Source organism: Anas platyrhynchos, chromosome 15 (genome assembly GCF_047663525.1).
Source record: "Anas platyrhynchos isolate ZD024472 breed Pekin duck chromosome 15, IASCAAS_PekinDuck_T2T, whole genome shotgun sequence".
Lineage (NCBI taxonomy): Eukaryota > Metazoa > Chordata > Aves > Anseriformes > Anatidae > Anas > Anas platyrhynchos.
This window is the reverse complement of record NC_092601.1, coordinates 7,480,774-7,757,775: the sequence shown is the minus strand read 5'-3', so window position 1 is coordinate 7,757,775 and position 277,002 is coordinate 7,480,774. Positions and strand designations below refer to the sequence as shown.

The 277,002-nt window shown below is 56.0% G+C and overlaps 3 protein-coding genes and 1 long non-coding RNA gene across 34 annotated transcripts in view; 1 reads left to right on the top strand and 3 right to left on the bottom strand.

The window, feature by feature from the left end:
* LOC113845281 (noggin-2-like) overlaps positions 1 to 2,809 on the bottom strand; it is a 2,819-nt gene extending 10 nt beyond the window's left edge. Inside the window, exon 1 of the mRNA XM_027469414.3 lies at positions 1 to 2,809. This exon is cut by the window's left edge and continues 10 nt beyond it. Within this exon, the coding sequence (XP_027325215.1) occupies positions 918 to 1,568 (651 nt within the window). The 5' untranslated portion in view covers positions 1,569 to 2,809 and the 3' untranslated portion in view covers positions 1 to 917.
* Positions 2,810 to 34,053: 31,244 nt separating this feature from the next.
* LOC101801820 (ankyrin repeat and fibronectin type-III domain-containing protein 1) lies at positions 34,054 to 224,836 on the bottom strand. Of its 26 annotated transcripts, none has more exons than XM_072024041.1 (24): positions 223,567 to 224,836; positions 208,569 to 208,657; positions 161,640 to 161,833; positions 156,485 to 156,714; positions 86,345 to 86,385; positions 62,107 to 62,235; positions 44,819 to 45,020; positions 44,346 to 44,553; positions 43,679 to 43,873; positions 43,336 to 43,449; positions 42,863 to 42,960; positions 42,363 to 42,453; positions 40,941 to 41,048; positions 40,675 to 40,774; positions 40,269 to 40,401; positions 39,780 to 39,899; positions 39,290 to 39,505; positions 38,978 to 39,144; positions 38,537 to 38,687; positions 38,282 to 38,450; positions 37,879 to 38,045; positions 37,369 to 37,564; positions 36,650 to 37,281; positions 34,054 to 35,277 (listed from the first exon to the last, which is right to left on the bottom strand). In XM_072024041.1, exons 1-24 carry the CDS (start codon positions 223,753 to 223,755, stop codon positions 34,990 to 34,992), a joined length of 4,227 nt encoding a protein of 1,408 aa, XP_071880142.1. In that variant the 5' UTR covers positions 223,756 to 224,836; the 3' UTR covers positions 34,054 to 34,989. The 26 variants fall into 26 exon arrangements, with proteins under 26 accessions (XP_071880142.1, XP_071880141.1, XP_071880149.1 ...); XM_072024040.1 differs by having other exon boundaries at positions 37,354 to 37,564; positions 223,567 to 224,833; XM_072024048.1 differs by lacking the exon at positions 223,567 to 224,836 and adding an exon at positions 213,441 to 213,607 and having other exon boundaries at positions 37,354 to 37,564.
* Positions 224,837 to 225,004: 168 nt separating this feature from the next.
* On the top strand, positions 225,005 to 241,799 carry TEDC2 (tubulin epsilon and delta complex 2). 6 transcript variants are annotated; one of them, XM_072024069.1, is made up of 11 exons: positions 225,005 to 225,305; positions 225,381 to 225,476; positions 226,046 to 226,736; positions 227,730 to 227,783; positions 229,568 to 229,652; positions 230,026 to 230,134; positions 230,367 to 230,468; positions 230,908 to 231,119; positions 233,261 to 233,410; positions 239,800 to 239,823; positions 239,909 to 241,032. In XM_072024069.1, the coding sequence occupies exons 1-9, from the start codon at positions 225,020 to 225,022 to the stop codon at positions 233,405 to 233,407; spliced, it is 1,782 nt and encodes a 593-aa protein (XP_071880170.1). In that variant the 5' UTR covers positions 225,005 to 225,019; the 3' UTR covers positions 233,408 to 233,410; positions 239,800 to 239,823; positions 239,909 to 241,032. The 6 variants fall into 6 exon arrangements, with proteins under 6 accessions (XP_071880170.1, XP_071880169.1, XP_071880168.1 ...); XM_072024068.1 differs by lacking the exons at positions 239,800 to 239,823; positions 239,909 to 241,032 and adding an exon at positions 241,656 to 241,799; XM_072024067.1 differs by having other exon boundaries at positions 239,800 to 241,032.
* A 4,869-nt stretch (positions 241,800 to 246,668) lies between these two features.
* Positions 246,669 to 250,799, bottom strand: LOC113845286 (uncharacterized). Its single transcript, XR_003500756.3, has 2 exons — positions 250,113 to 250,799; positions 246,669 to 249,051 (listed from the first exon to the last, which is right to left on the bottom strand). It is a non-coding gene; the product is annotated as an uncharacterized lncRNA (long non-coding RNA).
* Positions 250,800 to 277,002: the final 26,203 nt, after the last annotated feature.

Below are 277,002 nucleotides of genomic sequence, written 5' to 3'. Positions count from 1 at the left end.
TTTTTTTTTTCCTATACACAAACATTAAAAATAAATAAACTGTACACAGAAAATTTCCTTTAGCATCTCTACATGACTATATGTATTCCCACACAACAAAACGATTCCACTCTTTCATAGATTTGTACTTTTCTTTAAAATTTCCTCCTTAATTAATTGTTATACACTTAAAAAAAAAAAAAACCTAGAGAGCTTGGCAAATTAGTTGAAACACCAGTGACAAGGTCTGAAGAAGACGGAAAAAAAAATACAGCACAGAGGAACAACTGTCTTCAGGGATGCTGCCGTTCTTTCTTTCATTCTTTTTTTTTTTTTCTTTCCCCCTTCTTTTCCTTTTGTTAAAATCATCTTTACAGGAAATTTCTGCCCTTCCCTTCAGCAGGGAAGCGCTCAGGTTCTGTGGGGACAGGTTTAAAATGTGGTCCTATGTTTTTAAAATAATAATAATAACAATAATAATTATAATAATAATAAAAAACAGCTGCAATTTTCCCCCTTTCCTTTAAAATCTCTCTATTTACACGACTGGTATTTTTTTTTTATTATTTTTTATTTTTTTTTTCCCTTTTGTTAGAAGGCTATATACGTATAAAAATAGACATCTGATTGTAGTGCTTTACTGTGCCTTTGGCCTGCCCTGCAGTTCCTGGGTTCGCTTTTCCCCCTTTCAAATAAAATAACATTAAAATAAGTCAAAAAAAAAAAAACGCTTCCTCCCCCCCCCCTCCTCTTCCTCTTCCCCCTTTCCCCTCCCCGGGCGCCCAGGAGGGGAGGAGAGGGAGGAGGGGGGGGGGGGCAAAAAAAAAAAAAAAAAAAAATAACCACGAAACATCCAAACGAAAAAAGAAACCAGTGCAAGGGGCCGAGGGAGGCGGGGGGGCCGTGCCGTGCCGAGCCGAGCCGTGCCGGGCCGGCGGCTAGCAGGAGCACTTGCACTCGGAGATGAGCGGGTACTGCACGGGGATCCAGGTGCAGTACTTCTGGCTGGACCAACCCTGGCAGTGCCAGCGCAGGAAGGTCTTGGTGACCGATTTGACGGGCTTGCAGAACATGCCCTCGGGCAGCGAGCAGGATTTCTCGGCGAAGCAGTTGCCCTCCTTGATGTAGCGCGGCCAGAAGCGCACCCCCAGGTCCTTCCAGGTGTAGAGCACGGGGCAGTAGGTGTACGCCCAGAGCCACTGCAGCACCTTTCGCCTCGCCTTCTTGCCCACCCGCAGGCGCGGCCCGTGGGGCGGTGCGCCCAGCTCCAGCCGCCGCAGCTCCGCGGGCAGCGCCCCCCGCGCCCGCCCCGCAGCCGCCGCCGCCGCTTCGGCGCCCGAGGCGTTGGCGGGGCCCGGCACGGCCACGGCCATGAAGCCGGGGTCGAAATGGCTTCCCAGCTTCTTGCGCAGAGTCCTCTCGTCCAGGTCCTGCTCCTTGGGGTCGTACTCGGGGTCCGGGTGCTCCACGATGTCTTTGACGGGCAGGTTGTCGCTGGGCGAGGGTCGCAGCCTCAGGAAGGGCTGCCCGCCGCCCGGCCGCAGCAAACCCAGGCAGGAGCAGAGCAGGAGCGCCCCGATCGCCGTCATGCTCCGGGCGGGCCCGGCCCGGCCCGGCGGCCCGGCCCCGCCGCCCCGGCTCGGCGCTGGCTTCCCCCCGCGGGGCTCGGCGCTGCGGGCTCGGCTCCTAGCGCTGCCCGGCGGCGCCTGCCGGCTCCCGGGGACTCATAAATAGGCAGAGACAAAGTCCGGCGAGGCCCGTTACTTTAAATAGCTCGGCCGGGGTTGTGTGACAGACGCATCTGAGGCTCGCTGCGCGGCCGCTGGCTCCCCGGGGCTCCCCGCCGGGCCGGCTCCAGCCGCGGCCGAGAGCGCCGGGGGGTCCGTGCCTCCCCCGCGGGCGGCGGCGGGGCAGGGCACGGCGGCAGCCGAGCCTTCCTCCTCCTCCTCCTGTCCTCCTCCTCCTCCTCCTCCTCCTCCTCCTCCTCCTCCTCCTTCGCCGCCGCTCTCGCTCGCTCGCGCTCTCCCCCCCAAAATTCACAGCGGACTCGTCTCCATCGCCATGGTGACAGCTGGGCTGAGCCCCACGACAGCTTGTCTAGACGGTGTGACAGGGTTTGGCGTGAGACCGGAGCCCGAGAATAAAACCCTCCTTTATAGCCGGGCGAGCCGGCCGAGGGGGCGGGGAGGAGGGTCACGGCGGCGCGGCCCGCTCGGGCGGCCCCTGCGCCGCGCCGCCTGCGCGGGCACCGCCGGGGCGCGGGGCTCAGGCGGCGGCGGGCGGCGGCGGCGGCGGCAGCGCCCCCGGCCCGGCCGGGCTCCTCCTCATAGCGGGCGGCTGGGGCGGCCCGCGGCCCCCCGGGGCATCCTCGGCGGGGGGCTCCCCGGCAGCGGCGCGGCGAGGCTTGGCGAGGCGGCGCGCCCCGGCTCCCGGCGCGGTCCCCGGCGGCTCCTCGGCGACAACGGGCGGCGCTCAGCACCCCCGGCGGCCCATGCTGCCGCCCCGCTCCGGGGGCCCGCTCGGCCCCGCGCTGCTCAGCGCATCCAGCCGCGGGGCAGCTCCGGCGCCCGGCCCGGCTGCGGCGCGGCGCGGTTCCGCGGAGCCCGGAGGGGCCCTGTCCGCTCCGGTTGGGTTCGGCTCGGTTCAGTTCAGCTCGGCTCGGCCCCGCTCCGCTCGGTGCCGCTCGGTGCCGCTCGGTGCCGTGCTGCCCCGCTCCGCGCCGCTGCCCGCCCGCCGCGCACTGCCGTGCGCCGCCCGCCGCCCAAGTTAAATACGCGCCCGGCTCGCGGCCGCTCCGCCCCCGCTGTCACTTTCGCCGCGGCACCGGCACCCGCCGCCCCCCGCCCGCCCCGCCCCGCCCCGGCCCCGCCGCCCCGGTCCCGCACGAGGCCCCGCGCCCCCCGCCCGATGGAGCCGGGACCGGGTCGCTGCCACCCCCCTCTCCCCTCTCCGGCACCGGGGTGGCCGCCGGTGGCCGGGCTCTGCCAGCCGCAGCCCCGCCGCGGGAGCCGGAGGAGCCGCCGAAGCCGCCCCGCAGCGGCCGAAGAGTCCCCGCAGCCCCCCCGGGGCAGGCTCTGGGGCCGGGCATCGCCTCTTTGCTGCGGGGTGCAGCCGGCCGCGCTGCGGCGCCGGTATCTCGGCACCCTCTGCCGGGCAGCTCGCAGCCGGCCCCGGAGCATCCCTGCCTGCCGGCCCCTCTGCCCTGCGTCCCGCAGCGCCACGCGACGTGGGAGCGAGCCGGGTGACATCGGAGGCTCTCGCTTCGCTCTGCAGCGTGGGGCTGGGGGAACGGAGCTAAAGCTCGCGGAGAGATCCGGACCCGAAGCCTTTGAGGCGTGGAGGGTGGGAGCCTGGTGTGCATCAACAGAGCAAAAACCCAAAGCCTCCTTACCTCCTTTACCTCCACATTGCTCGGCGCTGAGCTCACTCTTGAACCATGTCCAGAAATTGGACACACAGCTGGTTCCTCTAGGCCGACAGTGTGTAAGAACATTCCTGCCCATGCCAGTCACTCCCTCCCAAAGGCATGAGATAACCAGCTACCCACTGGGGCCAGGGCAGGGCGTGGAGGGTAGCAGCAGATCGCCGCGCCAATTTCTCACCACGCTGTGCTCATCACCCACCCAAAAAACCAAAAGGCTGCAGCCACAGCCATCCAGGAGCACCCCGCTGGTGCAAGCTGGTTGCACGCAGCAAACTAATCAAGGGCGCAGTTCTCTTAGGGTCACATCTCTTTGTCATCCTAGAAATGCCAAATGTTGGGATCAGGCAAGAAAAAAAAGCAAGACCCCCAAAATGGACAGGTCAAAGATCCAGCCCTGAGTCTGCGTAAAGTCAGAGCAGCCCCTGGCCATCACGAGACGAAGCTGCCATGTGCTGGCTCAGGAGCTTGGTCCTAGGGTGTCTGGGTTGTTTGCAGTATGTGGGATTAAAGCACACGGTTTAAATGTACTCAGCCTTTCTTCCTTTGCTGTCATGAGCCTGGCTTGGTTTGCTGAACTCATAGTCTTTCTTCGCTCATTTGGATCACACACGCAGAGACTCTGCAATTACAGTAACAAAAAAACCCTTTTCACCCCTTCTTTTATCATTAGCACCCAAAACAATTTGCAAAAGGGATCGGTATCATTAGCCCTTGATAGAGAATATTATCAGTACAACGTTCTCATTACTCATTCCCCGAATCCAATCCTCCTGCAGCGGTTGAAGCGAAGTCAGCCTGGATGTGCAGGCAGATGTGTGCTCTGCGTTCACTCGCTGCCGGGTGGGAAAACGCGGGGCTCTTCGCAGTGTCAGAATTAAAGCAAACACAGTAACGAGAAGCAGCTCAGGGAAGAGACACCCAAGAGTCAGGAATGGGGCAATTACTCAGCGAGATGTAGTGCTGTTGGCACTGCTGTGTTAGTAAATCCCGGTGAGGGGATTAACATCTGCCTGTAATTGTAATAATAAAATCCGACATGTATACAGCATTTTTCATCCTGAAGGATCCCAAAGCACTCAAGTAACTTAATTCCTTCAGCTGTCTCCTGGACTTTATAAACATGCTTCTTAATCATCCCACACCAGGCGAAGATGGCTTTACTCTGGGCACAATCACGTCACTTCGACAAGTCCCCCTGGGGAGAGGAGAGGCTCTCGGGGGTGGGCTGGGAAAAGTTTCCCCTTTCGGAGAGGCAAGATCCAGGGAAAGTGTTGCCTGGCACGTCCCAGGGCAGGGGAGAGACCCCAGGAAGAGCCTGCCTTCCCAAGCAGCCAGTTCCCGCACCAGCTAGCACTGCAGAAGGGGTAGAAGAACATCTTAACTTTTCAAGGTGGGAAAAATGATGACAAGCCCCTAGACAGGACACTGGAGGCTTCATTCTGTCCACCATAACATCCAAAGGCTGCTTTTCCAGCCCCTTCCCGTTCTCCTCCTTTTGGGACTGGAGATGCTGGGGCACAATCCTATTTATGGCCGTGTGTGCAGGCTGGCGGGCTGAGTGGTGCTATCCATTCATATATGTTCCTTCTCGCTGCTCTCTGTGGGCACACAGCCCAGCTCACAATCTAGCCCTTAATTAAAGGATTTAAAGTTGGAAAGGCTACATATCACATACAGAAAAGCCTTATCAAAATAATTCCTTATAAAAAGAAAGACGTGATGTTAAGGGCACCTTCTGGAGGATAAAATGGTCTCAAACTACTTATTTTTGCCTCTTTCCCTTACTTGGCATCTTTTTGTCATCTAAAGCAGACCTGAACATTTTTGTAAAAAAAAAAAAAAAAAGGCATTTTTATTTTACATTTGAAACTTAAGCAATGCCTACTCTGTTTTCACTGGAAGGCTCCACAAGCAAGTAAATTCCTAGTAGAAGTAAAAACACCAGTGGTACTGTCTTGGCAATACATTTATTCAGCTGACAATGTGCTTTATCTTCTAGTTTGTTTCAGGTAGCACTAATATAACTCAAATGCCAGAGATAAAGAGACAGAATAAAATTGTCTTTGTTACCAAGTGGTTCCTACCCCTTCAGTTCTAGTCACAAAAGCTTCAAATGCAGACCTTAAACTGCTGGAAAGCCTTCTGCCCTGTGCAGGACTGCAGGAAGCCCATGCCTGGAAATCTAAAAATGGAAGAGAAGAGAAGAGAAGAGAAGAGAAGAGAAGAGAAGAGAAGAGAAGAGAAGAGAAGAGAAGAGAAGAGAAGAGAAGAGAAGAGAAGAGAAGAGAAGAGAAGAGAAGAGAAGAGAAGAGAAGAGAAGAGAAGAGAAGAGAAGAGAAGAGAAGAGAAGAGAAGAGAAGAGAAGAGAAGAGAAGAGAAGAGAAGAGAAGAGAAGAGAAGAGAAGAGAAGAGAAGAGAAGAGAAGAGAAGAGAAGAGAAGAGAAGAGAAGAGAAGAGAAGAGAAGAGAAGAGAAGAGAGGAGAAACTCACAGCCAAATGTCTTCTATCTTTCTGGGGGCTTTCTATTGCTTTCTGACTGTTTGTTTAAGTTTTCCAGGCTCTCTTTATGCTTGAGAAATAAAGCTGATGGGCTGGCATAGCAACCATTGGGAAAGTCTTGGGTCTGACAGGACAAAAGCCCTAATTTTCACTAAAGGAAAGAAAAAAAAAGAACTAAATGACGGTGCACCAGGTTTTCATTAGAGATATGTTTATTTTCCAGTAGAAATACATTACCCTGCTCTCATCAGTGTGTCTAAAGGAGCGGTTCCCAAAGTATGCCCTGGCAAGTGGTTGGCAAGGGGCCATGGAGCAGACTCCGGCAGCAGTTCGTGGGCTCGCAGCTCCCTGTGGGCTGCCACGAGCAGGAGGAATCCAGCAGCTGCCCCAAAGCCTGGGTGCTCCCTGTGCTGGTGCCAAGGGAGGTGGCGAAGCCCCCAGACCTGGCCAGGGCCGGCTGTGCCTTAGCACGATCTGCTGTGCATCAGAGGTCAGGGGTCAGAATCAGGTGTCTCCAGCTGGCCAGGTTCCCTCGGGGCAAAAATGTCACTGTAAGGGTCAAAAGGACAGGACACAGACGGGGACACCCATGGACACACACATGGGTTCCTAAGTTTAATTTCTGTGAGCAGTTCAGCAGTGCGGATATGAATGAAGTCCTTCACCAGCTCCCAGGTTTGTCTCCTTGTCCCACCTCCCTTCTGCTTTAGGGACCTAAATCCGTGCAGATCTGGTACCTTAAATCCGTGCAGGTCTGGTACCTGCCCTGCTGCACCCACAGCTTCTTCTACACAGCAACCAGCACCGCAGCCCCTGCCTCCCCCTGGCTGCCCCACGCAGGGGGGGCACAGGGGAGAACCTGGGGCAGGTTCGGTGCAGGAAACTGAGCTGGTGGCACCAGGCATCCTGCAAGGGACACGGGGAGACCTCAGCGATGCTCCTGGGGGCTCAGCTGCTGCAGCACCTACCCCACAGCGAGCGCAGACGTGCCAAAGCACTAAAGGAAAAGAAAAAAAAACACCCTTGAAGCTCCAGGGAGGGGATTACTTGTGTCTCAGAAATACACTTTCTCTATACCAAGTAGGGTGTTTTTGCTATTCTGAGCTTTCTGCCTTCCTTCTTTGTCCTTATCACGAGGCATTTTTCTGCTTTTCAAGCTCGTGGTGCCTTTATTCCACTTGGCACTGCGGTACCGTGCCCCGTTCCTCACTGGCTCACCCACTTGTGATCCAAGCTGTTCTCCTGACCCCATTTCTGCCTATTTCTGTGCAGCCGTACCATACGGCCCCAACGTTTGCCTTGAGTTCGTCCTTATCACATGCACTGCCAGTTTGGGGACAGCAGCACCTCAGTATCCTGCACCCGATGTCACTCGCTGCAGTCCCCTTGGACCTGATGCCCCCGAGAACGCATCCTCGTTAGGTCTGCAGGTTAATGGGCTGCCCAGGTCCTGGCACACCTCCTGTAGCACCAGATGTGCTGAATGCTGCAGAAAAACTTCCCATGTCACCATTTCATGTGAAGAAGTCCAAGGGGGCTTGCCTCCCTCCTCCCATACAGTCTGGTGGTGAATTATATCCATCAATCAGGAAAACTGGGACAGGTAATGCCCAGGGTGATGGATGAGGGCAGAAGGATTTATCTTGTTGGCCTCAGCCCACAAGCAGTGACCCTAACACTTATCACCCGACCCTCCTGAATGGGTTGGTGGCTTCCGTGCAGCTCCTGGGCGGGTTGTGGCACTGCAGCAGGGGAAGGAGGCAGCCTCATGCAGCTCTCAGCGGCTGGTTTGCCACTAGCCCTGGAAGAATTCACACGCAGCAGCCGTAGTGGCCTGACACTCATGGGCAGGAGTCCCAGCCTCAGGTGAGCGAATTCCAGAGGGAAGGTCCCTGCTGAGACAATTTTTGGCCTCCCCAGCTCCTCCAGCCTCCAGGCACTGGGCTGTCCGGAGCCAGTCCCCAGAGCTTGCCAGTGCGAGCCCTCCTCTCCTGGGGGAGCTGGGGGAACATCCTCAGCGCAGGGCCCAGAAACGGCCCCTGGACAGCCGCCAATGTTAAAAAACAACAACATGGAGCTCTGAGATTTCTACCCACTTGGCATACATCTGTCACCACATGTGTTGACACAGAGCAATGCTGCCACGTCATGATGTACGTGGCAGTCGCTGTCAACACTAGTCCAAGGCAGAGAGAACTGCTCAGGGCAGCTATTTTTTGAAAATGTCCCGAATAAAAGGGCCAGAGCTCGCCTGGGGGACACGGCCTGCCACTAAGGGTGGCCACTTCTGGCTTGGGGACTCCTGAGCCAGTCTCCAGGGAGAGCACTGCCAGCATAAACCAAAACCAAATGACCCGCCCCAGGCCAGCCTGGTGACACAAGACCTTGCCGAATGTGCCACCCCTTCCTTTCCTCGCTTGTCCTGCTCGGAGGAGCCCTGCTGTTAGCACCACGACACCATGGGGACAAGGAGTGACAGGAACTCTCACCGTGCAGACACACAGGACATGCCCCAGCCCAGCACAACGCACCTGGGACAGTCATTGCTCAATGCAGCCACAAGGAATCTCCTTCAGCTGCAGCAGAAAACCCAGCTGCAGCATCTCTCCAGACCACTCCCCACGTGTCTCTTCTTGCAAGCAGCCATCCTCCAGCAAATGCTGCCAGAGAATGAGGTACTTTCCTTCTGCTGCTTCTGCCCTGGGACCCCTCTGTGCCGAGGTTGCGAGGCACTGGTGCGATCTGTCATGGTGTGTCCGAAGCCCGGCTCTTCTCCCCAGCTCATCCCAAATGAGGTGTGCAAAGCTTACCTAAAAAGGGCGAGTTAAATTCTAAGCTGTGGCACAGCATTTCGCCCAGGCTTGTGCGTGCTTTGTTCCTCTGCCTGCTGCAGGATGGAAGCAGCACCACGAGGCTCCTGCCTCCTTCATAGCCCCATTACCGGGCAGACGGGAAACTCACCACTGCAGATGCTTCCCCTGGTATTTCTCACTCCAGCCTGCAAATTCAGTTTACTGCAGCTGAGGAAGATGAGGGCTGGAGCCCCAGTTAGCGAACAGCCTCCAGCTGCACCCCGCTGGCAAGCCCAGCTTGGCTCCATGCAGTTGCAGCTTCCCGGTGCTCAGCGGGCTCTTGTCAGACCCAGAGCCATCAGCACCGCACTCGCGTGGCTTTCTCCTGCAGCCATTTCTTGCCAAGGTGTTTGTTTTCCCTTGATTTGTTTCCAGCTCTGCTTGTCCCTAGGACAGCGTGATAACCAGGAGATAACCAGGGGACAGAGCAGCAGGGGCAGCTGTGGCTTGGAGGAGTGGGTGCTAAATTCTCCCCAAGTTCCTCTTTGAAAAAGCCCAGACGTGAATAATAAATAGCTCAACATCACAACATCATCTCAGGCCACATGTGAGCAGCCCCGAGGGCCAGGATTTGCCCCTCCGTGCCCCCTGGCTGTGCCCCCGTGCTGCAGCCTGAGCCGGGCTCCCCGGAGACCCCCAGCACCACTGCTGGGGCCAGCCCCGCGCAGGACATTTGCATTTTGCCCAGATTCGGTTAATCAGAAACCTTCGGTCTAGTCGGCTGCTTATTTTTTTTTAAAGCAATGAAAGATTTCCCAAATCCAGTCGGATCTAGGATTACAGGCAGGCAGAGACACCATCAGTCTCTGTCAGTCATTCCCTCCTGCCGGAGCGCGGGCGCTGAAGGCGCTGCAGTGCCTTAGCAGCGCAGCGGAGCCCGGCTGCTGCTGGCCACACGAGTGGGGGCCAGGGGGGGCTCAGCCCCCTTGTTCCCCCCTGGTAACACCCGAGGAAGGTGCCGTGCAAGCAGGATGAGCATCCAGAGCCTGGTGGCTCTTTTCTCATCCCGGAGGGGACCACGAAGGGAGAGGGAGGGACGCGGTGGGCACGGCTGGCGGTTTGAGATGGCCTTTGTCCAGGGAGACTTTTCAGGGGGCAAAAGCAGCAGCAGGAAGGCACAACATCCAGCATGAGCACAGGCAGAGCATGGCTGCTCACTGCCCTGCCCTTCTGTACCAGGGCTGTGCTCCAGCTCCAGCACGGGGCGTCCAGATCCGCTCTGCTGGCCGGTGAGAGCACCCCGACCTCAATCCTACCGAAACTGTGCCCTTGAGCATCAGCGCTGCTCCCAGCCAGCACCAGCCCTACACCAGGGCTGGGGGCTGAGGGGGCGCTGGGGGGGCTGCAGGGGGCTCTGGCTGCTGCCACCGGCGTCCCCAGCTGTGGCTGTGCTGGCTGGGGCTCCAGGTTCAGCAGCCGAGACACAAAATTGCGGGTGGAAAAGCTCTGTGTTTTCTCATCAGAATGAACACTTCCTCTCTTCCCCTAAAAGTTTTTTTTTTTTTTTTTTTTTTTTTTTTCACATGGAAATGGTCCATTTAAGTTCTGTTTTCAATTTGCTAATTTAAATATACACACAAAATTTAGCTAGATCTGGTCTCAAAATATTGTTTCAAAACAAAAATATGAATTATTTCATTTTTTTTTTAATGTCTAAATGAAACTTTTCCAGACTTCTCATTTTCTCCAGAGGAAACCATTAATTAATTTGATCTAAATTCAGGAAAAGCCTGATTGCTCTGAATCTGCATTTAACAGAAAAAGCAACAAACTAGTCATCTAAACTATTTCTTTCAGCACGATCCAGACTTTCCTGCTCCAGCCCCCAGCTGCCTTCAGGGACGGTCTGAGTGGGAGAAGGGAGGCAAGGAGGGGGCACACAGGGGCAGCCCGGAGAGGGAGCCCTTGGGGCACAAGAGTGCCCTGTCCACCCCTCCACACCCCTGTGGATTCACTAATGTGAGACCCAGACCGGACACTGCTACAGTTTTTGCCCAATAGGTGAGTCATTTATTGGATTTTCCTGACCTGGGCACATCTTGCTTAAAAGCAGGGAAAGCTTTTGAGTTATCCAACTCAACTTAGAGACAACATACTGAATGAGATAATCCACGAAAATCAAGTCTCCTACTCTGTCGCCCATCACCTTGTGTCTCATGTTTTGTAAATGTCCAGCTTGACTGGAAGAGATTTGGACACTCCAAGGTCTATATTGGTTATTCAGCAGTATTTCTCATATGCGCTATGCCCCCTTCATCCACCAGAGATTAAAATCAGATTTATCCACCAGAGATTAAAATCAGGTTTATCCAGTGGCAGTGTCAAGGGGAGCAGCTGCATCAACCTCGCTCAGTCCCAGGGCCCCCTCGTTGCCCTGCCTGCTCTGGTGGTCCCCGGGGAGCAGCACCCTCTCAGCAAAGGCTCCTGTGCCCATCCTGGTGCTTTTTGGCGAGACCAGCCCTGCCAGAGCCTCCTCCAGCTCAAAGGGCACTGCTGAGAGGAGCCCAGCGCTTTGCTGACTAATTTCCACTGGAATCGGGAAGCTGAGGTTACGGGGAGAAATTATGAATGAAGGAGCTGGCCCTGGGATCCACGCAGACCAAAGGCATCGCTCCCCTACACAACGTGTAATTAAATTGTGGAACTCGTTGCCACAGGATGCCGTGTCGGCCAAAAATATACACGGCTTTGAAAAGAGATTAGACAAATTTGCAGCGGGCAGGCAGAGCGGTGGCTGTTCCACGGGACAGCACACAGACCGCTCTGGCTCAGGAAGCCACCAAGGCACCAATTGCTCGAAAATGGAGGGTTTTTCGCAAAGGCAGATCGCTCGCCTGTATCTGCCTGCAATTTGTCACTGTCACCGGCTAGGACGGAGCTACCTCAGCTGACCCAGGCGCTGCTGCAGCCCATCCTGCTGCTGCATGCAGCTGTGCTCGCAGGTGCCCTGTGATCACCTCTGTCCCAAAGGGTTCTGTCCCTGCACACCCTGGGGCTTTCTCCAGGCTCTTACAATCCTCTTCTTCCCTGTGCTTTACCCTGCTTCCTGCACGCTGGGGATTTTTCATGTCTGCTAGACCATGGTGGGCTCAATTGTCCCTCTCTGCCTCAGATTCCTCTGGTGGCCACCAGCCTTTTGTAGGCTCAGGCAGCAGGACCGTGGCTGCTGGCTTCAGGCAGCACCTCTGCAAGCCCTCCTGAGCTGGGAAGGGTCCACAGCTGGAAACAGCTTCCCGGGATGTTCAGCCCTCGCTCGGTCATAGCACATCCTGTCCTCCACTGATGAGCTCAGCCTGAGCTTAAAACTCATCTGAGCTTCTGCTCCTCAGCCCCACAGGTTGAGCAGGGGATCCATGCTTTGGGGGACTAAGCTGAGCACAGCTGGGCACCCTCATGTGGAAACCTTCCAGGGAGACAAAGCAAGAGCTTGGCTGCTGCAAGTCCTCGCCCCACCAACACAAGTGGTGTCAGGAAGCCGTGTGGCCATTCCTGGGAAGTATTTCCCTGTTCTTTGCTTTGGGGCAGGGCTCAGATGTGTTATTTTAAGGCAGGAGATGTAGGCCTCCAGCACCCAAGGGGCAGAGGAGAAGCACCAAAGCCACCAAAGAAAGCAGGTGCTGAGATGGGAACAGGGCCATGCATACGGTACATCCAGGCTGTGGGAGCAGACAGAGATCATTATTTTATTTTATTTTATTTTATTTTATTTTATTTTATTTTATTTTATTTTATTTTATTTTATTTTATTTTATTTTATTTTATTTTATTTTATTTTATTTTATTTTATTTTATTTTATTTTAATTTTATTTTATTTTATTATTTTTCTTCCGTTGGAAGCAATGACATTTACTTTGCTTAAAAAAAAAGTCTGTCCTCTCAACCTTGCTGTAAGCCTGTGCTCTCTGGGACATGGTTTATCCCCCTTCTGCCCCATTCCCATCCCAGTCGAACCATACTCTCCTTCTCATCCCATCCCACCCCATCCCATCCCACCCCATCCCATCCCATCCCATCCCATCCCATCCCATCCCATCCCATCCCATCCCATCCCATCCCACCCCATCCCATCCCATCCCATCCCATCCCATCCCATCCCATCCCATCCCATCCCATCCCATCCCATCCCATCCCACCCCATCCCACCCCTATTGCCCCTTATCCCCATCCCATCCCCATCCCATCCCCATCCCCTCGGCCGTGCCCTCTCCCCAGTCCTCCCAGCTCCTTCCAGCTTTCGCCCAGCCTCCTGCCCTGCCAAGGGCCCTGCCCCCTTCCCAGGCCCGGAGGTACAAATGATTAGATTTTCAGCCCAATTAAGGCAGGCTGTCTCCTGGCCGGGAGAGAAAAGGTTGGCTCTGGAAGGTGGGAAACAAGCTTTGACAGGTCCTGGCGTCCCCAGTGCCCTCCAACGGCACTGCCCGCTGGGCCCCTTTGTGCTGCGCCAGGAGCGGGGCCAGGCCGCAGCTGGGGGTGCCCGAGGCTCTACCCGTGCCCCTCCCGGCCTCAGTGCAGCCAGAAGAATGGCTAATTAAGAGCTCTCAGCACCGGCACAGCTAATTCCCCATTCAGCCATGCCACGGGCAGCGGGAGGGCGGTAGGCCGGGAACGTGGCATTGCCTCGGGGTTAACCCTCTCCTCGCGGCCCCAGGGGCTGAGCCAGGCCCTGCAACGAGGAGCCCCCTCTTCAGGGTGCCGTGTCCTTATCTCGATGTCCTTATCTCGTTCCTGAGGGCTGGTGCCTGTCCCCTGGTACCAGACAGGGGGTCTGAGAGCAGGCAGGGAGGGCGTCCTCTGCGCCCTCACTCCTCCACCGATGGGAGCCAGAGGCTACCTGCAGAGGGATGAGCCCACTTGAGGACAACGAGGCTCCAGCACGAGGAGCTGCCCTGTTGGGAGTGATGAAGGGTGCCAAGGAGTGAGGGAAAAGCTGTTGGCTGCCAGAGAGCCGGGAGCACCGGGGCCTTGCTGTGGTTACGAGGAGACGAGAGCCTGCGGCCCTGCTCCTGGGAGCAACCCCAATGGATCCTGGTGTCTGCGGGGTCAGGAGGGTGGAGGACAGCCTGGAGCCTTGTCCTCAGCTTGTCCCTGCACCAACAGGGTGTGGGGGAAGCAGGAGCTGGGGCTGAGCAGCAGCTGGGACACCGGGGGTGCAGGGGAAGGAGGGCTGCAGGTGGAGCAGCAGGTAAAGCCCACCAGTTTCCAGTAGCTTCCTTGTCCCTGGGGTTCTCTACTTAAAACAAAACAAAACAAAAAATCTCAGCGTATTTTGTCCTGCTCCTGCCTTTAAATGACACGTTAATTGCCATTTTACTTGTCTTTCCTGAAAAAAGCCCTCATCTAGCGTGCATTGAGTAATTGGGTCCCGTTGCACTGTCACAGTTGCTTGCACTGCGAGTCTGCTGCGGGTTGCCTGCAGCCTAAGGAGACAAGCCAGACAGAGGGTGAGGGGACAGACCCATCTCTCTCTCTCTTTTTTTTTTTTTCCATTAAAATAGAATTATTTGCTTTAAAAGGAACTGGGGGAAAAGCATCAAGAGAAACCTGGAGAATTTCCACGATGTTTTACGACGTTGTGTCTTTCAAAGTGATTGCAAGGAGCTGGGTAATGTGCTTTTACTTTAAAAGCGCTTTTAGCGAGCACAACCGGAGGGCTGGGTGAGATGACCAGGTGGTGTCACATCCTCAAACCTTCAGGTTGTGGCCCCCGAGGCAGGACAAGGAATGAGCAAAGCACCCAGAAACGTCAGGCAGCATCTCCAGCCCGTCCATCCCCAGGAGGAACCCAGCCACGACCGGGGGCTGCTGCAGGGATGCTCGGGGCCCTTGGGCAGGATCAACCTGCCTCCTGCCTCCCGCCCTGCTCCGTGGTGTGGCCGTTTCCTTGGTCCAGGCCCCAATTAAAAGAGCCAAAAGGAAAGGGCCGGAGAGAAAGAGTGAAAGAAACAACATTTCCTGCCTGAGGAGATTAACTCTCCAAATTACATGTGAACAGAGGGGGAGGCGAGAGGGGAAAAGGAAACCCAGCTTCCACCCCAATAAAAGCCAGTCCATTTAATAAAGGAGGAGCGAGGAGGGGGAAGGTGGCTGAAAGAAAATGAGGCTGGGGGGTGTGGAATTAGCCTTGTCAAACAAGGGGCTTTGCTGTCCCAGAACTGCTTCTTTATTGTTCCAATTTTTCATGCTTACTTAGCTCTCAATGCTGCACAAGACAACAGCTCATTATCGGGGGTGGGGGGGGCGGGGGGGAACGGGACGGACACGGCTGTGGCAGTGCTGAGAAGGGGAAGGGAAATAAAATTTTAGTAAAAGGAGCTCTTTCCCCAGGGCTGCGGCCTCTCCCCCCTGCCTGGAGCTGCAGACGCGGTGGCTGGGAGGAGCAGGGCATCGGCCAGCAGCAAAAGGGCTTTCTGCAGCCTTCGGCACCAGCACTGGGACAAAAGCAGCTGAGGCTGAGATGCCACCTGATGGCCCGGGAGGGGACAAGGAGTGCCATGGGGTGACACCGAGCATCTGTGCTCCTGGCCCTGTCCTAGCAGCCCTGTGGATCAGGCGGCCAAGGCACATCTGTGGCATCCTCGTCGAGTGAATAACTTGAGCTCTGACTTTGGAAAGCTGCTTCCAGCCTCCTCCCGGGGCTCCTTGTTTGTTTTCTCCCCAGGATTTTCCTGATCAGATTGGCCTGGATTACAAAGCCAAACTCACACCAGAAAGGCTATCAGGATGTTTGTGGGGAGGAAGGCTGTGCTCAGGAATAGTGATGCTGCCTTATAAAGCCCTGTTTGCACAGGCTCATAACTTTCCCCAAAATGCTCTCTTTTAGGATCAGAGAACGAGGATGTCTCTGAGCTCCCATACCACCGAGCTGAGGCTGTGCACCGTCACCTTGCAAGAGCAGCAGCCGTGGCCAAGCTGGGCAGTTTTCTGTGGTTCTTGGTAGACATCAAGGTAACAAGAACCTTGATCTTCCAAATACCTCCAGTAAATGTGGAGATTTCAGCCACTGGCCCAGGCAAAGGGAAGAGACTTCTAGGATGATAGGGAGCAGTGACAGCTCCAGCCAGGATGCTGAGACCAGCAGTGGATGGAAGGGTCACGTTAGGTGTTTATATGTGTTCAGCAACCTACCAGCTAGCCATAGCTTCACCAGTCACAGGGTGACCAAACGTCTCCACACTGAAGCTGTTGGGAGCATGGAGCCCCATTATCCCCAGTACACCCAGTGGGAGCCATCTGCTGCTGGAGGCACTGGGCTAGGAGACGACCCGCAGCCACATTCACACCCTGCGTGCTGTGGGGTCACCATTTCTCAGAGGAGATGGTCAACTCTTCCAAAACAAAAGCTTCTGCAAAATGTCATGGATGTTCTCCAAGAGCAGAGACGAAATGTTCCCCTGTTCACCCCGACCTGCTCGAGTTCTCCAGTCACTGCATGAAGTTCCCACTTGGGAAGCTGTATGACCAGCGAGGTCTGTCCTGGAAATAAGAGTGAGCTTCCCTTAGGAAGCTGGAAAACTTCAGTATCTTTCCTCTTTTCCAGGTGCAATCCACACAGATTCAGCCTGCCACAAGGGCAAGGATAGCCCTGGAAGCGGTACACAGATTTTGGTGCCCAGGAATTAAATCTGGCACCTTTGTAGCCCATGAAGCTCCTGCTCAGCCTAACTCCAGATGCATACAGGCCGTGGTGGGGGTTGCACGGAGCCGACCTGATGACATTCCCAGTCCCTGCCCTGCGTTGGTGCTCAGCAGCACGGTGTGACAGGTGCTCAGCGTGAGCAAGGTGCGGGCTTGGATGAGGATGGGTGTTTGGTCTGAGGATGGAGGCACGCTTGGCATGGACAGACGGACAGACACACTACATCCAAAGCCTAAACAAGGGCTGAGACCTCTCATCACTGCTCCAAAGCTTGCAGGATGACTGCAGCGGCCTCTCCATGGGAATCTGCTCCTCTGTGCGTCCCCGTCCCCGCTCAGGTGGGCTGAGCTGGTCTCCGGAGAGGGGCTGCCACCCTCGCCTGGGGTGGGGGCCCCAGAGCACAGCCCTGGCTCGTGCCCATCTGCCCAGGGGCTGGCACCTCCTGTTGCTCCCACTCTCTCTCCTCTGCAATCTCCTCCCTTAGCTTTGCCTTCAAACAGTAAGGAACAAATTCCAGGGATTTTGCCTGGGGGCCCACGGAGCGGGGATGCGAGCTGGTCTCCATCTGACTGCGACCGAGTCTCTCCCCCTCACTGGAAATTGAAAGCAGAAGCCGTGGAGCGGTGACAAAAATCTGCATTACGTTATGGCAACTGGATTTTTTTTTTTTTTTGAAGATTTTATAATACATCGTTTTGAAACTCTGCCAGTGATCATCATCAAAGTCAGAAGAGCGCCTTGGAGAGAACAATGGTGGTGGAGGGTGGGGGTGAGCAGGGTGGCTGGGTATTGATGTGTAATCCTTTTTAAAGCCGGTTCTAGAGACAGCATGGGATTTTTTTTTTTTTTCCTGAAGCGCAGATACAATTTAGCATGGTAGCAGCAGCCAGCAATACCCGAGCATGAGATAGAGGCGCTGGCTTGCGTCGGGGCCGTGCTGCAGCTAACCTACCCCTCCCTGCCACATGCCCCCGCAGCAGTGTCCCAGGAGGGCAAGGCACAGGGCTGGGGGAGGAATGGGAAGTGCAGAAGTGTCCAAAACAGAAGCTCAGGAGAGACCAGATGGAGAGGAGCGGGGGGAAGAGCGGTGCGAGCTGTTCCAGGCAGGGCCAGGGCTTGGGATCCTGCTGGGAATCAAAACCCAGAGACATCAACACCTCAAAGGGCAGAGCCTCAGCCTCTGCCAGCGCGGTCTCACGGGCTCCACCAGTGCCACAGCCTCCTCAGCACCTCGGTCTTCAAAGCCCTCCGAAGCCGGGTAAGGCTCCCGTGGCTGGCAGCACCTCGCCCTGTGCCCAGCAGCTGCTTCCCTGCCCCGATTTCCCTCGCCGAGATGTTTCTGGCTGCAGCCAAGCAAAACACGGGGCCTTTCCCAGTCCCTGTCCCACCGCACAGAAATGGGGAGGTGGCAGACCAGCACATGTCCCAGTGGCAAAAACACTGCGAATGTCACAGCCCTTGGAGTGCTGGGGGGTTCCCCTGAGCCTGACTTCTCTTGGCTTGACAGAGAGAAATAAAAAAAAGAAACACAAATGACAACCCCTTCCCCTCTCACCCCCCCAAATCAGTCATTAGCTGTAATTTTGTCAAAGCAACATGTCAGAAGCACAAACCCGTAGGGATAAAGCTCTTTGTTTTGGTACCTTCCCAGCACCGAATGCCCGTGGCAATGGTCCAGATGTGCTGGCACATCACCTCGGACCTGGTTGTACCCTGCCTTGGCCAGCCAGGTGTGAAAAGTGATGGACACGGAGCACTTTGTGCCACAATGCTTCCTTCATCATAAAAAATAAATAAATAAATAAAAATCATAAAAAGCCCCTGTTTTGCCATGCCATAAGGGACAGCAGTACACGTGGGCTGCCTGCTGGTCCGTCCTGGAGCGTGCAGCCTGCAGGCTGAGGCCACCAGTGCAAAGTCCTGGTATCACACAAAGTCCTGGTATCACTTCCCATCCAGCAGTGGGGACAGGCTGGACGTGAGCGCTCACACTGGGTGTGCTCGAGCTGGCTCACGCTCTGCCTGGCTCACCTTGCTCTTCACTCTGCCTCTCCGGTGCCACATCCAGGCGCTGCCCCCCCCCGTGCCTTGCCAGGTGTCTGTGGCATCACACAGCAGCAATTGCTGGGTTCCTTCATGCCTCAGTGAATTGCACATCAGGAACTGCAAATCTCCTGGGTAAACTGCAGCCCACCTTGTTAGAAGTGACTGATGGCATCGGCTCAGAGCTTCCCAGCTTAGGAGATTCCTTGCTAGCTAACGATGTGCTGATAATTAAGTCCAGTCCTCTCCGAGAAGAGCTTCCCCTACCAGCTAATCCCAACAGCAAATAATGGGGATTGACTTTGTCTCGGTCTGTAAATGCAGGCTCGGCCCTGATGGCTCTATCCCCTAAGCTCTCTGCCCTCCAGCACAGAAGGGTGCTGCAGGGGCTGCCCAGCTGGGACAAGGTGCAAAATGCCTCGACGAGGTGCGAGCTCAGCCAGGGCTCTGGCCACCCCTTGCGAGCCGTGGTGGTGGTCCCGGAGGTGCAATGAGGGGGACCAGGGAGCCCCCAACCCGTGCTCTGCTCCAGGGCAGCCTGGGCTTGCTGAGGAAGCTGCATCCAGGGCAGAGCTTGGCCGTGAGAGCACCTCAGCTCCTGCTGCCCTGCCCTTCTCCTCCGGCACTCTGCCGCTTCTGCCATCCTGTGCCTGGTAGAGCATGGTGCTGAGATACCCTGGGCTGGAAGGGCAGAGAGAAGTCTCCTTGGCTCAGGCCTGGTGCTCTCTGGAGATGGTCTGGAGACAGCAAGCCCATTGGGATGCTGAGAGCATCGTGTGTTCATGGCAAGAACCAAGGGGATCTTCAGTTTGCAGTGCGCCAAAGCCCAGACCCCATCCTCCTGTGCAGAGGGGAAAGGGGAAGGGCACCACCAGCAGCAGCAGGTCTTTAAGGATGGTCCGAGATAGCCATGGCAGGACCAAGAATCCCTTTGCCTTGGCAATTCCAACCCCCTGTCCTTTTCTCGCTGCCTTTCCACCTGCCCCTTGCATGCACCCATTTTATGGGATGCAGTGCTCGGTGCTCGCCCAGCCCCAGCACCGCTGCCTGCCCAGAGACCCCCCAGCCTGGACCCCAGCCCACCTGGCGTCCTGCTTGCTCTGTGCCCCCTGCAGATGGCATCCTTGCAGGGGAACCCATTGCAAAGGGGCAGCTCTGGTGCCCCCCACCATGAGGGACATGACAGGGCTTTTTCTGTCCCATACCTGCAGGTAAAAGGCGAGGGGAACTTCTCCATGGGCAGGTTAGGGGGGTTTCCCTCATGGCACATGAAAAAGGGGCCAGGATGGTGGGAACCAACCCCTCGCTGCCCTCCCAATTCGGGCATCTCAAAGGGATGACCTCGGGGTGCTGTGGAGGTGCAGGGCTGCTTTCTGCAGGGTGCTTGCTCTGCTCCCTCTCCCCGGTGCTGCGGGGGCACGGAGCGCACACACACACCTCGGGACGGAGCAGGGTCTCGGTAATGAAAAGCAGCAGATGGGTGTAGCTGGCAAGTGCTGGCTTTCGGCATGGGGGTGCCGGGGAGGGGAGGGGGGGCGTTTAATGATGTCTTTAAACATTGTGAGCGTGTCTGTCTCTCACTCGTGTCCCTTCTGCTGTGCTGTGGGGAAGCCTCTCCCCAGGCCGGTGCCTTGGGAAGCGCCCTCCCAGCAGCGGGGCAGGTCAGGGAGATGAAAGCATGCCTGCGAGCCCCGGCTCCCACCTCCTAGGAGACGGACATCGCCTCCCAGCGCAGAGGACAATGGCGGGGTCCGGTCCCTCCGCGTTGTCTCTAGGTGATGTCACATCTATCAGAGCGGCCGCACTGAGCAGAGGGCAGCAAACGCACACGCACACAAAGGGCCCTGCTTTGAAGTCCCGCGCGGGAGCGTGCCTGCGGCCCGCGGGCTGCCCCGAACAGACGGGAGGGCTGCGGCCCCTGCATGCAGAGGGACGGGGATGGCACTTCCCGACGCCCTCGGCAGCCCAGATCTCCCTGGGTTTGGGCCACGGGCAGGGCAACTTCCTGAGGGCTGCAGCTTTTTGGTGGATGCTCGGGGACCTGGCGCTGCGCGAGGCTCCGTGGGGTCACTCCAGGTCCGCAGCTGGTGGTGCTTCGCAAGGTGCTCAGCCACCCACAGCCAGCAGTCCCAGCAGAGAAAGGAATTAAACACTTTTGGGTTCTCTGCATCTCTGGGCATGCTTTTCTCGGGGGCTGAGAACCCTGGGAGACAGCCAAGCGAAAACTGAATCTCCTGTGGCACTGCGTGGCTCCGGGAGCTGGGTGTTGGGTGGAAAGGTGCCAGCGTGGGGCCACGGGCACTGGCAGTAGAGCTGCCCTGGCCCTGTATGCAGGCAGCTTTCAGCTCCTTGCAAAGCTGAAATGAAATAGGCCCATTTATTTGTAAATATATCTATACCTACATGCACATACTGCAGGGCAACTTTATGATCTATATACACACGGTGTCTGTGTACGCACAGGATATGCACCGGACGCATCACCGGGACCACTGGGCCCCTTCCAGCTGGAACAAAATCCATACAAATCCCGGGGAAGAGCCCGTGCCAGACATGTGGGTGACTTGAACAAGTGAGATGAGCTGCACTGCGTGGGGAAGCTGGTTGGAGGAGCAGGGAGTAGCCCCCTGGCTGCGCCAGATCGGTGCCCGGAGCAGGAGAAGCAAGGGATGGAGAGGAGCAGCTCCCATCCTTCACTCCAGCATGCGCTGCAGCACCACAGGACGCGTCCCCAGCCGGGCAGGAGCGGTTCCCGCTGACCTCACAGCTCATGCCAGAGCTGCCTCTGGTCCTTGGAGAATAACTGCCACATTGGTGTAATTTTCACTCATTTTACACACCCACTAAACGCCGAATCAGTGCCAGTCGCCCTGGTTTCCCACCTCCGCCCCGAGCATAACTGCTGGCCCCGGTCACATCACAGCTGAGGGAAGCAAAAGAAACTGTTGGCTACAGTTTTTAAAAGTGACTAATTGTTTTCAGCATCTTTCTTTTAATTTAAGAATTAGGGATAAAACCAAAAGAGCCCAAGAATAATTCAATTTTTTGAAGGAGTGGAGCACTTGTCATCTGGAAAAATCAGACAGCAGGCAGCTAAAAATAGAGCTCTCCAGAACTTCTGAGAGCTGTGCCCACTCGCCCTGTTTGCCTTCCGCTCCAGCCACACATGAAACCATCCCGACTTTTTCCTCCACTCCTCTGTTTGGGCACCGGTTTAATCAAACAGCCCCGGGAACAGCCTGCATCTGCAGCTGCCGGGGGGGCTGGCAGACAAACACCGCCGCCGAGCCGGCCCTCTGTAAACCGTGGCTGCAAAGTTTGTTTACAGTGTTAAATGGCCATGAAAGTGGTGGCGATATTTAAAAATAAAGATGTGTTTTCATCTTCTGACCGTTTGTGCACGCGCTGGGGATAGCGGCCGGGCCATGCCAGCAGGCACGGCACGCTGGGGGCAGGCGCACTGCCGGAGCCCCCCGTGTGGGCAGAGGTGCCCACCTGGCATTGTCATATTTGAAAATGGTAGCACATATATAACGAAGTCCCCTCTGGTAAAAGAGCTTCTTGGAAGCTTGATGCCAAAATCTCGGTGCCAACCCAGCGGCTGGCCCTGCCTTGTGCCCGTGTTTCGGGTCCACTGCGCTGTGCCAAAATGCAAGGGACACCGAGCAGTGGCAGTCCTGGGAGAACAGGAGGAGAGAGAACATAAAAAATCATCCAAGCTTTCCAACAGGATCCTTAGGTCAGCCTCAGATGGAGGTGGTGAGAGCCCAGCCCCGTTACACCCTCCTCCCTCTGCAGCCTCGGTGCCCCCGGCACATCTCCTCTCCTTCGGCAACGCCGCGCGTTATTGCCCCCGTCCGTGAGCAAACACACCCGGCGACCAACCCATGGAAAACGGTTGGGCTTTCATTTTCCACCGAGAGGGTACATTTCTTTGGCATCCTGGATGTCAGGCATTCCTGAGGCATCCCGGTGGAAACACACTCGGCTGGCAAACCGGGGATGTTTCGGGGCCGCAGTAAACACCAGTGCTACTCCCTTTCGGGGACTTCTCCTCCCCTCGCCGTAACCCAGACTGCACCACAAAGGAGCAGATGCTAGAGCTGCTGCGATTTATTTTAATTCCAACCCCCCATCTTTTTCTTTCCCCCTTTTTTTTTTTTTTTTTTTTTTTTTGATTTTGCGTGTGTCTGGGTAAATTTAGTTCCCATAAAAGTGAAGGACTGTCAACACCAGCTTTGGAGCCAACCATACTGCCGGCAGCTGTTGTGCGGGCTGTGCACACAAAGCCCCCGAGTGCACCTCGGTCTGTGTCCCCCCTCCTCGCCCCCAGCAGGTCCCACTCCTGACCCCCTCATCCCTGCCCCTTGGCCCTGCACCCCAGCTTGGCCCAAATCCCACAGCCCCCCCCTTGCTCCTCCTGGCCCCCTGGCCCCCACAGCCCGAATTAACCCTCCCTGACACCCTGTCTGTCCCCACACACTGGGGTTTGGCACCGGGCACCTTGGGGTGTGCTCGGCGTGGCACCAGCTGCTCATCGTTTGGGTGCTGAGGGACCCCACTGCGCTCCAAGGGGGACCCAAGGGCTGCGAGCCTCCTGCCAGATACATTCAGCTCCAGGATCCCTTGTGGATCCCCGCTGCCTCTCTGCACCACAAGACGTGGAGCAGTGCCTGGGGAGCAGTGGGTTTCACGGCTGGGCCCTAAATGCAGGTGTGGGGATGCCTAATTTTGGTTTGGGTTTGATGCAGCTTGGCTGGAGCCTCCCCTCCCCATCCTGCCCATGGCAGATAGCAAGCGAGCTTTCTGCTCCGGGTCCCCCTTCACACTCTGCTGTGCATTTGGGAAATGCTTGCGCATTTTTCCGTAGTTCATCTCTCGCTCTGAGTCCCTTCTGCATCCCCCTGCCGGAATGGCCAAATGTCAGCCTCCCGCAGAGCTCCTGAGCAGTCCCATCTCCTTACCCTCCTCCAGGCCAGGTCCTGAAGGAGAGCCTGGGTTGCTGGCCCCTCCTGTGCCTCTCATGACGCATGGCAATGTGGCTTTTGGAGGCGAGGAGATGGCAGCACCTTGGGGGTGGCTCTTCTCCAGGCAGGGGGGAGCAGGGGAGCTGTCGGTCCCATTTGTGCTCCTGCTCTGCGCAGCCAGAACCGTATCCAGCAGCATCTCCCGCTACCCACGCTGCCCTCCAGAGAGGAGCCACGGCTTCACCCACGTCCTGCTCCCCTCCATGCCCCTCAAGCACGGTGGAGCCGGGCAGCTCCACGGTGGTGGAGCCAGGAGGGGCAGCCCAGGTGCCCACTGAGGCGGGATGCTCGCCGGGGACCGGCACAGAGTCACCTCGCGTGGAGGTGGCGGCTGGGAAGCGGTTAACGCTTTGGTTCTGGATTGATTTCTCCTGGAAGGAAGGAAGTGTCCTCACACAGAAAAAATGCAGAAATAACAGGGTTGGGGATTTTTTTTTTTTTAAATAGCTATTCTCTTTTTCCAGCCATCTGTGCCATTTGCAGCTGATGGGAGGGGGGACGGTGCTGGATGGGGGGAATCATTTGGGTTTGAGACCAATATTGCATTTACAGTGTACAAAACAAGAGAGGACATCTGTCCCCAGTGGAGTATTACGCACAGATCTAGGATTTTAGCATTGCGCTCACGTCCAGTGCTATCATTACAGATGCACGGAGCAGAGATGGTCATGCACAACTCCGTGCTTCTTCCCCTTGCTTCTTCTTGACTGCAATTGCCCTGTCACCCTGCGCCCATGGGCTGCTCCAGATCCTTGAGCATTTTCCAACAGCCAACATCCACTCATCTGCCTCTTCCCCTTCTTCCCGTGTTCCTTTTCCCGTGCATTAATGCTTCTGGGGAGCAGGCAGACGACGGCTGCTGCCTGCCCAAAGGCTGGTGCTTCACACCTCTGTGAAGCTGGTCGTGGAGAAGCCCTCCCCTGCAGCAGGAGGTCTCCAAGCCTCTTGCAGGAGCAGCCCTGAGCGTGCTGCTGTCCTTCAGCAGCCTTGGAGACAGCACGGCAGGCAGCATCGCCCTACACCCGGCCATACAGCGCGGTGCCTACCCTAGAGGGCACCCTCTGAGATGGATGGCACGAGGCAGCCTCTTCCCCTTCTCCAACACTTAAATCATCCCTGCCCCTGGCCTGCAGCCCAGGCAGCATCAAGGCTGCCCGAAACCCCTCTTTAGCAAGCCTGCTCACTGGCTGTGCTCCCTGTTAGCAGCAGCCAGGTATTTCTGTCCCCAAAATCCGCCAGGCGCATCTGCAGGCGCGGGGCTGAGTGCTCCGCGAGCGCATCGGCAGAGACCTTGCTGGCTGGCGAGGAGCAGCCCTGAGTCTCCCTGGGGGGCCCTGCTCCACTTCTCCTGCCACAGCCTGGTCCGAATGGGAGCGTGGCAGTGCTGGTATGAGGCTCCAGTGGGGACATCCCCGGTGCTGGCATGGGACGGGTCCCCCTGAGCACCAAAGGGTGCGCGGAGCCGACTGGGCGGGCTCCGACTGTGGGCAGCGCAGCCCTGCCAGATGCTTTTCAACAAAACCTTCAGCCCGCTGCTGCCTTTCCTTCTGGCACGTCCCTCTCCTCCTCTCCTGGTTGTTTCCGACAGTGTGATCGCCCGTGCAGGATTTTCAGTCGCCTGAGAAGGGCTGAAGCTGTTGGTGAATGTCGCACGGATGGAGACGCTGCTCCATGAGCTTGGGCAAAACGCAAAATGCACTGGGGCAGGGTGAGGGCTTATGTGAGGAAGGGATGCGGGCAACGAGGCTCTGCAGAAGGGGCTCCAGGTCTCCTGCTCCTGCCCTCAACCTTGGAAGGCAGGGAGGAGAGGTGTTGGATAAACCGTGCTGTTAGATGGACCACGGGGAATAGGAAGCAGAAGGGGGAACTGCGGGACCAGCGCAGCCCATGTGAAGTGCATCACCTATACACAAAAAAGATTCACACGTGCCAGCTGTCTGCACTGCTCCAGAGAGGGTGAAGGGGAGCAGAGGTGGTTAGGAGCAGAGGCAGTGCTGGCACAGGGCACACAGCACCAGGAAAACCCGCTGCTCCCACAGGGATGGGAAATCTCACCCAGCGGTTGTTGGAGCCCTCCAGGCAGCTGAGCTCTCCTCACTTGCCCTGGGTCTCCGAGGGGGAAAAGCACCAGACTGGTGGCTAAGTCCTGTGATTTACAGCACATCTGATCGTCCTAGTCCATTAGCAAAACATGCAGTTGGCCACGCAAGGCACATCTGCCTATTTTAAAGACTATAGTAATGGTGAAAGCTCCGACACATGGATTTCGGTAAGAAAACTTGCACTGTAAATTGCATTCCAAAATGATGTCTTCCATCAAATTCAATGGGACAGTTATTGTATGGTAATTAAACACTACTGAACTATTCAACCATTGGATGGTGAATAGAGACCTGGTTGCAGAAAGCCACCCAAGCCTGCAGAACACCCACTGACTCCCACGGTGCCTGCTTTGGTCCTGAGCTTTTATTTACCTGGGTGACCTTACTTTGCCGTGTGTGGGGCCCTCTGAGGGGTGCACGTCTCCACGTGTGCTGCAAATACCCAAAGACAGGACGAGGGGTGGCTGCGGTGGGGAGGGAGCGTGGTGCAGAGGGCGTTTGTGCCTGGCCCTGAGCCCAGCGCTTCGCACCCAAGCGCAGGCTGGCAGGGGCAGCGAGCCCGAGGTTCCTCGAAGGTTTCTTTATGAGCAGCCAGACCGAATGATAATGAAGTGGAGACACAGACAGGGCTGTTTCCAAATCTTCACTGGTGCATGACATTATAACCCAACCCGTTCCACCCAGCGCCTTGTCCAGGAGCTTTTGCACGCTCCAGCCCAGGACTGCCAAGCTCTCTGCACAAAGGCAGTGTGCTGATAAAGCCTGCGGACACTTTCAAGTCTGCTAAAAAGATGTTTTGAGGTGACAGATCTTAAGCAGCACACAGAGCCGAGCGCTGCTCTGCTCTCCACACCCTTCCCCGCTGCCAGGGGAAAGCAGCCACTATCAGTGATAGCTGGATCCAATTTATTAGGCGCTTCGAGGAGACATTCATCAGGCAAGGAGATAAATAATCTTCAGATGGAACAATTAAATTTAATTGCCTGAAGATTATTTGTCTCCTTCCCTGATGATTGTCTCTGCTGAGCGCCTTATAAATTGGATCCAGCTATCAGCAATATTAACTGTGCTTCCCCTCAGCATTGGCCCAGCTGCCCAGACCAAAACACTGGGCTCAGAGGAAACTTTCACTGCTACATCGAACCCTTCATGCCTTTCGTTTTGTGGCGAGGCAGGCGCTGCGGTCCAGGTTGCTGGCTGTGCCGGGCTGGGGGTGCTCCTCGGCCACATCCTGAGCTCAGCGGCGCTGCACGGGGGCTGCAGGTGCTGGCCCTGGGCTGGAGCTGGCCCTGCAGCTTGGAGAGGGGCTGGAAACCTCCTGAGCCTTCCTGGTGCTCTCTCTGTGGGGCTCCATGACAGCGGTTCCCTGCTGGGTAAGGGTGTTAGGAGGGACATGGTGATCCCACAAGGATCCTACAAGACTTTGGTGAGCTGGGGCTTGCCGTGCCCGAAGGAGCGCAGAACCCAGGTGGGGTTCACGGCGCGTTACCGAGCAGCACTGGTGCATGCAGGAACCTCCTCGAGCTGGCTGTGAGAGAAATGGTGATGGAGCCGTGTCTCCAAGGGTAGAGACCTCCAGGGTGTGTGGCCACGCTGGTGCCTGCCCCGGTCAGCCTGCCAGCGAGTGTGGGAGCGCGGCACATCCCCAGCGAGGCGCAGTGAGGGTAGCCACCACAATCGTGCTACTCCAGGCCGGGACCAAAGCTGGAATCTCTTCAACAACCCAAGAGCCATCAACTCCCTCCTCTGAATGTGTCTGAAGTCTGGAAAATATCTTAAATATGGGAGAGGAAAGGGAGGGGTTTGATCCTCAGCTGGTGTAAATCAACGGAGCTTCATTGACGTTGTTGGACGATACTGAGACTCATGTCCTCTGACCCCAAAAATTTCTAGAGAGGGAGGTAATGACTTCAGAGCATTCCAGTGTTGCAAGAGATTGTCCTACAGCCCGGCAGAGGGGAGGCCACAGCTCCAGGGGCTGGGAAGCGTGGGGCTAAGCGTCTCCACGAGGGAAGGGGAGAAAATCCCCAAGGCCCCCGGTGCTTGGTGCTCAGTGGAAGGCAGGCTGGAGAGCGGAGCGGCCGGGCTGTGGGACCACAGGGAGCTCTTCCTCCTGCACCTTTCTGTGTGTGTAAAGGCTCTGGGTGCGTGTTACCATGATGCCCTGCCTCAGCCCACCTCTGGACACGGGAAAGTCCCCACATGTCAGCCCAGCAGAACCCAAACCCATCGGTGCCTCCCCGCACACGGCGCCATGGGCGCTACCAGCGGCTCTCCCCACATCTCCCCTGCCTGCCTTGGGACGACCCGAGCTGTTGGTGACTGCCAAGAGCCACGGGCAACGTGACCCCCAGCTGCAACGTGCCCGCTCCTGCGAGAGACGCGCCGTGTCCGGGCGTCCCTGCGCGAGGCAGTGCTCAGAGGTGCGGGCTGGGCGCCAGCGCCGCGCTCCTTCCTGCGCAGCGCAGAAGAGCCCCTGGAATCAACATGTTTACTGACAGGCTCCTGCTCTGCTGGCCTGGTTTTCTAAGGAAATGAAGCTTGTGCAATCACATTGTCTGGGGGTGTCTGTTCCTAATAACTTCTGAGTCCACCAGCCAATTCCGAGCCGATCTGAAAGAGGGGGAGAGGTCTCAAAACGCTGCGTCCTCCCGAGCCCGCTGGCGAACGGGGCTCAGGTACCTTAGGCAAGGCGAGGAACAGGAGCATCTTCTACTCGAGATCACAAAGGCAGGAAGCAAGGTCACGTTTGGCTGCCACGAGGCAACCCAAGGACCAGTTGGGATGAGGACCTCCGCCAGCAGCGACCAGAGCTGGATGCGCCGTGGGCTGGGAGAAACATGCGTGTCCGGAAGGACGAGCGCTCCAGCTAAGCAGGGCCTGGCGCTGCCTGCAGTTAGCGCACGTCTGGGCAGGGAAGGACAGTGTCTGCAGCGAGCCATGGCTGCCAGAACGCGTGGAGCTGAGCGCTGAAACGCCTCCAGCTCCCCGAAGCGCCGGGGCTGCGGGATCCTCGGCCGGAGCACCCCAGCGGCGGAGGAAGCGCCCTGCCAGGAGCGGAGCAGGGTGGCGGGCACCTCGCCAGGTGGAGCACGACCCGCCACAGCCTCGTCCTGCCTCGGTCAGGGTGGGAGCTGGGGACAGCAGCGCCTTCTTTCTCCTTGCATCGACGCTGGTTTAATTTGCTGAAGGCGTTCGATGGTGCACATGGTGTCTTGAGCTCAGCACTGCCAGTAATATGAGCTGAACAGAGCTGGAGAGGGCTTTTTTTTTTTTCTTCTATTTTTTTTTTAAGCGCCTATACAAACATGATTTGTTTTGTAATAACTCTTCTTCTGTTTTGTTTTGAAGGGGATGATGGCTCTGGGATCTGAGGGGCTGGGAGACAGCTCTGAGCAGCTCAAATTCCTCCCCACGTGCTATCAATTAACGTCTTCATTAAACACCCAGATCAAAGCCGCTTCCAGCCAGAGCATGACGGCGCAACAGAGCCCGGCTCTGTGAAGTCACCCACAATTGGTGACAAATTAAAAAAGGGCTTGGCTTGTCCTCTACCAGCTACACATGGAATGGGAGATAGCTGAGAACGGAGGGAGTGAGTGTCTTCCCTTGGCTCCCCATCGCCGCTTGGACCAGAAAACAAGACCTAACCACGGTGCATGACACCAGAGCTGCTGCATGTGTGCTTGCTGAGAGCCACCCTGGCCCAGCAGCCTGCTCAGGCCGCCTCTCTGGTGCTGCTGGTGCCCAGGGCACCTCTCCAGTTGAGCTGTCGAGACTTGACCTGGAGTTAACCTAGCAAAGCACGAGGGCTGGGAAAGTCATCTGGAAGAAAACAAGACCACAAAATTGTCCAGATGGATGTTTCCTAGAGGCTCTCCAACATGTTCTCTGCCTCTATTTTATTCCTTTACTTCTCTGTGGGCTTCCAGGGACCCTGACCCGCTGGCATCCCAGCTGCCATCCACACATCCCAACCAGTGAGGGTCCTGCTGCTTCATCCTGCTGGTGCTCCCCCCAGAGATGCTTGCCATGGCCGTGCTTGCCACCAGCTGCTGGTCCCCAGCCCTCGGCTCCTTCCTGGCTGTGCGTGGTGGGCTCTGGGGACCCGGAGGTGCTGGGTGGTATTGCCCACGTCTGTGTGGCACCCACCGATGCTGCCTGTGGGGCACAACAGCACAGTTCTCCACCTCATTCCTGTGCCCAAATGCATGTGGTGTTCGTGGCTGCCCTGCCTGGTGCCACCCGAGGAAATTTGTCTTCAAAGATGCCAGGACCAGCAATTAATTGGGCATTTCCTGGATCCCTCAAGGTAAATTTTGGAGGCTTCAGCACCTGGCCTCAGCTCACTGGTGTCATTACAGGGCAAATTGTGTGGGCAGCGTGGAGCCGCAGCGCACACAAAAGCATTGCCCTCATCTGAGCCGTGCTGCTGTAGGAGAGCCTCCAGCCGTGACCCGCCGAGCTCTGCATCGATGAGCGGCGCAGCAGGAGGCAGGGCTGCGTTTGGCCCTAACACAGAGAGATGAATGGAGCGTGCTGCTCGTGAGGGAGCAGGAACAGCAGTGCCGGGACCAGGAATAAGAGATAACATCTCCCCACACACTCCCCCACCACGACGCACGGTTGCAAACCGCAGCAGCCGCCGCTCGTCCTTCCCAGGACACCTCGTCCCTCTCGCCTCCTCCTCTGGGCTGCCTGGCTGGGAGCACACAGGACAGATTTCCAGGAGCTCAGCTGAAGCTCCTAGCACATCTAACTTGCAGTTTCAAGGCGCTGTTGGAAGCCAGATGCCATAACCCAGACCACCAGGAATCAGCCGATGCCATGGTGATGGGTGACTGCAGTGGTGGCTCTTTGTGCACTGCACTCTGCTGCGGTGCTTTGGGGCTCAGGGGCAGCAGGGATGTGGCCGGCTGTGGGAGCAGCACACACATCTACCACTGCCAGGGCAAAACGAGCCTCGGCAGCGGAGCCACCACGCTGCCGTGATGCTGAAGCCAGCCCCAGCCCTGCTGCAGCGGGACGGGCACGGCACCGCTCACCGTAGGATGCTCCACTCCAGCGGTGCTGCGATGAGCCTAGGAAAGTGGTCCAGCAGCTCAACCACAGCCAGTGAAGAGCAAAACCGTCCTCTTGTTGCTATCTTAATTCACAGACCAAATCAAACTTCTTCGGGACAAGTACGTCTGCATCTCTTTGAAGCCTGAGTCAGCAAAATGCACGCTCAGCCCTAAGCCTGTGGTTTTTGGTCTATCGGATTAAGCTGGGGCTCGAGGGAAAAACCATAGAAAAAACGTTGTTACGACACATCATCTGTTGGGTTGTTCTTTTTTCTTCCCACTAAAAACACCATTTTAGCCACAATATAAACGTTCATAAAGGATTGTTGGTTTCAACAAATGGTATCTTCCAAAATCCTTGAGTTAGAACAAACTTGTAAATACTCACACTGCCCTGCCCATCTGTTTTTTTTTGTTTGTTTGTTTTTCTTTTCCTTTTGAAGGTGAATGTTACTTTCTCTAAGAAGTCTTTTTCTTTCTTTCTTTCTTTCTTTCTTTCTTTCTTTCTTTCTTTCTTTTCTTTCTTTCTTTCTTTCTTTCTTTCTTTCGAGTGGGAGATCAAATCAAATAAAGCACTCTTCTCCTCATGAGTTTTTTACCTTTGTGCTTTTGGTTCCTGTTTTCGTGAGGTTTTATTTTCCAAGTCGCTTAGGGAACAGACCACTTCCCTGCATCCCGGGAGTCTTCACGGGGTGGAAAGATCTGTTTGCTGCCCAGTCTTTAGGTGGGTTTGAAGAACCAGAAATCCTAGACACACTGAAGTCAGCCGGGGCTTTCCGATGGTGCTAACGCCACCAGGACTCCCATCTCCTCCCTTCCAAGTGTCCTGGCGGTTGGGAAATTACAATCTTGGTCTGAAACCCACATTGTCCAGCCCGGTTCCACATGGGAAGTGGCTCTGCCCACAGCGTACAGAGTACACCAGTGTGTGGCTTCCCACAGAAACCTGGGCTGTCTGGGGAACGGCGAGCCCGGGGCCAGCAGGGCTTTGCTCGGCGTGGCTGCGTCCTCAGCGGGCATCTGTGCTGGGGACGGAAAGTGTGGGCACGCGGCAGCCCCCTGACTCAGCCGGCACAAATCCGATCACACCACAGTTCAGCTACAAGGCGATGCTATTTATAAGCTACCTGGGTAAACAGTCCGTGCGACTGCACAGTAATTGCACAGAGTTCCTCCAGATGATAGAGCGGTAATTAACTCGGTAATTGCGTGTGCCAGAATAACCCTGGAACTTCCCCTCTCCTTTGGATGCCTGGCACGGCTCTCGCGCGCTCTTCTCGCCTCCTGTTTGAGGGAGCTGGAAGAAAGGCTTCCACTGACTTCAGCACATCTTGGAGCGGGCTCAGAGCATCTCCCATCTGTGGAGACTGCAGCTGCTTGAACAGAAAGGGTAACTCCTCAGCTTCCCCCAGTAACCAGCACTAAGGCAAGAAATTCTACAGCAGGGACGCAAGAGAGAAGTGTCCCAGGGAAAATAAACAAAAAGCAAACAAACAAAACAAAGCAAAACAAAAAAAAAAAACCACGTCTCAGGCTCAGCCAAACCTCGGGAAACACAAAGCTGGATTTGTTTGAGCAACTCCCTTTGGATGGGAGAAAAGAAATGCAGATGCTTCAGAACTGATGCCAGCAAGCTCCTGATTTGGGGGAGGAAACACAGAGTGTCACAATTTAGGTTTACTTCTGTGAATCCATACAGTGTGAGCAAAATACCACGGCGTGGTGGCTCCTCTGGTGATATAAATTCACGCAGTCCCGTTAACCTTCCTGGATCTCCGCCAGTTTTCTCCTGCTCAGCTCCTGGAGCTGGGCCTGCCTCCAGGTGGAGCGAGCAGAAGACCTGGTGGCTGGACGGGACGAGCCGATGCGTGCCTCTCGCTGTCACACAACGATCCGCTTTCAGACACTGCTCCTGATGGAAATTATGTCGACAGAGACAACAAAACGCCCTCACCAAGCACACAGTGTTCTGCAGCGGCATCTTTTGGTGCTCCCCGTGCCTGGAAGAGGAGCGCCTGTCCCCACCGAGGGGAGCGGCCGCAGCCCCCAGGGCAGGGAGAAAACGCGGCTCCTGCTGCTGCTCTTGGACCCTGCCACGTCCATGCTGATGCTGGGGTCGGGGGAAAGCCCCAGACCAGTTGGTTTGCTGTTGGTTTAACAGCAGGGGACGAGCGGTGCTGCCAAAGCTCACATCTGCCCTCCCATGGATGAGATATTCAGGGATGCTCCAGCCACCAGGACTCGGGGTTGGCTGCGCGAGGTACGCACACGGGTGTGTGGATGGCCCCAGTGCGGGGTTTGTGCGTGGTGGAGGCTCTCGCCTGGGCTCAGGTAGGTTTGGGGCACGCAGGTGGATGCCTGAGCCACTGGGCAGGGTGGTGTTGTATTGCTCTGGGATGTTGGCAGTGCCCACAGCAGGCAGAGCTGGGGACACGGCACTGCAGGGATGGGGGCGTCTGCGCCCGGAGACACCGGTCTGCACCAGCACGGTCCCCCTGAGCTCCTCCTGGACTCCAGCTTCCTTTTCTCATTAAAATACTGGGGAAAAAGGGACTGCTACAAGCACAATGATGCCTCTCCCAGCTCTGCTGTTTCCCAGTACCAGGAGAAAGCAGGGCTGAGGCCAGGTGCTCTGGGGACCTGACTCCACGGCACGCGTGACAGCATGGACGTGAGGGAAAACCCCTTTGCCAAATTGCTGTCACCAGTGCCACTAACCCTAAGTGAAAAAACACCTGCCCCACCTGTCCCAGAGCCTCAGTGCCCCTTCTTGCCATGAGCTGCTGAGCCCCAGGGCTGTGTTTCAACAGTAAGAGCCCATCCTGCACGTGCAGCAACCTTCCAAAGGGGAACCACCGACCTCTGCGCACACGGCTCCCGGCTCCACGTGGCTCCCAGCAGCCACACGGGCTCCCCATGGCCGCACACAGAGCCCGCCTGGCGTCTGCTCCCACTCCTTGGCCGTGGGGAAGGGCAGGACAGAAGGCTTCAGGACCTGGAAAGAAAACATCGGGATGTGCCCACGGAGCTCCAAGGGGAACCTCACCTGCGAGGGGTGCCGGCCCCGTGCAGTGTGCGCTGCCTCTCCTCTGAAAGTGCTCGTGGCAGCTGCAAGGCAGCTCTCTCCATGCTCTTCTCCAGGTGCTCGTCTCTCGGAGGAGGCTGCAGGACAGGAGCAGGGTGTGTAACTGCACATCTGTGGGTGCTCGGGCTCTGCAGCCACCAGGTTTCCAGCACCTGGAGGTGACAGATCGCTGCCTTCAACTTGCCTGTTCCGCTCACACACAAACCTCTGGTGGGTCGAGATCATCCCATTAACCACTCCTGGGAAAGGCAGGCCCAGCCTCTGAAACTAGGGATAATTTGGGGGACGTGGGTTAAGGACAGAGGCCCTGCTCCTCAGGCCGCGAGAAGGAAGAGAGCAATACACGGTCAGCAGCAGTCATCTTTACTATGGACCACAGGATCAGAAAAATAACCTTGTGAACAAGAGACCTAGTTGCTAACAAAGTGTCATGCTGTAGGACGTACAAGAGAGGCCACTCACAATCACCAGAACAAAACAGCAACCGAGGAGGAAAGGGAATCCCGAGGCGGTGCTGGGTGTGCTGCAGCAGATGCCCTATAGCAAACCTCTAGTGGTGGTGTCAGCACAGCTGCGTGCACGTGCATGTGAGTGGGGGGCTGTTGGCGTGGCTTCCTTTTGCCTCTAAAACAAGAAAAAGGGTCTTCACCTCCTATACAACTCCAGTGTCTCTAGCACAATTATTTTTTTCCAGAAAACAAAACAAAACAAAACAAAACACATTCTGTTCTGAGAACTATGTGCAAGAACTGTTTCTCCAGGTACAGTGAAACGAGGACGGATGGGGGACACCCTTCTCAGTGCTGTCCTTGTGCATCGTGCCCTCTCCTCATCCACACCGCGACTCTCGCCAGCAATCCTCCATGGCTCTTCCTTCACTAAATCCCAGACAAGGATATTCAGAAAAAGAAAGAAAAAAAAAAAAAAAAAAGAGTATTGCTGCTCCTTCGTGTAATATTTTTTCCTCTCTCTCTCCCCCCCCCCTTTCCCCTTAAAAATGTTTGCTTTCACAAATTCCATTCCTGCAAGGATTCCTCCCAAGCTCTGAGGTCTCCGCGCTCCACCCTCATCTTCTGCAGGCAGAAAAACCGAGTCTCGACGGCTCTTTGGTTAAAAAAAAAAAAAACAAAATGAAAAAAAAAAAACAAAACCCAACACAAACAAGTAACACACAGCCCGGTATGATCCCATTCCACCCCGCGGACGCCTGATGAGAGGGTGTCTGTGGAAGAAGGAAGCATCAGAGACGCGCTGTCTGCTGCGGGGCCGAGGCTCCTCTCATACGGTGGTGGCGGGCCCGAACTGCAGCACCAGGGGCGACGTCTCCTTGATGCGGACGAAGAAGCGCCCGTCGGGCCGGGCGGCGTGCAGGGCCAGGGGCAGGGAGTCATCGGGCAGCCACCGCTCGCTCTCCTCGGAGGCGAACACCAGTCCGAAGTGCTCCAGCTGCTCCTCGCCGTAGCAGAAGGCGGCCGAGGCGCCCAGCACGCCGCGGGAGACGTCGTTCATCTCCAGCACCACCAGCTTCACCACCTCCCCGGCCGACGTCTGGCTGGTGATGTGCAGCTGCGGAGAGACAAAGGTGGGAGAGGCGGGCGGTCAGGGGGGGGACGAGGAGGGCCAGGGGCAGCGGCTGCCCCTCCGCAAGCTGTCGGGGGGCAGGAACGGCCCCAGCGAGGTGCCCGGGGACACGTGGCCCTGCTCCTGCCAGCTCAGAGGTGTCAGAGCCCCTCCTGCGAGCAGCACCCAGCCCCCAGAACCACAGCACCGCAGCCGCCCTGGTGCTGAGCTCCTCGGGAAGCGGGGCTCAGGTTAATCCCCTTGGAGAGCACCCGGGGGGCTCTGCCCACCAGCTCTCCTCGCCCTCCCTCACCGCTTCGCTGGGGATTGCCCTCTGAATCCCGAGGCAGGACGAGAGCACTGCCGGGCCGTCAGGAGCCCGATCCTTCCCTTCAAAGGCCCTCGGCCGGGCAAGGCGATGGTTTCCTTTGGCACATCCGTGAGGGCCTGCGGAGCGCCGCGGGCAGTGCCCCGGCAGGGTGGTCCAAGCCCTCGGCCCACGTGAAGCCTGCCAGCTCCGAACAATCATCATGGGGCTCAGCTGATTTACGCCAGCCGAGGAGCCTTCCCTTTGAACTCGGTTCTTCGAGGAGAACATCGTAAAACGCTTTCAAGCAGGCATGTCCCGAGCTTTGCAACTTCAAAAGCCACGTGGGCAGCCCGCCAGGAACCCAGGGCTGCACTTCAGTTGCATAGAAATCTATGGTAATTTCTCAAATGTAAAATAAATACTGCGAGTCAGATTTCCCTCTGCTTCTAACATCCCTGCTGGGTGAAGAGAAACTGGCTATCAAAACTGCCTGGCAATAAACCTCCAGCCCTGCAGCCTGCTCCTTCCTGCACCCTTTTGCAGATGAGCTGCACCCGGGCTGCTCCGCGAGCCGTACTCGGCACGGTGGTACCGGGAATTTCACCGGGGAAGCTTCAAGAGGGGAAGGACTTGGGGGCTGGAAGCAGAGGAGGTGGCAGAGCACAGAGGGGACCTGCCAGGGAGGGAGCAGAGAGGACCCACGGGGGGTTTGCGGGCCCCAGTGCCCCCGGCGAAGAGGCAGCTGAGGCTGGTGACCCCGGGTGGCACTAACCCACTGCCAGTCGGGCCGAGTGCCAAACCCCAACCCTGCCTTCTGTCCTCAAAACACCCTGCTGGCTAAGCTGGTGGCCCCATCCCAGCCCCTGAGCAGCAGAGGTGGGCACGTGGGGTCCCCCGTGGTGTGCCGAGGGCACAGGGACACGGGGCAGCAGTGCCGGGGGTGTCCTGGGGACCTGCCCCTCAGCATGGCACAGGATGGAGACGGCAGAGCCAGGAGAGGGCCACGCAAGCCTGCAGTGCCTCCCCCGTCCTGGCAGCCGCACCGCTGCCTTTAGTAGGCTCCGGTACCTTGACACTGGTCTCTTTGGAGAGTCCGGTTTCGTACTGAGGGCAGACCCGCAAGGTGACAGAGCCCGGCTTCTTCCCGCGGTCGGCCAAGCACCCGGGTTGCTCCAGTGGCTCCTGGCAGCTCGGAGTCCACTCAGCCGAGCGCGTCCGGCCGCGCTCGGGGCTGGGTGCGGAGCCAGTCCCCAGCCTGAGCTGGCCGCCGTGGCCCCCGGGGGTCCTGCTCTCCGTCGGGGAGCTGTCGACGGAGCCGGGGCAGGACTTTCTGGCCACCGGGCAGAGGGGCTTGGGGAAGTCCAGGCTGCTGGTGCGCACGCAGTACGCCTGCCGCTTCTCCGTGATGCGCAGCAGCTCGATCTGCCGGCTGGGCAGGACGAAGTCGCTGTCGTAGAGCTCGGGGGGCGGCCGGGGCTCCGGCGGGGGCAGCGGCACCGGCTGGAGCTCGTGGCTCTGCAGGACGTCCGGGGCGCTGTCCCGCAGGCTGCGGGGCGCCCTCCTGCCGCAGCACTCGGGCCCCGAGGAGGAGGACACCAGGTCGAGCTCCTTTGGGCTCTGCGCCCTGCTGGAGTCGTAGTCGCTGTCGGTGGCCAGGAACACCTCGGAGGAGCCCTCCTCGTCCGACAGCCCGTGCAGGTCTGCAAGGGAAGCAAAGAGCTCGTCGGCTTGGCGTGAGGGGGAGCGGGAGCTGTGCAAAGCCGGGCCCTTACCGGAGTTGAGCTTACGGCTGGTCTCTGGGGAGGGCGCCGGGGAGGGAAGGAAGTCGAGGTGGGACGAGGAGGATTGGGTCTTCTCCTTCATGGCACTGCTGGAGGTGCTGAGGAACCCACTGAGGGACACCCCACAGGACGGCTGCTTGTACCGGGCATGCTGCAGGGCGTCCATAATCCAGCGCATCTCGCGCCATATCTCCTCCATTTGCTGCCAGAAGAGGAAATAAAGGATCCCTTTCAGAAAGCGAACAACCACCATAAAAAAATCCCCCAGCGAAACCCGGCCTCTCCCCACACACCTTTCCCAAGAGGCAAAAGCTCGGGGGAACCCCCCCAGAGCGCAGAACCCCCCGGCAGTGCTTTGCAAACCTTTAACAAAAGGATCACAGCGAGATGCTGCCAGACAAAGCCCTGGCACTGCGGGGCCACAGTGGGGAGAAGGGGACAGCCCTACTGGGGCATTTCGGTCCCGTGGGCACACCGTGGCCAGCCTGGCTGGCTCCCAGCGCCAGCGCTGCGCACCTGGATGTAATCCTGCACCTGCTGGTGCCTCTGCTTGGCCGTGGAGAGCTCGGCGTCAGAGAAGGCTTCCCTGAGGCTCTGCTGCGAGAGGAGCGACTCCAGCTCCAGGAGGGCAGACACCTGGCAGTACTGCGTGATGAACTCCCGGTCGTATGTGAAGAAGTGCACTGAGGGATGGAAAGGAGGAGAAGAATGAAAAATATCAGCTCCCTAGGGGTTCCTCCGTGCCCACCCAACCCGGGGAGCCCACCTGGAGCACTGGGGAGCCCTCAGCACTCCCTCTCCCCGCTCTCTTAGGGAGGTGACAGAGCACAGCCACCCCAGCAGCGCCTTCCAGCCCTTCCCAAAATCAAGGAGACCAGCACGAGGAGGCCCTGGCAGTGCAAACCACCCCTTTTCTCACCCAGCTCGAAGATCTGCAGCGGCAGCGTGAGGAAGCCAGACTGAGGGGTGTAGGGGTTGTTCTGGCCCGGCGCCGTGCAGACGTCATCTGAGGGAGGCAGCAGCAGCAGGAAGGAGACCTGGCCCCCAAAATCCAGCACCTCTTGGCTGTACAGGCGGAAATCTTTGGCCTGCAAAGAGCCCGTCCAAAAGACATGACAGGTAACGGCTGCAAACGTCATCGCCCTCGTCCCTGCACCTCGGCTCCCACCCACACCTCTTGCAACGGGATGTTGACCAGGGTCATCAGCTCCTTGATGGCCGCCTGGAGCTCCTGGAACAAGTGGTTTTGGGATGTCTCAGCCTCTGGCTCCGCAGGAACGGGCTCCTCCATGCTGGCCATCTTCTGCAGCCATTCCCACTCCTCCCTGGAGAACGGCAGACAGAACGTGATGGAGGGAGCAGCTCGGGGCTGACCTAAACACACCATCCCGATGAGAGCTGTGTTTGCTTAGCTCTTCCACCAAGGGGACGTGGGAGCTGGGGTGGCAGCAGGGGGACCTCGGCTTTCTCCAGCCCTAGGCAGGGCTTGGCAGGGACAGGGCTGGGCGGTGAAGCTGCACTGCTTCCTTGAGTCCACGCACAAGAGGCAGTGGCCACGGGTGCTCTTGTGCTGGACAAGGCAGAGAAAAAGACCAGATGCCCCCCGGAGCCCCACCTGGAGATGTTGGGGTTGGAACGGATCTTCACGTGGCACAAGATGTTGGGGAGCTGCTCGGGCACCAGCACCCGGATCTGGTCCACGGCGCTGCAGAGCTTCAGGTAGCCCAGGTAGAGGCCCGGGGAAAGGGCATGGCTGCTCCGCTGGTGGTAAGCCAGCTTGTCCTGAGGACACGGGCACCGCTGGAGTGAGCCAGCCCTCACAGCAAGGAGCTCTCCAGCCCTTGTGCCGGGTGCTGGAGGCATGAGGGACAGCCCCAGCGTGCCGGCTGGAAGCAGCCCCCGTGTCCCCAGCCCCCTCGCTCAGCACCTGCACGGAGATGAGCAGCGTGTCCAGGGCCGTGGGCTCCTCCGGGGACGACACGGACTTGCGGCTGGTCTGCAGCTTGCAGATGGGAACCCAGCGGACGCTCTCGAAGGTCTGGTTGGTCTTCACCTCCTTCAGGGTGACGATGAGGATGTTGCCCTGCTTGTCTTTGATGGGCTCGAAGAAGACCTGCCCCAGGTCCTGGATGCCCAGAAGCCCCTGCACACGGGGATGGGGGACAGGAGAAAGGTCAGGGGACACCACGCTGCCTGCTGGAAACCTGGCAGAGCACCCACGGACAGTCCCCAGCCCCTCCACGTGCTGCTGAACCTGGCACCTGGGGACCCACGGGTGATGGCAAAGCTGTGGCCCAGCTGCAGCCCGGTGGCACCGAGCAGGCAGAGCTGTTTTTTTTCCAGCACTCCCAGAGGAGCACCCCCAAAAATCACTCTGGGAGGCATCAGGAGGACAGGGAACCCCCCCCTCCCCTCACCTGCATCTGCGAGATGGCCAGCAGCATCTTGAAGCGCGTCTGCAGGATGCAGGAGCAGGACGACTGGGAGACGGTGACGCACTGCCGCAGCCACAGGATCTCGTCCCACATGCACGACACCTGCAGCACAGCCAGGAGCTGTCACCGCCGGCCGAGCCCCCCCAGCTGCCTGCTCACACGGGGGGGCCCTGGGGACAGCCGGTCGGTCCCTCTCCATCCGAGCTGGGCGAGGAAGGTGCGCGCAGACACCGCTTCCAGCAGCACGGGGGACGTTTTTTACGCACTCCCCTGCCCGAGATGCCTCCCTTTCTAGGAGGGGCACCTTCCTGAGTTGGAGCAGAGCAGTTTTCAGCCCCCACACACAGGTAAGGGTTGCAGTGGAGGTGCCCCCCACACGGTGACACCCCTGGAGGACACCGCGCTCACGGCGGTGGCTGCCCAAATCTCGCAGCGTCAGGACGCGCAGCACAGGGCGCGGGGGCTGCCTACCTTGGTGAACCAAAGGAAATCCTGCATGAGCAGGCACGAGTAGGTGTCGTCGATCTCCACCACCGGGATCTGGTCCTCGTGGGTCACCAGGATGTTGTCGTCCTTGTAGAAGATGGCTGTCAGGTAGAGGCCCCTGTGCGGAAGGGAAGACAGGCTGCGGGGTCACCCCTGGCCACCAGCTTCATTTCCCAAAGAGTTTGTCTCCAAAAGGCAGGGGAAGTGCCCCGTACGGGGCTGGTCCGAACATAAACGTTTGATTTCTGAGCAATGGGACTGATCCCCACTGACAGCACGGGCTCATCCCAAGGAGGGACCCACCCCAAGCACCTGCAGCCCTGGCTGGCCAGCCCTACATCCCTGTGGGGCCAAAGTCTCTGCGATGCCACCCCCCTCACGAGGCTCTCACCGCTTCAGTGTCTTGAGGAACTTGCTGCCAGCGTGGAAGAGGTGCTTGAGGCTCTTGGAGACCGAGTGCTTCCTGCTCTGGGGCTGGTTCTTGCAGGGCTCTGCGAAGTGGAGAGCAGAGGGTGCTGCGGCGTGACCCCAAAAGCAGCACCCACAGCCTGGGGGGAGGCGTTGTGGGCACCCCAGCTCCTTGTGCCTCAGCAGGTGACCCCCGGAGCCCTGGGGAGCAGAAGAGCCCCCCGGGACCACCGGGTGCTGCAGACTCACCGTGGCACACGCAGTGCTGGTGGACGGTCTTCACCTGGCCCAGCAGGTGGTCCAGAGCTTCAGCCTGGCCCCTGCGCCGCGGGGCCCGGCCGTCGTACTCCCTCCAGTCTGCGGGGACAGAGCCAGCGTCACCCCCTGACACCCCTCTCCATGGAGCTGCTCCCCACCCCACGGCACCTCCTGGCACCCCAGCACCATCGCCACGTGCTGGGAGCAGCTCCGGAGCCACCAAGTTATTTCAGCCCTAGGAACTGGGAAGGAATCTGGGAAGCTACAACACGGCCCCGCTGTCCTCCGTTAACCCACAGGGCTGGGTGTGGGGGGCACTTTTGGGGCCGTGCCCAGGAGCTGGCAGGGAGAACGGGGCCAGGAGCTCCCCGAGGCCACCGGCCACCCCGCAGTGAGGGTACAACGGAGGTCAGGAGCAAGGTCCCGCCTGCTCCCACTGCCCTTAACCTGGCTTAAAAAATAAAATTCTTTCCAGTGTCTTCCCTGGAGCTGCAGCCTCGTCCAGGTGAATGCAGGAGCGGAGCTCACCCAGGCAGACACCCAGGCAGGCTCTCCTGCCAGCCTCACCCTCTATACGGCGGTGGCAGGAGCGGCACGGGGCCGCCGGTGCTTTTACATTAGCTTTAGGTTAATTGCTTTGAACACCCCCTGTCCTGCCTGCTGCTCTTTTCCATGGAAAGTTCAGCTCTGTTAACTTTGGCTGGGGCTCGCCACTATTTTTAGGAGCTTTAAAAACACCCGGGGAGGTGCCTGGCTGTTCTGCTGGGCCAGGAAGGGATCTCTACCGAAGGGAGAAATATTCACGGGGACAGAAATAAGAAAAATCCGTCCTGCTTGATCCCCGTGGATCTCGTGCACACAAAACAGGACCTGTGTGGGACAGCAGAGGGGTTTTAAGGGTGCAAACGTGAACAAATGCCTGGTGCCAGGGCAGAGCAAAGCCAGCCTCACGCAACGCCGGTTTCTTTACCTGGGCAGGACAGGCCCCTCCAAAAAGCTGCCCCACGCTAAATTACAAAGCTCTGCTAAAAAACGCAGGGATGGTTTTCCTCCCCCCAGAGGTGGTTTCTTAGCTCAGAAGTAAAACATCCTCTGTCCGAGCTACCCTAGGATCAGCTGGTCCAGGTGGCCTAAAACCTCTCCAGCCTTCACCAGGCAGCCAGGCTAATTTCGGGCTGGAAAATAAATATCTGGCAGAGCTCCCAGGGACCAGAGACAGCATCCCCCAAAGGGCTCTGTGTATGAGCCCTGCACCCCTTCCACCGGGCACAGCCACCTTGTGGGGCCCAAGACCCACCTGCAAACCCTAAATACTGCACCCAGCTCTGCTCCTGCCCCTGCCCCATCCCAAAAGCTCCCGAGCCCACCCCACCCCAGTCCCACAGCCGGGTGCCACCTCTCAGCTGTACTTACTGGAAGGGATGGCGAAGGGGGGCACTGAGGCTTGGGGGGGACCCCAGCCCTTCATGTTGTAGGCAGACACCTGGACGTAGTAAGCTGTGCCCTGCGAGGGGGAGAAGGCACACTCAGGATGCGGGTCCCTCTCCCGGCTCAGCGTGCAGGGCGAGGAGGTGGGAAGGAATCCCAGCACGCCATGAGGAGCACAAAACGGGACCCCATAGCCCGGGCTATGAGCTCTGACCCCCCTCAGCCACCCTCCAGCAGCACCACTGCCTTGCCCAAGTGCCCCACAGCACACAGAAGGGTCCTCCGAGCTCCTCAAGCCTGCAAGTCCCCCCCTCCCTGCCCAAAAGCGTGGGCGCAGCAACCCTTTGCCTGCACCCCCAGCCCCTCCTGGTCCCCCTACCCAAGCCCCCTTCCTGCTGCTGTCCCCTTGCCCACTGCCATCCCACCCATCCGCCCCATGTGCAGGCTCTGGAGCTGCCCCTGCAGCCCGGACCCCCCCAGCTCACCGACACCAGCCCCCGGATGGTGTAGTGCAGGCTCTTCAGCTTGTCCACCACGGCCTCCCCCAGCAGTGGTGAGAAGGTGGGGGAGCAGCTCCACTCCACTGCAATGAGAGAGGCCCTGATGTGACACATCTCCGGGGTCGGATCAAGCCACGAGGCGAAGAGGGACAGGGAGGAGGAGCAGAACAAGCTGGGGGACCCAGCCAGGCTACGCAAGCAATGGGCCAGGACTTCGAGGTGCCTGATGGGGGGGGAATTCTCCCAGAAATATAAATTTCTGGTTTAAATGGGTGAAGGCACCATCTGGCTGGTGGCCCTGCCATGCCGTAGGGTGACAGCGCCGTGCCACAGCTCAAGAGCTCGGCACCCTTGCAGCCCCCAGGGTGCTGGCAGGGTGTGCACAGGGCAAGTGCCCCACTGCATCCTGCTGGCACGCCCCGGGTGCTCAGCAATTGCACAGGGACCCCGGTCCTTACCCTTGTATTTGGTGACAACGGCTGAGTTGACACTCAGGGGCTCCCAGAAGGTCACCTGCACCGAGGAGCTGCTGGCCACCGAGAGGTGCACGTTGCTGGGGGGGTCCGGCACTCCTAGGGACAGAGAGCACAGGGCACTGCTACAGCACTGACGGTCACTCCAAACCCCGCAGCATCTCTCCTGTGCCTCCCCTGCACCCAGGGGTGCACCCTCAGGGTGCCTGCCCCCTCACCCACCCGTACCACAGGCTGCAGGGTGCAGGGTCCCCGGCAGGCGCCCCGCGGTTCCTCCCCATCCCACACCCAGCCCCGCTCCAACCCCAGCCCTGCTTGGGGCACTCACGGGCGTGCTCAAAGCCTGCCTTCATGCGCTTGTACAGCCGGTATCGCCACTCCCAGGCCTTGAGCTGCTTCTCCTTCTCGGAGCAGTCGGCGTTGGGTGCCTCGTTCACCACCTGCGCCGTCAGCTCGTTGACGCGCTGCTCCGCTTCCCGCAGCAGCGTGGAGAGGTGCAGCGAGCGGCTCTCCAGGCTGACAACTGCTGGGCAGGAACAGCCAGGGGCAGGGGGGAGCGAGACGGAGGGATGAGAAGGTGATGAGGAGGTGGTTAGAAGGTGGTTGGGGGAACCGTTTTTGGAGCCAGGCTCTGCTGGCACCAAATCCCAGCCCGGAGTCCCCGTCCTTGCTGCAGTGCCCTGCTCGCAGGGACAGTGCAGCTCCCCAGTGTGTGGCTGGGCAAGCAGGGAGCAGGGTCCGAGCACCTCTTCCCACCCCAGCATCACAACCTCCCTAGTTTCCTGCTCTGAAATGTGGAGCCAGCACCATTCCCAGCTGCCCCATGGCACACGCAGTACACAATAGGGTCTGCTCCCCGAACTGGAGATGTGGGTGCTGCACAACCCGCTCCAGCCCACCACACACACAGATTCCCAGGAGGCAGAGGAAACCCGAAAGCTGACGAAAGCATCACCAACACCTTGCTGCTTCTGCCTGCCCTCCAGCCAACTCACAGTGCGGGCTCTCCTTCGCTCCTGCCTGCAGCAGGGCCCTGGCGATGGGAGCGTTGTTGGTCATGATGGCGATGTCCAGGGGCAGCAGCCCCTCGCTGTTGGGGGTGTTGAGGTCCAGCTCCTCGGGGCTGTACTGCTTCAGCAGCTCCTGCACCCGGTCCAGGTCCTGCAGCTCCACGGCCTCGAAGAGAGCAGCATTGCTCTGGAACTGGATGGAGAGAGAAGCGCTGGTGAGCTGGGCATGGAGTGCTCCTTCACCCCGCCCAGCACCCCAACAACCCAAACCGGGCTTGTGGCTGCCCCCAGAACCACGGAGACCCAGAACCAGGGGCTGAGGAACATCAGCTCTTGCAGCCACAGATGGGTGATGCTGAGCAAACACCCTGCCCCCAGGCAGCTTTACCTAACGCCCACCCCACCCGTCCCCCTCATCCCCGGCCCCGGTGTGGCTGGGGGGACTGGCGGGCACCGACCAGGTAGGACTTGCGGAGCTTCTCCTTCTCGCCCCGTCCCGCCAGGCTGCCCTCATCAAAGGACGTGTAGTTGACTCGGAACTTCCCCGAGAGGTTTCGGTAGAGCCTTTTGGCCGCGTTCGGCGAGGAAGGGCCCGGCGGCTTCCTGGCCTGCGCCAGCTGCAGGTCCCGCATCTGCTGCGTCATTTTGGGAGAGGACGACCTAGGGCAGGGGAGAGGCAGTGAGTGATGGGCCGGTAAAATGTGCTGGGAAGGCAGAGGCAGGCACACAGCAGCTTCAGGAATGGGACGTGAGCCAGGAGAGCTGGAGTCACCAACCCTGCAGCGCTGGGACGGCACCGACGCAGGGGGCTGCACGGTGGACACTGGTGCCAACAAGGAATCTGTTGCCATCAGCCAGGCCAGCACCTCCTGGTCACAGTTGCTGGGCTTTTATGGGTCCCAATGGGCTCCCCCAAACCCTGCAGGTGAGGTTTTTCCCTCCAGACCCTTGAGCTGGGATGGCCACGGTTGGTGCCACACTCCGATGCTCTGCATCTTCAGTGCTCATCAGCATCCCTCAGTGCTCATCTGTACTCGATTTTCTCAGGGGCCTTTGTTCCAGCAAAGGAAACCCTCTGAAAGCAAAATGAGCATGGACAAAAGCCTGTTCCTCATGGCACCAAGGAAAAAGCCAGGCCCCTACAGGGACCCTCGGCCATGTGAGTCCCAGCCTCCCATGCAATGGGGACCCAAGCTGTTGGGTCATTCCTCAGCCTCTGAACCTCGTCCCACACTAATAAAGCTAAATTATCTTTTCTCCACTGTCATTTTGGCTTCCTTCTTTAAATGGACATAACAAACATGCACATGTCCCCAGGAAACCTGGTGCCCTCTCCCTGCAGCCAGGACCCCACATCCCCAGCAGCACCGGGCGCAGGTCCCCAGCTCGGTGCGAGCGCGGCGGTGTGGGGCTTTTGCCCATGACCCATCAGCTGCAGGACCGAGGGGTTTCACTGGCACCAAACATCTGATCCCCCTGTTGCTGTCCCTTGTGCGCCCTGTCCCCATTCCCTCCATCCAGGGAGGCAACGATGCTCCATGCCAGGAAAGGAGGAGCCCAGCGGCACCTCTCCACATTAGCTGCATTAAACCCTGTCGTAACAGATCCCCGCTGCTGCAGCCATGCCTGCAGGATCAGATTTTAAAAAGAACGGCTCTTGGGAGCAGAAACACCTTTTTCTGCCAATTAGACTGCATGGCAAACGACCCAGCACAGGCAGGCTGCACAACTCGGAGGAAACTATCACAGAGATGGCAGAAACAGAGGAGCCACGGAGAAATTTCTCACTGCTTTCCCTCCTCCCATTGCCTTTTAATGAGAAGGAAAGAGACGGAAATTATTCGGAGCTCTGGAGTGAACGTCTATCTGTATTAAACCCGCTGCCCCAAAGATAAAAGCGCTCCCGGCCCTGTGGTCGTGACTCATCGGGGCTCAGTGAAATGGCCTTGATTTATCTGGAGCTAAACTTTGCGGTGGAGCAACTGATAGCCGAAAACAACACCCGCAGCCGCCGTGCCCTGGGGGTACGAGCAGCCGACACCAGCTCCGGGGGCACGCGGCGGGAGGAGGTCAGGGCCACGGCAATTAGCTCCTCTGCCTTGCCAGTGTCGGTGCAGCTTTAGCTCAATCTCTCCCAGCCGCAATCAGTTCTGGCTGCTAATTACCGACCTACCCGCTGCAGCAGCGCCTCGCCGGCCCCAGCTTTTCAGCTTCCCGGCCGCAGGACGTGGTGTGGACAGCAGCTCTGAGCTGCTGCAAACCCCACCAGCGCAGCCAGCCCAGAGCTGGGTCTCCAGCCCTCGCCCCGTTACGCCTGGAGAAGGCTGGGGTGCTGCTAAAAGATACCTCGGGGCTGCCCAGGCCCCTCTCGTGGAGCTGCTGTGATGCTGTTTAAAGCGCGTGAGGATGGATGTGCACAAGACAACTTCATTTGATCCCTCTCTTCTTCTGTAATGAACACAGCCAGATTCACTGGGTGGTTTACAACACTGTGGTTTCTGCATATTCTGGGGTTTTAATGTTTCCAGCGCTGCAGATCTTGGCCCAGTAAACAGTGTTAATAATTGTTGTAATTATATCATTTTAAGTGCATTTTGTTTAAGGGCGGAGGCTCCCCGAGGCTCCAGCACAGAACCAGTCCGTGTCGGACAGGGCTGCCCCGACCCGCTGCAAGGAGCCTGCCCACCCCGGGGGGGGGGGACACAGCACCCCAGGGGGCTGTACCCACCCCAGCACCACGCTCCTGTCCATGGGGACAGGCTGCTGTCACCTCTGGGAGCTGCTCTCCAACACCAGCGGCTCAACACGGCACAGGGAGAAGCTGCGGGGGCTTCGTGCGCAAGGCTGTTTTTTTTTCCCCTTTTGGAGCCCAAAAGACAGAGGCTGAGAGGTGTTAATTCTTCATAGGAATGAGCTGGCTTGGGGTGGGGAAGGGCTTAATGGCTTTGAGGTAAAAGAGGGTAGTTTTAGATTAGATAATTAGGAATTCTTTACAGTGAAGGTGGTGAGGAGCTGGCACAGGCTGCCCAGAGGAGCTGTGGGTGCCCCATCCCTGGCAGTGCCCAAGGCCAGGCTGGATGGGGTTTGGGCAGCCTGGGCTGGTGGGAGGGGTCCCTGCCCATGGCAGGGGGTTGGACCCAGGTGGGCTTTAAGGTCCCTTCCCACCCAAACCATTCTGTGATTCTATGACGAGAGCAAGGACTGGGTCCTTGTGGGGCTTTTGGTGGCATGGGGAACACCCCGATGAGGACGGCTTCGTGGTGTCTCAGCACCGGCTGCCTTCCCGACCCACAGCCCGGTTCAACTCGGGGTTATCCACTGAAGGAGCAGGCAAAAGCCAGCAGGATCCTGACAGCCAGCTACCAGGGCAAGCCCAACCCCATCTGGGCAACCTCACAGGGCAAACCCAACCCAGCCTGGGCAACCTCACCCCGAGCTGGGAGCTCGCACCAAGGGATCAGCCAGAAAGCTGCCCGAGGACACCGGCGTGCAGACTGCTTCCGAAGTCAGCACGGGGGAATTTTCTCTTTCGAGCACCCTCGGGCTGAGCACACGACGAGCCCACGCTCAGCCTGGGGGCTTGGTGCATGCGCCCTGCGGGTGAGCGCACGGCGTGGTCGCTGCCACTCGCTGCAGAACCCGCTGCAGCCCGCGGCCAGCACACGAGAGCCTTTTGGCTCCTGTGGCCACCAAGCAGAAACGCAGCTTCCAGCAGACAGGAGCTGCCGACGCATTTTCCACTCTTTTCGCCTGAGCATAAGCAATTTTTCAGGGCTGGGGAAATAGAGGATGGATCCAAAGCGGAGCACGAGTAGGGAAACACTTCCAAACAGTGGGATTTCATAACCCACCCAGAGGCACGCTCAAACCTAGGACGAAATTCTGCGCTTGGCATCCTGGCACAGCAGCACAGCTCATGGGAACAGCCTGCACATCAGCCACCCGCGTGAGGAGGATTTCCCAAACAGGGACCGCAGAAACTCCTCCGAGCTCCAGCCTTAATGGCAAAGGTGCTCCCCTGGATGTGCCAGGCAGTTTGCAAGCACTGCTGCTCACCCCGCTGCCCAAACATGAGGGTGCACAGAAGGTGCTTGCAGTGCAGGACGCAGCCCCAAGGCATTTAAATATCGTGCAGACCGTGGGTGGTGACCAGGTCGTGCCAAAACGGAGCAAAACCACTGCACAGCGGAGCACCCCCAGAGGCTGGGCAGGCTCCTGCAGCCTCTGCACCCCAGTACCTGTGGCTGGCCGCAGCCGGAGCTGGCACATGCCCCAGGCAGCATTTCTGCACCGCAGAAGCATCTGCGTGTCTGGAAAATGCACTTGCTTATTGAAACCTGGGTCCAAGGAAAGGCAACAAAACAGATCCAGGGCTTTGTTTGTTTCCTACAGATTCTCTCTCTTTTTTTTTTTTTTTTTTTTTTTTCCCACTTGGCAAACCCGCTGGGTTTTGTTTTGAATGGAGCCGAAATGAGCATGCCTCTTTTGTTTAGCAATAACAACTAACTTATATAGACCCCACTGCTGCCAGCACATTTTTGCGTGAGCTCCGGAAGCCCAGTGCTGTTAGCCCAGGGTCAGTCCAAGCAGTCGCTGCGCCGCACCCAGGCTCGGGCAGGGTGTCCCGAGCACCAGAGCCTTGCACCTCTGCAGGGGACTCACCGAGGGCGCAGGACAGCACCAGCCATGCCTCGCCGGGCAGGCTGCCCCCCAGCCCAGCAGATTTCTGTGTCTCTTGGGGAACGCTTGCACGGGGAGCTGAGCAGCTGCAGCACCTGGTGAGGACACCCTCGGACCTCCTGCAGCACACGCTCTGATTCCGGGAGAGATGGAGGCTTTAAGAAGCTGAGAAAGGTTTGGAGCTAACCGAGTAGATCACTTGCGGAGACCCCCCCCATACAACACACCATTTCTGCCATCCGAGCAGCACGTTTGCAGGAGGAAGGGAGCAGAGACATGCAAGCAAATTTTGCTGCAACACAATAAAGCTGCTTCTTTTTCTTTTTTTTTTTCCTGTTTTTAATTTATTTATTTTAATTAAGCATTCAGATCAGGGGTATTTAAATGAGCCCAGAAAGAGCCTGTGGCTCAACTCCCATTTAAGTAGGACCGAAATCAGCCTTTCGGTGCCTTGGCCATCCCCGAGAGCCTTCCATCAGGGTCAGGACTGCTGCCACGTGAGCACTGCAGGCTGTGCCCGTACCCCTGTCACCTCCTGCACTGCTCCTTCCCCACCTGCACGCACACAACACGCAGCAGCCCCATGGCACCAGGATGCTCAGGATCCCCTCACACCCACAAAAATCTGCATTTCTGCTTCAGTGCAGCTGCATTTCCACGGGGATTGAGCCAAGTGGGTGCGTGCGCTGCAGACTGAGGGTGCTGCTCCCTGCAGGGGCTCAGGAGCTGCTGCCTGGGGCTTGGTGTCCCCCTGCCACCCACGCTGCCTGTCCCCCCGTGCAGACAGCCCCAGCGCCGTCCCCGTGGCACAGCACGGGCAGGCAGGTCTGCCCGCCACGGGGCTCGGTCCCTCCTGCCTCCCAGCGAGCGCAAATGCTCCTCGCTGCGCTCCGGCAACGCCGGCCTCTAATTGCTGCTTGACATTAAGCATCTGAGCAAGGAAGTCTTGGGTAAATGTTCTTGCTATGGGAACACGCAGTGCTGAGTCTCTTTAATTACATTGTTTTTGTTTGGCTTTTTTTATTAGTTGTGCTGTGGCTTCCCCTCCCTGACAGGCCGGAGGAGCGCACGCTAAATATGGCTGGGTTTAGAGTCCGCAGTGAAACCCGAAGCTCGGCACCAGCCTGGCTGGACGCAGGCAGGGTGACGGGGGGATGCATTCCAGCCGCCGCGCACGGCTCCGGCCCCGGCCAGCGCTGGGGCAGCTCCGGGCTCCTCCAACGCCCTGCAAAAACGCGTCCCCCACCTCCCCGCTCTCCCTCGCCCGCTGGATCCTGCCGAGAACACATCGCAGCCACGGCCCGCAAGCCCCCAGCCGTTGCCAGCAGCCCCCGGCCCCGCTGCGCCCATCACGTCCCTGCGGCAGTGCGGAGCTGGTGCCGCACACCTGCTGGCCCCACGGGTTGCCCCAAGGGCGAGGGAGCCCTCTGCCCACCGGCCACGCTGCTTTTCATCTTCCTCTGCCCCCCTTGTTATTTTAAAGGCATTCCAGAGGATGCTGTCAGGCTTGGATGTGGTTTGGTTGGGTTGTTTGTTTTCGTACTGGAGGTTTTATGATCGCGTTGGGAACGAGCCCTAATTGAGCTGCAATTCGAATTGCAGTCCGTGGGTATTTGTTTCATTTTTGGAAGGGCTTAAACTGCAGCACAGCTTAGGCTGGAGAACGCATTTGGTTTTAACTGGAACCTGATGGGGACAGGGCTGAGCAGGACGGGCCTCCCCGAGCCACGACCGACGCACGCCGGGGAACCCCGGCGGCACCAACAGCCCTGCAGCCACGGGGCCAGGAGGCTCGCAGCCACCCTACAAACCTCGGGGCCCTCGTGCCTGCCCAGCTCCCCTGGGTTTGGGGCACCTCTCTGGACCGGGAGCTGCCTCTAGACCTAAGCTGCTTGCAGAGACCGGGCAGCAGAGGCAGGCAGGACCTAAAGGTCAGCGCCCAAAGTGCCCTTCAGGGGATCTACGTCGGTGTCAACTTCTGCTGACCGTGCCCCACGCCGACTGCCAGAGCTAACGGCTCGGCCCCAGCACCCAAAATGTGCGTGACGCTGCTGGCACACACGAGAAACGGGACCTTTGCAGGTAGGGACAAGAGGACAGGCAGCTCCCCAAGGTGCAGGGGGCCCAGCCGAGCACCTGCCCTGCTCCGCAGCAGCGCTCCCTCGCCCCTCGCAGGGCGTCCAGATGCTGGAGCAGGACGGCAGCGCTCTGGAGGAGGCCCCGACCCACTGGCACCATCCCGGCTAAATCCGACTTCCGCATGTCAGGAGCGGATGAAGAGTGGGGACTTACTGCCTGTTTCAGGAAGAAACCCTATCCCTGCACGGCCTGCCAGGAACAGGCACCGCTCTGTGCCACGGATGCATGTGTGCAAACTCTTCTCGGGGGTATCAAATGCAGAAGCTGAGTCATACGACGCCTGGTCTCAAAGAGCACTGAAGGCAAAAAGAGGGGGGAAAAAAAAAAACCTCTCTCTGTGGTGTCACCGGGCCCCAGCTAAGCCCCAACGGGAGCAGCACAGGGGAAGGGCTGGGATGCGGAGATGGGGACGCTCAGCCCCGCAGCCAGGACCCAGCCGCCCTGCTGGGAGGAACAAGGAGGGAGGAAAGGAGGTAAGGCCATGCTCAGCCTCGCCTGGTCCTGTCCCCACACTCAGGTCCCAGCTCCAATTCGTGGATGGAGGAGCCCCTGGAGGACCCCAGCCCGTGTGGGGTCAGCACCTTCCTCTGGGCACCGTACCGGTGAGAGATGGGGCTGTGGGACCGGGGTGGTGCACTGCGGGCCACCAGCACGTCCCCGTGCCTCAGGGACACTGCAGCCACGGGCTGTGGTGTGTGCAGGAGGGATGCTCTGCCAGGGTGCCACCCGCACGCCTCCTCCTGACCCCGCAGCACCCTGCTCTGCTGGCACCAGGCTCCCCGGCCGCCCGCTGCCATGTCCCGGGGTGCAGCCGCAGGGGCTGAGGCCGACGGACTCATGACAGCAGTGAGAGGGATCAATTTGAACCCAGACCTGTGCAGATGAAAAGTAAATCCTTTAACCTCCTGCGCCACCTTGTGCCACCAGGAAGAATACGCTGGTGAGGTCTGGCTCTCGTCAGAAACCACCTCTTCTCCCTGACCATGAAATTCCAGAAAATTGGCTTGAGGAGGACTTCTGGAGGTCATCTGAGCTCGCTGCCCCACACCTGTGGCTGCTCTCCGTTCCCAGCCGACACATCCACCCTTGAACCCCAAAGCCCCCAAAGACGAGCTCCTGCCCCCCTGCAGACCCCTGCTGGGATGTCCCTGCTGGTGGAAGCCCACCTCCAGCCCATCGTCCCACCCAAGCCATCCAGCTAGACGGGGACCAAGCTGCTCGAGCGCGCCAAGGCTGCACGATGAAAACCAGCACCACCGGCTGAAGACTTCCAGAGCTGCACCCAAAGGGGTTATAAAAGGCAGGCCACAGACATTGATCTCGGCGGGGAGGAGGAGACGACGGCCAAGACACAATGGAAGAACAGACAAACGCACACACCCGGCTCCAGAGCTGCTGCCCAGCTGGTAAATGTTACTGGAGTCAGAAAACCCCTTTCCCGCTGGAAGGCACCCAGCAGGACCCAGCCAGCAGCACTGGGCACGCTGGACGCTGCCCACACGAGGTCCCTGGCACCGCAACCGCGAGCGGCCATCCCCTTGGGGATGTCCCTGGCCCCACAGCTCCCTGCCCCTCACGCTCTGGGATCTCTAACCCTTGCCAGAAATCACCCCACGATGGCACGAGCGGTGCTCGCCGGAGCTTCCCACCCCCTGCCCCGTGCTGTGCTCCCTCCGGCTTCGGGGAGCTCTGAGATGCTCGAGCTCAGGACAGCAGAGCCCACGGGGGAAGTTTTGAAGCCCCCAGCAGGGCAGGTAGCTCTGCTTTCCACCCCGATGTAAAAGAACAAAGCCAAACGAACAAATTGCCAGGTCACACGTCCGACCATCAGGACTCTCTCTCGTGTCCCCGCGTTGCAGTGGATGTGACCGGGACTGCAAAGCACACCCGTGGGAGACACACGGGGGCTCTGCCAGCAGACCAGGCTTCAGCTTCCAGCCGTGGAAACGGAGATAAAGACAAGGTCAGCTTCTGTGGGATGCTTTGGGACTGTCTGATGAGGATCACCAAACCCTGCTGGGGTTCCTCACGGTCACCGCTCCTCACCCAGACCCACGAGGGCAAGGGGCTGCTGTTGGGGACGCGGGGACGTGAGCCCAGCCCCGTGCCCACCGCCTGCGGGGTGCTCGCCTCTCCCGAGCTCTTCCGAGCATGCACGGCCATGCTTTCCAGAGGCTAACAATTTGACCAAATCTGGGTTGATTTCCACCAGGAATGTACCAACCCTGCCAAATTTCAAGTCTCTTTTCCAAAGCATGGAGGCACCAGAAGTCCTTAAACAAAGAGACGGAAAAAAAAATAATATTGGCAAAGCTACCGTTTTTCCCCAACCTTCTGCTGAAACTTGAAAAAAAGAAAAAAAAAAAAAAAGGAGAGAGAAAGTTCAGCCTGAGGCAGAGTGAGCATGGAAAAATTCAGCCCTAACAGTTAAGGTCTGGCAAAGGTATAAGCAAACAAACTTCCGCTGGAAAGTGTCGAACAGCCTCAACAACAAGCGCCTGCTGACTCTATCCACAGCAATCGTGTCGAGCAAGAGGTGCCCTCCTCGTCCCTTCGCCTGTGCAGCAGAGCACGTGAGGATGTCTTGAGCACCGCCACCTCCACGCCCAGCCTGGCCAACCCCCGGTGCTGTTGGTGATAATATAAAGACCTGACAGCACCGTCCTTACCCTCCCAGGGGTGTCCCAAGGTGCCCGAATGGCTCCACGGGCTCCTGGATGGACGTGGCACAGGGCAGCCACTGGGCAGGGATGGGAAGAAAAGGGTTTTCCTTCCCTGCTCTGCTCTCGGGGCTGATCTCTGAGATCTCCCAAAGCACCCGGGAGATCCCTGCTTGCAGTTACACCAAGTGGGAGTTCTGAGCCAGAGCTGAGCGACTCGGGCTCCTCCGTCACCGAGAGGCTGCAAACACCCGGCAGAGCTGGTGGCCCCGTGCCTGGCAGGTGCCACTATCCCCATTCTCCCTCTCGCCACCTCTAGACCCTGCTCCAGGGACACTGCTTATCCCTCCCTGCCTCTCCTGAGGGCTGCGGGATGTGCCCAGCGCCCAGCCCGAGGCCGGGAAGCTGTGGTTGCAGCTCAGGGATGGCTCTGGCTGGCCGCTGGCGTTTCTCCTCCCGGTGAGGAGCGGCTGCTTGGGCAGCAGAGCCCCCTCCCTGGCACAGCAGGAGGACGAGGTGAGCGCACCCGTGGCAGGCAGCCTCGGGTCCGGCATCCTGCTCCAGCCCTGCCTCGTCAGCGAGGAAATCAGCCAAAGAGCAGCCCCAGAAGAACCTCCACATGGGTTCACGCCAAGTTCACGAGGGGAGCTCTGCTCCACAAACGCGGCTGCTTTTCGGCTCGCCGCGAGCCTTCCGCAGCCGGCAGGGCCAGGATGGGTGCCCTTGGCAGCACCAGCCTCCTCCTGCACCAAGAGGTGAGAGTTTTGTGGGGTCACACACCACCGTGCTCACGGGAAGGCGCTCGCAGCCGAGGTTCCCTCGGGCAGCCCCTTGGAGAGCCAGCGAGACAGCGGCACAAACAGGGAGAGCAGCATTAGGTAAATGTCACACCGCCTTATCTGCGTCCAGCAGCAGCCTCCTCGCTTCCCGGGATTTGCCTGGTGGCTTCGTGGGATTTTGATGCATGGAGAAAGCCGACGTGTGCCCTGGTTTGGGCACGGGATGGGGATGGTGCTGGGCACCCCGGTGACCTGCTGCCCAACCACCGTGCCTCTCCCTATGGCACAGACTGGAGGCAGAGCGGTCCCTCTGGCACCACAAATGCCTCCCTGGGATGCCGCTGCCCCCAAGGCTTTTCCCCTGCACCAGGTGGCACGGAGTGACACCCGGACACGGCACTGCTCCATGGCTTGCGCCTTCTGACACAGGCCAGGCTGGCAGAAAGGCTCGAGCCTCCACCACACCATAGTCTGGATGACCATACGGCAGGAGGAAGCAACCTCTGGCTCCAGAGCCTGATGCACAGCGGTATTTGAAGCCAAAACAGGCAACGTTTTAATATCATACCTGCCTGCACCTCCCCAGCCCCAGGAGTCACCTACCCACCTCCGCTCCTGCCACTGCCTCTGACTAGAGGAACTGCCTCCTCCTCCCCGGAGGAGATGCTGATGGACAAGAACTCTGCTCAGGGGAAAAAAATAGAAAACAAAAAAAAAAATCTTGCTTTTTTCAGCATCTGCTGCCCGGCCACAGCAGGCTTCTGCCATGCAAGACCCAGCATGGAAAGCTGAACATCAAGGCTCTTTGCAGAAGTGGTCACACAAGGTAAAGGCTCCGGGGTGTGATCCCAAACTTTTAAAGCCTCTGGGCAAGCTCCATCTGGAGCTGCCAGCTCCAAGAGCTCTGGGCCAGCCCAAAACTTGTCCTTGGGCTGGGGCAATGGGATTGCCAGCAGAAGACCCCACGTACAGAGCATCCTGATAGCATGAACCTTGCCTTCCCTAGCTCTGAAACTGGACATTTTTACCAGATCTGCACTGTTCCTTGCTGCCCACGTGGAAAAACCTCCTTCGCCTTGTCAAACAGCTCTTGGTGGCAGAAAAACTTCATCCCTGGCTGACCCTCCCCGCTGAAAGCATGAATAAAAGCAACAGAGGCAAAGTGGGATGGGGAGGGGAAGCCGCAGGGCTGCCCTAGGGTAGGTGGAGGAAATTTCTGTGGTAGGGAGAACAGAGAGCCCTGAAAGGAAACTTGAAAGCGAGGAGAGAAGGGGATGTAACCGCCTCCCCCTGACCTCCAGCAGGCACGGAGCTCGGCAGCTGTGCAGGTCCCTTGGTCTCACAAAGCTCCTCGGAAAAGCAGGTCGGCAGAAGGAAGGTGGGTGAGAGGGATGGGCATGAGGCAACGGGCACGAGGGAGCGTGCAGACGGCAGAAAGGCTCAAGGAGAGGTGGGGACAGAGCCCAGCACACCAAAGGGGCTGGTCCTCGGTGTCCCGGCGTTCTGGGCTGCCTCCTGCCTCCAGTTTTTGGCCGCCCCACTGAATGCTGCCCATCCCGGCCAGCAGGTCCGGCGCTGAGCTGGCACTGGGACAGGCTCTCCAGGAAGACAAACAAGAGGTTCCCGAAGCTCTGGCAGGCAGAAGTGCCTCAGCCAGAAGGAAACTAGCTAACAGCAGAGAAAATCTATGCAACAGGGATTGGAAAGGAGAAGGGAGGATGAGGAGCACTCAATCCCTTGAAACAGCCGGCGGAAAGGACCGGGGAAGCAATGTGAGGATGCGTGCGGCTGGGTGGTACAAATCGGGGCAGCGGGCACCTGGGCATGGCTCCATCTGTGGAAAAGGACCTGGGGAGACCCTGCGAGATGAAGAGCATCTTCCCTGCTCCTTGGCAGAGACCAAAGGCATCCGTCCTGCTTTGCAGATCCAGGCCGGGGGAAATGGCAAATAAATGATGAGATTTAAAACAAATCAACTAGCCCAAGGCAAACGGGCTGCTTGGCAGAAATCAAAATGCACTGGGGATAATGGATATGCTGCGCCGAGAAACAATCTTATCACAGCTTGGAGGTGTCAGCTACCAGCAGAGGGAAGTGCCCAGAACAATGCAGGGGCACAATATTTCAAATTTGTCTTTCAAATAAATGACATTTCCTCCCCGTGCGCTCAGCGAGGCAGGGATCTGGCTGAGGGCTCTGGTCCCAGGCGGGGAGAACCTGGACACCAATCTCTGAAAATTTTTCTCTGTCACCTTCCCAGAGGGTTCAGTTTTTCCCACTGAAGCCTCGTGAGAGAAGCAAATGGGAGCTCATTTCCCCTGAGTGCAGGCAAGGATAAAAAGGGATTTTATGCTAATACATTATTCCTTCCAAATGTTTTCCTAAAGGTAACCCCAGCCTTCAGGGAGCTATTCTGAAGGCTCGTTTATCCCATCAGCGAGTCCCTCAGACACCAGCGAGCCCCGTCCCCAACCCCTGGGAGGCTCCCCCATGCCCCCGGGCACGCAGACCGCAGCCACCCCCAGGGTGCCAGGACAAACCCAGGCTCTCAAACCACATCCCCCTGCGCCCCGTGCCCCCTGCCCAGCACCCCCGTTGCCCACAGAGGTGTCCTGGGCACTGAGCCTCCCTGCCAGCAGTCCCCACAGCCGGGGAACCTCGCTGGCTGCACGCAGCTCCTCTCGACCACACTCAGCGCACATCCACGGGCATCTCGGTGCAGGAGCACGCGTGGCTGCGCACAGCCGAGGGGCACCGAAGCCCCCGGGCAGGGCCCTGCCAACCATCCTGGCTCCGAGAGCTGCCGCGTGCTTGAGCAGACCACGAGCGCGGTGCCCGAGCCCGTTTCCACACGGCTAATTCAATAAGTCCCAGCTAGCATTACTTCATACGGCAGAGAGGCTCCACAGCTATTAGGGGAATTGGGAACGGGGGGGTGGGGGGGTGTGTGTGAGGTGGGGGGGAGGAGCTGAAATGGAGAAGGGAGAGAGACAGGGAGGGTGGAGAGGGGGAAGCTAAGACAAGCAGCAGAACAAAACATCCCATAAATCATGAGGAGCTGCTGAAATACCAGAACAAATGACCCCATAGCTTGGCCATTGTTCCTGAGCGATGGCTTAAAGCGCTCCCAGTCAGACAAAGCGCCTCTCCTTTCATTTCAGCGCCGCGCCAGCCTGTCCAGGACCTGTGCTCAGCACAACCGAGCGGGGAGCCAGGACGGACGGACAGACAGGACCAGTGGGATGGGGAGGGTGAACCCCCCGGAGGGCTGCATGCCCGTGCCACCAGCGGGTACCCACACCTCTCCGCTTGCCAAGAGCATCTCTTGGCTCCCAGGTGCCCACACAGCGCCCGGGCTCCAGTGTGTTTTGCTGAACACATCAGGGGCTGTTGCTCTCTCTTGTTGCTCCTTGCTCAGGCTGGGACCCACTTGGTTGGGAAGAGAAGCGCATCCACATCTTCTCGTGGATGTGGAAGCCAGGAGTAGGACCCCATGGGTCAGGCTGTGTTACCCAGAGCAGCACGGAGCCCTTCGTGGTGCTGTTCCTCCCTGGCTCCCCAAAACCTGCTGACAATTCCCGTGGTGCTTGGCAAAGAGACAACCAGCCAGCAAAGAGCTGCATCAGGAAAGTCCCGAGTGCCAGGTTGGAAACAGCAGCTCGGGGCCCTGCAACCCACGGGACGGTGGCACTGCGGTGTCAGGAGGTGAGCACCGCGTGGGCACGGGGCACCCACGCTGCCTGCCCACGGCAGGAGGCACCCCCCTGGCACGGCTGCGTTACAAAGGGGGCAGGACAAAATTCCGAATAATTCCATGGAAGCATTTCCATGAAACTCCTTTTGCTTTAGAAGCAAACCCATGACTCGGAGCAGCGTAAGAGCAGGACGAGCCCGGCGGTGACACGCCAGGTCCCCGCTCTGCCCCGCGCCGCCGCCAGGCTTCTGCGCCTCCCTCCCCTTGGCAGAGGGGAAGCCAGGGACTCGCTCAGCACCTCGCCAGGGGCTGAGCAGCAAAAACAAGGGGCTGGCTGCCTCCCGCGTGTCTGACCACCAGACGACGGGCTCCTGCCAGCAGCTCCGGCAGCCTGCGGTGGGCAGCCAAGGAGCAGAACCGAGATAACGGCCGGGGAAAGGAGGAATGCGCTGCATTTTTTCCTGAACCGCCGGGGGAATAGAGAGCTCCGAGCACAGCTCACAGGGAGGCTGCCCGGCACGAAGCACGTGGAACTGGGGGGGGGCAGATAGAAATAGCGAGGAGAGAGGGGAGAGGGAGACAACAAAACAACAAGAAACAGGTGAGACAAGAGGCGAGTATGGGAAAATAAACAGGGCAGCAGGAAGGCAAGCAGAGGCGTGGATGGAAGAGGGAATACCAGAATGAGAGGTAGGAAAGGAAAAGAAAGACACAAAGGGATGCCAGGAGGACAAACTGCTGCTGGGTGCCAGAGCTGGAAGGGCACGGGGGGGCAGAGGATCCCAGGCTCCACATGTGCAGGAGTGGATGCAAACAGCAGGTTGCAGCCTGCCTGTGTGCTTAAGGAAAAAAGAGAAATGTGGATCATTTCCTAGGTGGCACACACGGAGAGGAGGCTCTCCCTTCACCTTGGTTCACCCTAAGGGGGAAAAAAGGATTGCTCGCGTTTCTCAGAGGGCTCTGCAGAGACACCGAGAAGTCTCCGCAGGAGCTGCCAGGTTTCTGATTCTTAACTCCAACAGCAGAAGGTGTTGAGCTGCAAATACAGAGCACTTTTGTCTCTCTTGCCTTCGTGTTATTTAGGGTTTGGAGCTAGATCAGTATCAGAGACAAACAGAGAGCAGAACAGCAACAAATCAGCCCAAGAATCCTTCCCTTCCTCCACTGCCAGTTTTGGCCTCATTTGGAGCTCGCACCGCCTCGGACATCCACGAGCCGTGGTGTGTGCTGTCCAGCACAGGGGATGGGAGAGGAGTCAGCAAAAGCTGTCCTGATAAACACAGACACGAGCAGCCTCCAGGCCTGTCCCCTGAGTGCTCAGGCTTCGTGCCGCACGGTTCCTGCTGATGCACCAGCGTGGGGCTGCTGCAGCGTGAGCGAGCAGCGCCCTGCGGGGCCACGGCACGCTCACCGGCCCTAACAGTGGGGACTTTGTGGCCCTGGCTTGAAAAAAAATACCCTAAAAAGCCTAATAATGAAGTATTTGCTTCAGTAAACAACATATGAATGAAATAAGTGTTTCCTCAATACGTCCCTTTTTCCCTGCCTTCTCTCCCTCCCCCCCCCCCCCCCCCCAGCAATTTTTTTTAATAAGTGGAACTAACGAGACTGCTCTCGGTTGCTGCTGAGCTCAGGACAAGACTGTGCCCCTCTTGCCTGGTATAGCCCTGGGACATGTGCCGGGCTGATAAAGCGTGCGTTGTGCCTGGCAGGAGCGTGAGCCGTGAGCACGGCTCGCCTGGTGGACGGGGGAGATGCTCAGGGGGGTGCTGGGACCCTGAGACCCTAAAACCTGCGCCTGGGAGCATCCACACACCTACGGGTGAGCACGATAGCTGTTTGCTATCGTGGCAGCAAACAGCTGCATTTCCCAGCCCAAATTGCTGCCAGCACCCAGGGGGGAGCCAGGAGGGACAGGGAGAAGGGAAAGGAGAGGCTCAGGGATCTGCTGTCCCCATCCCGATGGCACTGCTCCAGGCAGGGGACACGGTGCCAGGCAGGCACGGTGGCACTGCACAGCTCCTCCTCTTTGTCCTTGGCTCCATCCAGTCCCCCTGAGCACCTACTGGGAATGCTGGCAAACTGACTCAGCATGCCCTGAGTGAGGATGCTTTCTGCTGTGGCAGAGGAATGAGGAGTTGGACTGGCAGTGTTTTGGCAGGGGTATCGGGTAGAAAACCCTAATTCCTCCCCCAGACTGACGGCCAGCTTTTCAAAGCAATGGGTGCCGGTGATTTAGCTCTCCTATTCTCTGAGTCTGCCTAGTAGAAAGGCAACAGGTGGTGGCGGGTCCCTGAGGCCTTCCTTGTCTTCAGGCCTTGGGCTTAGACGGGCGTGAGTCTCAAAAGCTGCTGATTTGGGAAACCAGAGTAAATTCCTGCACTGCTCCCGGCTCTTCTGCTGAGCCACGGCAACGGGAAAGCCTCGGCAGCTGAGCTGAGCACACCAAGGTGGACGGGCTCCTCTCCCCACGGCCATAAGTCCAAAATCCCCTAAGGACCAGCAGCCGACAAGTCAAAGGCGATTTATCCTCGCCTTACAAGGTCCCCATAAACCAGCATCGCTCACCGCTGCTGCGCTGCCCCTGCCCTACACAGTGCTGTGCAGACCCACACGGCACAGGCAGCATCCCCGAGGAAAACGCTGCAGAGCAAGCAGAAACACACCTCGAGGCGGGGGGGAAAAGTGGGACCCGGGGGGGTTAAAAGAGGCACTACCAGGGAGAAGAGAGACTTACTGACTGCTCTGTGCTGAATAAAGAGAAACGCTGCCGGGTTTTAATGAGCTCTTTGCTTGTTTTCCTGATTGATAGATTTTAAATTAACATATTTGTCTATCTGGAAGACTCAGAGGGACTGAAGAGCAGCTTTTCTGATGACATCGTTTCAGCAAAGGGGAGTTGCGCAGCTGGAGAAGAAAGCAATCTGTCACCAAATAGCTTAAATTCTTTGTCTGGCCTCATTAATACCTATTTAGCTTTGATGCCTAACAAACCTCACAGATAGAGGAAGCCTTTGAGAAGGCCTCCACAGCCTCACACGTAAGTGTTAGAACATGGAATAAATGCCAGAAAGTTCTCCAAAAAAAGCAGGGAAAACGAAAACCAAACTCGACATTCTTGCAATTTCTAAGCATTTCTTTTTCTCTTTCTTCTTCTTCTTCTTTTTTTTTTTTTTTTTTTAAAGCCTTACCCTCCTTCATCCATCTAAGGAAGCGGAGAGCAATGCAATTTCCAGTTCTTTTAAATATCCTTAGCAGGTCACCTCCAGCACTGGAAGGATTGTGGACTGTGATCTGGTTCCAAGGCTGTTGCATCAGAGCTTAGAAACCCGGGATAAATCCCTCCCTGCTCCAGCCAGGGCTGCAGCCCGAGCCCCGAGCTGAGCGGGGGCCCCACGGGGTGACACAGAGCGGGGAGGATGGGGCCGGGGGCAGCGCTGCCCCATGGCTGGGCTTTGGGACGATGATGGCCCCAAAAGGACCCGGCACCCAGGGGCTGGGTGTCACCCCCAGGCTCTCCCCCAGGCTGCAGGGACCGGGCACAGCGGGCTCACGGCCGCTTCCCTGCAAGCCCCAAGGGATGCTCTGCTGGGGGGGGGTCCTTTTACCCCATAGCAGAGGAGCCCGTTTGGGGCTGCCTGCTGCTCCCAGCACCGGGGTGAGGGGGATTTAAGGCTCGGTGCCCCGGGGGAGCTTTTGTAGCAGCTTGGATGGGTTTTGTTGGGAACAGGGGAGAGGAGGGGGACTGGAGAGGCGGGGGCTGCTTGCCCCCAGCCCTGTCCTGCAGCTCTTACCATTCAATGCTCAGAGACCTGGGCCGGAAGGCAGACAGCTCGGCCGAGGCATACTCAGCTTTCCTTCTCTTCTCCTGCTTCTGCTTAACTGACAAGCGGTGGGCAAACCTAGAGAGGCTGCTTTCCGACCTGGGGAAGGGGAGAGGAAAGGCGTTAATGTCACTGCAGCACCCCGGGGCACGGGGGCCACCCGATGCTGGGGGCTGCGAGGGGCACAGGGGGGCTCTGGGAGGGCCAGCAGCACCGGGACGGGGCAGCACGAGCCTGGGGGAGCCAGCAGAAGCTGCAGGAACACGGGCTGCTCCTGCTTCTTGCAGCACGAGGACGGCAGAGCATCGGGCAAGGGAAGCGAAGCGGGGAGGACGGGCAGGCTGCTGCCAGCCCCAGCCCTGCCACACGTGCCCGCAGCCCTGGGGGGCTCCGGCACCATCCCTGCTGGCAGCACAGCCCCTGCCGAGCCTCCTGGCATGGCCAGGGCGAGGAAAAAACCTCTCCTCCTCCTCCTCTGCAGCAGGGAGAGAACATCGGGACATCGCCCACTGCTGCCCGGCACCGCCGACCACCGTGTGCCATCAGAGCCGGTGCTTCTGCTCCCCGGAGTCCCGACCGGCTTCAGCCGTACAAAATACCTCTTAAAACGCCATAAAATGAAAAGAAGGTATTTCTCAGAAATGAGAGCTCCCCGCCTTTCCTCACAGTAATTAAATAAGCCATGAGCAGCTAACAGTTTTTGTGTTTTTTTTTTTTTCTCCTCCCGATACATTTTAAACACGGACATCTTCAATTCATTAACTCTGGTTATTGATTTATTTTTCGGCTTATGAATTGCTGTTGCGCAGGACGGGGTGGAGACAGCTTTCTGGAGAAGGCACTTGTCTCCACAATCACCACCGGGAAGGAGCTGCTCAGGCCTTCCAGGGCCATTCCTCACATTCTTGAGAAGAAACGCTACTTTGAGGGAAAGGTTTGCCTTTAAAGAAACTCCACGAGAAACCCAAACCCCGGCTTTCCCCCTCGGAGCACTGGAGGAAAGGGCGTTGGGCGAGGAGCAGCTCAGGCACCCCGGGGAAGCCCCCGGAGCAGAGCCTGCCACACGTACCCCATCCCTGCTGCCTCGTCTCTCCCTTCAGCCCGTGCCAAAGCGCAGCTGAGATGAGCAACGTGCTGGGTTGGAGAGGCTCAGGGCACCCTCTGCTCCTCTCCAGATGGTCTGTGGGCTTTGGGACCTGCCTGGGGCACACGTTCCTGTTGGCTCTGCTCGCCCCATCCCCGCCTCTCCATGCCCAGCCATCCCAGCCCTCGCTCCTGATCTAGGTACCCACAACTCAGCCAGGATATGGGGTCAGGAGCGGCTCGGCAAATCCCAAACCGATGGATGTCAGCAGCCACCAGCCACATGGAGCAAGCTCCTCATTCTCCCTCCAGCCCGGTGGTGTGGGTGAGGAGGGCGTGCGTGGGCATGGGGGGACCCAGGGAGGTGCTCAGAGGGCTCCAAGCAGCTGGACCCCAAAGCTACGGCAGAGCCTTCGTTTCCTTTCCCAGTGAGAAAGCCCCGAGCACGTTACGGTATCATCTGGCTATTTATACGGTGCTGCTTTACATAAACTGTGCTGCAGGAGAGGGAATGAATCATACCTGCTCTACCCGGGCTGCACGAGCACCAGCACAGCCGCAGCCGGCCCCGCTGCAGCCAGCCCCGTCCTCGGGGCCACGCGCGGCTCTGCGCCGAGCTCCTCTTTGGGGACACCCCCGGGGATGTTCCCAGGTCCGTGCATCGTGCCTGGGCTCCGTGGCTGATGCCTGCAGCAGGGTGAGCCCCTAGCACCACGGGGATGCTGCGGTCACTACGCTTTCATCCCCCGGGTGCTCTCCAAACTCTCTAGATGCCTCTTTCCCTTGCTCGGTGTTAGAGCCCTTAGGGTAAGGACAGGGAAACTGAGGCACGGAGCAGCCGTTTGAGCAAGGAAGGTTTGCCTGTGGCTGCCAGCATCCGTCCCCTTGCACGCTTCACCGGCCAGCAGGATTTTTGTGCCTCCTCCCACGGCACCCGCACGCCCTGCCCGGCACAGCAGCACCCGCCGGGCTCCCAGGGGTCCCAGACGCCGCCCGGGAGCCGAGGGGATGAGCAGCAAAAGCCCTCGATTGAAACATCAACCGCAGCGATGGGGAGAACCGTCTCCTGACAACCAGAGAAGGTTGTTCAGCTACTGTGCTGTATCATAAATCACACCTCTCTGACTTGCCATCTGTCAGCCAGATTACACATGTTCAGAGTCCCATGTCAGCGTTTAAGGCAGAACACAGCATCTTTTTTCCCAGAAATAATTACCGGCCCTGGAGACTCCTGCAGCAATGCCCGGGGAGTGCCACGACTCGTCCCTTCCCTCGCGGCAGCAGCTCGGCGGAGCAGAACCGGCAGCGACGGCGCTGGGGACACGGGGACACTGCTGCCTGCAGGGCGGGGGAATGGGGAGACCACACGCAACTTCTGCCCCATAAAACCACAGCGTTGTGCCCACGAGGGGCTGGCAGGACCTGCACAGCCCCCCGGCACCAGCCCCGGCCATGGCCAGGCCCAGATGCTGGGGCTGAAGGCAGAGGGACCCCGCAGCACCTGGCTGGGCTCCCCAGGAGCTCCAGCAGCACGAGCCTGGGGGGCTCAGCACGGTGCTCCGACCCCACAAAGGGAGAGGCTCTGGCTCAGCGCTTGTGCCGTTGATGCCCAGCCTTCCACAAAGGCTTTTTTGGGGGTCTGACCCCCGCACAGCTGCCTGGCAAAGCCCCAGCTCGCTGCAGCAGTGCGAGCAGAGCAGGCGGAGCGGGCTGGCAGCCTCGCCGAGGTGTCACAAGACGCAGCGTCCCCGCGCAGAAACCTGCGCAGCTGCCCTTTCGGATGAGGACAAGAGGCTGAAGTGCTGCCCTCCGCCCCCTCGCTGGCCGGGCAGGCAGATGAGCAGTGACATTTCACAAAGCTGAATTAGGAGAGAAAAACCCAGGGCTTGCTTCGTCCTCCTGGCTTCCCCAGCTGTGCCTAGGTGTGGATCTGACCAGGGGTGTGCAGTGCCTCGGCGCTGCCTCCCCCCGCGCCACACCACAGCGGGGAAGTGATGACAAGCAGGAAATAAATCCCAGAGCCGGGCAGCCCCGTGCCCTTCGGCTCCAGCATCCCACCTGCCCCACGCCTGCCCTGCAGCTGTCCCTGTCCCCGACAGCACCCAGCCATGGAGGTGAGGTGACAGCAGCACTCCAGTCCCACCAGCACGGCCAGCCCAGCCCGAGCCCCCTGCCAGCACCACGGCACCAGGGCTCGAGGCAGCCGCGCACCAGCCAGGGAGACATCTTAGCCCAGACAAGAATCACTCCCACTTGTTGCACTCGCTAGCCTGCGACTCGGGAGCTAGCATGTGCTCGTACGCCGCTGCAAATTAATCCAGCTCCTGCAAGGCAGCTGACATCCTCCTGAGCGGGCACGGGCGAGCCAAAGTCCCAGGACGAGGCACGCGGTGGCTGTCAGCAGCCCGGGCACTTCGCAGCACACAAACAAGCAGCGTTTTCAGCTGTTCCTCCCCTTGGGAACAGCGACTGCAAAACCAGCTTTTGAGCAGGGTTTGTGCCTGCAGGCACCCCCTGGCCCAAGCGCCGCGGGTGTCAAGGCTGGGAAGGGGCATCCCCAGGGTGGGAGCCGGTGCAGCTCCTGTGCTCCTGGCAGCTGGGCACTTTGGCTCCTGGAAGTGTTTTATTTGCACAGGTGCAGCCAGAATAAAAGAAGGGAAAAACAACTAAAGCCGGAAAGGTGCCTCCTGAGCAGGCAAAAGCTTTCGGGGAGAGAGCGGCTTCGGAGAGGGGACGTGCACACAGACACACGGCCGCACACATGCAGCCACCCCCCAACACGAACACCGCACGGCAGTCCCTGCACCCTGCCCACCACCACGCACCTGCCTGCACACCTTGGGCACGGCTCTGGCCACGAGCATGTCCCCAAAGCAGCAGCTGGGGACAGAATCCCAGTGAGCTGGGCATTGCTGCGGTGTGCCGTGCCGTGCCGAGCCGTGCCAGGACGGATGCCCGGGAGCCGCGCAGCGATGCTCACTCACCTGCACAGCCTCTGCTGCCTTCCCTCCGGGCTCCGCAGGTCACCCCCCTCTGGAGCAGCAGCTCAGCCAAGAGCAGCTCTTCGGCAGTGTCCCCGTCCCCTCGACGCACAGAGCCGCACGCACGCTCCCATCCCGGCCGGGAGCACAGCCCCGCCGCGCCGCCCTGCTCCCACCCGCGCTGCCCGAGCTCCTCAGCCACCACCTCTGCCTCCCTCACCCATCACCTCAGGTTTCTCGCTTGGTCTGTGCTTGGCTCTTTTCTTTTTTTTTTTTTTTTTTCTTTTCTTTTTTTTTTTTTTTCCTCCCAATCTTGTTTCTATAGAAACGAGATTAGCAGAGGGGGAAATAAAACAGCCCCATGTGACTCAGATTCCGACACTGAAGAATCTCCCGGTCGTGCTCGCCGGTGCTTTACATAACAAGGAGCCTGCGCGGGCTCCAGAGGGGACCTGGTGCGGCACCGGGGGACCACCAGGCAGATGGCAGCAATGCCACCACCTCAGCCCCGGGGTCACCGGGACCCCACTGGTGGCTCTGGGCTCCCTTCATCACACCCAGCACAGCAACGTGCCACCAAACCTGCTCATGTCCCCCGAGGACACGGAGCCTCCACCACGGCCCCGCTTTGTGGTCCTTTTCTCTCAGGTGTGGAAGGGGCGAACACAGAGCCAGCAAATGCTGCCCTGGCTCTCACCAAAACTTCTGGGGTACCCAAGTGAGGCTTGAGGCAGGGCACCCCAAGAGCCCTGATACTGATGCCCTGCCCTGCCCCTGCCCCTGTGGCTCGGGATGTTGGTTTTGGTCAAGGAACTCCAGTCGTGGTGGCCTGGCCAGTGAAAGCACGGGGTGGAAGCACCGGGGACGCCGTGCCTCTCGGTGTGCTCCTTCACCTCGGGGACAGATCACCGTGTAGGGCGAGGAGCTCAGCAGCAGCTTCTCCTGGTGCCCAGGTTCCCCTTGGTACTTCAGTGCCCCACTTCTCGCCCTGACTCAGCCGTGATTCCCGGCTTAGAGCTGATGACACCAGAGCCCCAAGGCCTGCCCGCGGGCTATCGCAGCAGGAACCTCTCCCCCTGGAGAGCGGCACATCGCTCCCACAGGCATTTGTTTGCCAGCGATGAGCTCAGGACAGATGAGGCAGCGTGACGGAGCAGCTGCTGGCAGCCACGGCTTGAGCAAGTGCCGGGTTCAGGCGTGCCCACCCGGCCAAACCTCTCCATGCCATGGGCTTGTCAGAGCCACAGGGGGCTCTGAGCTGAGCAGGGGATGCTGAGGGGGGTGTGGGGGGGTCCTAGGCCTGGAGGGGGTCACGGCGGGGATGCCACAGTGGGGAGAGAGGTGCAGAGGCAGCAGCTGGTAAAGGAAGAAGCTACAAGAGCAAAGCGAGATCTGAGCCAGCCCAAGGATGCAGTGCTCAGGACAAGTGGCTGTGCTGGGGGCCCCCAAAGCACTCCTTGACCTGGTGAAGACCCGGGGCAGAGCACGCCTGGGGCTGGCTTCTGACATTGAGCACACGTTGGGAGCATCAACAGCACTAAAACATCGTGAGTCCACGCGCACGATGGATGGAGGCAGGCAGACTGAGGCCAGGCTGCTTCCCCAGGAAGGGCAAAGCCACACAAGATCCCCTGCACAAGATCCCCTGCCTGAGGTATGCTACCGGGGCCCCAAAAACTTCCGCCAGCAGACCGGCTTTGATACACACGGCTAATTATAGCTGGCATTATCAGGATGCATCACAATTAGCAAGTCAGTGGATATTTCTGATCCGTCACGCCAGGCGGGTAGGTAGCCCCGAGGATGAAAGGAGAAGGGAAGCAGGGGGAAGAAGGACGGAGATGCCTTACGTGTGTGTTTAAATCAGCAGCGCAGCTGTTTCTGAGCCCTGTGGAAAACCAGGTTGTCGACGGAGGGTATTTATAAAGCAGGCCAGGAAAGCAACTCGACACATCCTTCCAGCACAGCCCCCTGAGCATCCCTGGCAGCCCCGCTGCCCACTCGCTGCCACCCGGCTCTCGGCACCTCCTGGGTGCAACCCGAGGTCCCCCCGGCCCCACGGTGAGGCCTCGGGATGGTTTCTCGGGCTGGCTCTGCTGTGCCATTTAGAGGTTGGATTAAAGCAGCAGCCAGGAAGAAATCCAGCCTCCCACCCCACTCGCCTCTCCTTGGCCTCTGCAACATCCAGCACCAGGCCATTTGCTTCGGGACTGCGGAGCAAAAGAAAGAAATAATAATTCCTGGAACTGGATGACGTTTTTAAAACTTTTTTCTTGTTTTCTTTGAAAAACGGAGTTTTGTTAAACTTACAGCTTTTGCTGCATAGAATTTGATGCAAATCCAAGCAGAAGGAACCGCCTGATGAGTCCTAAATTAAAATGTTCCTTTGTTTTGGCTTTCAAACATCGCATTTTAATACCAATCCACACTCGGAACGGAAGGTAAATTTGCATGTCATTCCCCTAAAAATTCCTTGCCAAAGCGATGATTTCGTTCATTTGCATTTCCCTGACAATGACAGCTCTCCCCTCTGACCAGCAGCTGTCCGCTCGCGGGGACGGCGATGCTGGGCACGCACACCCGCAGCACCCGGCTGCACCGTGCCCGGGGCAGAGCCACCCGCGTGCCACCGGGCCAGCACCGTGCTCTGGGGTGACTTTATCAACGCTTCCCCTGCTCCTCTTCCTGCTCGTGGGGAAAGTTTGGGCACACACTCATTCGTGGCACATATCCAGACTGCCATGGCTCGTACAGAGAGCCTCAAAACCCAACCTGTTTTTGTGTAGGGGCTTTCTTCAGCCAGTCTCGGTACTCAATGTGAAATAAAATGGGCAGAAACTGTTTTTCTCATGGAAAATCCTTGCCATTTTGCTTATTTCAAAGGACTCTGCCATGGAAGTGCTGGGGCATGCTCCTCCCCGAGCAGCAGGACAGAGCTTGGGCTTCGGTCACCGCAGAGGGATGGACACAGGAACGTGCAGGATTCCCTTCTTGCCAGGGGCCAGGAGGGTGCCACACACAGCTCTGGCAGCTAGTTTTCATGTTAAGGCTTTTATCTTAATTAATAAGATACCAATGGCCTGGGAAAATCAAGAAGAGAAGAAAAAACCTCAACGACTCCCTTCCCTCGCACGCAATCTGCACAGGCACATGATGAGGGGTTCCTGGGGGAGCTCAGCCCTCCCGAGGTGTCTCCTCCCCACAAAACCTTGGTGGCATCTTGGGGCACCCTCAAGATAAAACATTTCCCAAGCATTTCCCGAGCACATCTCCCTGCTCGGGGAGTGTAGAAGAGGAGAAGCCCTGGCAGGGCACGAGCGGTGCTGCTGGCACTTCGGGCTGGCACCCAGGGTGCTGCCCTGCCACAGCCCAGCTCCTCCAGCTCCTGTGCTGCTCTGCCGAGCCACGCACGGCTCCAGCATCCCCACCCTGCCCGGCAGACCTCAGCCTGCTCCCCTCTGCGGGGGACAGACCGCCCCGGGGGGACCTGCTATTGTTTAGTCTGAAGGCGGCACTCACGCTGGAGCCAAGCCTTGTTTTAAATGGCCCTGCATCCAATGCTCCGCGCAGGAATGGAAAAGCTTGTTATTCTGGGCTTCCCGTCCACCAGGGTTTTCCAAGTGCAGGAGAGGAGTGATGTGGTTAACGCGAGCTGGCCGCAGGGCCTCCACGGTTTTCCTTTTTGGATGGGCATCAACCTCGGGTGGACCACACCGCCTGAAGCCCTCGGCCACCGTCCGGCGGGTGGGAAGGTGCCAGGAGCTGCACGGGCACGTGGGCACGCTCGTGCAGGGTGCCGTGGGGAGGGCCAAGCAGCTTGGTGGAGCTGGGGGGCTGCTCTCTGCACCTCGTCTCCTGCAGAAGGTGAGCGGTCACCAGCGCCACCAGTTGGGCTCCCAGTCCCAGGATGGGCAGTGGGAGGGTGCTGAGCCAGGGGCTGACATGTGGGACTTGTGCACAGCCTGGTTTGTGGGCAGATCTGCGCCAGGGCTGTGGACGATGTGGTGAGCCCCGGTGAGCCCCGGACCCACCAGGTCACAGTTACAAGCACATCTCCACACTAAAGCAAAATTTCCCTCTCCGATTTGCATCGAAGCACGCTGTTCTCTGCTCACACTGCTCCCTGCATCCCCAGGTCTTCCCAGTCCAGCGAGACCCCCTCAGCACCCAGACCGAGGCACTCGCCCGGTGCTCTGCCCAGCACTGAGCTCGTGGCCAGGAGGAGAGCTTCATGGCCCCAAAACCACCAGGGATGGGGCAATGGGAAACGTGTAGCTCATCCAAGCTTCTTCCCGGTGCAAAGGTCCTCTCCAAAAAGCATGGCGAGGATTTACAAAGGTCCCTCTCGGAGAATGGACCAAGAAGGGGAGAGGAGAAAAAAGCACAAGAGAAGAGCCCTTGGCGTGCCGCCGGTGGCAGCCTCCAGCCCCTGTCTCCTCCCCACGGCAGGGAAGCGCCACAGAGGTTTGAGGGACTTGAAGGGCTTTGCAATGCAATAAAAACATTCCTGCCGGCAAAGCATGAAACCCCAAAAGTTTATGGGAAACCACTGTCTTCGGATGTCTGCATATCTTCAGGCATCCTGGGAGCTGTAGTTCAAAGAAACCGAGAAAAAAGCAAGCAGCCGATAATGATGGTTTCTGGACGGAGGCTGTGTGACTATTGGCTCCCACATGAAAGCCCGCATTTCTGGGATGCTGAGCACGTTTCTGCAGCCAAGCGAGAGGAGAGCTCGTTGGCGGCTGGGGCACGAGGGACCCAGGAGGGAGGGAGGGCAAGAGGCACCCGCAGCCAGGGGGCCGAGGAGGAGCAAGCGCCACGCTTCGGAGCAGGCACGGGGGGAGCCAAAAGCCGGCTATCCAAGGGAGGGACGTGCCGCAGGGCTGGGAGACCTGCTGGGGTCTGTGGGAAACGTGCTCCCCGAGCGGGACGGGGCCCTCCTCCAGGCCAGGCTGCAGCACCACAGCTTCCTCTGAGCTCTGGCACCCCACGGCCTCACCTGTGAGCTCATGCCGAGGTGCCTCGGTTTCTCCTTTAGCTCCCAGGTCTTGGTGTGTGACCACCGGCACTGCGTGACCCCGCTGCGTCTTCACGACCACGTGCGCCTGGGCGCAAGGCAGAAAATTGCCATCTCCAGAGCAGAGCCTCGGCGAGGGAGCAGGAGAGAGCGAGGCTGCTGTCACAGCCCGTTTCCGAAGGGAAAAGCAGCCATATGGACTCGGAGCCTCCTTCAATAGCTCCGGGGAAGGCGCGCGCGCTGCCAAGGTTTGATACAGGTTGGCTCAGCGCTCCCCAGCCACGGAACGCACCTTCTGCAGCCCGAAACGCAGCCATCTCGCCGAGCCTCTCTTTGAATTAACGCTGCTCTAAAGAGCAGGTTAAAAACGCTGACGTCCGTCCATTACACCAGGAGTCGTTCCCAAAGCTACCGTCTCTTTTTCAAAATGAGCCAAAGCAGCAAAGGGTTATTAACCGAGGGGAAAACGAGGACAGGGAGGGAACGTGCTGTTCTTTGATGGGAACTGCGCTAATGAGCATTACGAAAATAAAGATCAGAAAACCTCAATGACAACTTCAACCCTCGAAACGCTGCGGTGAGACCTGCAGCAAAACAAGGGGGAGAACAGAAGGAAAAACCAGCCGTGGCCCAAGCGCCGTACAGCAGAGGGGACCTCCCGCGAAACCCCTGGGTCCCAGCAGCAGGTTGTCGGAGCGAGCTGTCCGAGATCTTTTACGGGACCGGGTCCAGCAAAGCACCTACTCGTGTGCTTATCTCGCAGGGTCAGGGTGGCCCGGGGAGCGCAATGCTTCATGAAAAGGCACTTTTCTGGACTGGGGCCATGGCGATGGAGCTGACAGCACCAAACCCTAACCTGAGCAGGACCTCCCAGTGCTGCCTCTCCCCTAGACAAACAGCGAGCCCATACTGAATGTCAACCTAGATTTCAGGTGTTTAAAAATAAGCAAACTCACCCCTCTCTACGAAATAACAAAAATCCTGGAAAAAACAGAGCACAAGCTGTGCCTTCACACCTCCCCCACCGAGCGCAAACCCAGGGCAAGCGAAAGGAGGCTAAGTCCAACGAGAGGCAGGTTTTCTAACCCAAATGTTAGCACAGCCCTGACGCTCGTGGTGACAGGTACCGGCGCTGCGGGGAGCCCCCGGGCTCCCAGCGCTGAGCGGGCTCCGCGGGAGACAGGGGCTGGACCCCGGCGGGACGGATGCGCTAAATTAGGAATGAAAACATTCCCCCCTTGGCAGAAGGGGAGGCTCAAAGTGAGCCCTTGTCCAGCGCAGCCAGCGGGTGAAGCAAGACGACGACGACAGCTCTGCCAGAGTCCAAAACATACTCGAGACTTGTTTTGAATTACTCTACGCGCAGCTTTAAAACGCTTAAAAATTTCCATCTGACCTGGCTGCAGAGCTGGGGGGGGGGGGAGGAGAAGCTGTGTTTAGTGTCATACTCGGTTTTGTTTCCACGCGGCCGATGCGCTGACCCCGACGTGAATTTTTTTCACCAGGCAGTGAAAAGAGAGACCTATCGGGGAGGGCAGCGCTGAGAGGAGCAATGGGATGTCTGTGCTGTGGGTGCGGGCAGCACCGGGGGCTTGGCAGCCCCCGAGGAGCAGGGTGGCTCCGGGGGCTCGCACTGTGCCAAACCGAGGGGGTGACGAGCCCGGCGGGCAGGGCAGCGGCAGCAGCCGGTGCCCAACGCTCCTGCCGGCGGCTCGGCACCGCAAACAACCCTGCAGGAGGGAAAGGGAGAGGAAGAATCCCTTGAGGGATCCGCAAGGCACCAACGGAGCTAAAAATAAGCCCTGACAACAAGTCGGTGTAGAAACAGAAAACCAGGAGCCCTAATAATAGAGGGCTGTCAGCCGGAGGAGGGACACGCGCGGCACCCCGTGCACCGGGGCTGTCAGGCCGTGGTGCAGAGCTGCGGGGTGTCGGGGCTGTGGGACAGCAGGGCAGTGCTGGGGGGGACAGCAGGGACCTCGGGTCTCACCTGCGGCACGGACAGACCCCGCTGCCCCGTCTGGAAGAAGCAGCAAACATGTCTCCGAGGTCCTGGTGGCTACCTGCACGCAGCGCCCCGCTCTCGGGCAGGGAGGTGTGTCTGCGGGGTTCCTCGCTGCTTTTCAGCTCTGTGTTTTGCAGTTCCCTCTCAGGGCAGGCCGGCCGGCTCCTAGGAACCAGGATGCTCATGCCAAACTCCTCGATCCCTCCTCCGCTCCTTTCCAAGCTCCGAAGTCAAAGCCAAATCTGTCCTTCCCAGTGCCGGTCACCATCTTCCCCACATCCCTCGGATGAGATCAGGCCGGTGTCGGGACTCATCCCCGCAGCTGTCCGTGTTCCCTTCAGCTATCCTCCCCTTTCCAGGCCCCTCCAAGGATGCGTGCCCTGATCCAGGCTTTCCATCCCCCTGAACATGTGCCATCGCAGACAGAAACATCGGAGCTCAGGCCACGGTGAGCTCACAGCTATACGGCAACAGAAACATTCTTGGAAAGTGCATAAAGGGCTGCGGGTGGCAACTTGCTCACAACATTAAACCCAAATGGGAATTTCAGGGCTTCACAGGACCAGAAAACCCTGCCCGGGATGCGAGCGCAGTCAATGAGGAGTGCGCAAGGACCTGGGCTTCACCCACCAGGCGCACACAGAAATCCAAGCACCCGCCCTGGTGCCTGCTGCCCTACACAGCCCCGGGGAGGTGGGGGGACCCTGTTCTTCCCCATCCTGCTGTGCTGTGGGGGAACATCCTCAGCCACGGTGGCCCCCTGCATGCCTGGGGTTGGTGACGAAGCGCAGGGCTGGAGGGACGCAGGGCAAGGACAGGCCACCGGGGAGAGGGGCACCGGAGCCGGCGGGGAGGTAACTCGATGACTTTGGCCACCAAGTGCCCCCCCCGCACACCGCCCCCGGCGTCAGGCTCGGGTGACTAATGCTCCAGGAAGGGGACGCTGGTCTCCTGCAATGCTACCCGCTGCTAATCCCGCGGGTTTATCTGTCACTTCCGCGCGCCGGGAGCCAGCAGCACCCAGCCCTGCTGCTCCTGCTCCCTGCTGCTCCTGCTCCCTGCTCCTCCCGGCTCTTGTGGCCTGGCTGGGGACCCCGTGTCCCCCATCCTCCGTATGCCTGGCACCTCTCCTGCGTCCCTGGAGCAGCCACGGGGACGTGCTCGCCGCCACGGGCACCAGCCCCGGGCAGCACCGGGAACCTGCAGCCGGTGCCGGCCGATGCTGTGCAAGTGCTGGGGCGTGTGGCTCGGCGCTAACCCAGCTCTCCTGCTCAGGAATGTCCAAATAAATACCAAAATGCATAAAAAGGACATAAATAAGGTTGCCTGAGATGGCTGTTTGTCTCCCGCCTGGCCAGGACCCCCTCGGCCTTGTTACTGTTTGGCTTGGCAGATGACAGCCGGGTAATTTGTTTCCATTGCAATGAAGTTCTAATTAACTGGAATAAACTTTTTACACTAAGTGTGTTTGTTTAACAAACTGGCTCTTTCAGAGCCTCACCGAGCCCTGATTGATGCATGTGAGGGGAGTGGAAACACGCTGGGTGCTCGGGCATTAAAGATGCAGTGTCTGAGCAGGCCGGGCTGAAAGGGCTCTCTCTGTGTTTGGGAAATCAAAAATGACACCCCCGATGTCTGGGCTGGGGTGCGGGTTTCAGCGTGGCCTTTGTGTATTTAGGGCTTCGCGTTCACTTGCAGAGCCCAACAGGTCTCTGAGCAGCGAGGCACGCGGGGACGCAGCAGTCCCTGGTGCTCCGATGGCTCCGGCCACACCACCGCCAGCAAACCCCCCCCTGTGCCGTGCCTTTGGGGGTGCTGAGGGTGAAACCCCCCTGGGGAGAACCCAAAGATCCTCGCTGGTGAAGCCAGCAATTGACAGCAGTGAATATAAGGCAGTCGGGAAGCAGGAGGAGGGGATCTGGGCTCCCGGTGGCGCTGGGTGAGGACAGGCTGGCAGGGAGCAGGGACCTCCTCATCCCCCCAGAGACCTGGTGGGCTTGGGACTGGCAAATCTGCAGGACAAGGCTCCAGCACAGCCGGGCTCCTGCGGGTGGCGGGGTGCCGTGCACAGGCAGGGGGACTCACTGGAAACATCTGGGAAAAGGCAAAACACCCAGAACGGCAGCACATGAGCTGCACCCTCAGGACGGCAGCTTCTGAGAGCTGAAAACAGAGCAAGGACCCTCGGGACGAGCACTGACCAACCCACCCACTGCTGGCCTGGCACCCTGGGACAGAACGTGCCATTAGAAGAGGGACAAGAGAGGAACACGGCGGGGAAGCAACAACAACCCTGCTGCCAGGGCGCAGAGCCCCATCCCAGCCACCGCACCGCTGCAGTACGGGCTGCGCCTGGATGCGCCCCGAGCTGTGCTTCAGCTGTCTAACGAGACAGCAGCATGAATAATAAGCGCTTCTGGAAAACAAAGCATCTCTGACACCAGGGGAGAAGGAGCACAGCTGAGCTGTCCCTCGCTGGATGCGTTTTCTTGCCTATCTCCCACCACAAAGACAAGCCTGTAACAGCCCCTGCTCGAGACCTGTCCCCTCCGGAGGTTTTCTTGAGGCATTCAAGCTTTTGGAAGGCTCGACTTTTCTATTTTTAAATGTAAAATTGCACATTGCGCTGGTTGCGGGTGGGGTAGGGTTCCTTTTGCTGCCTCCTTTACCTCGTTCTTCTCAATGCACTGCAGGCGTTTCCATTTGCCCAGGGCACGGAGCCGTTTCCTCATGGCTTTGGTGGTGGGCGCAGATGTAACCGTGTGGGTTGGGAGCAGCCAGGCAGGGACAACGGGACCTGAACACAGCCCCACTGGACACAAAGGGATCCCCAACAGCCAACCTGCCCGTGCTGGCCACAGCTCAATTCAGTCAGGTCTTTAATTAGGTTCCAATAGAACTATCCAGTGTTTCTTCAGCAATTGCTGTAGGCTCCCCCTACCTTCAGCTGCATTTTATGGACGTGTCAAAAGCCACAAAGTGGCAGGACAGGCGGCAGAGATTTGTCCAAGCCAGCCCTCCAGGCTCCCTCTGCAATCAGGGGCAAGGCTGGGCACTTCCCACGTGGGATTGGTTTCCCCAGGAGCTGGATGGTGATGCTGGAGCCTTTTACACGGTGCCCCAAGCCAGAAGAGACACCCAAGCACCCGTTCCCTCTTGCCTTCCCACTCTGCCCCCCGTGGGAGTCAGCGTGCGGGTCTGCCTCCTGGCTTCGTTAATGACAGGAACCTGTGGGAAAACTCCAAGCCTCAGATCTCACCTTTGCGCACGCTGCTGTTAGGAAGCAGCAAAGACAACCAATTTTCCTCCTTTAATGTCCTTAGAAGTACTGTTCCCTGAGCAAATTAGTGCCATCTACATGTCTCCCCACAGTCTGCTCAGCGCAGCCCAGGTAAATCAGCATACTGCCTGATTATCCCCCGGCTTCCCCGAGCAGACCACACCACCAGAAGCACCACGCTTGGCAGAAACCTGAAACCTGGCTGCTTTCAAGGCTAACGCTGTCATTTCCACCGCCGTGGGCGACTCTTGCCTTTGGTTCTCTTGGAGCTCCGGGGCTGCAGCACTCCGCACCCCGTCGCTGCTGGAGCAAGGAAGGAGGTCACCGAGCTGGAGGCAACACGAAGGTTTGGAGAGCCTTGGATGGGCTTGGAAGGTGGTGTCCCAGGAGATTCTGCCTGCCAGGCTCAGGAGCACGAAAATGCTCTCCTGCAGAACAATGTCTCTGGCAGGCGAGCCCAAGAACACCTCCCGTGCTGTCACACTCCAAGGAGCTGCTCAGACACAAGCCAGGCTGGTTGTGCAAAGGCTTAGGTGAGGACAAGCTTCTGAAGGGCGTGCTGCCTGATCCCATTTCTCATCACTCTGTGGCCCAGCTGTCTATCTGGCACCGCAGGTGAAAGCATGGGGAGAAAATACCAGGAGTGTGCGTTTGAATAAAAAGCCAGAACAATCTGGTTGTTCCTTTTCTTCCTCCCTTCCCTACCAGAAAAGCATCAGAAATGGTGCTGGTGCAGGGAAGGCAGCAAGTTGCCGTGCCACCAGCACATGCTCTTGCCATGACGTGGGGCAGTGAGGGTGAGTAAGGAGCACGAGGAACTGGAAATTTTCACTCACGGACAGAAATTTCACACTCTTGACACCGCTGAAACCTGCTGCATGAGGTCAGGAGACAGAAGCCTCTGCATAGGAGGGGTGAGCAGGGTGGTGGAGGACACTGCATATTTATGATGTGTGCTGGTTTTTCTCTACAATCACAGATCTATTACTGGTACGTGGAGAAATAAAGATGTCCCTTTGCACCAAGGATCGAGAAAAGACACCGCGCTGCATACCTGAGCCGACACAGGGCGGCATGAGTTCAGCCTTAAATGCGTTTTCTCAGCGGAGAGCAAGAAGCGGTGGGTTTGCAAGTCACATGCGAGGAGACTCGGAGAGCCAGCAGCAAAACACCATGTGCATTTCTAAACACTCGAGAGGATAACTTCTCAATCTGAAAGGCAGGGCAGTCGACAGAAGGTCAAGCAGTCGCTGGCTGCCCGGAGACACAGCCGAGGCTGGCAGCTCTCCGCGTGGACCAACGAGAGGATGGTGGCAGCAGAGCTGTGCACGCTCCCTGCTGCAAACCAGCTGTTTTCACAAGGCAGGAGGTGGGAGAAACCGGCGGTAAAGAAAAGCTTTGAAAAAATAGAATGAAAAAAATAAGAATTCCCTAAGTGGGGCTTATTGAACGTCTGTAAAGCCCCGTTTTGCAGTTAGGAAAATGAGCAAGTGGCTTAAAAACCCTGTTTGCGAAATGAAGGCTCAGAGTGGGAATGACACAACAAAGAGTGGACAATCTCAACGAAAGATTGCAACGTGTAGAAAGCTGATAAGGAAAACTAAAGATAGAAGGAAATAGAAGAAAATGCGTGGCTGGGACAGGCTCCGCACATCTGCTATTTGGAGCCCAACAAATTTTCTCAACTGGCCCATTTTTAGGCAAGTCGGTAGCCTCTGATAATGATACAGAAAAAGCAAACACGGCCAATAAATACTTATTCTGTATTTGGGGAAAAAAGCGAGAATAAGGCACTTCGGAGGAGAGCAGAAGCTTTCCTAACCCATCGGTAACCTCAGAGACATCTCCGAAGCCCAGCACCACCAGCAGTCAGCACAGGGATGCTCCAGCAGCCCAGGAGAGCTTTTTGGGCACTCGGCTGGCTCTGAGCAGGGCTCAGGCTGCCGCAGCCAGATGGCAAATGGCTCCGCTGCAGCAATACGCGGAGCCAGCAGTAGGGGTGACCTAGTTAACTACTACATGGTCAGATGCAAGACCCAGAAGCCAGGGCTCATCTGGAATTAAATTAAGAAATAATTAAAGGACGCAGGTTATAATTAAAGTCAGTCAGCAGGTCTTTGTGGGAAAGAGATCTTGTCAAATGAACCTGATTTCAGTCTTTAGTGAATACAGGCTGAGTTGAAACAGGCGCTGTGTACATTACGTCTGTGCAGTCAGAGCTCTAAGTGCTTCGCGACACTCAGACTTTCAAAGATAGTACTATACAGTATCCATAAAGCACATTAAACAGATTAAGAGCCGGCTGACAGGTCTCAAACAGAAGTCATCAACGGGGAATCGTTAGCGAGGTGTTTTCAGCGAGGCTCCACGGGGAGCGCGCCAGTCGATAATTTCACCAATGATCAAGAAGAAAATACAAAATCCTGGCTCGGGAAATTAGCAGGTGACAGCAAGATTGATGGAACGGTAAATATTGATGAGGAGAGAGCAAAACGAGGGTTGCTTGGTAATGTCGAGCCCATTCAAACCCCGTGTACGAGGGAGCTGCCCAGCGCCACCGCACACCTCCGAGGACGAATTCCCGGCCGTGTTTGTGAGCAGGGGCTGTGTCCCAGATGGGGGGGAGACTCCAGGAAGGCTCAAGGGTCACCACGGGTGAACAGCTCAGCACAAGGCCCTAATGTGATGCTGTGATGAAAAGAGCTGATGCGGTTCTTGGGGGAGAGGAGAGTTATATATATGGATAACGCTGCTGGGACCGAGAGCGAAACACTCGTGCAATTAAGGTGCCCGTGTTTAAAATGGGACACTGAAAACCAGACAGGCTGAAGGGATGAGTCACAAAATTGATCCGAAGGCTGGAAAAATGTCCTACTTCGAAAGACTTGAGCGACATTCAGTTTATCGACAGAAATTCTGCCCCCCTCCCCCCCAAGCAGAGTGCATTTCAGAGGAGAAACCAGCAGGTGCCAACCACCCCGAGCCGGCAGACACGGAGCCAACAAGCTCCAGCGAGTTTCGGGTCAGGACCGGGTACCTCTCTGAGAAGCCTGGAGGGTTGGAGGCCTCAGGGAGGCCAACCACAGTCGTTTCAGCTCACAGAGGAGCATGTGGGCAGCACCTGCAGCCCAAACCCTGTGAATCTGATCATCCCTTCCCCACCAAACCCACGCCGGTGAAGCGCAGTGGGACCCTGGAGCTCTGAGCCAGGTGACCCCAGAGGGAGCAGCTCTGGGGGGTCCCCATGAGGACACGGGAAGGCAGCGAGCAGCAGGCAGGGTGCTGGCTCCTGGAGGACGAGGTTGGGAGCCAGAAGCCCCAGGGCTGTGAGGAGTCCCCCGTGCAGGGCTCTCACAGCACCCGGAGGATCAGCAGCGCACCGAGCGGCGCGGGGAAGACCGCGGCCACTTCTCCCCCCCAGCTGCGCAGGCTGCTGCGGGTGGGTGGGAGCCCTCCCATGCCAAGAGCATCTCTGCGTTGACTCACTGCCGCAAACACTTTGCTCTCCTGCTCGGAGAACACAGGCTTGGTTATTTTGTTCAAGAATGCCCGTCTTCCTACGCCTGATTCCCTTTCCGTGATTAATGCCGAGCGTAGCGAATGCGGAAGGGCTGCAGCTGGTGCATAGGTGGCTCCTGTGCTGCTCTCGTGCTCCCCACCCAGAAAGAGGCAGCACAGCCCCAGCTTCGATCATTTCAGTGCCCCCACCACCAGACCAGGGACCCCCAGCACCCGGCCATCCCACGGCTCCTCAGCCCCTCTGCGTCCCCCTCCCCAGCATCTCTCCAAGCTGGACGCGCTGCCCTTCTCCTCCTGGCTGACCCAGAAAGTCCTTTTGTTTGCCCTCAGGGAATGTCTCCTCCACGTTTCCCCCAGGGGAAGAGGGGGGCACAGTGTGAGGACCGGCCCCAAGCCCCCAGAAATCAACTTGGCAGCACCAGGAAAGCGCTCAGCTCACGGGACTGCACAGGATGGGACAGAGGAAGCACAACGGCAAGACACCAGTGCAGGAGATGGGCATCGGGGCCAAGCAGGTTTTTAATTGGACTGGAGGTGAAATTACAAAAAAAAAAAGAAAAAAAAAGATTAAAAAAAATACAGCTTTGGTTTAAAGAAAGGGGCTGGGGGGATAGGAGAAAAAAGCCCTTCAAGTTTCTATGACAACCAGCACAGCAAGAGCCTGCATTGCAATCTCACTTAACACATTAAAAGCTGCACAGAAACAACTAAACCCTAAACTTAGTTCTGCTGGAGCCGGGCACCGTGGGCTCCTCCAGCCCCAGCCGTTCCTCCTTCCTTCCAGCGGGGCTGAGGCCGAGCAGCTCCTCGTCCCCGCTCCCTCGGGCTGGGATTTGGTTGGGCTCCACGTGGGCACGGGGAGAGAAGGAGGTCCCTGCCCTCGGGTCTGGGTGCGGAGCACCCCACCGTGATCCTCCCGCCCCGTCAGCTGGAGGGGGCTGGGGCAAGCAGTGCCATACACCAAGCAACCAAAAAGAAAATGGTTAAGAATTGCATTTCTTCTTAGTTTACCAAAAATGTGTTCTTTGGTAGGACCTACCCAGCGTGTAACCTGGTGCTAGTGGAGAGGTGCTCAGCACCTGTGCACCACCGGTCCCCATGGGCAGGAGGCAGCAGGAGGTCTCCAGAAGACCCTGTGGGATCAGAGTGCTACTGGCCAGGACCGGGCCACCTTATTTTCTGGGCTGGGGAGGCTGGGGAGGCTTCCCAAGGTCCAGAAGGAAAGCAGCAGAGCTGGCTGGAGGCTGCAGCACCAACTTCTCCTGCACTCTGCGGACATCCAAAGCTGGCAGCCACCTCCTGCCACTCGCACCCATCCTGCCAACCCTCCTCTCCTCGTCAGCTCCACTCCAGACCCACTCTCCATCCCCCTGGCCAGCACGGTAACCTTCTGTACCTGTTGTGCTGCCCGCTAGGAGCTCGCTCCCCAGCTCTGCAGAGGGCTGGTTGGAAGCTGGGGCTCCCGGGGGGCTCTGCTGCCCCTCGGTGCCAACCCACGCCCCAGCCTTGGGCTGCCCATCCCCGGGGAGCCCAGCGCCTCTCTTCCAGCCCCACCTTCACCATCCTGCTGGCAGCACTGCTTCAGCCTTTCCTATGGCCGGGAGACCCTTCTCTAACCCTGCAAAGGCAGTTTGGGGCCAATTTCTTGCTGTGTTGAGCAGCCCGTGGCTTCAGAACAAAGCTGTGGGGCTGGGCACTGCTCCCCCTTCTCCTCAGTGCTCCCCTTGCACCATCTGCACCGCCTCTCACGCCCCGATTTCCCTGTGCTTCCTTCTCCCAGTGCTTGGCACTTTGCAGGTGAGTCTGAGTTACTCGATGAGGATCCCAGCCACTGCAAAAGAAGTCAGCCCTTGCATGCATGTCCATGCCCTTGTCATTACCACTGTAATAATAATGCCTGAGTTAAGGAGGCAATCAAATGAACACCCCACTTAGGGACACATCTAGATGATTACGACGGCCTTTGATGCTTCCAAGATGTAAATACCGATTGCTAGATGCTTAAAGATGCCAGGGTTTTACAAGATAATGATTCAACGATGAAACACTCACTTTCATGTAAGTGCTGGCACGGAAGAGCCTTGGTGTAAAAGATGAAATGTTCTGCCTTAAGAGCAGGGCGATAATGAATTAGCTGCAGAGACGTCTTGGCAGAATGAATACTGCAAGGCAAAACAAACACAAGATGCTGCTTTACGTAAGGCGGTTTCAGAGGTTGGTTGTGTTTACACCTCTGAGGCTGAAGCATGGGAGGTGGGCGGCCGTCTTTCATCCGAAATGGAGACAGAGCCAGAAGGTGCGCCTAGAAAAGGGCCGTGGGATGCTGCCGGCGCGAGATGTGGGCTTTGAGACATCGGGGCTCTCCAGCACGACCACGTCCTCCCAGGGGACTGAACGAGCAGATCAGCCGAGAGCCTTTTGTGTCGCTGCAGCAGCCTTGACACCTCCAAGTGCTCCGCAGCGAGCCCGCCCTGACAGCCGAGCACCGCTCCCAGCCGAGGAGACAGCCTGGGCAGGCAGCTCCGGCAGCGAGTCGGTGACACTTTAATTAAAACCAGGTATTTGCTAGGGGATTTTATGACTGCTGTTACAACGAAAATTTCCTTCTCCGTTTGAAGGAAGTGAGAAGCTGTCAGTCCGCGCCTGACGTTGAAGAGCCAATATATGCCACCGGGAATTAGCTGTCCTCAGCCCCTGCCAGGGCTGCTGAGTGAGGCCAGCCCTTCCCGCAGCCATCGGGCAGACGTGCCTGTCCCAGCAGAGCCCTGTCCTCTGTCCTGCCTCTCAGCACGGCAGCCCTGTGCCTGTCCTTCCTAAGGTGCTTTCTAGTTCATTCAGTTCTCAGGTGACACCAGTCTTTAAGATTAAGCCTTCTTGATCCAAGCAGCATTCTTGCATGTAATGTGGAAGGGGGAACGTTGCCCCCCGGACACACAAAAAGCCAGGATTTGCAGCTCCTGACATGGGCCAGGAGCTGGAATGACCCTAACCACCCTTGTGAAACCCTCAGAAGTCCAAAAGTCTCCCCAGAGTGGGCAGCAACATCACTGCAGCTCTATATGGGATCTCTACCTCCCCACTGCACTGTGCTGGGTGCTTGCCCCATCGCTTTGGGGACATCCCAGCAGGAAATCTGTGCCCGGGACAAGCAGTGGCAAGACCCATTGCTCAGAAGACTTCTGGGACCCTTTTCTTTTTCCTTCCCTTTTCTTTTTCCTTCCCTTTTCTTTTTCTCTAACCTAGACCTGCTGTGAAATCCCAAAGGCACCAAGCAGCGAGCAGGGGGATGCTCAGCAGTGAGCCGCTGTCTCTGAGCACAGAAAAGGAAAAGCAGAGGAAAAACTGCCAGGTTTGCTCCAGTAGCGGTGCCCCTCCAGCCACCTGCTTCCAAGCTTCTCTCCGATCACCAGCCTGGCCATGCAGACGTGTTGATAAAACCCCCAGCTCAGCTCAGCTTTGGGAGCCAGCCGCAGGCTGCAGCCCATGCTCCCATCCCTCATCCCAAAGGGCTCGGGGAGCACGGCTGCTGGGGTGCTGCAGGGGTGCTGTGTGTTTATGTTTCAATACAATTACTAAGTAGATTTCTGCATATATATATATATATATATATATATATATATATAAAATGGTAGATGAGATATGTGTGTACATAAACCATGTATGCCAATATGCACAAATATTTAAGTGATAAGCATTCGCCCTTCTAATGTAAAACCCCTGTAGTGTCAGGTTAATTATTCTTTAGTTTCAAGGCAAATAATTGTCAATAAAAACATACGGGCACAAAAGGTGTGTGAATCAAAGAATCACAGAATGACTCAGGTTGGAGGGGACTTTAAAGATCACCCAGCTCCAACCCCCTGCCAGGGGATGCCACCCGCTAGATCAGGTTGCCCAAAGCCCCATCCAGCCTGGCCTCGAACACCTCCAGGGACGGGGCACCCACAGCTGCTCTGGGCAGCCTGTTCAGTGCCTCGCTGCCCTCCGAGTGAAGAATTCCTCTTCCTTACACCCAATCTCAACCTTCCCTCTTTTAGTCTCACGTAACTTTACAAAACACGAGTGATATCCCAGCAAGTTAGGTAATGTAACATCCCTCAGCAGCTCGGCCAGACCCGCCTGCATCTGGGCTGCCTGCAAAGTGCCACCAGCTGCTGGGGACCCGGCAGAGCAGCCACCAAGGAAGATAAATAGGGTGGGAATGAAGCCAAACCAGATTGCTGTGATGAGACAAGCCACACGGCCAAATGCACCATGGCACAGGGAGCCAGAGAGCACCGACGAGCTCCTGGATCTGCGGCAGCTTCTGTCTGCGCCTGCACCCACCACCCTGACCTGGCCCCGTTGCACACGCAGGGAGGTGTAAGGCTTCGTTCTCCGTTGTAAGGTAGAGAAATGCCCCCTATTTCTCTGAAGAGATGAACTACAAAAGCAGCACTATGGTTTTTGCTATCATCTACCACCACAACCCCGCTGTGGGAAAACTGACGAGTTTTCCTGCTCTTTTTAATGTTTTCTCCAAATCTCCGACAAAATCTCACAAAAGCTCCAGCTGGAAGAGGGACGCTAGAGATGCTCCAGTCTTTTCTAAGCATGCTCGTCAAAAACATGCACTCTACATGAGCACACAACAGATAAGAAATCTCAGACGACTCTTAGTAGGGGTCATGGGCACACATTTATAAATCCCCTGCCAAACGTGTGTTGATTTTGTCATCGCATCTACGATGACTCCACAGCCTCCTGGGATACCCCTCTGATCTCCCACAAAGCTCCGTGGGATTAAACAGCCTGGGAAATGGTCCTGGCTGTGTTTTCAGAAGTCTTTTGCTGCCAGTGGTCTTGGGAAGCTGGTGGTCAGCGCTGCCTTGGGGCAAGCGGACAGAGCAGCTCTGAAATGAGACTTTTTAGCAGGGACCCAGGAGACTGGTGTTGAGCTTGCAAAAACTTCCAGTGCTTAAAGAGAGAGGAGCCGACAGATAACCAGGAACACAAAGGAACTGGCACTCCCCATGCCAGGCAGCAAGCCAGCAGCTCCTGAAAGGGTTTGGGGACACACTCTGGCATCCCAGGACACTCCAGATACATCTGCTCTAAGTGTAAACGGGATCAGGAGGGGAGGGAGGATGCAGCCACAGTGCTTGCTGTGGGCTCAGCAGTGCTGGGAGCAGCTCTGTAGGAACGTTTGGGAAGCAACAAGGAAAAAAAAAAAACAAGAGCAGAAGCCCAGTGAATTTTGGAGGAGAGATGTCCTCAAACCAACTCCCTTTTAACTCTCCAAACCACACCCTCCACTGATGATCCTGCATGTCAGAGCACTATCCCACAACTTCAGAAACAGCTGTGGCAATTTTTTTCAGAACAAAACAGGCGATACCATAAGGATGCTTTACTTCTCCCAGACAGAACAGGAGCAGTACAGGGTCCGACACGCGAACGTGCTCAGCAGCACAATGCGCAGCTGTTTCGTGGTCAGGGCCAGAATTGAAATTCTCACCACGGGTTTTCGTAGAGTTCGCCTCCATCCAACCCACCGTGCTATCGGACACATCCTTCCAGCAAAGAGACAACCTTCTTGCCTCGAAGGTGCCATGCTGCTGCAAGGCTCTGGAAGTGCTGGGTGCAACAACATAACCGGCCCGAGAGAGCGAGCTCTGTTTGCATTTCAATACGGGTCGCAGAGGTCGACAGCACTGTAAGTGCTCCGCTTGCTCTCGCTCGCTTATGGACTGTCGCAGCTAGCTCAGAGCCATGGCCAAGGGCACACACCAAGTCACCAACTGCTCGAGCTGGTGGGGTGATTTGCAGATCCTTTGTTTGTGTTCATGAATACGGCGGCCCCAGAGAGCCTCCTCCTTCTCTCTCACCCCTGCGGCTCGCCGCGATTTGCACTTAAGCTGACGGAGGAAGACAGGCGTCAATGTCAACGCAGGGGCTGTGGAGATGCGCGAGACCAGCCCGTTGCGACACGGAGCGAAACCCTTCAGCTCCCCACAGCAGCGCAGCTGTGCAAAGCAGGAGCAGAGGGAGCCAGAGGTGGGAGAGGTCACCTCCGCATCCCCGCTGCCCGGCCGCCGGGTCCCGGCTCTGCTCCCCAGGCTCAGCCAAGCTGTCGTGACTCCTCCTGACCTGATTTAATGATCTGCGTACGCCCCGAAGCCAAAGCGATTGACAGCCCTTCCACTGCTATCCTCGCTCCTGTAATTGCAGCAGCTATTCTCGTACGCCGAAATGTCTAATCTTAGTAAGCCACAGAGCTGCTTGATAATATGGACCAACCGGGAATTTCCACGCCATTACTCACCGCGGCTACTGGCACTTACTTGGGCTGGTAAAAGTCCTTCTTGTCTGCTGACCCCAGGCTCTGCAAGACACAAGACAAAACAGAAATGTTTCTTTAACCCTTTGCCAAGCAGGTTTCACTGATGAAGACGCGTGGCGAGCAGGCAAAGCTGTGCCTATGGGTGCATGGGGGCAGGCTCGGGGCACCTGCAGCCACTGAGCATATCGTGGGCAGAGCCCACAGGTAGCCGGGGCTGTGACAGGACAGAGTCGAAGCAGAGGCACAAGGATGTGTTAGGTTTGAACCCAGTGGGTCCAGGCACAGCCAGGTCTGCCACCGCTTGCAGAAGGGTGGCTGGAAACAGGATGGGGTGCAGGGCCGGCGGAGACCCCAAGCCCCACAGCCACTCCCTGGGGATAGGGCGACAAAATTCTTCCACCAAGCAAAACCACACCAGACCCCAAGCACATGAAAGCCTACCAGGGACAGCTCGGGGACAGTCCTCACCTCACGCCCCGCCAGGACGAGGGGCGGCAGCCCGCAGCGCGGGGTGGCCCCACCACCACCGTCCCCGTTGTCCCCGTGTCCCCACAGACGTGTGCCGGCTCGCGGGCAGCGCCGGGGCTGGGGCTGGGCCGGCCGCCTGCTGGAGTTTTGCTCCACGGTTGCCAGGCAATGGCGAAGGCAAACTCTGCTTCTGCTTCGGCAGGGAGCAGCAGGCCCGAATGCTAATCAGGGGCGCAGGAACAGTCCCGGCCCCCGCACTGCCCCTGCCAGCACCCCCCGGCCTTGCTTCCACCCAGGGGCAGAGGAGCTGGGGAGGAAGGCCCCGGCTTGAAGCAGGCAGGGCTGAGCCGGGCCTAAAGCGCCCCACGGCCCCCAGGGGCTGCCAGGCCAGCGGGCAGTGCCCCGGCCGTGTCCCCCCGGGGTCGGGGGCACCGGGAGCATGGGGCTGGGTGTATGCGGCCCTCATGCTCATCCCATGATGGGACAAGCCTTCCTCCAGCCTCCCCACAGGGAAAGGCTCCTCGCCAGCCCGTTTGTTTCACCACCCTCGTGGTGAATTCTTCCTTGGGAAATGTCCTTGCACTGCCTCGGCCCAGCACTTGCCTCATTCTCACTCCACCATCAAAGCAGGCAAATTCCCCAACACAGAGCTGCAAGCAAGCCCCCACCTCAGGAACACCTCCACTCTTTCGGGCACAGCGCTCCCACGAGACATTTCATTACTTCTTTAAACTCGACATCTAAACCACAGAGGGACGGTTCCCAAACTACGGCTACAACGCAGTTCCCGAGCCACAACAAATTCAGCTTCATAGGATTCCTGTGCCAGCAGGGATCACAGAGAGCTGGCGGTATTTAAGGAGAAGCTGCAAGCAGCTTCCTCAGCACCCTCCAAGCGACACACGGGGAATGTGCGTCCTGCAGAGAGCTGGTGAGGAGTGAGCAAAGCCATCGGCCACAGCTGGTGGCAAGAGCCCCCGTGGGCACGGCCACTCAGCCCCATTTGCAAGCCCCTGGGCAGGATGAGCTGCACGGGCATGCTCCCAGATGGTGGTGGGAGCTTGTCGAGCAGCTGGTTTTTAAAAGTCACGGGAAACTGGGAGGGTATGGGAGAGCTGGAATGAAACGGGGAGGCACTAGCTTTGGAGAGAGGAAAAACAAAACAATAAGACGGGGCGCGATTGTAGCGGGGACTAGCCAAAACATCTGATTTTGAGCCTTATTAAGAACATAGCTATCGAGGAGGGAAAGCCGAATTCCAGCAACATGTCCAAGGAATCAGGCCTGGAGCAAGGCCCAGAGCTGTGGATCAGCTCCTGGCTCTACCACCACCCCGCTGGCTGACCTCAGGCTCTTTCTTCCCTCTCCGTGCCCGAGCCTCCCCAGTTCCTTTGCCTCATCCCTCTCTTCCCGGAAGAAAGAGGGACCATGAGCGGCAACCAGGCAAAATTCCCACTGCATTTCAGGACTTTCTGCTGAGCACACGCAAGGGGTGAGGATGTGCTTTGACCACCTCTACGAGAGGTGCAATCGATGGGTGAACAGCAGCTGGAGGTGGCCGCAGCATCGCCCTGGGGGGCAGCGACAGCCCCGGCACCACCCCACAGAGTATGGCAATTTTGGCTGACAGCGGCAGGAGGGGACGATGGCCAAGAATTGGTTGAGGGAAAGACCCCTGGGTGGAAAGACCACCGTAAGGAAACAGTGGAATGAAACAGAGGAAGGCAACACAAAGCTGGAATCTTAGGAAAACCGTCCTGGCGCTCAGCTTGAGCAGAGTTTGAGCCAGCTCCAGAGCAGCATTTCTATGGGATTTTAGAAAGCTGACCTGATAAGGCATGGAGACCTGTGCCAAGGGGACAGTTCCTGGCCTTACAGGGACGTCAGGAGAGCTCTTCTTTTGCTGTCTGTGCCTGGGGACTGGAAGAGGCAGAGAGCTCCCAAAAATGAGCAAAAGGTGGCTTAACATTTTTCTTTGCCTTCTGGAAGGAAGGATAGTTCCTCCTGAACCGATACAGGCTATGGAGGCTTTCATCTGTGCAGTCATACAATAAAAACCCAAATGCCTGCCTTCGTGCTTGCATTATTACTGGTGGTCTGCTGGCTGCCAGGAGAGTCATCTGCTGGTGGTTCAGGCACATCCGTGCATAGCTGGGGTCTCCAGAGGCTGCGGCATGACAGCTCCACAACCAAAATAAATCCGGGAGCCACAGAGGCTCTGGGAGGCTTGCTGATGCTGCAGGGAGACCCTCGCCTTCCCGGGGGGACAAGGGGAGTGGCAGCATCCCTGAGTTCAAAGAGCCCCCTGCGTGCTCCGAGCCTCCCCACGCAGCGTGAGTCACCCTCCAGCGGGGCCGCGGCGCTGCCTCTCGTTTGCTCACTTCATTGATGACTCAGGGTTTAGGAAGCACGTTTTAAATCCCTTAATGAAATAATGGAGAGTCTTTTTTTTTCTTTTTTTCTTTCTTTTTTTTTCTTTTTTTTTTTCCCTTTTATTTTTTTTTCAGCATGTATTTTTAAAACAAATACTAGAACGAGGCTTGTGCCCATCCCCATCATACCCTCCCGAGACACACGGATACTGGGACCGAGCCTGGGGACACCCAGGGGACATAAGCAGCCCCCAGCACCTCCCGACAGGGCCGTGCAGGGAAGGAGGGAGCCCATGACTGGTCTGGACAAGCCCTGCAGAGCCCAGTGGTGCCCTGGGGCATTGCTGAACATCGGGGCTGAGCCTTGGGGGCGCTCGCCCTTCTGAATGCGGATGGGTGCTGATGGTGACCTCCTGCCCCTGCAAATTGCCCCAGCAAAACACGGGAGCAGCAGAATGGGATGCTGGCACCACATCCACAGCTCCTGGGCCAGAATGCAGCCTGCCAAGACCGGGGATTGTCTGCCAACTTGATTAAGAAAGTGTTGTCCCAAGCATGGCCAAGGTCATTACCATTAACCCCAGAATCCTCCCCATGTAAGAGTAACTGACCCAGGCTGGTGCTGCGCTTGTTTTGAACAAAAGACCTCTCTGCGTGGTGCTCTGAGCCCTTCTGCTCTTGCCTCCAAGAGTGCAACATCACAAGAAGCACCTTAGAAATGGTAAGAGGGCAAAAGGAAGGTAACAGGATGAACTGAGAGATCGGAGTGGTTTTATTACCATAAAGGAACCACCATAAGGCCACATGCCCGGATTGTTAAAAAAAAAAAAAAAAAAAAACAAACAAAACACCCCTTGCAGGTTGCTTTTAACCTGCCTGTAAAAGCTCAGCCCCCTGGGCTAGTGGGGCAGCACCAGCAGCACCTGGACCCTCTCGGAGGCTGGCCCTGTAGCACCAGGACGCAGAGGGCAGCACCTGCCTGCTCCCACGTCCCCAGTGGTGTTTCCATCGCTGCTCTTCCCAAAGCTCCTCACCCGCAGGACAGAGCAACCCCACGGGAAGAGCACAGCACCCTGGCTGGCTTCAGCACTGCCCCAAAATCCCCTTTTAAACACCACATTTTGTACAAAACGTCAAAGGCATCCATGGGCTTGGCTTTTCGTTCAAACCATGACCCACCGCTTTCACGAATCCTTTGCAAACCTGCGAGAGCCATGGCCAAAGTTGAGCACCTGAAATTATTTCCTTAACGTCACATTTCAGGCACTAAGTAAACTACTTTGCAAGCTACCGCCAGCCTTGCTGGTCCCCAGCAAGAATTAGCACAACGCGCCACAGATATAAAAGATGAGACCATTTTAAAGGACGGCACCGAGTTGGGAAATTCAGCCAAGCTGGGGAGATAACAGGCACGGCGCTGCAAACGAGGTTGCCCACGGAGGGGCTGAGGCAGAGGTTTTGCATTATCTGTTTATTCACACCAGCAGCCATCAATCCTCTTGCACTTTTTACTCTCCTAATATGTTGCCGAGCGTAATCTCAGCTCATCTTTTTCCGGGCAGCGTCCCTCGGAGAGCGAAGTTATTAGCGAGGCTGAAGAAGCCTCATGCAATTGTTTAGAAACGACACCAAAATAATCCCCAAAGACAGGCAGCTGCTTGCAGGTGGCAGCTTTCTGAGTCGTTCCAATAAACTCTAGCTCAGTAACTCCCAGAATAATCAATGCCCATACAGAAAGCAGGCAAAAACCGAGGGATGAGGTCTTTTTTCCTGCTGGAAGAGCGGGGAAATAAACCTGTGGGCTGAAGTCCATGCTGCAAAGCTGCCCTGCGCAAACCTCCTCGCCTGCTGGGACGGCTGCACCCGTGCCCGAGGTCCTGGGAGGGGACAGGCTGGCTCCTGTGGGATTTGGGCACGGGGGCAGCCGCTTGGCCCCGAGGCAGGGCAGGGTGTGCTGGGGGCTGTGGCTGCGCTGCCCGTCCCCCCCCAGTGAGATCCTGGTGGTTTGTGCTGTCAGGCACAGCCCTTAGTCAAGCTCGGCGTATCTGCAGCATGCTGCATTTATGACTAATCGGGAGGCGATGCCTGACTGTCGGAAGGGCAGGAAAATTCAGAGCACTGGGATGCGAGAGGATTGCTCGGAGGTTTTGTCCGCCCGTCCTTGCTAACAGCACCCCTCTGCACGAGGGCTGACCCCTCCGGTGCAGCCTGTTGCTCAGCATGACCCACCTGCGGCACAAAATCCGGTACTTTAGCCCCAAAATCTTGTGGCAGGGGAGCTCACAGGCCAGGCCATGTGTGGTGGGACAGAGAGAGCAGCGGGAAGAAGGAGGACATGTGCCTCTTGGAGGCTCTGGTCTCTTGGAGGAGCCCATTTGGCAGAGGCAGCCCCCGAGCACTGGTGGGCACAGGGATGTGCATGACAGCAGCCCCAGCTCCAGCCCTGGCTTTCCATCGTGATCCTGCCTCCTGCTGGGACCGACGCAGCCAGGGGATGCTGATGTTCCCCAAACCTCCCTGCTCAGCATCCAGCACGTCCCAGCTCTGCTCTCGAGCACGAGTCTGACCCAGCCTCTACCCTCACCGACAGAGCTACCTACGTGGCCACGCAAGCGAGGTGCCTTGAAGTATTCCAGGTGCTCCAGAGCAGGGCAGAGCAGCACAACCCATGCCTGGGAAGCTGGAGGAGCTCCTAGTGTCCTCCCAGGAGCTGCAGGGGCACCATGCAGAGGAACAAATATCTGCAGGTTGGACCGAAGAGGAAGGGCTCCAAGTGCCAGCACCACAAGCCGTACCGGCACAGCCCTGCAGCCTCACACACTCCTCCCTTGCCTTCGTTACAGCAGGCAATTAAGTGCAGGCGCCTGGGCTCGGTGTGGCACAAAACCTTCCTCTCCTCCACCTGGGTAACACCGAGCAGAGCTTCAAAGCATTTCTTTACAGAACTCAGCCATGAAAGGTTTCGCTGCGCTCGTACTGCGCTGCTAGATGCCTGTGGGTTTAACTGATGCGTGCACCCATATGCGTGGATGCATGGCCTCGTTATCGACAGGTTTCTCTTTTCCAAGGGATTCCTCGAGCTCTGCTGACACAGCCCGGGAGGCATCCACTTGCTGCTGCTTCACAGGAGAGTTTCTCCGCATCGCAAAACTTGTAAAGCCGCTGCCAAAACCACTGCAGCTCGTAAACTCCGCGAGCTCAACAGCGTGCAGGGTGACACTCGCACAGGCACGGGCACCCTCTCTCCGTGTTTGCATTCATCAGGCCCTTAATTAGGTGGGGAAGGAGCTGCAGGAGGAGCAGCAGCCAGGAGCTCTAACAAGCAGCTGAGAGCTGTTACAAACAGCACGCTGCGCATGTGCTGCTCTCTACCTTTTTTTATTTTTTCTCTCTCTTTCTTTCTTGATTACAGCCTGCAAACTATTACTGCAACTTTAAGCACGTCGGGAAAGAGCTGTGCTCGGGCTTAAGTGTTTGCAGAATCAGGGCCTAGACGTGCGGATGAATGTGTTGCTATTTATACCCGAAAGCCCTCGGCACGGTGCATGGGGGTGCAGCGAGGCTGAGCCAGCGCTGCCACCAGGACCTGGGTTTCTCTTTTGCTTCCTTTCGGGGGGGGGCAGCTGCCTGATCTTGCATGAATGCACCGCCTGTTATTTTTATCTCCGGGCTCATGAGCTTGCGCGTGTTTGTGCCGGTTTGTAGGTGAAGTTACATATTTCATCACCAAAAGGAAAAAAAAAAAAAAAGGAAATACAAAAGGCTGGAAGCCGCGTAGCCACCTCCCAGCTCCGCGGCCCTGCAGTTAATTACACCCTGTTCTCCGGCAGATCCTTTAAATGCTGCGTCGCAATCCCTGTAGCCGTGCTGTGTGTCATTCATCCTGACAGCAGGTCTGCCCGCCAACCCAGCTAATTATAGTGCGGGAGGCAAATGACTGGGCTCCCGCCCCGCTGCCTGCTCCTCTCCATCAGCCGCACGCTCCCGGGACGCCGGCGACCCCGGGCTGCAGCTGGGGCTGGCGATGGATGTGCCACAGGGTGCCCGTGCGGGGCAGCAGGGGGGCACCACGAGGGTGATGCTCCCCAGGGAGAAGCCCAGCAGGGCCCTGACACCCCAGGAGCTCCTTTCCTGGGGCAGCAGCCTTGTGGCCCCGTACCCAGCCCTGTTCCTGCAGGAGCAGGATGCCTCCCAGGCAGCCCACCTCTCCTCGGACGACCTCTGCACCTCCCTTGTTTTCCCCCTGGCCACGACTGTTGGGTCAACTGCACTGAAGAGGGCTCATGTTGTACCAACAGCATCGCCACCCATGGGTGCTGCTGTCTTGGGGCTAGGAGGATGAGCGTTCAGCTTGGTAAGGGAGAAGTGGCTTTTAGGATCCCTTGGAGCGGATCTGTGGGCTGAGCTGAAACCAGGCTCAGCCCCATGTGCCCACTGGTGCCACCAAGGAAGGCGCAAACCCAGGAGCAGCTCCAGCTTTCATCAGCCACCAGGAGAACCTTGGGATCCAAAAAGCAAAGAAATACCCCATCTTCCACCAGCCCTTGGCGGGGACAAGCCCCCGAGCACCAGCAGAGCCCAGCACGAGGGTCCCCTGTCCCCGCACAGGGAGCAAAGGCTTTGCCCCGGAGACCAGGACTGAGGCCACCCAGCACGGTGAGCTCGGACGTGAAGTCACAGCTTTAGGAACACACCTGGAGGAGGGAGAGGATCCAACCAAGCTGCACCCCTGGCGAGCTCTTAATAACCCTGCACATGCAGGACCTGCAGCAACGTCAACCAGGCTGCCAGTTGGGGACCGAGCAAAACCCAGCCCTCGCGTGGGACAGCGTCCAACCAGCGCTTGAAACACCATCGGAGAACAGGTCTCTCATTATTTTGGCCCAGAAAGCGGCTCCCAGGGGTTATACAATGTCTGAGTCAAAATATGTAAATACAAACCCTCACTTCTGGGAACCTGGCTGCCGACAGCTGGCCCCGTGCCCATCCTTCGTGGCATGATGCAAACAAGACCGCAGCGCGCTCCTGAGTTGCTGAGACCCTGTGGAAAGGCCAGAGCTGCCTGCAAAATGACAGGCACACCGGGAAACAGTGGCCTCCTCCTCCTCCTCGGTGGCCCAGAGCGAGCCCGCAGGCCGTGCTGAGCACCCTTTTCTCACAGACCCTGACTTCACAGAGATAACTCCAAAAAACATCTGCATCTCCAGTCTCAAACCCAAAGTGATTCTTTCAAAACCAGGGCTTGAGGCGTATCAGCCAAACCATTCTGGAGTTGTAAAGCTCTCCAAAATTAATCCGTTACAGGCTTGTGGGAGCAGATGCCAATGCCCACGCTCCTTCAGCCCCTCCATGTGCATCGCCCTGCCCCTACAGACTCTGGCTTCCCGGGCATGCCAAGCCCCAATTCCAGCCTCCTCCTCCTCGCCTGCAGCCCTGCTGAAGGTGCAGGTGGCCCCAGGGATGCAGTCACGGCACCAAGCCTGTCGGAGTTTAAGAAGTGTTGGGACTGTGCTCTCAGTCACTTGGTCTAAAATTTTGGGTAGACCTGTGCGGTGCCGGGAGTTGGACTCGATGATCCTTGTGGGTCCCTTCCAACTCGGGATATTCTGTGTTTCTGTGATTCTATGGGCTCCTTCCAACTTGGAATATTCTGTGATTCTCTGATTCTCTGATTCTATGGGTGCCCGGGGGAGCCAGGGTGAGCCCACACGGGACAGTGACCCCGGTGACCGGTGGCTCAGCTGTGTTGGTTTTAGGCTGGATTTGCCTCCTACAGCACCATCACAGAAAGCTGGGAGATGTGCACCCTCAGAAGGCAATGCCGGCTGCCACCGAGGGCAGAGCTGGGCAGAAAGCCCGGGCTGCTCATCGGATGCATTTCTAGGCGATGCAGATACCCCACAAATCGCTCAAACACAGAAAAATGTACGGCAACATCACTGATGCACGTTACAGGTGAGACCCTAAGCATGAAAAGTCAGGGAAACCCCCCAGGCTCCACACATAGCTCTAGGAATGCCCCTCGCCACCCCGAGGCTCTGGGAAGGACGTGTTGGGGCTCACCGGGACACCCCAGGTCCCCTCAGACGGGGTCAGAGCCACGGGACCCCTGGCACTAAGCACTTACACGGGCTCCGGCCGTCCAACCACCACCAAGTATTTAGGCATCAAACTCCATAAAGGAAGCACAAGACGCACTACAGAATAATTCGAGCGCATTATAAAAAGCCCAGAGGGGAAAATAGATTTTTGGAATGTGTTCTCAATCTCATTAATTGGGAAGACAGCCTTGGAGGGGAAAAGAAAAAAAAAAAAAAAAAGGATTATATTCCTCCCCAAACCATTATCCACTCTGAAGAGTGTATCATATGAAAACAGTTATATAAAAGAATAAATTATATTTGGAATGGCAAGAACCCCAGAATAAAGCTAGAAACTCTGATGTTCCCATATAAAGATAGGAGACAGTTATCTGTTCCAAATTTTCAAGTTTTCTGCTGTGCCAATTCAAATTCACTACATACCAGCATAGCCATATAAAGGGGACTCCACCCATGTAATCTTGGAACGAGCAATAATCCCCCAAACTATCAATTTAATGTATGGGGATACAAAATGAGACAAGAATGTACTAACAGAGAGAGCAATCCATTAACTCCATGGCAAAAGGCACCAGAACGTGCGCGCAGGAATATCTATTTAAAGTGACATTTGCATTTAAAGACCGGATCTGAAATTAGGGCTTCTGCACGCAGACATCATCGATTCTGCAAATTAAAAGGCCATTTCTACATCCAATGTGAATTTTATTTTTGTTTTATTTTCTCCTATTTGTTCAGCGTCACGTTTCTTGGCCAGCACCGGAAAAAAACAGCTCTTGGTCGTTTTATTTTTATTTTTTTTTGTATTAGCTGTGTTTTTGATCAGCTTTTCCAGGGCGCTCCTGCACCAGCGTGCAGCTGAGGGACGGGGATGGTTCAGAGCAGCTTTCCCAGGGCACAAGGCTGGAGCCTGAGCTCTGCCGGCCATGCTGTGAGCGTTGGGATCCTCGTGGCTCCGGGTGCCTGCATCAGCCCTGACCCCACCGTGCTGCCTACAGCACTGCTGTATGGGCACCAGCACTCATATGCACCAGCAGCCCTGCTCCTCACCCTGCGCACACTGTGCGTTATGTCTGAAGTGGGCAAAATCTTAAATTTTTGCAGATTTCTGCAGGTGCAGCGTGCTCGTACCAAGCCTGGATCCTGTGTGCCCGTCTCCCCGCACCAGCTCAACACCACGCAGAGCTCGGCACACACCATGCCCAGACCTTTTCCCGGTGGGAAGGGATGGACGGGGGGAGCGCAACAGAGGCAGGAGAGCGCAAAAACAGCCCCGGCAAGGAGCCCCCTTCTCGCTGGTCCAAAGCAGAAGCCCGAGGAGGAAATTGCTTCTTTTCTCCACCTCTGCCAGTCTAATAAAAGACAACTGCTCCTCCAGAAACCACCCCGGCTTGTTCGCGAGGCCGCAGCGAGGAGCGGCAGCCGCGCAAACAGCCCTGCAGCGAGCGTGCTGGACGGCACCCAGTAGCCAGCACGGAGACCAGTCCAAGCCATGGAGATGGAGGCTCAGATAAACCAGGTCAGCTAAGTGTTTCCATTCAAGCCAGACAGTGACTAATAGACTACATGAATTTGTTACTCAACCGAAGTTAAACTTTTCAGGCCCAGAAGAGCCAAATAGTTGTTCCAAGTGAAAAAATCCTGCAGGATGCATTCCTTCACCATGTCCCATGAATACCCAGGGAATCATGGTTTCAGGATGGGGCTGATAGCTCTTTCATATATCACAAAGAATAACAAACTAACCTCTCCTTTATTCTTTTTGCTCCTCAAATGCTATTTACTCGTGGCAAGAGCACGCATGTCATGTTCACGCAGCGCCCTGGGAGGTGGAGGGCTGTGCAAGCTCTGCGTGCTGTTACTGCAGCAGATCAAACAAGCAGAGAAAATAAAAATTTGTTTTTCTGGCATTATGGCTGTCAGCACAGACAATAAAAGAGTATGGACGACACAGCATCCACCTTCCACCCCTTTCTGGATTCAGCGTCATGGCATGAATGAGCTTTACGCAGAGAAATGGGACTGAAAACCACTGAAAACCGTTTTTGAAAACCAAAAACGGATGAGCCCTTCAGCACTTGGAAGCTCCTCTGAATTTCTTTGAAATGTGACAGACGGAGCACGTACCCGCAGCGTCCACCCCACGCAGCAGGCACGGGGCAGCACCCTGCACCCTGCCCAGCCTCCTGGGGTACGGCTCTGGCGCACCCATGCCACGGGGCAGCAGCCCTGTGCCTCGTGCCAGAGCCCATGCACCACGACACGCAGGCTGTGGGCCAGCAGTGTTACAGAAGCCATCAAGGCCACAGCCGTTTTGTTCACTCTTCGCTTCAGACGATGGCACTCTCCAGGAGCAGCAGCCAAGAGGCAGGCAGGCCTCACGGTGTGACGCCGCGTTATGCACCACCACATCCCAGGCCAGCGGTGGCTGTGCGCAGAGACCACACGCAGGCAGAGCCTTCACCCTTTCCACTTGGAAAAGCACCGTGCTGCAGAACAAACCCATTGCCACCACGATTGTTATCTAGAGTCAGCTGAGAAACAAGCTGCAGGAAGCCAAGACAACAAAACAGACGCTCGTGACATGATACAACCCAGGTGCAATCCTTGCACAGAAGGGATGACAGAATATCAAGATCTCCTTTATAAAAGTTTAATGCTTTCTCTCGGCAGGACAAACGTGCAGCTCTGCAGAGCCTGCAGCTCCAGCATCCCTGCTTTGCAGGTCTTCAAAACCAGAAACACCCAGGTGCAATGCCACAGGGCGCAGAGCAGAGCTGGAAAGCAAACCCGCCCCGTAGCACGCCACCCGCTCTCCGCCCTGCCCGGACCCCTCCAAGCCCCCGGAGCCCCCTCTCCTCCTCGCTCAGACCCCGCAGGCTGCTCCCAGTGCACCACCGGGGAAATTCAAGGAATCTCCTCGTGGCGACGGGGAAGCGAGTGCCCCAAGCCCCAGAGCTGGGTCACGAGGACCCCGGTGGCCGTCCCTCAGGTGACTGTGCCGAAGCAGTCCCCGCGCACCCGGGGATGCAGAGGCAGGCGAATCGCCAGCTGCGCTGCAGTTTCTGGCAAAACTCCTGCCAGCCCAACCGCAGCAGAGCTGGCGCTGGCACGCAACGCACCGGGCGCGCCGAACAGACTCACGTTCACGCAGGGCCGTGCCTGGCAAGGGATGCATATCGGGAGCACTTTGCCGAAGCACAGCGGCCTCTCGGGCGGCAGGTGACACATGCTGCGTGCGGAAGGCGCACGCCTCGAGCTGCCGGGGTTTTTAGTGCCAGGCAGGATCCGCCCCTCCGCCCGCCGCCCACGGCCCTGCCCGGTGCACCTAAGCCTTGGCCCCCGCCCTGGCTTGCCCAGCAGCTCCCACCCGCATCCTCAGGCTCGCCCCGTCCCACGAGCTCCTGTCCCCGATAAGGCTGCGCTGGGGAGCCTCCAAAATCGGGGCAGCATCCTGGGCTGGACGGACAGACTGCCCAGCCACCGCTGCCCAGGTCCCTCCTGCGCGCATCCTCAGCACAGAGCGCTCCGGGCACCACTGCCTCCTCCAGCAGCCCCCCAGGCCCAACCCTCCCCTCCTTTGTCCTCTGCCTTTCCGAGCCCATTCACCCTCCTGGCCTCCACCACAGCCACATCCACAACCCAAAAAAGTGACAGCCTTTGATTCGTGTTAGCCTTTTCCCTGCTAATCTCTTGGGGTACCCCCTAGCTCCAGCACCGCACAGTATTAAATCGCTCACCATCTCCACAAGGCTCAGGGCTGCACAGGGGCTCCTGCTTCCTTCACCTCCTCCACCTCGTCCTCGTCTTCCTCCCCTCCCTGCCGGCAGAGCAGCCGCCTGTCCCCAGCTTCCCATCCGGCCGCCCACAGCCTCTCCCCAGATTACAGGCCTCCCCGGCTGCCCCGGGTTAGGTGGCAATCACAGACCTGGAGGCAATTTCCATGGAAATGTCTTGGCTCAGACGCGGCTTTATCTTCCCCTGCTTTCTGCTGCCTGGAAAGGAGCACCCCACAGCACCCATCCCACAGCACCCATCCCACAGCCCCGGCAGCACGGCGCCGCGAGAGCGATCCCCATGAGTGGGGTGCTCCAGGCAGAGACCCCCGGGCACCAGCTCAGCGCCCGGCCCAGCGCCCTGCGGTGTCAGGGGTGCTGACAGCGCGGCTCTCCCTAAATGCTCGCCCACCTCCGAGCTCCTGGGGCCAAACCTCGTGAAAGCCCTGCAAGCCCCTGCCGAGAGCCAGCCGGGCGTCTCGCTGTGGGTGCTGACTGTGCAGGGTATAGTGAGTTCACAGCTCCCCTCTCCAAACTGTGCCATATTCCGAAAGCAATTAATTTCCTTTTTTGATGGTTTCTTCCCTCTGTCCCACAGGAGCTGATGCATTTACCACCTTGCCCCTCGCTGGCCGTGCTGCTTCCACCCCTGCCCAGCAGCACCAGCCCCGTGACATTAATGCTTGCTGTGAATGTGTAGCTGTCCTCCTCTTTGGGGACACAGTTCGTGTCCTAAGCAGGGTCTGGTGCTCCCCTGCTCCCATAGTCCCGCTAAGCACCACCACAGCAGTGACCCCAGCCCCGTGTGCCCACCACAATGCCATATGGGCAGCAGAGACGAAGCAGCCTTCCTCCCCTGCTGCTGTTCTGGCAGTTTCTTCCACCGGCACGATGCACCTCGGGAGGATGCAGGGGCTCCTGGTCCAGCCCAAGCGCGTGGGAAGAGGAAAGCAGCCGAATGGCACTGCCCCTCCTGGCAGGGGTCACCACGCACCGATGGCGAGAGTCACCGCGAGGTAAATCATGCGTGCATCTCCGTGCAGGGCGGTGAGGTGGAAGAACTGCCTGAACTGGGATAAAGGAACACGAGGGGGATTTATCGATGCATGGGCAAAGATCCAGGCGAGCGTCTCCCTCCCCGGGAGCCACCCTGACCCCGTGAAGCCTTCGTCCCTGCAGGCTCCAGCACAGGAGCAGCTTTGTCTCTGTGGGGCATGGCAGTGGGGTCCTGCACAGCAAGGAGGGGAGTGGGAGCATCGGCTCCTGCACAAAAACCCCACTGGCAGCTAAAAACCCAAGAGGAATTTGTGTTAAAGCCGCCAATCTTCATCAGGGCTCCCCCACCGGGCAATGAATGTTCATGTATAAGAGACACTGCCTAAAAAAAACAAGTGGTGCCCAAACAACAACATAAAAAATGGATACTCCAGGGATTAAATGACCTGGCGAGCCACGGGCACAGCCAAGGGTGGAAAACAAGCAGCCTGGGTCTGGCAACAGCATCCCGACGGCGTGGAAGCCTGGCACCTTGCTGCCCAGGCCGGGATGTGCAGGCAGCAGCAAGGGGAGCCGGCCGACAGCAGGCCCCGGGGGAGCCTGCCTGCAATCAGACAGCATTTTGGCTGTTGGCAAGGGAAGAAATTAAAGAAATTCATCATCTTTGGTTCGTGCTCAGCAAACACTCACTGGAGAGCCATGATTAAACCTTGCATATGCTCTTCCCCAAGCCCGAGCAGGAAGCGACGGGGCTGGTTATCGCGGCGGTCACGGGGAGACCCTGGGCTGGCGAAGGGCCTGGGGCCCCGTGGGGACAGGGATGGGGCTGCTGGCACAGAGGTGGCAGAAGACACCGGCCCCTGCCTGATGGCCGAGCCCTGGCAGCCAGGAGCACGGCCCCGGTGTGGGATGTGGGTCCTGGGGCTCTGGGGCTGGGTGCCCGACCCCGTCTGAACCGGGAGCCCTCTCTTCGGAGAGCAGGGGAAAGCAGGAAACTCGAGAGAAGAAGAAATAGGGGAAAGGGAAGAAAAGGCTGCTGTGTTAAGAGATGCAGGAAGAAAGCAAAAAAAAAAAAAAAGTTGAAAAGAAATCCCTGGGGAATTGTGGAGGAGAAGAAAGAGCGTAGACAAGCCAGGCGAGCCAGCGAGAGAGACAGAGAACAGGAAGCGCCTAACTAGGATGGAGACAGAGATACTACAAACCCGCGTGACGTCAGGCCGGAGTGGCAGCGGTTTCCAAAACAACTCCAAACTCCAGCACGCAGGGAGGGAGAGAGACACGCGGGAGCAGGGGAAACAGGACGGGGCTGTGCCCTCCGAGGGAGCTGGAACAGAAGCTCGGTGAGGCTGCAGCGCTCAGCCTGCTCCCGTCTCCCCTCGGTTTGCAGCGGCGGGACGGGCTCTGGGGAGCCGGCAGACACGGAGACAGAGGTTATTGCAGAGCTAGGCGGCATCGGGAAGGAAATTCCTGAGGGTGTTTTCCTAATTGGCACACACAATGCAGCCACAGTCCCCCAAAGCCCCCCGTTCGCACAAAGGTAAAGGCTGGATGCTCCCAAAAAGCTGAGCCAAGGAGTGAGCAACAACAGAGACAGGGACCCAGAGGAAATAAATCTGAAAGAAATGGGAACCACACACGGAGAATTGTCCTGATGGCAACGGCGTTCCTCTGCCCCAGCCTGTTCAGATTAGAGGGCTTGTAGCTGGGGTTTTCGGGGGCTGAGGATGAACACGGAGGCTGCCAAGGCGGGGAGGACTCTGTCTGCTTGCAGAGGGCAGAGAACAAAATGAGAGAAGAGGGGGCGAACCCCCACTGCTTGGGTCATGGTGCAAGAAGCTGCCTGGTGCCCTGGGGCCCCCAGCCCACCCCAGCAGCCCAGGCGCCCACCCGCTGGTGGAGGAGGGCAAGTCCACAGAGAAGACGACTCTGAGAGGGGAGATTTCTTGGCTGGGTGGATGAGACGGCGACCAGGCAGCTCTGCATCCATGCACAGGAACTGATTTGACCTCGTTTTGCACAAGGATGGGCAGGCAAAGCCCTCCGCGTCCTGCTGGGATCTGCACGGGACGCCCACAGCGAGGACACCCCACGGGCACGGCTTCCAGCACGTCCTTCTGGAAGAGATTTCTCTCCCACAGCAGGGCCAGGAAGATGGGAGAGGCCCATCCTGGTGCCGTCGTGGGCACAAGAGCACGGCCTGAGGGCTGGGTGGCAGTGCCAGGGTGGGAAAGGGCTCCCAGCCCTGTGCCACGCACTGGGGGAGATGCCACCGGGGCTGCTGCTACGCGGGGTCTGCCCAGTGGTGCCACGATGTCCCCTGGGCCACCACCAGAGCAGTGCAGAGCCCACGGCAGCTGCTGCCCACTGGGATGAGCACAGCCCCACCAGGAGCCACCGTCCTCCCCCCAGCACCATCCTCAGCTCCTCGCTTCAAAGACCCCACGGCTGCTTCCCTGCCCGGGGGTGCGGGGAGCCTGACTCATGCGCTAGGAGAAATTAATAAGCGAGCCCAGAAGAAGGGCTCATCCCATCCAGCAGCCAGCATGAATCACTGCTTTTACTGACTGCCTAACATATTGTTCCAGCACTGAGTCAGTACTGCTGTGCAGGTTAACAAGGGGAGAAATTAAAAGTTATGGCCTATGAAACGCGGTAGCACGGAGAAATTATAAAGCGGAGCTACTGTAAGAAAGCTAATAGGACTACCCGCAGAGTCCCAGAAAAGAAAGGCTCTGAGCTCCAGCTTTTCACCAGCTTTCCCCTGCACGGCTGTGCCCCCCGCCAGATAGCCCAGAAATCAAACCCTCGCTCCGCCGCCGGCACGGGCCAGGTACTCGGCAGCGACAGCACTCAGAGCTGCCACCTCTGCACTTACTGCTTGAAACGTGGCTGGGAGAAAAGCTGTAACCCACTGAGCAGCTTTGGTCTCGGGGCAGGGGACCATCCCCTTCCTAAGGACCAGAACCACGGCTCCGTACTGAGAAAAGCCACAGCTTCTCTTCCCAAGAGCATCAGCCCCCACTTCCCACCCCAAAACAGCTCCTGCAGTGTAGCAGTGTGCCACCGATGCAAATAACAACTACAAATGGAGCCTCGCAAAACAAATTGTGTGTAATCCCAACATAAAACAAAAGGCTCGGCACTCAGACTGCTGCAGTGACCTCCTCTTTCATGTTGAATAACCGTGATGGAGCGTCTCGAGTCCTTTTAAGCCCCTGATTTACCGACAATCTCCGTGCTTTGCAGTCGGGTAAGAACTCAGCTGGCACAGAGCACAGGGCTATCGCTTGTGCTTGGAGAAATGGGGCAGAAGAACCTGACTTCATGGAGCAGAGAGAGAGAGATGACAAAGTCAGATTGGGAAACGGGGTCAGCTGCCGGGCTGCCCTGAAACACGAACATGAACATACCCTAGAAACAAACGCTGAGCCTCAAGTGGTTCCTTCTGATCATATCATCCCCAAACGAGTCTCATCCTTCTCTGACACCAGTTGATGAATTGCCTTTGAAGATACCGTGCGGCAGCAAGTTCTGCAGGTTCATTCTTCGTGTACAAGAAAGCACTTCCCTGTGGCAGCGCTTCATTTGCCTCCTCGCAGTGCTGGGGAATGCATTTATCCCCAGGAGAAAGACCAAGAAGCACGGAGAGGACACTGACTCACGCTGCTGCCCCACAAGCACCAACCTCACCATGCGACACACCGTGCCGGGACCCTGGTGTAGCTCTACCAGCCTCCACCTGCCAGGACGGCCACCACTGCCACCAGCACCTCTCTCTCCTTCATCACCTCTCCTCTGTCACCTCTCCTTTGTCACCTCTCCTTTGTCCCCGTGTCACAGCACGCCTGGCACCTGGGCAGTCCCGAGATGAGCGCAGTGTGAAGCGTGCTTCTCCATCCCACCCAGGGTCATCCGATCTTCAGCGTCCCCAGACAAAAAGCTAATCTCGACGAGCCATCAACTCAAAACAAAATAAAATACGCCCAACAAACCAGCAAGCACCAGATTACCCCCGTTTTCTCCTACAAGGATCTAATTCAGCTCTAACAGGATAGTTGTTATTATTATATATTAACTGAATGGCAATTGATTATTAAGAGTGCATTCATTGAAACTGGGCAGATGTGTAACGAGACACCTACCTATTACATAGCTGTGAAACCACACTGAATGTGCTCCTAATGACCAACCGGTATTTATTTAGCATTCAATATCCATCGCTAGGAGAGGTCTCTCTAGATTTAATAAGCCTCTGTTATTTTATGTTTAATTAAATACCGTCCACTATTAAAAACATATTTAACTGAGGTCGAAACCAGTAAAAACTGTATCTTATAACACAGCTGCTAAACCTCAAATATCTTCCTAATGATTAATTGGGATTTCGCACATGATCGCTGCCCTGCTGAGAGCGCGCGGAAAACGGAAGCTCCACGATGCGAGGACAAGGGCGCTTCTGCAAACAATCCCGCTGGGTGAATAGCTGGGCTAATAAGGGCAGGGGGAGCCCCAGCCCTACCTAACCCGAGTTTTGAAAATTCGCTGTAGGGCACGGCCGCTCCCCCAGTGCCTGCTGGATGGTGCCACCCTCATTGCACGGGATTGCAACGGGAGCAGTGGGCCAGAGGACTCCTGCTGGGACACCTCCAGTTGGGATTGCCAACGGCGTCCCCTCTGCTCAGGCTGCTCCTGTGGCTCATCACCCACATCGGCTCCTCCGGCAAAAAACAATGGTGTCGGGAAGAAGCTGGAGATGGATTTGCCACGAGGGTCCAAAACCTTGATGTTACAAACCAAGAGACATTTCCAGGCCAAGCGAAAACACCATACATCAACGGGCTTCCAAAATTAAGCAGCCCACGAGTACAAGTCCTGCGAGAGCAGCAGACGAAGGATGGATGCTTCTGGCCCTCCACAAAGGGCAAACTGGAAGTCGCCCCGTCCTGCACACCCACAGCACCAGCATTTTGCTTCAGCTTCATCATCGTGCGCAGGGACAGCTGATGGGGAAGAAGGGCCTCTTGGCCAGGGGGAAAAAAGCTTGGACAGGGAGCAGGGAGAAGTCCAAAGCATGTCAGCACTTGGGAAAATGCCATTCCACCTCCGTGACCTCCTGCGAGAGGATTTGATTTTTATTGTTTTTGTTTTGAAAGCCCTTGAAAGCAAAATCTGATACTAGCAAAGCATTAAATATAGCAGCACATACCCACGCAGATTGCATAAGAAAACAACTCAAAAATAGAAACAGTGAGAACAAATATGAATGCAGAAAAAATATCAAGAGAGGAAATCCAGAGGGTCCTCTCCTTCCATTGTTCCCCTCCTAACCTCAGGCATGCTGGTGAAATTGGGGTTAGACAGTGGGCTGCACGCTCAGATCCTGAGAAATGAGTCAAGAGTCTGGAACTCGAGCTCAGCACCAGGCAAACCCAGTGGCAACCGTGTTATGAGCTCATCTGCTTCGCTTGGAGGAACCTCGGTGTGTCAGACCTTGGGTCTGCGGTGCTGGGACGAGATGCCTTGAGCAAGCGCCACGACAGAGCCACTCTCCCCAGCTGGGTGGCTGGATGGGGTTGAGATAACCAAAGCTCTACCCCAAAGTCATGTCCGAGGAGTGAATCATCATCCTGCCAGGAGTGACATACCGAGGGGGTAAGAAAACATTCCTGGTGTCTGACAGGGCATCGTGCTATGCACTGCGGAAGGGGCAGGACGACACATCCACATTGTGCGGGCATCTCCAGAGGAAAACCTCCGGGTAATTCGGTGTTTCGGAAACTAAAAGAGATCCTGGGAGTCCCAGCACCTTGACCAGAGGGGAACACCACAAAGAAGACGTCTCTGTTACCTCTCTGCCTCAGCAGCCTCCACAGATGCTCCAAGGAGAGGATGTGAATGAGAAATAATCTCCTGGGAGGCTGCTGGAGGAAAAACCACGTCACCAAAGAGCCACTCTCACCTCCCAGATCTGAGCACCCGGAGGGAAGTCCAGCTGGTCTTTGCTTCCTTCTGCAGGTACTGATGTATATGTACGTGCACATTTACAAACTGCCTGTTCACAACATCCCTCCCATGAACTGGCCGTGCCACAATCTATAGGAGATACCATCTGTGCTACTTCAAAGCCAGGCAGCGCATTAAGTAAATAACAGGGGTGTCTGTCTGAGGAATATGGTGATCACGGATGTCTCGATCTCCACATCAGCCTTGGAGACCTTGCTGCGATATTGACGACTGCCCCGAAATGCGATGGAAGGAAACCAAAACCTGATCTGTCCTGTCTCATTCCGGAAAGGTCAGTGGATGTGAAGAATCGGGAGGTGCTCCCCTGAGGTGCCTCCTCAGCCCCGTAGAGGGAAGAGACCCTAATTCATACACATCTTGGCTGGACTGCGCCGGTCTTTTTTCTTCTCCCTCATGTTCAGTCAGGAAGCTGTGCTCATCTCAAAGCAAGTTACTCTCAGTTTTGATTGACTCTTCATGAGGATACAAGAGCCCCGCTGAAGGCAACAACCCCACACTGAATTTTGGTATCTGTGAATGACACCTTTGGGGCACGGGGAGCCTTAGGAGCTGCTCCAGCACAAGCACAAGGGTTTGTTTGCTTCTGCTCACCTCTTCGTATCCCCACAACCCCACGAATCCCATGAAAGATGACTTTGGAGCCCCTTTTCCACAGCTGCATGGACATCTCCAGCTGAGGCTCCGGACCACGTCCCACGGAGTTCAAGTTGTCAGGAAAACGCTGCACAGCTGGAAATGTGCAAAGGGCCCCGGTGGGCACCATCGATATGTGGGATGAGGAAATGGAGAGGGGCTGAAGCAGCTCCCGAGGAGAATCCTTTGCAAGTCTGCTCCCATGAGAGCAGAACAGCTCCTCGGCCCAAAGCTGAGGTGAGGCCAGCCAAGCCCTCGGGGTCGGGAAGACAACTAAAACGCACAGAGGGCTCACGACAGAGCCAAATTCCACTTCCACATCTGCTGCAGTTTTCTCATGTCACTTGAGTCAAATCGCCAGGCACAGGTTTGACATCTTCCTCCTTTAGCTGTCTGCAGCAGAGGCGTCTGCTCCGGTCACTGGACATCCCTGAAGACACAGTTCCTCTGCTGCTTTACACACCCGTGTTTGGAAGAGCCTGTGACACTCTGGAGATGCCCACTTCTCTCCGTCATCTATGAAGGGAGTCCAGACACGCAGCCCAGACACCTCCGTCGGCACTGCTGTGTCTCTGTTTGTGCAGACGAATCCCACCCCTCGTGTTTCCATGCCTCAGTTTCCTCTGCTATTAAAAAAAAAAAAAAAAAGGAGACAGACCAAGAACCCCATCCCAACCCAACCACAGCAACATAGCAAGGCTTAATTCATTACAGCCCGTAAACCGCTTTGAGATCCTCGACTGCTATATAAATCCCAAGCTGGTATTTGTTTAACCCTGCCGAGCAGACGGGGGCAGGCACCCAGAGCCACAGCACTGCTGGCTTCTCGTAGCCAGCCCCAGCCCCACGAGGGGGTAGCAGATGGATCGGCTGCTGCGAAACAACAACTTCCTTCTTTCTTTTTTGCTCAACTTAACCGGGGTTTAGGCTGGGATTTCGGTTACGTTTTGTGGCCAGCCTTTCTGGAGACAACCACCCGCCTGATGCCGGGGGAGAGCGAGATGCCTCCAACCACGGGCAGTCGTGTTTATTTTGATTCCGATCTTCCAACCATTCAAAATCCTGGGAAAATTCAGACATGTTGTCGGGGTGAAGTTTTCCTTTTGGAAATCGGGTTGGGTCGGGGGGTGACGGGCTGCCCGGCCAGGCTGGGCTCCCTCCTGCCCTCCGCTCCCCGCAGCAGGAGCCTGCAAGGGCGGCAGCGCCGTGCGTGGCCTCGGAGACATTCGGGGGCTCGCAGGCCAAGCAGAGCACACAGGCACACACTGAGCCTGCCCTCCGCCAAAACCTGACACCACTCTGGAATGTAGAAAATTGCAAGCGATACTTTAATTCCACAGTCACTCAACAGTAGCTCCGGCCATGGGAAATACTGGGGAAGGCGCATGCTTGGGAGCGCTCGAACGGAGCACGGCCAGCCCCAGCCTAATCCGCCGGGCTGGAAACCATGCTATCTTTATCAAACCTCCCAGCACAGCCGAGTCATCCCCACCTGCCTGCCCTTGAATCAGCACGGAAGGCTGCGAGGTACCGGCCCGAGCGGAGCCGCCAGGCAGCGCACGCCACCTCTCTGCCAGTGCCTGCATAAAGCGGGCACCCCGCAGCCCTGCCCGCCGAGTGGCAGCCTTCAAATATTTCTGCCCCAGTGCCCCGCGTTTCCACCGAGCCACGGCACCTCCCGATCCCATCACATCGGCAGGGCAGCACCCTGCACCCCACATCCTCCACCCCCCAGGAACTTGTGTTTTTACCCCGCTTTGCACCCCAAGCCTGCCCCGTGGGGGGCACGCCTGGTCCTCCTGGACATCTAGGGGGCCCTGCAGTGAGAGAGAGTCAGAACAGACCCAAAATTAAACACAGGAGGATGTGGAAAACTCAGAAAAGCCTGTGTCCTGCCCATCGGGAGCTCAGGAACTGCCACGGATGGATTTATTACCAGGACAATTATCAAATAGAGGAGGATCTGAACTGGAGGGTCCCCGGGACAGTTTAGAATTAGATTTAATATCTCGTAGTGTTCAGCCAAAAGCGTTACGAGAGGAGAGGCTCAGCACATCGGGATGAAGGCTGCTCTCACGTTTCAGGAACTTCCTGCTCTGGTTTCAGGTCTTCCTTCCTTCCTTCTGAGCTGTCCCCTCTCAAGTCAGTGGTTTTGGAGACCAAGGAATTAGATGATTCACCTCCTCATCACTCAGGAGGTGTCTTCACACCCCTGCCGTTATTCTCCAAAAGACAGGGGCTGGAGCCCAGCGGCATCCAAGGGTCTGTGGGACGGGCACGCCGAGGGTGGGTGTCACATCCCTCGGCTCAGGAGACCTTCCTCAGACCCTGCCTGCCCCCCTGCAACGGGGCCAAGCCACGCGTCCTCCTCCCCAACCCCGCTCAGCACCTGGGCACTCGCGGGGGCTCTCGGGGGCCAGGAGGCCCCCAGCCCACACCTTCCACGTAGCTGGGACGAGGGCAGCCCTGTTCCCCTCCACTACATCCTATTCCAACACTTCCAGCCCATGCCCACAGGGTGCCCCCGATGTCACCCCCAGGTGTCACCCCAAGCAGAGACAAGGGCTCGGGACCGCTCTCCACGTTGCAGCCTGCCTGGATGGACACGTGCCAGGCCTAAATATCTCCTGTGGAGGACCAAGAGAAGGATTTGATGCTCCTCCTGCACTGGCTGGCTCAGCCACTGCGGCCTCATAACCCTGCCTATCCCAGGAATATGCCCCGGGTGACCTGCGTTGGATGAGATTATCATGATGGGAAAAATCTAGAGTATCCAACATCGGGTCCTCTACCCTTGGGAGGCTTCACCTGTAAGCAGATCTCTCCGCCAAAACCAAACCCATGCCCCTCAGGGGATGCAGCACAGGCAGAGAGAGAGCAGTGGTGCCCCAGAGCCACCTGTGCCGGTTCTGGCTCCCACGAGCCCTCTGCCCCTCGTACCCGGGGCACAAATTCCCCTTCCAGCAGAGCTCCTGCGGCCGGCTCTGCGGTCTGCGTGGTGCTCTGCAGTGGAGAGGAGAGGAGAAAGGAGAGGCGAGGAGCAGAGCGTCACGCCGTGCGATGCAAGAGGGTAACCCGAGCTGTGGTCTACCCTACATTCCTTGTGGCTCCAGCTCCCCAGCCAAAACAAAACCAACATTTTCCCTTTTTTTTTTTTTTTCCCCTTTCCTTGAGGCCAAATAGGAGGGCGGTGGGGGGGGGAGCACCCCCCCAGCACTCAGCCCGAGTCCTGCTGGCTGGGAACCAGCTCAGCTCTGCTGGCTCCCGACACCGTTCCCAGCTGCGTGCGCCGCAGCCCCCGGCGCCCCCCGGGCCAGGACGCCGACCGCGGAGGCAGGCGGCGGCTGCTGCGAGCCACGCAGCCCCACGGCGAGAGGAGCAGGAGGAACACGCTGATTCACCGCTCCGCCAGGAGCTGGGGCCTCTGTGTGCATGTGTATGGGGCCCTGGAAATTCCCAGAGAACAGCCAGCGAGAGGAGAGGCACCACCACGCCGTGGCACCGTCAGGCACGGTCTCGTCACCCTGCGGACACGGCGGTGGCTGCGCAGCTTTCCAAGGGACGAACTGGAAACCGTCCCCAGCACGATGTTTGCAAACACAGCAGGAGGAGGAGGAGGTGCTGGAGGAGGAGGAGGAGAGCTCGCTCTCCAAAACCCCACACCACGGGGACGTGCTGAGCCAGAGCCCCGAGCAGCGGCTGCGCTGGGTGCCCACCACGCTGGGTCTACGCCGCTCTGGGTGGCACCAGCTCGGTTTTACACACTGAAAATGTGTGCTCATGTGCATGCATTCGGCATCTCGCACCTTGGGGCTGTGCAGCCTCAAAGGATCGGTGGGGACAAAACAGCCCCGAGAGCTGCAGACACGAGGTTTATCTTGCCAACAGAAAGACAAGGCTGAGTGTAGCTAATGAGGGGACAGGGTGGCTGTCCTGGCGAGCAGGTAATGTTGAGAAGGACGGAGAGGCAGCACGTGTGAAGTGGGAAGGGGTCCGAGCTGAGCACAGACACTTCCCGGGCTGGGTGTAGGAGACCCCCAGCACAGGAGCCCTCAACGCTGCTCCTCGGTCGCTAGGGCAGGAAAAAAATCAGACATTTTCCAAATTTCAGCAGCACGTAATGCCTTGCCGTTTAACACGAATACGCTGAAAAACCCCACGTAATTCAGTCACTTATCGGCAAAACTGGCCTCGCTCTTCCCCTGCATCACCCCCACCCTGCAGGGGACGGCACACAGCGCCTCGCAGGGACCAGCCTGCCAGCAGCACATGGGGACGGACGAGGTGCTCGCTGTCCTCCCTCCTTCAGCCAGGGCACCGGGGGCTCTCTTTGGACAAGGGACCAGGTTTTGAGCATCGGGGTGAGCCACCAAGGGAGGATTTGTGGGGTTGGCACACGCAGACTGGCTCTTGTTGCCTCCGCTCCCCTGTGCTGCAGCTCTGCCCCCGTCTTTGGGCACACGTTTGCCTCTCACCGTCCCCAGCCCCGGCCACAGCTCGGGGCAGAGGGGTCTGAAGGGTCCCTGAAGGGCCCACGGCAGCGAGCTGCAGACTAGCGAAAGAGTTAACACTTCCCCCAGCCCGTACGCTGTTATTCAATACATTATTGACGTTGAAAAGTCGTCACGTTACAATCCAGCAGTCCACGAGTATTAAGAGGAAAATAGAGGCACGCAGAGCGAGACACACACGGCGGAGCAGTGGGCCCCTCCGAGCTACAGTTACGGCACTGCACACAAACTGATTTCCCAGATTCGGTTTCCTCCCCCACCCCTCCCATTTGGTGCAGGACCCGCTCACTCCTGACTGGCGGCTAATGCCGCTGAGAATCCCTAAATCCACCTCGCAGAAAGGATTACCACAGGGGGAGGGAGGGCTGCAGAGGGTTTTTTCTCAGGCTTCGGCAGCTCCGACGCTCCCCTGTTGAAACGATGACCTGGGAGGCAGCGAGCGGGGACGGAGACCCCTCTGTGCCCACCGGTGGGGTCCCTGCGCCCCGACCTCCCCAAAACCCAGCCCGCGGTGCCCGGCTCACAGCCGCCCCTCGCAGCCCTGAGCTCTCCTTGCCCCAAGTGCCAGGCTCTTGCCAGCCTGGCTGGGCAGCCGTCTGCATGACCCCATTGTCGTGTTTGAGTCCCTTGCCACAAAACCCCAACACCAAAGTTTCTCATGGAAACGGATTTATCCCTCGTCTCTTCCTCCCCTGGCACACAAACGCACGGGCTCCAGGCCCTGGTGATTCCCTGGTGATTCCCCAAACTCCCCCGGGAAATTTGGACCAAAACTAAAATGAGATGAAATAAAATAAAATTTTAGGTGACGGCCCCGTGGGACACCAGGTGGGGACAGCAGCACCTGCCCGGCACGGGGTCTGCTGTGGGGAGGCGTGAGGGATAGGGATGGGCAGCTCGGGGAGGGCACTCGCCAGGCACGCTGGCTCCCTGCTCGTATTTTATATCATCTCCCGATGGGTGAAATGTGTCCTTAATTTGTCCTAAAAGAAAAAGCGAGTGAGCCGCATTCTCACACCCATAAAGAAGACAACACGCAAAGCCCTTGAAAAGCAGGCGCCACACATACTACGCGCTGCCTTTTTCTAATTAAAGCCGCCTCTCCCGGTCCGCCGGGGCTGCTGCCGTGGTGGGGCTGCACACGAGCTCCCGGGGACGCTGCCCCCCGTGCCCCCAGCCCCTCCGTGCGGGCTGTGCCGTGCCCGTGTCTGCAGGCAGGGCTGGGGCGAAGGAGCCCGGCCAAGCCCTTCCCCGCCGATCAGCCCCCAGAGAGCCGTTCTGGCTCATCTCGCGCTGCAGAAAGAGGGGTTCATCTGGTTTTAATCTCGCCCCTCGCGGTAGCTGTCACCATGGGTTTGCTGTCGGAGTAAAAGATGCCTTGATGCAGCCCCTTGCCAAAGCGGCAGACATTCAAACTTCAGGCTGCAGCCAAACCCCAGTGTCCTGGGCTACCCCGGCCCCGGGCCGCACACCTTGGCCAGCCAGCGGTGCCGGGAGCCCATAAAGCCATCGGGGGCTCGCTGGCAAGGCAGAAAAGCAGCCACCGAGTGGCATCCCACTGCGTGCAGAGGGGCTCCGGGCAGCACCAGCACACGTCGGGGTCCGGCCACCCCGGCTCGGGGGCTGTCACCCAGGCAGAGGCAGCGCGAGCCCTCCTGGTGCCGGTCGCCTGCCCGTGATGCGCCGGAGCCACGGCTCCGTGCTGCAGCCTCCATCCTCTTCCCCTCCCCCAAAAAACACAGGGAACCACAAGAACCACAAAAATGCCTCTCCTCCGCATTGCAGAGCCTCTCTCTCTCTGAAGGGCACGCCGAGCTGCCGGAGGACCCGTCGCTCCGCTGCCTGCCTGCTCTCACCGCCTGGACTGCAGCCAGCTTTTAAAAGCAGCTGTCACATAAAAGCAAACATTTGAAACCATTACATTTACAGCAGTTTATCTTTAATGCCGCCTAAGGTTTTGACGTTGCTCCGTTATGATCGAGTTAAATGGGTTCCCTCTGCAGCCCCCTCCCCTCCCGCGTGTTCGCGCCTGCCAGGAGCCTCCTCCTCCTCTTCTTCCTCCTCCTCCTCCTCCTCTTCCTCCTCCTCCTGGTCTGACGCAGCCTGATGTCACCCTGCATCGCATGGTGAAAGTGATGAGGTCAGAGGCTCACGTAGCAGCAAGCCCACCCACTGCCCACACAGGGCACCTTTGTGGTGACCCCTCCGTGGCACCGGGTCCCTCCCCAGGTTCCAGGCTCTCGCCCAGCCCCGTTCCAGCCCCGAAACGCTCAGCCAAGCCGTGCCCGCAGCCTGGGCTCCTCCATCCCTCGGTTAAACATCCCTCAGCTCCCTGCCTAGGATGCAGGCACTGTCCCACACCCAGGGATGCAACCTGTGAGATCCCCCGGTACCAGGAGGCAGCGCTGCCTGGGTGCCCAGCAGCATCGCCAGCCCCTCACGGGGTACAGCGGGGCCGGCTCCCCAAACCCCTGCCTGGGGGGCACATCTGGACCCGCACCAAGCGGCTGCATTGGGGAGTCCCTGTCCTCGGGGCTCAGGCCACTAAAAACTGCCCGTGCCCATGTCCCGCTGGTGTAACCCAGGCTGAGCGCTGTGTCTCCAGCAGGCTACACCACCTCCGAGTGCCCCGAGCAAGGCACCGCGGCAGAAAGAGTCCCAGGAACCTGCTGTGGGGTGGGAGGACAGGCACACCAAAGCAGTTCCCTTATCTTTCCTCTGGCTCATTACACACTTCATGCTCTCCAAATTAATAATGCACAATTACCCAAAGAGCAGGGCAGCGCCGGGCAGCCCAGCCAGCAGCCACCGCTGGGTCCCAGCCCCGCCAACACCGGGTTGGTCCTGACCGCTCCCGCTCCAGCCCCTGCACCCCTCCCAAAACATGACTCTCTCACTTGTTGCTTTTAATTATTTTCTAGCATATTTTCTAGCCCTCTGAATGTAACTGAAAACACGGCATGAGAGGAAAACGAGAGCCCCAAACCGTATTTATTTTCTGGTGTCTGATGCTTCCAGGTCAACACCACCCTATTAAGGATGATCCCACACCCAAGCCTAATTGTGACCACTCATGTCAGCATCCCCACCTCCTCCTGCCCAATAAGGAGACGATTTGAGCTGCCACAACCCTGCACAAGTCACGCGTTGGATCCCAAGCTGGGTTTTCTCTCCGTTTTCCTCCCTCCATAGGCTTGGAAGGGCGTTGGAAGGGTGTCCCAGGCTGGGGTCCCTCTTCCAGCAGGGGTTTTGGCTGGCACCTCCTGCCTAACCAGCCCTCCTTCGCTCCCCTCCTTCCTCCACACACACACACACACACGTATATATAAAAAAGCAACTTCACTCGTGACGTACTACTATGGCACAAGAAAAAATAGTGGCAGGAAATTAAAAAGGTTCATGTAACAAGGTTAACACAGCTGTAATGCAGAGCTAGGGCGCACAGCAAGGTGTCGGTCAGCCCCTGACCCCGTGGTGCAGGACAGCTTGCCAAGGCCTTTATCAAACCAGGGCGGCTGAGGCACCCGCAGCGCACGGGGAAAGCGCCGTGCACACGCGTGCCACGCTTACACATCTATTCTTGTAGTTTTCCTCGTGGGATTTTTCTGAAGTGCCTTTGCCACCTTTTATTTCTGCTTGCAGCACCGCAGCGTTTGCTTGCTGAAGCCCGGAAGATGAAAGAACAATAAAGGCAGTCAGACTGGGAGTCCTCTGCCCCACACAACAGATACAGTTTCAGCAATTTTTTTTTTCCAAGGCTCCTGTTATAAATGTCTCTTGTTCGTGTCTAACAAACCAGCAGCACAGAGACCTCAAAAAAAAAAAAAAAAAAAGAGCAAATCCTGCATTATTCTTCTTAGAAAAGGATTGTTCCTAAAGCATCCAAAGCACATCAGACCAGCAACTCTTCCCCCTCGCCCTGGAATCCAGTTCCCATCCCTCTGAGATGCTCTTGTCAGGAATGTGCAAGCTCTTCAAGCCCGTGGGGCTGGATGTGAGCAGCCTTTAGCACCTCCGTGAGCACTTGCCCAGTATCTGTCCGCTAACCCAAGCACCTTCAACACCCTTGAGAACGGAAAATTCCCATAAAGCACACGCTGGTCAAACCTTCCCGTGCTTTTCTTCCCAAGCATCCCCCTGCGTGAGACCGCGCAGCCTCAGGGGACCGGCAGCACAGCAGATGGGTGCCCACATCTTCCCCATCAACCTGCAGCACCATTTTCCTGCTTTTTCCTGCAGAAATTTGGGCTGGTCCTTCCCTTCAAGGTCTCTCACCCTCATAGCTCTGGTGGGGGAAGATGTGATCCCACCCCCCTCGCCTCTCCACCTCCCTCCCTCCCCAGGGACCCTGGACCTGCATGAGGAACCAGAAATAAATTAACACCCTGAAGCCCCAGGGCAGATTTCAGTGCACCAAGGGCTCCCATGCAGATGCTCCCACTTGAAACTGGGACGGCCTCAGGAAGCAACTAAACAGACTCCATCTTTTGGGGGTGCACCTGAGCTTTCCTGAGCGCTCCCGGGGGTGCAGGCTGGGTCCCTCACCCCCAGGTGAGCTCCTGGTGGCACACGGGCAGCCACCAGCTCCTGATGGGAGCTTGTTTCTGCAAGTTACGGCCCTGCTGGTTCCTCTGCCTTGCCAGCAAAAGAGCTGGGAGCTGAGCAAGCCTGGCTCTGAAGACCACCCTGCACCCCGGTGCCTGGCAGACCCTCCTGAGACCGAGGAGACGTGACCCTCTGCTTCCTCAGACACCACAACAGGGCTGGTCCCGTCCTCAACCTGCTGGAGACTAAATTATAAACCGAGATCACAGCGATGTCTCCTTCCTCGGCTATCCATCCTCCCCGAGGTCATCCCGTGAGCTGAGAAAACACAAAAGGAAGGTGGGGAATCAGCCTGCTGCAGCCTGCTCCCTGCCCTCGCGCTGGGCACGACGCGGTCCTGCACCGGGAGCATTGAAGTGGCACCACCAGAGGCACCGACCCACAAAAATCCCTCAGGACAACACACAGCTGGGCACGAGAGCTCGCCTCTCCACGAGAGCATCACCACACAGCAAGGACTTCCCCAAGCTTCTGCTGGCATCATAACTAAAAGTCCCACCAGAAATGAGGAGGGGGAACGAGAACCTGCAACGGGCTCAACTCCACGGGAGCGGAGGAGGCAGGGTGAAGGAAACACTTGGGAAAGCAGGAGCCAGACAGCCAAGGGATTTCACTCCACTTTGCCAGGGTCAGGAGCGAGCGCCCTGAGCGCGTAATGGGGTTGTGAGCAGTGAAACCCGATCGGCTGTTAACCCTGGAATGCGTGGAAATGACAACTGCACATAACTCTGGGGAATCCGCAACGGTGCCCCCGGACCCGGAACGGCAGGAATAACCCGCGTGTTTCACGCATGAGCTCATCCCGGGGCTAATACCCTCGCATGAGCCCAGCCTGCAGGAATTTGCCGAGCCTTCGACGGCCGGGGGAGCGCGGGGGGACACCCTTCTGCCCCCAGCCCCTTCCCCTCTTTGCACAGCCCCACGTTTCCCACCGGCCGCGCGCTGCACGTGGGGGTCCCCAAGGCGCAGCGAGGCAACCTCCAGCATGATTTGCCTATTCCGTTCCTCCCCCTCCTAACAAAACCAGCCCCGATCCCACTGATGCTGGTGGTGAAAACCCCACGGGGCAGCAGGCAGATGGAGCCCGTGCCTGGGGATCGGCCGTGCTTGTAGGGCAGGCTCCCTCAAACGCATGAAGTGTTCATCACATCTCAAGCATTGGCACATCCCGTTGACACTGACTCTTTTAGGATGGAATAAAATGGGAGAGTTAAACGGGACCTGCCTGCCCCTTCCATGCCTCATTGTGCCTCCCCCTGCCAGCAGCTGTCCCGCATCTGCCTTCTGCTGCGAACCCAAGTGCAGCAAAGCCACCAAAACTGAAGGGAGGGCTTCACATGGCCAAAATTCAAGCCAGGGAGCTCCACCAGGGGGACCTGGGTCAGATCCCAGCCGTGCCACCGCAGCCCCCGGGCACTTGGCTGGGTCCTGGTGGGCTCCCTCCCTCCTGAGCACCGAGCTGGTGGGGAACGGGACCCCATGTCCTTGCAGACGGGCAAAGTGCTTATGACAAAGGTCAGATCTCTGAGTTCTGGATGCAGTCCTGAGCTTTTTGAGCTGCCTCCAGGGAACAGGCATCTCCTACCTTTGAACTGGATGATCCGATCTGTCCGCAGGCGCTCCACCACTGAATCCCTTCCCCAGCAGGGGAGCCCCTGATGTCCCTCTCCCTGGCAAAGCCAGTGCAGGAACAAAGCAAGCTGGCCAGAAAAGAGCTGAGCTGTGACAAAGATACAGTCTGTCCCTGTCAGGCCAGGTCCCCAACGTGTCCCAGTCTGGCTGGACAAGCCCAGGAAGAAGACTGGAGAGGCAATTTCACATCAGTCCCAGGGAGCAGCGCCCCGCTCCAGTAGCCTGGGGATCCCCCGCTGAGCTGACAGCAGCAGGAAGGACCAGGCAACGACTGCAGAACCAAGAAACTGAAAAGATGGGTCAAGAGAATGGGAAGCTGAGAGACAAATTAAGAGATTTACCAAAATCCCAAGGGGGCGAAGAGAACCCACAGAGGAGACAGCACGTCCTGGGGGAGAGCAGATGCCGAGCAGGGGTAGCTGCCAGTTTTGGCCCCTTGCCGGCCCTATGTCCCACCCCAGAGCTGGGTTTGTTTGATCCCCATTGTAAGGAACCCCACACCTCTGCCCGAAAAACACTACCGGGACCACATCACCACCAGTAAGCTGAGATTTTCCCCGAAGCCAGCCAAGATCCCTGAGCAAACTGCTGGCCTGCAAAGCAGGACAGGGCCGAGCTTCAGAGCCCAGGTACGCACGCCAAGAGACACTGCAGGGCTGGCTTCACGGGGCTCTCCCCAGCCAGATGAGGTGACAGAGGGACAGGGAGGAGTTGAGGAGGAGGAGGAGGAGGGAGGCTGAGGGTGCGTGGGGCACACGCAGCTCCGGCACGATGCCTGAAGGGCTCAGTGCACGGCCACAGCCGGATCCCAGCTCCCACTCGATCCCGCTGGCTGCAGGCTCCCACCTAGGGTCAGAGGAGATTTAGGTCGTGCTGGGCTTTAAAATGCCAGAGCAACTACACCTGCCTCACCTGCATTAGCGCGTCTGCTTGGCCCGGCTAGCAGGCGGCGCAGCCAGGCAGAGAATTGGAGGACAGAGCAGCTCTGCAGCGGGCGTGCAGCTCTGCCCAGAGCCCTGCAGCACAGGGACGGGCTGGGATAGATGGCACGGACCCTGCTCGATGGCCTTTGGCTGCCAACGCAGGATGCTGACCCGCAAGGATCCACGTGTCCAGGGCGAGTTCCTCGCAGCGTGCTGACGGGAAGCACACCGGCACCGCCGAGATCTCCCCAGCACGGGCTGACACACAGGTGACAACGCAGGGTGACGCACAGGGTGGCACCCGAGACCTCCCAGACGTGACAAAACGTGGCTGAAGTGTTCCAAAGCTCAGGCAGGGATTATAAAACAACCGCACACAGCGCGCAACGGGGAGGGTTTGGGCTGCGGGCACGGTAGGTTTTGCATTTTGTTTTATATGAACCCGGGGGCCGGTGCCACAGTCTCTCTTCATGGAGTACCTGCTGTAAAGAAACAAACCTCGTGCTGGGCAGCAAAGCAGCAGAGATGGAAACTCGCAGCCAGCGCCCGGTGCTGCACACGGGGAGGGAGCTGGGCTCACGCCGGGCGCCAGCACCACGCCGAGAGGCAGCGACTCCTACGCACGAGCACTTCTGTTCCCTCCTGCCTTATTAAACCCATTTCTTCGGAGAGCTTCTTTGTACCCTGTTCAATGCCTCGTGGGAAAGTCCTGCAAGGAACTTCACAGGTATCAAACTAATGGGCTGCTCGAGAAATTATTTGGAAACCTGCAGAGTTTATTCTCTTGACAGTCTGTTCTCTGTTTCTTCTGCACCAGCCTGAAATATTCTTCAGCAGGTGCAAATATCTTCACTGAATTCCAAACAAAGATCTATTCCTAATACAGTTTAAGTTTTTTTGTGCTTTTTTTTGGTGTTGAACCGCCTGGGGGAGATTACTGCACACGGGACTCAGCCTGTATAAATCCGTGGAGATCTGGGGAGCGCAGCACTTTGTCCCGGGTCAGACCAAGACATGATTTCCATCAAACGCAGTGGGGTTTCTGGAGCAGCCACAGGCCCTGGGAAGTCAGGCAGCTGCTGCCCGGGAAGCAGCATTGCTGCCGATGCTACCCCAGCCCAGCAAACCTGCCCGTGGGCCACGGCACCTTCCTAGGGGCAGAGCCACGGCCTCGAGCTCTCCGCTTTGGGGCAGGGGAAGCCCTAAAAGATGCCATCCAGCAAGGGAAACATCCGCATGTTCCGTCATATCACAGGGAGTGAGCTTTGCCCCTCGCTGGGAGAAGTGTCCCCTCCGTGCCACTGGTCCCCAGTGCTGCCAGAAGCTGGGCTGGGGGGGTGGCAGCGGGGGGGCTGCCTCGGGTTACGCCGCAGGGGGGGAGCGGGGCGGCCCTCGGCCCCGGCGGAGTCTCCCATTTCTAAACACCTCGCTTTCGCCTGCCAGGGTTGCATCAGCTCCCGCGTTTGTATTTATAACTGGGTTTAAAACCTGATATTCCATTTCCAGTAGCTCCGCGGGGGTGAGCTGAATGTCCAGGGCCCCCAGCCAAGCAGCTGCTGCCAGCGTGATCCCTCTTCCCTTCGCATCCTGCTCAGAAAAGCTCCCCACCGGCAACCTGGTGCCACGGCTTACTGGCATCGCCTCTTTAATTAGCTGACCGAGGCACGAGGCAGCCCTCATTAAAGAGATAGCTGATGAGGCCCCAGGTGAGGGGGGGAATCCTGCTGCAACCCCCCTGGGGAGAAGCCCCCAGTGCCCCACAGCCTCCCCAAACCTCAGCTCCCTGGCAGGGACCGCGGGGGGACCCGGCCCTGCCACCGCCCCAGCGCCACTGCAGGACCTCAGCTCCCTGCGGGAGGAAAAGTCCAGCTGCTTTAGGTTATAAATAAAAAGTGACCCGATGAAAAGAGCGAATCTTCTGGGCACCAGGATCAATCACCCACCTATTAAATGTACAAAGCGACCTCTCGAAATAACAGCGATTCATAAACCCTGACACCGGGAGCTGATTTGAAGCTTGGCTGGGACCCACGCCGCTGTGCTTGAGCATAAAGCAACTATCCGAGCCTCGTTACAACATCTTCATCTCCCAAATCCCTGTCTCCAGGGCTGACTCCCTGTCTGCCACCACGTTTTTGGGACGGGAGTGGACAGAACAGCCAGGGAAGAGGCTGGCCATGGCCTCACCTTGAGCTACCTGTCTCTCCGGGTGCCAGTCCCCCTCCCTGAAACGAGACCCAGAAATGAGACCCCAGAAATGAGACCTTGCTTTAACTGCATTTGTTTCTGCAGTTGCTTTGCCTCCACTTTCGTTCGTGGAGAACCATGCACCCAAATCCAGCAGAAAGAGCAGAAAAAGGAGAACTTGGAACTGGGACTTGGATAAATGCTCCCCCAGCCTCAGCCACACCGCTCGCCCAGGCTGAGCAGCTCCATGCACAGGCTTGCTTACGTGGGAAAGGAAAATAGCATTTGCAAGCCTGAGAGGGGCAGTAAAAGGACAAATTGCCTATTATTTGTAAAGTGCTTTGGAACCTCAGATGAAAACTAAGAGGCAAATGCAGAATAAGGCTGAAATTCTCCAGGCTCCTGCCCTGTTCCACTTCATGCTGAGCACCGAGAGAGGTCAGCTTGCTGCACTCACTTCTCCCGTGTGCTTCTCAGCAAGAAAGAAACGGCAACTAGTGGCCAATATAAATAACCATCTTTTCTACCAGCAAGCAAGGTTCACCCTGCGATCACTTCTCCCTCTGGTGAGCTCTGACGTGCAGGGGCCTCGGGCACGGTGCTGGCTGGGACACCCTGATCCCCCCGGCTGCAGCGTCCCACACGGTGCAAGGAAATCATCACTTGGGTTCGTACAGAGCCGGTGCTAATCACGGAGCTGACTCACCTCCCTGCCCTGCCAGAGCCAGTTTCAAAGTATTTATTTAGCAGGAGGGAGGCCTGCCTCCATCACCTGCCCTCAGCCACCCCGGCCTCCTTCCTTCTGGGGCTCCCAACAATTTGTGCTCAGGTCCCTGCAGACAGGGCTCTCAGCCCTTTTTGGGGAACGCAGATGCCACTGTCTGGTACCTCCGGGTGGGAATCTGGGCAGGTGCTTGAGGAAGATGAAAAAGAAATGCAAAGCCCAATGGGACTTTTGTACGAGGTCATTCCAAAAACGTGCGGGTGAGTTTCTGATGGGAGGCTGTTTCGCACAGAAAGCTTCTGCTGTCACCAGCGGATTGGCAAAAAGTGCAGGGGTGCCTCCCACTGCTCCGAGCTGAGCACCCGCTCGACAGCAGCAGGGAGACCACGCAGGGCTTCCTCTGGTCCATCCCTGTGCGATTCCCAAAGCAGCCCCCATGAGGAGGTGGAGGGGAGGGAAGTGGGTGTAAGGAGGTACAAATGTGGCCATCACCAGCCAGCAAGCCCACTCAGGGCAAAGCAGAGCATCCTCAAGAGCCGTGAGGATAAGCCTACACCCAGCGCACCGCACGAATAATTTCTGCTTGAATCTGGAATTATTTTTACCTTCTCTATTTGCTGACGCCGCTCCCCTCCTGTTACAAGCCCTGAGCTAAGCCGTGCCCTGCGGAGCTGGGGGCAGATCCCACCCCCGTAGCTGCTGAACCCCTTCGGAGCGGTTCCCTCCCTTCTCCTGCTCCTGCCTGCGCCGTGGGGACTTCTGGCAAGGAGGGCACGGGCTTCAGCTGCCTCGGCTCCTGCTGCCTGCTTGGTGCTCCTTGAATGAAAGGCACTGCAGTGCTACCGAGCACGCCTGTGTTTGAAATCCGAGGGATTTAAAGAATATTCGTCTTTATCAATTTCTAAGTTAACCTAAAGTCCTGTACTTTGCTAGCTGCCCTGAATAGAACCAGAGGCTAAGGCAGGGAGGTGCCTGCTTAGATCATTACCTGGGAGAGCGAGGTAGTTACACATTATACCGAGAACAAATTTTTTAATTATCTTGCAGCTACCCAGCAAAAATAATAAGCGAGCAATTAGCTTCATTCTCATTCACCTCCTGTATCAGAGGCACCATCAAATGCAGGAAAGGCAGGTTGCTTACCCACGCGCAGCAAGCAGAGCACAGCAAAGCACACATTGCTTTCACATGCGAGACTCTGATTGTCTGGATAAATTTGGTTCTCCATCTTCACAGCACGACATTTTTGGGTACCATCTCGCATTGTGGTTAGCGCTGAGCAATCCAGCAGCTGAGATCCGGATGGGAACACCAGGCTGAATTAAACTCATAAATCACCCTAACCCCAACTCTTCGAGTGCCGCGGGAAGTGGCAGCAGGACGTGCATCGTCTCCGCTCAGACATTTGCATGTCCTGCGACGCCTCTGAACGCCAGCGGGCTGGTTTTGGCTCACCTAGGGGATGCTGCCCACGCAGCACGTGGATGCACCCCGGGAAAGGTGCGCTCCTGGCTCCCGGCTGGCCCCTGATGACCCAGATCCAAGAGTCTGGAGGACGAGAGACTTCTCCACGTTTGCATTGACCAGCGAAGGAAAGTGGAAACAGAAGCTGGATTTCTGTCACTGCTGTCATGCACAAGCACAGCAACAAAGCTTATGACACTTTTTGCTTTGATTACAGGTTTCCCCTGTAATTAAGAACAAGAACTACTCCAAGAAAAAATTGCCTTGCAAATCTGCTGTGTGCCTAACGAGGGCACAGGCACCGAGCCGCTGCCGTGGAGCAGGGAGGGGAGAGCCTGCAGCACAGCCTGCGCCTACAGCAGGGTACAGCACGGGGAGGATGTCCAGCTGACACGCTGTGAACTAAAATGTTGGCCTTGCTAGGCTGAATGCCATGGAAAGATACAGCAAGCACCTCTCCTGGCTTGCCTGGGCTGTCCTAACTCAGCCGTACAGCCACCCGTCCTACAGCAGCGTGGCGCTGCTAGATTTCTCCTCCTGCCCCGAGCTCACCCTGCACATGGGTGAGGCAGGAAAAACAGATCCTGTGTTGGGAGATTGGCACTGGAAACAACAGAACGAAAGCCCACCGAGCTTTAGAGAGAGGCATCTTTTGTTGGTGAATGCCGTCTGGCGATGCCCAGCTAGCGCCTGGCTGCCGGCAAGGACAAAGCGAGCGTTTGTGCTGTGCTGAGAAATGATAATATGAGCCTCCTGCAACAAAGCAGCGAAAGGCCACGGCGCCCAGCAGGAAAATGTCAGGATAACCACGGGGCCAAGCAGTCGCCGAAGGCATGAACACGGACCTGAAACCCACAGGCAGGAGGGCAGAGGACAGGCGGTGACAGCAGAAACTCAGGCAGCCGGGGGGGCAAGGAGCCCTCGCAGTGCAGGGCCAGCCCCAGAGGTCATCCCCCAGCTCTGGAGGATGGCAGAAAGCTCGAGCCAGCACCTCTCCAACCCCTCAGTTCCCCAGGTCTTTGCTGAAATCCCAAGAAATGCAAAGCCCTGTGCAGCTACAAGACAACCCAGCCACCAAACCTGCTTGCAGATGTGCTGCTGTTCTCAAACATCACCTTCAGGATCTCTTGGCTTAACCTAGGGCAACCACTAAATGCTTTTTTAAGATATGAAACGTGTTTTTTTTTCTCCTTTCCATACACATGATTCCATTTCCTTGTCCTCTTGCAGCAGAAATTAAGAAGTGCCCTGTAGTTTAGGGACCAGGAAGTTTCCCAAGAACCAATGGACACGACATCGTAACAGGAACGTGATGCAGCTACCACCGAACAGGAGGGAAAGCCTGATCCTTTGGCTCATTTTGCTAAAAGTCCCGAAGAATCCAATCGTAGGAAGAAAAACTCTCCGAGTCGCATTCTTTAAACTCCGAACCCAAAAGAGATTCCTCTGGCTCTTTCTCAGTTACCGAGAAGCCTGCCAAAAAAAGATAAAAATTCATGATTCTGGTGTAAAAAGCAAGCACGGGTACGTGCACCACTACACGGACCTACCCGCTGCACACCCAGGGCCGCTGCTGAAGCACCGCGCTGCGTGTGGGGGGCGGCAGCACAAAGGCATCTCTGGAGGTTTGGGGTTTACGTTGTCATGTCAGAGGCAGAAATTCATTTATTTCCTCCTCCAGAGGCAGAATTACAGCGACTTATTTCTGCCCCGCTCCTTGAACAGCGCTCGTACCATCTGAAAGCCTTGCTGAGGATGCCCGTGAGAGCTCTTTTCCCGAGGGAACCGAATCTTCCCGCCTGTCATTACCACATCCATATTAATGAGAGGGGGAAAAAAAAAAAAAAAAAAAGCCCTCGACTAATTTTATAGGCACATCAGAAATAAATTCCTCTCCCAAGGAGCGTATGGGAACGGAGCTCCACAAGGGTTATTTTTAAAACCAGTCAAGATAGCAGGCTGCCTCCGGGGCTGTGCGCAGCGTTTGCTGCTTCGGGAAGCCCTGGCCACGAAGGATGGATCAGCTCCCTCTGTCCTGGGTTTGGCCAGCTGGAGGAAACCCGTGTGCTTCAGTTCTTCATCACAGCACACAGCAAACTTCCTCCCCAGGCACCCCCAGACCTCTGCACCACGTTAACATCGGCATGCAGCCCACGGGCAGGCAGGGCTGGAGCCCCTGGTGAGGGTGGTCAGGGATGTACGGACCTGGCTCCACACAAGTGGAGCATTTAATGAACAGAAGGACCTGCACAGACCCCAAGGCTCACCCCATTTCCAAACCATTAAGCTTCCCTGATTAGCAAGCTGTGAACTGTGCTGACCTAATGATATTCGCCCCCAAGTGCTCAGGATCAGCCCCACAGCCCACGATGGGCACGGGTGTGTGCTGCAGGTCATTTACAGTCTAAGGCAGGCAAGTTCAGGCTGAGGAGCAAAGAGATTAGGTTTGCAGTGCCGAGCAGCAATTACAGCTCTTATCTGAAGTTCCCTGATGCCAAAAGAAATCTTTACCTTGGCTCCCACAGGCTAACATGAAAAGGGCTCTGCTCACCTTGGCGGCACAGACAGACAATCCCCCGGCTGGCAGGGCAAGTGCCAGCCCCCGTGCTTCCAGGCTGAGCTGGCTAGAGGAGGAGACACCCAAAAAAAACATCACTGACACTGTCCAGCTTCTGGGTGAATCCAGCTCCCAGCTCCAGACGATGTGCTGGGGCAGGTCTCGCTGGCCCCCAAGGGAAACAAGGCAACCCCATGCACCGCTGGGGTGCTCGGGGGGCTGCAGCCACCTCCTCCTGCATGCAGAAGCCTCCGGCCACAGAGCCTCTGCCCTTGCAGGAGCAAGGTGCCCTCACGTCATGCATTTAAGCAGCAAGATGAGGATTTTGACTCAGAAGGCTCCAGCAGCTCCCAGCACTGCTGTGTGCCCACCTGGGACAGGAGCTGCAGGGTAAAAGCACTGTGGGGAAGGGAAACCACCCTCGGACATCTCACAAGATGGTGATATTGGTCTGGTCCAAACATTGGGCTGGGCTTAAAACAGTGACAACCACTCCTGCTTTCTCCTCCGGGCAGCATCCTCCCAGAAAACAGACTTTGCGCTCTGCTCCCAGGACCCCCGCGGTTCTGGACCTCAGCCACTGTCCCCACGCGGGCGCTGCGAGGTCCCCAGCCGTGCTCGCAATGCTCCCCACAGGACATCACCTCCCTCTGCAGGGAAGGTGCCCTCTGGAGAGCATTCCCAGCCCATGGACCATCGGCGAGGGCTGCACGCCGCGCTCCGACCTCCAAGCCAAGCCCCGCGAGGTGCCTGCAACGACAGCGGGCTCCCGGCCGAGGGCAGCCCGCGGCGGGGAAAAACGACCCCGTGGCTCACACGCTTTTATTTTCTCAGCAAACTCCGCTGTTGAAAGGTGGTCTCCCAGGCTGGCGTGTTTAAAATAACAGCCAGGAGGAGGCCGTGGAGGGAGCGGGAGGGAGAGGGGACGGCGCTCCCCGGCGTAAATGGGAGCTTGTGTTCGGCGCAGCGCGGCGGGGAGCACCGGCAGGGCTGAGCCGGGCATCGCTGAACCTCCCCCGTGCCAAACCCTTCTGGGTGGGCTGCCGGCTTCACTGAGCCCCTGTGTTGAAGGGAAAGCTCGAGCTCACGCTGGGCGAGGGCACGAGGAGCTCCACGACCTGCCCAGACGCCGGCACGCACCCGAGGGGTGACCCCGGGGTCCGCAGCCCCGGCATCACCCCGCGCTCAGGGGGCACGCGCCTGGGGGGGTGGGCTGGGGGGCAGGCCAGCCTCGAATAAATGCCTCGTTTTCTCGTGGTGGCTCGTGTACAGTAATGTCTAAATATATACTTAATGGAAAGTGTGGAGTGATTTATTTTTGTTATTGTTGGTCTAAAATTATGCTGGCTGAAGCAGCGCCGCGGAGCTGCACGGCCTCGCCGCTCGCACATCCAAACATTATCAGCGAGATGTCATAAAGCAAATATTAGCAGGACCTGCGGCGGGGGGTGAGGCAGGGCCACCGCTGCCAGGCACGGCCACCTCAAAGCAGGAGCCGGCGCGGAGGTGACCTCACCCTGCTGCACGGCAGGGACCTGGCCTCTGACCATCGGGGAAGAGGAGGAGGAGGAGGAGGAGGAGAAGCTCAGCATCACCGTGCCCAAGGGCCGTGTCAGGCTCCTGGCCACCAGGCATGAGCAGGAGAAGAATCCCTCTTTCAGAAAGGGTCGAAGTCGCCTGCTTCTCCCCGCAGCCCGTCTCTGGTAGCAAGATGCAATCCCCCCGAGGCACCCCATACGGGAGTTATTAGCCTTTCATCATCAAGTGTGCAGATGAATGTTATAAAATCACAAAGCCACCATGTACTCTAGACACCCAACCCACCCTAACTCAGCAGCGCGTTTCTCTGGGATGTCTTCCCAAAATTTATTTTGTGCAGGAGGGAGGGGGAGGAGAGCGAAACGCGCGGGGGGAACCTCCCTCCTCCCCCTTTCTCACGAGGATGGGTCCCGGCTGACATCGTGCCGCCCTCCCCACCGCCACCTCGGGGAGACCGCACGGCACCAGCACCCGATGCCAGGGCTGGGACAGTCCCTGAAGGGCAAAACGGCAGCGACCCAGTTGCCCCCTGTACCCCTCTCTCCATGTACCCACTCCCCTGGGTGCTCAGCACCTGGAGGGATTAGGAAAAGGGCCGGAGCCCCCTGCCAGGCACCAGCCAGCCCTCCTCCATCCCCTGGGCAGGGGGCTCAGGTTAGAGGGAAGGATGAAAGCCGGAGTCGAGCTCAACCTCAAAGTTTTGGTGCACCTCACCCAAACAAAACACAAAAGCCACAGCCAACGCCGCATTTTGCTGGCCACGGGTTTTGCTCCAACCAACAAAAACCTCACGTAGCACCAGCACCATGCCGTGCGCTGTGCCCCGGATGGAGGTCAGGGCTCCTGCACCCAAATGCTCGACCCCAAGCCAGGGATCCCAAGCAGGGAGCAGCCCACGGCTGCAGGCTCCCCGCTCCCGATGCCTGCAGGGCAGCACTGCCACGGCAAACCGCGGTTTCGAGCAAACCTTGCAGCTCTCAGCCCCTCCAACAGCAAAGCACCGCGCTGCCTGGGCTTCCTCACAACACCTGCCTGGTGCTCGTGGATTTCTGACCACCCCTTGTCTCAGCAGCCCTTATGGCTCCTTTGAAAACCCTGCCACAAACACCATGTCTCAGCTTGTCCAGGGCTCCAGGTTTCCTCCTGCTTTTCTACCTCTTCCCAGCAGTGGGGTGGGAAGCTCTCAGCTTTGGTCTGTGCCCCCCGTGAGCCCCCGAGCATCACGGCACGCACCACGAGGCCGCCTGCCCCTGCCCCTCTCCCAGCCCAGCCCCACGGCACTGCAGGTGGGCCTGCAGCTCCAATAAAGCTTCTAGGGTTCGTCCCCACCTAGAAGTGCCCTCAGAAGCCTTCAAGGGGATTTTGCAAGCAAGAAGTATCAGGTCAGCGACCCGATGAGCCGCTTGCAGACCGGGAGCTCCTCTCTCCTTCGGCAGAAGCCCCAAAGCCCCAGCTCCCGACGAGGCCGCGGGGGAAAGCAAGACGCAAAGTGCTTACTCAGGGATGCTAATTGTTCTCATTTCCCTTCTCCTCAGGACAGAGGGGTGCAGAGTTCAGCACTTCCCACTCCAGCGGCCTCACCTTGCCCCCCAGCCATCCCTCCTCCCCAAAGCCCACAGCCTCCTATTAAACTTCACAGGACACCCCCGGCTTTCCCTCTCTCAGCATCCCCTTCAAACGCACGCACATTCGCCCTCTGCGAGAGACAGGAGAGAGGAACGAGCTTCATCTCCAGAGGAGAAAATTAAGACAGCAAAATCTCTCCCTACAGATCATCTTTAAAGTTTTTTGTTTTTTTAAATTGTCCCTCTTTATTAGTCCCAGACAGAAATCTGAAACCCCCTTTAAAAAAAAAAAAAAAAAAAAAAACAGATATATAATGATTTTCAAAGCTGTGTCACATAATTAATGTCACATTTATCTCTTCAGCTGAAGAGATAAAAAGAAACCATCTATCCATGTCCTCGTTATTTTTTATTCTCCTTTTAAAGCCAGTGTTTAAATCCCTGGGATCGGGGTGCTGCGAAGGAGGGGGAAACTCTGACTTTCCCTTTACCCCACACAACGGCGGCGACAGCAAATTCCTTCCTCTCCCCCGTTCCCTTTCTCCATCGCTGGCTGCCAGCGGGTGGCAGGGTCTGGGGGCTCCTTCGGGCACCTCTCCCTCACCCACCAGCCCCGTCCCTGCCCCACCGCCTTGAGCAGCTGGGAGCGCCGTTCCCCTCCAGCACCCGCTGGGACACACGGATGAGCCCGACAGGAATACTCATTTTTTAAAGTACATCGCAGCCGTGGGCATTCTCCACCATGAGCACCATTTGGGTTCCTCTTGTGTTGGGTTCTGCTTCGTTTGGGGGCACAGTGCCCGCATTAAAATGCTGTCTAACACCTCGCCGCTGCCCTGGGCCGCCAGGAGCACCTCGCAGCGAGACCACCGCCGCCCTTCCCAGCCTGGCTCCTCTCGCTCAGGGCCAGCTCCTCCTGTATCAGAGCAGAACCTGGTGTTCACGGCCTGCTAACGATGTCCCGAGATGCGAGAAGGTCCCTTTAAGATCGCTGCCGAACACGCATCGTCTGGATCTGATCAGCGCACGACAGCTCCAGAAACCGCAGCGAGAGCTCTCCGGGGCTTCCCACGTGCTCTGTGTCCCAGGCGCTCACACTCAGCGTTTCGCCCCGAGCCCCGCACTGCCACGTGCCATCCGCCTCTGGTGCCACCAGGGACCTCTGGCGTTAGATATTCCCACAAATATGGGCCTCGGGTAACAGCCAGCAGCAGGCACTCAGCGAGCGCTGTGTTGAGGACGGGCTGCGCGGTCTCGGGATGTGCAGGAGCCCCAGGACCTCTCCTGGCACCTCCCCAGCCACCGCAGGAGCAGCCCTGCTGCTGCCGGGTCCCCCTGGCCACCAGTCCCCCCGTGTCCTCCCCCAGCTTCCCGGCTGCAGCAGCACAGGGCGAGTTCCTTCCCTGCAACCAGAGCGCTCCATGCGCGCAGCGATGCGTGCTCAGCTGTAGACCACACGCCGTGTATGGGGTTAATGCATGGGGACATGTTCTGCTCGCTGACCTTCTTCAAAAGGTACCTGGAATAGGCACAAAAAGCTGAGTGGAATTTGGAAAACGCCAGGAATGGAGAGCATCAGGTCCCCAGACCCATGCACCCAGCTGGGGAGCGCATAAACCAGCTTGGCTCCTCTGCATCGCTGGCACCAGCAGGCAGGATCAAGGATCGGGTCCTTCCTGCCCCAAATGGCACTGGCACAGGAAAAAACCATCTCATCTCCTCTCCCTGCTGTTTGAAGAGCGGGCAAGTGTGCTGCGTGTGCTCAGTCACACAAAAAAGAGCAAGATAAAGCCTCCCCACTTGCTGTCCCAGAGCTGCAAGGAAGCGTTTTGCGGTCAGCAGAGCCAGGCTCGGGTGCCAGCTGTTCAATGCCAGGTTTGGGACTGCTGCTTCCATCCCCGCTCACCAACCAGCAGCGTCAGAGCCCCTCTAACCTCAGGTCTTTGGTTTTATCTCATGCCTTTGGTCTAACCAGGGCAGAGGGTTTAGCCAGCTGCCACGCAGCCACCCAGGCCCAGCGGGGTGGCAATGCCTGTGGTCACCAACCCCTAGCCCAAACCTGTGCCTGCTTGGAGAAGCAAAGTCAAACCAGCTAGCCATAAACCACAGATCGTTTAAATTTCTTCTGTGCTCACAGCAGCTTTTTTTTTTTTTTTTTTAGGCAGAAAAGTGCACCCAAGGAACAAAACCCAGCCTCAAACAACCCCCTCATCCAGGAGCCATCGGTCATCAGTGGAGATGGAGCTGGGTGCCTGTCCCCAGACAGCCCAAACACGGCTCGTGGCCAGCCTCAGCACGGGGGCACAACCACTCCTTATGGGGGTCCTGGAGGGTGTTCAACGAGAGATAGCACGGCTGGGACCGCCTGCCTCCATCCAGGCTCATGGGGAAGCAAAGCTCCCGGGCTGAGCTCTGCAGCTCCAGCGAAGAAACTGAGTGTGAGGTCCTCTGAAGAAGTGCTCCACAGCTCCTCCACCACATGGGTCATCCTAACCTCCCTTCCCTTCCTCTCTCTTTTAAGGAATGAGAAAGAAAAAGAGGCTGCTGAGGTTTCACACGTGAAAGGTAAGGGAGTCAGAGTGACTCTTCACTTCTTCCCACTGAGAGCACGCAGCATCTCCAAACGAAACAACTGCTCAGGGAAGATATCTTCAAAATGACCCATAATCACCTAACTTCACAGCTAATGCCCTCCCCCGCAATGCCAGCTCTTCTCTCTGCCCCCAGACAAACGCATTGAGCTGGGGCAGAGCATCTGATGGAGCCGCTCCGGCACACGGAGCCGCAGATAAATCGCGGTTACAGACTGCAGTTCCAGTTTGTCCACATAACCGCCCCTAAACGAGCGTTAGATGGCAGGCAGAAAGCTGGCCTGGCGCTGGGAAAGCCTCGCTGCCAGTCCCGACCGCTCTGAGCATCCGCACAGAGAGGCAAGGGTGCTCCCCAGTGTGCAGCCAGACAGACAGACACAGGTCACTGAAGCAAAGCCCAGCAGGAGTAGCCCAAGCTGGTGGCACTGCTTCCAGCACCATACCAAAAGAGCCTTTCCAGAGCCCCTGCTCACTTGCTGGGCACCACCAGGACGTTTCGGCTCTCCAGGCCCACAGCTGCCCCACATGGGTGCCCAGGCTCTGCTTCAGGGCCGAGTCAGGGGCATCGTTTCCATGCTGCAGTGGCACGAGCACCTGCACTGAACGGGCAGAGAAGCAGAATTGGCTCAGACTTCTCCAGAACCAGCATCTTCATTTTGTGTTTCTGAATTAACCCTGAGCTGGGGTTTCTTAAAGTTCAGCTCTGCGTCCCAAAGCACTGTGCTCGTGCCCCTGCAGCTCTGGGACAACACCAGAGATGCTCAGAAATGACTGCACTCAAACCCAGCCCAGTCGGGCCTCTCAGCCCCTTAATTTGTTGAATGAGGTTATTTATGCGAGAGGGTTTGCAGACGTACTGCGAGCTCGTTTGCAGGGACGTCCTGCAGCAGCGATCCCTTTATCTGTTTATTTATAGCAAGATATTTCTGTAGGGCAACACACCCACGGAGACGCAGCCGCCCCGCTCACACGCCGCCCTGCAACACAAGCAGCTCGATCCAAACTTTCGAAGGGAGGATGATTAATTGAACCCAATATACATGCACAGAGGGAACTCCCCACAGGCAGCGCGGCAGACTGGTGAGTCAAACCCCGGCTCGGAGCACCTGGAGACTCGGAGTCTGGTCTCGCCGTACGTGTGGTCTCGGGCAGGGCACTGAGCTCACTTCCCCCTGCGGGATGCCAACGTGTGCTTACCTTCGGGCAGCACAGCCAAGTGCACGGTGCAGGGGACAGCCTCCGGAGCTGTCTCTGGCACTGGTGTCCCTTGGAGAAATCTTTTTTCGCCCGCACCAGCTTTTGCAGCCCTATCGGGACACCAGCGTGCAACATATTTGCTGGGGGAAGCCCCACAAAACGCGCCAGACCCCAGGCTGGCACCAGTCCCCAACCCCTCGCTGTTGCGGTTGCACCTCGGTGTTCATTTCCCTGCCCAGAGCAAGGAGCAGATGGCAGGAGATGCAGATGGGAAGCAAAAGTGTTAAACCATGAGAAGTGGTGGCATTTGGGGAAAACAGATACAGGGCGAGAGCGCTGAGACACCACCTCGCATGCGGACGGGGACGCTGTGCCTCAACCCGTGGAAAATGACACCCCTTCTACCTTCATAAAAAAAAAAAAGTGTGTGGCTAATCACAAATGGAGATTTGGGAAGGCTGTAAGGTAGGGCACCCTGTTCCTCATAGAAAAATAACTACAATTTGGTGGAACCGGGGAGAAGAAAACAGGGAAGATGCAGGCAGAACAAGCCAAAAGGGTACCACGGAGACTAGGGCTACAGTCATATGGGGTCTGATGGTCGCTCTGGATTTCATCTATCCAATAACACTAGACTTGAGCTAATCAGCCCAGCCACTGCAGGGAAGAACCCAGCACCATCCCCTCAGCACCCTGGTGCCCCAAAACAGGCTGGCAGTGAGGAGGGATGTGCTAGAGGGTATGAAAGGAGGGAACAAGGAGAAGGAAGGGCTGATTGTAGCATGTTGCCCAGGCTGGTTCAGGGGTTAAACCTTCCCCTTTCTATCAGTGCACGCAGGAGAAATGGAAAAGCTAAATGATGGCAATGTGCCCTGGGGGGCTCTGCTGACACCACGCAGGTTGGTCCCAGCGTGACTTCCATCCAACACATTTTCGCATAACTCCAACCTCACTGACAGCAAAAAGTAACCAGAATCCCTGCTTCTGAGCAGCCCCCCACCAGAAACCTCCTTCCAAAACCAAAAGAAAGAGCACGGCACCTCCTGCTGGCACTGGCCACGGCCCCGCTGCAGCCCCGGGACTGGCCCAGGCAGCCCAAGGGCAACCCAGCAGCGAGAGCTCCGTGACCGGTGCTTGCACTGCTTCATCCGGGTAAGGACACCGCTGAATTTGGAAGTTTGGGGCTGTCAGGTCCGGGTGCATACTGAGAGATATATTATGAATGTTGAGTTACTTCATTTTCAATCAAACCGCTAAGGAATGCAGATTTTTACCTTATCACATTCTGCAGGCAAACACTGAAAAGTGCCTTGGCAAGAGCTCTGCAGCCAGCATTACAAACATCCCCCCTGAACAAATGCAGCAGAAGCAGAATTTGGGACTGCTCACAGCCTGCCACCAAGCACACAGCGGCTTACTGGGCCTTGTGCTGATGCACAGGAGTCACAAATCGGTCTGTACGTGGCCAGGAGTGACCCAGTTCTCACCAGTTTCAGCTAAACCCCACCTGCAGCAGGTAACTTCAGCACAGATAGGCGATGTGCCCGCTCAGAGCCTGACAAATGAAAACAGAGCAAATTAAACACTTCCCGATCATGCAGCTGAAAGCACAGTTTTCCACGTGTTGCTGATGATGATGCTCAGCTTGGACAGCCTGCAGCGGCCACGTGGGACCTCGAAATGAGCTCCAGCAAGTCCTCAGCCCACCAGCAGCAGGTGCTGGTGCGGATGTCCAAACAGCAGTGCGGGCACGTGCCCTTCAAAGAGACCAAAGAGAGGATGCGGCACAAGGGACAATGGCACAGACAGGTTGTCCTGCGGGATCTTCAGAACAAGCACCTTCCCAGAAACGGAGGAGAAACCCAAAATCCCCAGGACAGGACAACAAGCGATGTCTGCCTGGGTCGGCATCTCCTCTGCACAGTGGCCAAGCAGCAGCTGGTTCACATGCAGGGTCCAGGAAGCCACGAAGTAGCATTTATGGGATAAGCTGCCCCTGGGGGATATTTTTTCCTGACCTCTGACACTTAAAAGGTCAGCTCAAGCGCCAGTGCACCAAGTCCACAGCTCTCCCCAAAGCCTTTTTAGCTTTCCCTCAAACCATTTTTATTGCAGCTCACGTTCTTGCTGTCCGATCCCCTTCAGAAACCTGCTTCCCTCCTCACCTACAGCCCCTCGCGTGGCAAAGCATTTTGTCTTGGGGTCGTGGTTGTGGCTTTTTGGTTGTCTGTGTGTGCACACGTGTGCTTTGATTTGCTGCTTCTGAATCATTTTGTCTAAACACCAAAAACCTTTAGCACGGGGTTCAGGGCGCAGCCTGAAGAGTGGAGCCAAGCGGTGCTGGCAAGGACCAGAAGTGAGTGCAGAAGTGAGGGCAATGCCTCTGCCTCCAGGAGCCCTGTGACACGGGAAGGGATGAGGATGCCCGACTTGCTTTTGCTTTTCCACGTGCACGTGCCTGCAGTGGGTATTTTTTTGTCCACTTTGCCTCTCCCGAACCCTAGTAAGGTGCCTGCTCCCCTGCCCACTCCTTGGTTTCGTCTGTCCTTAACCATGATCAGAAGCAATCACTGATGACTTCAGGCTGCCAGCACCCCCACGGAGCCTGGAGAAGCAGAGCCAAAGGGGGAGAGCTGCTGCAGCTCCGAGCTGTGCCACAAGCACCCTGCTGCAGCAGCTAACATTCCGAAAGCACTCTTCTTTTGGAGTGAAGTTTAACCTATAATATTCCTCTTTATACTGGATAAAATTGTAAGAGGTTAACCTAAATACAAAGCGTGAAGTTCCTGACACTGGTTCAAGAGTGGGCACTGGAGACAGAGGGCAGAGATGTCCACTGGGCGGTTTGTGAGGAGCTGACTGCCAAGTGCACCTGCTCGTGTTCTTTAGCATTGCCTGGAATGGAGGAATTTTCCCCAATTTGTTCCAGTATGCGCTCTCCACCTCTTCTTTTTTTTCATCTAGAAAAGGGGGTACAGTTTGAACGCCTCTTTTAAGCCCAGAAGAAGTGAAAACACACATGCTTGCTGTTGAGCAGGCGGCCGATGGTGACTCATCTGCTCACATGTAAAAACACTCCCTGCAAAGCCACCAGCCGGGCTTTGCTCCGTGAGACCAGCCTGGTGGAGCTGCTGAGACATCCAGCCGTGTTTTTCTTGGAGGGGAAGCAGTCGGATGTGTGGACCTTGCTGAATAAAAATCCTCGCTCCACGTTAACAACAAGCCAGTCATCCAACGTCGGAACAGCTCTCGTAAAATAAGAAGATAACTTCACACACCTCTTTGCTGGGCGGCTCTTTGAAGCCCGCAGGGATCAGCTCTGGCCCAACCTCCCCTGCACATCAAAGGCCAGCACAGGGCTTGGACCCAGACAACGAAACCCTTCCAAGCACCAGAAGATATCATCAGCACTGCAACCTAGCGGACGCCTCCGAAATCCCACTGGAAAAGGCGAGCGCTTCTCCTGCCAAGCCCACCAAGGAGGAGCGAAGAGGGAGCCCTGGTGTCTGTAACTCATACCAAGCAGTACAAACGCAGGGCTGGCTGTTACCAGAGCCACATCTGCACAGCCGGGCTGACCTCAAAACCCTACCCAGCCTCTGAATGCGCAGGGAGGTGCCGATGGGGGCTGCGGGTGGCAGATGAGCCACGCAGGGGCTGCACGGGACACCTTCAGCACAGCCTCGCTGGCCCTGACCTTCTGCACCGACCACCCCAACCCACCACCAGCTGCTTTGCCCTTTTTCCAGGAGCCCCAGCACCCTGAGCCTTCCTCCTCCTCCTCCTCCTCACGGCAGGACCTGGAGCTTGAAACCCCATCTGTGATGTCCCCCCAGGGCGCCAGCCCACGGACGCTCTGCTCCCACCACGGGACCTTGGCCAGGCTCTGGACCACACGAGGGGGCCACGTGCCAAGCAGCGATCCACCCCCAGTGCTCCCATCCAAGCGCTGACGCCTCTAAGGAAAAAAAAATCACAAATACAAACAAAAATAAAGCACGCAGAGCTCCTCGCGCTGCTCTGCTCCCAGCCCTACGCCATGCAAGGCATCTCCCCACTTGGCACCCGGGCTTCCCTCAGATATGCAAGCCTGGAACCAGGAATTCGCAGCAGGGGGAATCGAGAGAGAAAGGGGAGGGGTGGAAAAAAAAAAAAACAACACACACACACACACACCACTTTTCCTATTTTATCTCGTACCAAAGCCTTTTGCAGGTCTGCTTCCCTTTGGCTCGCCCGCTCCTCTAGGTCTACCAGCATACTTTCAGTAATGAAATGCAGATTTGCTGGTCAGCTCTAATATATCCAGAGGGACTGTTTTTCGCCTGTGTTTGTTTTAAACTTAAGGGTGTTGTAAAGTTGTTCCAATGGCACAGAGATGGGACGATAAGACATGGCAGGCAGTGACTGGTTAGTGGGTGGCTGTGGTATTAATATTTATCCCATAATTGAAGGAAGACGTGACAACATGAGAAAAGCAAACCACCACGATGTTTCTTTACAAGGCACACACTGAACCCTCTGCGGAGACCACCAGATACTCGGCGTTTCGTACAACCCCTGTTTATTGCAAGGAGAAAAACCCTTTTATCGGCCAAATTCGTAAAAAGAAGGAAAAACAGACCGGGGGCGGGGGGAGAAGCAGTGTGTTACAGCATCTTTTCCTCTTGAAAGCCTCTCAAACCAGCGAGCAGATGGTGGTGGCGTGGTGGCACGCTTCTGTCACCTGCTGGCCCACCGGCCCAAAAACGCAGGGCAGCGGGGCACAGCGCCTGCAAAGCTGGAACCAAACGGAAGGACACCAGGATGCAAAATCACAACCCCAGTGTGGAGTGTCAGAGTGTGAAGCCCAAACTTTCTCTTACTCGACAAGTCCAGAAGAAGAAGCAGGTTTCGTGGCACACAAAGGACATGCAGAGAGGACACTTGGCCAGACTGGTGTAGAGGGACCTGGAGAGCAGCTGCCTGCACAAGAGGACTGGGAACACGATTGGGAATTGAAGCCCATCCCCATGCTCTGCCTTGGGGTAACCATGATAACGAGTGGGGACGTAGCAGAACCCCCCCAGCTGCCTCCCCCTTCCTGCTCACGTCTGCTTCTCGCAGCCCAAAGCAAGAGGTGGGACAGGAACGCCAGTCCCCATGAACTCCTCCAGCTGCACGCAAGAATCAATGCAATTAATGATGCTTAACACTTGATTGGGAAATAAAGCAAGAACATACCCGGCCAGGCTGCAGCCTCCTGGAAGCAGAGCCCTGAGGCCCCATGGGGACCTTGCTGTGCTGGGGACAGCGAGGAAGGGGAAGGGGCTGGGACCACCACACAGCACAGACCTCGACCATCACCTGTACAGCCGGGGCACCCCACGCGTGGCTCAGGCTGCAGGAGGATGAGGAGAGGTGTGGAGGCACCATGCTGCTGCCCTAGGAGCTGCTGGGACGCCTGCAAGGAGCAGATCACGGAGTCCAACAGCGCCCTGCTCCCTACAGAAACCCCACACGGCTCCGTGCTTCCCTCCTGAGCGCCTCGGTAAGAACTGCACACACTGCACAGATAATATATAAAAAAAGGATCAGCTCACATGGAAGAGGCTATCTACAGAAAAAAAAAAAGAAAAAAAAAGAAAAAAAAAAAACACACACACACACTTGAGAGTTAATGAACTAGAGATGCCATTTATAAACATGAGGTTTTGGTATTTTCTATAGTCACTTAAAAGTTAAGTGGTAAGCAGCTTCTAACCACAACCTGACCAAAAGCCCTGGGCATCTCCCTCAAGGTTTTTGAGACCACTGAGTAGACAAAGTTCACGCAAATCTTAGAATCTGGGTGATAATTCTCTAAAAGTAATATGGGATTTGGTATTTTTCCCATTTGCATGCATATCAGTCTATATATCTGTACAGACTAATATATAATGTATTATATCTATATATAGAGATAGCTAATATATATAATATTATATACTATATATATCTATATAGACTAATATAGTCTACATCTATATAGAGTAATATATTAGTTTATATATCTATGTTAGTTAGAATCTGCAGTTTTCCACCTTTCACTCAGATCTCTTACCAGCTGTGCAGAACAGGCCCAGGTCCCTCTGCAGAGAGCCCTGGATTATTCCAGATGTGCTCTAAGGACACAGACAGACGGTTTCAGGGGCCCTCCCACCGCCCCGCTCCCCTTTCCTTCCTTCCAAGGACAGACAGGGCTTTATTTTTGGTATTACTCACCCCAGGGATTCAGCTGCTGGCAGGAAAGTGTGAGCACACCTGCACCCTCAGAAACCCTCAAGCTTGGGCACATAAATCCATTTTCTCCCGATTTTAAGCTCTCAGACACCAGAAAACACCCCCAGCTTGGTACTGCATAAGGTGCTCTGCAATGCATTTTTTCAGCTGATCTCCCTCAGCTTCCCATTTCTCCTTTTTGGACAAAAACTGAAAGAGGTGACTAAGCTCTGCTCCCCTCCCTTGCACAGGGCACAGTTTCCACCAGGTTCATGGAGTTTATCCATGGACAGCCTCTGGGAAGAGGCACCAGCTGGCAAATAAATGGCATGAAGTGAAATATTTCAAACCAGCAGCACAACAAACCCAACTGCTCCACCACCACACAGGACTTGTCCGTGGCAGACGATATCCTCATCCAATAAACCTTTTAAAGGTTCGCTGATCACAGCGAGATGTGTCATAAATCTCCCAGAATAGTTTATTATGCCCATAAATCTCTGTAAAACTGCTTTATCTCCTCTGGATTGGCAGTCGAGCAAACTTTGCGCTGACAAACAAGCTCCTGACAAGGCACAACTCTTCCAAAGCGGGTGAAGAGCAGCCTCCCCGTGGCCCTGGTCTTTCCCCAGAGCCCACCCCAAAGCCACGTGCCGCTGTCACAGCCCCGCCACCGGGGATCCTGCAAGCCCTTACTCAACATCCCCCGCACAGTGAAGCAGCACACGTCCTATGTGTGGTTCCCCTCTGGAAGAGGGAAACTATCAAATAACATTTCTTCCACTTTATCTTCTAAATGTGCTATTTAAAGGGGGGAAAAAAATTAGCTTAGAGGATTACTCAGCCTGCCTTTGCCAAAACGCATGCCCTGCATCTAATTCAAAGAATATTTTGCTTCTCAGAGCTTAGCAGCTACTTTGTCAGGAGTTTTTATTGGGAAATGTTGACGTTTTATGGCTTCATTTAAATCAGGTGGATGAATGCACAGCCAGAATCTGCTTTGCTTTTCTATTATAAGACACAGAAATAAACCCGGCTTTCCAGGTTGTTCTTCCTCTTACATGACTGCTAGCTTTTCCGTTCAGTCCAGCCCTTTTTTGCTTTACAATCACATCAAGCAAATGGATTTTGTTTTCCCTGTAGCAAATGAACCACTGGAAGTACCAACCCGCCTCCCAAGGGGCAGCCTCAGTGGCACGCTGGCTGCCAGCTGCCCTGAGCTGCAACAGGCAGGAGCAAGTGGCCTCAAAAGCCGACAGCAAAGCCGAGGCCAGCAGCTCATTTCAGCATCCCCTTACATCGAACCCAGCAGCCTGCTGCCACTTCTTGCTAGACCAAGACCTGGGATGACCAGCGAGTCCTCTGAGAGGAGGCAAGGCTCAGAAGATGTTTAGGAACCAGCAGCACATGGGTTGGAGCCTGTGATCCATATAACCAACTCCTCCGTTCAATGCAGAACGCTGTCTGATGCACGCAGCCGGCTGAGGGAGCACCCTCAGCATCCCCTCAAAGAGCTGAGCGACCCCCTACAAGCACCCAGCGTTTCACGCAGTGAAAGCCTTTACTGACAAACACAACAGAGACAGTGCCCGAGGAGTAAACGCTTCTCACACACTCCAGCAAGGACAACCCTCACGCAGCATTTTTCATTTAAACTGATTCATCTCCCTGCCTTCAGAGTGACCCTGGAGCCACAGGAGCAGCTTTGTGTCCTGCCTCCCCCACACACTGCATCTCCTTCCAGCCAGCCCCGGGGCACTGCGAGCACACCCACACCACACACCGAGTGCTTGCTGGTGTCCCAACGTGCCCCTCACGTCTCATTTATGGGGGAGCTGCCCTCACCCACAGGCCTGGCCTCTGGGCTTGGCCACGCAGCTCCTGCAAGAGGTGTCCAAGGGCTCCCTGCTGCCATCACACGACACGAAGGCCACGCGTCCCCTGACACCCTTCCTGGCAGCAACACAGCCTTGGTCCATGGCCTGTCCTGAGCTACTGCCCCGTCACCAACAGTCCCTACAAAGCCTTCTTGCCCTGCCAGGAAGGGGGGGTGAGCAGCCGTGCCCATCACTGCCCTCAGAAGGGGCCGGGAGCCAGCACAGCACCCAAAAGAGAGGCCTGGAGCATCCCTGGGGATTTTGATGGGCACAGCGGTCTCCTGGCCTCCAGGATGGCCAGGAGCAAAAGTTGAGGTCTCTTCAGGACGTTTTATGATGAGCTGTGGGCTCATTTATCACAAGAACTGTACATGAGGGTGACAATAGCATGGAGGCAGGGTACAGCTCCCAGGAAGATGAGCTGGAAGGGGCTCGTGGTCATGGAAGCCAGGCCTCAGCAGCCATGGGGACAGCAGGACACTGGTCACCCACGCTCCTGTGTGTGGCACAGGCCAACACTTGTTACACCTGATAAACCCAGGGCATGTGGCAGAAGGTCAAAAACACAGCTGTAGTGTGCTGCATGGGGACACCACGCCACGTCCCAGGCCCTGCCACCTCAGGACATGTCGGCCTCCAGCCTCGGCGGTGCCGACCAGCGGCCCAGGCCGCCACATCCCAGCCGGGCTCCCTACGGCAGGGAGGCACCGACCAGCCCTGCCGATTGCCATGGCAACGCACGGATGCCATCAGCAGAGGATTAAGCTCCGGCGGGAGGAGAAGCAGGACCAGGGGGAAGGAGATGAACGAGCGCTGCGACAGGGACGCTGCGGAGGAACGGAGGCCCACAGCATCGATTTTCACGCCCATCTTCCCTTTTCAGTTCTTGCCTAGCATGAAAGTCCCGATTCAAACGGCAGACTTTGACACCATTAAAAACTATCAGAGCATTTAACACACTGCCCCTTCCTCCCGCGTCAGCACACCCACGTCTGCCACAGAAATAAAGAGGACTGCGAGATCCAGCCATCTCCCCGCAGTCCCGGCATGAAAGTGCAGCAAATCTGCGTCACACAGAGACCCTTTGAAAGGGGATAAATGCTAAGTGCAGGGAAAAATGATTACTTTATTTATAAAGACCATGTCTCTTGTCATTCTAATTCACTCCAAATCCTCCAGGCGCTGGACAGCTGCAGGTTCAATCATGAATATACAAATCAGCAACAAATAAACAACAAAAAGAGTCTCCAGTTGCAATGCGGGGAGATCAGCGTTCAGTTTGGTTTGGCTGCTGCTCTCCCCTGTGCACTGTAAGGACACGGGAATAAGGTGGCTCTCCATCTGAGCCTCTCCTCTGCTTGGGGATGGGGGAAAACCAGGGAGGGAAGAGACAAGGGCAGGTGGAAGCGAGAGGCTGGGAACTGAGAGCAGCGAAGGAGCTCAGCCAACTCGAGTAGGCAGTCAGGAGGGAGACACGAGCTTTAACCTGTGCAAAGCCAGCACACCAGGTGCTGGGGAATTGTTCACCTCTTTGTCCACACACAGAAACACCCCAAACATTGAGCACAAACCCCAGCAATGCAGGGTCCTGCACAGGCTGCTGCCTACGAGGCACAGAGCCCCTTCCCACGCATCCAGCACCTGCCTTCTGCTGTATCACGGGTGCTTTCTGCCACTGTGAACGTGCACATTGAGATGTTGTGAAGTTGGCACCAACATGGGGCAGGCAGGAGTCGACACAGAACAGTGCAAAGCACTCCACTCCACCTGGAAGAGAGAGTTAGGAGGGGAAACTTCCTACAAGAGCTAGCTAGGGGGTTGGTTTGCAGCAGGGATTATTTCATTTCTCCTATGAAAAAAAGGCAGGAACCTAGCATGAGGCAGGGCTGAGCATCAGCCCCATCACAGACCAGCTCCTGCTTCTGGGAGCTGCAGCCCTGCACCTCACCTTCAAGGTTTTCTTGCCTGAAAGCAGCAGATGACACAAGATGATTTGCTTTCCAGGGACCTGAGACCCTGTATGGCATCATGGCAGACCCGATGATGGCCAGCAACCAAGCCCCAGTTTTGAGTTTCTTCTTACAAAGGCTGCCTACATTCCCAGAGGCATCCGTTCAGAGAGGAAGAGAAGGGGACAAGCATGGTGAACCCACAGAGGCTGCAAGGGACAACGTGTGAGATGGTTTCATGGGTTCTCACCAAGATGTTTCCCGGTGCCAATCTCTGCCCTCACCAGGCTGGGGCTTTCTGCTTTAGCATGGTCCAGGAACTCCCCAATTCCTCCTGCGGAGACCTCGGCAGAGGAGGGAAACCTTCCCACTGCCAGCAGCGTTTGAGCAACATCAGGAGCATTTTCTTCTCCCTGGCTCTGCTGCAAATTGCAGCTGATCGATGCTCTGCTCATCAGGGAGGGCCAGGGTCAGCACCCAGACAAGGCAGCCCTGCTCGTTCCCCCACTAATTGCCGAAACCGGACCTCAAACCCAAGACAGGGAGCTACACCAAATCAATTCCACCAGCCCCCACTTAAAGGCTGGCAATGTGGAGTTTTGCTCAGCACCGCAACGATCCCATCTCCAGACAGGCTCACGTGAGGTAGAAGAGAAATACCAGCAGTGTGGGGGTTCAGCTGAGCCTGCAAGCTTTCCACAGCGGCCTCCTGCCTTTCCTCAGACTCCCTGACAAAACGTGCCCTGAGAAGGAGGGGCAGCAGGGGATACCTGAGATTTTCAGGGCCAGACAGAGCAAGGCACTCGTTGCTGCCCCTCTCCCCGGCCCAGCTCTAGGGAGCAGCATCCCATCCCGGAGTTGTGCCCACAACCAACACCCTGCTCCCTCACTTCTCTCTCCGTCCTGAGACCATCAAACCAGGCTCCCTCCAAGCATTAGGACAGACTGATCCCGTAACACCCAAATGACACCAAATGCATACCAGCATACATGAAAAAAAGTCCAATTCCTCATTCTGGAAAGAACCAGACAAGCACAAGCTCCTCCATTACCGCAGGTGCTGGCTCTGAAGCCTCCAGGATTTCCACCACCACATCAGCTCCAGTCCTTTTAGCAGAAGCACTTCACTGACATGCTTGAAACCTTTCTCATCCATAGCGGTCCCCCCACGAGCCCAGCACCTGCGGCAGACAACCAGCAGGGCAGGCGACAGCAGCTGCAGGGACCCAACAGCGGGGAGACTCTGTATGACAAATTCGGTGTCGAAATAAACAGCGCCGAAGAGACTCCACCAGCTGATCTCTTCCTTGTGCTTAAACTTGTGGTTTGTGATCTAAACAAAGCGTTTGCACTGCTGGTGGTCTGCTGCGGACAAGGGTTGGGAACTGAGCCCAGCTGGCTCGGGCACCCAGGAGGGGACCGGTGTCACCAGGACACCTGCTGTCCCCACACTGTCAAGAGGTTCAGTGGTTACTGGTAGCTCTGAGCCCAGCGAGCAGAAAAACACAAATATGATGGCTGCGTGGACAAACCCACCTCCAAGCCTTCAACCACCACGCTGCCCAGCGCTCAGACCGGGCTCCTGGGCCAGCTGCATGCACCTGTGGGAACAGAGACCTTAGCCATAAAAACACAGCCACGTCCCCAACCCACGCATTTTACTCCCCACTGTGGGCACGGGCTGGATGTGGCATGGCCCAGGATAGCAAAAGTGTCATCCCGGGTGACAACGCGTGATGCCTGGGTTACTCTGGGAACAGTGATGGTGACAAACCCACTGCCCTGCCTGCTCAGCTCATCCCCTCTCCCTGCAGCCAGAGAAAAAGGGTCCTCCCCCCTCCTTTAAATTGCCTTTCTTAAAAAAAGATTCCTTAAACAAATGGCAGCAAATCCCAATGCAGAGCAGTACAATGGACACTTCAGTCCTGCCCAGGGGGAGGGGGCGACAGGACCTTCAATGCCTAAATAAATTCAATTTGCTCGTTAAGAGGGGGCTGGGGAGGTTAGGCACGGGGTAGCAGTCGTTATTCACTTCCCCCAATTAACATTCCAGTGGCACTGCTCTGCTTTCTAGGAACAATAACTTTTTTGGAAGGGGGAGCGTTGATCATGGGAGCGTTGGATGGTCCTGTAAAAAGGAGACACGTCCATGCCTTAACAGGGTGCGGGTTTCTGTATTCTGGGAACCACTAAACAAAACCAAGAATAAATAAAGATCGAGCCTACGCAGAAAGACCCTGCAAAATAAAACCCCTCATGTCTCTAGTCCAAGATTATTTGCCTTTGCTGCTGATCTAAATACTTTCTGCACAGGCCTTGGCAACACAAGAAGAGGCGGCTTGTCGCTGGTTTGTTTATAAAAGTCTCTAAACGCAGGGTAATTAAAAATATTTAGACCAGGCTTTGAGGTGCACCACCACCGGGGCCCCATGCAGTGGCTGAGGAGCCGCCTGCGTGTTAAAACCCAGCCAGGTCTCAGCCTCCAGCCCGGGGCTGCACAGGACCCGTCTCCTGTGGGATGCGCAGGGACATATCCCTCTCCCAGCCCTCTGCCACAGCATCCTCCTGCCCAGAGGAACTCCCGAGACCTGCCCGCCACGCCACAACGGTGACTTACTCATTTACTTCCCTCCCGGGATGAGGATTCATAGCTTTTCTTAGCTCAGTCTTTCATTTCTTTCCCCAATACAATGTTTGCAGCGCACTTGGTGCACCCGCTCACTCTTTTTTCCAGTGCTCCTACAAGAGAGGCTGCTGCACTTTATTCATCCTCAGAAACAGAAGCATTTTGCTGTTACGATGTACAGAAAAGCAAGGAGCATGAACCAAACCCAAGCGCAGCAGCTCTGGTGGCAAACAGCAGAGCTCTGCACACACCAAGCACTGCCCATGCAGTCCAGCACAGCTCATCCTGTGCTGCTCCAGCGGCACAAGAGGGCTCCTGGGGCAAAGCCCCAGGCCAGACAAAGCCGTGCGTATCGCCGTCTGGAGTGCCACAGGCCTGAAAGGAACGGGCTCGCCCTTGTAAAACTGAAAGCGACCACGGGAAACGAACAGGTCCATCGATACCCCACAGGCATATGTGCTTGGGCGTATCTATTTCACTCCGTCGCGATTTTAAAAGATTCCCATGAAAATCTAGCCCAAACAGACAGATGGCCAGAGCTCCGCGTTCCCAGCCACCACCCAGCAGCACTAAAAGGGGACCCAGGCACATGCACACTGCTGGCCACGCACCTCGGCGGAGACAGGCCAGGCTCTGCTGCCCGTTAAACTCCCTTCTATCAGCTGGGGATGCCTACAGCCACGCGCACCTTGGGAAAGAATATCTTTACAACCCACTGTACGGTGTAAGGAGCTACAAACAGTTTTCCCCTACAAGCGTATCAGTCCCAGGAGAACGTGCCCAAACAGCAGTGAACCAAACGTGCCCGAATGAAGTGCACCTCTGTCGGACCACCAGCTGCAGCCACCACCACGGTTACGTCCCTTCGAAGTGGCACAAGGGGACGTGCAACAGCCTAGGTCCAAAGATGCCCCAATTATTTAGGTCCCTCGTCAGCAAGACTTCTGTTGCAGGCTTGCAGTTTCACGCTTTGCTTCTCAGATGACAAACAGCTTGCAGACTTACCAGCAGTGAATAATTGCGGCTCTTTGCTCTGGAGGAAAAGGTGCTAATGCTGTATGTCAGGAAGGAGATGGAAGGCCAGCAGAAAGGACTGCATCTACCTGGAAAGGTGGCTGCTTGCAGGCTCAAGGCAGAAAGGCTGGGAATGCCATATCAGACAGTCAGTGCTGTCACTCTGAGGCACTTGGCAGCAGCAAACCAGAACAAATGTGCCCAGGCAGCCCAGACACAGGTCCAGGGGAAAGGCTGGATTTGGCTGAAGCCCTGCTACAAGTGTCCAGTGCAGCTCTCGCTTCCTGGCCTCAATCCTCATGTGAAAATGGGGTCAACAATAGAAAGTCTCCTGGTGGAGTTGTGCTGCTTTGCGCGTTCCTCCTGGAAGATCCAAGGCTTCATCCTGGTGCCGAGGAGCTGGTGCCTTTACACCCCAAGCAAAGGTCTCCAGTCAAAATGAATCACTTTGTCAGCTTCATAGAATCATTAAGGTGGGAAAAGACTTCCAAGATCTGGTCCAACCATCCCCCTGCCATCGATTTCACCCAAAAAACACGAGGACCCTATTCTCCCTCCTCTTTTTGCAGCCCATGCCCTGTGTCCCACCGCCTGAGCAGCCACTGCATGACCTATTGCTCCAGAGCTGCTGCCACAGATACTCGCTGGAAATAACTTAAATGGCTGCAAGGAACAGTAATGATGCTTTGAACAACAACAAAAAAAAAAAATCAATGAAACAGCTGAGCTATAGGCTAGATTTGCTGTTGCTTTTCAAGCATGAAAAAATAATCCACCCATAAAACAGAGGTCAACTATCGAGAGGGAAAGATCCATGGAGCAACATGCACCAAGCCCAGGCTCAGCACGTGCTCTCCTCCAGCCCCGGTCCCGTGCACCACTGACCAGGTGTGTGCCTCCTCCACGTGCAGGGCTGTTACTGCTCTAGCTGAGTGCAGGAGGAGCTGAACAAGGGCCCAGGTCCAACACAGCATCGGTACCAACAGTATCCTACAGGCAGCTCCAATCCTTGTCTCCTCCAGCAGCTTCCTCCCTCTCTTCCCCAGGAGGACACAACAGGAGCCCCGTCGAGAGTGTCAAGACCACACCAACCCCCAGGGAAACTGAGCACACACGGGGTCATTCCAGGACAGCAGCTTTTAGTGCCTTCTACACAGTCCCTGGAAGTTTAAGAGCTCTGAAACATCTCAGTGTGCGGCACTTCCACCGTCAGGAAGAGCGAAGATCCAGAATATCGTCACGGTGCCACCTGGGCAGCTCAGGAGAGCTGTTTGCTCTGTCCTGGAAGGCCACCTCTGCAAACAGAGGGCAGATCTCCCCACCCCAGGCAGGCTGGAGGTCTCAGCTGGGGACAGTTGCCACACGGCCACCCTGCCACCACTGCCCTGCCGCTAGCCTTGGTCCTCCGGAGTGATCAGGCAGCAGCAGGAAGGATGAGCAGCTTTCTCCAAATGACAAAGGCCTCTAAATGCTTGGTGCTGTCTCAGTGCAGAGAGAAATTTCCATTTCTTTCCAGGAGATGAAGGTCTAACTATGCAAGTGGGACAGCCTCCAAAGGCACCTTGCTCTTTGTTGAAACCTGTGCTATTTCTGCCTCTGCAAATGTTCCCTGGTAGAGATCGGCTCTGCCTTCTGAAGCTTGCAAGCTAGTCATTAAAAAAAATAAAACGCCAGAGCCAAGAAGTGAGATGAACAAAATGCTAATAGGAACCCCCAGGTCAAACCGCCTCCCCTGTCACCCAGCCCTCCTCTCGCCAGCACATTCCTGCCACTAATGAGGCCCCACCACTTCCTCCTCCCTCCTCAAGTTGCTCCTGGTGATGCAAATCCATCGTCTTTGTTTCTATTCTTGGAGGAAAAACAGAACCAAAGTAAATAGCAAAACAGCTCTTAGGTTTCAGGCTCCTTTCTTTTTCCACCCTTCCCAACAGGGGCAGGCTGCTGTTGCCGTCAGAGCGCGGTGACACCCGACCGACCCCCGGCATCGCCTCGTTCCCACCCAAAATGTTCCGTTTCACCGTCAGCCCTTCGAGATCACTGCCAGGTCCCTCCCTGGACCCCGCATCACTGTGCTCCCAGGGAGGTTTCGGACATCACCACCGGCCTCTCAGCCAGCAGTAGTGCCCACGGAGAGCCCACCGTGTGCCCCAGCAGGCTGGAGACGTGTCCCCACGAGACCCCCTGCCCTCCTCCAGCACCTCTGCCCAAGGAGCTGACCCAGCTCCAGCCTGCACCGAGAGACCTCGCGTTGCCCGGAGTATTCCCATGTGCCCGGATGCCTGTGCACGGAGCGGAAAGGAGACATGCACGGCCATGGAAATTAGGAACTCCATCTCCTCCACAGGTGCCAGCAGCACGAGGAGGTGCCGAGGCACGTAAAAAGCCCTAAATTAGGTGCAGCACCCGCTGGCTGCGGGCAGCAGTGGCTGAATGCGCCCAGGTGGGCCCGGTGCCGTGCTCCCAGCCTCACAGCTCCTGCTGGAAAGCAGCTGGCAGCGAAGAGCCGAGCTCCAGGTGCTGCTGCAGGGATGAGCAGACGCGAAGCAGCAGAGCCCAGCACCACTCCTCAGTGATGAACACTCAGCCCTGAGCGCTGCCCTCCCCAGCCAGCCTTGCTGAGCTCGGAGACGAGAACGTGAGGATGCAAAGGTGGCAAGAACAAACTCTCCGGTGAGGAAAAGGATGGGTAAAACAAGTCCCAGTTTCCAGAGGTGGGGGAGGAAGGGTCCGAGCAGCCCGAGGAGCTCAGTGGCAGGCAGCAGCGTGAAGCACAGTGCTGCAGAGACCTCTTGCAGCACAGCACCGCTACTGCACCGGCACCCCAGCATCTCTTGGTGCTGCCTGGTTTCTAACAGGGAAGCGAGCTTGGCAGCACACTGCTACCTTGCCCTGAGCATCCCCAGCTCCCAGCATCCAGCACACAGCAAGTGCCACCTACAGACAGCCACTGCTCTAAGCTGCTGCCAGTCACAGTCACAGAATGGCCGAGGAGGGAAGGGACCTCTGGGGATCACCCAGAGCACGTTGTGCAGGATGGCATCCATGTAGGGGTTGAGTATCTCCAGAGAAGGAGCCTGCACAGCCTCTCTGGGCAGCCTGTCCCAGCACTCTGTCACCCTCCCAGTACAGAAGTGCCCCCTCATATTCAGCCAGAACCTCCTGTGCTTCAGTTCGTGCCCCTTGCCTCTTTCACTGGGGACAACTGAGAAGAGACCAGCTCCATCCTCTCAACACCCTGCCCTCAGATATTTATACACACTGATGAGGTCTCCCCTCAGTCCAGGTTTTATTTTCCAGGCTAAACAGGCCCAGCTCTCTCAGCCTGTCCTCATGCAACAGCTGCTCCAGTCCCCTCATCATCTTCATAGCCCTAATTTGTAATTGTCCGCAGGAAGTTTCTTCTGTTGGTTGGAAGCGATTTGAGACCCCCAAACGGGCAGTGAGGCTTTCAGGGGGCTGAGAGCCCAATCTCTGAGGGTGCCACAAACCAGGAGAGCAGCAGGTCCCCGCGCTCAGAACTGGGAGGTGTAATGCAGCTGCACCCCCCTGACAAATTCTTGAGTCCCCCCAAAACCACAGCGATGTCCAAAAGGGTCATGTCCAAGCACGGGCATCTCGCTGTGTGTATCTGCTGTCAGGGAAGGTACTTCTCAAAGAGCTGCTCCTTTTCATCGAGGTCTGGGACACATCTCAGACCCCAAAACCTGCAGGCTGTGAGCTCCGAACTGCACGAAGCCGGACTGCAGCACCCCGGTTTGCTGTCTTATGTCTGGGGAAACAACAGCAAGAGAGCTGGAAAGGAAGGAGAAAGGAGAACGTCTTCGTAGGCACAAGGAAAACATGAAGAAGGACCACAGGAGGACCAAGAAGCCTCATGGTCAGCAGGGGCTGTGATCTGCTCCACCTGATCCAGTGACCAGGCTGGGATCCAGAGACCCATAATCCCAAAGCCATTCTAACTGGCAAACCACAGAGTCCAAGAAATGGGAAGAAAAATAAATTAGGGTAACAAAAAACACCCAGCTGTGCACTTTGGAACCAACAGAACAGCCCAGGCTGCCAGGACTGCTCCGGCTGGACACAGAGGGCAGGACAAACCTGGGTGGGGGACACAGGACCCCTGTCAGCATCACTACAGCCAGCCAAAGGCAGGCGCAGAAGCTGTGACATGGAGAGGGCTCCTCACCCTGACCAGCACCTACCTGCCCCTGCCAGCACCAGCCTTCGTGTGCTCAGCAAGGACGAGCTGTTGCTCAAAACAAAACAAAAAAAAGCTGTTCCTCAAAAAGGGATATTTTGAAGGCTCTGCTCTGCCTGTCAGACTCGCTCCTCTCCATCATTTTTCCTGGGGAATGGGGAAATCAGGCAGCACCCCTGCAGGCACCAACATCAGCCCAACAGCCGCTCGTGCCAAATGACAGCGGTGGCCGACCCGACCCGTCCCCAGCTCCGTCCCCAGCAGGCGCCCAGCCCCGGCTGCAGCACCCACCGGGGACCGCCCCAATTCACCAAACAACACCTCTCTTTTTTTTAAAACAGCCTTTTTTTCGCACCAACTTTAAATACCAGAAGAGGCAGTGTACATTTTTAGCAAGTCTAGCTTGGAGAAGCGGAGTAAAATTGGAAGCTGGCAAAGGACTCGGCTTCCTCCCCCCCAGCCCTGCTGCTCCCCCATTTGGATCCGTGCCTTTTGCTGCTGGAAGGGCAACACGCGCCCACCCACAGCCCCCTCCAGCACCCTCCAGCACCCCCCCCTGCCAGCTCGACCTGGGCTGCTCCGTCTCAGTGCAGAGCCAGCAGAGGGAGCAAACACTATGGGTTTGCAGGGAAATTGAGGTTTGTGGTTGTTGTTTTTAATTGTGGGTGCTCTATTTTTCATCTCGAGGTTATTTCCTAGCATTTTGCTGGAAATACTTGGGCAGAGCCAAGTTAGGACCAAATCCAACCTGCATTTGCTCTTCTAGGAGCCCTGAGGAGAGGTGCAAAGCTCACACTAACATCCCACCTGCAGAATGGCAATATTCAACCCAAACCCAAGCCTGTCCCAGCAATAAACACCTTCCAGTTTGAGCACAGGGACCTGCTGCTCTCCTGTTTTATGGCACCATCAAAGACCGCACTCTCGCACCCCTGAAAGACTCACTGCCCATCTGGGGCTCCTCAAATCACTTCCAGCCACCAGAAGAAACTCCCTACAGGCAATTTACAAACACCAGGCGTTTCTGTCCTACATGAAGCATTAAAAAAGTATCAACAAATAGGTTTAAGAGACAAACTGCTGGGCACTCCCCCTTCAGAAACCTGGCAAATCTCCCTCCCAGCCCAATTCACCGCCTTCCTTTGAGGAGGGAACACGCACTCCCGTTGTGCCTACAGGTCCCCGAGGCCAGGAGAGGTTTGCTGGTGAAGCCGGTGTTCGCTGCCAGGCTGTAAAAGCTCCACACAACTGGGCACCATCCACGTGCCCACCCCACGCTGACCAAATACTGCAGAGGATGGAGGCAAACCATTACAGCACCTTCACCTGCCCCTCTGCAAAGCCCTCACACCTCCAGTGCTCGGAGCGCCACGTGCTTACTCGCTGCTCTCCTGCGGGATCTTCTCCATTACTGCCAGCATTGTTGGCACGGCTTGGAACATCTCCAGGCTCACATGCTGGCTTTGGCCACAAAAAAAGCAGCCACGAAGCCATGGACCCTGCACGGGAGCAGGGAAATCCAGGGGCAGGGCACGGCTGGAGCAGAGCTACGCCAGCTCCTGGAGCAAACATCGCAGCCTGGCGCTGCCCTGATGGGCTAGCAGTGTGTCTGTGGCCATCCTGCCCTGCGTGACACTTGGATTTAATTTTCTTTTTCCTATTCCCACAGACAATTCACCACTAAGTGCAAAAATGAAAGGGAGATGCTGAAGTTAAGCACAAAGCAGCAGCTGAACACAGTTTAGGAATCGGCAGCATTAGGCTGATGTTCACATGCCAGATAGACGTGGCTCCAGAAATGCAACGACTTCTAATGCCCCACATTTGGGGTATTTAAAACAAGCAAAATACATCTTTATGAACTTTATTGAAATCAGCCCCCAGCTCCCACTGCAAGCAGATAAGCAGCACAGAGTGGGGGCTGGCAACGATAAGCAGAACTCCCCCTCCCGACCATCAGAGTCGCATTTCCACAAGCAGGAGATCAAAAGCCCTTCAGCGCAGCAGAGCTCCTCTGTGCCACCACTGTAGCGCCTGGGAGAGGATGCAAATGCTACCAGTGCTTTGTGCTTCCCTGCTTTAGGGATGTTCAGCATACAGTAAAACATCCCGACGTGCCCAGATCCAGCCTTTCATGTACCAGATAATGCAAAGGAAGGCGGATTGGGGTGAAGGCAGTTCGGCTGCATCTGCCCACCCCTTCTCCACCCAGCCATCCTCCTGGAGCACCACGCAATGCCTCCGAGATACCCAGCCCTCGCCTGCATTGGGATGAAGCTTCCCAACATGCACGGAGAGCCCTGGGGAGGGCCAGTGGGGTGGGAAGGGATGAAGAGAACCAACCTCCACTTAAGAGGAGAGTGAGCTAAAAGCATTCCTGCGTAATGGGGAACAATCCTGGAGCTGTCCACGGACCAGCTGGCAAAGCCAGGTGGACGTGACGGCACAGAGGCAGGGAGCACTGGGCCCTAGCAAGGCAGCAGAAGCTGGGAGGAAAGGAAATGATTTGCCTATCGTTCCCGTCACAGCCAAGCCCTCCAAGGCATTTGCATTCATATGCATCAGAGGAACCAGAATTTGACACCAAATGCCCAAGGTGCAGAAGAAATTCTTTGCCTGCGCTGAGGGATCTGCCAAAGAAAGGAGCAGGGTGCTCCTCGTGGTGTCCTGCTCCTGTTTATCAGCAGGAGCGTTGGTTCGCTCCCGTGCTTGGTGCAAAGCCGAGTGATTCACGCACGGGCTCCCCCTCAGTGCCTGCTACCAGGGATTGTTCAGCTGCCGGTTGTGCTCAGTGAATAAGCTGCTATCCGGCACAAGAGTCACATTATGTATTAGGTTTGTGGGTTGGTTTTTTTTTTTTTTTTTTTCTGAATACTCATCAATGAACAATAGTCAGCAAGTGAGCAATCTGCCAGGGCACGGGATGATGCGGCGTGCATCTCTCATCTACCTTCGCATTTAGCTCCTTGAGGCAGACACTGCCTTTGTGCTTTGCAAAGCTGAGGACAGCGTGTGCGTAGATGCAGCACAACGCCTGCTGCTTTACTCAGCCTCTCCACTAACACAGTTGACCTGCTTGTTGTATGGCTCCAGCTTTTTTTTTTTTCCCCTTATTATTTTGTTGTTGTTACGCTGAAGTACAGGGCACAAACAAGTACCAGTTGGCTGTTTGCTAACATTTTGCTGTGAGAGAGCAAGTGGCTCTGTAGCAGTGTCAGAACAGAACCAAATAAAATAAAGCAACCAGGAGAGTTTCAGTGATGTCAGTGGAATGAGAGTAGGGCCAGGTCTGACTCTGCTTTCCCCGCAGAGCCTCCGCTTCCAGTCACACCCGACAGACCCAGCAAGCCCCCGAGTGCTCTGAAACCAAGACCCCTCGCTGCTCTGACACGAGGAGGCTCCTGTGCAGAGCCCCACGCTCCACCCAACATCACCACAGTGCCCAGAAGCAAAGGAAGGAGGTTCTGAACTGATCATTATTCCATGGGAATGGGAAAATCTGGATGTGCCCATGTCAGACAGACGCTACCTGCCTCCTCCAGCAGCTCAGGCACTGCTCGTGACCTCGGTGAGCCCCACATTGGATCAGGTTTCTGCCAGGAAGAAGCTCCTTTCCTCACTGCCTCTCATTACCAGGCCCGACCGTTTGTTTAGTCTTCTCCTCCACATTACCTCCAGGGGGGTTGGAACCAGGTGATGGTTAAGATCCCTTCCAACCCAAGCCGTTCTGTGATTACCAGGTCTGTAAGGCAAGCATGAGCTCTGCTCGACTCATCAGAAGAGCTCCCAAGACAAACAGGGCTCTCAGCCTGTCCTGGGGGGCACTGAGACATCCAGTAACAGAATGACTGCCTGGAAAAAAAATACTGTACAAAAGTAATAATTAAAAAATAATTAAAAATAAGTCAGTGCATAAGAGGTAAACAGCACAACCTACTTGAAAAATCTTCACTGTGGCAGCAATGCAGCATCAGCCTCGGCCACCCTCCTCCTCCCAGAGGGACGGGACAAGGGTGACCACGGAAGGTCCCCCCCCTGCTCCTCGAGGCTGCAGGACACCCCTGGGCCACCACCTGCAAACAGGGGGCACGAGGTCCCAGCTCAAGGCAGGGAGAGGGCACACTGGCAGCCCCCCTGAGCCGGGGGGGACGCTGCTGAAACTCCTTCACCTCTCCTTCCCAGCCCCAGAGCAGGGGGGGGCACAGCAGCCGTGACAGACGGCTGTCAGGAGCCACCGCACGCTTCCCTTTCTCCAAGGCAGAAACTTTGCCAACGTCACTAGCCTTCCAGGAGGGAAATGGAAAGGCTCATTAGAAAGAAAACTCATTCTGACAATCACAAAAATCGGAATTCATTTAAAATTCAAATTATGCAAATCCCAGCAATCTGTACGTGCAGACCCGTCACATGCCAGCAGCGGGACTGCAGACATGCCACCGGCGACACGGCTCGGGGAAATCCGTCCTGCACCAGGGGACGGCTCCTAAGGGTGGGCCCCAGGCACAACTTTAGGGGCTCCCCTTGTCACCAGCAGAGAAGGGAAAAGATCCCGCAGTCCCTCAGGCACAGGGATGCAAGCCCCGAGACAGCTCAGGCTGTCAGCACGGGAAGAGCGAAGCTGGGAATTTAAGGCTACGAGCTGGGTGAGTGCTACAGCCCTGAAAAATGAGCCAAGCTTTAAATTGGGACTTTCAGGGGAGGTCCCAGGTGAGCCGCTGCAGAAGACAGATCACATTCTCTCCTCTAAGTGCTCTGCTGTGCAGGAGGAGGGCAGTGCACACCTGGCCCAAATTCCTCCCCAGGGCAGAGCAGGCATCATACCGGGGGTGAGGGCTGAGCATGAGCCTGGGCAAAACCACACCAACACCAGCACGGAAAGGCACGAGCAGAGCTTGGGAGGCCACAGAGCCCCGTGCCAGCCCGCCTCTGCTTCGAGAAACCTTCCGCACTTGGCAGGACCTTCACTTTGAACGTGAAATGCTGGCTGTCCAGCTGCATGGGGGTGCCCAGCCCTTTCAGAAAGCCCTGCTCGCACCCTGTAAGGTAGGGTGAGCCTGATTTTCTCAGCAGGTCTAACAAGGCCACAGCCCATGGCTGAGCCTACGGCAACAACAGCCTTCAGCTATTGAACCTACCCAGAAATGACACACCAAGGAAAAAGAAATCTACAAAACTGCTCTGCTCTTTGATGGACAGCATTACTCAGCTCCACAGGTGCACCACGGAGAGCTAAAGGTCCCCGAAAATGACTGGCAAAAACCCTCACGAAGTCAGAGGCCAAAGAGAGGCACCTGCAGACAACGCTCAAAGCTGCCAGAGCACAGGCAGGCGGGCTGCAAATCTGGGCTGAAATCCCAAGAAATCAGGTATCTGCTCCTTACCCCACAGCACGACTGCCTCATCCGAAACACCTCCGATTCTTTGGGCAGCTCCTCGGATGCCCCGTCCCGCTGCTGCTCGTTTCCTCCCCGGGATGCTGCTGCTGCTTTGCACACCCGCAGAGATGGGTCCCAGGGGCCGCTCACAGCGCCGAGGTCTCAGCCAGCTCCCCAAAACGCCCTGCCACGGGCAGGCACCAGCAACCATGACCAAGATCCCTGCCCAGGGAGGACGGGATTTCCTCTAGGATATAGGAAACTCAGCAGCTTCGGGAGCGGGGGTTGCAAAAGACGCGTTGTGTAGGTCCAAGTCCTGTGGCAGGGTGAGCACCGCCAGCCTTGGCTGACGGCTCCCAACCCCACTTTGGGTTGCACAGGTGCCCGGTCCCAGCTCTGCTCCCATTGTACGAGTGCCCTCATCCATTTCCAACCAACACCGAGTGCTTTTCAGGGTGGGGACACTCGAGCCCTCATTACAACCCCGAGGCCAGTAACGAGGCAGGAGGAAAGCCACTTGAAGCCCTGTATCGAGTATCTCTGGGGAAGAGGAGACGCAAAGCCCATTAAACATTGATCGGGGAGCGTGAGGCACCCGATCCAGCCCCAGGGTGCTCCGAGGGGTTTCGGGGCCACCTCGCTGCCCTCCCTGCGAGCGCAGCCCCCTCCCACACCCCTCTGCCAGCATGAGGCAAACCCCTGGGAAGACCAAATTTCTGGCGGCCAGGGCTCAGAGCGCAAACTCCTTTATGCTTTCAACCTTGTTTTGTATTTTGAACAGCGGTGTCCAGAGGTGTAATGAGGAGATTTCCACACCGCACACCGCCCGGCCGAGCAGCAGCCACCACCGGAGTCACCACAGCTCTCTGCTCCCCCCAGCCGCAGGGACCTCGTCGCCATTTCGCTAACGCTTTACACAAACCCAGCTCCGCGCCACGCCGGTGTTTTTGGGAACCCCCCTCAGCACAGGGGAGGGCCGCGGCGCCCCAGTACTCACGAATTGGCGCCGCAGCTTGGTCCTGACGCGCTCGGCCTTCGTCTCCGCGGGGTGGACGGCGTAGCCCAAGGACCCCAGGTGGTTGTCGACCGACAGGCTCTTCCGCATGTAGAAGGAGCGGGTGCGGAAATGGCTGAACGGGGCCTCCTCCACCGCCGTGCGGAGCCGCGGCTGCAGCTGGGCATCCCCCGGGGGGTCCATGCAGTCGTCCTCCAGCCGCCAAGCCTCCCCTGGGGACAGAGGGACACGAGGTACCCTTCAGAGCTGCGGCCATCCCTGGGTTGTGCCCCCCTGCAGCCCAGGGAAGGGGTGCAGGGGGAGATGTCCGCCCCAGGCCGCCTCCACCCGCGCTCTGCACCACGGGGCTACGCGGGATGGGTGCTGCCACACACGGGGTTCAGAGGGCACGGCTCTGCCACGAGCCCCACAAGTCCTTGTCCCCAGTCTGCTGAGCTTCATTCAGCCTGCCCCACGCTGGTTTTGCCCAACCTTGTTCACCAGCACCCAACCTGTCAGTGCTCGGTCCCAAAGTCACCACAGCAGGAGTCAACCACATACAGTGAGCACAGTGATCAGAGTCAGGGCCAACAGGCTCTACTCTAGTATAAATACTATTTCATAATTTCACATAAATTCATATAAACACTAATTCATAAACAGAGGACCAAAATCCCAACACTTAAAAACTTCCTATTATTTAATTCCAATAGGGTCATACATTTGAAAGGCTCACTTATAAAGAACTAAAAAACCTGTAAACCACTCAAAAACGACATTCCACATTAAGAGAGAATGTTCTAGTTTTATTTTCTAAAAGGAATGAAATTCCTGCAGTAGAACTGTAGTTGAATCCTACATACCTGCATCAAGCCCCTCTCCTGCAGGTATCCACATGCTTTGCAATCGGTAACTACATCTCCCTTTGTGAATAGGGAAACTGAGGCATCAGAAGCGTTGTAAGCTGGAAAAGGATTTACAGGCACTGACTGCACTTCATTGCAACGCAAGGGAAAACAGCAGAGCAGAGGTAAGCATCTCCACAACACCACTGCTCTGCTATTTTCCGAGCAGCTCGGATATTGTGTGCTTGTTGTTGCCAACCCCGTCCTCACAGCTGGCAACCAGCGAGCTTTCCCTGCTCCTCACCTCCCAGCCCAAATCACTTCTCGATAGCCATAATAAATTAGCAAGAACACCCCTCTTGCTCAGTTATAAAAACGGATCAATTATTGGCCACGGTGGTACTGAAGGGCACTTCACGGGGTTACCTTCACAACCCTCTCCCCTCCCACAGCCTGTTCCTGAGGCAAAATCGTTTTTATTTGCTTTCTGAAAAACCCAACATCTCCAGGCACAAATGATCGTGACCCTGCTAACCCAGGGCCGAGGAGCAAAACCCTTCTGGAGCTGAAAGCAGGTGAAGGCCCTAAGGTGGAAACCAGCCAGAAATCAGCCAGTGAAGCCTGGTTTGCCTCGCAAGGCTGCGGGATTCACGCGGAGAGAGAGACAGGCTGGACCGCTGCCCTGCTGCCCTCTGCTTTCACAGCCACCCCTGCTCCCCAAGCTCCTGCAGCTCTTCCAGGTGTGAAGGCATCTTCTGTGCGTGAGCCCTGCCCGGGGCAGGGACACACTGAGCAGAAACCAGCACAATCAAGAGGACAAGGGAGAAGAAGCGATCAGAGCTGCCAAAAAAAAAAAAGAGGCAACCCTGAGCACATCGCTACCTAGGAGCGTTTTTTTTTCCCTCTTTACCCCTGCTTTCACTTTAATAAGCCGCTGCTGCTCCTCTCCAAATGTCAACTCATCCAACACAGGAACTGCTGTTTGAAAGCTGTGATTATTCAACGCACAAACACGTCAATCGGCGCCCAGATCCCGGCTGCCAGCGCACGGCAGCAGCGCTCGGGGACGAGGCAGGAGGGCCGGGGCAGACACACCGCTGACAGCAGTGAAACCATGCACCAAGGAGCCGGCCCTGCTGCCCCAGCTCATCTCCTGGCCCCACAGCGAGCTGGGCACAGCCACCACTTGCTGCCCCGGAGCAAGGATGACCCAGGCTGCATGATGAACTCTGCCTGTGCAGAGCTGCTCATCCCAAAACCCAGCCTGACCCACCTCATCTCCTGCCCCACTCCTCCCCTGCTTGGGTGTAAGGGGTGCAGAGCCTCCCCCCTGGCACAGGGATGTGGCACAGAGGTCAGGACCTTACCCATCCCCAAAAGGTTTTGTACATGCTGAAGGAGCTCGCTCCTGATTTCTTCCAAGGAAGTAAATCAGTGATAAAGCCCAGAGCCTGGAAAGGTCGGAGGGAAAGACCAAGAGCAGAAGTCCCTGGAGGGGAACGAGCAAGCCCGCAGGCTGGAGGCCACCACCTACCCTCGTGATCTTCCACCCTCCCACCACCCAGCGCTACGCCTGGCAAATTGGGTACCTCCAAAAGACTTAAAGCATCTTCCTGGGCTTGGCACCTGTGACTGCTGCAAACCCTTTCTTCTTTCTGGACTTGAAGCATTAATCAGGAAGTCAGAAGGACGTGAGAGATGGAAGGGCAGCGAGAGCACAGGCCCTCCAGCCACGCCACGTGCTCAGCGCAGCCAGACCGAGCACTCAGCCCCGTGAGCAGCACAAGGCTTTCCCCAGCACTCGCAGCCCGGTGGAAGAAGGGCCTCGTGCTCCTCCACCACGTGCTGGTGGCACGTTGCCCAGGTCCCAGGCTGCAGCGTCAGAGCCCTCCCTTCACCAGGCAGAGCAGCAGCGGGGAGAGGAGCAGGGAGCCAGCACCGCCACCCTGCTGCGAGCACACCACGGGCACCTGGGCAAGCAAAGGTGTTTCAGGAGGTGGCCACGTGCCCGTGCTGAACTTCAACAGAGATGTAAGGTTGGCACGCCTCCAGCCTTTGTGGGCTGTGCAAAACACTCAGGAATTAGAGAAGCTGACTCCAGGGTTCTGCTCTGAGCTCAGGGTCCTGCTGCAGAAGGAAGAGAAGAGGGGGCAACAACAAAAAAATTCTCAGTGCCATCCCCAGGACTTCCCATGGGCACGGAATGAGGGGTGGCAAGCAAAAGGCAGCTCATTTCTCTGCTGCCAGCACGCGAGGCTCCCAGTGCAGTACCGAATCACTGGTTTGGGGTGAGGCAGGTGCTAGGGGAAGCCTCCCTTCCTCGCCAGCACACAGAGGGCTCCGTAAGCCTCTGGCCCATGCAGTGCTTTGCTCTCGTCCTCCTGTCCAGATGTCACGTTCCACTACTACACAGTCCCTGCAGGCAGAGAGATGCTGCACCCCTGCAAGTCAGCCCAGGGCTCTGGCATTTACCTAAGCCACCGTTTGTTGTTCCAAGACTAAATTTATCTGAGCCCTGCCTAATACAGGTAAATACTGCTAACTGCGATCCGGGCTGTGAGAGACTGATACAATAACCAGGCAATGCTGAGAAAAGCATCTTTTCTTCATGACAGCATGCTGATAGGCTTAATGAGTAGCTAATTAGCAGCTCCTGGGTGTCAAGGAGCCAGATAAAAAGCATGGGAGGTTCTGGATAGAAAACAACAACTCATTCATTCATCTACAGCTCTGGCTATGGAGGGAGCTTCCAAACTATTTCCATGCTCCTCTTCCTACCATCCTAGCCACCTTCCAGCCTCAAATAAAGCAACATCCCAGCCAGGTGTCCGTGCAATCAGCTCCCACCCCTACCCCGCTGCGCAGGGCAGGCTGTGCCCAGTTGCTCTGGGGTGGCTGTTTGACGTGCACAAAGCAAAGGAGGTGTTTGCAGCAGGAGGTGACGAGGTTTGCAGAGGGTCTGGCTCTTGCTGGGATGTCACCCCCCAGCCTCACGCCGACCTCCGCCTCCAGCACAGCTCTCTGGAAGCGCCAGCACACCAGCCAGAGACCTGCTGCAGGTGCTGCGCCCCTCGCAGTGGGTGCTCTTGCACACCCAAGGCTTGGTGGGCACGTCTTTTTGCCCCCTACCAGGACGCAGATCTCCACTGCGCATTCAGGTCTGTCCTTGCAAACCATGCCTTGGTGGCCCACGAGATTTGGAGGGCTCACAGAGTAGCACGAGCCCTCTGATTCTAAGCACAGAGTTACCTGCCATCACCTACCCACTCCCAAGTGTCCCCATCCCTCCTGTCCCCAGGAGGCAGCTACACGAGCTTTCCACAGGTCCTCCCTCCCACGCCCAGACCTGCTCTTTTGGGAGAATTAGTAGGACCAGGAAATGAAACGCAGTCTGCAGAGCTTTAAAATTAATCCAGGGCTTGGACAGCTGCTCTGCTTGGTAGAGCTTGCAGCAATCTGACAGCAAGGGGGTTAGATTTAAAATATTTTTTTTTTTAAAGAAATAAAAAAAAAATCAAATAGTGCTGGTAGACGGGAGCTATTTTATAAGGGTTTTATTTTGCACTGGATTGTCAGCCCTGGCTGGCGAGCCTTATCTCTGTTTCAGTGCTAATCGCTTTCCCCATCGTTCTTATGGCCCCAGCGTGATTCTGCTGGCACCAGAAGCGTGAAACACTTTGCCCATCAACAGTTTTGCCAATAAACTTGCTCAGAGCAGCTGGTCCAACCATATTAGTATTTCATCAGGATCAGCACAAGAGCAGAACACAGTAAAAAATCCTCTGTTGACACGAAGGCCAACACACGCTCCCAGGCTGGGAGCATCTGCCACAGCAAACCCCCACTGCGGGCCAGGACAACGGCACAGCCACGCGGTGCCACCCAGCCTCTGCTCCCCATGGGGACAGCAACGGGCACCCTGAAGCCACTTGATGCTGCAGAAGGAAGGCACCTGGGTCTGTTGGGGAGGCCGGAGGAACCCGGAGCAGCAGTTCACATGTGGCCAGGAGACCCAGCTCTGATGCTCCGAGCATCACCTCCGAGCCAGGGGCTCTCGCAGCCCCATGCGGCTTTTTCATCGGTGTAATAAAAGGTGGGAAGGTTTAAATAACAGGCTCAAAGAAAGCCTCAGAAGTGGATAAAAAAAAAAAATAAATCTCACCAAGAACATTTGTTTTTGAGGCAGCATAAACCCCCTACAGACAGGGATTGGATTTACCTTGCTGTTCGCACCCCTGCAGAACAAGGACACGTTGGGTAAGATTTTGCTGGCCCCCAGGCAGAACGGGCACAAAGCTCTCCCTGGCACTCACCGGCAGATGGGACCGTGCAGCCCTTCTGGCCATCAGAGGCCGAGTGCTTCTTGTAGGACTTCTGCTCCGGCATCTCCTCCCTATATGCCGTGGAGTCAAGGAGGGGAAGCCTGCTCAGGACCGGGGACTGCGGGATGCTGGGCAGCGTCCGGGACTTCCCCAGGAGCGGTCTCTGCAGCTTTCTGTCCAGCGACCTGCAGGGGAGAAAACAGAGGGTACGTGCGTTGCAGCAGGTGGAAAACCAGGACCTTCAAACCAGGACCTTCCCTGCAGGACACGTCCGTAACGCGCGGTACGGCCGCTGGACTGACAGCACGCGGTTCCTCCCAGTGTGCAAAGCCGCTGCTATTTCAGCAAAGCCTTCCCCAGTGGGAATTTCTTCCCCAAATTCCCTCCCCAGTGCATTCTAAATAGGATTTGTATCTTCAGCTGCGAGCCACAATCAGCGCTCTGACCATTTAGCGCCTCCAACCTAGCCCACCTCAAAACTCACAGTCAGAAGTAAGTAAATAAACCGGCGGGTTCAGGGCTGGAACAATACAGAAAGCTTTTAAGGGAATAAAACCTCCACAGGGCACTGAGTATCATCCAAGCCAGCTGATGCTTTTTGTGGTAGAGAAGCGTTTCCTCCAAAAACCCAGAATAAATCAGTTTTAGGGGGGTGGAGAGAGCCAGGGAGCAGCTCCCTGTTCGCTGAGCTCCATCCCGCAGCATCCCCCAGGGGACAGTCCCCAAGTCCCCAGCTGCTGTCCTTGGGGACAGTGCTGGCCCAGGCCACGCTGCTGAGGTCCCACCCAGGGGTGGCAGGGTCTCACCCACGGCCACCCAGCCCTGTCCCCTCCCTGTCACACCGCACACACCCCGCTGGGCTCCCCGCACACCCAAGGGGCTCGGCAAAAGGCTCCTCCGTGCCAAAGGCTCTTCCCAAACCCCATGCTGAATGAGAAGGAACTTTGAATTTCCACCTGAAATTCAGCTCTCAGCCTGGTGGTACCCATTTGTTCTTGCACCATTATTAACCTTTAGCTTAAATAATTATTTTCCCTCTCCGGTGCTCGCTCCCATGATTAATTTCCATCATTCAGCCCTCACATCCCCTTTTTTCCTGCGTTTTTCCAAGCTGATTAAGGAGGCTCTCCCAGTCTCTTCTTACAGAATGAACTTCCCTCCCCTGTGGTTGCTCCCACAGCCCTCCTCTGTGCTCCCTGAGCACCACAAGGACTGGGGCCGAGGTCCTGGTGCAGACCGTGTGTCCAGCACCCCGCCTTCCTGCAGCGCTGAATTTCTCCCATTTCCCCCGAGCGACTCCTCAAGGTGACGCAGGGAGAGCCGATCGTGCGAACGCTCCCGACCCGCGGCGGCTGCCTGTCACCGCTCCATTTGTTATGATGATCGTTTTTCACTCCCTTACAAACGTGGCAGCGGTGCCTGCCTGCTGTCAGCATCGGATGTGATTCACGGGCAAGCAGCGATGGCCTCAACCCTTCGGTGACCCTGTGATGGAGCCAGGCAAGGCGCCGAGCTGCAACCACCTCCTGCGGGATGCACAGAAGGCAGGGGCCTCGTACCAGGCCTGTATGGGGGCACATCAGGAGGTTTACAGAGCGGTGGCGTTGGTTGGATTCACCCTGGATCCACAGGCGATGCTGCCCGGCCCCACAGAGCGGTCACTGAGCGCTGAGGGTTTGGGGACGGCCGCAGGGACGGCACCGCTGGGGCTGCGGAGCGGCACGGTGCCAGCCCTCCGACCCCAACCCTTCCCCGTGCTTCACCCACACCCACGTGGAAGCGAGCTACGCCGGGAGAGGCGAGAATAGAAGCAGCACCCCGAGCTGTTCCTATTTCAGTAAAACCTCCGCCGCTCCCACGGTAACACATCGCGCTGGCACAAGACAAAAGGGATGCAACTCCGCACGCTGCTGCGCCGCAGCAACGAGCCCTGGGCTCTGTCCGAGTTCAAAACATTTCCTTTTTTTTTCCTGGCATGTAAATCTCCGTGCTTTTATAAACGCACCTGCGTAGAGCTCCATCGACTGCAGAGCGGCATTAGCATTTTAAATGCTAACACGACTTTGTGCCCACATCGCCACTCGCCCAGGCTGCATGAGGGTAAAAAGGGAAGAATCCATGCCCTTGGAGGAGATATTTTTAAGCTGCGTAGCTGAAGACAATGATTTATATCGGAAAGAGCAAAGACTCCAGCAGCAGCCAGAAACCTGTTTCTCTCTGAAATCTGACTTGAATTCCCAAGCACAGCCCAGCTCCGAGCACCTTCCACCCCCGGCACGGCCTCGGCAGCAGCTGCCAGCCAGGCCCCGACGCCTTCCCTGCCACCGGGAAGTCACGTTGCACCGACGGATGCTTCCCGAGCAGGCTCCAGAGCTTTGTGTTATCAAGGATGCCACATCCCATTAGCGAAGATCCCTGACGGGAATGTAAAGCTCAATTAGAAAAGCCATAATCAATGCTGTTGCAGCCTATAAATAGCAGCTGTTTGGTGTTTTGGTAGGAAGGAGGGCACGTACTCGAGTCCTGACAAGGGTGGAAAAATCCTGCTGGCTGCACGTGAAAGCTGAGGCAGGAGCCCGGTGATGGCCCCATCGCTCCCAGCCTGTGGCCAGATGGGGAAATGTGACAACAGGCACCAGGGCCAGGTCCCTGTCACCCCCCCGGGACAGCCACAGGGCAAAAGGGAGTGGCACCAGGGTGGGCACAAGCACCAACTGCCCCAGCTTCGCCCTCCCCACCTGAGCCACAGCCCACGGCACCCATGGGTGCAGGAGCTGCTTCCCCCAGGCTTTTCCTGAAAGCAAACCAGCCAGCAAGAGCAGCCGCTGTGACGAGAAAAAAGAGGCAGAGCACATCTCAAATCGGGGCTGCAGCCAGTGCCCCCCTCCCGGCGATGTCCTTACTGGTGGTGTCCTTACTGGGTGGCTTCTCCGGGTGCTGGAACTGCAGGGAGGGAGAGCGAAAGGGCTGAGCAGAGAGAAAGGGGCAGAAAGCAGGCTAATAAAAGTCACCCAGGGAAAGCCAGAACCCTGCAAGCAGCACCTGCTTACCCCCCGACCTCTCCTCCCTGTTTGTTTTGGTGTGGGAAAAGCCACTTCCCAGCCTGACCCGGTTTATTTTCATTTTGAAAGAGAGAACAGAGTGCCTCTGCCTCACCCAGGGAAAGGATGGAGAAATCACCACAGCAGAAAGCCAGCGACATAACAGAGAAAACAAACAGGAGGAAAATAACCCCAAGCCACTGCTCACACGATCCCAAATCCCAGTGAACGTCACCGACTCACAGGTCACCTCCAGCACAGCTCCTGGAACGTTTGAGGACGGCGACGCTCCAAAGCCCCCCTGGCCACAGCTCCCAACCCCAGCAGCTCACGGGTGAAACCCACGAGCTCATTCTCCTCCTCCCAGGGCGCAGAGTCTGACAGTCCCCAAAAACTGGGGACACGAGGACGAGAGCAGGGCACGGAGCAGGGCTGGAGGTGCTGCTTTTCAGCGACTCCCCTGCATGCTCTGTGTCAATCCATTCCCTAAATCTGTCATGAAATAGCTTACGAAGCTGAAGGTTTGGGGGAGAACGGTGAGATGAAGCACAGGGGTGAGCCCAGACGAGGGACGGGGACCAGGAGAGCCCAGCTATGGCACGGGGTCCCCAAATCACACCCGTGCAGCGGCGCCTGCTCCTGCTGCACCGGCGCTGCTCAGGCAGCTCCTCCAGCGAGGTGTCACTTAGCAACCCGGCCTCAAAAACCAGCACGGGTTCCAGCTGGATCCAGGAAAGCCAGAGATGCTGCGAGCTGGGAGGAGCAGTCCCCCACCACGATCCTATGCTGGGAGAAACCCAAACCCCTGCAAGCTGCTCCAGGGAAGGGTGCCAGGCACGCGGGTAGCCTCGGAAACCGAAGCCGTAGGAATCGGGAGCAGCGCAGCCTTCACGGGGCATCGGCGTGCTTGGAGAATCACCCGAATTTGCCCTGAAAACCTCGGCTGTTCTCAGCAGCCCCGTGAGTCACTGCTGCTTTTCCAGTGACCCTGCGAATCACGAAGCCAGCACGGATGGCTGAGAAATCCACCCTTCACGCTCAGGAGCACCCACCCCGAGCCGACCTTCTGCTCTTGCCCCACGCTCAGGCCAAGCTCCCCAGCCGTCAGCTGCAGCCCCACACCCCACCAGATCCCCCCCGGCACATCACACGGAGCCACCGAGACCCCCCAGCACCGCACAGGGCACGGCAGACCCCTGCCACCCACCCCACGCCGCTCCCCACCACCCCCCAAGGCACCGCTGCCACCTGCCCCCCGCTCCCGAGAGCATCCCTGGAGCAAGAGGAGCTCGGGGGGGCCCGGGGAGGCAGGGGGCACGGCAGGGACCACGCACCGTACCCGGTGACATCCTTCGGCTGTTTGGGACCAGCCCGGAGGCAGCAGCAAGCCCTTCTGCTGCCTGAGCCGGGCGCAGTTGGAGGAGCTGAGCCACGCGGCATCGCTCTCTTCCCAATTCCAGCCAAGCCTCCGCAAAGCTGCCTTCACGCTGCTAAAAGGTAACAAGGGCTGCGGAGCGGAGGATGAGAGCTGAAAACAGAGCAGCTTTTATCTGGCTGCGAAGCAGTTTCAAAGCAAAACAGAAAACCAAAACAGTATTCAGCTTACAAGTTCAGGAAGGGGGAAAAAAAAAGAAAGGAAAAAAAAAAAAAACATGCGAAGCTATAAAAATACCTTTCCCAAGCTCAGCTGCGAGCTGGTAAATATCATGATTTCTACCAGCTGGTTTGCAAAAGCTTCCTCTCCTGCTGTCTCTCCGGAGTGAAGAGCATCGCTCCGGCAGGAGCCATCGCCCAGGCACGGCACAGAGCAGCCCGGTGCTGGGGGCACAGCCACCACCACCGCTGCCAACGTCTCCGTTCGGATGGGTACCAAGGACCTCGAGGGTCCTGGGAGGTGCAGGAGCAGAGCTCGCACACCCCGTGTGCCCCAAAACGCCAGGAGGAGCTCAGGGAAATGCTTTGGGAGAGCTGGAGGAAGAGCATTCAGTGCCTCTTGCCTCCTCCAAGCCCAGCCACGCACCAGAAGTGGCCCACCAAAAAAAAAAACACCACGAATTCCCAAATTGCCCAGAAAAAGGCCAGAAGTGCTGGGTGATCAAACAGCGCAACCACAAGAGGGGACCGCGGGCAGCAGCGCATCCCTCCAGGCACACACCCAGCGTGGCAGAGCCACTTCCACTGCGTGGGCACCCACCCCAGCACCACCACCACCCTCGTTGGGTTTTGCAAAGCCGGTCGGCAGGAAGAGACAGCAGCAAGGGGCCCAGACAGCCCCTCTCCTTTTTTTTCTGGGAAAATATACACGTTTCGGATGAGCAGTTCGGAACCCAAGCACCGTGGCCGTGCTTTACAAGGTTTCCATTTCAACGTCTGCTTGCGTGCTGAGTCTGAATGGGAAAATGAAATACTCTGAGGGCCCCTCGTTCGCGCCCAACACGCTGCTGTCTCTCCGTAAAAGCACCGCGTACCCCAGCCGTGCGCCCCGATGAGATCCCAGCACAGATACGTGCTGTCCCTGCCACACTCCAGCAGCCGCAGCCGTCCTCAGAAAAACCCAAAGTCCAAAAGCAGACAGTCCCCAGGGCCGGGGAAAGCAGCAGAAACACGGAGGGGGTGTGAAAATTCCCCCAGCTCGCAGAGCTTGCCGTGGTAAGCGGGGAAGGAGGGCAGGAGAAGGTGAATGCCCAGGCACCCGCAAAGCAGAGCAAGTGCTGAAGGCATCTCGAGTGCTCAGCAGGGGAACGCGAAGGGCTCGCGGAGAAGAGCAACACAGACAATTATACAGAGTTCTTTGTTTTAAACAACAAACCTTTCAGGCACACGCTGTTATTAACGCTTTATCTTTAAAGGCTGGGGAGAGCAGAGATGAGCAGAGGTTGTGTGACCTGCCAAAACCTGGGGCAGAGAAAAATCCTCCCCGTTCCCAGACACGCATGATGCTGAACCACAGCCCTGGCTCCCGCTTTTCTATCATGGCAATTATTCAACTCCTGCTTGCCCTTGAAAAATTTCAGAGGCAGAGGCTAATGAAGCGTAGGTAACACGGAGGATGAGCATCCTGGCTGGTACCCTGCAGATAAACACGCAGCGGCCCCCTGCACACGTGCCAGCACCTCCTGGGGGGGACGTGGGGGCAGATCAGCACGGCCACCACCTCCAGCACCCGCTGGCCTCTTCCCCCTGACTGCAGGCGGGCAAAAAGCCCCGCAGCAGGAGAAGAGCAGGGCTGTGCACTCACTGCCACCCGGCCCCCCCAGGTGCTCGCCGGCTGCCTGGCCGAGCTCCCAACCCCATCTCGAGCCTCCAGACACGGGGCTGGCTTCCCCTTGCTGCTCCCAAATCCAAGTCACACAGCAAAGGAGACAAAGGCAGCTGAGATCATCTCGTACAGGAGACTGCTGCTGCTCGCAGACATGGGCGAAACGCTTCAGGCACGAACTCTGAATGCTCCGACGCGGAAAGCTTGGCTGGTTTTAAATCCCCTCGTTTCTGCAGCACGACCAAGCCTTCCAGCATTTGAGGTTAACAACGGCAGAGCTGGCCTATCTCTACTAACCCCTGGCAAAAAAAAAAAAAATAAATATTTTAGTTTTGTTCTGAAGCACCAGAACGGCAGCGGTGACACCGCCACGGCTGGGAGAGCACAAGCCCAGCCACCAGGGCAGATTTATGACACGTTGCAGTAACACCCCTAAGAAATGGGTTTTGTTTGGTTGGTTTTTAAAGACGGAGTAACAGATGCACCAAGGAGAGGATGCAAAACCTTCGGCAAAGACGGGGCAATTCCAGCCCAGCAACCACAGATAAAGGCAGAGACAGGTCCAGCAAGGGGAAGAACATCTGCTGCCCCCTGGGAAGAAAAACGCTCCCCAAAAATCATCATTTTGAATAAGCTCCTGCTCTCTCCACCTCTCTCTCTGGGAAAGGCTGCTCTGCCGTTAGAAGCCAGCACAGCTGCTTGCTTCAGAGCCTCACAAGGCACACGCACCAGGAAAGTGAACCCACACGGCTACAAAACCCACTGCTGCGGTGCCTCTTCCAGCCCTGAGGCTGCTTCTCCTTTTCTCCCCTGCACAACCACCTGTACGTAACCAAACAGCACGCCACCAAGGGTTAACGGCACCTGGAACGAGAGCTGCATTTCTGCGTCGGTCACAGAGCGCTTTTCTCCACCTATTTATTCCCCAGCATCACCTGATGGGCGCTGGGTGGTTGGTGCAGAGCAGGCTGGAGCCGTGAAGGTGGTTTTGTACAAACCAGGGCTCACCGGAGATCAAAACCCCGAGCAGCACAGCCCAGCCAGCACCAGTCAGAGATGGAGCAGCTCCGGTTGGAAAGGTCCTCGGAGACCATCCAGTGACACCCCCCTGCCATAGGCAGGGAGCTTCCTCAGCAGAGAGATGGAAACAGCTCCTGGCCCCACAAGTGTGCCTGCTGGAGGGCCAGCAGGGTGGTAGGAATAATTAACATTTATTTTAATGCATTCCTATTGCTCTGTAACCACGGGGGTGCCAGCTGGGGGTGCAGCTCAGAGGAATCCCACACCGCACCCCAGGACAGAGTCCTTGCAAAACCTAAATTTTAGCTATTATTTCCTGAAACAGAAAAGCACGTTGAAGCTCCCCAGTTTTTTTACAAATGTGGGTTTGCAGGCAAAAATAAACGTTACAACAGGTGGGAGTTTGGCCTGTGTAATGAAGGCGGCCGCCCAAGCTCCCAGAACACACCAACACCAGCTCCATTCAGGCCCCAAGTACTCTGCCCTTCCTATTTAAAACGCTCCAAAATCTCCTTTTTTTCCCTTTTTCCCTTTGAAATGTTTCTTCCTGAGTCCAGACGTGGGGTGGTCACCCCCCCCTTGCCCCTCCAAGGGCTCTCAGCACCTGCACCCACCCCATGCACCTGAACTGAGGCTGCTTCTCCTCTTGTCCCCTGCACAACCACCCGTACGTGACCAAAGCACACCCCAAAGGCTCGAGGCAGCTGGGGGGCTGCGAGCAGGGGGAGCTGGACCCTGCTGAACTCCACCACACCACGCTCCCAGAGGAAGGGGGGAGAAAATACGACGGGAAAGGGCTCGGGGGTTGAGATAAGGACAGGGAGATGGCTCAACAATTAGCACCAAGGGCAAAACAGAGTCAGCGGAGAGATTAATGTAATTTATTGCCTAGCACTAACAGGCTAGAGCAGCGAGAAACTAAGAGCAAACTGAAAACACCTTCCCACCCCCATCCGCTCCCTTCTCCTCGCTCCCCCCAGGCGGTGCAGGGCAGTGGGGGCTGGGGTCAGTCCCTGATGCTTCACCTCTGATGCTTCCCCATGGGCACCCTGCCCTGTGCCACGGGGTCTGGCCATCCCCCAGGAGCAAACTGCCCCAGCACAGGTCCCCCACAGGCTGCAGCTCCCCCCAGGACCCCCTGCTCCTGCGGGGGCTCTCCACGGGCTGCAGCGTGGAGATCTGCTCCTTGTGGGACCCATGGGTGCATGGGGATTTCTGCCCCTCCGTCACCCACCTTGGTGCCTCTGGGACTGCTTCTTTCTGTATTTTCCCGCTCCTCTCTCCCAGCTGCTCTTGCACAGCACTGTTTTTTCTCTTTTAACCCTTCCCCAAACCTGTCCTCGCAGAGGCACAACCAGCGCTGCGCACAGCTCAGCAGCGGGTCCCTTGTGGGACCTCCCTAACACAGGCAGCTTCTCCCTATAGGGCCAAGTTAGCATCTTCTCTAACTGCCTGAGGCAATCTCTAGGCTCCTGCTACCAAAATCTCGCCCAAACACAGCCAGGTAAAACAGGGACACAGCCCTGCCCGTAACCTTCCCCTCGCCAGCCCCGCTGGGATCAGAAGCTGCTCGCACTCGCATCCTTCCCGGCGCAGCCCCCGGTGTGTGCTGCCGGTGCCTCTGTTTCCTACCTGCACACCCACCCGGCTGTGACTCAGTGCCAAAACAGCGGGGGAATGAGGCATCAAACAGTCTTTCTAGCAACCGTGACTCACAGGCCGCGGCTTGCTGCCGGAGTTTTCTGCAGCCGTGCGACGTGTGTAATTCTTCTTAATCGCGGTACGACTTCCTCTTCCTCCCGCTGGGCCACCCAGCTATCGCTCCCAAAGAAAGGATGACTACCCCTTTTCTGCCTAATTCAGGAAAAGATGAGCTTCGGCGCGTGCAGAAGGCTCTCAACTTCATCTCCTGGCCTGGCACTGGGCTTTACACGGAGCCCAGGAGCCAGGCGTGGAGGAGGAAACCCCACCGCTGGGATTTGGGTGGGACACGGCGCCCAGACCCAAAAGGGGGATGCTGAGAGCACAGAGGGGCTTCTCCAGCCTGGCTGAACCAGCAAGCCTGAAGTGCCCAGGCAGCTCAGGCACCCATGTGAATGTGATTTGGTTGGAGACATCACGCCAGGACACAAAGAGGGGCAGCCAGCAGCCCCCCAGGTCAGCAGGCAGCGGGGAGCCACGGCACATCACGGGGCTCCACGCAAGAGCAGGCTCCCTGGGAGGAGAGATTTCTTCTCCACTCTGCTCCCCAAACCCCTCCTTCTATGGCACAGCCACAGCAATACAAACAACAGGGAAAAAGGCTCTGAAAGCATAGCCAAAAAAAAAAACCTTTAGGTTCACCATGCAGAGCCCAGGCAGCTCACCCCAAAAACTGCCACCGAGGTCCCCAGCAGCGCCCCGCTGCCCTGTGCTGCTGCCAGCACCTCCAGCTCGGTCCCCGTCAGCGCTGCTGCCTGCTCTTACACGGCCACACAGGGGCTAAGTCATAAAGATGCTGAGTGTCCGCCGCTAACTTTAACAGGATTAATTTCTGCCGAGCAGGCTGGGGCTCTGAGTCACCGACACGGGATTTAGGACTATTTCCAGAGCTTGGCCTGGTTCAGCACCCGCATAAAGCAGCTCCATGCATCAGCAGCGGACTACGTGCATTAAATTTTTATTTTTGTTTTTTTCATTTACTCTTTTATGTAGGTTACAGTGATCCGTTGCAGCAAAAATGCAAATACACGCTCCCACACACATTTTTCTGCTGGCCTCTCCGCAGGCGAGGTGGGTGTCAGAGCTGGGAGAGCAGCGAGGTCTCTCACACAGCTGCCACAAACACTTTGCTTGAGTGTCAGGTGGAAACTTCTTGCTCAGCCCACAACACAACTTAGAAACTTCCAAGCTCCTGACTTGCTTTCTCTTTTAACACACAGCCCTCTTTCCATACAGAGCGGTTATTTGGAAGCAGGAACATTTCTCTAAGTGTGTCAACATCCATCAAACTACCAGCTGCTGGACCAGACCTTCGGTGCCCCACAGCGGTGCCCTTTGGGGAAGTTTTACCCAAAATTCAAAGCCTGCAGCCCCCAGAGCCATGCCCCACGTGTTGTGGCTCTGCAACACCCCCCAGGGCAGTACCAGCGATGGGGACTCTTGCAGGGCTCAGCCACAAGCCCGAGGTAGAAGACCTGCTTCCATTTTTACCCATCTACCTTATGCCCTGAGCAGCTGGCACGGGATTTTGTTCCTTCGGCGCAGTTTTCCAGCCCCAAACTTGCCAGTTCCTCCTCTTCCCCATCACGACCACATGCCTGAACACAGACTCGCTGCCAGAGCTGAAGAGATATTTTTAAATACCCGAAAACAAGCGAGCACAATCCTGCCAGGAAAACATTGCCCACCCCAACCCCCAGCCTGGTAGCACCACATTCGGGTCCAGACCAACTTCGGTGGTGTCCTCGAGAAACCAGCCAAACCCCGCCAGCTCCACCGAACGGTGCTGGATCCTCTCCATCCCCGGAGGGCTGCATCCCCTCCTGCCTCTGCCTGAGCCCATGGGCACCTGCACCCAGTGCTGCAGCCTCGGGGGGCAGGGAAATCCACCCCGAGACAATCCAGGCCCTCGTCCTGCAGAAACCAGCACAGCTCCAAAGGAGCATTTGGCTCGTTTATCAAAATTCCGACTAGATTGCAAAAATTGTGACTAGATCACAATAAATCAGCTCCGGCTGACGTGTTTATGCTCATCACAAGCACCAAGAGAAGCTGCCTGCTGAGGACGCCGATCCCCAGCTGGTCACAGCGCCTGACACCCCACTCCTACAGATCTTACCATCCGTTTGGTTCGGCAAAGAGGGCACCGGTGCCACAGCACCACAGCAGAGCATCCATCCTCCTACCAAGCACCGCCGGCAAGTCTGGGGCTGCAAAAACCTCCCGCTGGGATAGCAGAAGGTACAAATTGAGACACCGGTCACGGCACAGCAGGAGGGCACAGGGAGGCTGAAGAGCACCTGCAAGCGTTTTGGCCACGCGTTTGGCCAGGACCACCTGAACGCGGGGAAAGACAACGCGGCTGCTGTGTTGGTGATCTGTTCTGCACACCAGTTCAAGCCCTGCTGACTTAAAACACAAATTCCCAAATCCAGCAGACTTATCCAACCCACCACGTCCGCACTGCTTTATCTGTGGGCGTCGTTTAAAAATGCAGGCATATTACTTAATACCACAACTACACACCCGCTAATATCTTTTGGGTCCTACGAGAATGAGTGGGACCGCTATATTTAGAATTTAATAATTCCAGTTAGCGCACCCTCTGCACCGAGGACCTGCCAGAGGTTGTTTGCTGTGGACCCAGTGGGCACCACAGCTTTGGCAAGTGGCTGGAGCCTGGTGGCCCCAAATTACACAAAGCTGGGGCAGGGCACTGGTGGGGTCTGGTAGACCTCGAGCTTCAGAGTCTGGAGCTCAGGGTCTCCTTTGCATGAAGAAAAGAAGTAGCTTTGGTGAAAAGTGACACTGATTTCAAGAGCTTCAATCAATGCTAATTTTTCCTTCCATCACCAGCCACACGCAATCACGGAACAGACGCAGAGCCGGCAGGAGCACGCAGACACCGCGTCGCCGGAGGAGCTGGGAGCATCGGGAACGTCACCGTGCCACCCAGGGGCACTGCCACACACGGCACACGAAGGAGCAGGGACAGCACAGCTCCCTGCAGCTGGAGCTCAGCCGTGCTGGGGCCATGGGGGCACGTGGGGAAGCTTCTGCTGGTGGGAACGCCGCCCTCCAGCCTAGGGAGCAGAGCTCTGCCACGCAGCACCCTGAGAGCCACGAGCACCGCGGGTGCGGCCACACCTGTGCGATGGGGAAGTGCAGTGCTCGCACGTTCACACCCAGAAATACCCCAAAAATTTGGTACACAAGCGATGCGCTGGCAGTGCCATTTCGTGGTTAACAGCCTGGAGCTGGCAACGCACCGTGACATCTCCCTTCGCATGGGAAACCACCTGGCTCCCCACAAAGCACCGGGTCCAGGACGATAGCACCCCATGCACAGATGATGACAGGATATGGGGCCCCAGGAGCGTCACCTCATGTCCCTCCTGCCTGGCAGAGACAGGGACGTGGCACACACTCACTCTCCATGAGGCATTCAGCCACAAGCCAGCAATTCCTGGGGGCGCACACACTTGGCAGCGCCCGCAGACCCGACCTTCCCCACAGGTGCTCTGCACTGGCACAGGTAAACCTGGGGTTTGCACCTTCCAGCTCCAGCACTGAGCTGCCCTCCCGTTGTACAGGGCTCAAGAGGAGGACAAAGCACCCAGCTCAGCCACAAATGTCTCTGTGCTTCAGGAGAAAATGTGCCGTGCTCCAAGCGAGCCAAGAGGTGACTGTCCCTGTGAGCATGAAGCAGGGAGGAAGCACCAGCATGGCACACCTCGCCACCTCTGCGGCGCCTCAGACAGCAGCAGGAGGGGACAAACACCAGCTCACCAACTCCTTAATGTCCTCTACAGGGCACAAGAATCTCAGAAACCAGGGAAGAAGGTGAGTGGATACCTCGGAGCTGTTTTTCCCACGTCAGCCCCACCTGGTGCAGGTTCGGTTCTGCCTCAGCTGGCACACGGGGACAGCAGAGGCAGCAGGAACTGGCACCAGCTCCGCGTGCCAGCTCGGGCACTGGCCACAAACCACAAACACAACCCCGACCATGCTGCCAATAGAGCACAGCTTCTGCCCCACGCAGAGGGGCTGGGGGCAGCCGGAGGAGCCCCCCACATCACCCCCATCCCCGAGCAAACCTGGAGGGGCTCGGGCAGGGCAGCCAGCGCACACGCTTCCAACTCCACCTGCGAGGCAACTTGTTGCTGTCCGTGCAGTCGGGGGTTCTGCATGCGACAGAGCGAGAGGCAGAGGAAGGAAAGGGCGATCACGGCGCGTAACCTTGCCACCACAACGAGGGAATGGGCACAACGCAAAGCCAGAGACAGGAGCAAGCAGGGAGTCACACAGCAGACATCCGAGACACACCGCCGACACCACAGACGTGCCCTGGGCAGGGACATGGACACCAGGGCGCCGCGCCTGCCACTGCCATCCCCAGGCAACAAGCCCTGCAGGGTCTGGCACCACAGGCAGCACTGAGACACCGCTTGCAAAGCTCCTGGCTCGTCCCCAGCCCCAGGTGACGGGAGATGGCAAGAGAACGCAGAGTACCAAGAGCTGTACCTCCCACCCCCAGCCCCGGCTGCGTGCAGCCGCACCAGGACAGAGGGGCCGCCGCCACCCCGTACCTGCACTCGGTGACACTACAGCAGCAGCTCCCGCTGCGCCGGCCCCGCCGCTCGGAGCGCAGCTCCGTCCTCGACTTCCTCAGGCTGAAGTACTCCGTCAGCTTCCCGAACGAAGCCATGGCCCCCGCCACCTCCGAGCGTGCGCCCGCCTGCAGCCGTGGGCACCGGTCCCACCGCACGCTCACGCATGCTACGCTCTCGCTACCCCGCGCGCTCCATCAGCTGCAGAAGCAGGAAAGGAGAGCTGCGGGTCCGGGAGAGAGCACGAGGCAGGACGACACCAGCCAGGAGCCACTTGTTGGACCGTCCACGGTGTGCTTCACGGCGAGCCCTTGAGTTTCGAGGCGACGACGCCCTGCCCGCCGGAGCCGTTCGCGGGCACCAGGCTGCACAACAGCAGCTCGGGTCGGCACGCTTATTTGTTGTAATGTTGCAGCTGCTGCAGAGCTGAGTTAAGAAGGAGGAGAAAAAAATAATAATAATGCCCTCTGGAAAGGATCCCTTGGTGGTGGTGGCACACGTCTGCGAGACCCCGTGGCAAGCCGATGCTCAGCATGCGCACACAAGATGAGGGAGCCAGTCCTCAGCCGGGTGAGGGGATGGATGCTGTCCGGATCAGCAGCAGGCGAGGAGAGACCCTGAGAAATCAGCTGTTGAGATGAATTTCCAGGGAGTCTGTTCTTATGGCACACAGAGACCAGCACAGGAGGCGGAGAGCATCCCTGCTCGCTCTTCTTGCTGCTATTCAGAGTTTACCAGCTCTCCTCCCTCCCTGTTTTCCAATGCAAAAGGCATCCCTCTGCCTCCTGTAGCACCTACCTAACATGATTTTCCAGCTTGTCACCGAACACCTAAGCCCGAGGAGAGGGACAGACATTTAAAACGAGCAGGTCTGATCCATCTAGAGGTCACCTACGGGCTCTGCTCCAGCACAAAGCATTTCTACAGCAGGCAGCAGATAGAGGGATGCTGCGGACCTGGAGGGAAATCCTGCTCCCAAACCTCCCCTCATCAGGAGGGCTCATCTCTGCATCCTCAGTGCCTGTTGCCGCCTGGGTGGAGGAGAAGGAAAAAGGGCTTCAAAAGCCCGCTCCAGCCTCACCAACCGCACCAGATCAGGTCAGCGAAGTGTGTCCAGAGGAAAGGGAATTGCTGGTAACCCCCAGCCATGCCAGAGACCCTCGAGGAAGCAGCAAAGAAAGCCAGTCCTAACTCAGCGGTAGATCAGCGAGCTACCTTCACCTCCTCTTGATCCCAGCCTTGTGGAGGCCATGTTCAAAAAAATCAACAAAAAATCATTCCCTGCTATTTCCCCGCTCGGAGCCGTCCGCTGCGACCAGCCTGCTTGCAACGAGGGGCGACCAGCCGCTGCCGACAGCCTGCTGCTGCGTGGCTTCCCGAACCCCGCGTCCTTCCTCCCTCCTCATCTTCCTCTCCCTGCCGGCTCCTTCGCTTCCCGCTCCGAATTAAAAGCGGGAGCAGCGGGGTACGCCCCACCGAGCCCCACCGCCCGCCGTCACCTGCGGCCGCCCCCGCTCGCGGGTCTCCCCGCGCCTGTCAGCGGCAGCCTGCAGTTTTTTGGGAAGGGGGGGGGGGGATTTAATTTGTTTGAGCCATCCCCGCACCTCCCTCCCCGCTCCGGGAGCTGACGTTTAGCCCGGCCAAGCAGAGCGAGCCGGCGGCAGCCCCGCAAAGCTGGGCGCGAAGCGGTGGGCGCAGCAGCGCCCGGTGATGCTCGGAGGGGCCCCGTGGCCGTGCCCGGTCCCCTCCCCTCCATCCATCCATCCATCCCCCCCCAGCACCCCTCGCCGCCCACCTTCTCACTGCGAGGGGCTCCACCGCTGCCAGGGGAGGCTGAGGGGGGGCGGAGGGGGCGCAGGGTGCTCCCCAAAAATCAATCCGTTGGCGGAGAGCGGGGCGAGGCAGGGCATCGGCTCGCTCAGCGCACGGCTCGCCCGTACCGCTGTCGCCCCGGCTCTCTTATCGGCTCCCCGTTAGCATCCGCAGCGAAACGGGAGACGTCAAAGGAGGTCAAAGAGGCGGGGGGGGGGCAGCGGAAAAGCAGCTGGGGGGGACCAGGCAAACAGGGGGGGCAGCTCCACTCCTGCGCTCAGGGCGCACGGTGCCGGCGGAGCTGGGATTCGGGGCGCACGGGTGCCCTTGGAGGAGGGCGGCGGGTACCTGGCAGGGACGGTGACATCGCTCACATCGTCTGAGCCCTGCTGAGGCCACCGGAGAGGGCGGTGGGACCGGGAGAAGCGGAGAGGAGGGGGGGGGGGGGAACAAAGCTGAGCAAGGTTCATTTAAATGCCTCTTTTCCCTTCCTCCACAGCACCCGATGGGAGGGCAGAGGAACGCGAGACCCTCCTCCGAGGGCTGCTTCAGGCACTGCCTTGCAAATGGCACTGCTCGCTTTGCATTTGCTTTGCAAAGGGCCAAAGCAGCATTGTTTTGGGGACAAAAGGGCAATTTGGAGGACTGTAGAAAAAGCCCAGACTCCAAGGAGCAAGGCAGCACCCGGCTGGGCAGGGGACACCCCGGTGCCTGCGCACAGCCCCCAGCCCTGTGGGTCCCCTCCCAGGCCTCCTGCAAGGCTCCACCTCAGGAGCCCGGCAGCGCTGGCACTGGAAAAGTGACCAAGAGGAACCTGGGGCTTTATAAAACCCCGTGTCCAAGGCAAGGTGCCAAGGTCTGAAAGTTTAGAGCCGGGCAACTCCACAGACACCTCCGACACTGATCCTGGGGTGAGCGCCCTGCCAGCACATCCCACTGCCCACCCCACACCCAGCACGGGGCAGCAGCTCCCACATCTCTCCTCCATCCTTGGAGTCTCCGAGGTCCCTCGGGCCGAGGGAAGGCGGTTTCCTACCCTCCAAGGCAGAGGAACAGCCCTCAGAGCCTGCTCAGGGAACAAGGTGGTCAGCCCCTTGGGACAGGGCTGCTGCAGCCGCCTGTCTCCCAGCGGAGTTGTGCTCCTTTTATTAAGCGGAGACGACCTGCTGAGCTACTGCTGAAATCTCTCTCATTTCACATTAGCAAGCTGCTGTGCTGGGGTTTGCAGCCTTGTACTCAGCCATGCGAAAGTCAGCTTCCCACTTCCATTTAACAGGGGAATGAAAAACTTTAAATGAGAGCGTGGTTAAGTTTGCAGGGGACAGAAGCTGATGGGTTTGGTTTTGTTTTGTTTTTAAAGAGCTGCGGAGGAGACGCTGGGTAAAGCAGAAATCAAAACCCATACAGCACTGGGACTTTGGGCTGTGGTGATGCCAACGTCTGCCACATGCACCCTAATGCCTGTGCACGGCCATCCCCAAAACATTTTTACAAGCATCTCACAATTTTGTCTGCAGACAAGCTGGAGGGGACAAAAATACGAAAAACAAGCCACTTGTCCAGGTCCATCTCACACACTCCAGGGCACGTGCTCATCAGGGCAACAGAGACCAGGATTTCCCAGTTTAAAGCCCCCAGTTTAAACAAGGCGAAGGCATGGGAACCGAAGGCATGGGAAGCAGCACAAGTCCCAGCTTGCAAACAACCACAACGGAGCATTTTTCAGGCAGAAATCCTAACAGCTACCTCGCAGGAGCCTGAAACGCCACCACACTTGGTGTGCCCAGCTGCAGGGGCATGGAAAGCATCTCTGCTGGGCCCCATCTCCACCAGCCACTGGGGAGGTGGCTTCTGCACCACCCCGGCGAGCGTCCTCGCAGCCCCACCACCGCGCTCCCGAGCCCCGGGCACACAAACTGTCCCCGGCTGCTTCGCTGTTTCCCTGGGCAACTTTTACTCCGAGAGCTCTTCTCAGCACAAGCAGGGAAGGAGGGAAAGGGCATTATTCAAACAGAGCTGACAGCTTCATCTGCGCCTGCAGCACCAGAGGGCTCCAGCCCCATCTCTCCAGGGCTTTGGTTTCACTCCGCCACGCCGAGACCACTCGGCACGAGGCCCAGGCAGCTGCCCTCCGAGCCGCGTCCTGAAGAGCCAGGCAGCAGCCAGGAGGCAGCTGATGCCGACCCCATCGCTCCTTCTCCATCTGCACCTCTTTTAGCAGCTCGGCCCTCCCCTGAGGACAGTGTTAACACAGACCAGGTGATGCTCACAAGTGCACCAGGCTGGATCGGAGGATTTCTCAAGAAGCCTTCTGCCAGTTCCGGCTGGGGAAGGAGCAGGACGGTGCCTGGCTTCTCTGAATTACCTGGGAAACCCACTGAAAGCACCAAGGGGGTTCAAGGAGTTCTGCACAAGAGTTTTCTGACGTGCTAAACGCTGGCCATTGAGGTCAGGCTTCCTATCAAACCCCACAGGACTGAATTAAGCAGTTAATGGAGAATTTTGATAATCACTATTTTTTTTTTGGAGGGCAAGGTAAGTTCTGAATCCTGTAAGTAAACACTTGGGGTTTAGGCAATAAAACTGTTCCGCCCTCCTTTTGAGAACACCCAGTGACTGAGCCACCATTCTTCACATCCAATTAATCCTGTGTACCACAGTGCCATCAAACGCTGCAGAACAGTTGCAAATATGCACGGAACACATTAATTCACGAGACGAACAAAGCCAGGTATCACCACGTGCACAGAGAAGCGTGTTAAACACAAACATGAAGCAATCGAAGGAGTAAACGCTCAAAAGACTGCTAGAAAGTACTAAATGTCCCCCTGTTAAATGCGCACACACACTCTCATCCCTACTAAAACACCACATTGCAAAGCTCTCCAAGAGCTTCCCAAGCCCCCAAGCCATTTGGGCCTTCGGGAGTTGAAAATATTTCTGCAAGCACCCTATGTGCAGCTGGACCAGCGGACAGATTCAGCACCACGTGCAGAAACCACACGAAGTGAAAACCCAACAGGGCAGCCCTGGGACTGCCACGCGCTTCCTGGCGGGGCCGTAAAGCCCTGTGGAAGCGCTGCACTTCCACACAGTCGTAATAAAAAGCTAAGTATGTGCGAGGCGCTATCATTTCAGGCTAACTAGGCACTTTTCTTTAATTGTCAGTTCTATTGCATTACATACAAATTTCAGTGCTGATACCTAGCATAAAGCAGCCACGTCAATTTACTAATTTGCCTGGCGTATTGCTGCGTTAGAACTCATTTAGTACAATTACTCCGACTCCAGCAGCAAATCCAGATGTGCTGCCCGAGTTACAGCTTGAATATCCTCCTCCTCAGGAACAGCATTCAACTCCATAGGGAGAGACTTCAAGGACTTTTTCTAGTAAATTTGGGCCACTTTTGGGTGCATGAAGCATGGTGGAGAGGACGTGAGCCCCATTAGGGAGTTTGGGTGCACTGCAGCACCCTATAGCTAAAAGCCCCCCAGGGGCTGGCAGCACCCTGCTTGCCTCGGTACCCAGCTCCTCACCCCACAGGGTGACTTGCACAGTGGTGTGAGCGAGTATTTAATGCTGAACTTCTCAAAATTCAGCACCTGGGAGGCAGAGGCACAGCCACCAGCAAAGGGCAGTCGGGTTGGTCCCACACCTGGGTAGGAATTACTGAGTTATTTCATGCCACTTCGAAAGCTTCTCCCCGCGCGCAGCACTGCACGGTTAAATGGAAGCGCACGCAGGGCCGATTACCTCCCGAAGCACAGACATCCCTTGAGCCTGCTCCTTGAAGATGGCACAAAAACCTGGCTCAGGCTTGCAGGGGAAAGATAAGGAGAGGAAAAAGCAGGCTGTGGCACAGCCAGCTGAAGGAGCGGCAGGGGTTTCTGCATGCTTGCGAAGAGAAAAAGAGAGAAAATTAGTCAGTCTCTCCCAAACGTGATGGTTTGCTGAGTTCAGAAGGACTACAGAGAGCATAAAACATCAGCAGTGATGTGATGGGAGGAGACACAGCAAAAGGAGAGGGAAAGGCAGAATAACCTGAGGGTGCTGGAGCTGGCGGAGGTATCTCACAGCCACACCGTGCCCAGCAGACATGGGGATCACAGCTCTGACCCCACCACCCAAAACTGGCTCCGTTCCTTCACACAGAACCCCCAGGCTCTCTCTGACCAGGGTATAAAGGGGATGTCCCATCCCCACGTCCTCAGCCAGCCTGGGAACAGACACAACTCAGCACGTCCCCAAACAGCTGTTTTTTTTCCCTAAAAAAAAGCCCTAGCAAAACCCCAAGCAAAAATTGGAAAACCTGTTAACGTGAGCAAGGATTTCTGAAAAGAGCAAGGAGAATATTTCTCATAATTACAACACAGCAAACGTCATCTATCTTTAGACTAACGATCAATAAAAAAGCCCGGGGCTGGGCAGGGGGAGGTGCTGGGAGAGCACCAGAGCACAGATGCTTCCAGGAGCGTGGTGTTCAGCACCGTCCAGCTCCATCCTTCACCCCGCTCTCCATGCTGGCCACTTCCCAATGTGCCTGTGACCAACAGATGCCACCTGGGCCATGCCAGGCTTCAGGTGACCCCTGGAGTCCAGGGGCTGCCGAGGGAATTGCCAAAATCACTGTTAGCTGCCCAGCCAGGGAGGGCACCACCACGCGGAGCAGAGCCAGCAGAATGAGCTCCCGGGGCCGTCCAGGGCCAGGCAGGCAGCGGGGGAACAGGCACCCCCACCCCGAGGAAGGATGTTTTTATTTTCAGCCTCCTTCTTCCCTCCTTTCACCCAGTAATTGTCCCATTTCTGCGTCAAAACAGTCTATTAAAATCTCAGCTTCTTTCCCAAACAATGGATTATCGTAATCCTCTTACTACACAGAGCCGGCCATGCCTGTTGCAGTCAACGATTGCAAACTTTCAAGCCCGGAGTCAAATTTTAACTTTTCATGTCAGAACTTGGAGCAGCGCAATCACCAGATAGATGTTGGATTTACTCAGCGTACGGCTTTTCGTTCAAATTAAGCTGAACGATTTCCCCGCAGGTCATAGCAATTTAATTAAAATAAAGCAAAAACAAACCTCTAAAACTTCCAAAATGCTCGTTGTAAAATTAAAACCTCCAGGACTGCCAAGCAGAGCACAGAACCTAAATAACATCCAAGGGAACAGAAACGCTCCAGCCTGCTTCAATAAAAAAGCTGACAAGCTGGATCGCACCCCGCAGAAGAAATACTTCAAGCCACCGCCAGGCAGACTGAAGACAAGGAGGCAGATGCTCACCACTGCCAAGACAACTCACGGGCAGGGCTTTGCTTTCATGTCGAGGACTTCACACCTCGGGAGGGAGTTGTTCCCATAAGCTGCAGCTTAGGGAAGGCAGCAGCTCTTAGGAACACCCCGGCGAGGCCGTGCTTTGCCGCAGGGGTGGCACCGACGGGGAGGGTGGCAGAGGGTCCAGAACCACAGCCCCCTTCACACCAATGGGACAGACAAAAAAAAAAAAAAAAGCCCACAGCGAGTGCTGTGCACAGCAGCTGGGCAATTCTGCTCCCCAGGCTGATGTGGAGAGGTTGGGCTGTGCGGAGCTGGGAAACAGCCACCAGGCAGAAGACAGGGCGCACCTCTCGCTCGAAAGCTCCAGCAACTTCAGAAACTTCAGCACTGGGCCTTTCTCACCAGCTGCCACTGGAGAGGAGCTGGTGGAGCACGAGGCACAGCTCCCCGTGCCAAAAACCCAAATACCAGCACTGCTTCCCCTACAGCGGGCTCCTCAGCACATCTCCCACCTCCCGCGGGCCATCGCACGCGCAGCCCCCACGCAGCCCACCCCTCCCGCAGCCCAGATAGGGGGAGCAGCAGCGTTACCTGCGGGCCAGGAGCACCTCACCACCCCGGTCAGCATCCAGCAGGTCCCCACGCTGCAGCACGGCCTCGCCAGCACCCACAGCCCCCAGCCGGCACCCCTGGGGCAGGGCCCCGCGCTCCCTCGCCACCCGCCGCTTGCGCAGGCGGTACGTGGGAGCTGTGGGGGGCACCATGGCTGAGAGCTCCCCGATTCCTCTTCGGCTCCAAGCTCCCTGACCTCGCCGAGCGAAGGAACTGGGGCAGGGAACAGGCCACGGCCCCAGGGGATCGCCCTGGACGTCACTGCCCCAGGGCGGGCAGGGCTGGCGGTGCAGCTGGGTTGTGCAATGCCCGGTTACGATCGGATACGCGCCATCCTGTGGGCCCTGGGCACAGCCAAGGTGCTGCTCTCGTCTCTGTGGGCTCCTCACCTGCTGTGTGACCTCTCCAAAACCCAGCAGCTTCTCCCACCAAGGGCTGCCCTTGCTTTGGGTACTTGGGAGAGGTTCCCCAGCTGGGACACCTCATTGCTCTGCTGTCACCTCCGCTGCCGAGCCCTCACCAAGCCCACGGCAACCTCCACAGACAACGTGACCAGCAACTGGCTCTGCATGCCCCAGATCCACTCCCACACATGCCAGCAGGCACGCAGGGAAAAACCCATCACACCAAAAACCCTGGGAGAAGCTCTGGGAAAAGAAGTCAGGAGCGCCAACAACATGAGCACTCATCCTCTGTGGAGTCTTCCAAAAGCACCTGGAGGCTGACCACAGCTGCACCTGGTCAACCATGAAATGCAAGGACTGGACCCATGCAGACAGACCCAAGCCAAGCACTGCTGGGTTTCCCCATCAGCAGGGCACCTCGGGCTCATCTCCATGCTCCCAGGTGGCTCTGCCACAGGCAGATCCCCGGACAGGGGGATCCCAGGGGGGTCCCAGCCCTGGAGTCCCTTGCATCAGCTGCTGGGGAGCAAATCCACCCTGTGCACAGCTCAGTTCTCCTGCTTGATGCTCCAACACCCCAGGTGCTGCCCAACCTGGGCAACGTTTCCACCCCAGCCGTGCCCTTCCAGCCTGGCAGGCTGATATTGGCCAAAACACACCGAGAAGCGAGCTGCGATCCGAGCAGCCAGACCTGTGAAAGCCTCGTGGATGAATGCGTTTGTAACAGCACGAGAAACCCCGTGGGGCTCGGGAATAAGATTAAGCGATAATAGGGCAGCTCCAGCAATTTAAGCAGCTTTCACGTTGCAGTCACTTTGTCAGCCCAGAGCACTGAGCATCGGTGTCAGTGCTGAGCACCAGCAGCAGGTCTGATCGGCTGCACTGGGTGCTAGTGGTGGGCACGGCCCAGACCCCTGGGAATGCCCCCAGGAGCTTTGAGCCTTTGGTTCACTCTTTTACAGGGCACCGTATCCATAAAAGTATATCCAAGGCAACTCTCGATACAGCAAACAGCTGCCCTGGCGGCTCAGGGTGAGCAATAAACACGGTTCCCTCCCCAGTTACTCCCTGCCTCGCAGAGCTGCACAGATGGAAAGCCGGGGAGAGGAAGGAAGAAGTCCGACCAAGTGAGGGCACACAAAGCAACGCGAAGGTCAGGGCTGCAGCAGCAGGACAAGGAGCAGGGAGCTGAACCGGAGCCCTCCTCTCTGCCCTGTCCCCAGCACGGCCACAACGTGCCCAGCAGCACCCGTCCCGCCTGGAAAACCCTCCGCAGGAGCAGTGCGGGCAGCATCAGGCTCAGCAGCACACCGGCAGATTTTTAAGAGGCCTTTAATAGAAAAATCCATCCAAAATGACAGCTGGCAAGCCCAAAGCTCCTCGGGAGATGCAGCAAGCGGGGATTTTTGAGGAAGGGAAGAAAAGAAATCGAAGGCAGCGGTGACCTCCCTGAGCAGTGCTGTTCGCAGCGGTCCTGCACCACCACGTCCCAATCCCTCTGCAGTTTATTTCACACTGCATAGACCCCGGCTGATGTGACCCAGGGGCACAAGGCACGGAGGGTGACCTGCCTGCCTTCCCTGGAGCAGGGAGGATGGGACATTACAGAGAAGGTGGAGAAGAAAGCACGGGAGCGATGCCACCTTTGCCACCTCGGCTCTCCACCGAGGACTCGCTGCTCCAGCACCAGCCCCACCACAGGGTAAAGCCCCTGGGGCAGCATCAGGGCCGTAGAGGAGATCAGCAGCAAATGCAGGGCATCTGAGTGCGGTCCCCTAGCAGCTTGCTGGATTAAAGATTTAATGCAATGCGTCCCTCTGGAAGAAATTACACAGGCTATTAAGAAAGATGCGCCTCGCGTCTGATGAAATCTAGCCATCATTGCAGCAATACGCGCACACTAAATGGGCTCTGTAGAGCAAAGGGAAAGCTGCAGTTGCTCTCGTGAGCCTTTTCCGGAGACGGGAACCAATGGGTACAGCAGCAGCTCCATTAGCAGTAAAGTGAATGTGCAGACAGCCGTGCCTGTGGAGAGCGAGGCGGCCCCTGCTTCCAAGGGAAGGAGGAAACAGCACTCGCCAGAAGCCACCCGCTGGCATCCAGGGGCTCTCCGGACCACCAGCAGCCAGCCCTCTGACACCTCCCAGGGCCTTGGTTTCCAGAAAAGAGCAAGGGGGACGCCAGGTCCCCATGGGGGCACTGCCTTGGCACCTTGGGAAGCCAAACCGTGAGCTGGCACGAGTGGGAATTAATGGCAACTCGCTCACCCACAGCCAGCGGGACTGGAGGAGCACAGGCTGAGACCCCAACGGGAACACCAAATGCTAAAACATCTCATCTTTCGCAGAGAGCCGCAGTTTAACAGCCTTCTTCAGGGTGCCTCTTTCTGATGAGCTCCGTGTTGCACTGCAGACTGCAGCAGCTCGCTGGCTACATTAAATTCAGCTCCGACATCTCCTGAGAGCATTCACCGCAGCTGAACCCAGCCAGGCAGACAGCAGACTTGACCGAAAGAAACCGGCGCAGGGAAAGAGCTCACATGGCAGAGCTCACGTTTGTGTCTGCAGAGCCCTTCTCCATAGCAAAACCACCCGTGCAAGATGCACCTGGAGCTATTTTCTCAGGGAACTCGAGCTGAGATCCCCACACCCCAGGGGCTTTGGAGAGGCACCAAAGAGCCTTGGCATGACCCTAGGGATGCTCCCAAATTTCTGACCTCCAACAGCAAGAGAAGTGGAGAGCTGGGAAATAGAGAAGCCAGAAGCCACGTCAGCTCGAGGTCCGTACAGGAGACACGGGCAGCCCGTGGGCAGGGATTTGAGCTGGACCTTGGGGAGGGGGTGGCAGCAGTTGCTCACCCACGACCCCGATGCGTGGGGCAGAGCCCCCCTTAGTGCTGGTTTTGGGGCTGAGCTGCAGCAGCCAGGTCACCGCAGCCCCGGGAGCCAGCAGCAGCCGCGTGCTGCTGCTCTGCCCACGGCATTTCTTAGCTAAACATGTCAGCAAGAGCACTGGCACTTTTTTGGCAGCTCCCTTCCGTCTCGGAGCAAGCCTCCAGACAGATCCCGCGGCTCAGCTGGTGAGCAGCTATTTGCAGGTTATTAATGAAATCATTTACTGCTTATTGCTAGGATTCTGCCAAAACACAAGGAGGAAAAAAAAAAAAAAAAAAAGAGAGAGAAGAAAACCAACTGTTACTTCCAGCAGAACTGCCAGTTCACTGCAGGTCAGGTATTTGTGATGCCTTCTAAAATCGGGGCGTGCAGGACCCCATCCCTGGCACGGGGTCCTCCTGGCACGGCTGTGCCATGGGCACGGAGGTGCGGGTGACCACCAACCCCTCGTGCAGACAGATGCCCAGCAGCAGAACGGCCCCACACAACCCAGGCGATCACCCCAGGAGCTCTGCCCTCAGAGCCACGAGTCACACAGCCCTATAGCACCAGCAAGGGGCCCCAGCATCCCAGTAAGCAAACGGGGACGCAGCTCCAGTCCCAGAGCACACAGCTCGCCGTCTTACACAGCAGCGAGGCTGCTGCTGACAGCCTCTTCATGGGCTTTCCTCCCCAAACAGCACGGGGAAGCAGAGCAGCAGATAAAGCAAAGCAAACCTGCCCTTGCCTTGCTGTTAAACAGGGGATCTGCTTTCAGCAGCACATCAAGGGCCTGTGGAGATCAAGGAAATGCATTCCTTTATGCGCTCCCTAGGGCACGCAGCTATTTGCAACCTGAAAAACACTTGCTGCTGCCATACGTATGAGGAATCATCACCGAGCCGAGCACAGCAGCATGGCTTTGAGTGAACAAGGGCTCCCGAAAGAGCTGCACGTTGTGTGCTCCCTCCAACAGGTCCCCGTGCCCCAGGAGGGGCCGCAGGAGGGACACAGGCACAGCCACAGGTCCAGCAGCACCTCACCTGGTGGCCTCTGGCCAGGCACCTCGTGCCAGCAGGATCGGGAGCTTTGTATGCACCCAGGAGCAGCCATCACCCTCCCCTGCCCATATTCACGGACTAATTAATCCTCCAGAAATCAGTCGAGTCCTTAACTAAGCCAGCTCAGCAAACACAGTGAGGAATTTCTGGGTCAGAACAACAGGGAGGGGTGAGGGAAAAAAAATTAAAAAAAATACAGCTGTCTTCTGCGGGACTTTTTCCTCGTATTCCCAAAGCTGTAACACATGGACCGAGGATGCAGAAAAAGCCCCAGGAGCATCACATTTCACAGCACCAGCAAGCAAGAGCAGCGGCCCTCCAGGAAACTCATCGGTTATTTGCTGAAGATGTGTCCTCCGTGAGAGGGAGAGCTTGATTTTGGGGTACCCAAAAAGACCCAAGGCCGTGGGGACCTTGGGAGCACCTGGTTTGGGTGTACGGGAGGGAAACTCGACGGGACCACATTTCTGCCAAGAGCTGGGGTGGAGGGACGCTCTGGAAACCTGCTCTCCCCCTCTTGACACGTGCTAACCCAGCCCTGATCCCCAGCGCCACAGGTCCAGCCCTGCTCCCGGTCCACCTTCTAACTTCTTCCACGTGTCGAGGCAAACAGCCCAGAAAGGGGCAGGGGCTTGGAGAGGAGCAGGGCAGAAGGCCAGGCCCTCTCCTCAGCAGAGGGTTCCCCTCGAGGGGCTCCATCCCTGCTCTGCCTCGCCGCAGGGGGTGCCCAGCACCCCTTGGGCACCCATGGGGCCAGGGAGGCGCACGCTGCCCGATCCCCCCAATCCCCCTGAGCGAGGCGGGGGCGGCCACAAACAATCCCGCCATTGAGAAGCCGCCTGTCCGGGCCCATCTGCAGCTCCACGGGCCAGCAGAGGACAAAGCCAACGTTAGCCGCTGGCGAGCCTTGCCAAGGCGGGGGAGACAAACCGGCCTTTGTGCGCGCGAAGGCAAAGTGAGCTTTGGGGAACGGAGCAGATAGCTCGGCCGCTGGGGCCTGGGCTTGGGCTGCTTCCCACACAGAGGTCACTTACCTTCTTACCGCATGCTCCTTCCTCCCATCTGCCAAATGTGGGATGAGCTGGGGGTCCCACCACGGCTCTCACCTTGGCCGTGCACGCCAGGCCCTTCAGCACGCAGCGCCAGCCCGCTGGGGCATCCTTGAGCCACTGGGGAGAGCAGCGTGAGGCGTGGTGGGGCACATCCCTCCCAAAATCCATTTACCACCCCTGTTCTCCTTCCAGCCTGGGCCAGCACGCCTCGGGGGCAAGCCGAGCAGAGCTCTGCGCTCACTCTTGGACCCATCCCATCCCCTCCCAGCACTTGAACTTGAGCCTGTGCCAGCAATGATTTCCATATGAAAAGAAGAAAAACCACAAACACAACCCCCCAAGGACAACAGGCTTTCTCCCATTTCCTCCCTTCCTATTTTTGCTCATTGCTGGAGCCTCCAGGAGGAGGAGAGCCCCCTCGCCCGCAGGGAGCCAGCAGCCACGTGTCCTCACTGCATGAGCACCGGGTTTGCCTCCAACCCACATGTTGCTCTCGGGTGATCCCAGCACAGATCTGAACCATGGGAAACCTTTAACGGCACCCACCGAGGGCACCGAGGACAGCCCAGCACTGTGCACACTTCCCCTGAGCAGGGAAATCCTGCCCTCAACTCAATGGGAAAAACCCAACCAGAAATAAGGGGAATCAGAACCTTTTTCCATCAATCAGCACCCCCAAGAGAAAGCTGAAATAATCGACCGAAATGCAGCAGTGAAACCACCAGGTTTGGCTGTGTATATGCTACTCGTATACGTATATATTAAAAACCTAAACTAAACTAAAACTATATCCTAAAACCGGGCCGTGCTGTCCTCTTCCTGGACGATCACCGGTCACTGGACTGATCATGGATTACATTTGCTAATTGATTGCATTCATTGCTTATTCACCAGAAGGAGTAGATGCGTGAGCAACAGCGCCGTGCGTCTACTTCCATACGGCCTCCTCCCCTCCGCTTGGCACCAGCAGCCAAAATATATTAGGGCTTCCTACTGACCTCAATAAATATGCATGGCTTGGCAAGAACACCCGATGCATTTACTTACTGCCAGGCTGGCGCTCGTTTATTATTACAGGGACACATCCTCATTAGCCTGAAACCCGGTACGGTAAGAGAGATGAGATGCCCCATTAAAAAGCCGAGGCAGAAGCAGCAACCACCTCCCACAGGAGGAAAAAAAAAAACAGCAGGACAGGGAAATGCAGAAAGCTAGAATAAGAGGAAGCTTTAGCATAAACTCTTCCTCCATTAGCGATAATAGAGGAAAAAACTCCTAAAAATAGATTTTTCGGTGCTTTTCCCGACACATCACAACACCGCTCCATTTTCATATCTTTCTGCTCAAAGTGCCTTTGCTTTTAGCCTCCAAGCCTTAATGCACATATCACTGAGCTGCCTGCTGCCGATTTGCCCTGTGATAGACTGATAAAGGCAGCTGCCAGTCTTCAGCATCACTGCAATTCAGACAAATGTCTGTCTAGCTTCAGCCTCCGCTGCGGAACTGCTTCAGCATTTATAGCACAGGGGAAATTTGTTGAGGAAAAGAAACAAACACAACGAAGAACGCTATTTACAAGTCCTGATTTTGCTTCAGTAAGGCTGGACGCTGATGTAAAAGCAATATTTGAGCTGCATCCTCTGCCACTCCTGCTCATCAAGGAATCTGCCCTCACCAAGCCAGGACCACGGCGCTGAATTTAATGCGCCCGGCCAAGGGAGCCACTTTCCTCTGCTCCTGTTCTGGCTGTGGGTACTGAAACAGCGGAAGGCATCTGGCCAAAAATTCTTCAGAAAAACTCTTGCAAAACCTACACCAATCGGCGGGTGGAAGCCTGGAAACCCTGGGTTCAGCTAGAAACATCTTCCTGCTTGTGAATTGGGGACGGCAGCCCCAGCCAAGCAGTTAGTGCTCTAATCACCGCGCCTGACATGGAGGAAGATGCCAGGGAAACATAATTTACGAGGCAGCTAAGGGGCTTGCCCTTCAGCACTGGGAAAATCTTCCAGCTCATTACCCAGCATAAGAATCACTTGGACAAATGAGGTAGTGGGAAGGCAAGCCCGCAGAGCAGCTCTCTGATTTACCTTAAAGTGACCTACAAAGGGAAGGGAACATCGTGCACACCCTTCCTGGCCATCCTGACAAGACAGCAGCACTATTGTTAACATCCAAAATGCACAACAGAGTTTGGCATTTACTTACAAAGCTGTTTTCTGTTCTTCTGCATCTTAACTGGCAACTCTCAGCCAAGAGAGGATGCTCTCGGGGCAGGTTTGGTCCTGTAGCACCACAGCAGCTGCTCCTGGAGGGGGGATTCATTTCATACCCCAGGACATCGGGACCAAAGGCCAGAGACTGTAACGCACCCGGCAGCCCACACAGGACCCCCTGCAGGAACAGTCCCACCTGCCTTCTGTCAGCGGGGTTTGACCCACACACCTTTTGGTAATTCGTCAGCTTGGTACATTTATAGCCAAATCCTGTGCCTTACTCACAAAATGAGGGTCACTGGCCCAGCAAACGCTGATTTTTACCTTAATGATTCTGACTTCTTTGCATGAAATGGTTACGGCCAAAAGCAGCACAGAAATCAACTGCTTCAGGAGCTCCCTTCAAGAAAAAGGAAGGGAAATCACGTTTTGCCAAGTATGGACCTATTTGAGAACTCCTGGGGGTTTGGGTTGTTTCCTCTTGCTTTTAACTCAATCCCTGAAAGAGTTCTGTGCCCATTCACCACCAAACCAGCACCTTCATGAGAATGAAGCCGGAGCCGCACGGTCACTGCTCCGGCATTCCCAGCAGCTGCCGGGCAGGAGGAGGAAGGAACAGGGGAGCAGAGCTGGCAGCCCAGGGCTGCTGCCAGCTACGAAGCCTCCCTCTGCTGGGAGAGGGAGCAGTGATGGTTATTGCACAGGGAGGGACACGGACAGCTTCTCACAGACCCTACAACACGGCGTCCCCCTCCGTACCCACAGCAGAAAGGCACGGCGAGGGCCAGGCGGCGACACAGCACCCGTCCCCCTCCGCACTGCTACCCAGCAGGAACTTGGTTTGCCACAAAGCCCCCGCCAAGCGCCCGCTTTATTAAGGCTGGCAAGCGCTCAGGAACAAGCTACTCCCTTCCCTGCCAGCTTGAGAGGATGGGAGGGGAGGAAATTCATTACAAGCACCATGCGGGCGCTCCCCGCGCAGGGAACGAAGGAGCGAGCCACCCCGCTGGGATGGGAGCTGTGCCGTGCCGCTGGTGGCAACCCAGACAGTGCCACCGCCTCCCCGAACCCGCAGCAGCTCTTCCAGATCCTTCCCAGCTCGTGGCCGTGCCCATCTCCTGCCCACAGAGGCAAGCAGCCAGATGCAGACCCGAGGAGCCCGAGGGCAGGGGGACCCTGGAGGAGCAGGGGCTGTGCCACTCTGCGGCAGTCCCGGCTCTCTGAAAGAGCCTTCGCTGCTCTCTGCATGAACTTTGATTGTCCGTGCAGCTTCCAGCCACAGAAACAGCCCATCCCCAGCAGCACACGGCTCCTGCAAGGGCTTGCTGGCCACCACGCCAGCACCTGCCACCATGCCACCTGCCCACAGCGTGCTTCATACGAGGCTCCTTGGCCTCAGAAGCGCAAAACAGCACAGAGAAGGAGAAAGCCCCAGAGGAAAGCAGACAGCAACCCACCCACCACCCCACCAGGCCCCCCGTGCCCGGCAGGGAGCCAGCAAGCACAAACCCAGCTCCCACCGCAGCCCCGCTCGCCGGCACGGCCACAAGGAACACACCTTTAGGCTCAGCTTGGTCTTACGGCTTCTTTTTGGCAAAAGGAGAACGGGGGCATTTCGGTGGCAGGCGGGGATGTCTGGTGGGAGCAGGAGCAACCAAGCCGCAGGAACACGTCTCCTCAGGACAGCCCCTGCCTCGCCGCAGTGCCCAAGGGGAGAAGGAGGAAAAGGATCGGCACCAGGGGCTCGAGCCGTGCCGGGGACCCGCTGGGCACCGCGACCGCCGGCGTTGTGTGCAGGAAGGACGGCCCCAGGAGCCCCCGCAGCCCCGTGCTCACCACCGCCAGCGCCACACCGATGATGATTTCGTTCCCCGGTCCAAGACAACCGAAAAGAAAAATCGGGAAGCTCTTCCCCGCCCCGGGGCAAACGGCTGCTAACAAAGCAGCCAGGCACAGCTGCGCTCTCCCAGCGCAGGGAGCCCGGCTCTGTGCAAGCCTCCAGTGTGTCTGTCAGCAGGCAAATCTTCTGCCTACAGGCGAGGGAGCTGAAGGGGGAAGAAAAAAGCATCAAGAAACTCTTTGTCTGCGAGCATCCCGGCCGGGCGCACGTGCAGCGTGCGCTTCCTGACAAGGGCTGGGGGGGGGGAGGCCTGGATTTCAGAGCCCCCGTTTCCGCCTGCAGCCCGACCCGCTCGCTTATTGTCTTCTAAAAATAAAAAGTAAACACTGAGGAGCTCTTTGGCTCTACGTCTGCTGTGTCAGAGTGTTTTCTGCTAGGAACGAGTCATGGGACCTCTTCCCAAAGCTCCGGGAGCCTCCCCCGAGACCAGGGCAGCCCCAAAAAGGTAGCAGTGCCCTGGGGACCAGCAGGTGGGGACCACGGCCTCCTGCCCTGTATATTTTTTTATATATAAAAATACCCATATGCACACACATCACTTTTTTTAGACTTTAAAGTCCTTCCCAAGGCAGAGTTTGCTGCCTGATGGTGCCAGCCAGAGCCCCGATGTCCCCGCTCAGCCGACACCAGGGGCTGAAGGTGAGCGCAAGCTTCCTCCCCACGCGGCTGCCACAAGCGGAGCACCTCGCTGCCCGGGCAGTTGTTTGTTCAGGCTCTTCCTTCACCATTCAGCTGCCGCACGGAACTGCAGGGCAACGAGATGCAAGCACAAGTATCTTTTTCTTTTTTTCTTTTTTTGGCCTGCCCATGGATTAAATCCAGCATCAATTAATAGCCCAGAGCTTTCGCTGTCCTCCCAGACTTCATAAAGTTGCTTACTTAAGCAAAACGCTGCAGGGAAGAGCCTTCCTACCCAAAGCAAAGCTCTTCCCCCGCACTCTCATTAGCGCTCTAACGTCTGCCAGCTCCAAGAACCAGCCTGTGAAAAATAAACTACAGAGCAGACATTTATTCTCCCTGTTTGACTGCTCTAGCCACTTGCACCGTGAGCTGTGCCAACAGCCCGTTAAGGAGCCCTCAGCCCCGGGGAAGGGGTTGGTAGCAGGACCCCAAAGGCAGCTCACAGGGACAGGAGGGGACGCCAGAAGAGCCGTGGCTGCTGAGCTTGGTTCCCCTGTGCCAAGTCCTGCTGCATGCCCGTGTTCAAGAGAGGCTCCGCTGCCCACCTCGCGTGGTGACGAACACCAGGCATCCCAGGGTCCTGCACCTCTCTCCTTCGTATCTGAAAGTCCTGGCAGTCAGAAGTCCCCGATGACTGGAAAAAGAGGAACATCACTCCCATTTTTAAAAAGGGTCAAAAGGAGGACCCAGGGAACTACAGAGCGGTGCCTCAGCTCTGTGCCTGGGAAGATCACGGAGAAGATCCTCCTGGAAGCAATGTCAAGGCACATGCAGGACAAGAAGGGGATCCAGGACACCCAGCACGGCTTCACCAAGGACAAATCGTGCCTGACCAAGCCTTCTGGGATGGAGGGACTGCATCCGTTGGCAAGGGAAGACCAACCAGTGTCATCTACTGGGACTTGGCTCCGTGACTGCACCCAGAGAGCTGTGCTCAACGGCTCCAGGTCCAGGTGGAGGCCAGGGACGAGTGGTGTCCCTCAGGGGCCTGTCCCGAGACCGGTGCTGTGTAATAACTGCATCAGTGACACAGGCAGGGGGACCGAGCGCACCCTCAGCAAGTTTGGAGATGACACCAAGCTGAGTGGTGCAGCTGGTACATCAGAAGGAAGGGATGGCATCAAAGGGACCTGGACAGGCTGGAGAAGTGGGCCCATGTGAACCTAATGATGTTCAACAAGGCCAAGAGCAGGGTGCTGCACCTGGGTGGGGGCAACCCCAGACATGAGTGCAGACTGGGAGAAGAACTCACTGAGAGCAGTCCTGCAGGGAAGGACCTGGGGGCTCTGGTGGATGAAAAGCTCAAGGTGAGCCAGCAGCGAGTGCCTGCAGCCCAGAAGGTGAACTGCAACAGGAGTGGGGGCTGTGCCCCTCTGCTCTGCCCTTCTGAGGTCCCACCTGGGGTCCTGCACCCAGGGGGTTGGCAGAGGCCAGCCCTCTGCCAGCAGCTCCAGAAAGGGGCCCACCACCACCAGCACCCTCCCCAGGGCCCCGTCACCCTGCGCAACAACCAGCCTGCGAACGCGCACAGCAAAGCCTGACAATCAAAACGCCATCAGCTCCTCAACCATTTCCTTCCTGGCTACCAGGCTACACAGAGTGCATTTGCTTCTTGTGTTTTCTCCTCCAGGAGCAAGGCCAGCGACCCAGGACAAGGAGCAGCCAGCCTTCAGGCCCTGCAGGATGCTCAATGCGACGGGCACCGCTCACCCGTGGCGTGGCACAGCCGTGGGATGGGACTCCCCTCCCCAAACTCTGCACAGCTTCCCCCAAACACAGCAGGGCCCTGCAGCTCTGCTGTACGAGGCAGTGAGTCCTGGGGTACAAAAATAAATCACCATTAAGCAATGTTGTGTACGTGTGTCAGGTGGTGACCTGGGTTCAGCACTTCCTACCCCAGCACCTGGCTGTGCCGCAGGATGGCTGATTTCCATCACCCACCGCAGCACTCCCTTTATCTCCACCCTCCAGGCTCTCAGACGCCAGGTACTGCCCCGCTGACCTGTCACCGTTCAATACAGCACAAAAACCCCCGATCAAATCCACGAAATAACCACGCACGTATGAAACACAAGAGAGAAATACGCTTGGCTACTCATTAATTCATGTGTGAGCCAGAAACCCGAGCCATGCCTATAAAACTTGCCAGTAAAGAGGCTCCGCAGGTTGTTCCCCATCCAGCATCATCCCACGCAGCACGAAGAGCTCCCAGCCCCCCAGGGCCGAGCAGGGGGCGAGACCCAGGCACCCACCAAGCCCCAAGGGGCCGGAGGCACCAGGGCTGCCCCTCGGCGTGAGCACACCTCATCTCCACACAGCACACGCTCGGCACCGAAATCCCAGAGGCTGGGAAGCAGCACTGGGCGCTGAGCCAGCAAAGCACAACGTTCAGTAAAGAAAATCCACAGTTTTTCAGTGCCCCAGATAAAGGACTTACCAGCTAAAACACTGACAAGGTGAGGAGCAGCCTGACCTCACTCTGCGCCAACCCAGCAGCAGGCAGTGCCGGAGTTGTGCTGCCTCCAGCCACGGCAGCAAAAGGGGGAGCTGGGGCCAGAGCTGGAGGCGAGGAGAGGGAGAAGCCAGCTGCCCGTCTGCCCCAGGAAGCACCCCAGCAGTGGTGTGAAAGAACAACACCGTCCTCACATCAGGACCCGTTTATTGCGGCTGTAAACTTTTATGATGCCCGATGCCCTTATCTCGCAGTCGTCCCAGGATAAGCAGCAGTCCATCATTAAGTCGTGCAGCTACAATTTCACAGGGGTGTGGATCAATTTACCCATCGGCTACTTCTCGGTCTGTCCTGCAGCACAGAGCAGCCGAGGCAGACACCTCTCTCCTTCAGCTCTCCAGCCAGAGCCACGGAAAGGCTTTGGCTTTCCTCCAGCCCTCCTCTTAACTTATTTCAGCATGCTTCCTGACATTGGCATCAGAGGCAAAAAATCAACAGCATAAACTTACCAAAGCCGTCAGCACGGTGGCTGCAGGCAGGGCAGGCGTGGGCAGCCCCCCGGGGCAGGTCACATCCTGCAGCCCCAAATTCCCCTGGGCAGATCCGACCGGGCACCGCACCAGGATGTGGGCGCTGGATGCGGGACGGGCTCTGCTGGGTTTGGACCCAGTACTTCCAGCTTTTATGCCAACAGCTGACCTCAGCCGCTGCAGGACCCTTCGTGAAATGCTCTCACCTGCTCCTCTTCTCTTTCAAGCCCATGCCAACGTGCCGCAGAGACAAGGCACCAGCAGCAGAGCGCAGGGCTGGCTTTCGCCCTGGTTCTGCCAAGCCTAACGCACGTCCCTGCCGGCAGAGCAGGTCCCAGCTGGCAGATGAGAGATCTGCAAACCCAAAGGCTGTTCCCGAGGGATCCGCACAGCACCACAGCTCCACACGTGTCACAGAACAAGCCCCGCATCTGAAGTTTCCACAGGGTTTTGTGCCTTTGCTGGAGAATGCTTGGAAAACCAACGATCAAAAGAGACATCCAGAATTATTTTGTATCATTAAAGGGAGAAAAACGAGAGAAAGCAGCTAAGATAAGATCAAGTGCACGTCCTCAGAGCTTCAACCAGCCTCAAAATTAAGTCCCTAGGTAAGCATAGCTAATCGTTTCACCTCACTAAAAAGCTTTCCCTTTACTTGTGACGAGAGCATTCATGTTCAGGGCTGGCTATATTCAAGGGAAATGCTCTTTAGCGCGCTTAACGTGGTACCAAGCAAGAAAATAAAGAGGCAAGCCCATCGCAAACCTTTCCTTCACATCGTATTTCCGCATGGATGCTCAGCGTAAGAGGGGTCGTATCTTCCAGGTGGAGAGCTGGTTCACTCACACGTGCCCTTTGGAGCACTACAGCCCCTGGGACAGTGCCTGTACCCCAGGGCAGCACCCGCACCCCCAGCCGGCTGGCACCCAAGCAGAGAAGCCCCAGTGGAAGGCGTAAGCGTCCCCACCTGGTAGGGAGGCTTCCAAGCAAGCTGAATCTAACACAGCTCGACCCCCCTGCCCTGGGGGCACGTACACCCAGTGACCTTCCTGAGGCACCACCGCTGACTCACCGTGGCTCTGGCAGCGTTGGCTCAGCTGTAGGCAAGGAGATGCCATGGTGACACCGGCTGACCGTGACTCCCTAACACGGGAGCCTTGCAGGACCTCCAGCAGAGCAGAGGCTTTGTTTGGGGAGAGCCATCGCCTCCCTGCCCTACCCCAACCACCCCTCACCACGTCCTGCAGAAGCAGGTGAAGCCGTGCCACCATCCAGCACACCAAGGAATCAAGCGACGAGCAGCAGGCGGCCACACCACCACCCAGAGCAGCAAACCCAGGGCAGAAACAGCACCCAGCCCATCCTCAGCCCCCTCTGAGCCCCCTGCTCCAGGTACAGCCCCACAGCCAGCCCCACTCGCAGGGCACAAACCCCACTCCTTGTGCCGAGCCCCCCGGCAGAAACCCAGCCTTCAGGGATCGCTGCCTCGTCCCAGGGAGAGAAGGGAAGAGGCATTTGCCTCTGCTGTCCCACTTGCTCGGGGAGCAACTGACAGAGGGTCAAAGCTTCAGCTTCAGAGCAAAGAAGATGACGAGAGGATAAGGGAAGGAACTGGAGGGGAGCTGTATAAATAGCAGCATTGTCCTGACTTCATTTCGCAGGGCATCAGATGTCAACTGCAATCTTTCACTGCGGAGGGGAAGCCTCTAATTGATTCCCATCTGACAGTTTCTTATCCAGCGATTATCAGCCGTCCAAACAAGGCGAGTAAATATGCTTTGCCCTACCGTTAAGGCTGGCAATGAATCATTGACTTGCAACAAAAACAGCGTCAACAGCAGCACTTCTCCAGGGCCAGAAGATCTCCTGCTGCTCCCCAGCCTCCCTGCTCGGCCAGCCCCGGTCCCGGCAGGCGTGGGGACCCCCCGCAGCCCCTGCCCAGCTGCAGTCCAGCACCACCACGAGCCTAAGATCAGGGTTGGAATCAAGAATTGGGAAACTGCCTCCCCCCTGCAAAAGCAGAGGTTTTCCCCTGCGCCTTGCCCCATCCCGTTGCTGCTCCGCACGCTACTAAGAGCAGCCACCACCAGTGCAGCTGCTTGGGAGTCGGTGCCAGTCCCTGCCTGCCAAAACCTTCAGCAGCCTTTCTGGGGCTGGGACAAAGCAGAAATTCATGAAAAGGTTTGAGGCCTTTTTTCTTGGGAAAGGGCTCTCTCACCTCAAGATGGTTTTGTGGTGTGACCTTTAGAGGAAGAGCAGTGAAACCCGCCACCTGCTAGCTCAGGCTCGCAGCCCACGTGGGAAGCTCCTTGGAGCCCACTTTATTGCCAGCTCCATTTTCGCATAGAAGTAAACAAAAATATTTCTGGGTTGTTGAAGGTTCTCCCATCCCAGGAAAGTTTCTCCCATCCCAGCCACTTGGCTCTAGCACACTACATCAGGCACAGTCACTTTTTTCATTGCTGTTCACAAACCTGCTGACAACACACTGCAAACAGCAATAAAACCCCAAACTGTTCAAAACCCAGCAGTCCCAAGGTGACTACAAAGCCAACCCTTCGCCTTCTGTCCCTCAGGCCCCCTGAAGAGCCTTCTTGCAGCCACTGAATGCCACCAGTAGGGAACCAAGCACACGGGACCGCGCGCTGCACCGCCAGCAGCTGTGGGCACCTCTCCATGCGCACCCCGCTGGCACCGCGCCGACCCACGCACCCAGAGCCAGCCCGAGAAGCTCCTGGTTCTGCTGATGCTTTGCAGCATCCTCTAGCACAAAGCTCCTGATTTCTGCTGCTCTGACCAAGAGCACAAGCGTTGCTCAAAGAGCCATCGTCCACCCCGACACAGGATCGGTGCAGCCGATGAAGCCGAACGCTTCTGCCCCAGCCTGCGCGGCGGCCTCACCAGAGGGCTTTACTTAAACGCTCCGTGATCCCAGTGTAAGCTATGGCTTTGCTTCTTGACATTTGCAAAACCCCAAAGCACTCAGCTTGAAAGAAATCCAAAGCAAAAAAGAAAAGGAGGAGATGGATGTTTTTCTAAGATGATTGTTGAGAGCTCCTGAGACCTTGCAGTTTTACAGAGGTCCTTCATTTGAAGCACATATTGCTTCCCAAACACGTGGCTTAAACCCAGGCTAGAACAAAACAACAATCTCGTACCAATTCCATCACAGTGATCAGCACCTCCAGCGAGCAGGGGGAGGGAGAACAACACGAGGGTGGGTATATGAACACGTACAGGTACCTGCTATAAGGATCAAAGGTCCAAGCTTACCATACGCCTGTAGAGGGACATCCCTGAAAACCAAGGAAGCACAAATATAAACTTCTACCTGAAAATGAACCGTATAGTAGAAAATTTCATAACTACCATAGCGTTGACATTTGAAATTTTCCTAAAGAGGCTGATATCACAGGTTCATAGCACGACCCCAGAGTGCAGGAGCCCCAGGACACTCACCAGGTACAACTACCCAGAGGACAACAGACCCTTGGAGATGTGCACAGCCAACCTATTTCCTTCCCAAACCTGCTTGCAGGCTCTGACATTGCCCTGCCCAGGGCACCCCCATCACACAGCCCATGCGCACAGCGTGCCCAGCTCCCAGGCGCTCCGATATCTATCACCACACACACTCCCACCACACATCCTGCCCCAAGGGGTGTTGTCCAGGAGGACAAAAGTCCCTCCAGCAGCTCCAAAACCACCCGGCCCAGCTCTAGCAGATTTGTGGGACTCCACATGTGGCTGGGATATCAGTCCCTGAGCAAGGGGCTCAGCACCCATCACACAGCCAGCACCAGACACCAGCACGATGCGGGGCACGGGAGGCAAAGCCCTACAGCTCCCTTGCTGGGAAAGGCTTGCCTCCTCCCTCTGCCAAGCACTTCGAGATCTGTACCTGGAAAGCAGAGCAAAAAAAGGGCCGCACGTGACACAAGAAGGAAGCCTGAAGTTTCTCAGAGCTCTTCTCTCAGGGAACGACAAATATTTGCAGTGTTTTATCCAATATTCTTCCATATTTGCCCAACAGATGAATAGGTCACGTACTCCGCAGATTTAACGATTTCATAAGGTTTTAGCCTTTTCTCTGCACCAGTGACCACTGTCCCCGCAGCCTGGCAGAGGACTGAGCCGGGGCTGGCCCCTGCTCCTGCCCACCCAAGTGAGCGCTGGCACCATCAGGGGACATTGCCCCATGAAGTTCAACAAGGGCAAGTGCAGGGTCCTGCACCTAGGGAGGAATAACCCCAAGCACCAGAACAGGCTGGGGGCTGACCTGCTGGAGAGCAGCTCTGCACAGAGGGACCTGGCAGTCCTGACCAGGAGGGAGGTAGCAATCTGCCCTCGTGGCCAAAAAGGCCAACGGGATCCTGGGGGGCATTAGGAGAGCGCTGTCAGCAGGTCCAGGGAGGTGATCCTCCCCCTCTGCTCAGCCCTGGTGAGGACAGGCTGAGGGAGCTGGGCCTGTTTAGCCTGGAAAATAAAAGACTGAGGGGAGACCTCATCAGTGTGTATAAATATCTGAGGGCAGGGTGTCGAGAGGATGGAGCCGGTCTCTTCTCAGTTGTCCCCAGTGAAAGAGGCAAGGGGCACGAACTGAAGCACAGGAGGTTCTGGCTGAATGTGAGGGGGCACTTCTGTACTGGGAGGGTGACAGAGCACGGGGACAGGCTGCCCGGAGAGGGTGCACAGTCTCCTTCTCTGGAGATACTCAAAACCCGCCTGGATGCCGTCCTGTGCAAGGTGCTCTAGGGGATCCTGCTCAGACTGGGTGATCCTCAGAGGTCCTTTCCCACCTCAGCCATCCTGGGATTCCTCGTGCTGAGCAGTGCCACAAGTGGTCACGCCTCTCCCGATGAGCTGGTACGGCAGCACCCAGAGCTGGGACTTTGTCTCCATGCGGGCAGGCAATCCATCAGCAGCAACAAACCTGCTCTTTTCAAACACGCTCGTTTTCTGCTCTGTTTCTTCAAGGAGCACTCCTGACTGCAGAGCTCTGCCCGCATCCCTACAGCTTGTTTCCAATCATGCGCTAAAAGGGCAAGTAACGCAGAAACAAATCTGCACGAAAGGTCAGGGAGCTTCCCCGCCCCACCGAGCAGAAGGAAAACCTTGCTTTCCCCTGCTCCCCTGGACCACCTCTGCTCTCCTGGACATGCAGAAGCCCCCCCATTGCTGCTCAAGAGCATCACAGCCAGCACCATGAGGGACGAGATGCCAAATGCACTGCCAGGGCAGCCCCTTCAGCAGCTAGAGCAAGCAAAACAGCACGGGGCTCATCTTTGGAGCTGGGAGTGTGAGGGCAGGCTCAGACATTTTGGGAGGATTTCCTCCCTGAGCAGGGGATGCTGCAGTCGGCACCCAGAACAGCGACCGGCACAGCCCCACAACAGGGCTCGAGCTGGGAAGGGAAAAGCCTGACCCCGCTGCATGGGCTGGATGGCGCCCGGGACCGAGCCCTGGCCAGTTCCTGCACCACGAGATAAGGAGCTGGGAGCAGCACGAGCACCGCTTCCCACCCAACGCAGGCCAAGCAGGGGGGTGCCAGCAGCAGCACCAGGCAGGTCAGCTTGGATCCGCACCCCAAAATGACCGGGGGTCCCCGCGGCTTGGGAGCACCCAGGGGAAGGAGGCTGGGAGGAGAGAGCAGATTCTCAGAAGATTTGGCTTCATGCACAGCCAGCTCCTGAGGTCAATGCTCTTGCAGGGGCTGGGAAACTTCAGCGAGGATGTCTGTTATTTTAATTGCAAAACGTTGCTTTTTTTTTTTTTCTAATTGCAAATTTTTGATGACTCAAGCAGCTGCTCCAACACCGCCCCCTGCAGAAGGGCAAATCAGCGGGCTACACCCCAAATCCCCATCCCGATGGAAACCCTGGCTCCCCCAACTTCATCCCTGAGCAGCAGGGACTTGCTGCGAGCAGCATCACCGGGGCCCTGCTGGATTTTCCCCGAGGAGCCGCAGCGCTCCCTGCCAGGGCGAGCCGAGCTGGAGCACGAGCTGCTGCCTCCCACCTGGGCACTGCGACAGGGAACACTGTCCCGAGAAGACAACGCTACTTTTGAAACAAAACTAAAAGGCAAAGCCAAATTACTACCGCCAAAAACAAGCAGACACAGAATGGTTTTTCCCCCAAACTCACACCGGGGTGGTGTAACATACTCCTTTCCCCCAAGACCCCAGACAGCAGAGGCGGCCCCACAGCAAGGGCCCGCATGATGGTACCAGAAAAGCTTCAGCACGGCCGCAGTTCAGGCTGTATTTAGGGTGCTTTTATCACAGGGCGCATTTCTGTCCAATACATTTTGCTACAAAAAGAGCTGGGAAGGTGTACAGCAAGCTGCAGAACGAGAAGTTAAAAAAAGACAAGATCAAAGGTCTGTCATTGAAAATTAATTAACTCAAACCTGAACCATTAACATAAATTAAAAATTCAAACCACACACACAGCTACATTCATCTCCAAGTAATTTTCAAGAACCTCCAGTGCTGCAAGATAAGTTAATCTCACATTCCATTAATTTGCAGCATGCACGGAGGTTAACCTCCACTTAATTAGAAGGGATTTTAATTTTGCTGGGATAGAGCAAGCACACTTTGTAAGAAATCCTCTTGCCGTTACACCTTCCCGAGGGGTAGCAGCAGCTCTCGGTGCTGTGCCTCCCCTCCCCGTACGCACACGGTGCCCCCATGGCCCCGCGCAGGACGCGGCTGTGAGCAGAGCCAGCTTCACAGGGGAGCGTGGCCACGGGAGAAGCAGCGGTGATAGAAACAGGAGAGCGTCCGATTCACTTCTGCAGCATCCCTGCTGAGGGGGAGAGGCACACCGACACCAAACGAGAGCTGGAGCCCAGCAGAAGGGCTCCTGAGGGCTCGTGGACCAGATGCACGCCATGCCCCAGCTCCCCTGCAAAGCAACGCGGGCAGAAATTTCTGTGTTTGCACCTACACGGTGTAACAGCGAGAGGAGACGCCAGGGAAAGGACCAAGCTCGGGGGAAACCTCACCGCTCACCACCTCCTGCCCCAGGAGGCTTCACACCAAGCCTGCTGGCACTCCCGTGGCTCCGAGCGCAGCCAGGTCCAGCCGCAGCACGATGCCCGGCTCTCCGTCCTCGTCCTCCCCACCGGGAGCTTGCAGGACAAGCACACAGGGCTGCCTGTGCCTGTTAAATCCCCGTTGTGTGAGCTTCACAGCTGAGCCCTCTGCTGCTGAACCAGCCCTGCCAGGAGTGCAGGATCCCAGCCGCAGCCTGGGAAGGTTCCCAGTGCCTCCCCATGCTGCCAGCTTTGCCCCCAGGTGAGCCCGAGCCCTCCCCACATCCTGCCCGCAGCTCTGCCTCTCCCCCAGAGCCTGGCCCCGTTTCCAACACACTTCCACACACGCTTTTGTTTTAACCTATGCATGGGGAGGCCTCCAGCCCAATTAACCCAAATTGATGCAAACCATAATTCGAAGCGAATTCAAGGCATCCGCCCTGGAATCTTTGTTCATTTGCCTAAACCAGTCCGCAAACCCAAATCCCCATCGTGACTGGGGCTCCCTCCACGAGCAGGCCTTGCTGTGGGGTTGGGGCGGGCTCCCCATCCATCACCCTGGACCAATGCCACATCCCACAGCCCTCGGCCCCCCCAGACAGCTAAGCAAGCACCCCCAAGTGCTGTGGGGTCACCAAAACTGCCTCCCCTGGGGACTAACATCAGCCCCACTGTGTCTTCCCAAAATCATACCCAAGCTGCTGGCCCACAGGGCTCACGTTCTGCTCACACCCAGGGAAGGGGCAGGAGCAGCTCCGTGGGCACAGAGACCCCTCTGCAGCGTTAAGCAGTGACCGGCCCACGTACAGAAGTGCTCAGCAGGCCGCCAGCCTGAGGGCAGCGACAGGAACCCGTGCACACAAACCCAAGGCGTGCGTTTGCCTTCTCGCTGCCTTGGCCCTGACCTTCTCGCCCCGTCCCCACCAGCGCTGCCAGCAACACCTCCCGCCACCAGCCAGCCAAGCAAACCAGTGACTTCATCGCCGCTTCCTTCACCTAACTCGTCCCCGGAGACCCCGCTGCTGCTTTCCAGCAGGCGCAGCATCCTCCGAGCACAGCTGCGCGGCCCCCGCTTCCTTCCTGCCCACAGGCCTCCGGCTCCTGTCCACCGCTGCTTTAACCTCGGCCGTGCCTGCACGCCCGGGGACAAGCAAAAGCAGAAAGCAGCCTGCACCTTCCCGGGCCTGCACTGCACTTGGGGGTGATGCTGGTTTGGAGGAAAACGCTGCTCCAGGAGGTAAATAAGCAGCTCGCCAGGAAGAGCGGCTGACCCAAGGCAACGTCAGATATTTAGACCTTTTGCTTCAGGAGTGGGCAAGAGCAATGCTGGGGTAAGATATGTACCCTGGCACTCTGCAGGGATGCTACGTAGCGTTAGAAGAAAGGTCAGCATTTCCTTAGTGTAATGAGCTTCGCTTTCATCCTGCCTTCCAAAAATTCTCCTTTCTCAGGACCTAAAACCCGCCCCTTCTCAAGGAGGCCGCGCACACACCTCTCCCAGGTGCAGGAGCAGCTTTTTGGTGCACTTGTGTTTGTGTGCACAGATGGAGAGGCTTCAGAGGCTTAACCTCAAACGCGGGGCCCCAGGACAAGCAGCCCCTTTGACAAACCCCTCCCAGGGTAAGGGCCCTGTGTGTGCCGGCAAGCAGAGGCACAGCTCGCCGTGCCCGAGGACACCCAGTGTCAGTGGCACATCCCCGAGGCTTCCCATGACCCTGGCCCTGGCTCAGCAGAGATAATTAAAGCAAACACACTCGGAATAGAGTCAGCCCTTAGCTTTCGGGCTCATCTGGTAGCTTTTACCAGGACTGCTTCCCCAGCCCAGAGCTAATCCATCACCGAAAGCACCACCGCTGACTGAGGGGCTTTGGCTTCGTGCATGAATTTCAAAACACATCTGCCCCCTTGCACAGTCCAACGCTGTGGGCCAAAATTGTTCTTCAGACTGAGCTTCCAGCCTCAAAACCCTCCGCAGGTTTTAGCCAGGCTGCCCTGCCAGCGAGAAGAGTTTAATCTCAGGACAACACACGCCCTGCTCTGCTGCTCACCAAGCGATGCCGCTGCTTTCAGAGCCACACACAGGGTGAGGGGTGGCTGCAGGCACCCACTGAGAGCCAGGGCCAGGAGCACCTGGGGCTGTGAGCACCGCTCGGTGGGGAGAGGGGGGCTCTCAGCATGCACTTCAGCTGCTTTGAGGGGAAGGGGATGGTTTAAACTGACCCCATCCGAGATGCTGACCCCATGTAAGATGGCCTGCAGACCACAGCATCACGTGTTTGTTGCCTTTTTTTTGTTGTTGTTATTTTTTTTAGGTTTTATAAGCTTTAACAGCTCTATTTTCCCCTTAATTGGCGCAACTGTTTTTAACCCTGCTCCTGGAGCCACATTGCCATGGTTACCCGCACAAGCCTCAGCAAGCGAGGGGTATTTTTAGAATTGCCAAAATGCACATCTCCAGCGGAGCTTCGCCGTGCAGAGCCCTCCTTGTTCCGCGGCACAGGAACAGGAGGCGTGCAATAGGATGAAAATGTGGGAAATTCAAACCCAGCCACAGGAGAAGCCGATGGAGCAGCTGGAGCACAGCGTCCCAGGATGCTGGGAGGGGATAGGGATTCTCCCCAACGCCCCCAGCCAGCTCCCAGGCACGCCTGGGGACTCACCGGAGAAGGTAGGGGTGAGAGAAGTCAGCATGAGCTGTCCCATGGGCACAGGACAGCTGGAAACACCCACACCGGAGCTTTTACTTGGCAAATTTAACGTCACTGAGCCATGTGCTCGGGGGCAGGTGATGCTTCGCTGCTTGGGGCCGCTCAGACAGGCAAACCCTGTACAGAGACAGCAACCCGAGAGCTGCTTCAGTCCCACAAGACACCAGGAGACACCACTCCAGGGCAGCGACAGTGCCCAGCATCAGTTTGTACAATATCAGGGAGAAGCGCATCTGAACCGAGCCAGAAGAAAATACCTCAAAGGAAATCAGGAAGAACAGCAAGAATTAGCAATATTCCAGCTAAAATCAGCATGTGGGTTAAGGGTAGACAGAACTGGTGGCTCCAGCAGGAACTCCTTTTGCAGAAAACTTCTCACTGAGAAAAGCGCAACTTCTGCTCAGAAGCTTCTCTTATTTTTCTCTCTAGCTCAGTTCACAGGTACAAGTCTACCAAAAGAGACCGAGGGCATGGAAGGACCTAGTCCCAGAAGAGCTGCTGCCAACCACCACAGCTTTTCTCTTGCTGTGCAGCAGCTGGACACGTGCTGCATGGCACAGTACACAATTGTCTCCATCACCCATGAGGAGAAGCAGGGCCCGGTGTCAGTCCTCTCTCCCGAGTCAAGCCACCGCTATGCAGGGACAGCAGCTCTCAGCACCCCCTCCCCACGAGCTGCATTCAGCCCTCTCCATCCACCTGAGCCCCCACAGGCGGATGTTTCAAAGAGCACACCACTCACACTGGAAAAAGGAAAAGAAACCAGAGGTGCAACCCCCCGGGAGGACATTTTCTGTTTCAGAGAGCAGATGTGTTTGATAGCACCCGGGGGCTTAGCGATGTACATAGGTTAAAGGAAGGAAAAGTTCAGAGCCCTCACGTGCTGTTTGCAGTCCTGCTTGGTATAAAAGAAGATGTTTGCAGCACAGTCCCAAGAGGTTCCTGCTGAGCACCCCAAGGACGGCTGTGTACAGAGGAGCAAGGCTCCAGGCACAGTCACTCCTGGCCGCAGCCGGGATCTGACAGCATCGCTCCGGGTGCATCGTGCATCTGGAAGGATGCCTTCCCAAATCATCTGCACAATTCGTTTCGGAGCCAGAGAAGTCTGCCAGCAGCTATACTCATGCTGCCCCGTCTCTTTCATAAGGACACAAGTAATTATTGAGCACTCTAGCTACTAAAACTGATTAGAGCAAAACAAACTAATTTGGTTACAAAGCAATGAGCTGACCTCGTTAACGAGGTGAGTAACTCACTGACAGTGTTTTGCTCTTACCCAGCAATGCCTTTCATTAGCTCTCAAGCTGCTCTGTAAAGGAGCCTGGTATGTTCCTATGAACCCATTTCACACGGGAGGAAACCCATGCCAGCTTCCACATACCCAGAACGCTGCTTCCTGGGAATCAGTGGGCATCTCCTGCCATACCACCAGAGGGAAAACACCACCCGGCCTGCCAGAACCACCAGCCCGAGGTGCTGCCGTGCAGAGCAGCCTCCCTGTGCCTCTCCACGGCAGGCACTGGCCAAGAGGCTGCACCCAGACGTGCACAGCCAGCTTCCTCCTGCCTCATCACAAAGCCAGCCTCATCTGCTCTTCTGGAAGGAGGAGAACACCTTTGGACAGCCAGACTTGCAGTAAAGCCCCACAGTGGTTAGGGACTTTTAGTACCCTGTGACATTGCACACCGTGCTTATTAACCCCATGAAACACCCTGCAGAGCCAGCTCTCATCCCTCTCCTCTGCTTGGAGACATCAGTCACAAAATGAAGCTACCAGCTGCCCTTGAATCAGTCCCCTCCTGCACGAGGGAACTGCACACCAGCAAAACTTTGCAGCCAGCATGATTTAGCCCACCTGATGTCACCAAATCTGCTCTTCGTCATCTGCTCTTGGGATGGGGACTCGTGCCACTCCCACAGTACAGTCACAGCACAGGCTTCAAGGCCAAGCTGAGATCTTCCTTCTGCTTGTGACAGTCAGGACAAAAAGACCTCAAGATATTGCTGCCACAACCCCCTCACCTTCCATCCTTACCCTCAAAAACTTCCACTACTTGCTGATCATTAGTGACCAGGGTGTTACCAGGGTGTGACCTGGGAAAAAGGGTTTTTCTCCATCTCACAGAGAAGGGAAAGCCTGCAGTAAGATGCAACTCGTCCGTTTGGGGTCCACAGCATGCAGCCATGGCTGGAGCTCAGTCACCCCAGGCACCTGCAGGCACGTGGCTTTGCAGGGCAACACCCAGCAGGGCAGACCAAGCACCTGCATCTGCTGGCAAGTCACAGGGGTTTCAGTGTGCTTTGCAATCCCCAACCAAGACAGATATGTGATTTAATAAGCAGTATGCATTACACTCAGCTTGTGACCCAAAAAAAGCATTTAAGTAAGACTTTAACCAATTTCCCCCCTGTACCCTGTTAGAAAGGGATTCTTTTGCTGCAAAAATGAGAGAAAAGAGAGTCTAAGAAGTTTGAGCACAGCCAGAGGACAACTGCACTCTCCCCATTTCAATCACACACCAACATACAGCAAAGAGAGCAGAGCTCACAAGAGGAAGCAGCAGAACAAATACCTCAGAGGGACTTCTGGAGTCTCTTACCCATATTTGCACACTGAAACACCTACAAAGCACTACATGTGGGACAGACAGCTGAGCTGCCCTGCCTGGCTCTTACCATCCACAGGCTTCACCGCAGCCACACCACGAGGCTGAGCTGTCCTTTGCCACGGCCGAGGCAGAGGTGATGATGTCCCCAGATGAGTTCTGTAAATAAAAATAGAGAGAGCATTACGTTTTGTACCACATTCAACTACGTCCCATACCAGCCCCAAACCAGGTAACCCACACGGCAGCAACTCGCAGGCACACCCAGGGCGTTAATCTGGGCGCTCCACAGATTAGCTGCCAGGGGAACGAGTCCCCAGGAGGAAAATGAGGTTGCTGCCTTTCATTTTGGGAGAGGGCTTAGGAACACAAGCCACAGAATGCTCAGAACAGGGGCAGCACAGACTCTTACACCCCCAAAAAGCTAAAGAAATGGTAAGGGAAGAGGTGACAGCTCAGTGACAGTCAGAGCTGCGTACAGAGCACAGCAGCCAGCACCATTCGGCACAGCAGGACCAGAGCCCCAGCGGCCAAGCACCATGGCTAGCAGGAATGGTGTCAGAGGAGCCCCAGGAGGATGCAGGAAACGTTTCAGGCCATGCCCAAACTTCACCCAGCCTCAGGAGCAAGCAGTCCTCAGCCTTCATCATTTTAGCATTTCATTTCTCACTGAAATCCTTCTCCAAGACCAGAAGCCCCCGCACTTTGTGGCTCTCCATGAGCACACCCCAGCGGTGCTGAGCTCTCCCGATTCCCCTTTCCACCCCTGCAGACTCGCAGACAGAAGTTCTGAAACGAAGGAACACAGCCCGGGACCCAAGCCCTGCTTCACGCTAACCGAGCTCTGCCAGACATCCGACAGATCACGTCGGTCATCCTTCCCCAGAGCCAGCACTCGCTGTTTCTCAGCACGAGAAATTTCATTTCCTACACGTAGCTCAAGCACGAAAAGCTTTCAAAAGGTCAAAAAAATGAAGCCATCAGCTTATCGCAAAAAGTAACTTCCTATTCAAGCTCCTGAAAGCCTGGGCTCTCCAGCACAAATGCTCCACCTAGAGCACGCCGTGCCAGGGCCTCTCGCCCAGGGCTGCCAGCACCCGGAAAGCTGGGCTTGAGCAGCCTCCGGGGAGGCAGCAGAGGGGCAAGCAGCCAGCAGCCCCACCTAGCCCTATTCTCCCACCCCACCCAGCAGCAGAAGCAGAGCAGAGACCACATCAGCTGGGTCCGCCCGAGCTACAGCATCCAGCCCTGCCTGGAGCGTTTCAGTGCTGCCCAAATGGCACTGCTGTCCCAGCGAGGCTCTGTCCCCAGCATTTCCACGTATCTTTTGGCATTCCCAAAAAACAAGACGTGCCCCAGCTCTCTGGGGATCGCCACTCAGCCCAAGTGCTCTCATTCTCACCCACTGACATGACTGCAGTTTGGAGATGAGGACATAAAAAAGCAGGAGGCTCCAGCAGGAAGGCTGGAATTAGATGATTGTTGAGGTCCCTTCCAACCCAAACCATTCCCTAATTCTATGATTTGCTTAGCCAACAGGCAGGGAGATGTAGGAAAGTGGCACCCCAAGGCAACAGGAGTATCCTGGGCTGCCACTTGTCCCTTCCTGCTCTAGGGATTGCAGGCTCCATCAGAAGGCTGCCTCAGCACCACGCACCTGCCCTTGCAGATGTCCTTTACCATCTCACCTTGAACCAGGGAGAAGCTGGACACAAATCAAAATAGAAAGGCAAGCGCAGCCAGGAGAAGGTGCAGGCTGTATGGAGGAGAAACCCCCCCAAGCTTAACACAGCCCTGGCCGCCACAGCGTGTCCAGCTCAGCCTGGGGCAGGCAGAGCAGCCGCCACAAATTTCTCCTTTTGGAAGGAAATACGAGCCCCAGGAGCAGCAGACACCACCTTGCGCTGCGGCAGATGGGGAGCAGCCAGACACCAGGACCAGCACACCGGAGGGCATCCACCCCCTCGTCCCCTGCTGCCGGGGAGGGTACAGCTCTCAGATCTCAAGCAGCAGTCCCTGGGGTCACATTTTTAAGCACCAGCTTCAGACATGCATCCAGAGCCATGGCACAGGGCTCCGTGTCCACCGCCAGGCTGCCAGCCCCAGCTCGGTCCCGCACTGCTCCCCGTGATTCCCAGCGCTAACGATGCTGCCAAGCAGAGGGCCATAAATGAGAATCAGGGTGGCTGAGCGCTGTGTAAATGGCAGTGGTGCGCCCTCTCCGAAAATTAAATCCTTTAAGCTAACAAGAAGAGCGTTTGCTCTCGAGCTGGAGGGAAAGGGCTGGTAATTAAAAGCCCCGTAGTCATAATGACTGCCATACCGGGTAACATCTCGCCCTTTTCTGACTATTAATTTAATTAGCCTGATTTAATTATCCTGCAGGAACACGATACATGGCCGCACGAGTTTCTACCCAGATGAACACCAGAAGCACAACTTCTCAAGCAGCACCTGAGAAATGCCTCGCCCCGCATGCTGCCTGGGGCAGGAGGTGCCTCCTGCCAAGAGTTGTTCTCCAGGAACAGATGCTGAGATCCTCACCAAGCCTGGGGCTTTTCTGGGGCATGGCCCAGCCTCCCCAAAAAACATTTGCTGCCCTACACTGCCAGCTACCTCTCTGTGCGCTGGAGAAGCCCTCCCGAGAGGGCACAGCTCCACGGCGCAAACATGACCCCAGATCTGGGAAGCGTTCGGATGATTTTTGTTAGCATCAAAGCAGATCTGGATTTTTACTTAGTGGAAGGGGAGAGGGAAGGATGTAAGCTAAGTCATGCGACTATTATGGGAAATATGTTCTCATAATTTTAAATGAGACAAGCAACTCTATAAAAAAAAAGTCAACCAAGGCTACCTTTGCTGCGGTGGGGTGAAAGCTGCGACAAAGGTCAACTTTCCACCCTGTCCCCAGCAGTCCGAACAGGAAGTTCCCACCTAACAGTGCTGCCCCTTTTGGGGCAGAAGAGAAGCTACTGAGCAGGTCCCAAACTCCTCAAAATGCAGAAAGACTTCGGGAACCACACAGGAGCCCTCAGTGCTGCAGTAAAATTAACTCGGGCAACCAAAGCAAAACAGCCGCACCCGGGAGGATGATACCACCGGGGAAGCCCAGGTTTAAGATGTACAAAGCATCTCCCCTTGGGTTTAATTATTTCTAGAGTTACTGCTTGATAGGCAGAATATTTACAATAAAGAAGGAAAGCAAACAGCTCCCTCCCTCCCTGTTTTACTGCTGTAATTATCTGCTGAGAGCAAGAAAAAGTAGCCGTGGGGGAAAGAGAGCGAGGATAAGCGAGCTGCTCCTGAGCATCCCCCCCAACATCTCCTCCTGCCCTTGGGAGGGGAAGGCACAGGGAAGGAAAGGGGGCTCCCGACGGCCCCTCCTTGGCACAGCCTTCAGCAGGGTGAACGCTCAGTGGTGGCCCCAGCCAGGCTGCTCACCCCATCCCATCCCATCCCGGGGACTCCTGGCCTAAAGGAACCAGCAGCCAGAAACCCACTCCTGGGTCCTCCTTCTCTTCTTTCTTTAAAGGGCACAGAGCTTCTCGTTTATATTCCAGACGTGTTTTACAGGGTGCATCTGGACACTCCATAGTCTCACTTGGCTGGCTGAGCTTCCATGTCACCAACATGGGAACCTTCCCTATTCCCCCACTCCCACATGAACCCAAGGAAACCCAATTTTCAACAAGGAAAAGAAAAAAAGAGGAAAGTAACCTCTGAGGGGACAGGGCAGAGCCAGGGCTCCCTCCCGGGTCAGTCACCGGGCTTCGCGTTTTCTGCAGAAATCTGGAAATAGCAGAAAAAAAGCCCCAGTGCTGGAATCAACCTGCCAGCCGAGGAAACCCTGGAGCACACAAACGCACCGAAAGGCCCGCAGGACCTGCTGAATGCACCATTGAGGAGAACAAATCCCCTCCGAAGCCAACTTAGCCGGAGACACAATGCAATCTTTCTGGAGAGCAAAGCCCCGCTCGGAACCAAGCGGCGCAACGGGGCTGAGCCCTTCCACGCGGGAGGACTGCCACCGAGCAGCAAAACAGCATTGCAAGAGCATGAAGTAATCCCACCCCTGCAGTCCCTGTTTTGCTATCCAATTAGCTACTCCAAGTGTAAAAGGGGAGGAAAAAAAAAAAAAGGAAAAGGGAAAAAAAAAAAAAGCAGAAAGCGTGCTGCAAAGCCAGGAGATGTTTTGCAACGCGCGGACTGCTGGAGCACGGCCCCTGCGCTCCCAAAGCCACGGGAGTGGTGGAGGAAAGGGGGGGGACAGAAAGGGGGCAGCAGAAGTGGGGGGGAAAGGGGATGGCAGAAAGGGGGGGGGTGCAGCAGAAAGGAGGAGGGGGGAAGGGAGAGGGGAGGCAGAAAGGGGGGCGCGCAGCGGAATGGGGAGCGCGCAGCAGAAAGTGGGGCGCAGGAGGGGGAAGGCAGAAAAGGGGGCGCAGCAGAAAAAAGGGGGGGCAGCAGAAAAACAGGGGGGCAGCGCCCAGCACCCACCGCACCGCTCACTCGCTCCGCTGTCCCTCGGGTCCCTCCCGCACCCCGGGGCCCGGCTGCGGCCGCGGCTCGGGGGGCGCGGGGGAGGGAGCGGGCGGCGGGGGCGGCGCGGGGCGGGGGCGGCCCCGGGAGCCTCCCCCCCCTCCCGGCCCGCCCGCTGCCGGCCCCCCGGTGCCCGGAGCCCGGCCGAAAGCGGCCGCGTCCCGGCTGGGTTGAGAGGCTCCGAGCGCAGGGGAAGCAGCGGCAGCAGCCCCGGGAGCGCCCCGGCCGGAGCCTCCCGTTCCCGGCCCCTGGGTGACACCGGGAGCCCCCCGGGGGGGCTGCGAGGAACGGCCCCGGGGCGGGTGGGTGCTCCCCGTGCCTTCTGCCAAAAAATTTGGCAACCGCAGGAGCGAGGTGTCACGGCACCGAAGGAGCTGGGGAGGAATCCGGACACCCGGAGAGGAACCCGAGCATCGGGTGGGTGCTGAGCACGGTGCTGTGAGCGCTGTGCCTCTTCCCCCTGCTTGTCCCCTGCCAGCTGGCAGCCGGTTGAAGCAGCTGAAGCTGATAACAGGTCCCAGCTGCAGCCCGCAGCCCCCCAGCCCCCTGTCCCCTCCGCCAGCTGCTGGCAATCCCCGGGGACCCGCTGCACCTGCAGCCTGCCGAGCTCCAGGAGCTGCTGTGGCCACCCGGGTCTGCAGGAGGTGTTTTGGGCACGTCCGCCTGCACAGCCACAGCATTTCGCCTGAGTGAAAAATTTAAAAGCTCTAAAGCATGTGTACGAGCCAGCCTGAGAGGGTTCTGCTGCTGCTTTCCATGGGCATTGCCTGGTGATGGGGAGGGTGAGACCTCTGTGGTTTCCCAGGAGCACCCAGGTAAAGATGCTCACCTGCAGCCCAAGGAGCATCCTGAAAGCCCCGCGTTGGCACTGACCTTCAGGCCGTACCCTCTCCAAAACAGCCTCACCCTCACGCTTCACATCTGGCAAACCACGAGCACTAAGTGAACCATGCAATTCAGCAGGGGAAAACACACTCTAGGACTAAGGAGGAGAGATTCGACAGCGAAAATGTTTTCTGGGAAACACAAATACATTTTTCTTTGTATGATTAAACAGGAAAAAAAAAAAGAAAAAAAAAAAAAGAAAAAACAGGCCCACGTCTGGCAGAGGAGCTGTGGTATGGGCTGAGCTCCCAGCCGAAACGCCTGAGGCATCCTCTGAATAAGGAAGGAAAAATGTTTTCCCCTCTCAACTGAGGGCACCCTTGATGGAAAGCATCCGAGCCAGGGGAGGGCTGGTGCTGAGCCGTGGCTCTGCTTGAGGCTGGGGGTTCACAGTCCTGGCGTGTAAGGGGAGGACGGGGCTCTGAGGTGCTGGCTGCATCTCACAGCGCCTCCAGGGCACGCTGCTGCCTGCACGGACAGGAGCAAGCTCCAGGCACCGACCCCCCTGGCGCTGACTCTGGCAGCAATGTTTGCTCCTCATGCCCACAGACGTGGCCGTGTTGTCCCTGTGGGGCTTTCCACAAAGAGAGCAGCAAGCTCAGGGATCAGTCCCCACACATTTATCCACAATCCAGCTCCACACAGCTGCTGGAGCTGAGGAAAGCTGTGTTGCACCAGGGACACAGAATCATTGAATGGCTGGGGTTGGAAGGGACCCTAAAGATCACCTAACTCCAACCCCCTGCCAGGGGATGCCACCCACTACATCAGGTTGGCCAAGGCCCCATCCAGCCTGGCCTCGAACACCTCCAGGGATGGGGCACCCACAGCTGCTCTGGGCAGCCTGTTCAGTGCCTCACTATGCTTACAGTGGAGAACTTCCTCTTAATGTTTAGTCTAAATCTGTTCTCTTTTAATTTAAGAGCATTCCCCCTTGTCCTATCATTATCTACCCAATTAAAGAGTCCTCCTCCATCCTTTTTATAAGCCCCCTTCACGTACTGAAAGGCTGCAGTGAGGTCTCCCTGGAGCCTTTTCTCCAGGCTGCACAGCCCCAGCTCCCTCAGCCTGTCCCGTAGGAGAGGTGCTCCAGCCCCCTGATCAATCTTTCAGCCCTTTTTAAAAATGGGAGCGATGTTTCTTTTTCCAGTCACCGGGGACTTCTCCTGACTTCCAGGACTTTCAGATCTGATGGAGAGAGGCCTGGTGACTCCATCAGCCGGTTCCCTCAGGGCCCTGGGATGCTGTCAGGCCCCACATCCAGACAGCATTTCTCTGCCCTTCCCAGGGCACGCGGCCCTGCTTCCACTGTCTGTGCATTTCCAGTTTACCAGCAGATCTTTGTTCAACCATGCTGGTTTCCTACCTTCCCTGTTTGATTTATTACATATGGAATAGAGAGTTTTGCACTCCAAGGAAAATATCCTTAAAGAGCTGCCAGCTCCGATCACATCCTCTGTCCCTACAGAGCGCGTCCCATGGGATCTCATCCGCTAACTCTCCGAACAGCTGGAAGCCGACTCCTCTGGAGTTCAGGGTCCTGACTTTGCTCTTGGCCAGGCCAGATCACAAACTCAACCAGTGCGTGGTCACCCGGTCACCCTGGTTGTTTGCTAATGCATCACAAAATAAAAAGGGGCTGGCGTGGTCAGGGCGCAGGCAGGCTGCTGGGCTGCACGTGGTGCTTTGGGGCCAGACACGTCCCGTGTCACTGCTGTCACTGCAGGGAGGAGGCCCCGAGGGGAACAGCAGCAGGGCACTGCCTGGTGCCCTGGGAGCAGGAGGTCCCGGAGTGCCAGGAGACAGAGAGCTCTCAGGACAGGTAGGAGGAGCAGCACATGCCAGTGCTTTTTGGTTTAGTTCATTTCTAGCAGTGACGACTCCGTTGCTGATGGCTTCTGCAACAAGAACCACCCCAGGCACCACTGTTCATCATCCGGGGTGTGCTGAGCACCCCTCTCCCCCACCTCGTTCTTCCTATTTTAGATAGCTTCTCCACACAGCTGGACAAAACGGCTCCTGACCTCTGTTCAGGCAGCTCCGACTCAGCTGCGAAGCAGTGAGCTACCAGAAAAATGAGCTGCAATTAATGCTGAAAGCCTCTCGCTTTCCAGTCCTCTGTAAAGAGCTCAGACAGAACGATCACTCACAACAGCCTCATCACGCACAACACAGCCTTCCAGAGCATGTTGCTTTTTCAGGGTCAAGACGCCAGCAATGCTTTAAATCCCCAGACAACATGTGGCCGAGGACAGCAAAGCTAACTCAGACACTGGCACTGTGCGCCCGTGAAGCCAAATCCTGCCCGCAGGTTAACCCTGCTGAGCCCACGGACAGGGAGCAGCTCCCCGTGCACGGCTGCAGGCTCGGAGGGGCCAGGTCACCTCCAGAGCAGGTCCTGGTGCCACCAGGGGCTGGAGATGAGACATTGACAGAAAGTGTCGGTTTGATAGAGCCCTTCCCTTCTGGGCAGTATCTTCTGATCAGACTGCACCTTCATTACAAGGCCTCGTTCATTTAAACTGTCAGCATGTGGTTCGAGACCTAGCTACAGAAACCTTGTCTTACCCCTCCTCTCGCTGCCAAGGCTTCCAGCGTGGTCTGTAACGAAGGTGACACCTAACGAGCTGACACAAGACGCAGTGATGGATGGCACTTGCCTCGTGAAGGGCTGATCAAAGAGCCGTGCTTTCTGGTTGGGTAGTGTAATTAACAGCAATTTCTACAAAAATCAGTTTCAGGTTGATGAAAAATGCCAGGTCTGACAGCCCGTGAGCGTTAAGCCATCCTGTGATCTGCAGCACAGGCACGGCAACAACCCAGCACGCTGCCCCCCTTCCCCAGCACAGATACCTCCTTCATCTCCAGCGCCAGTCCCTGCCAGCAGCCCCGACCCGTGGGCTCACGGGGCGATGGGACCAGCCCCCAGGGAGCTGCTCGGCTGCTGTGGGCCCTCCTTTGGGGCTGTCAGCCTTGGCCCCACTCCCAGAGCTGTTCGTCAGTGCCTGGTGGAGTTGGAGGGGACTCGCATCAAGGCAGAGTCTTCTCCAAGAAAGGGGGCAGCTCCGGCAATGGGTTGTGATGTTTCTGCCTTAGATGCTGGTTCCAAAAGCGGAGAGTCAGAAAAAAAAGCTGTCAGGAGCTGCAGGAGGTGCTGGGAAAAGTGTGAGAGATGCTGTTCTCACAGCTGAGCAAGCTGGAGTTATCCTAGGACGAGCAAGGAAGTAACACAGGCCTGTGAACATCTCAGCAGGGAACAGGGTCGCTGCTGATGCTTGGTGGTGAGCCTTCAGAAGGCACGTGCTAATCTCATTTCTCACCACCTTCAGCAGTCACCAGAAAGGTTTCCTGCTGGCATGGCAGGCTGCAGAGGCAGTTCATCAATGTGCCCACAGAGCAGCACCCAGAGCCTGGGCAAGGGCGCAGGGACAGGCGGAGACCTTTCAGCACAACCGACTGCTCAGCCTGGCCGTGCCTGCAGCCCTCATCTCAGACATGGAGCAAATCTGCTCAACACCACCCAGGATCACACAGCCAGGATTGCCTGGGACCCCAGGGAGCTCTTCTCCAGGTGTGCTGAATCCCCTGAAAGCCCTGATCAGAACAGCGGTCTTGATACTTTGAATTTCTTGCCAGTCCACAGACTCACAGGTTATGTTCAAGCTCCTCACCCCCCTGGGTTCATCTGTGACCTCCCAAATACCCAGACACTTAACCCCCAGCTCCCGGGCTCCCACTTGGCTTTGAGCCCTCCTGCTTACCTCTTCAGACGTGCCTGGCAGGGAGAGAGCAGCTTCTGAAGGAAAAAAACAAGCCCCTGACTGCAATATCCCTGCTTCTGTCCTCGTGAAAAAAGCCACAGCTTTGGGTTAGTTCCCTCGTTTTTCAGCTCCTGATCTAACACTGACTCCACCTGACACACCGAAAATACAGAGAGGGCTCCCGGCCTCTTACACCTCTCATTCAGTCCTTCCACCGTGCCCCAGCCCAGCAGGACAGCGTGGGCTTTTCCCAGGCGATTTACCTGTCAGGGACAAACCACATCCCCACGGGCAGAATTAGCCCCTTTAGGATTCAAAGAGAGCCTGTCTCCACTCAAGGCCCCCCTGCAGTGAGGCTCAACCTGGAGCTAAAAACCTAACCCTGAATACAGAGGTGGTCAAGTGCTGGTTGATCCCCTGGGGTTGAAGGGGTTTGGAAACCCTCCCAGCCACCCCATGAGCAGCTCCACACTGATGCCTGCGCTCCCCATCACCACCAGAGCAGCCACGTGGCTGCACCAGACCCTTCCTCATTCAGGCCAAGGCTGGGCTCTGCCCTAGTGAAGATAAACAGCAAATTCACAGGGAATTCACTTTGTGTTTTCGCAGCCGGGTGTGGAGCAGATCTGGTGATGCTCGCTGGGATGATGCGTCTGATTTAATATGCTAAAAACAACAACGGTTCAAAGCTGCTATGGCCTCACAGAGCGCTGGGCATGATCACACTGCCTGGGGAAATCAGGCAGTGAAAGAGGGTGCCTATGGCTGGCCCGTCTTAAAATAGCTTCCTTGGAAAAGCTGGAGCCACTGATTGGGAGACAGCACCTCTGATGGCTCTTAATCAGTGCTCGCTTCAAAGTACAAAGAACCGAAGCAACTTTTTCATCTTCGGTCTGATATGACCTCCCATTAAGACCTAATAACTGCTTCTACTGATGATTAGAGTCTTAGCATTTCAACACACCCAGTGGGGATACTAGAGGAGCGTGAAACAGCTCGAGAGATGGAGGATGACTGCTGCGGGCAGATGGCATTGGATGGAAATATCGACCCTTGCAGGATGATCCAGGCACACAGCACTGATACATATATTTTTTTTCAGAGATGAGGCCTTAAGAAAAGAATTTAGATTCCCTCACCATTCAGAAACAGCAGATGGGAACTTTTATGAATAAATCCAAGAGCTGGAGCTGTCTGATAATGCCGACCTTGCTGACAAGGATGAGAAACGGAAGGTTGTTCTAGTGCAGATATCAGCAGGAGCTGCAGGGATGCCCTCCTAGCAGACGGGTGAGTGAGAAACTGAGTGTGAGATATGATCAGAGAGCAGAAACCTTTCCAAGGATGATGTGCATGTGTCTACGCGTCTGGAGCAGTTCCGAATCGATTGATTGGAAAGGTGCTTCCTCGCTTTCAGCTGAATGCACTCAGATGAAAAACGGACAGTTGAATTTGGAAGCCTTTATAGCTGAAAGCGCCTTGAAAACCTCCATCCTATGTGCTAAATCAAGTTCAGGGGTAATGAAAAGGAGATTTCTAGCATATGGAGACTTGCAGTGATTTTTGAATTCCAGATGGGGAAGATGAAACTGAATAAAGTAAATCAATGAGCTCAGCTCGAAGTGTGATTGCTGCCCACAGGGAACGGGACAGAGCTCATCAAATGCTCTTACCTATGCAACAGATGATGTGATGGCCCGGAGCTGAAAGGTCTTGTCTGAGTCCGCTGCCAAAGATGAATATGATATTAATTTGATCTGATTAATCAGGTTTGAATCTGACAGTAATGTTTGCAGGAATTTAAACACCTTCCTCCACCTGAAACAGTTCTCTCTGTCATTAGCTTCCACGTACAGCCTGTCCTAATTGCTTTTGCACAGCAGACTTTCTGAGACAGCATCAAATGCTCTATTAAAATCTAAATATATTACCGCAGCCTCTTCCAGCATCAGTCACTGCACCACAGCAGAGGCAGGGACAGCACTCAGAACTGGCATTTCCCTTCACCTCTAACTCCGTATTATTAGCTAAAGAAGGAGAATAATAAAAGAGCGATTAGGAAAAGCATCTCCTAAAGCCATGGCTTATTGTGCTGGCGTTGCTGCCAGAAAAGCACAGAGAACTCTGCCTGTGAGGACCTCTGTTTATGTGGATATGGAGGTGTCTGGAGGTTTTTCTTCCCCACTGGTTGTTCCATTCCCAGTGGAGGGAGGCGTTGGGTGTGTGGGGCGGCCGGGCTGAGCCCTGCTGTGCTCTCCCCATCCCACTGCACAGGCACTTCCAGGCAAGTGCAGCAAAACAACCCTCACGTCCTGGCCAGGAACATCTTGAGGTGGGAAAAGACAGAGCCCATCCAAGTGAAAGGTTTGATGTTCCTTCCTTTAACTGGAAGGCAGATATGTGGGAATAAACGTAGTGGTGTTTGTCTCAGAAGCCTCACCTCTCTCAGGTACATATGCCCCGTGTTTGGGCTTCTAATAAGCAGAGAGCCAGCAAGGTTTTAGCCTTTATCTGTGAGTATTACAGCAGCAGACGAGAAAATAAATTTGCTTTACGCTTTACCAGCAACTCAGAGAAATAGGAAAAGATTTCCTTTGGCTTTTGCTCCCCTCCATCCTCCACGGGGCTCAGACTCAAACCCAGCATCCGTCAGAGCCTGCGCTCGCTCGCATCGGAGCCTGGGGGTCATCGGAGTCAGCACGGCTGAGGCACCTGCTGCCCCCAGCCCTCGTGTTCCTGTTTAAGCTTCCCAAACACAGGAACACCACCGCAGGCCAGAGGCTGCTCACCGTGGCAGGGACGGGGAGCTCGGGGTCGCAGGCCTTATGGATCATGCCGAGACCAACACAGCTTCTACCTGCAGCGAACAGCAGAAGCACGGGACACGCAACCAGACAACGGGCAGGGTTATTTCCCCAGCAAATTCTCCCCTGCAAAATGTGGATCGGGGATTCCTGCCTCAGAGCTCAGCTCTTTGCATTTACCTTCTATTAGTTTTGTATTTTTTTTTTTGTTCTTTTAATGAGTTTCTCCAATAGCTTCTTTTTTTTTTCCTTCCTCGGGGTGCAAACACCCCAAGCACCAAGCGGTCATGCCAACCTCCTGGCAATGCTGTCTGGTGGGATTAAGGCTTTCTGGCAGAGAAATAAGCCCTGGGTGAAGAAGCTGATCGCTTCAAGGGACTCTGCTCTGCTGGGGCCTTTCCCCATCAAACCTGCAGTGAGCCTCTTGTTTGACAGCAGCAGTGCTGGTGCTGGAGGGGCACAGTGAAGCAGCCCCCAGGCAGCAAGGGGTGGGTGAGGATACAGGCGTGAAGGTTCCCTAACACATCACTGCACACATTTTAGGGGCAGGTCCAATACTATCCATGCGTGAGTCTGCAGCAGAAGTCCTGGTCCACGGGCGGGTGTTCCCAGCCCCACAGAAACCCCATCTCCCCCACCTCATGAAGACCCATGCTGTGGGAAGGCTGGGAGAAAGGAAGGAGCCCTCGGGTTTCCATTTGGCTGTGCTTTCCCAGGCTGTAAATCAGCCAGCGAGAAGCCTCGAGGGTAAAACAGCCCCATAAATTCCTCGGCAATACAGCACTGCACCAGACCTGTTCACAGTCTGACAACTCTGAGCGACACCGTGAGCATTTGGTGTGAATGGAGACCTCAGCTTGGGCTCAGGATTTTGAAGACGTGCTAACGTGATCATCCCTCACACGTTCACTCCCCAGCAGGGGATTAATCCACTGCTTCCCCTGTGGCAGATGCACTGCCTGCCTGGTTTTATGGGAACTGCTTGTGTTAAGGGCATCTTTTGCTACCAGGACAGGGAAGGAAAGACCCCGGTGCTACTGCAGCGTGTCAGAAAACACAGCCACCGGAGGCAGAGGGCTCCTGCACACAGTGTTTGCAGCGTGACAAATCGCTGCAGATGTTTTCCAAACACCCTGGCCGAGTCTCCTTGACCCCGAGACTCACCCCACAGCACAGATCTCCTGGCTGAAACACCCTTCTCTCCCCACACCACAGCACCTCGCTTCCTTCCATCCTCACGGCCAAGCAGGCTCCGTGGGGAGCCAGACCGGGTTTGGACACCCTGTGCAGAGATCCCCCTCGCTGTGGGCCAGAGCTTCATCCCCTGCTGTGGACGGGCAGCCCCACAGTGCCACAGACCCCCTGTCCTGCCCGTGGCCAGCTCTGTGCTCCAGCACTGCAGCCAGAGCCTCTGGAGGAAGACTCATCACCCCATCGGGCTGCAGCATGAGCAGGCGCTGCTGGAGCCCACACAGCAAAGAAACCCAGCTGCCAGCACCCTGCGTGCCCCCCACGGGGGTGTTGCCTGCCCCAAACTCCAGGCCGATAGTGGAAAGTGCTGTTCGGACACCCCACGCCTCAGGAGACCACTTTTGGAAAGATATTCCCTCCTCTTTCTGCATCTTCCCACTGTTTCCAGCATTAACATCCCGGCCAGTTTCACAAAGCTGTTGCTTGTCCCCATTTCACAAACGCCTGCAACCTGTGACCTGCAGCTCGGGAACATGCCTGGGGACTGACACGGCACCGCCGGGTACCCCAGGGAGATCCACGTGCCCCCTGCACACAGACGTCCCTCGCTCCCAGCTGCAGACAGCCTCTTCCCAGGGCGTTCTGCGTCCCTTTCCCACATCTCGCTGATAGCCCTGCGAATTCTGCAGGGATTTCACTTGCAGCAAAATACAGGGTTTGGGAATCTATTTATAACCCACGTTTCCCACAGATTAATTTCCTGGAGTCTTTGCTCCAGAAAGATGACAACAAGGGCTGAAGAAGGATCTCTGGATATTTATGCATTTTTACAGCAGCACAGCAACATCCACAGGCTCGCGCTGGAATTACTGTGAGGCTTTCCCCTCCCTCCCTCCCTTGGCTCAAACAAGAACATTTTGGGACCCAGAGAAGAGTGTGTGTCAGTTCCCCAGTCCTTAAGGTGTCTCTCCAGAACCTGAGGTGTCTGTGTGGGACATTACCCTGGGGTATACAGGGAGGATTTTCCCATGTCGGCTCAGCAGATGCTCTCATCTCTAAGGGCAGCACGCAGGAGGACTATGGCTGGGATAATATAATAAAGTTTGTGTAGGTTTATTAGGGATTAGCTGCCAGACGCAGTAGTCTAACAGGATCGTTTAGGACTCTCCAGCACAGAAATAAGCACTGGGTGAAGAAGCAGTTCACTTTAGGGAATCTGCCCTGCTTCAGTCTCTTACTTTTTTTTCCTTGGTGTTCATCCAAGTGTGATGCCTGCTTGAATTTTACCCTAGGGACTCCTGCCATGATGGACTCTGGGCTGAGTTTTCAAAGGCCTTTAGGCACCCAGCAGGAGACCCAAGTGTATGGACAGCTATATTTATTAGCTTCCAGGCATTTGACTGTTGGGCCATCAGTAAAGAAGGAATATGGATTGCAGAACAGTACCGGGTACCCGTCAATCTAAGCAAAAAATGCTGACACCATAACTTCCCCCATATTTCACCTACACAAAACACATTACCAGTGCAGGGACTGAAAACAACTGGAGCAGCTGCCACTTCGACATTGCACAGGTATTTTAACCTACTTGTCTTTTGCAAATAGATCTTTAAGTAGTAATTAGCATCAACTTAAATGTTATTTAGCGTGTGCTGTATCACAGCACCCAGCATTTTCCCAGCAAGCACTAACATGAAATAGGAGGATGGTTTAGACTCTGTTAGTTTCAAACACAAGCACTCAGTCCTGGCCTAAATGTCTCCTGTGCCGGCACATCAGGGCAGTGCTGGGTCAGGGCTCACTGCTTCGTGAACAGAATGCTGCTTTTTGCTCTTTACCCCTTCTACCAGGAGCTGCTGTCAATGAAAAAAAAAAAATTAGACACGATTACCTTGGGTTTTGCCAGATGAGCCACGGGAAAGGTGACCAGCCACAAGAGAAGGTCCCACTGGGTTTGCTCAGCAGCTGCAAGGCTCCACAAAGGGCAGCAGGAGCTGGTGGCAGAGGTGCAGACAGAGCAGGAGAGGGGCTGCTCACACAGGATGAGAGCACTCTTAGGGCAGCAAGGCTGCTCTGTCATGGGCAGGTCTCGAGCTTCAAGTGCTAGCAGAGTGCTTTGATCCCTGTCAGAAAGCTCCTGCTCCCCGCCTGCTAATTATCACCTCACCCCACCTCTTGCAGCACAGTTTCGCTCCACAGCTTAACGATCGCCACGCTGGCTGCTGCTGGAAGGGGCAGCTCCGGCCTCACCCTCCTGACACGCCACCCCTCTGGTGGCAATGCTGCTCGCCCAGCCCTGCTCCGACTCCAGGCCAGGGCCAGGCTCTAGCAGGGGTGGCACAAAATGGCCACCTGTCCTTCTTCCCAGTGGAAGCGTCCTTTCCAGCCTTCTTCCCAACATCGCAGCTTTCTTAGCCTCGGCAGGCATCCCGCTGCCTGCACAAAGCTCTGGAGGGGTCGCAGGCCTGGTTCATCTCAAATGCTGAGTGAAACTTGGTGGTGGGAGCCTTCCTTTCTCAGCATTTCCAAACCACGGAGATGTGATGCAGAAGCTGGTGACATCAGATCAAGCCTCCCGTGACTTTCCTACAGTACAGCGGACTGATCTTCTTTCCAGCTGTTTCTAATGGCTTAAATGTCAACAGCATGCAGGTGCCGAACGAGATCTGTGCCTCACCTCCTGCAGCACGTGGTGGCTGCAGCAGAGGCAGAACCACCCCTCAGCAGCTGTCCTGGCACCACATCTGCAACCGGCTTTGAAACCTCCCTGGGAGAAAACCGTGGCAATAATTCTGCCTCAAGATGGGAGTCAGGAGACGCTTTGGTGCACTTGGAGTTGGGATGAAACAATCGGTTTGGCCAAAAATGCCTGTTGTTTGCACCAAAATGCCAATTATAGCACATGTGGTGATTCCAAGCCCTTTCTGTCCACAAGGCCTGCAGGAGCTCTGTGACCTGACCGGCACTCCGGGTAGCGCCACGGGGCCCCTTGGCCCATGGAGGCACAGGCTGGGTGCTGCTTGGCCTCGGAAAGCCGAATCGCTGGGTGCTGTGGCAGTGAACTCAGCCCGGTGGGAGATGGACACAATTCTCTGGTTGTTGCAGACTTTGCAGAAATCCATTCTTTGCCCACCCCAGGTGCACAAACGGCTTCTGGAGGCAGGCTGGGACGGTGCGGGGGCAGCCTAGGACCCTGTGCCATCAGTTCAGTTTTACTGACATAAAAACAAGGCGAGGGGCTTCCAGTCCTGGCTCCACAAGCGCTGGGGGGGCACCGACAGCCCCCGGCTTTCTCTCCACAGGAGCCTGCAGTTACGGGGCGGCGGGGCAGCCCCGCACACCCCATGCTGGGCACTCAGCCCTGCGAGGCGAGGACCCCTCAGGCTCCCCCCAGGGGCACCTCGCCCCCTGCACCCCGAGAGCTCCGCGCTGCGGGCGGGCAGGGCCGGGCCGTGGCGGCCGGGGGCGGGCGGCGCAGCGGGGCCGCCCCGGAGCTCTTGGGCGGTGCTCCGCGGGCTGGGGCCGCCCTTCCCCGGATCTCCCCGGCCTCGTACAGGGCCTGGCCGGGCAGGACGGAGCTGGGGAAGCCCAGCAGAGCGGGGCCATGCTGCCTGCGGGCTGCGGGAGGCGGTGAGCGGCTGCGGGAGGGCGCGGGGCTGGGTGGTGGCGGAGGCTGGGGCTGACGGCCCCGGATGGGCTTTGCAGGCTGGCGGCGGCGCTGGTGGAGGCGCTGGGCGGCGGAGCGGAGCGGCGGAGGGAGCTGGAGCAGCGGGCGGCCAGGAGCCGGGGCCTCCTGCGGCGGTGAGTGCGGCCCCGAGCCCGGCCGGAGCCCCCGGGTCCCCCCGCAGCCCCCGGGCTGAGGCTCCCGGGGGTGCAGGGAGCGGGCAGGGGGTGTGTGGCAACGCCGTGTGCTCTGTGTGCACCCCCCCGTGCAGGGCCGGCCAGGACGATGAACAGCCCAAGACAGAGGCCAGCTCCAAGGATGGATGTGGTGAGCGCTTCTCTCTCCGTATGGTGTCACACAGGGCCTTGGCTGAGCCGGCTGGGGTGTTGGAAGCCCTCCTGCTGCGCTGCCTGCAAGGCTTCCTCTGCTTCTCCCTCCCACCAACACCCCCATGGTGCAGTGACCAAGATGAGGGGATTGCTGCTTGTCAGCCAAAGGGCGAGGATCTCCTTCTGTGACCCCCATCAGTGCTGGGTTTTGGGGTTTGGGCGTTTCTGCCCGCTGCTCGGTGGGTGTGTGGCCACAGCGCCTGTCGCGCCGTCCAGTGGGCTCCGCTTCGTCCCACCACAGCTGGAAGTGAGGTAATGTAGAGAGAAACGGGGATGAGTCGGGTTTGGATCCTCTGATACGTCTTCTCCTCTCACAGAGAGCAGGCCTTCACCGAAGGAGCTGGAAGAGCTGGAGCTGCTGAACAGGGCCTTAGAGAAGGCACTGCGAGTCCGGAAAAGCATCTCAAAAACTCCGGTGGAAGCCCAAGTAGCTCCTGCAGAGAAACCCGCAGGTGAAGGATCTGCTTTCGAGAATGCTCAAGAACAGCAAGTGCCTGTGTCTGGCAGAGATGTGCCTGTATCTGGCAGAGATATGCCTGTGAGCAGGGAGGCGAGGGCTGTAAGCAAAAAGCCTGCCTCTTTGAAGAAGCCCTCTCCATACCAGCTAAGAGCACCTTACAGGACTGACCCAGATGTAAAAAAAACACAACGGAGAGCCCCAGCCAGATGTGTTTCTCAGGGTCCCAGGACAGCTGGGAAGAGCTCTTCAAAAGGGGCAGCTTCCAGACAAGGAAGGAGTCATAGGCCAGCCAACAGTGCCAGTGACCAAGGGGTCTGTGCTGTGACTGAACTCCGAAACGCACCTGGGTCATCCAAATCTGCCCTCAAGGAACAGCAAAGCTCCATAAGGTATTCAGTTGGGGAAAGGAACTTGGTAGCTGCTGGCAGGCAGCTAATTGATGCAGGGAAGAAAAGCTGTGGTTCCCCTGGAGAGTCCAGCAGAAAGGAGAACCCAACAGCTGGAGGAGGGAGCACCTTACCTCAGACAGTCACCGTCCAGCAACAGGGGTGAGTGCTGGGGTGAGTGCTGGAACCTTTGTTCAGCTCTGCTGGACGTTCAGCCTGGCACATCTACCAAGTCTGCTCTGTTGTCTACTGCTCTGTAGGGCCTGCTTTGGTCTCACAGCTCCTCAGATCCTTCTCAGTAGAAAGGACCCTTTACAATTTAGACTAGCCCTGCCAGCTCCTGGGCTAGTATCCGTTTTCCCCTTAGAGACAGGTGGGACCCATCCACAGTTAGCAGCCCGGGTACTGAGTAAAGCACCCCATGGTCAAAAAATAAATAAATAATAAAATTCTGTGTTGGCTCCAGCCCCTGAGCCACGTGTTTATCAGGTGGGCTTTCCATGTCCTCTCTGTATCCCTCCCTGCCTCTGTAGGGATGGAGGAAAACACCACCTGAACTCCCTCTCCATCTACTAATCATCCCAGTCCCCTAAAGTCCTGTGTTCATAGGTTGCACGTGACTCTAGCCGTACCTGCCAACGTGCCTGTTTTTGCAATCACAAGTTAGGTTTTATTCTACTATGGAGTTAGGAGGAATATACCCAGAGGAAGCTGAAATGTTCCTTTTGCATTGCTTTGTGTCATGTGTTGCTAAGCAAAGCTGCCTTGTTGTGCTCAGGTATGGCAGTACAGCTAGGAAGGTTTGCACGTGTACACATTTTTAATGATTAGCTTCCTTGAAGGTGTTGCTTCTGTGTCTTCACTCTGCTCTGTCAGGGCTTGGTCCTGGCTCTTCACCTTGGATGAAGCACTGGTTGCTGGTGGGAGGATGTAGGAGCTCTCCTAGGCCAGCTCCTTTGATGTTTGTGGAAGCGCCTAATCCTCATGCCTTGAGGACAGGCTGCAGGCAGTGGTGAATTCCATCTCCAGGGCTTTTGACATCTTCCATTACAGCTAAATTTGTTTCAAATTTAAACAAAATGTAACTTTCTCTACGAGAAAACCAGGCTCTGCTGACCTCCAGTAGTCACAGTTAACGATTCTCTTGTTTTGCAGATGCCAGCTGAAGCTACCTCATCCCTACAGGAAAGCCTACTCCAGGAACTGCAGGTAAGCCCAGCCTGGTCAGTCCAGGCCACGGCTGCCCTCTGCTGAAGGGCTGCGAAGGAGATCTCAGGGTGGGGGAAGCCCTGGCTGGTTTCTGGGGCAGGCTGGGCATCGGCCCTGCAGTGTTGGAGCAGGAGGAGCAGCCCCACACAGGTGTCTGCAAGGCTGCTCTCAAGTGTGTGTGTATTTATGCTGATCTAGCCAGAAGTTTTACATTTGTTTTCAGAGTTTTAATCCTTGTTAATCCCCAAATTGAAAATGTACATCTTGCACGTTGAGGAGCATAAACAGAGACAACTGCGATGTTACTGCACTGGTGGTGCAAGTAGCTGGGTTTTCGGTGAGCTTGGTGCTTTCGTCTATTCTCCAGTCCCCAGGAAGGATTCTCTCACCACTTAATTCGGGAAATCTTGTGATAATTTAGCATATTTCTAATTATGTGATTTGTCCAGACATTAAGCTTAACTCTAAATCTAGTTACAGCTCTTTGTGTTACCCTCAAGAATGGCTCTTCCTGTGGGGAACTGTCATTTATCAGACAGCAATTTGTCAGATGCCCTTCAGCAAGTTGTAAAGACTTGGTTCCCTTAATTTTCCCTTGTAAATTAAGCCTTTCAGCATCCTAATCACTCCAGTACAATTTTACACTCTTCACAATTACTTTCATCTTAGTGACAAATTGAAAATAACCTTTGTGCTGAAGATCACTTACAGAGAGAATGCATCTTGCCTGGCACTCCTGGTAACTTCTGTTCTTTTCTGTTCCATTAACCTTACTATTTCTTTGCATAATGTGTTTCTGAAAACTGCATTTTCTATCATGATTTAAAAGATCCATCCAGATGGAGAGAAGACACATGCACGCTTGGGTTAGACAGTCATGTACTACATAGCTATTTTTAAGCTTCCTCCTGATGGCTCTTGCTGTTGTGGCAGGTTTGGGGGAAATGGCTGAGATGCACCAGCTCTTTAAAGCAGTCATTTGAATAAAGGATGTTTTGGGGTCTGGGCATCAGTGGGAATGTTGAAGTCTAGTTTAAATGCACCTCCATGGTAGCACTATTATTAGCATAACATTTTCTTCTAAAACCTGGTCTCTGATACAAAGTCCTGTCCAGATTACTTCGATACTGTGCTTAAACCTCTGGTTTTTGTGGCCATGATACTGGTGCATGGCTGTCATGCTTCTTGCCAAAAATGCCACTCTGTCTTTAAAAAGATAAAATAAAATTAAATAAGAGTCTTGAGGAAGTTTAGCTGATGAAGGAATCGTGGTGGTAAAAGCTAGGGTGAGCGTTTGTCCTGTCTGCTCTACCACAGTAACTTTTTTGTACGCATTTGCTAAAAGAGAAAATGTACAGAAATGCAAGGGACTCGTCCCCCACCCCAAGACAAAAATGGAAGCTTATTATGTTTCCTGTGGGATAAAAGCACATGTAGGGAAATGCAGCAGAATTACTGATGTGCTGCAGGTTCACGTTCTGTTTTATGGAAGTGTGTTGTCTCTTCTGCTGGCTGCAAACCCTGTGCCTCAAACCAAGCTGAGAGAAAGGACACGGTGTTTTGCAGTGTTTGAAGCTTTCTGTAGGGTGTTATTGTCGGTCTCATACCAGTCTGAAAAACTGAGTGGCTAGTGAACAGCCACTTTGTCTAGTAGAAGAAAGTGGCGAGGAAGATGCTTGTGTTTGAAGTGCTGATGTGGTATCGGTGTGTCACAGCTCAGTGTGAGCGCTGTCCTTCATAGCACAGCATAACTCTTCCACGTCCTGTCCCTTTTGAATTTTCAGGGCATGGGAGAGAAGTCGTCTCTGCCAAACAAGTGCAGATGCAGCAGCTGCAAGGAAGCGTTTTACAGAGAGGATCCAGACTACTGTATCCTTCCTCAGCTCGCCACCTCCTTTCAAGAGCATGTGGTGCAGTGCAGCAAGCAGCAGGCTCAGGAGGTATTTCCATTTGGAGAGTTACACCTCCAGTAACGGCAGGTTAAGTCCAGTCTGTAGGAAATATTTTTTCTTTTTCATAGTTTTTCATAGCTTTTGAATAGTTATAAAACTTGGTATCCAGACAAACAAGGCCACGAGATAAAGAGGCCCTGGACAGCTGTGCTGTCCTCTCCTGCTGTCTGCAAATGATCCTTCATGGGCCGCTTACCCTCTGCCACTGCCCCTAATCCCAGCTGCCTGGGGCTCAAAGTAGTGCACAGGGTTTGTGCTGTGTAATGTTCCTTAAGCTGCTGCTGTTTGAGTTTTGTTCACCGATGCCAGCACTCAGTCCTGCGGAGATAGAGGAGGAGTTAAAGGTCCTCCAGGATGTCCCGTCCCTTCTGAGACAGTATGTGGAAGCTGAGCCTGCAGGTAAGAAAAAGGGGAAACAGGAGAGGAGGGCAGAGCATGGAGTAAGGATGATTTGGGTGGGTTCCAATTCGATGCATCTTTTGCTCTTGGTGTGTGACAGACATCAGGGACAGGGACAGGAGCCTTCTCTGTCCAAAGTACGGGCTGGTTTAACCCAAGGTCACTCCAGGAGGTGGTAAGTGGAGAGAAGTTACAGTATGCTCATGCTGGTTTTCCTCTGCTTCTCTTCTAGACCATCCCACTCTGCAAAGAGAGTATGAAAGCCTGCTAACCTTGGAGGGTTTGCAAAGCACAGTCTCCCAGTGCTTGCGTAAGCTGCAGCTTCTGCAAGCAGGTGAGCCAGCCCTTGTGTTTGTGGTCAGGTGTGAATGTGGCCAGCTGTGCTTGAACTGTGGGTTGCCCTCTGTGTTCAGAGCATTATGGACCAACATCATTTTTTTCCTGGTTATCATCCATGGTAAAGTAGTTCGTAAAACCCTCTTTAGTGGCAAGTGAAGCCACGGTACCTGTTTGCCACCCATCTGTGTTTGGGAGAGGCTCGAAAGTTTTACCTGGTGCGATTCAGAAGAGTTGGTGACGAAACCATCGAGAGACTGGGGACGCTGCATGCCGTAACTTAAGATGTCCCCATCGTGCCATGTACGAGGAGCTTACCCTGACAAGTCCAATGTCATTAGTCATTAATTTCTAGGGACACTAAGTAGATGACAAGTTCTGTGAGTACAGGTTTAACGTGCATATTCCTGTCTCCTGCCAATTCTTCACCCTGACAGCTGTTGAGTCCCAGAAGAGGCTGCACCCAGACTGCACCGGGGATGTAGGAAGCTGCTGTCCCGCCTGTGTTCCTGCCAGGGGTCGGTCATGTGGTGGTGCAGGCACGCTGGCTGTGCCTCTCCTCTGGTACTCCAGCTTCCAGGAGCTGAGGGACCTGTTTGCCTTGAAGCTGCAAGTGTCGATGCTGCACCAGGAAATTGCCTTACAAAAGGTGAGTCTTTAAGGTTGTTAACGCACTCTTAGGGCAAGTATAGGGCAAGAAAAGGGCAACTGTGGTGCAGAAGTTGGGATGCTGGATCGTGATGGAGGAGCAGTAGTACAGCAGGCTCTCCCAGTGGTGTTTCTGTGTTTATGCTTCACTCTGTCCCATGAGTGCCTCACTTTGCAGATAGCCAGACTTACTCTTTTAAGACCACAGCAGAGCGCTTTCAGTGTCAGACCCTTTTTTTAGCCACTCTTTTGGAATAAGGCAGTGGAGGATGTTGGAAGTGCTTGGAGATTGCTTTTGGCAGACCTTTATAGTCCCCCTTTAAATTTCAAACCACTGTGCTGCTACTCTTGACTCTACCTTCCTGAGACTTCCTGTAAGAACATGAAAGGAGGTCAGCTTCTCCACCAGAGAGCTTGCTGCACAGAGATCATTTGTTCTTCTCAACCTCCAACAGCAAAGGGCAGAGATCTGTGAAATCACATCTACCCTCTTCCTCTGAGATAGATCAAAGGCTATGTCAATGACAGAGTCTTTGGAAAAGCAGGGTATTTTTAATAACTTGAGGAAGAGTTATTTGTAAGTGGCCATACTTCCCTTTCTGGCTGAAGATGGACTGTTGCTTGTTTTCAACAGGGCTTTTAGTGCTATATCCTTGATTTACGGGTTGTGAGATCTTTGCTATCCGTGTGCCCATAATGTAGTAGTTACTGAAGCCTGATGCTTCATCGACTGGCCCTATTTCCTCTGCATCTGTATTTAAATAGATGCTTTGTGTTAGGTGAGCGCTGAGTATCTGAAGCAGCTCTGTGTAGAGTATGTGAGATAAGTAAAATTATTGGGACAGGTGAAGTAAATGGACATGGTACAAGATAAATGTACTGGGAAATGTGCTTCATGTTTCTGGGCCAGCCCTGTCCATTGCCTTTCTGTAGAGAAACAGCAAGAATCATAAAAAGTCCTGGTCCTGTTAACTCTTAGCTTGTCTTTGGTGTAGGTCTGTTTTCCTCTATCCTTCTGCATTAGGAGCAGATCAAGGGGATGGAAAAGAGAAGGGTGTTTCTCATAGCAAGTGGGGGAATGTAGCACTTCTTGTGCCAATTTTCTCCTTACGTCCACAAATCTTAACTCTTTCCAGAGATTAGCAACTGTGCTCTGTCCCTGTTTCCTGCAGAGGTTTGTAGAGGACTGGAGAGGGGAACCCCTGCAGATGTCCTGTACCCTGTTCTGTTTGGGTCTTCGTTTCCACCACTGAACCACACTTTGAGGGACGTGATTGTCACATGCAATTGATTGTCCACTCTTCTCCTGGGAAGCCAGCGTGCCTAGTAGACTGTGGAGTTTTAATGAGCAGACTGCTTGGTGCTCATTAGCAGATACTAGCTGAAAAATTCCCAGGCAAAATGCCTTTCTGAGTGTTAATTCAGGACTGGGGCACTAAAGGGTAACTTTGTCCTTCAACAGGAAGTACACTTCTGCTTGGGTTGGCAGTCCCAGCCATCATCCCAGAGCTTTGTGCTGCTAATTATACTGTGAAAGGCCAATGGTCATTTGGGAGTGTGGACTGAGATCACGAGCTAGGCTTAATAAGCCAGGGGTCAGATCAAGGAAAGTCAGACAGCTCTAGCATCCCCAGCAGCATCCCTGTTCTGCATGGGCTGGAGTTGGCCTCTTGCCCACCTGTCTTGTATTAATGTGACCCAAGTGGGAGGAGGCAAGAGCAATCAGTCGTAAATGAGCTGAACTTAGCAGTGGGTGAGTAAGCTGTTGGCTGTGTGGTTGCAGAGCTCCCAGATCAACTTCGTACGTGCTTGCTTTGAGTTTCTTGCAGAGAGCTGATCTCATCCCAGCGCTGGGCCTTCTCTGCAGCACGGTGCTGTCAGAGCCCGCAGAAGAAAAGCGCTGCCACTTATCTCGCTGGCTGAGGAGCACTGGGTGGCTGCTGGTGTGCTTTATGAGCAGGGGATGAACAGCTCTGTCGCTGTTAAATGTGACAAAAGAAAGCATTTATCTGCCAGTTAATGTGGTATTACTCATACTGCTCTGGTTAGCTCTTGCTTGTTATGCAGCCACTTCAGTTCCAGGAATCCTAGAAGCGCACCCTGGCCCTGCTCTGGTGACGTGTCTTCTTTGTTCCTGCCCAGCTCACGATGACAGAACTGCTGCCTGTCCTGGAGTCCGAGGCATGCCCAGAGGCCTCTGCAGCTCAGCTGTATCGGGCGATTTACACCCAGCTCTGTGAAGGCGGCAAGCGATTCCCTGTGCTGGTGAGAGATGAGCTGGCAGACTGATTGGTGAGAACCTCCTACCAGCCATTCACGTAACCAGAGACAGTTTTAAGCAATAAATCTTCACCAATAACTTTTTTTTTTTTTTTTTTACTCTGCTTGTTTGTCTGACTAAAGGAAACTAAATTCCTGGCTTTTGCCTTTTCTTTGTCTGTGAGTTTTACAACCTGATAATTCTGAGGCTCTCTGAAGCGTCAGAAACCTTCAGTGTTTCCATGGGTAGTGGTGTTGGCTTTTCTTCAAAGTCTTCCAAGGTCTCTCTGTCCAACTAGCTCTGGATTCTTGACCTCCTCAGCCACGACACTGCCCTTGTATTCAGACTGTAGCTATCTGTAGGATGTAATTTATGCTGTTTGCAGTATACTGGGGGCACAGCTTTCCAGTGTCAGTAAATCCGGAGAACCCAAGGTTCTGCTTCCCTATTACTATGTCCACAAAGTGATATATAACCAGCATGATAGTTGCATGCAGTGGTGCCTCTTCAGGAACCAGTCTGGTTTCCAGACAGCCAACTGCTTGGCACCTGCACCACTCTGCAGCTGGAGCAGTCCTTTCCTTTTAGCCTTCCAGCCACATTGCTGCTCAGAGCAGGGGCCTCTTCAGGCAGTTTCACAGCTCGCCAGGCTCTTTTATAACGACTTGCACTAGCCTACAACTGAAATACTTTTGCTGGATCATCTTAGGTGGTGATGGTGCCCGAGGCAGCAGTCTGAGAAGGGTTGGGCTATGTGCACTCGGGGGAGATTCAGGGAAATCCAGCTGCAGCAGCAGAGCTGACAAAGCAGCCCGGTAGGTGGCACTCAGCGCTTTGCATTGCTGCTGAACCTGTGCTGGAGCTGTTTTCCAGAGTGACTAGTGCAATATCCTGCCCAGCTATATAAATACAGGTACTCGAGCAGTTCTGACCTTATCACCACAGGAAAACTCTGGCTTTGGTTCTTCATGCATCTTAGGTCTGCGCGTGTGGGCCCTACATCCCCAGCGTTGCTGTGTAGCAATTTAATCAGTGCTTTAGAGTCGTATGGAATAATTCTGCATTTTTTAAGTCCATTTAGAGAAGGGCCACTGCAGCATTTTAATTCTCGTTAGTTTGACTTGCACTGTATCTGGACTGAGCTGTTGGTTTGGAGTGATTTGGCTCTTCGCAATGCTGACGTTGGTCATTATTTTTTCTTGGCAGGAGATAAGGTTGTCTCTCTTTTCCAAATATTTGGCCCTTTCTGACGTGCTCCCAATTCGCTGAAAATTATCCAAATATATGAAAATCAGCACCTCTTACTTTCGCTTTTATTTATTTTTTATGGGATTGCATTTGTTTGTTCGTATATAGGATTTCACTTCCCATGGAGCCGGCAGGTAGGGCAGCTCTGGCGTGTGCAACGGAAGCACGCAGCAGCTACCCAGGGCTGTTTGCTTTTCAGCCTGGATGTATTTTGTCTGAAGGGCTGGCTTTTTTTTCCTGCATGCATATGTGGAAGCATATGCATGAACAGATGGATGTAGAACGGAGCTGCTGTAAGGGACAGCTGTATATGACCTCTTGACTCTGTTGAAAAGGTTGTGAAAATGCTGGTTTAGCGTGATTGTGTAGGTGGGAGAGGGACGGAAGGCTTGTCCCATGTTTTTCTTCCCCCAGACCCAAGCCAGCTTTCTCTGTGTGACTAGGCATCTGCCCCTTCAAGATACCTGAAGGGGGCTGTGTGTGACGGCATGGGAATTCGTCTGAAGTCTGGGGTGAAGGAAGAAGCCAGAGGCTCTTCACCATCAGATCAGTGAGACCTGCCACCAGGCATACCAGCAGCATGGGTGAGGAGCTGCTCAGAGCAGTCTGATGTAAATTGGCAACCACAACAGGGACTGCACAGGTGTGAAAGGAGTGTGAAAAAGAGAGCAAGCCCCCAGGAACGTGAGCTCATGGGCAGGGGTTGCTTCAAGCTCAAAGGAAAGCTGAAAATGTAGGAGCGGTTGCAGAAGAGTCACCAAGATGTTGATGGCAGGTAGCTGGGTAGTTCTGTGCCTCTGGGTGCAGTGTGGTTTTGTTATGCTTCCTACACTATTTGAAAGGCATTTTATAATTTTGCCAATTTTCATAAATATGTAAGACTTTAAATCATCCGAATGACTCACTTTTTCAAATGAATCTTGTGCGATAGCAGATAGGAAGATTCAATAGCAGCTTCGCTCTGAGTTTGGGAGGTGTTGTTTTTGATAGAAAATGTGCCATTGTTACAGGAGAAAGTTATATTTGTACTTCAAATTGAGATGAAGATAGAAGACAAAATTATATTTGTGATGGCAGGAAATAGTACTACCATAAATGCAAGAAATATTTCGTGTTTTGTGAAAGTAATAGGTGATACCAGCACTGTGCAGACTTGAGCCAAGGCAAAGCACGGAGAGGGTCATGAAGTATGAGGAGATCTTACTCCTGCATGCCCCTTACAGTGGTCTTGAAAAGTTTTTGGCTTTCACTGCTGAAGAACATGAAGCCAAATTGTGGGTAGAGATGGTTTTGTTGGTGGTGGTTGGTTTGTTTTCTCATTTCTTTACAGAGCCTGCAGTATTAAAACCCTTCCAACTGCTCTCATTTCTTTTCTACCAGCTTCCTCCCTTCCTTCCCCTCTGCTGGTTTTATGCTTACTGTTTTTGTTTTTAAATATGATTGGCAAGTGGGAAGAAGAAGTGCTTCTGTCAGTGCACACTGCAGTCAGCAGACCCTCTTACGGAGTTTCACGTGCACTGGTTGTTAGGTTAGGTTTGGGTGTTTAGTGTTGAAATCTTCAAGGGTTTTACACAGCAGATATTCTCAGATATGCCATCCAGTGCTTGTGACAGCTCCTTTTTTGAGAAATACAGAACGTAGAGAGCAAGCAGCATGCATTTAGGCATACTCCATCTACTGCAGAAATAACAGGAGTCTTCCTCCTTAGGAGACAAGGTGAACCTCAGAAACTGACGTGGAGGAATATTGTTCCTCTTCCACCCTTTCTGAGGGGATCTAGCAGTGGGTGATTGCATAAAGCACGGCCTTCAGGGTCCCACCCCCGCAGCAAAAGGAGGACAGGTTTCCCAGCTGCCCAGGCATCATGGTTTGGAGAGGCAAAACCAGACCGACTGTACAAGAGAGGTGAATTTCATCAAGAAACAGTTTAAGTGGGTAAGTGTCGAACTGGGGGGAGAACTCCCAGCTCACTCCGCAGGTAACAAATTTGCTGCCAGCATTATTCTTGAAATGAGCTTTCTGTATGAGCTCCAGAGAGCAGGCTGCTTAATTAAAACACTGTATATAGTCAAGTCTGAAGCACGTAAACCTGAATCAGCCATTTGTTAGGCCGTGTGCACTCAGTTGTGCTGGTCAAGGATTATTAGAAAGGGTAGCAGGGCTTTAAAATGCTGAGTCCTTGCTTTCTGGACAGCAAACTTGTAGCGGAAGCATTGAGACACACACACACATTTTGATTTTTTTTTAAACTCAAGGCTATCTCTCCCAGAGTTACAGAAGTTGGACTGACTAACGTGGTGCCTAAATGGAAATGTTGTGCTACCAACACCCAAAATTTAGAGGATTTATGGTGGAGAAAACAGTGTGCTTATCAGACTGTCTTTAGTGCAAGAGCTTGATTTCCACCTGAAGCTTTACTGAAACCCCTTATGCCCACTTCTGATAAATTTGAAAATAAAGCTAGTGTGTTACATGTGAGTGCAAACCATGCAGAGGGTGCTGAGCGCTGGTAATGCAGGAAGCGTGGTGCTCCTCCGGTCTGTCCCAGAGTATCTAATCCTTGGTACACCGCAAGCAATGAGTTGGAAATGCTTTAATAGCCTTCTGAGAGCAGGGAGAAAGGGCCAGCATAGATTTTGGGCAGGAAGCCAGTTCACAGCTGTGCGTTTCCAGTCCGGAGTCCTCTCACCAGGTGGGGTCACTGAGAGGCTGCAGCAGATGATGGATCTGACACCACAGGCTCTTCACTTATCTGTAAAATGGAGATTGATATTATTTCATTTGCTCATTAGCTTGGTCCTGCCACATCTGTGATCTCTGGAGCAAGACATCTTTTAAGCATATACACGGGGCCTGGCACAGGTGTTTCACTGGAAACTTCCTAGTCCTCCTTTACTGTGATTTTTTAAAAAAATTGCAAAACAAAAACCCTAAGCGTGAGTCAGTCTGACATGAAAACAATTCATTAAATCGGTATTAAAATTTCTATTATCCACCATGCAGATCGAGTACTATTTTTGTAACATCAAAGCTACCATCCAGAAGAAAAGATCTATCATCGTGTTTTTAATTTGTGAAAAAAGAAGGTCTTTAGGATTGTAATCGAGAAAAATCTATTGCCTGTTAATTAATCTGAGCCCAGTCAGAGAGAAGAGGGCAAGCAGCACTGTTCTGTGTGTGCCAGAATATAAAGAGCTGGTAATGGGGGGGGATGGAATTAAAAGCAAGTTTTGAACTGTAATTTCAGAAGGCGAGAAATTACAGCAGTGGGCTATTTAGGCACGCAAACGGAGATGTTTGACTTATTTTTAGAGAGAACAAGAAAGATAATCAGTGGATCTGGAGTTAAGATGGGAAAAAGCAAATAGAAGGCAAGCTCTGAGTCAGCAGAGAAGACCAGCCCTGGAAGAAGCCTGTCTGCAATCTTTGCTTCTGGTTTCAGAGAGCAGAAGCTCCTAGCTGTGCTTGGGCTTGCTGGCTGTGTGTCTTCAGGCTTCTCCCCCTCCGGTCCTTGTGTGTTACAGTGAGAAACAAGATATTGGTCTCATTTTGTCTCCAGATTAAAAGGAGAAAACAAGGGAGACGTCATGCACGTGTTCAAGTCAGAGTGAGGTTGCTCTGTGCATTGTGAGTGAATTTTCACTGTGAATTACATTGTAGTGATGCTCTGCAGCACCTCATGACCCTTGTTCCCCTATTAAAGCTGTTCCCCTATTAAAGCTGTCTATGCAGCTGGCACACCCTCGGAACTTCGGAATTCAGAAAATTGCATTAGCTGAGGATCTTGCACTGTGTGTGCATGTATATATTTGCTTTGGGTTCTAAATTTCCAACTATCCCGTACTTCTCTATGATACGAAGTCTCTTATGGGAAACAATAACAGCAAATCTTGCTTTTGAAATTGTTGGGAGTCGCCTTCACACAAGGTGATGGGAACCTGCAGCTCTCGCTGACTTCAGAAGAATTTGGGTTTTTGCTACAAATAAGACACGTGAACAGGGCAAGAGCACCAGAATGATAATTTTTTAACGGGAGGATTTTTTAATAAAATCATAAACAGTCTGTGGCACTAATTATGATTGTGTGTTGGCTGCATAATGGTACAATGGGACAGAATTCAAATTGCTGGCTGCGGGTATGAATCAGGCGTAGTATTTCTCATATTTTAACAGGTTTGGACTGCACATAAGTCACAACACAACTGCATACTTGTGCGCCTGGAAGGCTTGCTTTTAGCATAATTAGGAAATCCGGTACGCTTAGCAAAATCCCTGCAATTATTATCAATCTTAACTACCTGGTTTTGTCTAAGAATAAATGATGCTCTTCGTCAGGGCTCATCACTACGCTCTTCTGGAGTCTTCTCTTTGAGAGTGACGAAGCTCTACAGTTGTCACGTCGTCCTTGCAAAAATAGGATTGTTTGAGTGATCTCTTATAGGACTTTGCTTTTATCCCTCACAGCAGTGCCTGAGTGCTGCAGCCTCCATTTGTGGATGATGAGTAAAGAATTTTGCTTAGGAGTGGAAGTGGCAATGTTTAGTTGTTTTTAAATCACTAATTGTAGAAAATAGCTTTTTCTACTGTACTAAGAATATTTCTTACCTGCTAGCCTTAAAACTAGCGTGCCTCCCCTATGAGTTAGGCAAGGTTTTGCCACGGGCTTGCCCAGTGCTTTGTTTAGCCCTTGGGCCAGGAAAGCAGCCAAAGCTCAAAGGTGGTAGCACGAAGTTGTCCATGGCCTCACTTCTTCAGAGGCTGAAAACTCCTAAAAAGTTGCTGTGGATCAGCTCTGGTTAGTGGGACTTGCCCATTTCTGTTTCGTACCCGGTCCTGCTGTGGTCTTAGGCTGGGGGTGCAGCGGGAGGCACGAGGGGAGGTCCCTGAGGTTGCAGAACTCCAGGAAGCAGGCATGCAGATGGAGACAGGTGGATGATGGAGTAATTTGTTTCCATCTGCTCCTGACTATATTTGAAACCTCAGGAAAGCATCCTCCTTGTAAGATGTGAATCTAATTTCAAAAGGTAGCACTATTTCTGAAGTGCAGCAGCCTCTGCAAGCCCTGGCCACCCCTCCTGCGACAGGAGATGCTCCGGTGGGGCTCACCGGCGGCGTGAGGACGTGGACCCAGAGCAGGAGGCAGATGTCACCTCGCAACTTGTCCCTGTTGCAGGAGTCTTCGTCGGAGGGGATGAAGGTGACACTTGGCTGCTATTTTCAGACCCACGCTTCCTGGTGGCTGTTGCTGCTTTATTTATTTATTTCCTTTTGCTGAATCATAGACCTGGAGAATACTTCTGAGGTCACCGGAACGCTTTCCTCAGGAGGCAAATCCCAGATTGTTTGTCCTGATGTATTTTGCTGCCTGCTTTCCGTGCCATACGGTACCTTCAAATGGAACGTGAGAGGCCACCTGCGCTTCCCTAATGAAGCTTTCCTGCTGCGACAAGTTTCTTCCCCACTTCTTATTTTAAAATTAATGGAGACCCTCGAAGCTTAACACTGCCTTTGCCATCGCTGTTTCCCCAGCTGGGCACTGCAAGCACTGAGTGAGGGCTGCATCCCCTGGCACCACCACTGCCCCCCACTCGACCCAGATCAGTTGTTTGTTTTTTTTCCCATTTCCTCCCCTGCATGCTCGCTTTTTCCAAGTTTGCAGCCTCTTAGCGCTTAAGAACTGTCCTTGCGCATTTAGGTAACTTTTGTCAGCTGAAGACAGGCAGTGATATTAAAGCTGCTGGAGCTGCAGCTCAGAGGAAGCCCCAGTCCGGGTCCCAGCTGTGATTTGGGCCACCTGTGGCAAGGGGCAGTTGCAGCAAAGCCGTTAACGCGGCATTCACCTGCTGGCACTGCACTGCGACTGTTTGCTGCAGTCAAAGTTTGTTTATCCTCGTGCAATAAATAGTTTTTCACTATTTCATGTCACAGTCTTAATTTAGGATATGGCTCATGCATTAACAGTGCCGTACCAGCCAAATACATGGCAGGATTACTGATTTCCTTACAGAGCCATAGAAGAAAATAATAATAATAATTAAAAAAAAAAAGCTTCTAAGTCTGCCTCAGTTCTTATAAACTTCTGTGGCAGTTTTTGCAGTTCCTCTTGTGGTCTGGCAGTGTCTGGTTTTCACACACCTGAGTGTCGCTGCTTCAGAGCACGCTCCTCGGGCTGCGGTTTGAAGCATTTCTCAAAGTCAGGCCCCGTGACGCTGAGCTTCGTGTCCCAAAAGTGAGAAACGGGGTGGGCACGTGCGAGCATTCCTTGTGGCTAGAGCAAGGGTGTGTGTGGACGGTGCAGCAGAGGTTATCTGTAATTATCTCTGCCCTCAGGTGGTGTGCGGTTCTTGTTTTCAGGCCTGTTACCTTCTAGATTTTTAGAAAAAAGAAATAAAGCATAATTCATACATCTGTGAACCCTTTCTTTTATGCTGTCATTAGGTGTGAGGCCACCCTGCCTGCAGTAGGACTGGTGCCAAACCCCTTCCGTGTGCTGAGGTGCCGGGTTATATTTGGTGAAGCTGGGATTGGAGCGAGGGGGCTCAGCTCACACACCGGTGCTCTGGGTGTGGGTGTCTCTGCATCCTGGCCCTGTGTTCTCTGAGTATTTCCTTGTGGGCTCCAAACTATTTTGAATCTCTGCCATCCACTTTGAAAAACAGATGCTGATATCCGTGCGTGCCCGTGCAGTTACGGGCAGCCGGCACAAAGCTGCATCCTGGCACTGGGCACGGGGTGGCAGGGGACAGCCACCCCCTCCCCTGGCCTCCCTGGGGTGCTCAGCATCCTCTTGGGCTCTGGGTTTTCCTACTTCAGAAGTGCAGTAATCCCTCAGCTTTAGAGAGAGTCTGGGTTCCTCATCCAGCCTTCAACAAGTCTGTTTCCCTCCTAGGAATCTGCATTTCTTACCCAAAAAAGCAGCTTTTCTTTGCCCGCTGAATTCCCCTCCGTCTCTTCCCGTACCTCTGAAGCAGAAGTTTCTATTTCCAGGTGGCGTGGGGGTCTTTATTTCTTGTTGTTGTTTTTCCTCAGCTCTTTGTGCAGTGCTGGTGGGCTCTGCAGCCCTTCCCCACCCGGAGGGCACCGCGGCGCAGCTCTGCCCGGCTCTCGGCAGCATCCAGCACCCGCCGTGGGGCTGTGCTGGGCGTCCTCCTCCTCGGCTCCTGCAGCGTGAGTCATCCGGGCCCAGCTGCGCTTTTCTCTCCTGTAGGAAGAGGGAGGTGGCACAGGCGAGTCCCTATTTCTGCCATGAAAATTGCACCCTTCGGCTCGCCGCAGGAGGAGCGCGGAGGGTGCGGGCGGAGGAGTCCGTCTGCCACGGAGCAGGGTGCAAAACAACAACCAAAAAAAAAAAAAAAGGCAAAAGAACAGGCTGACACCGTTGCTGCCCAGCTTGAAGCTGTTTCCTCTTTCCCTGAGAGCATGTGGGGGTTTTGCAGAAATCTGCCGTGCAACCGGAGAAAAATCTGCCCGATTTTGGCCTCGGGATGGAGAAGGGCGAGTCCGTGGGGCTGCTCTTTGAAGGCAAGGGAAAGAAATTTCCTGGAGGTGACCCTGAGCCCTGCGCAGCTCTGGCCTCGTCCTGCCGAGGCATTTTGCTTTTCTGTTCAAACAAGAGGGCAAAACCAGGACACCTCTGCGATGCATGGCCTCTGCTTTTTCACTGTTCAAAGAGCGATTTTCTTTTAAGCTGTTTTTGGAGTATTAGGAGGTCCCCGTGGGACACGAAGGCTGCGCTCTCTGGGTGCAGCGGGGGCTTTGCTCCTCTGCTTGGAAGTGCTGCACCTGCTGGGAGCGGGGAAAGTCCTCATTCCCCTGGGGTGCTGTCCTCAGGGCTGCAGCTCCCCATGCTCCTTCCAGCCCGAGCTTTGGGGTGGGAGCAGGGGCTGCTGCGGTGTGCAGGGCTCCCGGCACCCCTGGCTGGCGCTCCCAGGCTGCTTGTGCAGCAAAGCTCCAACAGCACAGCAGAGAAAGGTCCTGCAAAATGAGCTGGCAGAAGAAAAGCATCCCTGGGGCAGGTCAGCAGGGTGCCTTGGCTGGGGGAGATGTGCCAGGCCAGGGGGGGCTGTGCCGGGGTCCAGGGCTCGCTGGCACCCGCGCACTGCCCTGGGAGCAGCAAACAGCCCGGGCACGGGCTCGTGCTGCTGGTTGTGGGCATTGAGCATCCAAAGCAGGTGGGTTTGGGCTCCCCGAGCCCCTTGGGGTTGTGCTCTCCCTCCGGTTGCCCCCACTGCTGCATTCTGATGGGTGCAGATGTGCTCGGCTCACGACACGCATGGGCGCAGCTGCGGTGACACAAATCCCTATGAATAGCAGCACAGCCCCTATAAAACGCTCAGTCCCCTTTGTGAGCCTCCTGCTTTCCCAAATTGCTTTGTGTACAAAGAAACACAATTCTTGCAGTTCCCCTGCCTCCGAACGGCTCCGGCTGCGGCTGCGGGTTCCCTTTGTGGGTGTCAGCAGCGCGGGCTGGCGGAGCGGGGCTGCTCGGGGCACGGTGCCTTTTCGCAGCGAGCAGCAAGTGGGTGGCGTGCCTTGAAAGAGCCAGCGCTGCCACGCGGAGCCGGGAAGGTCGCCGTGCCCGGTGCTGCGTGCGGCCTCGTGAGTCCTGACAAAGGAGAGCTGGGCAGCCGTGGATTTGGGACCGAGCAGCAGCAAGGGGAGCCGTGCAGCCTGGCAGCGAGGATGGGCACGGCGTGCTGCGGGGTCCTTGGGGCCAAAGCCCTCTGCGCAGCTCCAGGGTGCAGGGAGTGAGGTCCCTGTACCCATCCCATACCCAGAGTAACACCCAAACCTCTCCTGTCCCAGGTCACTACATCCTGTGGCAGCTCCTCTGCTTTTTCACCTTCTCACCTCTCTGTAGACCCCACTCTCTGCACAGCTCAGATTTTGTCCCTTCCCACCTCACTGTGGGCTTTCTTCCCTGCTTCTGCCTTCCTCCGGGCCTCCTGACGGTGCAGGGAGGCGGCTGGGCCCCACAAGCTCGGGGGAAGCTCTGACCTGGGAATGGCTCCAGGTTTCGTACATTTGCTGCAATGCCTAATGCCTTTCCCTTCTCCTTCAGGAAAACCAATTAAAAAAAAAAAAAAATCAAAAACAGTGCAGGAGCAAAGAGTGCAGATAGGAGCTGTTCCCCCCCAGCTCCGGCCTCTGTGTCCCTCTGGTCTCTCCCTGGGCTGTTCACATCCTCACCCTGTCCTCCTGCATCTCCCCACCAGCCCGGGATGGAGCTGGCCAGGACGGAGGCAGCTTTCTTGCCATGCTACAGCTGCTGCAAGTGCGTGATGCTGCGCTGGAGCAGGCTGCAGAGCCAACCCTGCGTGTGTTTAGTATCGCCGTTCCAAAATCACTCCTCTTTACTCAGGATTTGGGCGCTCGAAGGAGAGGAAGCAGGGAGTGCTGTAGGGGAGAGGCCCGGGACAGGAGTGCTGCGGGTCTTTGAAGCCTCTCTGCGTGTCGTGCATGCTGTTCCCACATGTGCTGTCCTTGCTGCAGCTCTGCCCCTCCACAGCCTCAGCCTCCTCCAGTGCCACCGGTGTCCCCTTGGGGCTCGCGGTGAGGGTGCCCTGAGCCCTGTGCCAGGGGACGGAGCTGGTACAAGGAAATCAGGGGGTGAAAGGGGAGAAAGGGCACATCAGCAGGAGGCAATATCAGTGCTCCAAGGGCAAGGAGCGGTTGGTGCTGCTGCCGGGGGGCTCTTTGCAGCAGCAAACCATGCAGACCTTGCCCTGGGAGGCCGGCGCTCGCCTGGCTGCACTGCGGGGTGTTGCGGGGGCCGGGGCGATGCGGGGCCAGCGCTGCCCACCCGGGCCCCAGGCTGGTGGCAGCAGACACAAAGAGGGAGAGAACAACCTGGGAGCGATCCCAGGCTGCAGGCAGCTGCCTGCACAGTGCTCGAAACAGTTAACAGGCAGCGAGCCCGCGCTGGTCCTCCCACCCGCATGAGCTCAGCGCCGCCGCCGCCAATCCCCGCTCCCTCTGGCAGCAAAAGAGCCGGGAGCCCAAGCTGGGAGCCAGAGCAGCGGCTGCCCCAGCTCCAGCCCAGCCGCACGGAAGCGTCCCGAGCCCCGGGCAGAGCTGGCCATGTAGGATCCGGCCTCGTCCCTCCTGCGTGGGCAGCAGGACCGCGACCCGCATCCCGCCCGCGCCCTGCACCCGTCGTTCCCGGCTGCTCTCGCCAACATGATGGGCTGCAAGTCCAACTCACTCACTTGCCTGCAGGGAGGAAAAGCGGGGCTGCCGCTCGCCACGGCCACGGACTCCACCGCCACGCTCAACAAGCTGGCCCTGGCCACGGGTGGGACGGAGAAATCCTGGTACCGCTGCATCTTCCCCTTCGGCATCGTCTCCGTGGTCATCGGCGTGGCGGCGACGTGCATCACCTTCACCATCAATGGCCCGCAAATGGACATCGCTAAGATGGTCTCTGTGGCCACCCTGATCTTCGGGGTGGGCCTGCTGGTGGCCGCCTACGTGTGCTGGCGGGCCAAGCGGGAGAGGCAGCGCAAGAGGCAGCGCCAGGAGCCCGTCTCCTTAGAGCAGGGAGCCCTATGACACAGGCTGGGGTCGGAGGCTCGGCTCCACCTGGAGACCCTGCTCACGGACCCCCCTCTCTGTTCCGTGGCATAGGGGGCACAGCACTGGCTTTGAGGCACCCGAGGAGGTCCGGACCCTGCCCGAGGACAGCCTGCCGCCATCCTCCACCCGCCGAGCCACGGCACGGCCGGCACGCAGCCATCCCCGCTTCTGCCACGGGCTGCAGGCAGCTCTGTCCCCCGGTGCCCACGCTGTGGCTCGCACAGCCCCTTCCCACAGCCAGCGTGGAGAGACCCCGCAAGCAGCTCTGCAGAACGCCACCGGGTCACCCGGCTGCTCCGGACCTCACCGGCCCCACGGCTGCAGAGCTGATGGAGCTGCTCCGAACCTGGGGATGTGGCAGCCTGCGACAGCCCGGGAACCTCTGCTCGGTGTCGGGAGAAGCCAGCGGCACTTCTGTCCCCTTTCTGTCCGTGGTGGCGCGAGGACCCTCGCCTCGGGACAAGCGGAGTTTGGGGAGATGCTCGCCGGGTGCGCAGAGCGCATGGGGAGGCTCGGGGGGGCTCGGGGTGAGGCTGGGGGGAGGCAGCAAGCATCGGGGCGTGAGCTGGCAGCATGAGAGTGGGGGACAGGGGTGACACCCGTGGGTGCCGTGGGTCAGGCAGGCTAGGGGCAAGGGAGGGGGGCTCAGCCGCGGGCAGGGTGGGCGGGTGTCTGCTCGGCACGGCACAGGGGGTGGAGGAGGACACCCACCGGGCTCTCACTGCCCACCTGGTGTGACCCTGCCACTGTTTTTTTTGGGGGGGCAGGTCCCCTCCGGGGGTCTCTGTCTGCTCGGGATGCCTGGGGAGAGGGGTTTGTGCTGTGAGCCCGCAGTGGCAGCCCCCGACTTGGGGAGTCTGAAAGTAATCGTGGTGCTGGTTCCCAGCACCGTGGTTGGATACGGAGCTGCAGTTGCATTAAAAAGGAACAATTCCATCTTCACTGCTTCTTTGTAAACTGTGCAACGAGGCTTCTCCTGTTCTTCGCACGGGGCTTGGAGCTCTTTAAGAACAAGCAGGAGAGGCAGCGGGGGGGTTCCAGCTCCTGGGGCTCCCCGCCACCGTGCCCCCAGGCAGCCCCGCACCCGGAGGGGCCTCCCAAACCCAGCCCTCCTCCCGGCTCCTGCCCGACAGACCGACGTGCCAAGAGCTACAGAGAGCAGCCGCGCTCTGTCCGCCCGGCAGCTGGAGGCTGTCCGTGCGCAGCAGGAGGCAGGGAACGGGGCCAGGAGCTGCGAGCAGGGGCAAGCGGGAGGGAGCGGGGGGCCTCTGACCCCCCTCAGCTCTCAGTCCATCCCTGAAATTAAACCTGGAGGAAGCCTGTCCGTGTCCTGCATGGCACAGCATGCATGCTCCAGAGACCCCTGGGGGGATGTCGGGACTTGGTGTCCCGGTATTGGGGCCAGGTTCAGGTGCCCGCACGGTTTGGGCCGTTCAGGGGCAGCTCGGCCGTGGCTCCTCTTCCCCAAGCGATTTTAGAGAGGCCAGCCCCGCTCTGCAGTGGGTGATGAGTTTAGCAGGAGCCTCAGCCTCAGCAGGTTTTTTTTGCAAGCCCGATGGTTGCTTCAGGGCATTGCGTATCCAGAGTTCATGGTTCCGGTGTCGCTTGGGGAGGCAAAGCAATGGTTTCACCCACGCTCCCTCGAGGTGCCAGCCCCCTGTCCCCCAGTGCTCACTGCTGTGGGAGCCATGCGATGCCATGCGGGGGGATGTTACCACGTATTATTTTTATTTTCTCCTTATTGCTACAAGTATTCCAGCCACCACGTTTGCTGCTGCCTGCTCGCACCCTCTGCTTGCCCCCTGCCTGCCACCTCCACGTGCACCCTGCTGCAGGGCTTCCCAGTGCCCACCCCCGGCCAAGCAGGGGGCTGTGTCCGCAGCCTCGTCCGGTGGCACCCCACAAACACCCTCCTGCTGCTCGCCCCGAAAAGCCAGGGTGGCAGCCGAAACAGCCACGGCATGAGCTGGGGGGGCCCCATGGGCATGGGCAGGCAGCAGACGGCGCTGGGAGTGGGGGCTCAGCGGGAGCCCTGCGCGCACAGACGGGCGCTTCCAGCCTGAAATCGCTGGCGCCGGGCCCTGTTCCATCACGCCTGCTTTGATCTCGAAATAGAGCTCCCCGGTGCCCCATCGCCTCTGTCTTTCTGCTCAGAAAGAGCTCGCTTGGGGCGGCTTGAAGTGGGGCAGCGCTCACCTGGCGAGGCGGAGCGGTTCCTGGAGAGAGCGCGGGTGAGCCTGAGCCGCTCGGGCAGGGAAGCATTGTGCAGGCTGCTCGTTTCCTTTGTTGCTGTTAAAAGCTTTCCTGGATTTGAGTTCTGTAGTAAGACGCACACACAAAAATCCCTCCTACCGTCTTCAATAGTTTTATTTACGTGGATGGACTCTGGCAAGTTCCCCCGTGAGACACCGCTGTAGCACACTCGTTGAAGGGTGAGATCTAAAGAAAATTTACCTCCTTAAAGAGCACGGAGTTATTTTTTTGGCTGCAGGAATACATGGCCGGAAAGTTATGCCCTGCTCAATAAAGACACCGGGAGCAGGAAGATAAAAGACCTGCGTGGTCAGAGCTCACACGCACAGCACCCAGCTGCCCGGCTGCCATCCCCTGGTTCCCCGCTGGCACCTCCGTGTCACCCGTCCTGGGGCAGCATGAAGGATGGCACTGGTGGCTCTGTGCTGCCATTATCCCTTGTCCTCAGGTCCCTGCTGGTGCCATTGCAGACACCTGGGAGCTTCCTGCCCGCAGCTCTTCCCTTCCGTTTGCAAGCCAGGGAGGCTCTGGAGAGCATCTCGCTGCGCATCCCATGTGGCACCCTTCCCACTCATCCCACCCAAGCATCCCAGACACACACCCCACCCGGGGAACCCATTGCACATCCCAAAACCACTTTGCGGGGTGCCTGGGAGCCGTCCTCCACTCTTTGTGCCTCAGCCCTGGTTGGTCGCAGAGGGCAAGAGTCTGGGTCTCCCATGGGAACGCAGTTTGGGGAGAAGGTGGCTCAGGTGGCTGCCTCGTGGTCCCAGGCAGCAGGTCTTTCTGTGGCCAGGAGTGTGGCAGTGCCTCGGGCACGCAGCCCCGTGGCTCTCCTGTTGCCGTCTGGGGCTACAAGATGCTGTTTGCATTTTCTAGGTCGAAAGAATTAAAAATGAATAAACCTGTAAAGCTCGCTGTAACGGCAGTCTTTGCTTTGCTTCCGACCCCCACCAAGCCCCTCGGGCTGCTTTTGTGGCTTGCGGTGTAATGGAAATATTCCCCTGTCCTAAGGACCCCAAACTTGCCTCGAGTTATAGCCTCCCCAAGGCTTTCTCCATACCACCAATTTCTGCACATTACTGCGTTCAGCTCTTGTGACAGAGATGTGCCCCGTTTCTGCCAGCTGCAGCCAAACCCGCTGTCAACACCAAACAGGCTTAAAAGGAAAAGAACGGTTTCGTTGCGCCTGAGCGAAGGGTTAAAGTCTTTGTTACCAGATTGGGAACAGCTACAAAGGGGAAGCTGAAAAATAAAACCACGCATCCTCACAACGCGGCTGACGTTCATTTCTTGCAGCCGACGTGAGCGCCTGCCCCAACCGGAGCCGCGGCCGCCCTGGCTGAGCCCAGCACGCAGGGGCCACGCGGAGCTTCGCACCACATCCTTGGAGCTCCTCGCTTCTCCCAATGTGTCCCTCTGGGCCTGGCTTTCCAGGCACGGGGTGGCCAGGAGAGCTGCTGGTCGGATCCTGGTCCGAGTCTCATGCACGACGCGAGTGTCCTGCGCCCAGCGCTGCTCCCTGCGCGTTAAAAACAAGCCCACGTGCCTGGGGAGGTGAGGAATTGCCACCAGGCTACCTGGCTCCAGTTCCGAGCTGCCAACAAAATAATGAGTAACTCCTAGACAGCTGGGCCGAATTCACGGGTAACAAGCTAATTTATTTACTCCCCTTGCAGTTATTTTTTTTTTTTTTGGAGAGAGGCAAATGAAATTTTTAACAGCTTTCTTCCCTGCCTCTGCGTGGATGGGTTTGATCTCCGAGGGCAAGGAGCAGCGTCCTCCCAGGGGAGACGTGCAAGGGGCTGGGGCTGGGGGGCTGAATGCCAGGCACTGAATCACCATTTGGAGGAGAGTTTTGGAAACAGGGAAATTACCAACAGACCACTTATCCCAGCACCCCCTCCACCAGGGCATCGCTCAAACGTTGGTTTAAGAAGCCCCAGATGGGCAATCGCAGAATACCTTGCTCTTACAGGAAGGTTTTTTTTTCCAAGTAAGCGCTGTTTGTGCTGCACAGGAATATTGTAAAGCCTCGGTGCCGTGACTCAAACACAGGTGCAGAGCAAATCTGCACCTCTGTGATGGAGCCGGGCACCTGCATCCCCCAGGGAGGTCCCATGGGGGAAGCCGCTGTTGCAGGCAGGCTGCAGCCACGGGTCCCCGCAGCAGGATCCCTTGCAGCGCTCTGGGCATCGCCCATCCCCAGTGGATGGGCCAGGAACACCACACATCCCTGGTCCAGGCTGGAAATGCCTTAGGTCAAAGCCATCCCTGGGCTCCCATCCTGGGCCACCCTGCCCCGAAAACGCATTTCCCCAACGCTCCCGAGGTTTGGAGGTGCCCAGCTGTGGAGTCAGCTGAAGGTACCTCCCGCCTCAGCCCCGAGTTTATTAACCTTGTTTGTCACCATGGCACCAGAGCACATCTTAAATGAATGCTTAATCCTCCTTGCACAAACACTATCATTACATCAGGAGGCATTTCCACGCTCTGCCAGCTGCGGAGAGCAAAGCTCCGGTGACATCAGATGTCAACAGCAGGTCCCCCAAGCTGGGGTTAAAAACAATGCGTGTTTTACCACAAGACAGAAAAAAAAATCCTCTATAAGTGTAATTGCTGGCAGCAAAGTTATTGGAGCAGTGCCCAGAGACTCACCGGGGTCAGGAACCCTCACTGGCAAGCGAGCGGCGCAGCATCCCTGCCTGAAGATGCTCGCACAGCGAAGGGAACAAGGCGGGAGTTGCACTCTCTTCCTGGCAGAAAGGAGCCGAGGCACAGAGCAGGGATGTGGCCACATTGTACCTGTGGCATCTGACACAGCTGCGGCTCGTGCTTGGCTCTTCCACGTGCTGAGCACCTGGTGAGGCTCCCAGCAGCGGGATGTGCAGAGCCAGCGTGACGCAGCCAGGCACCGGCCCTTCCGCAGTGTCCTGCTGGTCACAAAATCCCCGTTTTCACCCCAAGAATGCACCGCACTCTCCACAAGCCCCACGTGCTTCGTTGCCTTTCATAAACTCCCCCATGACCTCCCTGCCTGCATCTGGGTGTTCCCTTCTCCGCAGGAAGAATCCTGATCTGTAAAAGGATTTTATTTTCACTCATTGATTTTACAAAAGTCAGGTACCAAACGGCGTCAGGCAATGAAATGTATTAAAGAGGCTATAAAGACCGTGACATTATCAGGGTGAAATGCCAGAGACCATTACATCATTACTGCTTGCTGCTCAGCTGCAATCGGTTTCCATTAGGGGTGTGGGCAGCCGCTGAGCCTCACCAGCACGGTGCTTTCACACGTCCTGGTGGTTGTTCCCGTGCTCCAAGCTGTGGTTACGGTGTAAAACCTCACTTTTGTACTTAAAAGTGTGAAAAACTGGACATATCTGCACTAAGTCAGGTCGCGATATAAAGTACGGGCTGAGGTATGTAAAAAATCCAGGCCAACCAGCAGATATTTAATAGTAGATGAGTTGGAAATGGTTAACGTGGGGGGAAATGGAGGCAGCCAGGGGTTGTGTGAAACTTCGTCGCCCCTCTTAGTGACAAGCAGGCTCCCCAGGGACGCGCTTGGTGGTGCGGGCACCCCTCTGCAGAAGGCACAGGAGGCGCAGAGCGGTCCCGCAGTACGGCACCATGGCTGTGGCTGGCCTGGGAGCTGGGCTGGAAGGGGCAGGTGGTTTTCAGGCTTTGGAGAGGAGATAAGAAGCAGGAGCCAGGAGAAGTAATGGCAGCAGGAAAAAAGAAAAAAAAAAAAAAAAAAAAAAGAGAGAGGCCAGCGGAGAGGTTTTGTTTGAACTGAAGTGGCATTTGCTAACGCTGCCGGGGCTGTGGAGCTCTCACCGACATTTCTTGCAGAGCAAACTTACTCCAGCTGAACAAGATCAAGGCAGTGACACTTCTTTAAAAGTACACCCCAGATTATACTTAACTTTCTGTTTGTCTCCATTGTGCAGAGTTCCACTTAGAAACTCAAAAATAAAGCGTGAATGAGTTTGTCCTCTCCTGTCAAGGTGTCCGGAGGTGTGCAAGCCCCTCTCTCTCTGGGTCCTGACCCGCTGAGCAAGGGCACCCCACGAGCACTGCTCCCCGCATCCAGCACCCCTGCCACTGCAGCTTTTTGCACTGTGTCTCGCCGAGGCTTGCACAATGCTCTGAGGACTTCATCGTTTCCTCATTCTGCTGACAACAAAACGTTGTTTTACTTGGAGTCCTCTGTCCTGGACTGCTTTCTTGAAGAGCTGCCCGGTGGAAACCCTGTGGGGCCAGCACAGCAGTTAGCTTTTGCTCAGGGCACTCGCTGAATGAGTTGTTTGCTCTGGTTTTTCATTACGCAGAGCTGTTACGGGTATGTAGTACAAGGTCAAGCTCCTTTGAAGCATTTTGTTATTTTTCTTCACATGGCACCCGACAGTCACTTTGGAGGGAGAAAAGCATTAAGCCATGCCAGAGCTCAGCAAAACGCATCTCAGCGAAGGCACCACGGCTCCAGCTCGTGCCCCGTGGGTAGTTTTTGGCTGCCTGGTTTTACACTTGTTTAGCTTTTGTTTGCTATATCTACTTTTGCTGAACTTCACGAAGTGCCCGATAAAGGCTGAATTCGCAAAATTTGAAGGCTGTCGGCAGAGGCACATGACAGTGCCCCAGCTTGGTAAAGCACTTCCGTGGGATTTATTTTAAGCCTCTGTTCAGGACCATATGCTGAAGCGTTTTGCCAGAGCTAAGAATGGATCTGAAGCTGTTGGGGTTTTTAGACATCCTTAAGTGATTCCCTGAATCCAGCCCGAGCTGCTGAGTTCACAGCCTCCTCCACCCGGGGAGCAGGGCTCCGACCCTGCTGGGACAGAGGAATGAGCCGGCAGCGCTCAGACTTCTGGCTGTTCAGGATGAAAAAAGGCTCAACCTTCCCAAATGTTCAGTTTGGGGGTGAAGCAGGCAAACAAACACAAATATTTGGAAATTCCTGGGCAGTGCTACTGCACTCCCTGCACCCCAGGGAGCTGGGATGTGCTGAGGGCTGCATCACCCCGCTCCTGGGTCACCACGCACGTGGTGGTCTCCCTGGGATGGAGCTACCAGGCAGGAAAAGGATTCCCTGCGCTGCAGGCTGAAGAGGAGCTGACTGGCAGTTCTAAATCACCACTACTGAATTTTTCTGTCATTTGGGTTTTGATAGCTGGGCTTTTGTGGCTCCCCAAAGTGGGAGTGGACGAGGGACAGCCACATGCAGAGCCATGCGCCCCGTCTCCTGCAGGCACGATGCACAAAGCCAGACCCACTGGGGAGCTAGCACCAAAACCAAGGGCTCCATTGTTCACTGCTCGTGTGGATCAGCTTTCAAACCACTCAACTGAGATGTAATAAAAATAACAACACGCTGGAAAGCAGCTTGACCCTGTACTACGGCCTTCACAAAACTCACTCTGGCTGTTGTGAATGTGGGCACTTCTGGAGTTGGAACTTCAGTGTCGAAATTGGTTTCTGGAGTTTGGTGTTTGAAATCCTTCAAGCTGTGGGAGCCCTTCATGCAGCAGCAGAGAGCAGTGGCACACGGTCACTGAAATGGATCTCCAGCCTCGTACAATAGAAAGGCAATGCCAGCATGAACAGGAGGCCTGGTGACGGATGGCATTTTTTCGGAAGGATCTGTCTGAATCCACCCAGACCTGCTTTTCTTGTGGGCTAAGATTTAATAAAACCATTAAAAATACACACTTCATTTTCGGACCAGAACTTATTATTGGGGCTGAAGGGGAGCCATGCGAGCCTCGGAGAGGTGATGGCACAGGGTCAGAGTGGAGCAGCCTCAGGGCTGCCCTCTGTGGGGCTGGTGGGCACCGGCCCTGACCTCTTCTGTGCCGGCTCCTGAAGTGCTCCAACTGCAGCAGCCCAGGGCCAAGGGCCTCTCACCTCTCATAATGGACCTGGGAGCTCTTAGGCATTTGTGCTCAAGAATAAGGAAGAAAGTTTTAAAGCCTTCTGGCCTCTGCTCCTTGCCTGTGCTGACTGGGAAGTCCGCAGTGCCCAAAGGTGAAGGCAAACGCCGTGTTGGTGCTGCTGGGGCTCAGCCACGTGGCCAGCATCCAGCATGGGCTGGCAGCCACAGGCAGGAACAAACCCCAACACAACCTCTTATTGTGAAGCTTCCTTCTGACCACACATGAGGAGGCCTTGACCTGTGCCTTGGGCATAAGGACTTGTGTCCCTGCTGCACTCCTTCCCCACACTGCTTCCACACACAGGTCAGCCTGTGCACGGCTTTTTGGCTTTTTGGCATCTGCAAAACCTCTCCCTCCCTCCGCAGCAATGCAAGGCAGGGACTTGAGGGAGCGTAGCTGCATTTCATGAGACACCAGTTTTAGGTTTGCTGTCTTTCAGCCTGATCTCGCTGCTGCTCGTTCATTAGGAGACAGCAGAGCACAGCAATCTTCTTCACGACATTTCTGTTGTCCGCAGCTTTCTGTTGCCTCCCTTTCCTGAGGACCTTTGCAGAAGCAGGAGCATGCCTTCAGGGGCAGCACACACAGAAGCTGAATGCCTTTTGCTAAAGGCTTTTAGGACTGAACAGTGAAAACCTTTTAGTGCTGGCACATTGCGCAGAATTAAATCCAATCAATCTAGTCCAGACATCACAGTGCCCCTATAGTGAAAGGAAGTTTTCATATTTGCTGCAAGAAGCATAGGAAAAAGCTGATGATCTCATGCACAGGAAGAACACAAAGGGCTTCCTAAATTGAAGACTGCACCCACATACAGTTGGCAAGTGGCATTTGCCGTCCAAAGTGATTGGCACTCGTGGCAGGAGGCAGCAGCAACAAATGTGGAAAGGCAGTGACTGACTGGGGAAGTATATGTCAAGAGCATAAACAAACATGAAATCTGTATGTTTTATCCAGAGGAGACCCTCATAGCTGAAGGCCGCACGGGAATGATTGTTTTTCTTCCAGATTTGATGTGGAATAGCAACAGCTCCATTTTCCTGGAAGCCTTAGCCTACTACCACCGGAGCTGCCGAGGCATCCTTACTTTTTCCAGTTGGAAATCTGCTTCAGGCTGAATAGGGTGGGTCAGGGCACTTGTCTGTGTTTTCTGGACATCTGGAGTCTGTTGGGAGAGTGGCTCCCGCGGGGCTGGAGGATGTCTGGAAAATTCAGACATGTGCATGGGTACGGCAACGCCACAGCAGGACCAAAATAAATGTTGCCGTCTGAACCGAGGGCGGACCTTGTGAAGAGTCTGTGACTACGAGCTAACGAGGAGAGGCACTTTACCAAATTGTCACAACAGAGATACAGAAAGGTGGCTGCAAGCGTTCGGGTTAACTTGCTTCAGGAAGCCAGCACAGCTGAGGAGAAGGCTGGCTGCTGATCGTACACGTGCTCCGGCAGTGCCAACAGAGAGACATTAACATCACTCGCCTCGGCAGGGCATGAAGCCGGAGCAGGGTTAACCTATTTCACATGGCATTTGCAATGCCTTGCTTGGCTGAGGGACGTGCTGACATGGTCACACACAGCTCAGAGCCCGTGGGTGCATTAACCCTCACACCAGCGGACAGGACTTAGGAGTTAAGAAGCAACTGGACTCTCCGATCACCCTTGGGGCAAAACGTGTGGGGTAAATTAATTACGATTGACTTTTTATTCCCCTTGCTCTGGAGAATACCTCCAAACACACCCACAGAGCTGCTGACCAGGGCCATACCCTTGTGGTTTCCTCCTCCGCAGGCTGCAATACCACAGGTGGTTGGGGAGCCCCAGGGATGGGGCCTGGAGCTGCTGTGTGGCTGCCCCTGGTGCTGTGCACGCGTTGCTGCTGCCCAGGGAGCTCCCAGGCACCAGGCCAGCAGCATTTATTTTTTTCAGTGCAACAATCTACTTCATCCCCTATGGGAATATTAGCAGGAAGGGGATGTGCAGAGCCAGAAATCCCATTCTCCCTTGGTACTCCCCAGGGGATTTTCTTAGAAGCCCTCTGTTGGGTCAGGGACCCCAGAGGCGTTTCTTTGGGATTTTAATGCTCCACCTTCCCCCAGAACAACCGGCTTTCAGCTTCAGGCAAGAGCAGCCTGGCAGCACTTGTGGCACACAGGAGGGATCAGCGGTGTGTTTCGCATCCCTTGGGTGTCTCTGAGAACACTGCTCCTCTCCAGGGTGCCCCACACAGACCGGGGGAGATGATGGGGCCTGGCTCCCACCACACCGCCAGGCCCCGGCCCACGACCAGCAGGCCTGGGCCTCATCTCATTTCGTGGCTACTCAGCCCCGCTTCCTGCTAGCCCTCGGCCTTTCAGCCTCCAGGCTTGGCCAGCAGACAGCAGGCGGCCCCCAGACGGCTTCTAATTGGGAATGTGCTCGCGTCGTCGTGCCGGCTCTGCTGCCACACTGGGAAATTTTGTCCTTAACCTTGCGGTGGGGGTGGGAAGGAGGGTGAAAAAAAAAAAAAAAAAAAAATTCTCCTGACAAACAAGCGGGGATTTTATTACAGCTTGTGTCACACCCGAGGAGTGAGAGCTGAGTCACTGCCAGGTACAGACAGTGACTGTGAGTCACCGCGGAGCCCGAATCATCAATAACCCCGGTGCTCCTCGCCTGGCCCCGGCCCCGTTATGGGTGCCCAGTGCCGGGGCTGCGGTGCCGCTGCCCGGCTTCTCCCCCTCACCGAGGGGCCACCGGGCAGGCCTCACCCTGCCGGAGGTGGGAGCAGGAAGGCAGCAGGCAGCCAGCCATCCCCAGCGTGACACGGAGAGAAATTGGGGGCTGTGAAAGCGCTAAATCAGGGCAGAAATGCCAGCTGGTGTCTGTCGTCCTCCAAGCCCCAGAGGCCAAAGCTCTCGCTCACGTGAGGATCCACTTCTCTGCTGTGCTTCCTCACCCGGCTGCAACCAGCACCTCCTTGCCAGCCACTGCTGGGGCTCCCCTGGCCACCCCAAGCTGACCAAGGAGCTGCTTCCATGAACACCAGAGAGAAAAGAGTGCTTTTTGGGAGAAAAATGCACCCATTTGGTGATCTCAGGCCATTTCCTGACGGCAGGTGCTCACAGCCTAATTGGCAGCCAGCAGTGCCAGCAGTGGCTGTGCTGCAGGGAGCCCGGCGGCGAGGGGAGAGCCCGTGGCCACCCGCAGAGGGTGCTGAGTGTCACCGGGACCTCGTCCCCAGGCTGGCAGGGCTGGTGCTCTCTTTCTGCAGGGTGTCACACTGAAAGCTTTGACTTTGCAAGAAGCCCCTGTTAGAGATAAAACAGACAAAATGAAACAATAAACCTCTTGAAAAAAAAAAATAATAATAAAGGAAAAGAAGGGTAATTTAACACAGAGTTAATAAAGGCAATGAATAACCTGCCAAGTACCCAGGGGACAGGCATGGCATGAAGCTATCACTTAATGTCTGCGCTCGCTTTTCTTTCCTAACTCAGCTGCCGTTAGCATCAGGCCCCCATTTGCTGCCCTTGTCCTTCAGCACCTTTTATACCAAAGGTGCCCAAGCACTTCCCATTCTTTCATGTGCATCAGTCACCTCACTTGGTCCCAAAATACATCTGATAACGTAGGCGGCGTATGGCAGCATGCGATAATTAACATTACACAACAGCCTTAGGACCAGAAGCAAAGGATAAACTTGGTGCTGGATTGAAAATAAGCTGGGCTGTGTGGGATGAACCAGCCGAGCTGGAATTCAGCCACAAGCTCCCCTGCCCCGTGCATGCCAGGGGTCTGGGGCTGGGCTTTTGCCTTCAGGTCGGGAAGCCGCCAGCCTGCCCTCGGCAGCCACCACTTCACAGCACGATGGGCTCAGCCTCATCTCCAACAGAAGCCCCTTCCTAACATCTTCATATTTCCAGGAAACATTGGAAGGGGGCCCAGCCTGCCAGACGGCTTTTTAGAAATCGGGAAAGCAATCATGGTTTGAGAAAATTGCATTAGTGCCTCCGTGCAGCCACGGCCCGTGCATCCGCGTGAGTCACTCCTAGCAACCCCCGGCCCGCTCGCACCAGTGCGAGCACCGGGCTCTGCCTCCAGCCCCGGCTGATGGATTAGTGCTGAAGCACCGAGGCCGCACGCCTGGTGCGATAAAGCAAGGATGGCAAATGTTGCAGGGAGCACAGCACACGCCAAGCTGTCCCCATGCAGAGGTCCTGTGGAAGCCCTGAGAAGTGGGTAAGGCGGCTTCTGGGCTTGCGAGGTGATTTATTGCTGCTTGGCATGTGAGATGCTGTGCGAACAGGGAATGCGATGTGATATGGGGCCCTGGAGAGCTGCTCCCGGTGACCATCGGTGGCACTGCGGTGACAGGATCTCACACTGGGGTGACACAGGGTGGGCACAGGGAGCCCAGGAGGACAAATGCCAGGAGCAGTTTGCTGATAGCAATGGGCTGCCCCTGCCCAGGAGGACATATCTGGGGGCACAGACAGCCCCATCAACCCCAGAGCTGTCGGCACGGGCAGCATCTGCCATCTCCTGCCAGCAGCACAGACACACTGCCCAACTTGTCGCACAGCACAGGGAAAGCAGGCGAGGTGTCAGCACTCACACCCAGCCTGGCAAGGCGTCCACATGCACGTGTGGTGCTGCAGGACACACGGACACACCTGGGAATGGCCCAGCTGCAGCAGGGAAGTGCCTGCGGCAAAATCCCCCTTTTGTCAGCGTCCAGCCTGGCCCACACAAGGGGTTTGGTGAACGCACTGCTGGCAGCTCTGTGTTCGGCAGCCTCAGCAAGACCAGCGATGCTTTCTGCTCCCAAAAGAGCCATCCCTGCTGTCAGAGCTCTGCAGCCAAGGACGGTCCCGGCTGAGGCTGCCTCTCCCACGGGGAGGGAAGGAGGCGCTGGCTGTGAAAGCTTTAAGCTCGTTAGCTGCCGCCGGAACGGGTAATTAGGTTGATTTGTGCAGGAAGCACACAGGGAGCAGCTTTCTTCTTCAGGAAGCACCCTCAGCGAGGGCAGGACTCCCACCTCCCCTCGGAGCAGGGTTAAGGACAGAAGCTGGCCGAGCGACCGCTGTGCTGGGGAGGTCACCAGCAGCTCTGGAGCCCCCTGCCGAGTGGGATGGGGTTGTGGGGCAGCCCAGGGCTGTCTCCTGGTGGTCTTTGGGTCCATGCAGGGGATGCAGGACGTTGGTAGTGGGATAGCCCTGTCCAGGCTGGCTCCCAAGGAGATGTAACCAGCTCTTGCTGGTAGCACCATCAGAACAAAAAAATCCACTCACACCAGTGTGCCGTGAGGGCTCATGGTGGGTGTGGGGGCCACAGCACCACTGTCCGGGAGGGTCCCCCCAGGAGGGACCCCCCTGACCCCTCTGGCCCCGGGTTCACCTGTGCCCAGCTACCCCTGCCTTGCCCTGCTCTGGCAGCCTGGGTACAGGGCACTCAGCATCGGCTTTCAACAGGCATTAAATAGTCCCTGAGCCTTCTGATATGGGACCAGACCCCAAACCCTGTCTGCTTTCTCCAAGCCTCGACACCGCGTTTCTCTCCCCAGAGAAGAAATGTATGATCCGTTCAGTTAAACCTCATCATTAGTGGTGGAACCAGAGCCTGGAAATCTGGCACCAGTCCGCAGCTCTCCTCCTGACCCCACACATTTGTGGGGTGAGAGCGGAGGCAGAGGAGCGTTTCCTGCCCATGCCTCCAGCAAAGCTTCTCCTCTGCCCACGTGAAGCTCCTGCCAAAACCGTGGCTGGCACAGCAGAGGCACTGTGCTGTCGTGTGAGAGCCACGTGTCCCCTCCTGTGGCTCCGTCCTTGTCCCCACCGGCTGCTCCTGGCACAGGCTGTGTCCCTCCCCGTGCCGAGGAGGAGATAAGGCAGGGCTGCCTGGTGGCCGAGCGGGGCTTTTCTGCAAAGCTGTTAGCTGGAGGCTGCCGGGGGAACATGGCGAGGTAATTGGGGAAGATGGGACTAATCTCATTTTTTTTCTTGTTGTGAAAAGGGCGTGAAGAAGAGAAAAGGAGATGTACTGCTAAATTACCATCAGGGCTGCTATAGTAACACGGCTTTAAAGAGTGCCTAGCCGGCCTCCTTGGGGCTATAGAAAGCTCTTCAGATTGTTCTGTAGTTTTCCACTTTCTCCTGACGCAGGCTGCCCAGGGCTGGCTGCCGTGGCCATCCCCCTGTGCCGTGCCCCCGCATGGGACCCAAGGGTGCTGCACGAGCCGGTCCCTGGGGACCACATCCAGAGCACCCTAAATGCACGGGATGCCCTGGCAGGGCAGCACGGGGCTGGAGGGCTGGGGCTGGCAGGGGGACACCGAGAAGGGACACAGAGGGAAAGGTTCACTGCTGAGTTGTTGCCCAGCCTTCAGTGGGACAGCTTCTCTCACCTCGTTTTAAAGGAAAGCCCCAAACCTCGGAGCAGTGGTGGGATGCCCCGGTGTGAAGTGCTATTAACTGCTGCAAACTGAGGCAACAGAAAGCATGGGAAACAGCTGATTTCCTCCCGTCTGCCATCAAGCGGTTTGATCTTCTGCACTGACCATTTATCTTTCCAAGCAGTTCTCATTTCTGCCGAGCGGGATGCTTTCCTCGGCATGCTCAAGAGCAAGCCTTGTTTTCAGTGCAGTCAAGGTCAGGGTCACAATGTAATGCTTAAGTGTGTTTTCAGGATAAATAGGATTTAACAGAATTTCAGGCTCCAGGTACTACTCATGAGTGACGCAGAAGTCCTGGAAGAGAGACAAGTCCTCTCCTAGCACTCCTGGATTTCAGTATTTTTCAACTCTAGCTTAGCATGTGGAGGCGTTGGTATTTTACGTCTTCGTGGCTTTGAAGTTCCCTGGGATGGAGAGATGCTAATGTTAAATTTACATAGGAGGGAGAATGTGTTAAAAAACAAGCCTTGCAAAGGTAATTTAGGAAAAACAAAAGGCTGGTGTGGATTTTGCCGTGAAAAATTTGAAATCCGTAGGTGTGCTGGCCTGCAGCTTGGAGCATTTAAGAGTTTTGAGTTGCGCACTGTGAAGCCACAGAAATAATCACTCTTACCCTTTATTAAAATAGCACCTAAGGTGTTGCAAGGCAATTTTCTTTCAGATGAGATGGATGTTGTCCCCGTGCTGAAGACCTTAGGGCCTTCTCGATGTGCTGCAATACTGAAAAACAGGGATGAGTGAGGTATGATACAGGGAGCAGAGCTCAGCTCACAGCACTTGGGGCCACGCAGATACTCAGGAGCAGGAAAGCTCCAATTTACAATAAACCAGCCACACACACACCTGCACACGTGTGTGCATTGTAAGAAGGAAGCACAGCCACCGTCCTCCCCAGGATGCTGGCTCAGATGCCATGAGCCCCGGGAAGAGCAGAACAAGAGGATGGAGGTGGCTTTTCAGTCCGGCACCACTCAGGGCCTCAGCAGCTCGTGGCATTAAGACACCACCTCAGTGCCAGTCTGTCCTGCGAGCAGACTGGAGCCTGGAGGAGATGCAACGTGCCCACGGTCGCTCCACACACCAGGAGATGTGGGGATCAGAAGATGCATCCTGTGGACCTTGCTCCATCACTCCAATTCCTGTGAAGCTGGGCAGCTCAAGGCACCTCTCGGAGCCAGGTCCGCCCCTCGGTGGTTCGATGCTAGAGCAGCATCAAAAAAACGTAGCTGAAAGGATCTGAGAAACGTAGCTGCAGATCTGCGTGGTGGATGTCAGCTCCGTGCCTGTGGCAGCTGGGAGCACGCACAAGGACTTTGCACAGCAGGGCCGCTGCTGGGAGTGGGCGTTGAGGCACGCGGGGTCAATGTCAAATCCTCGCCAGCTGAGAGGCTCTTGTATGCATCAGCCGAGAAGCAAAAGATTCATGAAACCATGAACTTCTTAAAAGATCAAGAGAAATAGAGAGGAGTTGTTTAGAAGTGGCAGCAGCGGGACTGAATGCCACCCGCAGCAGGTGCCTGCTGCCAGCTCTGCTCCCAGCACAGCCCAGACGGTTTTGGGGACTCGCACTCAGCCCTGGCAGGAGCAAGAAAGGAGCTGGCATGGTCTGAAGCCTGGGAAAGCAAGGAGACATAAAACCAGGAGTAGATCCTCTCCTGGGGCCCTGCTGTTAGGTGCTGTAATGCTGGGAGTGCTGCACTTGTTAGAAAACATTTTAAAACATCAAGCCTTTCCCCCACTGTTGTGTTACCTTACTCAGCTTTCATAATGCAATCCGATTTTTTTTCCTTTCTAAGATTTTGCATCTGAAATGTTGACTTCTTTTCCTGCTTGCTCCTTCTCTTTCATTTTTCCCTTTCCTGATTTTTTTCTGCTTGTTTGCTAACAGAGCAGCTGCCACCTGCCGAGTGCTCGGTTACTCTTTAATTCAGTTTGATTTCCTCAGAGGCTGCTGGGGATGGATAGCCACTGAGCCCTGACCAAGTACAGTTATTTCTGGGGTGAAACAATGCCGCCCATGGAAGGAGCCCTGGATCCAGCTGATCTCCTCTCCTGGCAGGGTCTGATTAGTGTTTGCAGCCTCGTTCCATCCATCGGATGTGGTGTCACCACCAGGTGCCTGAGCACAGGCATGCTTTCAGGGAGCAGAGAGCGCGTTGCTCCTGTGATATGGGAGGAGAAGAGGCCAGGACGGGGCTGTCTGTCCCGACGGGTGTGAAACCTGACCGCGGGGTCCCGTGGGGAGCGAACGTAAAAGTCTGGTGGAGCACAGGTTGCTTGGGGTCAGTCACACAGGATCCTCTCATCCCATCTGCGGGATGCTCCCAAGAAGGACACCACCAGGTGACTGCCGAAAATTTGCTCCAGCACAGAAGCGCAAGTCCAGAGCCGCCACTGTACTGGCCTTGGCAAGGACCTGGAGACCTTCCTGATTGATGGGACCGATGTCGGAGCCCAGGAGGCTCCCTGGCAGCCGTACGCCACCTTACACATTTCAGATAGCCGATGGAAAAGGAACATCCCCTGGCTCCCGTGCTGAGTTTGTTTACCCTCTCCTCCAGTTACAGGAGTCAGATGGAGCACATCCATCTTCAGCAGGGAGACCGGTGCCCACGGAGAGGGCAAAACCGTAACCAGAAACTTGCTGATGGACACAGTGGCACCGCAGCCCCTGCTCTGCTGCTCTGCAATTTTCTGCTCTTCTGCAAGCGGAGGAAGGCTCCCGTCTTCTGCTGGTAACTGCAGCCATAAATCTCAGCTGCGACCGGACCTGAACTCTCAGTAGGCCCATGTTCTCTCATGCATGGTAGCACTGTCGCTCAGGGAGGCAGCCGGTGCCCTCGGACTTTTCTGCTGTCACTGCAGAAACTGCTCTCTGCAGCTGAGCTGGGCTCCTCCAGGAGCAGCTCTCCCCGGCTGCAGCGCACGAGTGCTGGGGCCGCACAAAAGAGTGCACTCCTAGGCCTAGGAAAGGATAAAAACTATCTTTTTCCTTCGTGTTTTAATGAAAGGATGCAGTGCCCAGAATTTTCCTCCATTTCTATTACAAAATGTGTCGTTTTACTGTGAATGTGGTTACTACTCACTGGTTTGCAGCCTTGCAATGTGCAGGGTGGATTATTATTAACATTCTCTCAAACAAAAGGACTCAGCCTTGGGGTTTCATGCATATTTATACTAAATGCTAGGCTTGCAAGGACGTTCCCCTTGACATTTCACTTGGTTTCTCTCTGAGAACAGGAATCTTCCCACCCTCTTGCCTAAGCATTGTGCAATATTCAAGCAAAAACCAGATGGAAAACAGCCTTTGGCTGAGAGAGAGATCTGAGGCCCTGACATGGAAGTCTCGCTCTCTTGGAAACCAGGCTGCAGTTCCCCAGCAGCTTGTGCACGACACAATTTCTCCAGGAGCACAAGGAAGTCAGTGTAAGAAACTTTCCTGCTGGTGGCAAAAAGCTGACTGTAAGGCTTTGCCTTCGGGACTGGACATCTGGAAGTGGTTCCCAATTCTTCCCCGGGCCCCATGTGTGATTCCGGGTGAATCCTTTGCTGAGATCCCCTGCTGAAACTGGGCTGTAGGGCAGGGACTGCGGTGCCGTGTGTCAGAAGATGATGATTTAACACAGCCTTTGGGTGCTCTGATCAGGTGTCGTGATGATTCACAGTAAATGGAAGCCGTCTCTGCTTGGTAGCTGGCACGGTGTCTGTGCTGGCCACAGACACTTCGTCTTCTGCCCCTCTGAACCTGTGCTCTCCTACGAGACGAGGAGTGACACAGAGCAAGCTTTAGAGGCACAACCCTCACTTGCAATTTGTGAAGCTTTTGAATTGCTTGGGAAAGGCAAAAAAATAGCTCTCAAAGCTTCCCATTGCTCCTTTATCGTTTCCCTATTGTGCACCTCAGGTGGAACAGGAAGGCCAGGTCAGCTCTGAGAGGTTTTTTCCTGACCTTGTCTCCCTGGATATCCTAGACAGAAATCCTTAGATGAACGTTTGTCCTACAAGTCCCAGGTCTTTGTAGCAAGTTCTTTAACCCCCACAAGCCGCTCCAGAGATCCTCAGTGTCGGTAGACAAATCTCAGTTCTGCCCGTGTGCTTCATCTCAGACAGCTTGTGGCAACTCAGCCCCTCGTTCTGGGGGCTGTCTGCCTCTGTCACACCTTAAGCTTACATCTAAATTAAAACACTTAATCTCCAGCTCTTCGGGTTACAGAGACTAAAAGCCTCAAGTCTGGAACAGAGTGTAAATAGATCAGCATCTGTCTCGGGGCTGCACATCAGACGCACAGAGGCTGGCTAAGTGGAACCGGTGTCAGTGCTCGAACAAGTGACCGACCGCACGCCCCTCGGTTCAGCTAAGCCTCTGCTGATCAAAGCCTGGAAGAAAGGAGAGAAGTGGGGGCATCACAAATGCTTCTTTGTTACCTCTCAAATGATGTTTGAACCTTGCTGAGGCAAAGCTATGCCCGCCGCAGGAGCTGCAGGAGTGTGTTTAGCTTCGTGTCAACACCCTCAGCATCACTTCTCTTTTCTTGTTTTTTTACTCTTGCTTGAGAAAAAGCTATCAAGTTAATATTTAATGCAGCCTCACAAATGTTTATTGTTCCACTGCTCTAATGTTTTTCTACCTTTCAGCCCTGAAAAGCTGGGCTGCAGGGTGCTGCCACCAGCTGCCTGCCGGGGACAAGAGCATGAGACCAGGTGCAGGGGCACAAGCTTCAGCCTCGTGCCAGGCGCTCTACAACAAGACCTGCTTCATACTGTGGCGGTGATAAATCCAGGTGTCCAGGTTCTCCCAGGAGTCCCTGGTGTCCCCTTTTTGGTGCCGGATCCCAGGGATTCCACTGCCACAGTCCAGCCAAACACCTCCGCTGAGAGACCAAACTTGCCTGAACCAGGGCTGCCTCTGCCGGATCACAACCTGAAGCAGAGCGCAAATTTTGGCCTAAGAGTGGAGGAGGGACCCTCTGCGGGGACCAAGGCAGAGCAGCAAGCCCCCTAGCACTGTGCTCTGCTTGAGCCCAGCCTGGGATGGCTGAGGCTGCGTGTGGGCGCGGGGCTGCCAGCGGGGCCCCTTTCTGCTGACGAAACCTTGACCGGAGGGGGCTCAGCCTGCTGCAGCCGTGCGGAGTTCCCCTGGTACATTCCCAAGAGGAGGCTGTTAATCCCACTGACCTGGCTTGATTTCAATCAGCGTCGGAACACTCTGCCTACGCAGGTTGTTCCGATAGGGTTACTTGGCTGCAGCAGGCTTCCCATCCTTTTTTCGTATTTTATGTGTATTTTGTAAATGCAGTGTGTCACAGATGCCTTCTGCCTTGGCAGTCACTCACGCTCTGTCCCCAGCTGTCTGCAGCACCCATCTCTCATTGTCCCATTTACAACAACATATTTTGTCTCCCTTGTACATTTTCTTTTTAATCATGAACAAGTTCCCCTCAACCTTACGCCCTCTGGCTTGAGCTGCAGGTGACACCAGCCCGCATGGGTAAAGCCACCTATGATAGTAAACAGCAGTCCAGGGGCCAGAAGCACGTTTGCCTTCCCAGTGCCTTCACCAGCCCTTGGTTTGGCCACGCAGTGAGGGGCTCACAGCCCTCGCTTTCTCCCTGCCAGGGAGAGAAGTGATGCCCTGGCTGTATAGCTTTCTCACATTGCACAGGACAAACATTTTTAGACATGAACCCAATACAGGTTTCATTACATGACCACTAATCATTTAGTCATGTGCTGCATCTCTGCCCCTAAGATACTTCTCTGCAGTGAAGATGCATACAAAAAGTTTGTCTCTATTTTTCTGGAGATAACTTCTTTTCAAATCTTTGCTTTTTCCAGCCCCACGATGCAGCCTGCTAGCTTCTTAGCCCTGTGCTTTGGAGCACATCACAGGCTTTGAATATCCTGCTCTTTCCATACCCTTGGAGCACTTGATTAAGACAGAGTGGCTTCTGACTTTACATCAGCGAAGTGTTGCTGGGTGACTCTTAATGAGCACAAATTGTCAATCATTAACCACATGGTGCTTCGTGCATGGGTGGTCACCCAAAGGATGCTGGTTCTCTGTGCCTCAGCTCTGCCTTCTCCTGCATGGCCAAAGAATGGGTCTTTGAGATATATGCAAGCACGATCGTGCCATGGTGCCCATTCTTACCCATGCCAGGGAGCTGGCAGGGCAGCAAGAGACTCCATCCTCCTCGCCCAACCCTGCTCTTCTCTCTCCAATGTGGTTGTCCCCACGGGTTTGCCGCTCTCCCCCAGTGGGCCTGGTTCTGGTGCCCTGCCCTCACACACAGTGGGGTGTCCTGGGGAACACCACCTCTGAGGAGGAGCTGAGGTGAGGAGGTCAGAACCGGATTTCAGGAAAGAGAAGATCCCGCTGCTCGAGTCATTCCTGGGATCCATCAATGAGCTGCTGAGCTCCCGATCTTCCATGTGCCACCCACAGCTGGGACGGCCACCTCAGCCCAGTCTCACTGGCTAGTCTTGTACGTTCCATCCTCAATTTCAGATCACCCTTCAGTAAAGTTATTTACCAAGCATCTGGAAAAAAAAAAAAAAAAAAAAAAAAAAGGCAGGTAAGACTGTTCCTGTCCCCCCAGTGTCATCCATGGCTTTGCCACTCTCTTTCCATGCAGGTTCTGCACTCTTCCAAGATGCTACATGGCACTGTCCCTGCCTCTGCCCCTAATTCAATGGCATCGGGTGATCCTTCCTCTCAGACATGAGCTCTGGAAATATAATCGTTTGCTCTGGCAATTGAAATAGGTATCCTCTGGGACTGCTATGATCTGATTAAAGAAAGCACTGAAGTGAAAGACAGCAGCAACACTAATGAGCTCGTCTGAGAACAGATGAGGCAAAAAGGTCTGCCTGCTGGCTTTCGAAAATTAAGCTGTGCTGTGGTTGTGAAGACGCAGATTACAGGGAGCACAGGAAAGAGCAAAACATGACATCCCTCCTCATGCAAACACACACACAGATGCACCTCTTGTTCTTCAGCTGGGAAGTGTGGCGGGGACCTGAGGAGCCGCTGCTCATGCAAAGCATGTTCCTGAGGAGGGGATGAAAGCTGTTCTCCACAAATGCAGGGGCAGGCAGCATTCTCAACAGTGAATGAAAATTACCAATCAAAAGAATTGTAATTAAAGCAATTACCGTGTTCTCTGCATATACACACCCTGCATGTTTCATAAAGTCTAATGGAGTATAGTGTTGGGCCATGATGGATAGGAAATTGCTGGTTAATCACTAGGGAATGGATAACTTCCTCAGCCAATCTTCAGCTAATGCCTTTAACACGCTCTTTTGAACACAATTTGTACCGGCTGTGTTTATGGAGAGACTGTTCAGTGAAATAAAGCTGGCTAATAAAGTTACTGCCCCCTGTGCGTATCAAAACAAGCCTTTGAAGCCCTACACAAGGTCCAGCTCCATTCGAGCCACCTTGCTTGGGTGCCTTGCTTGGGTGCTGCGGGCTTGCTCCGCTCACAGCGCGGGGATGAAGGACAGGCCCATGGCTCCCCAGCAAGGCCCCAGGCACTGAAGGAGGCCACATCCACTTCATCTGAGTCATCCACTGGCAAGCCCAACTTCCCAGGAATTTATTTTGCTTCCTCTGCCTAGTGCCAACCTAAGACCTCTTTGAAGTCATATTTCATTTATTATTACAGCTTAGGAGGCCGTCTGCCACAGGCTCTTGGTGGTCCTGCAAGTGAAGCGATAACTCTAGAGCATCTGAAGCCTTTCTGTCGCAACCTTAACGTTTTACCCTTCACTGACGCTTTTTTTTTTTTTTTTCCACTTGTTTGCTTCTTGGGAACAAATTCTTGCTGATACCCCCAAAACCTCTCCAGGAAAGCTTTATCCCTTGGGGACCTTTGCCACAACGCAAGAATGCAGCAGCTGAACCCTGACGTAAGGCTGCCGGGCAGGATGCGATGCACCTGGGGGCTGGTTTCTGCACTCTCAGCAGAGAGGCTGTGCATTGCCCTGACCATCACACCAGCTTCGGGAGTGCTTTCTGCAGTCCCTCCTTGCTGGTCAGTGGCCGGGGCAGCTGCCTTGACGCCAGCAGCTCCCCAGCATCATTCCAAGTGACAGGTGTGGTGGTTTTACCCAGCCGGGTCACTGAGCTCCACCACAACCACTCTCTCACTCCCTCTCCTCAAAGGGAGAAAATACAATGAAAAGGGCTCAAGGGCTGAGATAAGGACTGGGATATTACTCAACAATTATCGTCATGGGCAAAACAGACTCAGCGCAGGGACGTTAATGTAATTTATTGCCTATTACTAACAGGCTAGAGCAGTGAGAAACTAAAAGCAAAGTAAAATCACCTTCCACCCATCCACCCTCTTCCACCTCCTCCCTGTAAGTGGCACAGGGGAACGGGCAATGGGGCTGTGGTCAGTTCCTGATGCTACAACTCCTCACAGTCCCTCTCTGCCCCTGCTCCACATGGGGTCCCTCCCACGGGATGCCGTCCTTCACAAACTGATCCTGTGTGGGCTTCCCACAGGCAGCAGCTCTTCAAGAACTGCTCCCACATGGCTCCATACCATGGGGTCCATCCCCCAGGAGCAAACTGCTCCAGCACGGGTCCCCCACGGGTGGGCGGCAGCTCCCCCCAGACCCCCTGCTCCTGCAGGGGCTCCTCTCCAGGGGCTGCAGCTCTGGCCCGGGGCCTGCTCCTGCAGGGGCTCTCCATGGGCCGCAGCCTCCTCCAGGCCACATCCACCTGCTCCACCGGGGGCTCCTCCACGGGCTGCAGCGTGGAGATCTGCTCCATGTGGGACCCATGGGTGCAGGGGGACAGCCTGCTCCACCAGGGGCCTCTCCACAGGCCACAGGGGAACTGCTGCTGTGTGCCTGGAGCACCTCCTGCCCTCCCACCTTGGTGTCTGCAGGGCTGGTGCTCACTCCCTGCTCTCCCTGCTGCTGTTGCACAGCATTTTTTTGCCCTTTCTTAAATCATCTCTCACAGAGGCACAACCTACATCGCTTATTTGGCTTGGCTCTGAGCAGTGGTGGGTCCCTTTGGAGCCAGAAGAAACTGGCTCTTATCAGACATGGGGCAGCTTCTGGACCCTTCTCACTGAGGCCACCCCTGCAGCCCCTGCTACCAAAACCTTGCCACATAAACCCAATACAGCAGGAAAGAGACTTCTCAGCACCTTTCTCCAAGAGCATTTGAATTCCTGGAACTTGGCTCTTATCTCAGCTTGGGAAGTCCAGGCCATGCTGACCAACATCCATCTTCAACAAAGGGCAGGAAATGGCCCTGTCAACTGCAAGGAGCATACAGCAGCAAGAAAAAGCCCACCGCCACCAACGGGGCCTGTCAAACACCCATCGTGAGGTGCCCCTCCGGGAGAAGAAGGGTCCATGCTTCATCCAACGTTGCCTCTTTGGATGGAACTTGGTTACTTTTTCTATGGGTGTCTCATAAAACATCTAAAATAACTGTCTTCAGAATACAGTTTTCTTTCCATTCTGGGAATACTTCCAGCTTGTTGAGTTACAGCATCACCGCAAAGAAAATGGGATTTTACGAGTGTAATTACTGAAGACAGCTATCAGAAGATGGTAACACTTTAACCGTGGAGCTTCTGGGAGCTTTGGGGCAGTGCCCTGGGAGGCACATTCAGAGACTTTTGGCCTGATTCCGCACCCTCTGGGTACCGTCAGGGCTCAGGGTCAGCCCTTGGCAGTGCTCAGGACTGTTTCAGGCTGCTGCCCAGCACTGGAAGCAGGACGGGGCTCTCTGCCTTGACCTTGACCCTGGGCTGGGGGATGCTGTGGGACAGACACAGAATGGGGTGATGAGCTGGTAGGACTCGGCACAGCAGCATCGGGACAACAGAACTTTTACAGCAAACACTTAACCACTTGTTTCTATTCGCAGTGAGTAATATTATTAAGTTTGAATTCGTTTGGCTCTCCATTCTCATCCCCCAAGTGTTTCTGTCTCCTGTTGCTTTTGCTGTTCTTCAGGCTGCCCCTCCTCCATCGCATCTCCTCTTGGCCAGTCACTCGCTATCTCCCAAAGCCCTCCAGCAACCTTTTTGTTTCCGCAGCTGGGCTTATTGCTCTTCTCTTCCTTCCTGTTGCGTACGCACTCCCCTTCCTGCCCCAGTGATGTCCTGGCTTTAAGTTTGCCAGTGTTGGGTTGCAGATTCCTTGGACAGGGCCCGGACCTGGCAGCGTGCGTGGTGTATTCCTGGCCAGCTGTCAGTAACGTTACGCGCCTGAGCCCGGAGCAGCTCTTTGAATGCGTTCCCATGCTTGCCTCTTTGGCTCTGCTTGGCCAAGCTTCTTCTGTTACACCCTCAGCCCACTTGCAGAAATCACTTCTATCCTTGCAGTTCTTAAAGCCAGAAATGTAATTGCAAGCATATCAGTGACTTCCTTTTCTCAAGCCAGAACTCCCTAGCAAATCTTTTATTTCACAGGATGCTAAAAAAAAAAAAAATCTTGATTTACAGCACAAATGAAAAATGTGATTCCCAAACCTATTGTATATGACTACTTGGATTTCCTGCATAGGTCATTTTTTTTTCTTCTGATTTTGACCAGAGCTTTAATGCATTGCCACACTTGTCAGTGCAGGGATACGTGAGCATGCACTTTAGGCAGGAAACAGTCTGCAGTGTTTGTGCGGTGCCAGAAGCAGCAGGGTCTCACCTGCAGCTAATACTATTTAGTGATAATGTAATGCCAACAACAGTAATTAAACATGAGTGTAATTTAGCATGAAGACTCTTTTAATTTAACTTTGTCTAACACCAGAGTGAGAGGAAAGCTATTTCAGCAGCTGAATTATCAGCCTCTGGCTGGTATAAGGCAGGTTGCATTTCCAGCCTCAGGGACATCACCTGTGCCTGAACTCAACCCCTGTCATGCATCCAGAACCTAGTGACTGGGGTGCCTCTCCTGGGGAGCTCTGCAGAGCAATTCCACCCGCACGGCATCTTGGTTGTGTGCCAGAGACGCCTGTCCTTCGCTGCAGGTTCCCCCGGGACTGGTGGCTGCCAGCACCTGGGCTGGGTGCTTTAATTAATGTATACAAGTCCCTAATGCAACCGGCACAGGGACTATTCATGTTCTCAGATGCAGGCTGGCAGCTGTGTTGGGCAGGAACTTCCACATGCTCTCTGCTTCTGGTCACATTTTGCACTGTTGTGTGGATTCAGGCAGGAGAAATCCAGAGCTCCCTTTACAAACGTGCGGCCACCAGCCAGACAGGACGTAAGCAATGGCATTACAGCATATAGGTCAGCTGTTGAAACACCAAAAAGCCTGAGAGGCATAGGAATACATGGCTACTGCTGCACTTCTTGGCACTGTGGCCAGCCAGAAGAGGATGGTAGCAGAGGGACAAATCACCTGCACTCATCTCCTCACCTGATGGGGTTCTTTACCAAGGGCTGCAGAGATGTTTAATGGCCTGTCCTGCGAGGGATAATTGCTTGTGTTTTGGATGTACCATGTAGGATGCCCCCACACTGATCCACTGCAGCAGTAGGGTAAGGAGTATCAACTAAATAAGGAACAAATTCTTTTTTTCTGAACTAGATTTTAGAAATGTCTGCACCTGTGCTGAGCCTGTGGCTGGTGCCTGTCGCCGCAGGAGGCCGACATTTTGCTCATACTGACTCAGAAAGGCAATTTCTGGGAAGCAGACTGAAACAAAAGCACCTGGGGCTGCAGGCAAAATGGAGCCACATTTTATGTCGCAATTAACTAAAAGCAGAGAAAGTGCCTATGTCCTGCAGTGATTTCTCCATGCCTCATGGACTCCAAGAGGTGCTGCGATTTCTCCACTTGTCTAAAGGTGTGCCTGTAAATTATTATAAATATATATATATTATTTGCCCCAAATTGGAAAAAAAAAGTCAATTAACAATTTAAAAGGATTTTGTCATAAATTGCCCAATTTGAATCTGTTCTGCAATCCCAAACTTTCCATTGCACAACAAGTCATGTGGGAGATTTTTGCCAGCCTATTTCTCACCCTTACCCTTCTAAGTACAAAGATGGTAGCGTTGCAGCTTGATTCTGTTTTCTGTTCTAGTCAAACTGTTTAAGAATGTGCTAACGGCTCATTCTTCTTGCAATTAGAATGACATGCAGCAATCAGATACTTTCCTACACTCCTGCAAAGTTTGCTGCAAAGGGGGGCAATGTAAGCACAGTGCTGGGAAACAAGTTACATATCCGTACAGAAAATCAATGGCAGTTAGCTGGCAAATTCCTTCTGGGATCTAGACCTGTATTTAATGCATGCCATTGCCTATTTGCAGGAAGAGAAAGACATGAGGGAGAGACGTTTCTTTCTTTCTGTTGAGTTCTTAAAGGATATTCTCAAGCATTTCATTTTCCACTTGGTTTTTGTATTAAAAATCTGAGTCTCTAAGGATCTACCTTTAAAGATTGCCTCTGAAGTGTAACAGAAGACACCACGAAATCCTGGCATCGCAAAGCTCAGGGAAATGAGTTTCCATTGTGGATGTGCACAAATCTGCTTTTTGTTGAAGCGGAGCCTGAAAGGTGGCTGACGTTTTTATGGCTTGTGTTTGCAGCGCTCTGAGGCTTGTATTTCCCAAGCGGTGCAGATGCACCACTGCTAGCTCCTTGGAAGCTGCACTGTTTACAGGGCTCAAACTGGCTGGGTGTGTTTAACCCAAGTCGAGTCCCAGCAGATTGTGTTCCAGCCTTCTAATCACCATCCAAACAATATTTTGACGTAGGCTACCACCGAGAAAACATTGCCTGTTTGGGAAGGAAGGGTCAGCACTTCTCGGTAAAGTAGGGCTTGGTCCGAGGTCAAGGCAGGATGTCAAGTCAGCAGGCCTGGGTCTGAACCAGAGAGGGACACGATCAGGCATGGCCAGAGCTGCAAGCTCACGCAGGGCAGCAGCCCGAGCTTACAGCAGCTCTGAAGACCCCCAGAAGTCTTCTCACTGCACCCCAGGATCTGCATCTGTGCCATGCTGGAGCTGACCTCGGCCACAGGGCACTGAGCCCCAAGGATGGGATGAGGCTGTGTATGTGCAAGGCCCATGTATAGGGGAGTGACCTGTGGGTCCTGCGGTGCCGTGGGTCCAGGCTGGCTCAGCAGCCACCGCCGGGCTCCTGCAGGGCCCAGGCAGCACCGTGGGACTGAGCCGAGTCATAAGACAAATATAAATCCTGTTGACTGAGCAGGCCTGCGCTGGCATGCAGGCAAGAAGAGGAAGCATCCACCATGGGGTTAGCCATGGGCAACGTTATATGGTGAGGACTTTGTTCGTTGCAGGAAAGAGAATTAATTTTGCTGGTGTTACAGAGAGCAACCCCCAGTCCCACACAACTTCTCCTTCAGAGCCCTCGTCTCGGGCTGACTGGAGGGATGCTCTGGCAGACGTCACGGCACTGAGTCACACTACGGAGGGTTTGGAGCTATAATGGTGAAAGAGCTCACTCCTTTCCTCTGTTCTTAAACAGCAGCTTAATTTCCGGAGGAGGTCATAGATTACAAGAGAGGAAATACTGACACAGAAAGCTGCCAAGTGCTTACACTATCCTCCGGCTTGTCTTCTTCACACTCTGCATGAGCGTTTCTCAAAGGCGCACTCCCCCACTATGTGCCTTGCCTGTGCTGCTGCTGCCTCAATAACCACACGTTCACCATGTCCCTACGTCTGTCTGGCAGGGTGAGGGGCAGCAGAGCTCGGGCACAGGCTGCTGCTCCTTCCTGGCCACCCGCAGAGCTCCCAGGTCTTGTGATGCTCAGCCCCTTTCCAGGCAGGGCACTCCGAGAAAAGGGGCTCTGGGCTGACCCGCCTGTGTCTCCCCCTCTTGCACCTCCTCTCATGCCTCAAGCCCTGGCGTTGCCCCTGGCTTTGCAAAGTCTGGGAAACGTCTGTTTTATGGCTTTCCTCTCTATAGCTCCTGCCCTCCAGAATCGCTGTCGTTTATCTCCCTGCATCATCAACTCTCCACCCCTTTCAAATTCAATTGAAAGCACATTTTCTCCCTTGCCTGTGGTTCTTAAATTATATACTCAGCTCACTTCAAAATATCAATTCAGAAACTTGGCGAGGTGATTATTAATAACAGCTCTGTTCTCCTCTGGAGGAGAAATAATACTAGAAATATGTGAAATGTGTACACAGTTGTCATTCTCATTCTCCTCTTTTGCCAAACGCTATGTTCTTTACAGGAAATAAAAACAACCCTACACCCAGTATTAAGTGGCTGAGACCGTGTAATCAGCGAGGCACCACACAGGATGAGGGCTGTATTCCTCCACATGTCCTGAAGCTCGGGGTGTTCACCACCCTCTGCGATGAATTAGTGCTTGGCAGTACGTAGCTCAGCAGCACGTATAGGGCTAGACCTCAACAAGCTGCATACGCAGCAATCTGGAGCCCAGCTGGGCATGTGTGGTCTCTTCATTCACTTGTGTACACGATAGATATAAATATGCTTAATTAGTCATGGCAAATTGTGCTTCAGCTGTATGGTTTTTATCCCCGGGGTTCCCATGGAAGGTGGGCCAGGGCTCCCCAGGGACCCAGTGCTGGCAGCACTGAGCTGCGGTCTGGCCTGCAAGCTGGGCTGGAAACTGCTTAGGTACATTTTTTTATTTCCTTTCCTCTTTTTTCTTTGTTTAAGTGTGCTTATTAACATGCAGCAGAGTAGTGAAGGCTGTTCCATGGCCCATAACACCACAGCATGTGCGGAGAAGAAGCTCTGGGGTCCGACCCAAAATAAACCCATGTGTGTGTATGTGTGTGTGTGTAAAAAAATCTATGAGTGTCCAGGCACTTTTAACTCCAGGTAAGCTCTGGGAGAGGAGAGGCCCCGGCCCCCCCACTGGTGTTCAGAGACTTGCAGGATGATGTGCCAGCACAGACCAAAGCTCCGGCCCGGCACTTCAGCCCCCAGGCGCCGCGTGTTGCAAGCATCTGTGCCAAGTACCTCAAAATTATACTTTTTTTTTTTTTTTAATAAAAAGATGTAAATTGAATATTTCATATCAGCAAGAGCGTCCGGAGGACAAAGCCTGGTCACAGCAAGAGCCTTTGGCTCTGCGATGACAGGCAGCACTTGGCTGGCAGATGGAGCCCTGCTCCCTGCCCGTGTCGTGCAAACACTCCTGCCGCTACCGCTGATCTGCACCGGGCAATCCCCTCCTGCACAAATACATTTTTTAAAGAAGTGGTGCCCGTCCATTATTCGTAACACTCCTCTTTCAGTTCCCTAGCATGGCACTGGGGTCACACCAAGTGTCCCCTGCAGCTTCGGGGCAGATGGTGGAGGGCACCAGCAGCCACGCAGGATGGTCACCAGCACACCAAATGCTGGGAACCACAGTCCCCTGCTCAGCAAAACGAAGCCCACCACAGGCTCCTTTTGCCATGTCATTTGTTGTTAGAAGCTACGTTCACTGTTCCTCCGGACAGGCCTCAGTTTTGATTATCACTGAGTTAACCTGCTTCATGCAAATGGCCATGTTCGTGTTTATTTATTAGCACAGTGTAGCATTTTCTCGTGGAAGGCTATGAGGTTATACACAGCAGTACTAAGCCCGAAGATGTGTGAAACAAAGACGTTCTGCTGCTAAAATACTAGTGCACTCCTCGGGTTAGGACTGCACTGAGGTGTCCTCAGATTTGGAAAGACAAGCCAACAGCTGAAGGTCTCATGTCCCATAGTATGGGTTTGATGCCACCTCGTGGTAGTTTTATGTCCTGGTTTGAAAGGGGAGGTTTTCACTCTTTGAGGATGTTTCTCAAGTGCGTTCCCTATGAAAGAGAAATACAGTTTGGAGAAAGGATGAAGACATTACAGGCATCCTGCTCTGTCCTTGCCCTTCATTGCAGATTTGCTGCACTGTCACACAAGGAATTGTTAACAAATGTTAGTACAAGCTAAAACTATTCTCCAATCCAGGACTTCAAATTAAACTCACTACTACCATGCTGAAATTACATAAAGCACAAGGAAGTGGGCATTAGAGGATACACTGAGATACCCTAACTTAAAACTTTAGCCACTGTTGTCTCACCTAAGGGCCTCAGATGAACACTTCCACCCAATTTGCAGCTAGATTTGGAAAAGCTTGCGTGGGGAGCAACTTCCATCTCCAGCCCAGCAGTCATTATATGGTGTTACAGGTGTAATAAAGAGCTGAGTTACATCACCCTCTTAAAAGCAGGACAAGAGAATTTGAAAGGCTGCTACCACCATTTCAACTGAGGATTGGCTCTTTCAAGAGAAAATTGGTTCCTCTATCCTCTCGGTAATTTAGTCCTACTACAGCAGAGGATGATATTTGCCAGGAGAATTCATAGAGCATTTCAGCCTTTCATGCAGTAAATGGCCTGTGGATGCTTCTGTTTGCCCTTTGAACTGTGGAAAAGACACTCTTTTGCAACTGACCGAATGCATTCTTCAGATGTTATAACATAAAACTGCCACGTTTATCGAGTGAGTGATCATGGTCTATGTAAAAATCGTAGCAAAATGACTCCTGGGTGCCCACTTCTTTCCTAGCCTCAGGCATCCTCAGATTTGAAATGGCACCACATCAGCCCCTGCAGAAATGCTAGATCCTGAAGGCAGTAGAGCTGTGATGCTGCTGCAGCAGAGCTAATTACTCTTAGGTTTCCAGTTTGCTAATTAGTTTCCTTGTAAACTGTAATACCACAGGCATTTCATTTTTGGCTCCAGAACTATCTTGGACAGTGCCTGTCTTGGGGGAAGAACTTCTGCAAACCTTGGCACTCCACTGTGCAGTGTACACAAGTGCTGTTTTAGTGTAAAGCTTAATGAAATTATGTTGGCAATGGCATGCAACACAACCTTTAGTATTCAGTTGCTTGTCTGCAACAAGATGAACACATTCTGGATGTCTAAATTAAGTGGCTTGTTAATTTGTTCTTCAGATGGGATGCTGCACTCGTTGTTATCATTTTGTGATAAGACCTATTTCACTGAAACTCTTCATCTCTGCTCTCTCCTTGAAATCTGCATATATGAATCTAATCACAGTCCATGTAAACATTATGGTGAAAAAATATACTAGCTCTAAAAAGACTTTCACAATTGACCATCTGAAGAGGCTTAAAAGGCTGAAATTCCTGAGAAAGGGGACACTGATGAGCAGCAGCAATACATGTATATCCTCTTAATC

Excerpts from the sequence above, each read along its gene's own strand:
- LOC101801820 (XM_072024040.1), bottom strand. The coding sequence starts at position 223,755 with ATGACAGAGCAGCCTTGCTGCCCTAAGAGTGCTCTCATCCTGTGTGAG. Across the intron at positions 62,236-86,344 it reads AAGGACTTTTACCAGCCCAA|GTCGGAAAGCAGCCTCTCTA; the intron begins GTAAGTGCCAGT and ends CCCCTTCCCCAG. Across the intron at positions 37,565-37,878 it reads AGGTGCAGGATTACATCCAG|CAAATGGAGGAGATATGGCG; the intron begins GTGCGCAGCGCT and ends CTCTTCTGGCAG.
- TEDC2 (XM_072024068.1), top strand. The coding sequence starts at position 225,020 with ATGCTGGGCACTCAGCCCTGCGAGGCGAGGACCCCTCAGGCTCCCCCC. Across the intron at positions 225,477-226,045 it reads AGCCGGGGCCTCCTGCGGCG|AGAGCAGGCCTTCACCGAAG; the intron begins GTGAGTGCGGCC and ends CTCCTCTCACAG. Across the intron at positions 231,120-233,260 it reads AGGAAATTGCCTTACAAAAG|CTCACGATGACAGAACTGCT; the intron begins GTGAGTCTTTAA and ends GTTCCTGCCCAG.